This window comes from Schistocerca nitens, chromosome 4 (genome assembly GCF_023898315.1).
Source record: "Schistocerca nitens isolate TAMUIC-IGC-003100 chromosome 4, iqSchNite1.1, whole genome shotgun sequence".
In the NCBI taxonomy this organism is placed as follows: domain Eukaryota; kingdom Metazoa; phylum Arthropoda; class Insecta; order Orthoptera; family Acrididae; genus Schistocerca; species Schistocerca nitens.
In genome coordinates this window covers 958,438,853-958,727,210 of record NC_064617.1, presented here as the reverse complement: position 1 = coordinate 958,727,210, position 288,358 = coordinate 958,438,853, and the positions used below count along the sequence as shown (strand labels likewise).

Genomic DNA, 288,358 nt, shown 5'->3' with positions numbered 1-288,358 from the left:
AAAGATAGGGCGATATCTTCCACTTGTCTTCTTTGTTTTTAAAAGGTATTCGGGTAAAAAGAGACGCCTGCGCTATCACAATGCGGGTTATAAGGTGTTCAGCAAAAACCTATGCATCGGTAGAGATAATATGACGAAGGAGGAGACCCAGAACAGTTTTTGATCTTTGGTGGGTATGGTGCTTGGCCCACGCCCGCGATGTAGAGCCGTTTTGTTCCCAAGGAGGAGGTGTACCCCTCTCCTTACTTTGGTTAATTAGGTACCAACTCTTTGCACAGAGCCGCCTAAGAGTAATGAGGGTTATCTGTGAAGGATTTTGCTAGAGGCTGCTGAATAGCTGTTGCAGTGTCTTTGTCTCCATGGTACTGAGCACCAGTAGAGTGTGTCTAAGGCCGACGGCAGTTTCAGCGGTGTGAGTAATCGCGTCGTATACAATGACACAGTTCGGTACCAGAAAGCAGGTGATTAATAAGAAGGCCCTACCAGACAATGTAGCGCTCGCCCACAGGTTGTGGTGTGTATTACAATCCCAAGTAAGAGAAAAAGAGGGGGGGGGGGTTGTCAGATAAAGGTAGCCACCTCAAAATAAGTAAGTGTCATGCCTGGGGTACATACATGTTACAAACGGTGGTCGTGGGGTCGTACGCACTCAAATTGCTGTTGCTTGCAATGTGGTACGCAGTGGTATCCAGTCAGTAACGAGGTTTGTGTGAACCCCTGTACATCACCCTCCTGAGGCATTGTCGAAGCCAGTACAGTTCACAGCAACTTGGAGAGCAACACAGATCGCAGAACAAGATGATATCAGTTATTGTAGCTCTGGTGGGTGACAGTAATACCCATTATGGGTCCATTGAATAATCTCGCCTGATATGTTATCAACGGATTACATACGGAACGTTTGCTGTGCAACACATTGCAGGCAATGCTTCTATAAGCTGATTAAATTCGGTTTAAAAGCTGGGAGGTTCACAGATGACACAGGTAATACTTTTCCCAGGAGACTGGATAATTGCAACAGCAAGTATGCCATAAATATCACTGTGGACATTGCAGGTGCATTTGACTGTCTGTGGTGATCTGCAATATTTTCCTATCTACAGGTGCCGATGTTGATAATGCTATTTTTTAGAACAAATACAGTTTTATCAAATACAGAAATAGCTAACAATATTAAAAAGAAACAAAATGCTTATGATGCCTACTTACAAACATGAACAAATGAATCCTGGGAAATATATCAACTGCTAATGTTGACCATGACATTCACAGAAGACAGAATACCGCGTTTAACTGTATGAAGCATATGAATGAAACAGAGACAGATATTGTAAACAAAAATATCAAAACAAAAAAATCATTGGTTACACTATTACAGAAATTTAATGTGATCAAGATAGAAAAGAAAGTCATTGTATATAAACTGATAGTAACTCTGTAGATCAAATCGACATAAAAGAATTAAAAGCAGCCTTAAATGTAACGAAAATAGAAAAGCTGCTGACCTAGATGACATTAAGCCTGAATTAATCAAATATGAAGGAATCGTTTTAGAATTTTGCTTCCTCCCTTTTTTAAATATGTGTTGGAAGAACAGTCCTGTACCTGAAGAATGGAACACACCCTAAGTTATTTCTATATTTAAAAAAGCAATAGGAAAGACAGGAAATTATAGAGGAATATACTAAACTCAGTATATGACATGTACAGGAAAATGCTTGATCAAAAACTGCAAACTATCGCTGATGCAATAACCTCTGCAGAATGTCAGGCTTCAGAAAGAGATGTTCGTGTGATGACGATATATTTATAACAAGATAAAATGTCGGGAATTTGGCTTAAAAACGCATTTAGCATTTACTGATTATGAAAACGTCTTTGATAAGGTAAGAAGACCCTTTTTCTGGAAAACACTGGAATAAAAGGTTTTCCTAAAAGCCTTATTCATTTCATAAAGGATATACATGTAAAAATAAAAATAGTTATAAGTTCAGGTTCGAAAATGTCAAATGAAATTTTAATAAATCGAGGTGCTCGACGTGGGTGCAGTCTATCATGCAATTTACTTAATTTGAATATTGACGACCTAGTTATGAAATACAGTTAGGAATTAAAATAGGATCTAGCGTACTATTAAATACTCTGTTACATGCTGAGGACCAGATAATTATAGAAGAAACATATGATAATTTACAAAGAGCAGTTTATAAATTGAACCAAAATACTTTACTGTACCTACAAATCAAACAAAGATAGTAGCTTTCAAATGGGAGACTGAAATTAATAAAAATTGAGAAAATTTTAGATCAACTTTTCCCCTTCAGTTATTTAGAAAGTGATGTTACCTTTAACTATGACAAAGACATTGAGAAGAAGGTTGATAATTATCAAGAACTTTGGGAAGGAAAACAAGAAAGGAAACGCAAATGAAATTCTGTAAAGTTATGATTGTATCTACTCTTGTATATGGTCTCCAGTCATGGACAGTAACAAAAGAACAATTTCCTATACAGGCAACAGGCAGCAGAGTTGACGTTCATGAAATATATAAGGGACTGTAATAAAATGGGTAAAATAATGGATGAAAAGATCAGATTTAAAAATCTTTTCAGTTAATGCCAAGGTAGGAAAGAGAAAAAAGAAATGGATTATGTGGATGGAAAATAGATTGTGAAAAAAGATAACGAATTGTCGGGTGGCTGGAAAGAGAAAACTAGGCAGACCCTGTAAGAGATGAATGGACGGATGATAGATACTGGAACAGGTGACTACAACACCTAATCCTTGGAAGGAGATGTTGACAATGATGATGATCTTAGAAACCATCAGAGAGCCATTCACATTTAAAATTACATATAGTTTGTGCTGCACATGTGGTGTTCTCTGATTTTCGTTGGGGTGATATGTCCGTGGCGTTGTGGTACCCTACAGCAAACAACGATGTAAGAAGGACTGTTTTATTGTAATTAGACCCAACACTGAATTAAAGTAACGGAAACAACTTCGTATCATAAGCAACTAATTGGTTTTGTGTTACACCGAAAATCCTGGGTCTTTTTGTTTATCGATATCGAAGAAGTGTGTTTCGCTGAGTGGCAGACAAGATTTATCACTTTCCCCAATTTACATTGAATGAGCATTACTGGATTTACTGCAACGTTTATGCCCTACGAATCCCCTATCATAACATCGTGTAAGACGTTAGCTGAACTAGCAAGCCTTTTGCGTGCTATGATGATCTATACCGTCGAACCAACTAAGAGACTAGAAGACAGAATGCTCCCCAGGAACCTAAATACGAAAATGTATCTCTCGCCCAATACAGTATCCCGCATAAATGAGTTCCAGGAGTTGGTTCTTACAAATATCATTAGAGGTTTAATTAATTAGAAGTAGGCTTATCAAACTACTGTCTTAAAAGTGTTTAACCCGAATTTTTTACAATAGTTCCTCATACTCTATCACGGTATAAGTGTATATGTGGATGTGTGTGTGTGTCCCTTATTATGGGATAATTATATATTTTTATTTTTTAATTATTTTTTATGATTTTGGTTGGGTTGGCTTTAAATATTGTGGGATAGCATGAGACTTTTAATTAACTTTTGCCGCGATAACACTCGTACGATATACTATCCTGTAAACACAACGATCGACTCACCGCCTTCTAATAAATAGTTTGCATGAGCGCTGCTATTTAGAAAAGAAAATATGCGTTTTCTTACGCAAACTGTAATTATTAATATGGGTCTCAGGGGCTACTGGTTATTTATGTACCAAATGCCACAAAGATTAACTGCGATATTGCAGAGCTTATTGGGTGTAATGATTTTCAATATTTTTTGTTCATTATTTACAAGGCAAAACTGGAGAGAATCTGTGCTGTGGATTTCAGTAAATGAAATTTATTACTAAGCTTTTTAACTTTGAAATTAATGAAAGACCAAAATTGAGAAGTCACTCGAATTTACATCTAATATTATGACATGAAATTTTAATTACATAATACAGTCAGCGTAATGGACGACTAAATCCTGCTAGGGCAAATGAGCTCCCTGCACTACGAAGTTCTGTAAAAACTTTGTTAATTATAATTAATGGTTGCTATCATGAGAGGTGACAACTAGGTCAATAATACCCACTTTCTAATAACAATTGCTATTATATTTTTCAAAATACAAATAAACTTACATTAATTATCATCCAGCGCTACAATGGCGGCCTATCTCTAGACGAAACAAACAAAGGAGAACACGTTCAATCAAAGCATTGTCTCTGATCTTCATGCCCTATGGTACACAGAGATTATACACAAAACTGTGTTTTGTAAATTACATCGATATTTGTGTTTTTATAAACATAATTTACAATCTTTACTATTTGTTATACGTCGCGCAGACGTACTTAGTCTTTAGATAATTTATGGTTCACACATCTCCCTTTCTCCAAATGTCCATTTATGTGACGTACTCTCACATGGGCCCCCTAGTTAGGGTGTACTTAATGTGGTTTACTACTTTATGTACAGCGTCACTACCGTCTTACATCTTTATTTAAGTGTTCATGTTTGCATGATTGTGGTAGGTACATTTGTGTTCAAGTCACAGTTACATGTATGGTTATATTCGTAACATATCGTTCGTATGTTTTAGATATGTCTCGATCTCATTATTTCGGGTTTTTACATGTATTTGTTCTAAACCATACTTTGTATCAGAAATGTGAACAATCCGGAATCCTACAGACCCGGTACGAATTTGCTTACGCTCCCCGATTTGGGTTAAGGGCATAAGGAAAAACGGGTCAAAAACCTCGCCAGGGGCCTTCGTATTGTTGAATTTCAATAACTTTTCATCTTATTTATGCTGATAATACGTCCATTGAATTAATCAACAAAGAAATATATACAGGGTGGTCCACTGATCGTGACTGGGCCAAATATCTCTCGAAATAAGCGTCATACGAAAAAACTACAAAGAACGAAACTCGTCTAGCTTGAAGGGGGAAACTAGATGGCGCTATGGTTGGCCCGCTAGATGTCGCTGCCACAGGTCAAACGGATATCAACTGCGTTTTTTTAAAAATAGGAACCCCCATTTTTTATTACAGATTCGTGTAGTACGTAAAGAAATATGAATGTTTTAGTTGGACCACTTTTTTCGCTCTGTGATAGATGGCGCTGTAATAGTCACAAACGTATAAGTACGTGGTATCACGTAACATTCCGCCAGTGCGGACGGTATTTGCTTCGTGATACATTACCCGTGTTAAAATGGACCGTTTACCAATTGCGGAAAAGGTCAATATCGTGTTGATGTGTGGTTATTGTGATCAAAATGCCCAACTGGCGTGTGCTATGTATGCTGCTCGGTATCCTGAACGACATCATCCAATGTGTCCGGACCGTTCGCCGGATAGTTACGTTATTTAAGGAAACAGGAAGTGTTCAGCCACATATGAAACGTCAATCACGACCTGCAACAATTGATGATGCCCAAGTAGGTGTTTTAGCTGCTGTCGCGGCTAATCCGCACATCAGTGGCAGACAAATTGCGCGAGAATCGTGAATCTCAAAAACGTCGGTGTTGAGAATGCTACATCAACATCGATTGCACCCGTACCATATTTCTATGCACCAGGAACTGCATGGCGATGACCTTGAACGTCGTGTACAGTTCTGCCACTGGGCACAAGAGAAATTACAGGACGATGACACTTTTTGCACGCGTTCTATTTAGCGACGAAGCGTCATTCACCAACAGCGGTAACGTAAACCAGAATAATATGTACTATTGGGCAACGGAAAATCCACGATGGCTACGACAAGTGGAACATCAGCGACCTTGGCGGGTTAATGTATGGTACGGCATTATGGGAGGAAGGATAATTGGCCCCCAGTTTATCGATGGCAATCTAAATGGTGTAATGTATGCTGATTTCCTACGTAATGTTCTACCGATTTTACTACAAGATGGGTTACTGCATGACAGAATGGCGATGTACTTCCAACATGATGGATGTCCGGCACATAGCTCGCGTGCGGTTGAAGCGGTATTGAATAGCATATTTCATGACAGGTGGGTTGGTCGTCGAAGCACCATACCATGGCCCGCACGTTCACCGGATCTGTCGTCTCCGGATTTATTTCTGTGGGGAAAGTTGAAGGTTATTTGCCATCGTGATCCACCGACAACGCATGACAACATGCGTAAGCGCATTGTCAATGCATGTGCGAACATCACGGAAGGCGAACTACTCGCTGTTGAGAGGAACGTCGTTACACGTTTTGCCAAATGAATTGAGGTTGATGGACATCATTTTGAGCATTTATTGGATTAATGTGGTATTTACAGGTAATCACCCTGTAACAGCATGCGTTCTCAGAAATGTGTTGTTGTTGTTGTGGTCTTCAGTCCTGAGACTGGTTTGATGCAGCTCTCCATGCTACTCTATCCTGTGCAAGCTTCTTCATCTCCCAGTACCTACTGCAACCTACATCCTTCTGAATCTGCTTAGTGTATTCATCTCTTGGTCTCCCTCTACGATTTTTACCCTCCACGCTGCCTTCCAATACTAAATTGGTGATCGCTTGATGCCTCAGAACATGTCCTATCAACCGATCCCTTCATCTGGTCAAGTTGTGCCACAAACTTCTATTCTCCCCAATCCTATTCAATACTTTCTCATTAGTTATGTGATCTACCCATCTAATCCTCAGCATTCTTCTGTAGCACCACATTTCGAAAGCTTCTATTCTCTTCTTGTCCAAACTACACTCCTGGAAATTGAAATAAGAACACCGTGAATTCATTGTCCCAGGAAGGGGAAACTTTATTGACACATTCCTAGGGTCAGATACATCACATGATCACACTGACAGAACCACAGGCACATAGACACAGGCAACAGACCATGCACAATGTCGGCACTAGTACAGTGTATATCCACCTTTCGCAGCAATGCAGGCTGCTATTCTCCCATGGAGACGATCGTAGAGATGCTGGATGTAGTCCTGTGGAACGGCTTGCCATGCCATTTCCACCTGGCGCCTCAGTTGGACCAGCGTTCGTGCTGGACGTGCAGACCGCGTGAGACGACGCTTCATCCAGTCCCAAACATGCTCAATGGGGGACAGATCCGGAGATCTTGCTGGCCAGGGTAGTTGACTTACACCTTCTAGAGCACGTTGGGTGGCACGGGATACATGCGGACGTGCATTGTCCTGTTGGAACAGCAAGTTCCCTTGCCGGTCTAGGAATGGTAGAACGATGGGTTCGATGACGGTTTGGATGTACCGTGCACTATTCAGTGTCCCCTCGACGATCACCAGTGGTGTACGGCCAGTGTAGGAGATCGCTCCCCACACCATGATGCCGGGTGTTGGCCCTGTGTGCCTCGGTCGTATGCAGTCCTGATTGTGGCGCTCACCTGCACGGCGCCAAACACGCATACGACCATCATTGGCACCAAGGCAAAAGCGACTCTCATCGCTGAAGACGACACGTCTCCATTCGTCCCTCCATTCACGCCTGTCGCGACACCACTGGAGGCGGGCTGCACGATGTTGGGGCGTGAGCGGAAGACGGCCTAACGGTGTGCGGGACCGTAGCCCAGCTTCATGGAGACGGTTGCGAATGGTCCTCGCCGATACCCCAGGAGCAACAGTGTCCCTAATTTGCTGGGAAGTGGCGGTGCGGTCCCCTACGGCACTGCGTAGGATCCTACGGTCTTGGCGTGCATCCGTGCGTCGCTGCGGTCCGGTCCCAGGTCGACGGGCACGTGCACCTTCCGCCGACCACTGGCGACAACATCTATGTACTGTGGAGACCTCAAGCCCCACGTGTTGAGCAATTCGGCGGTACGTCCACCCGGCCTCCCGCATGCCCACTATACGCCCTCGCTCAAAGTCCGTCAACTGCACATACGGTTCACGTCCACGCTGTCGCGGCATGCTACCAGTGTTAAAGACTGCGATGGAGCTCCGTATGCCACGGCAAACTGGCTGACACTGACGGCGGCGGTGCACAAATGCTGCGCAGCTAGCGCCATTCGACGGCCAACACCGCGGTTCCTGGTGTGTCCGCTGTGCCGTGCGTGTGATCATTGCTTGTACAGCCCTATCGCAGTGTCCGGAGCAAGTATGGTGGGTCTGACACACCGGTGTCAATGTGTTCTTTTTTCCATTTCCAGGAGTGTATTTATCGTGCATGTTTCACTTCCATACATGGCTACACTCCATACAAATACTTTCAGAAATGACTTCCTGACACTTAAATCTATACTCGATGTTAACAAATTTCTCTTCTTCAGAAACGCTTTCCTTGCCATTGCCAGTCTACATTTTATATCCTCTCTACTTCGACCATCATCAGTTATTTTGCTCCCCAAATAGCAAAACTCCTTTACTACTTTAAGTGTCTCATTTCCTAATCTAATTCCCTCAGCATCACCCGAGTTAATTTGACTACATTCCATTATCCTCGTTTTGCTTTTGTTGATGTTCATCTTATATCCTCCTTTCAAGACACTGTCCATTCTCTTCAACTGCTCTTCCAAGTCCCTTGCTGTCTCTGACAGAATTACAATATCATCATCGGCAAACCTTAAAGTTTTTATTTCTTCTCCATGGATTTTAATACCTACTCCGAATTTTTCTTTTGTTATCTTTACTGCTTGCTCAATATACAGATTGAATAACATCGGGGAGAGGCTACAACCCTGTCTTACTCCCTTCCCAACAACCGCTTCCCTTTCATGTCCCTCGACTCTTATAACTGCCATCTGGTTTCTGTACAAATTGTAAATAGTCTTTCGCTCCCTGTATTTTACCCCTGCTACCTTTAGAATTTGGAAAAGAGTATTCCAGTCAACATTGTCAAAAGCTTTCTCTAAGTCTACAAATGTTAGAAACGTAGGTTTGCCTTTCCTTAATCTTTCTTCTAAGATAAGTCGTAAGGTCAGTATTGCCTCACGTGTTCCAGTATTTCTACGGAATCCAAACTGATCTTCCCCGAGGTCGGCTTCTATTAGTTTTTCCATTCGTCTGTAAAGAATTCGTGTTAGTATTTTGCAGCTGTGGGTTATTAAACTGATTGTTCGGTAATTCTCACATCTGTCAACGCCTGCTTTCTTTGGGACTGGATTTATTATATTCTTCTTGAAGTCTGAGGGTATTTCGCCTGCCTCATACAGAAATGGTAAGTTCACAAAGGTACATGTATCACATTGGAACAACCGAAATAAAATGATCAAACGTACCGACATCCTGTACTTTAATCTTAAAAATCTACCTCTTACCAACTGTTCGTCTAAATTTGTGAGCCACACGTCTGTGACTATTGGTTCAAATGGCTCTGAGCACTATGGGACTCAACTGCTGAGGTTATTAGTCCCCTAGAACTCAGAACTAGTTAAACCTAACTAACCTAAGGACATCACAAATATCCATGCCCGAGGCAGGATTCGAACCTGCGACCGTAGCGGTCCTGCGGTTCCAGACTGCAGCGCCTTTAACCGCACGGCCACTTCGGCCGGCCTGTGACTATTACAGAGCCATCTATCACAAAGCGAAAAAGTGGTCCAGCTAAAACATTCATATTCTTTACGTACTACACGAATATGTAATAAAAAATGGGGGTTCCTATTTAAAAAATCGCAGTTGATATCCGTTTGACCTACGGCAGAACCATCTAGCGGGCCAACCATAGCTCCATCTGGTTTCTCCCTTCAAGCTAGACAAGTTTCGTTCTTTATAGTTTTTTCGTTTGACGCTTATTTCGTGAGATATTTGTCCCGGTCACGATCAATGGACCACACTGTATATCTATATATACATACATTACATAAAGAAATAGACGTTAATTGAAATTACGTACACAGTACGTTTGTCTTGAACTATTAAGTCATCTTTGCGCATAATGTCTTACTGTGCTTGTAGGTACACATGTACATCATAATAAGAAATATATAGTCACCGTAATTAATTTCTGTGTCCTTTGTACATTATGTCTGTTACAGATTTACATTGTAGTCGGTGTTTATTAATTCGTCGTCAACCATAAATACATTTCGAAATTGCATCGAAGCAAGAGTATGTCGACACTGGTGTATTGTTGAGCTGTCGTCTAATCGTTGTTGGCGACGACAGAAGCTTGTGCGGCAGCCTGCCAGTTGGCGACAGTTCGTTGACCTGCGCTGTGACGTCCGTGCAGACAGCTGACGATCAGTCGACAATCGCGGCGCATCAGCTGTGCAGTCAGGAACATCTGCCGGTCGCTCGCCTCACGTAACATGCAAATATTCGACCGCGCATCAGTTCATGAGCAAAATAAGACAAATATACATATCGCAAGTGCTGAAAGAAATGTTATTCATTTTCGAGCACTCCACAGTCAAATGGTTCATATGGCTCTGAGCACTATGCGACTTAACTGCTGAGGTCATCAGTCGCCTAGAACTTAGAACTAATTAAACCTAACTAACCTAAGGACATCACACACATCCATGCCCGAGGCAGGATTCGAACCTGCGACCGTAGCGGTCGCTCGGCTCCAGACTGTAGCGCCCAGAACCGCACGGCCACTGCGGCCGGCCACTCCACAGTCATTCGTGTTTACTGTTTTTGTATGCACTGATAAAATGTGCGAACGTACGAGATCCGGTTCTTTAAATAAGTTTCTGGCTCGAACTCACACATTTCATTACTCGGATTTAGTCATTGTTGTTTGCTAAGTGATCACTAATCAGCTTACACACTGTCACTGTGGTGAATGTTCATGCGAGTACCTTGTTGTGACACTTTTCACTTCACTATGTCACTTCTAGCATGCGTTTGTCGGCCCCAGAATCCGCAGTTCGCTGTGACCTACCCGTAGCGTCCATTCACAGTCCACTGGGAATATTCCGTTCATAGGAAGGTTCTCTTGTCCACAGAAACATTTTTCCACAGTATGAATGTCAGTATTATAACGCATATTAAATTGTTTCTTGCGGAAGGTACCACCGTGTATGCTGTTAATTTTATTTATCTTAGTTCACTGTACTCAAACAACAGTTTTTCACTGCTGAATACAGTCAACACTCAATGTGTTATCACACAGTTTACTGTTCACTTTTTCCATCACATTCCAATTAGTGATTCAGTTTATCCATATTGCACTAACTAAGCGTCCGGATAGACTCACTTGTACATTGGAACATATTTTAACACCTATTACTTAAGTTACATAAGAAATATGGCTCTCACTTTACATAATCATATTTCATATATTACACTAATCAGAGTCCCTCCTAGATACGTCTTATCACTCTGTACTAAGTGATTGATCTAGTTGGCACCTCTTATTTTAAGTGTCGACCAATTGGTCTTTCTGGACTCGTGAGTTCAGTAGGTTTTTTTTTCATATGTTCTTTATATTCATTCAACACTGATTCTTTGCTGTTATTGTTGCTGCGTTTGTAGTTGCCTTGCTTGTACGGGTGCCACTGCATGCGCTTCCAAGCTGGAGTCTGTGCAGATGTTAACTATCTGTCATACGTTCAGGTATTATCCTGTTTAGAGCATAAATCATCCTATTTCTCGCGTTCGGTCAATGATTCGCTGCTAGTATGCGTTTCCGACAACCATGGACAATGACACTCTCTCATTTCCGCTTCTGTGCAAAGTGCCATTACGCGGATTCATTTACTAATATTTTGTTTGACTGCACAGATTTAAATGCATGGCCTTCATTCACAAGCAACTCACTCATACACATACTTAAAAACTACCATATATATAATAAGCATATACACAAACTCAAACATACATGAAATAAATCTTAATTAACTATATTCCTTTGGATCTCTTTTTCCCACGGTTGGTCTTTTCGACCACGGCATAGAGTAGGTAGCACGACAGAATGTTTGATGTGGCTTAACCTGCATATCACATTCATATCCCTTAATGGTTCCTGGTTTCTCTGAGAACACTTTTACAAATTGATTTAATACTTGACTAAGTCAGCTTGTTGTGACAGGCTTAAGTAAGACGATTCGGCTACTTTTTCTTCAATTTGTTGTTTGATAGTGACAGCTTCCCACTCCCAATCGGGTTCCTGTTCATTACTATTTTGATTAATGATGCAGTCATTGATATTCAATGTATCCGGATCATTTACAGTTACTCGGACATTCCGGCAGTAATTTATATACGCGTCCAGAGTCCTTATCAGTGCCAGGTCAATCTGCGGGTTGAGATAGGATAAAGTGCGGTTGGCACGCGAGAGGTCAATTCTAGCCTTCATTTCCCGCAGCGCATCAAGTCCCAGTATGCAAGGCACTGTAAGATTCTTAACCACAAGGAATGAGCATAATATGGCTTCTTTTTCCGTGGCAGTCTCAGCCGGCACCTGATTCCTTATCACTTGCACTCTGCCCCACAGAGCACCTACGACCTTACAATTTTCCACTGGTAAACTGTGTAACTTCTTTACACGATCTATACATTTAAATAACTGCTCATCTATGCAAGGGGCACTCGCCCCTGTATCAAGTATTACTGTCACTTCTATGCCATTTATTTTTGCTCTTGATGCAGCCTGTACATGTACTACCTCCTGTTGTTCTGCCGATCGCGGAACAACTGTTAATTCTTCCCACATATCGCATCCGTCATTATAACGGAGTACATGCAGACCCACATTCTGCCTGTCCCCCCTCTTTAACTTTGCCGACCGTGCGGGAAGTGCATAACAGAGGTCGGCCAGAGTTTGGATGTCTGTCACACCCTGCCGATACTTGGTCTGTCACGTCTGTGATTCTCACCCCGCCAGTCACAGTTTGCTATGTACCATGTGCGACATATTCATGTGGCTGACTATTCGGTGGCTGAGGTGGGGGCGGTGGCATCGGAATAACGTTAATATGATTGACAGGCACATGACCTGTTGGCATGGCCTGCTGTGCCTGCCAATTTGCCGGCCCTGTCCGTTGCCACTGCTCATTGTTTGTTCTCATATTTTTGTTTACGAAGTTGGAGTTTCCTCCCCCTTCGCTCTGTCTCTTTTGGTTATAATTGTCTCCACCCTTTTTGGTGAAGACTGGTTCATGCTGGTATACTGGTTCGCATTATAACCATTGCTACTCCAGTTGTTATTCGCAGGCGGCCCATTATTCATTGAGTTCGCCTTCTTATGGAGGTTCTCTCCATGCGAATATTCGTTATTTTTGCCATAACCATTTTTACGAGGGCTATCATTACCCTTATTTCTTGCTTTATTATTACCTTGACCGTTATTTGAGTTCCCTTGCTCATTCTGCCGGGCATCCTCATGTATTAAGTCCAAAGAATCTATTGTTGCCATGAACAGTTCCAGGTCGGTATCAGGTACGTGCACTAATTTTTCCCTAATCGCTATTGGTAATTTGCCTTTTAGTATTCGTAAAACATCTCTCGCGGACATGGGATCATCCCAATACCTACCACAGCGAAGGTTAAAGGGTTTAGGGTTGTACACCTGTTGACGTAGCCTCTCCTGTACAGATCTAGACCAGCACCTGGCTAGGAATTCGCTTTCAAATTCCGAGAACGTCGGACACTGTTCCGCGATCTCAATCGCCCACAGTGCCGCGTCTCTCGTAATAAATGAAATCACGAACTGAATTTTTTGATGTTCAGTCCATGACACATAACACGTTTCGAAAACTTTTTACGAAAATCACGGGATGTACACTTTTATTTTCATCGTTAAATGTTTGAAATTGCCGGTGTTTGATTAACGATTCTTCATGTTTTACTTGTGCTACGGTCGGTAGCTTTTTACGAAAATCACGGGATGTACACTTTTATTTTCATCGTTAAATGTTTGAAATTGCCGGTGTTTGATTAACGATTCTTCATGTTTTACTTGTGCTACGGTCGGTAGCATTCCGGCCTCGTTTGCATTCGTCGGCAAGGGCGGTTGCATTCTCTCGCAGTCTGATTTTTCTACCCCGTGTATATTAAGTGGTACATTTCTAGACTGTCGTACTCTAGCACGTGTCTCGCCAATCGGAGATTGCGCCTCGAACTTTAGCTGATTTATAGGTTGTGTGACACAATAGTCAATCTTTTGATCCATATCGACTGAACTTTCGCCCACTGCTTTAACATCATCCTTCCCTTGAATTTCTATAATTGATCCACGCGTTCGTCTATTTGTGATACCTTTTGCGGAATGTCTTTGCTTTGCTCAAAACAAATTCTGCCACTTGTTGTTTTACCGCATCGATCTCCTGTGACAAATATGAGAATAGCGCCTTATCATGTTGTTCAAACATTTCATTCATTTTTGCCAGGAACTGAGCGTCACGCTCCTGTTCCCTGCGTTCGCGTTCAAGTCGTTCCTGTCTTCCCTTTTCCTCACGTTCAATACGATTTTGCTTTTCTTCCTCTTCACGTTGCTTCTCTCTTAGATCTAATTGTGCCATGAGTACAGTCAAGAAATCAGCTGTTGGTGCGGGTACTTGCACAACATTAGCTGTTGATGCAGTAGCGTCATCTTTCCCTGTCCCAGCAGCTGAGTGAACTTCTCTGCTCATCTGAGCCTAATCCTCGGCATTGCCTGATACGTTATCTGTCACAGGCTGCTCATCTTCCTCTCCAGGAATTTGAGAGCATGACATGTCGGGTAGATTCTTTACTGGAAATTCCTGTACATTATCATCTGTATCATACCCAGACATATTCTCGCTCTCTACTAGTTTTTCCTGTCCTGTCTTAACCATGTTTGCATAAATTTACTCTCACCATCTGGACATAAACATACACAGAAATCTGTTTCCCCCAAAATGTCACACACACAAGAAATACACAAAATATACAAAACACACACAAAAATACTGAAATAATCTAATGAAATCTTACTAATTACTACAAATGAAGCTATCACTTATCCTTTTACACTCACTTTATGACGTAATCCTTTCAATACTTCTTGTGCACTGCAAAAAATCTGTCTCTACTGAATTATTATTTTGGTGTCAGTACACACACAAGTGAACCTATCGTTAATTGCACTTGAGTTTATCTGAAATCCACACAGCTGATTGTGTGACCTCTATTTCAAATACTATTCGCTGTCTAGCAAATTCTATCACTGATTCACGCACTTGTACTAAGTTATAATAAATGAATCTGATCAAATTCTCACTGTGGCAAAAGAACTTTATGTACACAATTATGACAAATTTGTGCCAAGAAAGTCAGCACAGTGCATGGCCACCGAATTCCTTCCTCTTCTTGTTTCCAGCTCAGAAGCGTATGCACTTACACCCTTACCTTTAGTAATTAGTATTAGCTGAGTATATCTCGGTTTAGACAACTGTGTGTATTGATTCAGCTTCAGGTCCACAAATCTTCACTGCCTCAGTCTCCTCCAGGTGCAAGTTTTATACTGGGCACATAGAACAATGTTACATATGTGGTATTAGTTCTTGCATCATACACATCATTACATATATATAAATATTTACTACTATTTTTGTAAAATTTTTGATAAATACAACTATACCTCAGTTAATTTTATGCACTCAATATTTCTGTATATAACACTGGTACTTAAAAATTCTAGTCCCGCGTTCTTGGGCGTCACTTATCATGGTATATATATATATATATATATATATATATATATATATATATATATATATATATATATATATATGTATATGTGTGTGTGTGTGTGTGTGTGTGTGTCCCTTATCACGTGATAATTATATATTTTTATTTTTATAATTATATTTTTTTATGATTTTGGTTTGGGTGGCTTTAAACATTGTGGCTAACATGAGACTTTTAACTAACGTATACCGCGATAACACTCGTACGGACATCGGCTGCCCCGAAGTACCTACGATATAATATTTTTTAAACACAACTTGCTACTCACCGCCTTCTAATAAATAGTTTGCGTGAGTGCTGTTATTTAGAAAAGAAAATATGCGTATTCTTACGCAAAATGTAATTATTTATATGGGTCTCAGGGGCTACTGGTTATTTATGTACCAAATGTCACGAAGATTAACTGAGATATTGCGGAGCTCATTGGATGTCAAGATTTTCAATATTTTTGTTCATTATTTGCAAGGCAAAACTGGAGAGAATCTCGTCTGCCGTTAGGCGACCAAACTGAAACATACTGAACTCATTCAGTGCTGTGGATTTTAGTAAATGAAATTTATTACTACGCTTTTTAACTTTGAAATTAATGAAAGATCAAAATTGAGAAGTCTCTCGCATTTACATTTAATATTATGACATGAAATTTTAATTAAATAATAGTCAGTGTAATGGCCGACTAAATCCTGCTAGGGGAGATGATCTCCCTGCACTACGAAGTTCTGTAAAAACTTTGTTAATTATAATTAATGGTTGCGAGCATGAGAGGTGACAACTAAGTCAATAATCCACACTTTCTAAAAACAATTTCTATTATATTTTTCAAAAATACAGGTAAACTTACATTAATTATTATCCAGCGCTACAATGGCGGCCTACCTCTAGACGAAACAAACAAAGGAGAGCTCGTTCAGTCAAAGCATTGTCCCTGATCTTCATGGCCTATGTTACACAGAGATTATACTAAAAAATTGTGTTTTGTTAATTACATCGATATTTGTGTTGTACAATAATAATTTACAATCTTTACTATTTGTTATACAACGCGCAGACGTACTTAGTCTTCAGATATTTTATGGTTCACACATCTCATAAACAAAACTTCTTTTCCCTTTCTCACAACGTCCACTTATGTGACGTACCATCACAACTCGTCTTTACGCACGTATATAATCAAGAAGCAGAAATGTACAACTCATAGGATCGTCGCTGTGTGAGTATGACGTGCCGGAGCAGTGGAAATGCTACATGGCTTCCACACTCACTTGCTCATCACACAAACGATATGCAAACTGGTGTAAGCCTTAATATTGCGCTAACCCATCAAATTGCTAGTCATAGAAACTGAAAATGCTCTGTGATTCCAAAACTGTTAAACATACATGAGAGCAATTCTAATCAACCATTTGTGATGCAAATTAATCAAACTTCCTAATAAAGATATTTTTTTCTGTATAGAGGCACGTGTTTTACGACAGAAAGACGTCACAGTAAGAGCACAATTACGTGTAGAATAAATGGTCTTATTTCTTTATTGTGGGTTGTCTGACCTAATTTTTTGTAGGGCTAAAGAAAAGGAGACAACAAATCAGTTCTTTTAAACACTAGAATTATTTTCCCTAAACCGGTTCACAAGTAAAGTGAGTATTTTCTCGAAAATGAATCTATGAACAGTGTCTTATTTAACGCTCCGAAAAAAGAAAAAAATTGCATCTGCAAAAATCTTACAAAATGAATTTCCACAATGGAATGCACGTTTCTGTGCCAAAAATTACAATAAATGATCTTTTGAGCAAAGCTCACTTGGGACAGTTCTGCTAACAAGTGGTGGATACTTCTCATTGAACAGAAGTTTGCTACAGACTCACGATTGGCTTTCCAAAAGCTGTGCAGTTTGCAACCACACGTTAAAACGAGGTCCAAGATCCAGACAAGAAAAGACACTGAAAAAGCAACACACGTTGCGGAATTTACCTCTCAAATCGTGAATTGCTCAGAAAAGAAGCCGCGCTAGCATTAAAAAGGAGACAATCGATCGATTCAGCGTAAACTGCCTGGCTAAAACCAGGCGCCTCCCTCTCTCGCTTGATCTCTCGTCCCCGGAGTAATTAACGTTCCTCTCCGCTCCCATAAAACTACCACCTGGAGGGGAGGATGTACAACTTTCGTCACAGTGACTACCAAGAATTCCTCTCAACTCGCTGAAACGTCGGGGAAGCCTGCCAAAACTTCTCCACTACCGCTTACAATATGCCCATTAACTGCCCAGAGGTTGGTGCCCTGTATATGCTGAGTCGCCACCCATTGGTTCGGACCTTTACGCTACGGCGGCTATGACGATGACCCTTCTGATTGGCTGCCACCATCCGGACAATGAGATTCTAGAATTTTCCAACACTGAACACGGCACAACGTCGGTGTCGCATATTTGCAACCGCGGGCAGGAAATGCAGGTTCGTCATACCAGAAATGCTCAGGGCACCTGTGGTCACCCAACCATCTTCCAAGAGGGTTGGTGTTGTTTGGGGGGGGGGGGGGGGGAGACCAGAGAGTGAGGTCATCGGTCTCATCGGATTAGGGAAGGACGGGGAAGGAAGGCGGCTGTGCCCTTTCAAAGGAACCATCCCAGCATAAGCCTGGAGCGATTTAGGGAAATCACGGAAAACCTAAATCAGGATGGCCGGATGCGGGATTGAACCGTCGTCCTCCCGAATGCGAGTCCAGTGTGCTCGCCACTGCGCCACCTCGCTCGGTCATCTTCCAAGGCGGTGTCCCCTTGCAGACAACGGAAATTGGCCATCATGTTGTCACACCATTTCTGCGAACCAGCAGCTCAGACGAGGGCTTAAGCCGTCCCGTATTCATAGTGCTGCGATCACCCACGTCTGGCACTGTACCCTCACAGCGCTGCCTCTGCGAAGAGAAATTCACGAATATTACACCAGAAGCCACTAACGATGAATTTTCTTCCAGCAGAGTCGAGAATCTTAATCTGCCAATTTTACTCATTATTGCAATGTGATGTATGGAATGATACTGTCACAAAGGCAATAATTACATATTAACGTGAACAATAAATTACAAAGTGAGAGGAGCTATGAATTACGAACATTAAAACGCACTTAAATCAGACGTAGATTGGTTTGGTAAGGTCCACAAGGAACAAGTGTGACTGGAGTTACCATTGCCACCATAGATCATTTTCGAAAATACGTAACTGTGGATGGATGTGCAGTGATTGGCCCAGTCATGCCAGGAAGTCGTAAGCAATCCGCATGCAAATGACAAAGACTGCTCAGTCATGGAATTGCCCTCGATATCCTGACCAGACGTGAAATCACGGACCTAATCAAGTTTGGAAGCAAGGGATTGAAAAGCAACTAACTACTTTCCTTTCAGATTAGCCTGCACTGCAAAATAATCGCATCTTGGTTGACGAGTCGGAGCATTGCGTCCTGCATACAGTGGAGTCCCCTGCCAGCTGCTGCTATCAGCAGTGGCCGTGCGGTTAAAGGCGCTGCAGTCTGGAACCGCAAGACCGCTACGGTCGCAGGTTCGAATCCTGCCTCGGGCATGGATGTTTGTGATGTCCTTAGGTTAGTTAGGTTTAACTAGTTCTAAGTTCTAGGGGACTAATAACCTCAGCAGTTGAGTCCCATAGTGCTCAGAGCCATTTGAACCATCAGCTGATCCTCAGGAACGCTGCAAGTCCAGTCGCTGCCGCACCTTCGAAGTCAAAACGTCTACTTTTCCGTCTCCAGGCCTCAAGCACCTGCTTCTGCATCTCCATCCAGTGTGTCTGTAAACCTTTTCTCTCTGATCTGCACACAATCCGTGAAAAGAATGCTCCACCAGTGAGAAGGCTTTGCTAAATATTGGCCAGTTTTTTCTGGAAACAAAGGCTAAGTGCCCCACCTAGGAAATGTTTTGTAACTTACCCAGCGGGTTACCTTCCAGCATCTACAGTTATGAGAAAACAGAGCTCCAATCTTTAACTTTTCAGATATCTTTTCATGTCGCCCAGTGGGCAGTTTTCCCACCTTGCGAGGAAATGGAGTGGCGCCCGGATCTCGCACTTCCTCCCCCACAGGGGAAGGAGAAAAATATTTTAGCAATAAACAGCTGCTGAGCTTCCTACGAGAACGGAGAGGTGAATACTCCCGATCAGTCTGGAACCATTCAGATTTCTAGAAAAAACAAGATTCCACAAACGTATTCTTTGAGCAGAAAGACCGACTTTTAAAAATAATTTATTCCGCACTGGTCGGACGTGCGACACAGTTCATTTACTGATCCTTTTTATACAGACTATGGGACTCCACAACACATGGCCGCAGTCTGTGGAGTGTTGACAGTTAGTACCAGCAGCCGCTGAGTCGAGCAGTACAGGACGCTGCCAACGCCTACCTTGTAAGCTTCGCATGTGTTTTCTGCTGTTGCAAATAATTCACGTTTCCTGTGCTGGAACAAAGATGAATGAGCGCACTGCATGTGTACTGAATGACATCCTTGACTGTGTGTTTAGTTTCATCTATGGTTGACTTGCTCGTCAGTCTGTGAGAGATCTGTTTTACACGAATCTGGGAGAAAATATCTGGAATATTTTATTATGGAGAGGAAAACTGATATATAACATTGTAACACGCCCGGGAGTACAAATGGGGGTGGGGGTGGGGAGAGGGGCCTTAAACTGTTCTCGCTTTGACCGTACGCCCTGTCTACACCACGTACCTACAGGGTGTTTCAAAAATGACCGGTATATTTGAAACGGCAATAAAAACTAAACGAGCAGCGATAGAAATACACCGTTTGTTGCAATATGCTTGGGACAACAGTACATTTTCAGGCAGACAAACTTTCGAAATTACAGTAGTTACAATTTTCAACAACAGATGGCGCTGCGGTCTGGGAAACTCTATAGTACGATATTTTCCACATATCCACCATGCGTAGCAATAATATGGCGTAGTCTCTGAATGAAATTACCCGAAACCTTTGACAACGTGTCTGGCGGAATGGCTTCACATGCAGATGAGATGTACTGCTTCAGCTGTTCAATTGTTTCTGGATTCTGGCGGTACACCTGGTCTTTCACGTGTCCCCACAGAAAGAAGTCACAGGGGTTCATGTCTGGCGAATAGGGAGGCCAATTCACGCCGCCTCCTGTATGTTTCGGGTAGCCCAAAGCAATCACACGATCATCGAAATATTCATTCAGGAAATTGAAGACGTCGGCCGTGCGATGTGGCCGGGCACCATCTTGCATAAACCACGAGGTGTTCGCAGTGTCGTCTAAGGCAGTTTGTACCGCCACAAATTCACGAAGAATGTCCAGATAGCGTGATGCAGTAATCGTTTCGGATCTCAAAAATGGGCCAATGATTCCTTTGGAAGAAATGGCGGCCCAGACCAGTACTTTTTGAGGATGCAGGGAAGATGGGACTACAACATGGGGCTTTTCGGTTCCCCATATGCGCCAGTTCTGTTTATTGACGAAGCCGTCCAGGTAAAAATAAGCTTCGTCAGTAAACCGAATGCTGCCCACATGCATATCGCCGTCATCAATCCTGTGCACTATATCGTTAGCGAATGTCTCTCGTGCAGCAATGGTAGCGGCGCTGAGGGGTTGCCGCGTTTGAATTTTGTATGGACAGAGGTGTAAACTCTGGCGCATGAGACGATACGTGGACGTTGGCGTCATTTGGACCGCAGCTGCAACGCGGCGAACGGAAACCCGAGGCCGCTCTTGGATCACCTGCTGCACTAGCTGCGCGTTGCCCTCTGTGGTTGCCGTACGCGGTCGCCCTACCTTTCCAGCACGTTCATCCGTCACGTACCCAGTCCGTTGAAATTTGTCAAACAGATCCTTTATTGTATCGCTTTTCGGTCCTTTGGTTACATTAAACCTCCGTTGAAAACTTCGTCTTGTTGCAACAACACTGTGTTCTAGGCGGTGGAATTACAACACCAGAAAAATCCTCTGTTCTAAGGAATAAACCATGTTGTCTACAGCACACTTGCACGTTGTGAACAGCACACGCTTACAGCAAAAAGACGACGTACAGAATGGCGCACCCACAGACTGCGTTGTCTTCTATATCTTTCACATCACTTGCAGCGCCATCTGTTGTTGAAAATTGTAACTACTGTAATTTCGAAAGTTTGTCCGCCTGAAAATGTACTGTTGTTCCAAGCATATTGCAACAAACGGTGTATTTCTATCGCTGCTCGTTTAGTTTTTATTGCCGTTTCAAATATACCCGTCATTTTTGAAACACCCTGTAGATACTCCAGCGGCGCTCTTATTATTTCTGCTCAACACTGCTGCTGGCTTGCTTGAGATGAAGTGTATAAATACGCAAGTGGATTTAGGAGAGCCACTCAACACTAAACACAACGCAATCCTACGTCTGGTATTAATAACTATATTCTGAGACGATAAGAAATCGCAGGTTGCACTGTTTACACTCTAAGTCGTAAGTGTTGATGCCAGTTAACATTCTTGCTGATTTGATCAGAGGTCATAACTATAATTCCCTTATTACTGCACAATATTCTTGACGAAGTTAATGTCTGTCACTATTGTACTTCACGCCGTCACACGTATTTCAGAGTCTTACTCTGGCCGAACCTTCGGCGATAGATATACGGGCAATGATGATGATTATGTGTCCACAATTATCACTTGGACGAGCGTACGCGTAACCGTCACGACGCGGGTGATTGTTGATGAAGCGCAAGACGAATGGTAGAACGAAAGTTTTTACTCTCGTCACGCACACACAGAATTCTGGTACTAGACCTTCTTGACACCTGTAATAATATAACATTGTTCGTAAAGTTAATTTTTCAGTTCTCAGTTCTCACTTGTACGAGCGTGCGCGTAACCGTCGCGACGCGGCTGATTGTTGATGCGGAAACTCGATGAGCGAACGCATGTTCTCTCGCTCCCTACAAGATACTGGCACTTGATTGCTCCGCTATGTGGTAAACTATTTCACTGATTCACATTAGTTCATTCTGGGAGGCCGAACACGAAGCGGATGATTGATCTTGTACAGTACGACGCGCAAACGGGCCGATACTCAAGTACGTTCTCGGCGGCACTGTTCATTTTTAAGTAATTCTTTACGCACTTTTCACTGAATCCACTTACATATCTCATTACTTCAGAATAACAGCACTTCCAGCCACACTTGCACTTCCATAATAATGCCTTTCCCTTGCAGAGCTAAAACAACAGAACACAGCAGCTCCGTGTCCCGTGCTCGACTCTGCAAAAAATGCAGCCGCTCGCAAAGAATCTTGGCAGTCAAGCCAACGATATGACGATGACCTTACAATAGTTTCTTGTTCTTTATATTGATGAAGATTTTGGAGGTATATTTGTAATTTTTGCTATGAGAGAATTTGGTAATTGTTAGAGTCTTCTTATGTTGTGCTGTCTTTTTCCCAATATAATCACAGTTTGTTTTCGCAAAAACTCTTTTTTTAAAATAAAAACCCACCTCTATGATCCATAGTAAAGTTATGAATTTTTTATCGTGAGTGCATTGCACGTTACGCCACACGAAGCAATAGACTGTTTCTGACAAGAAGAATTTAGAGAAGATTATTTATCTTTAGCTGCTGCCTCTGGCCGGCCGTGGTGGCCGAGCGGTTCTAGGCGCTACAGTCTGGAACCGCGCGACCGCAACGGTCGCAGGTTCGAATCCTGCCTCGGGCATGGATGTATGTGATGTCCTTAGGTTAGTTAGGTTTAAGTAGTTCTAAGTTCTAGGGGACTGATGACCTCAGACGTTAAGTCCCATAGTGCTTAGAACCATTTGAACCATTTTTTGCTGCCTCTGCTGGTTTGCATTTGCATTCGTGAACGCCAGTACTCCAGACACTAAAACAGCACGCTGAGCAAGAGGTAAGTCCTCACCTTGAATTGTTGTGCAAACAGTGCGTAGTCTGGATTGTTAGGCGTCATGCTAGCAAGTATTAGGTCTACAACTTTGCTTCCGGCGTTTTGCAACAGACGGCAGCAGCGGCAAGTGGGGTTCAGCTGGTTGGTCGTAGGTGTAATACAATAAGCTTAGGCATCTGTAAATATAGTGCCATAAAATATTAGTCAATTTGTGATTGCATCATAAGGTTATTCTCGATTAAGTACGTCAGCTTACGTACCCATTTCTCGCCATTTGCGGGAAGTTTTAATTTTCTACTTTAACATGAGGCAATCTGCAGCTGTGGCTCTTAAAATACTGGGTAAGAAGAATGGTGAGGGAAACTGGAAGAACGTGCAGAGATTGTTTTCAACGCCTTAAGAACAGTGATTTTGACGCCGAAGATCGGCATGGCGGTGGGAGCCTAAATGGTTCGAATCCTGCCACGGGCATGGATGTGTGTGATGTCCTTAGATTAGTTAGGTTTAAGTAGTTCTAATTCTAGGGGACTGATGACCTCTGATGTTAAGTCCTATAGTGCTCAGAACCATTTGAACCATTTTTGAACGGGCCGTTCATTCGAACGTTGAGCGTTGATCGTGCCGAGTTTCTGACGTCATAGCGTCGACTAAGCACTTTGAGGAGTCTTTCCGAACCTGCAGAGCAATATCTACCTTGTCAGATATTCTGAACGTGCGTTTGAACGTAGAACAGTGAGATGGAATAGCGCCACCCAGCTCACATGAACGAAATCGCTCTTCAGTACAGAGATGCGAGATACCATATCGACTTTCAGTTGGAGCCCATATATATCTATCCCGTTTCTAAGCACCCGCTGAAACTAGGATCACCCGAAAACCCGTCGTTAATTATATGATTTGTTGTAATACCCTACTGGCCACTAAAATTGCTACGCCAAGAAGAAATGCAGATGATAAACGGGTATTCATTAGACAAATATATTATACTAGAACTGACATGTGATTACATTTTCACGCAATTTGGGTGCATAGATCCTGAGAAATCAGTACCCATAACAACCACCTCTGGCCGTAATAACAGCCGTGATATGCCTGGGCATTGAGTCAAACAGAGCTTGGATGGCGTGTACCGGTACAGCTGCCCATGCAGCGTCAACACGATACCACAGTTCACCAAGAGTAGTGACTGGCGTATTGTGACGAGCCAGTTGCTCGGCCACCATTGACCAGACGTTTTCAGTTGGTGAGAGATGTTGGCCAGGGCAGCAGTCGAACATTTTCTGTATCCAGGAAGGCCCGTACAGGACCTGCAACATGCGGTCGCGCATTATCCTGCTGAAATGTAGGGTTTCGCAGGGATCGAATGAAGGGTAGAGCCACGGGTCGTAACTCATCTGAAATATAACGTCCACTGTTCAAAGTGGCGTCAATGCGAACAAGAGATGACCGAGACGAGTAAAGGCACCCCATACCATCACGCCGGGTGATACGCTAGAATGGCGATGGCGAATACACGCTTCCAATGTGCGTTCACCGCAATGTCGCCAAACACGGATGCGACCATCATAATGCTGTAAACAGAACCTGCATTCATCCAAAACAATGACGTTTTGCCATTAGTGCACCCAGGTTCGTCGTTTCGTACACCATCGCGGGCGCTCCTGTCTGTGATGCAGCATCAAGGGTAACAGCATCCATGGTCTCCGAGCTGATAGTCCATGCTGGCGCAAACGTCGTCCAACTGTCAGTGCAGATGATTGTTGCCTTGCAAACGTCTCCATCTGTTGACTCAGGGATCAAGACGTGGCTGTACTATTCGTTACAGCCATACGGATAAGATTCCTGTCATCTCGACTGCTAGTGATACGAGGCCGTTGGGATCCAGCACGGCGTTCCGTATTACCCTCCTGAACCCACCGATTCCATATTTTGCTGACAGTCATTGGATCTCGACCAACGCGAGCAGCAGTGTCGCGATACGATAAACCGCAATGGCGATGGGCTATAATCCGATCTTTGTCAAAGTCGGAAACGTTATGGTACGCGTTTCCTTAGACGAGGCATCACAACAACGTTTCACGAGGCAACGCCGGTCAACTGCTGTTTGTGTATGAGAAATCGGTTGGAAACTTTCCTCATGTCAGTACGTTGTAGGTGTCGCCACCGGCGCCAACCTTGTGTGAATGGTCTGAAAAGCTAATAATTTGCATATGACAGCATCTTCTTCCTGTCGGTTAAATTTCGCGTCTGTAGCACGTCATCTTCGTGGTGTAGTAATGTTAATGGCCAGTAGTGTACATTGACAGGGAACTTCGTATTGGTGTTGTAACCTCCCCACACAAAAAATGGCAATGAAAATGAGCCAAGTGTAACCTCGCCACAAAAAATAATAATTAAATGAATTTTAAATATTGTAACCTCTGAACAAAATTGGCTCCCATTTATAGTCTGTGTGCAGAAATGCATTTACACTTAATGTTACCACAAAATTCTTTTCTCATTTAATGTCAAGTTCGAAACAGAAAAACTCCTAAACACCAAAATAATAAAAAAGTTTTGTAAGCTGATGAATTTTATGAGGACAGCAGCGCTGACCTTCGGCCCTGTATTCTGAATAAAAAAGCAAAAATTCTTACCTCAATAAAAACTGCAATTATATCTGCTCTTAATTAGGTATTTTTCGACACAGCTTTGTGCAATGCTGGCGTATATATATATATTAATTCTTGGAAGGAATGATAATGCATTAGAAATATTCTTTAAATTGAAATGAATGTTTTCTTTAAAAGAGTTACTTTATATTATAAAAATTATTATTGGGGCATATATATATATATATATATATATATATATATTCTTGGAAGGAATGATAATGCATTGGAAATATTCTTTAAATTGAAATGAATGTTTTCTTTAAAAGAGTTACTTTATATTATAAAAATTATTATTGGGGCATTTTTTTGGAACAAATTAAAGTACAATTAACATACATTATTAAATATGCGCAAAGCTGCTTCTTTACCTTCTACAACAATACTCATCCTCCAGAATCCTGACCAGAGTCGCGAGCAGAGCACACAGCCGACACATGCTGACTCCACCAGACTAGTACTATACTACTACTGTCGACTCGCGCAGGCAAGCGCAGACTAGCGACAAGCAACAACTAACGATAAACTACTCTCTGGTCAGAGATTCTGTCATGCTTCGCCCATCGCTGGCAAAGCATGCGTCTTACATAACCCTCCACTGGGGGGGGGGGGGGGAAATTTGGCAGCGATGGTGAGTCAATTGTACTTGCCATGAGCAACAAATTTTTCTTAATTAACTAACTTTACAATCACAGAATATATATATATATATATATATATATATATATATATATATATATAGGTGCAGAACATGAAATAAAATATAGTGCACATGCACTGAGTACAGAACATATCAGGCAATGACAAAATGTATACACAATGAGTACAAAACATATTAACAAATGACAAAAGTGCACACGCACTGTAAAACTCTTTAGCATTTTTACATAACACATCATGGAGTGAAATAAAGTGCACACGCACTGTATAAGTCTTTAGCATTTTTACATAACATATCATTGAGTGAAATAAAGTGCACACGCACTGTAGAAGTCTTTAGCATTTTTACATAACATATCATGGAGTGAAATAAAGTGCACACGCACTGTATAAGTCTTTAGCATTTTTACATATCATGGAGTAAAATAAAGTGCACACGCACTGTATAAGTATTTAGCATATTTATGACAACTGATCTTGTTAACAAATGAAATGAAGTGCACACGCACTGTATATGTCTTTATAATTTTACAAGAATTAGGAAAGGAATGGGAAGGATTGCGTCATGGTTGTAGCACTTTAGGTTGCACGCAGCTGCACTGAAAGTCCATATCTTTCTATAGAAGCACAACACCAAGTGAGACAATCTGAAGTTCTCTTCCTAGAAGTATTAATCAGTGTAGCCAAGACACTGAAATGTCGTAATAATATTCCATGCTATCATTTTGGTAGTACACTAGGTACACCAAACAGTGGGACCATAATAACATCTCCATCGCTCAAGGTGGTGGACAGCATGTCGTGTCGACACCACGTTCTTGTAAAGTACACCAACGTAGAATTAGTGCAAAAACCAAATATAGTGCTCCAAGATCATGAGGATAGACAAAAATGGCTCTGAGCACTATGGGACTCAACTGCTGAGGTCATTAGTCCCCTAGAACTTAGAACTAGTTAAACCTAACTAACCTAAGGACATCACAAACATCCATGCCCGAGGCAGGATTCGAACCTGCGACCGTAGCGGTCTTGCGGTTCCAGACTGCAGCGCCTTTAACCGCACGGCCACTTCGGCCGGCTGAGGATAGACAGGACAAACGGATATTGCAGTAATTTCTAGTAGTTAGGTCAGAAGGTGAAGGTCATTAAGTCACATACTAGTCTTCATTGAGAATTACACTAGTCTAACAACTGATTTGAGTAATTGGTGGCATTCATCGCCCAGTTACTGAACATTTCTGTACCATGTATGTATTATTACAGAATAATGTTCATAAATTATCTATTTACAGAGAACATTGGCACTCATTGGCCAGTTACAAACCATCAGAAGTCATCATTCAAAATGATTTAATTATTGGCATAGCATTTATACATAATTCATCTAATTATAGTAATCATTGGCATCATAGGTCATCTCATTACAGTAATCAGTGGCATTCATTGGCCAGTTACAAAGCATTTTTTATGCATTATTCAGAAGTGATCATTCAAAGCAATAGTTAATTATTGGCATAGCATTTATACATAATTCATCTAATTATAGTAATCATTGGCATCATAGGTCATCTCATTACAGTAATCAGTGGCATTCATTGGCCAGTTACAAAGCATTTTTTATGCATTATTCAGAAGTGATCATTCAAAACAAGAGTTAATTATTGCATAGCATTTATAGAGTATAACAAAAATATTATTTACAGAAATTATGCGCATAGTATTTATCCATTATTACAAAGCATCACTCAGTATTACTCAGAATTCATTATTCAAGTGACATACTATTCAGAGCTGATCAGTATTACTCAGAACTCTTTTAAACTGGTAGCATTATTTGGAACTGGTAATACATTTTTTTTTGTTCTAGCAATGCATTGCGTTGGGATCGATAATAAATTACTGGGGCATGAAAATATTTACTTTTGACTTATTGCTGCAAATGAAGATGTGTAACGTCATTCGTCATGAGTCAGCTGTAGCATGGTTATGAAACAAGTAGAGTATATGTGATCAGATTCATAAATGACATAGGTTTAATGAACAACTGCTTATAGCACATTAATTTCATGAATAATTTCTCCTGCAAAATATACAAAAATGGATTATTAAACTGAAAGAAGAAACGCATTTTATGCTGAAAAGTAGTGAACTTCGAATTAACAGGTAGTGAAATGTGTATAAAAAATATATGTATGTTCTCTAGCTGTCCTTTCCAAAATCTTCAGTCATCATACCATGCGATATAAGACATACTGTCAAATACGAACTGCAACAAATACTTAAATAACTACATAGCATTTCTTAATTAACAGTAAATATATAAACTTCATCATTATCCTCATCTGTAAAGAAAAAACTTCATTATTCATATTACCATAACTCCATTATTATCATCACCTGTAAACAAAAACTTCATTAACCATAGTAGCATATTCTTCATCATTATTCATCACCATTAATTATCATCTGCAAAAAAGTCATTTCATTATTCATTATACAACTATTCCTTATTTCTAGCATATTTCATCACTAAAACTAAGATGTGTAGTTCTGTCTGACAGCCTGCATCAATCGCCTCGTATTCTGAAAGAAAAAATTAGTTAAGACTGGTATCATACGGTGTATATAGTATATTCTCGTTAATGCTTGTTAATTCTGATCCATTTACTCTTCGTCACGAGGTATTGCATCTTCTTTCGTTCATTCCGAAGGTGAAATTCCCATTTCTGTTTATTTTTTTACACGTTATTTCTTTCTGAAAATGATGAACAAAGTTTAATGTCTTGCATCAAATTCATATATCCATTAAATAAAAACTGGTTTATAGTAACATAATTGAGCATACAGCATAGCATGACAGAAAACGTAATACGTCAAAAACATCGACAGTGTTCAGAGGCAAAAATGTACACAGTGTATCACAATGTAGCAGTCACGATGTTGAGATATCATAAGGCAAAAATGTTAAAAACAACTGGTGTTTGTTATATCTTAAATATTTCATAGTGCATACAAACAAAACAGGAAAACAATCATACATACATGAAAAATGGAAAATATGCATGGTCTGATATATGATGACAAGAAATGTGACCTTCTTTGTGTTCAGCTTGTATGTTGTGTAGTTAATAGAGGCGAGAATTGAAGACTTTAATGGAGAGAGAATTTAATAAAATTAATATGTCACTAGATAAAACTGCATAATTATTCATAAGATACGTAAGTTTATCTGGAAAAATATGCACGCTCTGATGTGTAACGACAAGAAGAGCGACCTGCTAACCTTACCTTGCCGGGCACTTGCCAAGAAAAAATACGATAATCATCAGTAAGTACTCATGTGAATATAATTGCATAAGTGGTTATAAAAAAAATTAGGAAATGGCATTACAGTGTGATAAATCATAAAGTATGTTCATTCAATAAAAGGTTTGATGTTCGAGATGTGGTGGTTCCCTTTGTTTTTTCTGGTTCTCAAAGTTTCGACGTGTACTACATTGGGGTGAGGAATACTGCGAATCCGATATGGACCTGCGTATAGAAGCTCAAATTTACTGCATCTACTTTTTCCTTTGTTGGATAAATAGTGTGTACGTACTAATATCTTCTGTCCAATGCGAAAGTCACGGCGTGTACAAACCTGTTTTTGCTGTCTTCTCCGGCGCTCTGCGGCACGTTCGATGTTGTTCAGCGCAATGTCAATTATTTCATGGTGTCGTAGTCGACGAGATGTAGGAAAGGTTACTAATTCTTTAATTTTGTTAGGTGGTTCAACATTTTTCAGTATAACAGACGGAGATAGCATAGTAGATTCATTTGGTATGGAATTAATTACATCCTGGAATGAGAGTATGTGTGTGTCCCAATCAATGTTTTTTATGGCAGTATATTCTACACAGTTTACCAATTTCTTTCATTAATCGTTCACAAGGGTTCGAAGAAGCATGGTACCTGGATATATAGATTGGAGAAATGTTTCTAGCTCGTAACATACGTGTCCATATAGCAGATCGAAACTGTGATCCGTTGTCGGAAATTACTTTCAACACATGCCCTTCATGAGATAGAAAATGTTTTACAAATGCTTTCGAAACAGTTTTAGCAGTAGCTTTGCGTAACGGAGTGAAGGTAACAAATTTTGAAGTGAGTTCAACAGTGACGAAGATGTAGCAAAAACCTCTATTAGTTCTGGGAATCGGGCCAAAAATGTCTACAGCGGCCATATGTCTCAATTTAACAGGTACAATGGGATGTAATGGAGGAATATGTGAAGTCGTGTCTGATTTAGCTTTCTGGCAGATTTTACATGACGCTAAAACTCGTCGTATACGTTTCTCCATATTGGCAAAATAACAGTTATGTCTAAGTATAAGAAAACATTTTCTGGCTTCGTAATGTGCGTAACTTAAATGAGTGTACCAGATTAATTTGTTAACCAGTTCGTCAGGAATGCATAATAACCAATTGTTGCTGTCAGGATGAGAGCGGCGAAACAGAATGTCATTGCGTACTGTGTAATGGTTTCTAATGGTAACATTATTCCTATCTTGCCAAAGGTGTTTAATTTCTTTCCACACGTTGTCTTTACTCTGCTCTTGTGCTATGTGTTGTAATGACGACGAAATGAAATTTTCAAATGCAACTTGTTGAATGTACATGACGCTGAAATTTGCTTTGCAGAAGTTGGTTGCGATGTCTTGCTGATTGTTGTTAAGAGAACGGGATAGTGCGTCTGCTACAATATTTTGTGTGCCGGGAATGTGAACAATTGTAAAATTAAATTCCTGCAAATAAAGTTTCCATCTACTTAATCTGTCGTGTGTAAATTTAGCCGAAAGTAAAAATTGTATCGCTCTATGACCTGTGTAAACGGTAGTGTGTCTTCCATAAAGAAAATACCTAAATCTGGTAAAAGCCCATACAACACATAATGTTTCAAGTTCTGTAACAGAATAATTTCGTTCAGAAGGTGACAGAATGCGACTTGCAAAAGCGATGTTTTTAATTATTGTAGAACCATCTTCTTCAATTTCCTGAAAAATATGTACGCCTAAAGCGGTGTTAGAACTGTCGGTGGCAATGGAAAAATTTCTGGTAAGATCTGGGTGCGATAAAAGTGGTGCATTCAACAAGGCTTCTTTCAGGTTCACAAATTCAGAATGTGCTTGCCTATCCCAGGACCAAATAGTGTTTTTACCTGTCAATTGACATAATCTAGGGCTGTCTAAAGCAAGGTAATGAATAAATTTACGAAAAAGTTAATTAAACCCAAAAAACTGCGTAGTTGTTTCTTCGTCGTAGGAACAGTAATGTCACGTAAAGCTTGAAGTTTTTTCCCGGTCAGGCGTAATGCCCTCTGCTGAAACTACATGTCCAAGAAATTTTATAGAAGTTTTACCAAAGTGCGATTTACTGAGATTAACTGTGAGTCCTTGTGCACGAAAAGTTTGCAACAGTCGTTCAAGAATCTGATTGTGTTCAGACCAGTTAGCTTCTGCAATAAGAATGTCGTCTACGTACGTTGTGATTCTGTCTTTAAGTTCTGTCGGAAGTATTGTATTCAAACCGCGAATAAAAGCTGCTGAAGAAATTGTTAAACCGAATGGTAATTGACAAAATTGATAACAGTCACCAAAACAGAGAAATGCTGTGTAGTTTCCGCAGTTCGGATGGAGCTGAATTTGCCAAAATCCTGATTTCAAATCTAATGTGGAATAAATAGCAGTACCATGAAATTTCTGTAGTTCTTCTAGTGTCTGTGGGCGATCTGTTTCATTAATAATAATGTCACTGATGTGACGCGAATCCAGTACGAGGCGAAGTGAACCATCTTTTTTCTTAACAATATGTAGCGGGTTTATGTACGGACTAACTGCCGGTTCAATAATTCCTTGGTCGAGCATATCTTGTAACTCTTTCTTAACTTGTTCTCTATGAATATACGGAATGGGATAATGCTTGGCTTTAAATGTATCGTGCTGTTTAACTTGAAATTCATACATAAAACAGGATATAGTACCAGGAACGTTGTCAAAAACTGGAGCTTGCTGTAAAAGAATTTCGTGTAGTTGCGTGCGTTCGTCGTCTGTATTTGCACAGCTCTGTTTAACTTTATCAGAAATTATCTGTATGACGTCATAGTCGGCTTCGTCTGGAGTATTATACTTGTGTACGTACGTATCAGTGAACAATGTGGAATTACAGTCTATGTTACGTGATGCGGAAATGACCTCTGTACGACTAATTGTTTGTTCTTCTGCAGATAAAGAGTGCTGAAACTCTAAAGCCAGTTGTACATTTTCATCCTTTAACATTAAATAGGAATTTTGAAAGTCAATAATTGCGTCGTGTTGTACCAGAAAATTCCTACCTAAAATAACGTCTATTGTCAATAAGGGAACAATCCAAAAATTTGAGTGAAATGTATGACCTGCAATACAAAATGATAAATGTGTCTGTAATTTTACATCTACTCCTTTACTAGATACTGCTCCTTTTACTTTCGTTTTGCCTAATGGTAACGTAGGATAGGTATTCTCTTTGTTACACTCGTTGAAAGTTTCTTCATTTATAACTGACATAGGTGATCCAGAATCGATTACTGCTGAAAATTTCGATGATCCAATTTTAACTTCGATGACAGGGTGTGAAATGGTTTTTTGAACAACTGGTCTTTCCTGCAAAAGAGTGTCTCGGATGTCGTCAAAAGTAATAACATTTTCGTGAACAAGATTCTGTGTATCTGAAGTATTGGTTACGTTGCTGGAAGATGCAACCTGTACTGTATCTAGTCAAATTCTATCTGACGTGCTATTATTTTCGGGAGGATGCTGTGGAATTTCAACTATTGGAACTGTTCTGTTATTTCTTCCTGACGTATTACGTTCTGGATGATACCTACTGTCTGGTTCATTCATAATAATATGTTGTTGCTGATGTTCTTGCTGCTGATAAGATCGACTGTTATTAAATGTACGCTGAAAATTGTGTTCATTATTTTTACGTCTGTCATGACAGTCATTTCTATACGGTGCAGTGCGATAGGAATTGAAATAGTGTGTTTTCTGTACGTACTGATTCCCTTGTTGCTGTGCGTTACTATTTGTTGGGGCCGACGCTATACGCGTACGCGGCGAAACATTAAAACTTGTTTGACCTTGTACATTACAGTCTTGGTTAGGTATGCTAACCGGTTGGTTTTGTTGCTGTTGCGGAGAAAAACCTCTATTGTTGCCAAAATACGTTTGCTGTTGCTGATAATTTTACACATACTGATGATTAAAATTTTTTTTGTCTGTTATTAAAGTTCTCGTGGTTGTCATTTCTGGAGCGTCTAATGAAAAATTGTCACTTTCGGTATAACTTGTCACATCGGGTTTTCATTACTCATTCTTAATATTAGATAGAGCGATAGTTGAAGAGCTGTTTTGATAGATATAAAGGATAGTAGAAGAGAAGGCAGCAGTGCAGAAAACTAAAGATGAAACAGCACTACTACGGCTCGGGGCCCTGAGCACGCTACGGCACATATTCATTAACGCGTAATGAATCCCCTGAGGTCTATTACGTGCTGCAAATAAATTTTAGCTTTTGCGTTACATGCAATGGCGGTAAAAATTCAAAAGCATATTGCTGTATCCTAGCTAATTCTAGTTTCTGCATTACAGGTAATGGCGGTGAAAGTACAAAAATAAATCGACGTATCCAGTTCAAAGCATGTACCTGTGCTCTGTCATTTCCAAATACCTCAGATTTTCTTACGGATAAAAATTGCTTATAATCAACGTTATCGTCACTGAATTTGTGAACAGGTTCACGATTGCATGAGAATCTGTTTGTCTGTGTCTTTTTGGATTTTAAGTCGCGTAGTCTCTGTAAATTACTTAAGTTATACTGGCTGTGTAAGTGTGACAAATGTTCGGAATGTGCCCTATGTTGTGACGTGTTAGTGACTGAAACAATTTTCATTTCTGTCATTTTAATACGTTCATCAATTTGGCTGATCTGTTGTTGAAATTTCTTATCGACTTCCGTATCCAGAGTGTGTGAAAGTTCTGGTGACTTTAAATTAAACTCGTCGCGTATCTGTGTTGCGTTTTCTGAACATTGTTCAGTGACTGCATTACTTTCATCTCTAAGTGATTCTGTTGTCGCTGCATCTGTATTACTTAATTCTTGTGCAACAGATCTAATTTCTTCACTACTTTTCCTAACACAAGCCTCAATTTCGTCACGCAATTGTTCTTTAGTGTCATAACGTTGCACGGAAACGGCTATAATCTGTACACTAAGTTGTTCGTTCTGTTCATTAAAGTTGTCTTGTTTTTCGTTCGACTGTTTGAAACTTTCATTAAATTGTTTGATCGACCTGTCATATTTTTCATTGAGTTGTTCGCACGATTCATTAAGTTTGTCTTGTTTTTCATTAAGTTGTTTAAAATTTTCATTAAGGTTGTCTTGTTTTTCATTAAGTTGTTTGTTCTGTTCACTAAGTTGTTTGAAGTTTTCATTATTTTGTTTGTGATTGTTGTCTTGTTCTTTTTTCGACTGTTTAAGACTTTCATTAAGTTGTTTAAAATTTTCATCAAATTGTTGTAGCAATAGTGCCATAATTTGATCCAAGCCAATACTACCTACTCTATTCTCTGTGCTGTGTGATGGTGTATCTGCTTTTGTCGCGTTATGTGTAACCATTTGGTCATTCTGTGATTCACGAAAAGGTTTGCCAATCGGATGTGCACTGTTAGTCACTACCTCGGAATTAAATAAATCTGTCGTATTTTGAGTACTCTGTTCATTTTCGTTACAAAAATTTGTCTGTTCATTACGTAAATTTTGCAAACCGGGTGTGTCAAACTGGGCAGCGTTCATTGTAACAGAACGTCCCGCGTCATCAATTGTCGTTAAATTAACAGACGACACAATCGAATTTGTTTGCTCATCAATAGGATAAAAATCAATATTAGTGGTCGGTACGCACTGATTGTCTGTAAATGGAGTATTGTCATCATTACACTGCGTGTCGCAAGTACTATCGGTCAAATTATTCGAATCGGCTATTTCACTCATTGTACTGTTAACAGTTTTTCGCTGCATTTTACACAAATCAAAATTAAGCACAAATAAAACAAAGACAATGCAAAAATGCAACAAACACAAATACAACAAAGAGCAACAAATTGCCGATGATCTGTGAAAGAAAGAGTGACAAATTAGTAAATGCGTTGCGCCAGTTGCAAACTACGTTTAAGTAAATAAGAGCAGATATATGACTACTTCTCAGAAGATTCACAAAGAAATACGATCCTGGCCGGAAGTCGCCAAGTGTAACCTCCCCACACAAGAAATGGCAATGAAAATGAGCCAAGTGTAACCTCGCCACAAAAAATAATAATTAAATGAATTTTAACCTCTGAACAAAATTGGCTCCCATTTATAGTCTGTGTGCAGAAATGCATTTACACTTAATGTTACCACAAAATTCTTTTCTCATTTAATGTCAAGTTCGAAACAGAAAAATTCCTAAACACCAAAATAATAAAAAAGTTTTGTAAGCTGATGAATTTTATGAGGACAGCAGCGCTGACCTTCGGCCCTGTATTCTGAATAAAAAAGCAAAAATTCTTACCTCAATAAAAACTGCAATTATATCTGCTCTTAATTAGGTATTTTTCGACACAGCTTCGTGCAATGCTGGCGTATATATATATATATATATATATATATATATATATATATATATATATATATATATATATATATATATAAATTCTTGGAAGGAATGATAATGCATTGGAAATATTCTTTAAATTGAAATGAATGTTTTCTTTAAAAGAGTTACTTTATATTATAAAAATTATTATTGGGGCATTTTTTTGGAACAAATTAAAATACAATTAACATACATTATTAAATATGCGCAAAGCTGCTTCTTTACCTTCTACAACAATACTCATCCTCCAGAATCCTGACCAGAGTCGCGAGCAGAGCACACAGCCGACACATGCCGACTCCACCAGACTACTACTATACTACTACTGTCGACTCGCGCAGGCAAGCGCAGACTAGCGACAAGCAACAACTAACGATAAACTACTCTCTGGTCAGAGATTCTGTCATGCCTCGCCCATCGCCGGCAACGCATACGTCTTACAGTGTTTAAAGAATCATTATAACTTATGTACTATGAACCTTGTGGGTAACATCAGACGTTCACTGAGGCTTTTTGCGGATGATGCTGTAGTATATCGAGAGGTTGAAACAATGAAAAATTGTACTGAAATGTAGGAGGATCTGCAACGAATTGACGCATGGTGCAGGGAATGGCAATTGAATCTCAATGTAGACAAGTTTAATGTGCTGCGAATACATGGAAGGAAAGATCCCTTACCATTAGCTACATTATAGCAGGTCAGCAACTGGAAGCAGTTAATTCGATAAATTATCTGGGAGTAGGCATTAGGACTGATTTAAAATGGAATGACGATATAAAATTAATCGTCGGTAAAGCAGATTCATTGATTCATTGGAAGAATCCTAAGGAAATGTAGTCCAAAAAAAAAAAAAGGAAGTAGGTTACAGTACACTTGTTAGCCCACTCCTTGAATACTGCTCACCGGTGTGGGATCCGTACCAGGTAGGATTGATAGAAGAGATAGAGAAGATCCAACGGAGAACAGCGCGCTTCGTTACAGGATCATTTAGTAATCGCGAAAGCATTACGGAGATGATAGATAAACTCCAGTGGAAGACTCTGCAAGAGAGACGCTCAGTAGCTCGGTACGGGCTTTTGTTGAAGTTTTGAGAACATACCTTTACCGAGGACTCAAGCAGTATATTGCTCCCTCCTACGTCTATCTCGCGAGGAGACCATGAGGATAAAATCAGAGAGATTAGAGTCCACACAGAGGCATACCGACAATCCTTCTTTCCACGAACAATACGAGACTGGAATAGAAGGGAGAACCGATAGAGGTACTCAAGGTATCCTCCGCCACACACCGTCAGGTGGCTTGCGGAGTATGGATGTAGATGTAGAAATAGTGATGTTTCAAGGAAATGGCACACTGAGGATCCATCACAAACGCATTGTTCTTGGTATAATTTGTTACAGTTAAATGTTAGTTAATAACGTAGCCACAATTAAAGCTTTCAGGAAATGTTGGATTCAAAGTATGATCTCAAATCTTTCACTGTCGGCGTAGCACAGTGAGTACAATCGCAGAAGTATAAGGTAGGCTATGTGTTCCTTGTTTGTGTCTCAGTGGATCCAAAAACTGTTTTCACTAACCTTCGCTTTATCTACTCGGTTCTCATACTTTCCTGTTAGTTTAAAAGAGTTTATTCTATAACATTCGATGTCGTGTAAACATAAAAGGTGTACAGCTTTGCTTCCGCCGTTTGCCGATGGGTAGCAACAATGGTACGTAGCAGTCGAAAGAAAAAGATCGCAGCCGGCCGCGGTGGCCGTGCGGTTCTAGCGCTGCAGTCCGGAACCGCGGGGCTGCTACGGTCGCAGGTTCGAATCCTGCCTCGGGCATGGATGTGTGTGATGTCCTTAGGTTAGTTAGGTTTAAGTAGTTCTAAGTTCTAGGGGACTGATGACCTAAGATGTTAAGTCCCATAGTGCTCAGAGCCATTTGAGCCATTTGAAAAAGATCGCAGACGTCAGGTAGTTAGCTTGGACCTTGGTCAACATAACCTCATTCAAACATTAGTCGATTTGTGTCTGCATCATAAAGTCGTTCTTGATTGAAAATGTCAATTTAAGAGCCTAGCTCTCGTCATTTACGTGAGGTGTTACTGTTTCGTTTCAATATGAAGATAACAGCGGCTGAGTATCATAGAATGCTCTCAAGTACATATGGTGGGGACGCTTTTAGCGAAAAAATGTGTCGTGAGTGGTTTCAATGTTTCAAGAACGGATATTTTAACGTCGTAGACCTGCATGGTGGTGGAAGAGAGATTGTTTTCGAAGATGCAGAACTGGAGACATTGCTGAGTGAAGACTCGCGTCAAACTCAAGAAGAATTGGCACGATTAGTGGGAGTTACACAGCAAGCCATTTCAAAACGTCTCAAGGCTAAGGGCATGATTCAGAAAGGAGGAACTTGTGTCTCGTGTGAGCTGAAATCAAGAGACGTTGAACGGCGTTTGTGTGTATGTGAACAGTTGCTTCCGAGGCAAAAACGGAAGGGATTTTTGCATCGCATTGTGACCGGGGACGAAAAATGGGTTCATTACGATAGCTCAAAATGCAAAAAATCATGGGAATATCGCGGCCATGTTTCCACGTCGACGGCCAAACCGAATATTCGCGGTTCCAAGATCATGCTCTGCATTTGGTGGGATCAGCTTGGCGTCGTGTACTATGAGGTGTTAAAACCAAGTGAAACAATCACAGGTGCTCGTTATCGAACGCAATTAATGCGCTTGAACAGAGCATTAAAAGACAAACGGCCGCAGTATAGCGAGAGGCGCGATAAAGTGATTTTGCAGCACGACAACGCTCGACCCCACGTTGCAAAAGAGGTCAAAACGTACTTGAAAACGTTAAAATGGGAAGTCCTACCTCACGCGCCGTATTCTCCAGGCATTGCTCCCTCCAACTGTCACCTGTTTAGATCAATGGCGCATGGCCTGGCTGACCAACATTTTCGATCTCATGAAGAATTCACAAATTGGATAGATTCGTGGATCGCTTCAAAAGATGAACTATTTTTTCGACACGGGATTCGTAGACTGTCCGAAAGATGGAAGAAAGTGGTGGCAAGCGATGGAAAATACCTTGAATGATAAATATGTAACCAATTTGTTTCATTAAAGCCTCAAATGTTGGGGAAAAAAGGCGGAAGCAAAGTTGTACACTTTCTAAGTGTGCTCTTTCCGAGCAGTCAGTTTGTTCGACTGAATAATCTACAAGACAGCTTGAACGTCTTACAGCAAGATATTTTGCTCTTTCTTGCTTCAACTTCTATATTTCACGTGTCGTAAAGTGAACAGGAACAGTGACTAAGTAGGAATGACCTTAGGGTTTTACAATAAAACGAGAGTGATGAAGTTATGTGTGGTGTCACAGCCAGACACCACACTTGCTAGGTGGTAGCCTTTTAAATCGGCCGCGGTCCGTTAGTATACGTCGGACCCGCGTGTCGCCACTATCAGTGATTGCAGACCGAGCGCCGCCACACGGCAGGTCTAGAGAGACTTCCTAGCACTCGCCCCAGTTGTACAGCCGACTTTGCTAGCGATGGTTCACTGACAAAATACGCTCTCATTTGCCGAGACGATAGTTAGCGTAGCCTTCAGCTACGTCAATTGCTACGACCTAGCAAGGCGCCATTACCAGTTACTACTGATGCTGTAAAACATGTACCGTCAAGAGCGATGTTCACCAATTATGGATTAAAATTAAGTATTCCAGGAGCTACGTACGTTTTTTGCTAGTCTCATTTCCTTGACCTGTTGCAGACCTCACGCCAGCCTGCGTGAGCTAAAACGCGTGCCTTTCGGCTTCCTCTCATAGTGGGTTGGCTCTCTTGCCAATCCACAACATTATGTGTATCTAATAAGGAGAACTAATGTAAATTTGTATCGCACTATTTCTAACGGCACTTTTATAAGCTGATGTCCTTATTGGCTGGACATGGTACTTTTCTTTTTGCCTTACAACACGTTCGTGGGTATCGAAGTTTTTATTTACACTCCTGGAAATGGAAAAAAGAACACATTGACACCGGTGTGTCAGACCCACCATACTTGCTCCGGACACTGCGAGAGGGCTGTACAAGCAATGATCACACGCACGGCACAGCGGACACACCAGGAACCGCGGTGTTGGCCGTCGAATGGCGCTAGCTGCGCAGCATTTGTGCACCGCCGCCGTCAGTGTCAGCCAGTTTGCCGTGGCATACGGAGCTCCATCGCTTGAGCGAGGGCGTATAGTGGGCATGCGGGAGGCCGGGTGGACGTACCGCCGAATTGCTCAACACGTGGGGCGTGAGGTCTCCACAGTACATCGATGTTGTCGCCAGTGGTCGGCGGAAGGTGCACGTGCCCGTCGACCTGGGACCGGACCGCAGCGACGCACGGATGCACGCCAAGACCGTAGGATCCTACGCAGTGCCGTAGGGGACCGCACCGCCACTTCCCAGCAAATTAGGGACACTGTTGCTCCTGGGGTATCGGCGAGGACCATTCGCAACCGTCTCCATGAAGCTGGGCTACGGTCCCGCACACCGTTAGGCCGTCTTCCGCTCACGCCCCAACATCGTGCAGCCCGCCTCCAGTGGTGTCGCGACAGGCGTGAATGGAGGGACGAATGGAGACGTGTCGTCTTCAGCGATGAGAGTCGCTTCTGCCTTGGTGCCAATGATGGTCGTATGCGTGTTTGGCGCCGTGCAGGTGAGCGCCACAATCAGGACTGCATACGACCGAGGCACACAGGGCCAACACCCGGCATCATGGTGTGGGGAGCGATCTCCTACACTGGCCGTACACCACTGGTGATCGTCGAGGGGACACTGAATAGTGCACGGTACATCCAAACCGTCAGCGAACCCATCGTTCTACCATTCCTAGACCGGCAAGGGAACTTGCTGTTCCAACAGGACAATGCACGTCCGCATGTATCCCGTGCCACCCAACGTGCTCTAGAAGGTGTAAGTCAACTACCCTGGCCAGCAAGATCTCCGGATCTGTCCCCCATTGAGCATGTTTGGGACCGGATGAAGCGTCGTCTCACGCGGTCTGCACGTCCAGCACGAACGCTGGTCCAACTGAGGCGCCAGGTGGAAATGGCATGGCAAGCCGTTCCACAGGACTACATCCAGCATCTCTACGATCGTCTCCATGGGAGAATAGCAGCCTGCATTGCTGCGAAAGGTGGATATACACTGTACTAGTGCCGACATTGTGCATGCTCTGTTGCCTGTGTCTATGTGCCTGTGGTTCTGTCAGTGTGATCATGTGATGTATCTGACCCCAGGAATGTGTCAATAAAGTTTCCCCTTCCTGGGACAATGAATTCACGGTGTTCTTATTTCAATTTCCAGGAGTGTATGTGTGTTCCACGCAGAACAACATGAGTAGCATATGGGCAAGGGAGGAAGTTTGCATTTTTATTGCGCTAACGTTGGAATTTTACGTTCGTCCATTTCACTACAGTGTTATTTGCGAGCCAGATACAGCCGACAACTGCCACTGGAGCCCGGTGCGATCGCGTATACCGCTTTGAGACACGCGTACCGAGGCACAGTTACATCGTTTCTGAGCGTTCATCGGCAAGTTGAATTCAGCGCGCTCAACCTTGGCCTTCGAAAGCACGGTCCGCATGCCGACAGCTTTAGAAGCCGCCTGTCCTCCCTGGGGATTTCCACAGGATGGCCGCATGCGGTCCGTGCCCTCTCCTCCCGTGAGGCCCAACCCAAGATCGTCAGATTCATACAGTACAGCAGATGCAGGCCATGCGGTAAACTGTAGAGGTAGAGGGAAATTAAGACATGTGTTATCGGCTAGATTAATGCAACGATATCTGAGACGTATCAGTCCACCACGTGACCGATTCGTTTCAGTCCATGTACATATTGTAACTCTCTGTCAAAGTCTTTGGCACAGTCTTGTCGTTGTACATCGTAGTCTTAGTATACAGGGTGAGTCACCTAACATTACCGCTGGATATATTTCGTAAACCACATCAAATATTAACGAATCGATTCCACAGACCGAACGTGAGGAGAGGGGCTAGTGTAATTGTTTAATACAAACCATACAAAAATGCACGGAAGTATGTTTTTTAACACAAACCTACGTTTTTTTTAAATGGAACCCCGTTAGTTTTGTTAGCACATCTGAACATATAAACAAATACGTAATCAGTGCCGTTTGTTGCATTGTAAAATGTTAATTACATCCGGAGATATTGTAACCTAAACTTGACGCTTGAGTACCACTCCTCCGTTGTTCGATCGTGTGTATCGGAGAGCACCGAATTACGTAGGGATCCAAAGGGAACGGTGATGGACCTTAGGTACAGAAGAGACTGGAACAGCACATTACGTCCACATGCTAGCACCTTTTTATTGGTCTTTTTCACTGACGCACATGTACATTACCATGAGGGGTGAGGTACACGTACACACGTGGTTTCCGTTTTCGATTACGGAGTGTGTCCCGACATGTCAGGCCAATAGATGTTCAATGTGGTGGCCATCATTTGCTGCACACAATTGCAATCTCTGGCGTAATGAATGTCGTACACGCCGCAGTACATCTGGTGTAATGTCGCCGCAGGCTGCCACAATACGTTGTTTCATATCCTCTGGGGTTGTAGGCACATCACGGTACACATTCTCCTTTAACGTACCCCACAGAAAGAAGTCCAGAGGTGTAAGATCAGGAGAATTTATGCCAATTTATGCGTCCTCCACGTCCTATGAAACGCCCGTTGAACACCCTGTCAAGGGTCAGCCTAGTGTTAATTGCGGAATGTGCAGGTGCACCATCATGCTGATACCACATACGTCGACGCGTTTCCAGTGGGACATTTTCGAGCAACGTTGGCAGATCATTCTGTAGAAACGCGATGTATGTTGCAGCTGTTTGGGCCCCTGCAATGATTGAGGACCAATGAGCTGGTCGCCAATGATTCCGCGCCATACATTTACAGTCCACGGTCGCTGTCGCTCTAACCTGTCTGAGCCAGCGAGGATTGTCCACGGACCAGTAATGCATGTTCCGTAGATTCACTGCCCCGTGGTTTGCGAAACCCGCTTCATCGGTAAACAGGTAGAACTGCAACGCATTCTCTGTTAATGCCCATTGACAGAATCGCACTCGATGATTAAAGTCATCACCATGTAATTGTTGATGTAACGACGAAACGGGTGAAAGCGGAGACGATGCAGTATGCGCATGGCACTACTTTGACTCAGTCCACCGGCTCTCGCAATGTCCCGTGTACTCATGTGCGGGTTCATGGCAACAACAGCTAACACACCAACATAACCCGCTTCTCCTGTGACGGGACTGTTACGGACCCGTTTGCGTGCTACGACCATACCTGTTGCATACAGTTGGCGGTTGACGTTTTGCAATGTGCGGCACGTTGGATGCTCTCTGTCCGGGTACCGTTCTGCATACACCCTGCAGGCTTCAGCTGCATTTCGTCGACACTCGCCATAGATGAGTATCATCTCCGCCTTTTCAGAGTTCGAATACACCATGGTCACAGTTCCTACAACACTACACTATCACAGACGTCTGGTAACACGGTGTACTACAGTTGGTCTGCGTGCGGAGACGAATGCAGAAGAACAGTAGCAGCAAGCTCTACATGCGGGCACTGCGACAGCTAGACCAAACCACAACAGTGCACTACAGCCACACTCGTAAACACGGTCGTCATCGTAAACATGTCCCTGCAGATGCTGCTCGCCGACCGTGGCCCGTGTTTGTTACAACACGCAACTGAACGTCGGAGGTTTCAAGCGTCAACTTTAGGTTACAATATCTCCGGATGTAATTAACATTTTACAATGCAACAAGCGGCACTGATTACGTATTTGTTTATATGTTCAGATGTGCTAACAAAACAAACGTGGTTCCATTTAAAAAACGTAGGTTTGTGTTAAAAAACATACTTCCGTGCATTTTTGTATGGTTTGTATTAAACAATTACACTAGCCCCTCTCCTCACGTTCGGTCTGTGGAATCGGTTCGTCAGTATTTGATGTGGTTTACGAAATATATCCAGCGGTAACGTTAGGTGACTCACCCTGTATATCCACGTGGCCGAAATATTTAGGAGTGTATGTGGTGCTCTACATTGTATCTTCAAGACTCAGGAAAGTGTTAAATCTTGACTGCCATTCAGCGAAACAGCCGTCTGATGAATACCTGTAGCCACACTATTTGTTCTAAATACCTAGTATTACTAACAGTGGCCTGTTGCTGTTGTTACTTTATCGTGCGAGTAGCCTCTATTTTCACAGTGACGGAATCTAATAGTCTCAATTTTCGAGAAAATAGAGTTTTCAGATTATAATGAAGGGCGGAACTTTGCTGTGGGGCACAATATGCAATGAACATCTTTTGGTATGTCTGGCTATCTGATAGCACGTAAGGATAGAAAGCTGTTCTTCTTACCGGTGTACATTTGTTATTACACACATCAAAAAAAGTTTTGCATCACCCCGGTCCCCAGAACGCCTGAAGATAGACGTTGACTGTTGATATTGCATTACAGACACAGTCCCTTTGACTGTTCAGAGATGTTACTAAACCCGCTCAAAGATGTCAACAGCCATGCAAGAGCAGCGCCTATTAGACGGCAGGTGTCCGAGAGCCGATCGGTTCCAGTCATTCCACGAGGAAGGAAGTACACGACGCGTGTTGTCTGTATTTCAACGATGCCTAGACGGTCAATACCGCGGTTCGATCGCGTCCGCATTGTTACTTTGTGCCAGGAAGGGATCTCAACAAGGGAAGTGTCCAGGCGTCTCGGAATGAACCAAAGCGATGCAAAGTTCGGACATGGAGGAGATACAGAGAGACAGGAACTGTCGATCACATGCCTCGCTTAGGCGCCCAAGGGCTACTACTGCAGTGGATGACCGCTATCTACGGATTATGGCTCGGAGGAACCCTGACAGCAACGCCACCATTTTGAATAACGCTTTTGGTGCAGCCACAGGACGTCGTGTTACGACTCAAACTGTGTACAACAGGCTGCATGATGCGCAACTTCACTCCCGACGTCCATGGCGAGGTCCATCTTTGTAACCTCGACACTATGAAGCGCGGTACAGATGGGTCCAACGACATGCCGAATTGACCGCTCAGGATTGGCATCACGTTCTCTTCACCGATGAGAGTCGCATATGCCTTCAACCAGACATTCGTCGGAGACGTTGAAAGGTGGCTACACTGAGTCACAGCGCCAGAGGTTGCGCCAAAGAGTATTATTCAGCCGCCTCCACTGGGGAAGTAGTTGTTCAGAGAATGTCGAGGGCAGTGCTTGTTCAGAAGTTGCTGTGGGAAGTAGGACTTCTGAGGTTGCCGTAGTCAGTGCTTGTTGAGAAGATGTCGATAGCAGCACTAGTTGTGAGCATGTCGTTTGCAGTTGTTCTGATGGGCTAGACAGCCGATGCTGTTCGAATGGGGATGTTGTAATGATCAGAGTGTATTTTTCCACAATATATATGAAGGTAAAAAAAAAACTTTTTTTTTTATTTCAAATTTCCTAACTAACAATGTCTCTTGGTCACAGGTTCAGTCAACAAAGCATCTGGCTTGTGTTCATGTATTAGAGTGTAATTCTGGTTTCTATATGCAATTATAGTACTTCTGTTTTTTTTTTAATTACTCCATTGTAAATGGCGTTTAAAGCATCTTGTCATATTGAGGAAGAACCGTGCCAGATGTGTACGTTGAATCACACTTCCACACACAGAACAGTTACACTAGTGCTTTGTTGTTTTGTAGGGGACTTAATTAATCATTTGTGTTAACGGAAATTTGCTTTCATTCTTTATTGTTATTCTCTGCAGTCAGATTGCGTACTAATACTGCTCAGGGCCAACCGGTTACGAGACTTCGTAATCGGACAAACATCGACTAAAATTAAAATTATTTGCATTTTATTTAGTTAAGCCCCCATGCAACGTGTTTGGAGGCAACCCGGTCAGGCTGAACGCCTTAGATACACTGTCCAGCGAGTGCAGCAAGGTGGAGGTTCCCTTCTGTTTTGGGGAGGCATTATGTGGGGCCGACGTTCGCAGCTGGTGGTCATGGAAGGCGCCGTACCGGCTATACGATACGTGAATGCCATCCTTCGACCGATAGTGCAACCATTCGGCAGCATATTGACGAGGCATTCGTCTTCATCGACGACAATTCGCGCCCCCATCGTGCACGTCTTGAGAATGACTTACTTCAGGATAACGACATATTTCGACTAGAGTAGCCAGCATGTTCTCCAGACTCGTCCAGTGTGAGACATTCCCGGGAGATGGGGGCGGGGGGGGGGGGAGGCGAATCCACTGGGGGCCGAACCGCGCAATAACCCTGGGTTCGGTGTGGTGCGGCGGTGGGGTGGGTGGACTGCTGCAGCCTGTTGCGGGGTAGTGTACCACGGAGGGCTACGGCGGGGACGAAGCCTCTCCGTCGCTTTTATGTCCCCAGTTCAATAAAATACAAAATTACTGTCAAATTACTGCAACTTACAACTTCTTTTGTTTGTGGAGGACTACTTCCAACCACTGGATTATATGTGATGAGGTTGAAGAGTGCAAGCAATGCTAAATAAATAAATAAAAATTACCAAGCAGTTTAAATCGGATATCGAATACTTCTCGAACATATCAACGCCTGTGGTGAAATTAAACAGTATTCAGTCTTTTCGCCTATTTGTGGGCAGTGGATTATAACTGATTACGCTGAGGATCAAATGCCGATTTGTGATCAGAGCAACGATTTTCTTCATGCCTTCCTGCGTTTCGATACAGTTTTCTTGCGTTTCGAACTCACAAAATTCAACTTCATAGTAAGCGAACGGTCTCGTGGAACTTCCGTATGTTGTTGTTGTTGTTGTGGTCTTCAGTCCTGAGATTGGTTTGATGCAGTTCTCCATGCTACTCTATCCTGTGCAAGCTTCTTCATCTCCCAGTACCTACTGCAACCTACATCCCTCTGAATCTGCTTAGTGTATTCATCTCTTGGTCTCCTTCTACGATTTTTACCCTCCACGCTGCTCTCCAATACTAAACTGGTGATCCCTTGATGCCTCAGAACATGCCCTACCAACCGATCCCGTCTTCTGGTCAAGTTGTGCCACAAACTTCTCTTCTCCCCAATCCAATTCAATACTTCCTCATTAGTCATATGATCTACCCATCTAATCTTCAGCATTCTTCTGTAGCACCACATTTCGAAAGCTTCTATTCTCTTCTTGTCCAAACTATTTATCGTCCATGTTTCACTTCCATACATGGCTACACTCCATACAAACACTTTCAGAAATGACTTCCTGACACTTAAATCTATACTCGATGTTAACAAAGTTCTCTTCTTCAGAAACGATTTCCTTGCCATTGCCAGTCTACATTTTATATCCTCTCTACTTCGACCATCATCAGTTATTTTGCTCCCCAAATAGCAAAACTCCTTTACTACTTTAAGTGTCTCATTTCCTAATCTAATTCCCTCAGGATCACCCGACTTAATTCGACTACATTCCATTATCCTCGTTTTGCTGTTGTTGATGTTCATCTTATGTCCTCCTTTCAAGACACTGTCTATTCCATTCAACTGCTCTTCCAAGTCCTTTGCTGTCTCTGACAGAATTACAATGTCATCGGCGAACCTCAAAGTTTTTACTTCTTCTCCATGAATTTTAATACCTACTCCGAATTTTTCTTTTGTTTCCTTTACTGCTTGCTCAATATACAGATTGAACAACATCGGGGAGAGGCTACAACCCTGTCTTACTCCCTTCCCAACCACTGCTTCCCTTTCATGTCCCTCGACTCTTATAACTGCCATCTGGTTTCTGTACAAATTGTAAATAGCCTTTCGCTCCCTGTATTTTACCCCTGCCACCTTTGGAATTTGAAAGAGAGTATTCCAGTCAACATTGTCAAAAGCTTTCTCTAAGTCTACAAAAGCTAGAAACGTAGGTTTGCCTTTCCTTAATCTTTCTTCTAAGATAAGTCGTAAGGTCAGTATTGCCTCACGTGTTCCAGTGTTTCTACGGAATCCAAACTGATCTTCCCCGAGGTTGGCTTCTACTAGTTTTTCCATTCGTCTGTAAAGAATTCGTGTTAGTATTTTGCAGCTGTGACTTATTAAACTGATAGTTCGGTAATTTTCACATCTGTCAACACCTGCTTTCTTTGGGATTGGGATTATTATATTCTTCTTGAAGTCTGAGGGTATTTCGCCTGTTTCATACATCTTGCTCACCAGATGGTAGAGTTTTGTCAGGACTGGCTCTCCCAAGGCCGTCAGTAGTTCCAATGGAATGTTGTCTACTCCGGGGGCCTTGTTTCGACTCTCTGTCAAACTCTTGACGCAGTATCGTATCTCCCATTTCATCTTCATCTACATCCTCTTCCATTTCCATAATATTGTCCTCAAGTACATCGCCCTTGTGTCCGCCCCTCGTGGTCTCGCGGTAGCGTTCTCGCTTCCCGAGCACGGAGTCCCGTGTTCGATTCCCGGCGGGGTCAGGAATTTTTCCTCCCTCGAGATGACTGGGTGTTATTGTGTCGTCTTCATCATCAACATTTATCCCCATTACGGTCGGAGGAAGGCAATGGCAAACCACCTCCACTAGGACGTTGCCTAGTAAGGCGGCGCGGTTCTCCCGCGTCGCTCCCCTACGCTCTGTAAAGAAATATGGGACTCATCATCACATCGCCCTTGTATAGACCCTCTATATAATCCTTCCACCTTACTGCTTTCCCTTCTTTGCTTAGAACTGGGTTTCCATCTGAGCTTTTGATATTCATACAAGTCGTTCTCTTATTTCCAAAGGTCTCTTTAATTTTCCTGTAGGCAGTATCTATCTTACCCGTAGTGAGATAAGCCTCTACATCCTTACATTTGTCCTCTAGCCATCCCTGCTTAGCCATTTTGCACTTCCTGTCTATCTCATTTTTGAGACGTTTGTATTCCTTTTTGCCTGCTTCATTTACTGCAGTTATATATTTTCTCCTTTCATCAATTAAATTCAATATTTCTTCTGTTACCCAAGGATTTCTACTAGCCCTCGTCTTTTTACCTACTTGATCCTCTGGTGCCTTCACTACTTCATCCCTCAAAGCTACCCATTCTTCTTCTACCGTATTTCTTTCCCCCATTCCTGTCAATTGTTCCCTTATGCTCTCCCTGAAACTCTGTACAACCTCTGGTTCTTTCAGTTTATCCAGGTTCCATCTCCTTAAATTCCCACCTTTTTGCAGTTTCTTCAGTTTTAATCTACAGGTCATAACCAATAGATTGTGGTCAGAGTCCACATCTGCCCCTGGAAATGTCTTACAATTTAAAACCTGATTCCTAAACCTCTGTCTTACCATTATATAATCTATCTGATACCTTTTAGTATCTCCAGGGTTCTTCCATGTATACAACCTTCTTTCTTGATTCTTAAACCAAGTGTTAGCTATGATGATGTTGTGCTCTGTGCAAAATTCTACCAGGCGGCTTCCTCTTTCATTTCTTAGCCCCATCCATATTCACCTACTATGTTTCCTTCTCTCCCTTTTCCTACACTCGAATTCCAGTCACCCATGACTATTAAATTTTCGTCTCCCTTCACGATCTGAATAATTTCTTTTATTTCATCATACATTTCTTCAATTTCTTTGTCATCTGCAGAGCTAGTTCCGTATATAGGGAATATACCGCGAACACCATTAAGATCGATGTAGAGAGTTCTATGAAGACTGCAATGCAATCACATAACTGACTCAATGTTCTTTCAGCTGTGAAAACCCATTCCGAAGGTCGATGGACACTTTATCACCTTGAATTTCTCTGAGATTATAGGCACTGCACAATGAATGACACAGTAGGCGATTAAAGTGAAGAGGAATCTCAGTAGTTCGACAAACGAATATAGATGTGAATAGATGTGAAGAAGGTAACTACGAAGAAACTTTCGATGATAGAAAAAAGTACTTCAGTTGATTGATGAAAGAAGGAAAGGCAAAGGCATTCAGTAGACGAAAGGGATACAGCAACATAACTTAGGAAGGAAAGCAATGGGAAGTGTAGGAAAGGTAAAGCGAAATGGCTGCAAGAAAAATGTGAAGATATCAGAATGGAAATGGTCGTCGGAAGAACAGGATTCAGCACGCAGTATATTGAAATAAATTTCAGAGAATGCAAAAACAAAGGCGTTAACATTCAGAGTGCAAAAGGAATTCCACTCATAAACACAGAAGAGATGGCTGATAAGTGAAAAGAGTGGTTAGATGGCCTCTGCGGGAGGGGGAGGGGAGGGGAAGGGGGGAGGGGGGAAGGATCTGTGGGCTGATGTTATGGAAGGAGAAATGAGTGTCGACTTGGAGGAAATAGGAGATCCAGTATCAGAGTCATAGTTTGACAAACCGTTGGAAGACATACCACCAAACAATCTCTAAAATCAGTGGGAAAAGTGGTAACTAAACAGTTATTCTAGGCAGTGTGCAATATCTGTGAGGTGACACATACTATCAGACTTTTGGACGAATATTGCCGCGACATGGGCCACAGCCACGTCTCAGTGTCATATAGTAAGCGTGGTGTCATATCGCTGGCTGAGTTATGGAGTATCTTTGCGGGCAGCCGCGTCTGCAGAGTCGAGCGCGCCGGCACGGTAGCTCAGCGTGTTCGGTCGGAGGGTTAGCTGCCCTCTGTAATAAAAAAAACTGAGTTAATCGGTGAAGAACGAACTTAAACGAATGTCTTACGACGTCCGCCCCGAGCAGATGCAACGTACAATAGCGAACAAAATGAGATTTATTAAAAAAAAAAAAAAACACAGGCGCGCAACTCGGAACTGTTACGTTGTGTAGTGTGTAGCTTTGCATGAGAGAGGCATTGTTAGTATGGAAGTTGAAGTGTTGCTACAAGTGCGATTACAGTAAAGTGATAAAATAAGTAAATGATTCAGAGGAAAGTGCGTCAAGAAGTAATTTAAAAATGAGCAGTGCTGCTGAAAACGTATTTGTACGAGGGCAGTTCAATAAGTAATGCAACACATTTTTTTTCTCGGCCAATTTTGGTTGAAAAAACCGGAAATTTCTTGTGGAATATTTTCAAACATTCCCGCTTCGTCTCGTATAGTTTCATTGACTTCCGACTGGTGGCAGCGCTGTACGGAGCTGTTAAAATGGCGTCTCTAACGGATGTGCGTTGCAAACAACGGGCAGTGATCGAGTTTCTTTTGGCGGAAAACCAGGGCATCTCAGATATTCATAGGCGCTTGCAGAATGTCTACGGTGATCTGGCAGTGGACAAAAGCACGGTGAGTCATTGGGCAAAGCGTGTGTCATCATCGCCGCAAGGTCAAGCAAGACTGTTTGATCTCCCGCGTGCGGGCCGGCCGTGCACAGCTGTGACTCCTGCAATGGCCGAGCGTGCGAACACACTCGTTCGAGATGATCGACGGATCACCATCAAACAACTCAGTGCTCAACTTGACATCTCTGTTGGTAGTGCTGTCACAATTGTTCACCAGTTGGGATATTCAAAGGTTTGTTCCTGCTGGGTCCCTCGTTGTCTAACCGAACACCATAAAGAGCAAAGGAGAACCATCTGTGCGGAATTGCTTGCTCGTCATGTGGCTGAGGGTGACAATTTCTTGTCAAAGATTGTTACAGGCGATGAAACATGGGTTCATCACTTCGAACCTGAAACAAAACGGCAATCAATGGAGTGGCGCCACACCCACTCCCCTACCAAGAAAAAGTTTAAAGCCATACCCTCAGTCGGTAAAGTCATGGTTACAGTCTTCTGGGACGCTGAAGGGGTTATTCTGTTCGATGTCCTTCCCCATGGTCAAACGATCAACTCTGAAGTGTATTGTGCTACTCTTCAGAAATTGAAGAAACGACTTCAGCGTGTTCGTAGGCACAAAAATTGAACGAACTTCTCCTTCTTCATGACAACGCAAGACCTCACACAAGTCTTCGCACCCGAGAGGAGCTCACAAAACTTCAGTGGACTGTTTTTCCTCATGCACCCTACAGCCCCGATCTCGCACCGTCGGATTTCCATATGTTTGGCCCAATGAAGGACGCAATCCGTGGGAGGCACTACGCGGATGATGAAGAAGTTATTGATGCAGTACGACGTTGGCTCCGACATCGACCAGTGGAATGGTACCGTGCAGGCATACAGGCCCTCATTTCAAGGTGGCGTAAGGCCGTAGCATTGAATGGAGATTACGTTGAAAAATAGTGTTGTGTAGCTAAAAGATTGGGGAATAACCTGGTGTATTTCAATGCTGAATAAAACAACCCCTGTTTCAGAAAAAAAATGTGTTGCATTACTTATTGAACTGCCCTCGTATATCCTCTCGTTGCGTGTCGTACCGTACTGTATCAATCATCCGCGCCGTGTTCGGTCTCCCAGAATGAACTGATATGAATCAGTAGAAATTAGTAACCATAAAAGAGTGCAGTCAAGTGCCAGTGTCTTGTAGCGAGCGTGAGGACGTGCGTTCGATCATCGCGTTTCCACATTATCAACAATCAGCCGCGCCGCAACGGTTACGCTCGCGCTCGTACAAGTGAGAACCGAGAACTGAAAAATTAACTTTACGAACAGTGTTATAACATTACTAGTGTCAAGGAGGACTGGTACCAAAAGAAATCTGTGTATGCGTGGCGAGCGTAAGAACTTTCGTTCGATTATTCGGCATCCGTATCATCAACAATCATCCGTGCCGTGTTCGGTTACGCGTACGCTCGTCTGAGTGATATTGTGGGCAGATAATCATCAAGACTGTTAATTGGGATAAACAGTTACGACTTAGAGTGTAAATAGTGCAACCTGTGATTTCTTATCGCCCCAGAATACAGTTGTTCATACCAGACGTAGGACAGTGTCGTGTTTTAACATTGAGTGCCTCCCCTAAACCCGCTTGCATATTTCGATAGATAATTTCAGGCAAGCCGACAGCAGTGTGGAGCAGGACAATACGACCGCCGCGGGGTTAACAGGTACGTGGTGTGGACAGGACTCACGGTCTAGAAAAGCAGAAGCGACAACCAGTTTAAGGGTCCCCCACCCCCATTTGTACTCCCAGGCGTTACAATATGCAGGGCGCCAGCCGTCTCTGTCAGCCACATTCAGCGATCTGCTGTCATCCTCAGCAAGAGCAGGCCGCTTGCACAGTTGAACGTAATGCTGTGTAGCAACAGCCAGGCCTGGGACACTGACGAGACGCTTCTGTTCTCCATGAAAGAACTGAGGCTTCTTCCACGTGTTCAGCCCTGAACGGCTGTACGTAAACTCCCTGGGGTCAGCCCGGCATCGTGTAACAGCTGGACTATGCCATCCCATCCAGCCTGTGCCAGTCAACGTTGTGTCAATGGTGCAGCCACCACTAAGATTGCTGGAACTCGAACCTTCGACCGCTGCCTTCGACCCGGGCGCTTGGTTAGCTCTGCTCCTGACGGTACAGAGATCCGGCCAACTCCGAAAGTGCCGAGGTTCAAACTGGGGACTCCTTCACCCTGCAAGACGCAGCCTGCCGTGTTCTCGGTGAAGGCGGCCGACCCCGCGGGCAGCCTGCTGCGGCTGGGAAACTCGACATACCCTGCGACAGCAGCAGATGCACCAGATGGTCTGCGCTGCGACTGACCAGGCTGGCACGGCGCTGGGAGGTGAACACACAGGGAGGCGCCGTGTCGGTGTATTTGCCGCATTCGCCAAGGATCCACATTAGCGGCATCGAAGACTGAACGAATGTAAATAAACAACAATAAAGGGCTTCTTGTATCCATGAGCAGTTTTCTGTTGCACCCACCAGTGGAGAATCGCTGCTTACATCAAACTATCCTAACAGCTCATGCATCCAAGCTGCTTACGAAAATGGTAGGTAGACGCATGGAAAAGAAAATCGAACATCTCTGTTCCCGAAAGAACAGATACCATTGATGACCGTGCAGCTTCTCTAGAAAGAAATGATAATTAAATCAAAAACCCTTAGCTACAGATAGGTGTTGTTGATATACACTACTGGCCATTAAAATCGCTACACCAAGAAGAAATGCAAATGGTAAACGGGTATTCATTGGACAAATACATTATACTAGAACTGACATGTGATTACATTTTCACGTAATTTGGGTGCATAGATCCTGAGAAATCATTACCCAGAATAACCATCTCTGGCCGTAATAACGGCCTTGATACGCCTGGGCATTGAGTCAAACAGAGCTTGGATGGCGTGTACAGGTACAGCTGCCCTTGCAGTTTCAACATGATACCACAGTTCATCAAGAGTAGTGACTGGCGTATTGTGACGAGCCAGTTCCTCGGCCACCATTGACCAGACGTTTTCAATTGGTGAGAGATCTGGAGAATGTGCTGGCCAGGGCAGCAGTCGAACATTTCTGTATCCAGAAAGGCCCGTACACGACATGCAACATGCGGTCGTGCATTATCCTGCTGAAATGTAGGGTTTCACAGGGATCGAATGAAGGGTAGAGCCACGAGTCGTAACACACCTGAAATGTAACGTCCACTGTTCAAAGTGCCGTCAATGCCAACAAGAGGTGACCGAGACTTGTAACCAATGGCACCCCATACCATCACGCCGGGTGATACGCTAGTATGGTGATTACGAATACTCGCTTCCAATGTGCGTTCACCGCGATGTCGCCAAACACAGATGCGACTAGCATGATGCTGTAAACAGAATCTGGATTCATCCGAAAAAATGACGTTTTGCCATTCGTGCACCCAGGTTCGTCGCTGAGTACACCATCGCAGGCGCTCCTGTCTGTGGTACAGCGTCAAGGTTAACCGCAGCCATGGTCTCCGAGCTGATAGTCCATGCTGCTGCAAACGTCGTCGAACTGTTCGTGCAGATGGTTGTTGCCTTGCGAACGTCCCCATCTGTTGACTCAGGGATCGAGACATGGTTGCACGATCCGTTACAGCCATGCGAATAAGATGCCTGTCATCTCGACTGCAATCGCGATAGGCTACAATCCGACCTTTATGAAAGTCGGAAACGTGGTGGTATGCATTTCTCCTCGTTACACGAGGCATCACAACAACGTTTCACCAGGCAACGCCGGTCAGCTGCTGTTTGTGTATAAAAAATCGGTGTCAGCACGTTGTAGGTGTCGGCACCGCCGCCAACCTTGTGTTGAATGCTCTGAAAAGCTAATCATTTGCATATCACATCATCTTCTTCCTGTCGGTTAAATATCACGTCTGTAGCACATCATCTTCGTGGTGTAGCAATTTTAATGGATTTTAATGGCCAGTAGTGTACACTGTGTAAGACAATCAAGAGAGAACAATACCAGATGAGTAAGCGGGTTAAGAACGGCGAAAAGCACTCGAATCAGAGAAGAAAAATAAAATACTGTTTTAAAGAGGGCTTAAACGTCATAGTAAAAGGGCGCCAATAGAAAGATCGATGATGACACTGCTATCCTCAGTGAAACCGAAGAAGAATAACAGCTCCTGTTGATTGGGATGATTAGGCAACAACAGCGCCCAAAATATGGACAAACCAAAGGTAGAAGAAAGAACGGAGGAATAACGAAAATAAGATTAGCGACAAACTTAATAGCAAATTGGTAGCCGTGTAGTAGAAAAAGTGAAGAAACCCTGCTATCTTCGATGGAAAACAATGGACGACGGACGTAACAAAGAAGACGTAAGGAACACACAATCGAAGCGTTTGACATTTAGTTTTACGGCCGTACGCTAAAAGTTAAGTGGTCTGATAACATAAAAATTGAGGAGCTTCTCCGTGGATCAGAAAAGAAATGTGTGGGAACACTAAGGGCAAGAACGGATAGGATGGTACGATGTGCACTACGACATCAAGGAATAACTTCTATAATGTCTGTGAGAGTCATACAGGGAAAAAAGTTGTCTGCGTGAACTGAGTTTGGAACATGGAGAAAGAACGTATAGAAAATAAGATGTAGGACCCCTAAATGATGAAGAGTTTGGCACAAAATAAGAAATTTGACAAGCCACATCAATACTGCCAGATGACACACAAGTAGAAAAAAACCAGGTTGAGATGCAGCTCTTGTCTTTCCCAGACCACAGCATTGGTCTGTCTCTAAATAAATAATCCGAGAGCTACTGTTCAAAAAATGACGGAGGGTGCATCGTACGAAACGTTATGAGTTTTTTTTTCCTAATCAGTTAGCGTATTCAATGAAGTAAACATGCCTATGTTCATCCCCTAATATGTCTTGTAATTTTCCGTGATCCCTATGCGTTATGTACGTTGGTCGCACAGTCATTTTCGAATAAACGGCAACAGGGTTTCGCTGCAACTGCGTCGTCTTTGTTAAAATGATTCGCCTTAAGTTCCCTGAGAATTTCTGTTACTCTTTCGTGTAGGCTACACTGGCCTATACGATCCTAGTAAAGCATCTCTGAATTCATTCGCTGTGTGCTGTCACGCCAAACACTGCAACAGTACTCTAGGATAGGCTGGTACTGACGACAGTTTTTAGATGCTGATTCTTAGTCAGCGGTACCGTATTTGACTAATTTGGTGAATGGTAACTTGATGCAGCACCATAATTCAAATGCTTGGCGGACAGTCTAACCGACTACTTCAATTCACAACCGATTCGTAGGTAGTTGTTTGTACAAGGGCTATTCGTAAATTAATCTCTAACTGGCTATTAAAAAAAGGAATAGACGATTTTTTGTGTACAGCGTGTACATACATCTTGACATTTCTCCATATGACCGCTAACCAAGTTCAAGAACTTAACGTAGCGTGACACCGGTTCCTTTATCTCTTCATCAAACAATGATACCGCCTGGTGCTTCTGCCAGTTGTTGACAGCCTTCTAGAGCCTATCGTTGATCGTCAAGTGCTGCGAGCCAGCCTGGCCTTGATCTCGGGCAAGAGATTAAAGTCACGCGGTGCCAATTCAGGAATGTAGGGGGTACTTTTAGAACAATCTCCCAGCCATAAAGGCTGACTTTTTACTTCGTTTGATTCGCAGCATGGGATCACACATTGTCGTGAATGAGATTGATTCCTTGCGGTAATCATCCCGCGCCGTTTGTTTTGGTTTGACCTACGGAATTTTAAGAAAATTATCTCACAATATACTAGTGATGTCACAGTATTTTCACGCATTACTTTCATGAAATCTATTGTCAAAATTCCTCTGCAATCTTAAAAAAATTGTATCCATAATTTTTTCGGTTTGACACCATCTGTCTTAATTTTTTGAACTTATTGGGAGAATGAGTGTGCATGCAGTATGTGGACTGTTCCTGAGTTGCCGAGTTCACGAACTGCATCCATGCCTCGTCCTCCTCAGTCACAATTCTGTTCAGACGTGTCTCCTCTTCATGACGCTCAGGTTGATGCAGTGTTCCTTCAGCAAGATATTTGACAGCATCCCGCACTGCCGTTTAGTGAAAAAAATATGAGCCTATCGAGTATCGGATAACATTTGCGACTGGATTCAGCACTACTTTGCAAACAGAACTCCACCCGCCACTATTGACGGAACAAGATCGACAGATTTAAAGGTAATTTCCGGTATACTCCAAGGAAGTGTGATAGGATAGTTACTGTTTACAATGTATATAAATGATGTAGTAGAAAGTGTCGGATGCTCTCTAAAGCTGTTCCATGGTTCGAGCGTGTCCCCGCGACTGAGGTTCGAGTCCTCCCTCGGAATGGATGTGTGTGCTGTCCTAAGCATCAGTTAGTTTAAGTTAGATTAAGTAGTGTGTAAACCTAGGGAATATGACCGCAGCAGTTTGGTCCCATAGGAGCTTACCACAAATTTCCAAGTTTAAGGCTGTTCACAGATGATGTTGTTGACTATCACAAATTAGCAACGCCCGAAGATAGTAACGATTTGCAGAATGACCTCCAGAGAATTGATGAATGGTACCGGCTCTGGCAGTTGACTCTGAACGTAAATAAACATAACAAATTGGGCATAAATTGGAAAATAAATCCACTACTCTGGAGCTACACTACTGATGACAAGCTACTGGAAACAGTATTTGCTGCAAAATGTCTAGGCGTAACTATACAGAGCGACCTTAAGTGGAATGACCACGTAAAACAAATAGTGGGCAGAGCAGATGCCACACTCAGATTGGTAGGACAAAATCTTAAGGAAATGTAACTCATCCACAAGGAAAGTGGCACATAAGGCACTTGTTCCACCGATTCTTGAGTATTGTTCATCCATCTGGAATCAGTGCCACGTAGGACTGATAGAAGAGATTGAGAAGATCCAACGAAAAGCGGCGCTTTCGTCACGGGATCGTTTAGTCTGCTCGAGAGCGTTACGGACATTCTCAATAAACCTCACTGGCAGACGTTACAGGAGAGGTGTTACGCATCACGGTGAGATTTACTTTTGAAATTTCGAGAGAGCACTTTCCGGGAAAAGTCGGATAACGTATTACGTCCCACTACATATATCTCGCGTAAATACCATGAGGAGAAAATTCGGGAAATTAGAGCGTATACAGAGACTTACCGACAATCATTCTTTCCATGCGCTATTCGCGACTGGAACATGGTTGGAGGGTTCAGTTGGTGATACAATAAGTACCCTCCACCGCACACCATTAGTTGGTTTGCGGAGTATGCTGTAGATGTAGATGGTAGCGCTGAAACAATGTCAACCGTTCTTTCGTTTTTGTAAATGTCAGAGGGTTCCAAAAAATGTATCCACTGTTTAAAAATCCATAACTTGCAAACTAATTGACGGAGTTGTCTCATTTTTGGTGAAAGTGTAGCTTAAAGTCCAACTTAAAGATATGACTGCAGGTGTTCGAAATGTTCACCATTAACATCCACACACAAACGATGCCGCCGAACTGCAGCACGAACTACTGACTGCAACGTGTTCAGTTCGATGTTTGCACATGAACGTACGATGGATTCTCGAAGTTCATCCAATGTGCGTGGCTTTTGTCGATAAACGACGTTCTTTAGAGTTCCCCACAGGTGAAAGTCCAGAGGAGTTAGGTCTGTGGAACGTGGTGGATACTCCACAGCACCTCTACGGCCTATCCATCTTCCTGGTAGATTTTTCTCGAGATGCGCCCTAACACGGTTTTGGTAGTGGGCTGGGGCACCATCTTGTTGAAAGTAAACTCTTCCCTCTCCATACAAGTCTCGGATGGCAGGTAAAATGGATGTCTGAAGCTTCTGAAGGTACATCTCACCGGTAACTGTGCCGCCAAAGAAGAAATGCCCAATCAAGCCCCCGTAAGACAACCCCACACATTTACTCCCGGCAAATTCATGGCTTTGTCTACATGGACGTTCGGATTTTCAGCGGCCCAGTAGATGCAATTGTGGCGATTTACTGTACCACTGAGTTTGAACTGTGCCTCATCAGACCACACAGTCATCTCTGCAAACTCTTCATCGTTGCGCACCATGTTAGTAAACCCCTCGTAGTACTCCATTCTACGATCTGGGTCGTCCTCGTTCATTGCGTGTAGCAATCGTGGGATGTAGCACTTCCACTTTGTGGTCTTCAAAATTTGCCGAACACTTGAATGACTCACTCCAGTTTCACGGGCAAACTGTCTCACAGACTTTTGTGGTGAGCGAGTGAATTGTTTAAACACGCGACGGGAGTTAGCTGGACTTGTTACTGTTACAGGTCGTCCAGATCGTTGTTTGTGTACATCTTTAACACAGCCTTCGGCTTCAAATGCGACGAATCGTTAAACGCGTCGGTGGCTCTGTTTGATACTAAGTTCGCCATTGCCGTTGAACCTCATTAATGTTTTCGTACTAAAATACCACTTCAAAACTGACTTCCTTTCATCGAATGTAAGCCTTACGCCAGCCATGTTTACTCGAGTAAGTAGGTGCAACTAATAACAAAACATTGACTATTGGCGACTGTCATCTGACAAAACAAAACAACGCAATACAACGCTTGTGTGGCGATTGCCGGAACTAAAAACTATTACACTACCAAAGATGAGACAACTCCGTCTATTAGTTTGCCATTTATGGACTTTTAAACAGTGAATACGTTTTTTTGAACCCCTCTATATTTACACTGGCCGTGCATAAAACCTGTGGTTACCTAACCTCTGTGCAACAATGTTTAAGAGTTATTTGAGTTATTGTGATCGCTTCTCAGCTTTGGTTAATGATAACTAGATACCCGTGTCTATGAGTTTAATTTGTCCACCATAGCACTGAAGATGATCACTATGTGATTGAAAATCGATTTTGCCATCAATAAATCAATATTACGGCCAACGCTGACCTTCCTTTTAATTTAACATACGAGGTGTGGCTAGAAAAAAACCGGACTAGTACTGGTGAAACAATAAAACGAATGCAATAAGGCTGAAAGTCGCGTGGCCTGTCACGTGACTCTCGCTCCGCCTACTGCTCGAGTTTCATCTGCCTCCTGCACTCAGTCTGCCCGTGGCGTCTGTTTTAAGTAGTTGACGTTTTGTCTGTGCGTCGGAAAATGTTGAGTGTACAGAAAGAACAGCGTGTTAACATCAAATTTTGTTTCAAACTAGGAAAATCTGCAAGTGAAACGTTTGTAATGTTAGGGCTCTGAGCACTATGGGACTCAACTGCTGTGGTCATAAGTCCCCTAGAACTTAGAACTACTTAAACCTAACTAACCTAAGGACAGCACACAACACCCAGCCATCACGAGGCAGAGAAAATCCCTGACCCCGCCGGGAATCGAACCCGGGAACCCGGGCGTGGGAAGCGAGAACGCTACCGCACGACCACGAGATGCGGGCTGTAATGTTACAACAAGTGTACGGCGATGATTGTTTATCGCGAACACAAGTGTTTGAGTGGTTTAAACGATTTAAAGATGGCCGCGAAGACACCAGTGATGACAGTCGCACTGGCAGACCATTGTCAGCAAAAACTGATGCAAACATTGAAAAAATCGGTAAACTTGTTCGACACTTTCCTTGTCAACTCCTGTTAACTCAGACACTGCTCTGATTGTTAAACGGCGATCTTGTCGAACAAGTTTACCGATTTTTTCAATGTTTGCATCAGTTTTTGCTGACAATGGTCTGCCAGTGCGAGTGTCATCACTGGTGTCTTCGCGGCCATCTTTAAATCGTTTAAACCACTCAAACACTTGTGTTCGCGATAAACAATCATCGCCGTACACTTGTTGTAACATTACGAACGTTTCACTTGCAGATTTTCCTAGTTTGAAACAAAATTTGATGTTAACACGCTGTTCTTTCTGTACACTCAACATTTTCCGACGCACAGACAAAACGTCAACTACTTAAAACAGACGCCACGGGCAGACTGAGTGCAGGAGGCAGATGAAACTCGAGCAGTAGGCGGAGCGAGAGTCACGTGACAGGCCACGCGACTTTCAGCCTTATTGCATTCGTTTTATTGTTTCACCAGTACTAGTCCGGTTTTTTTCTAGCCACACCTCGTATGGTCGTTGTGCACACAGCACTCCATGGAGTCACCAATCAAATGTTCAAGAGGATTGCTCTAGAAATCTCAGGCACATCAATAGAAAGTTCGGAAATTGTGAACCGACGTCTTACACGCACAGTTTAGTCAACGTGCTGCACAAGTTCCTCAGTCGCATCTAAATATTTTTCTCGACCACTTACAAGCACATCTGTGTCACCAGTCCTGAAGTTTCCGCACCATTCCCTCACAGAACCATCACTCGTAATCCCGTCCCCGCACACACGTCGCAATCGACCATGAATCTCGGCAGCACAGACTCCTTCTGCTTGCAGGCAGCAAAACACAGAACGTAACCCGCAAGTGGAGCGAGACACAATAACGCCGTCCTTTCAGTCGCTTACTGCTTACACGCTGACGAACGAAAGAGAGAACCGAATGACGCAACGCGACCTTCGAGGTCTCCTTTTTTTTAACAGTGCAAGCGCCATGAAGTTACAAGCGCTCATTTAGTTTTAATAGCCTGTTGCAGGTACATTTATGAATGTCTCTCGTATCTGTGGTAAATTTCCACTCTGAAGGACGTATTTCAAGTACTCTTTGCCACAGTTCGAGCTTCTTTTGTGTAAGGGAACCGACACGGCCGTTATATGCAACCAGTGACGTGAAAGAGTCGTTTAGATTAACTCGATAGCCGAGAGCGTATAGCTTCCTTTGCCGTAAGCGATGTCGTTATCGCGTCTCTTGTCGAGCAACTTCGCCACTCATTTGCGTGGCTCTCGGCAGCCGGTAGTGACGCAGTGAAGGCGACGCGTCCGTAGGGTTCGCACGGCGGCCTCCAGTGGCGTGTAATTCAGACCGGCAGTTGCAGAACGCCCGCAGCAGAATGATCAAACTCTTCCGCTTCAGTGGTGTCCTGAGGCAGCTTCTTGCCGTTCTGGCCGGTAAGTAAATACTTACAGCAGTCTGTAAGTACTGACTTCTTTACATCAAGTATAGGTAATTTCGGCAGAATGATTACCCATCTCTGCATGACTTTCGACGACCAATAAGTTTCATAAACTTCGCCGTTCTCGAAAAGTGGTGTTTGAACATTTTCAGGCAGAAATATTTTTTACACTCGAGAGATACGTGACGTGTCAGTTGTTGTACAGATACGTGGAACACCCGTGTGCAGAACTATAGACCTATATCTCTAACGTCGATCAGTTGTACAATTTTGGAACACATATTATGTTCGAGTATAATGACTTTTCTGGAGACTAGAAATCTACTCTGTAGGAATCAGCATGGGTTTCGAAAAAGGCGATCGTGTGGAACCCTGCTCGCGCTATTCGTCCTCGGCCATAGACACGGGTTCCCAGGTAGATGCCGTGTTTGTTGACTTCCGCAAGGCGTTCGATACAGTTCCCCACAGTCGTTTAATGAACAAAGTAAGAGCATATGGACTATCAGACCAATTGTGTGATTGGATTGAACAGTTCCTAGATAACAGAACGCAGCATGTCATTCTCAATGGAAAGAAGTCCTCCGAAGTAGGAGTGATTTCAGGTGTGCCGCAGGGGAGTGTCGTAGGACCGTTGCTATTCACAATATACATAAATGACCTTGAGGATGACATCGGAAGTTCACTGAGGCTTTTTGCGGATGATGCTGTGGTATATCGAGAGGTAGTAACAATGGAAAATTGTACTGAAATGCAGGAGGATCTGCAGAGAATTGACGCATGGTGCAGGGAATGGCAATTGAATCTCAATGTAGACAAATGTAATGTGCTGCGAATACATAGAAAGAAAGATCCCTTGTCATTTAGCTACAATACAGCAGGTCAGCAACTGGAAGCAGTTAATTCGATAAATTATCTGGGAGTAGGCATTAGGAGTGATTTAAAATGGAATGATCATATAAAGTTGATCGTCGGTAAAGCAGATGCCAGACTGAGATTCGTTGGAAGAATCCTAAGGAAATGTAATCCGAAAACAAAGGAAGTAGGTTACAGTACGCTTGTTCGCCCACTGCTTGAATGCTGCTCAGCAGTGTGGGATCCGTACCAGATAGGGCTGATAGAAGAGATAGAGAAGATCCAACGGAGAGCAGCGCGCTTCGTTACAGGATCATTTAGTAATCGCGAAAGCGTTACGGAGATGATAGATAAACTCCAGTGGAAGACTCTACAGGAGAGACGCTCAGTAGCTCGGTAAGGGTTTTTGTTGAAGTTTCGAGAACATACCTTCACCGAGGAGTCAAGCAGTATATTGCTCCCTCCTACGTATATCTCGCGAAGAGACCATGAAGATAAAATCAGAGAGATTAGAGCCCACACAGAAGCATACCGACAATCCTTCTTTCCACGAACAATACGAGACTGGAATAGAAGGGAGAACCGATAGAGGTACTCAAGGTACCCTCCGCCACACACCGTCAGGTGTCTTGCGGAGTATGGATGTAGAACACACAAACCGAATCATACTGTATCAATATTCACTGTTTCGAGTCTTATCCCAAGTACTGAGACAGCGGGGAGCTTTCTGCTGACATTTGATAAGTAACATATTTTATGTGCGGATATTGTTTGATTTTCCTCTGTGGTTTCTACGTTGTGACGAGTCTGTGAGTCTTCTTCAAACATAGTCCACAAGGGTGCGAAATATACAATATGCTGTCCCGCATGGATCTATTTTTGGTTCACTTTTGGTTATGAACCGCATAACTGACGTATAATAGACAATAAGTGAGCGGTGGCACAGTCACGTCAGTTAAACGTGTTTGGCCAGCCATATCAGACACAGCAAGAACAATAGCTAATCAACCGTGCAGTTCGTCCCCACAAAATCACTCAAGTGTTAATCTTACATCTGTTCGTGTTACGGAATCTCAAACAAATAAAAACGACGTAGCTGTATGTGTATTTACATTTATATACTAAATGAAACAGAAGGAAAAGATGATCTAGAGGCGCATATCGCCGTGATTTCGTCTTTTAAGTACTGACATGCAGTATGGTAACTGATTTTGCAGATTTCCACTTACAGCATTAAGTGAAGGAAAAATGCAGCTAAAGCGAGTACGTAATGTAGTTTGGAAAACTGTACAAAGGGAATGTTATGTGGACAAGCTAACTGTGTACTGTATACCGTATTCTTAAGAGATACATTGACACACAATTATTAAACTGTTATTTACACAGCCACAACACAAAATATAAAAATAATTCTCATGTAAAAGTTGTTTCCTCGTTCAGAGTCAAGGCGAGGCATCATATTCTGATGTAAAGTTGCCTAAGATGTAAAGAAGAGAAACTGAGAATCCTTGCAATGTCTAAATATTTTTTTTAATGTCACTAACCACATACCGCATATAATAAATTGGAAATCTTGTTAAGTAATAATGCTCTTTGCGTATATAGCTCTTTAGTCTTACAACTTATAGAAAACTGTTTCCGTATGCCGGCTATCAATTTGCTCGTGTAAAAATGGAGCAATCAGAAGTAAATTAAGAACAGCTGCGTAGCATATTTGTAAGCAACGAACTTTCAGTGCTGCAGTTTTTCTGTTAACTGTAATATATGCATCTGTAGACTTCTTAAAGCCTAATAGACTGTTTTGGAGTACGCGTAAGTAAAAAAAAAAAAAAAAAAAATACACAGGTTGTTTCTGACAGCTACTCCTCTCTATTAATTTATACTTTAACTCGGTTCATATTCTCGAATGTTCTCCTTCAGATTATGGTTTGCAGAATACGAGTAGGACTTGCTGCTATTAATTAGTAGGTTAAATGGCAAGCTTCATAGTCTCATTCATGCTTTGGAGAATGAGCTGATCAGCTGAATGTCCACTGAATGTCCAGCTGAATGTCCACTAAATTTATAGGAACGTTACAGCGTTCCCTCCATTGTATGGTCAGGCGTTATCGTGTTATTAAAAGATAACAACCACGTCCATTGCGAAGTGGGTAGAAATTTCATTTGAAAGCGTCCACAATTGGTAGCAACTGAGATTTCCATGGTGCACCATCGTGTTTGGACCACCGTTCATATTGAAAGACGAAATAAACCGAATGTCAGAAAATGGGAGTGGCCCTTTCCCTACCCCAAGCCACACTGCAAAAATGAACACAGACTCTCTAAATTTAAAGCGAGTAGCATTTACGAACAAATGCGCTCACGAGTTACATTTTACACTCTAGGTATTCAGATATACATCTTTGACGAGTCTATCGTGAACCAGTTTTGGAGCACCATAGTAAATAAACGCCAATAATGAAAGCGAAGTACCAAGTCAGGTCGTCCAAAATGCGTATCTCCCTGCTTCACGCGAATCTCTCCCGTTCAGGCACTTTGATTCTTAGGTGTAAGGCCCGTTTTTGACGATTAGGTATAGTTGAATTGAAATCGGTTCGTTGTAGAATGCCAGACATACTAAAGTAGAATTCAGCTGACACTCAACATGGTCAGATGTTTAAGTCTAGACACGAATTCTTAGAAACATTAGCAAGTGATCCTGAATTACTAATCTTGGCGCCGCCCACGTCACGTTTTTATTATTTTATTTTTTGACAGCTGGCTTCATCAACGCCATCTTCAGGTCAGATTGTGATGTCAGCTTAGACACCAATGAAGGAGTAGTGCAGTACACTGGACGCTATCAGCTGTGTAAACGAAACGACATCACTAGTCGGGCACCACACTCTCCAGTCCACCCTTGGGCAGTCAGCACCAGCCTAACATCTACTGGCTCCGTTCCATTCTAACACCTGTACACCGATACTCATCCCGGATCTCTTCTCTCTTTTGACTAGTTGTCTCTCAAATATTCAAAGAAACGTGCTCACATTGGTCACTCGGCTCGTTACTAGTTCGCCGCGTAGCTTGCGGCTCCAAGATGAATTACTCGCTATAAGTGTCACCTGGAAACCACAACTATCACCTTCAACGGGAAAGAAACATGAAACTACCTGGTAGATTAAGACTGTGTGCAGGACGGAGACTCGAGCTTGGAACCTTTGCCTTTCGCGTGCAACTGGTGCACCGACTCAGCTACGCGCTGCAGAGTGAAAGTTTCAATCAGGAAAGTATCACTTTCCAGTGCCGACCCACATCCGTTCGGTGCTTGTAAATAGGCGCGGAGTTCCCGGAGCCGAAATCGTTCCACAGCGACTCTAGGTGTCACATAGGCTTCGTGGCAAACATCGCCGAGAATGGGTTAACTTTGCTGTGTCTAGTGTATCAAGGGCATTTGTACCTGAATGTTACGTAAGCCAACCTTCCGGCTTCCCAGGGACGCGTCAGCATACGCAACGTTCCCACGGACACCATCAACCAGGGAGGCATTGTCCTTGTGGCTGAGGTGCCAGGTTCCCACGTTTCCTCTACAACCAAAGGATGACTGTATGTAGCTCATCGATATATTCTTGTAAAAGCCTCTCTAAATCAGCCGTCGCATCGCCCCTTCTTTTTGGTGTCATTATCGCACAACGACGATACTTTCCTCTTCACAGGAGGGTCATCAGAATAATCTTACAATGCTGCGACCATATATGATCAATCGTTTATGTAAACTGAATACATTAGAGATCGTATTACGCTTCCTTGGAACATAACTGATGTTGCTTTCGTTTCTATAGACCATTCGTAGCACAGCATACGTACTGGTTTCTATTAGCCAAATATTCATCGAGAGAATCAAATACCTGAGAAGATACACCCTTGGTTAGTTGTCTGACGAAGTGATACAGAGTTGAAAAGCTTCAGAAGATGTAGGGAGACGTAATCTAGCTGTTCATTGTGGTCCAGAGAAGGCTTAGCTAAAGAAAATAAAACTGCAAAACAGCGACTTGGACTCGGTCAAGATTAGTGACGGTCAGATGTTTTCCTTAGGTGGATGGTTCCACTTTGGGAACAACTGGTTGGTTATTGCCGTAAATGCGTAACTGTGCTACGGGAAACAAGGTGTTTTAGAGAGCACAATTTCTCTGTAATATTCCAGCGGACAGAAACCCCTCTCAGGTTAACGAGAAATCAACGTCTCAGTAGGATAGGCTGCACAATACGAGAAGGAATAAGGAAGTAAGTTTAGAGTTTAAACTCATGGGGACAACAAGGTAGTTACACGTTGAAATTCATGGTGAAAATCTTATTTTGTACAGTGCTACTAGTTTCGGTCACAGACCATTTTCAAGCTTAGCAGGCATAAGTGGCAGGAATGTTATGCCGTGATGTAAACATTTACTAGTTGCTGTTGCTGGTCAGTCGTAGTCAACAAAACTGTCCACAATTTAATAATGGTACAGAGCAATTGCCACCAAAAGGATTATTCACATCGAGAGTCAATAACAAACTAAGATAAACTTGAAAATGGGCTATGATCGAAACTAGTAGCACTGTGCAAAATAAAACACAGCTGAAGGTTTTCACCATGAATTTCGAGATTGTTTAGCAGCTGACTTTCCCCTTCTATATGCATATATAAGGTGGTTACAGGTGGAACACAAGCTCGTCTTACGAGAAGATCACACGGCAATCGTGTTTCTGTACTCTTTTGTTTTTATAGTACGTGAAGTTAAGAACTCAAATAATTATCGAACAAAACCAGTCGATACAACTCTAAAAAATTCTCGAGAAAATCGAAACTGAAGTCTGCCAAGCTCTTTAATTCCCTAAACCTAGCCCGCTTTTTCTACCGGCAACATGGGGCTGTGGTAGAGGACTCGTCTGCAAGGTGGATGGCATGGGTTCGTGTCCTAACGATGGCAATTTTTTTTATAAGAAGTGAATGTTCCACGAGCATTTCCACGAAGCATAAAATACATAGATTCATTTGTAATGTTTTTAATTTAAACATTCGATATTAACCATCTTCTAGAAAAAACTGGCAATTAACAATTTATATTTGCAATTAAAACTGGATTTTGGATTTTTGTATGCAATTTTTATTTACAAATACTGTAAGAAGAAACGGAGTTTTCATAAAAATGACAAATGTGTGATGAAATGAAGTAGAAATTCTGACGTCGGCCGCACTCAGGCACTGAAATGAATTCAATGGCGACAAGTAACAATTTGTGTCGAATCGTGACCCGAACGCCGATTTCCTGCTTTACGCACCCGACTGCGGAGGATGTCAGAATTTCTATTTCATTTCATCATGTATATGTACGGTTGCGCGATCAAGAATAGTGCCTGTTCTCTCGGACACGTATAAATTAGGTATGTGTTAATTATCATATATTCGATGGATTTTATACTGAACAAGTAGGTGTTCGAAATGAAAGAGGAAAAGACGAAAAAAAATGACGAAACGAGAGTAGAAACAGCGATCTAGCGATTTCCAGTCTTGAGTGTTACTGATTTTTTTTTCATCTTAAATATTTTACACTTCACAAAAATGCTCGATGTTTAAACTTTTGCATCCGACGGGAATGGAACCCAGAACTCCAAACAGCAGCTGAGCCTTCTATGCCTGTCGAAGAAACGACCTTACTTTAAAACGTTTATGTGCAAGGGAAAAATCAGAGTCGATTTTCTCGAGAATTTTTTAGCGTTGTATGGAACTGCTTTGGAATACTGATGTATGAGCTCTGAACTTCACGTGCCATAAACGGATTGCTGTGTGGCCGCATTATCAGACAGAATCGGGATGAAATCAGCCGTGATTTATTCAAAGAGCCATGTCGGATTTCACCTGATGCGCTTTAGGAAAAGCGCAGAAAAACTAAACCTTGACGATTGTCAGCAGAATTAAATCCCGTGCTTTCCGTCCACGAACACAATGTTTAACACCCGCAGCACGAGCCATATATTGAACTTTGTTAAGGTCTACAGTTTCAGAAGCTGGTGGCTGATCAGACAGTACCACTTCCATGACGCGATTTTAAAAGCACCTCGAAGTGTAGTGTTAAAAAAAGTCCTCTTATAGCTGTGGACATTTTTCGATTTATTATTCCACGTCTTTTTTAGTATTAAATTTGATTCCAAAACTTTTACTGGGGACAAGACAATATTCATTTATATTGGGGTGTACATTTCTACGGCGATCATCATTGTCACTGTTCTACAAACAATGGAGGTGATATAAACACCACATTCTTCTGTATATCAAAGATATTCTAAATATAATGTCAGAGATAAGTAATTTCCTTGGATGAGTATGAAATGGTCTAACATCAACATGTTGTTGTACAAGTTAAAGCTTGATGTATGAATGTGGATTCTTTCAGATATTTTTTTGGAAAACATAATCTGGGGAAGCTAATTTATTGTAACTCTCCTCATCTACACTATTTTCACATGACGAGAGAATAACACTTTTAGATGTGCCCACACATATTTTCACGTTAAACCTCATACATTTGCTGAAGTGAAATAACTGATCTCTACAGCGCAACTTCAAAATGCTGCGTATCATCACGCAGCATACGAGCTCCTCCGCATTTTTTGATTATGATATTTATTCACGCATTTATTATAGCGACAAAACAATTACTTCTTCTTCTACCCTAAAATGGCGTTTTCTATACGTGGTAGATTCGGTGATTAAGCTTATCCGTTACAGATGTTTCAGTATAAGTACAGAAAGCTGCAACCATCTCTTTTTCGAAATAGTTATTTATTCCATGAACCGGTTTTCGAACTTTTTCAGGCTCATCTACAGGTGACGTTCAGTGGCTACATAATGTAAGGCTGGGTGTTGGCTCTGTGACAAGAAGATGGAACATGCTTTAATGCATCGGCCAGAGTACTGTTTAAATGCCGATTTAGATCCAGCTGTGGACTTCTTCTCACCTTAGTCCCGAAGCTTCGAAGATGGCAAGGCCACTTTTTATCAGTTACGTGCCTTTCACTAAAACGCGTACCTTTGCGAGGTCACGTACCTTTGCATACCAGTGACAACAAAGATGTGGCACTTTCTCAATCTCGCAGACTAACCTCGACAGGTCGTCATGCAACATAGAACTATCATTTCAAACTGATTGCTCCAATATCCCACTATATTATATGTTGTCGTCTCATTCTGAAAACTAAAATTAACATATAGCAACCAAGAGTATAGCGCTGCTGAGGAAGGTCGTATCACACTTGATGTAGTAATACACAGCATTTCAAAAATTACACTACTGGCCATTAAAATTGCTACACCACGAAGGAAATTTAACCGACAGGAAGAAGATGAGGTGATATGCAAATGATTAGCTTTTCAGAGCATTCACACAAGGTTGGCGCCGGTGGCGACACCTACAACATGCTGACATGAGGAATGTTTCCAACCCATTTCTCATACACAAACAGCAGTTGACTGGCGTTGCCTGGTGAAACGTTGTTGTGATGCCTCGTGTAAGGAGGAGAAATGCGTACCATCACGTTTCCGACTTTGATAAAGGTCGGATTGTTGTCTATCGCGATTGCGGTTTATCGTATCGCGACATTGCTGCTCGCGTTGGTCGAGATCCAATGACTGTTAGCAGAATATGGAATCGGTGGGTTCAGGGGGGTAATACGGAGCGCCGTGCTGGATCCCAACGGCCTCGTATCACTAGCAGTCGAGATGACAGGCATCTTACCCGCATGGTTGTAACGGATCGTGCAGCCACGTCTCGATCCCTGAGTCAACAGATGGGGACATTTGCAAGACAACAACGATCTGCACGAACAGTTCGACGACGTTTGCAGCAGCATGGACTATAAGCTCGGAGACCATAGCTACGGTTACCCTTGACGCTGCATCACAGACAGGAGCGCCTGCGATGGTGTATTCAACGACGAACCTGGGTGCACGAATGGCAAGAAGTCATTTTTCAGATGAATCCAGGTGCTGTTTACAGCATCATGATGGTCGCATCCGTGTTTGGCGCCTTCGCGGTGAACACACATTGGAAGCGTGTATTCGTCATCGCCATACTGGCGTATCACCCGGCGTGATGGTATGGGGTGCCATTGGTTACATGTCTCGGTCACCTCTTGTTCGCATTGACGGCACTTTGAACAGTGGACGTTACATTTCAGATGTGTTACGACCCGTGGCTCTACCCTCCACTCGATCCCTGCGAAACCCTACATTTCAGCAGGACAATGCACGACCGCATGTTGCAGGACCTGTTTGGGCCTTTGTGGATACAGAAATTGTTCGACTGCTGCCATGGCCAGCACATTCTCCATATCTCTCACCAACTGGAAACGTTTGGTCAATGGTGGCCCAGCAACTGACTCGTCACAATACGCGAGTCACTACTCTTGATGAACTGTGCTATCCTGTTGAAGCTGCATGGGCAGCTGTAACTGTACACGCCATCCAAGCTCTGTTTGACTCAATGCCCAGGTGTATCAATGCCGTTATTACAGCCTGAATCACATTTCAGTTCTAGTATAATATATTTGTCCAATGAATACCCGTTTATCGTCTGCATTTCTTCTTGGTGTAGCAATTTTAATGGGCAGTAGTGTATAAATTGGGATATAGAAATGATATCCTTGGCAAGTCACATCAAGTAGCGATACTTCTTGTGGGTAATTAGCCGACTTGTTGAAACCACCCCTAAATGTTTACTGCTAAACTTTATTTCAGTCAAAGACAGTAGCGGATTTAAAATTTTTTCACACCAAGGCACACTGTAGTATATCCGCCATTCCAAAAATAAGTTTTAAATAATAAAAATATTTTTCTTAAATTACAGTACTCCAAGTTGCAAATAAAAATCACATTATAATAAGGAATTTTTAAATTTAATATGGAAAAATAAAAAAAACTCACCAGTCAGCAAAGTTTGCATGTGACATTGATGGCAGCAAACTCGTTAATCATACCTTCATAGTTGAGGCGGTCATCAGTTAGGTTAGCTCCGATGTGAAGAATGGACAAGGCGTTCAATCCCTCCTCAGACAAGGTACAAGGTAGGTATGATTTTAACCTTTTAAGAGCCGAAAACGAGCGTTCTGATCACCATTTTGTAAGTGCCGTACATAGAAACTTTCTAAGAGCTATGTCAACATTCGGAAACATGGTCTGTAACCTCTCCTTTCGTATAAATTTACTAATTTCGACTGGTACACCAATAATATTACAGGATTTCAAAAGTGTCGCGAGAGGTACAGATTCACTTGGCAAGGAAAGTTCTAAATCATTTTCATATGATGCTTGGAGTTTCTGCTGCGCGTTCAGAAATAACGTCTGGTGAACTATTCTTAAGTTTTCAGTAAACTACGAAGGTGTCTAACATTGTTTTATAACTTCGCTTACTCCTCACTAATTCAGCGTACAAGTTGCCGAGTTCTGGGAAAAATATTTCGTTACTAAATTTCTCCCTAGCAATCAGAAACTTCTTCAGTGTTCGCCTCTTCATCAATATGATGTTTGCTTTTCCTTGATCTTTTATAGGCGCATTCATAGTCCAAATCAGTCATAATCTTCATGGATTTATTTTCATAATAGTCGAAAATCCCACGAACAGAGCTAATAAACCTTGCAAGCGATACGTATAACTCATGCACTATACCAGTATCACTTTCTACACTTTGAAAGTTCACATTTACACTATGAAATCTCTGGAGTTTATCCTTCCAAACTGTTATCTTTCACGACAGCTGCAGTGATAGACTTGTCATTAGTACAAGCTAACTCGAAATCGAATCAGCAAAATTTTTCGTAAAAAACTTACCTACTCTGCCAAACGCTTTCACAACATTAGCTTCTCATTCTCGCTTTTCCTAAGCTCATTTCCGAAATGTTGTCCCACTTAAGTTTGCACCTAAGTTTTTGTCACTCTTATTCACGTCAAAGATGCTTACGAAACTCGCCGCGCGGGGTAGCCGAGTGGTTGCTGGCACGGTAGATGGCTCTGAGCACTATGGGACTTAACTTCTGAGGTCATCAGTCCCCTAGAACTTAGAACTATTAAAACCTAACTAACCTAAGGACACCACACACATCCGTGCCCGAAGCAGGATTCGAACCTGCGACCGTAATGGTCGCGTGGTTCCAGACTGTAGCGCCTAGAACCGCTCGGCCATACCGGCCGGCGCTGGCACGGTAGCTCAGCGTGTTCGGTCAGAGAGTTAGCTGCCCGCTACAATAAAAAAAACTGTGTCAATGGATCCACGATGACAAAAAAAGGCGATCTGAGGCGGCTCCCCCCTTCGGAGGTTCGGGTCCGACCTCGGGCATGTGTGTTTGTCGTCCTTAGTATAAGTTAGTTTAAGTTAGATTAAGTAGTGTCTAAGCTTAGGGACCGATGACCTCAGCAGTTTGGCCTCATGACGCCTTACCACAAATTTCCAATTTTTTCCTTACGAAATTGTCAACTAACACAAAAGGAAGTAAGTTTGTAAATAATAGATATCCAGAATGAGATTTTCACTCTGCAGCGGAGTGTGCGCTGATATGAAACTTCCTGGCAGATTAAAACTGTGTGCCCGACCGAGACTCGAACTCGGGAGTTCGAGTCTCGGTCGGGCACACAGTTTTAATCTGCCAGGAAGTTTCATATCAGCGCACACTCCGCTGCAGAGTGAAAATCTCATTCTGGAAACATCCCCCAGGCTATGGCTAAGCCATGTCTCCGCAATATCCTTTCTTTCAGGAGTGCTAGTTCTGCAAGGTTCGCAGGAGAGCTTCTGTAAAGTTTGGAAGGTAGGAGACGAGGTACTGGCAGAAGTAAAGCTGTGAGTACCGGGCGTGAGTCGTGCTTTGGTAGCTCAGATGGTAGAGCACCTGCCCGCGAAAGGCAGAGGTCCCGAGTTCGAGTCTCGGTCGGGCACACAGTTTTAATCTGCCAGGAAGTTTCAATAGATATCCAGTTCAAAATCATGCCACACGGCGCACGAACACAAAGCTTTTTACTTTAAACACGGCAGTCAACCAACACCAGCACAAACGGAAATAAGTGACATAGAAGTAGATAGCCTCAGACTGAGGAAGCAGCTTCAAATACTTAGGAAAGGCAAGGTTTCCGATCCAGATTGTATACCACTCAGGTTCCTTTCAGAGTATGCTGATACAGTAGCTCCATTCTTAAGAATCATATACGATCGCTGGCTAATAGAAAGATCCGCACTCAAAGACTGGAAAGTTGCACAAGTCAAATCAATACCCAAAAAGGAAACAGGAGTAATCCGCTGAATTAAAGACCCATATTACTAACGTCGAATTGGAGAAGGATTTAGAAACGTATGTTGTGCTCGAAAATTATGAATCACTTCGGAGAAGACGATTTATTGACAAATAACCAAACACAGATTCGGAAAATATCGTTCTTGTGAAACAAAACTAGCTCTTTATGAGTACTAACGATAGGGGACATCAAACTGATTCCATATTTTTAGTTTTCTCGAAGATTTCTGACACCGTTTCCCACAAGCGACTTCTAATTAAATTGCATGCATATGAAATACCGTCACAGTAGTGTGACTGGATTCTTGATTTCCTCTCAGTGAAGTCACAGTGGGTATTAACTGACGGAAAGTCATCGGGTAAAACAGAAGTAGTATGTGGCGTTTCCTAAGGAAGTGTTGTAAGTCCTCTGTTGTTCCTAATCTACGAAAATGTTCAAATGTGTATGAAATCTTATGGGACTTAACTGCCAAGGTCATCAGTCCCTAAGATTAGTCAATACTTAACGTAAATTATCCTAAGGACAAACACACACACCCATGCCCGAGGGAGGACTCGAACCTCCGCTGGGACCAGCCGCACAGTCCATGACTGCAGCGCCTTTGACCGCTCGGCTAATCCCGCGCGGCTTCCTATTCTACATAAACGATTTCGGAGACAATCTGATTATCCCTCTTAGATTTTCTGCAGATGATGCTTCGATTTACCGTCATGTGAAGTCATCAGATGATCAAAACGAATTGCAAAAGATATCTGTACGGTGCAGAAGTGACAACTGACTCTAAATCATGAAAAGCGTGAATTCATCAACATGAGTACTAAAAAGAATCCGCCAAATTTCAGTTACATGATAAATCACAAAAATGTGAAGACTTCAGCTGAACTAAACACTTGGGAATTACAAACGAATAACTTAAACTGGAAAAATCACCTGGATATGTTGTGGGGAAAGCAAATCAAAGACAGGCAGAACACTTAGAAAATGTATAGCAACAGCTTTACTAAAAGAGACTGCTTACACCAGCCGGCCGGAGTGGCCTAGCGGTTCTAGGCGCTACAGTCTGGAACCGCGCGACCGCTACGGTCGCAGGTTCGAATCCTGCCTCGGGCATGGATGTGTGTGATGTCCATAGGTTAGTTACGTTTATGTAGTTCTAAGATCTAGGGGACTGATGACTTCAGCAGTTAAGTCCCATAGTGCTCAGAGCCATTTGAACCATTTTTTGCTTACACCAAGGGTCTCCGCCCTCGTCTTGAGTACTACTGTGCGGTGTGGAATCCGCACCAGATAACACTGATGGAAGGCATCGAAAAAGTTCAAAGAAGGGCAGCTCGTTTTGTACTATCGCGAAGTAAGGGAGAGAGTTCTACGGATTTGATACATGAATTGGGGCGTCATTCATCAAAATTTCTATCATCAAATTTCTCCATCTACATAGGGAGAAATGATGTTCACAATTAAATAAGAGAAATCAGAGCTCACACGGAAAGATTTAAGTGTTCGTTTTTCCCGTCCGCTGTCCGAGAGTGCAACTGTAGAGAAGTAGCTTAAAGGTGGTGCGATGAGTCCTCTACCAGGCAGTGCTGGGGCCACTGCTGTTTCTTATTTATATAAATGATATGCCTTCTAGTATTACAGGTGATTCAAAAATATTTCTGTTTGCTGATGACACCACCTTGGTAGTGAAGGATCTTGTGTGTAATATTGAAACATTATCAAATAATGTAGTTCATGATATAAGTTCGTGGCTTATGGAAAATAATTTGATGCTAAATCACAGTAAGACTCAGTTTTTACAGTTTCTAACTCACAATTCAACAAGAACTGACATTTTAATCAGACAGAATGGGCATGTTATAAGCGAGACGGAACAGTTCAAGTTCCTAGGCGTACGGATAGATAGTAAGCTGTTGTGGAAAGCCCATGTTCAGGATCTTGTTCAGAAACTAAATGCCGCTTTATTTACCATTAGAACAGTATCTGAAATAAGTGACATTTCAACACGAAAAGTAGTACGCATATTTTCATACGCTTATGTCATATGGTATTATTTTTTGGGGTAATTCTTCTGATTCAAAAAGGGTATTTTTGGCTAAAAAACGGGCTGTTCGAGCTATGTATGGTGTAAGTTCGAAAACCTCTTGTCGACCCCTATTCAATAGTCTGGGAATTTTGACATTGCCCTCACAGTATGTATTTTCTTTAATGTCGTTTGTTGTTAGCAATATTAGCTTATTCCCAAGAGTTAGCAGCTTTCACTCAGTTAATACTAGGCAGAAATCAAATCTGCATGTGGAATGCACTTCCTTGACTCTTGTGCAGAAAGGAGTGCAGTATTCTGCTGCATCCATTTTCAATAAGCTACCACAAGAACTCAAAAATCTTAGTAGTAGCCCAAACACTTTTAAGTCTAAACTGAAGAGTTTCCTCATGGCTCACTCCTTCTATTCTGTCGAGGAGCTCCTGGAAGAGCTAAAAAATTAAGCAAATTCCAGTGTTACATTCTAGATTTTCTTCATTTAAACTAACGACTTGTCGCCTGAATATGTTTCTTATATTTCATTTTATCTGTTTCTACAATCGTGTTATAATTTCAAGTACTGACTCGTTCCATGACCATGGAGACTTCTCCTAAATGTGGTCCCACGGAACAATAAATAAATAAATAAAATAAATAAATAAAAAATTGTGAATTGCAGAGAAGTCAACTAGACGTAGATGCAGATGAAGTTTGTAAATTAAAAGTATCCAGTTCAAAAGCGTACCACACGACAGACGAGCACAAAGCTTTTTACTTTAAACACGACAGTGATCAACTGTCTAGCCTGGTTTACGTGAGCGAAATGTGCTATGAAATAAAGTCGGTGAGACAGGAACGACGACGTAGAAGAAAGTAATTTAATTGTCGGCACCATCTCTATTCTCAATGAACAGGAGTTAGAAGCCGACAGCATTCTCCGAGTAATAACATTTCAAAGCTCATATTGTCGAATGTCGTCGTGATAGCTTGCTTTACAGTATTATTGAGCAATTTCATAAACACGATTCCAGACGGAAATTGTTCGGATTTCCATTGAGTCACCAAGTAAACTAATAATATTTCAAAGCTCGTATTATCGACTGTCGTTCTTACGGCTTGTTTAAACTTATGCCAAGTGGGCCTACATGTAAATCCCCCTGTGACCAGGGACTGCTTTGGGCATAATAACCGCTCTTGCAGGGGCAAGAAAGTTTTAGGCGCTGTACGGCACGTTTAGATGGTGATGGAGATGAAACTATGCTGTACTATTAGCCCTCTCTTCTGTAACACTTGTACACGGCATCATCAAAAAGGTCGACGCAGTTTAAACATAACGGTAGGTTACAGACGCACAAGTTTTAATTGAACAGTAGAACAAACGCCCTTTACGTGATAACAGTAATGGAAAACCTTGTTTTGAAGCCTCAGATCATTTTTGAGATATGCGTGTATAGATTACCTGTGATATCTTGAACAATGTGAACACAAATAAGAACACCATTATCAAGACAATGTATTGTATGTAGTGCACTCACTTATGATCGAATGCGCAGATAACATGGTTTGAGATACCAAAATGAATTTTTGGCAAAAGATAGTTTGCAAAACAAAGAGTATTTTGCCACATAGCTAACATGCACAACTTCCTTATCTACTGCAATATATGCGTGACTATACTTTTTTTCGGTGAAATAATCTAATTCTTTGAAGTGTGATCGATAGCGGGTCAAATGATAGTATGTATTTGTAACCGTATAAATGAAGGAATGACATTCCTACTTTTTATAGAAAGCAAGAGCTTTTGTTAAGCCACTGACCTTATTTGCCCTCAGTTGTTTGATTAATAGTAGACTGTTTCAGGATTCTGTCCCAATTGCAACTGTCTTAACGCGTTACTGAGGTGAAACTGTGTAAATCCCTCCATGTTTTGCCGGCTGGAGTGGCCGAGCGGTTCTAGGTGCTACAGTCTGGAACCGCGCGCCCGCTACGGTCGCAGGTTCGAATCCTACCTCGGGCATGGTTGTATGTGATGTTCTTAGGTTAGTTAGGTTAAAGTAATTCTAAGTTCTAGGGGACTGATGACCTCAGCAGTTAAGTCCCATGGTGCTCAGTGCCATTTGAGCCTCCATGTTTTGGGAACCGAAGCTAATTATAACATACCAAAAAGAGAAAGAAGAAATCTGTACAAGACAGGCGAAAAAAAATCGCTCCCTTTGTTGCAATTTCAGTGTAATCCCGTAGCCTTTGCATTTTTAATAACAATCGGATGAATTGTGGAGTTATGGGTTGTACTAGCATAATGTGTTAATACGATTGTTGCAGACTAGCTAGCTGTAGCTTACCAGCGGTACAAGATGGCCGCTCGTGTGAAGGCTCGTATTGCAGAACTACACCTCCCTTGCTGAGCTGTCCCGGCCTCAAGGGAGCCGCTACTACTATTGTTCTCCCCTACCCCACTGCGCCGTCCGCGCTGCTAGGGGGACATGTAACATAGCACGCACTCTAATTCTACGTATCAGATCTTATAGGGTTTTTGTAAACAGGAGTGATTAGCGCTCTTTTCCAGGCACGTGTGGCTGTTTGCTGTGCAAGAATTTCTCCATAAATACGAGCTAGGAATGGAGAAGATTTCACAGCGTATTCATTGCAAAATCCAAGTCCACTGGATCGTTGTCTGCAACTGATCTAAGGAATAGGCCTGTATGGATTTAAATACCCATTCAGTTACCCAGATCTTATTTTCCTATGATTTCCTTAAATACGAAGAACATTATACCACCTGTCTGTATTTTAAATTACTTTATTCTGATCTACTAGTGTTGGGCACAGCCCGTTCTCGAGTGCATTTGTAGCAAACGATATGGACACATCGTCCTCGTCTCGACAAATAAATAGCATACTATACATATTTGCACAAAGCACGGTTGTCAACGTTCATGTTGTAATGAATAGCTGTAAATCGCACATAAACGTACTTATTCATGGGACTGCTACATTTGTATGACTGTGAGCAGGAAAATTGCTATCGAGACAAGGAGATGTATCCACATCTGTTGCTATAAATGAGTTCAGAATAGGCCGCGCTCGAAACTAGTAGTTCCCATATATACAGGGTGAGTCACCTAACATTACCGCTGGATATATTTCGTAAACCACATCAAATACTGACGAATCGATTCCACAGACCGAACGTGAGGAGAGGGGCTAGTGTAACTGGTTAATACAAACCATAAAAGAATGCACGGAAGTATGTTTTTTAACACAAACCTACGTTTTTTTAAATGGAACCCCGTTAGTTTTGTTAGCACATCTGAACATATAAACAAATACGTAATCAGTGCCGTTTGTTGCATTGTAAAATGTTAATTACATCCGGAGATATTGTAACCTAAAGTTGACGCCTGAAACCTCCGACGGAGGAGCCTTTGGTCGCTTCTCGCACGATCGGCCAACCGGCGTCCCGACCGCTGCAGCTCAGAGTCCCGACTTCCTCCCATCGCTGTTCAAACGAGACTCGCACACCGCGAATATTCGGCCCACCGGCAACGGCGTGGCGGCAGCGCCACAGGACGACCAGAGGAGAAACTAAGCAGAAGAAGTCGCCTGGAAGAGAAACCGATACGAGCCGACAAGGCTCATTGGCGACATCCGGACTTAACACCGTGGCCTGTGGCTAGTGGAGATGGAGTCTGGTTGCGACAGCTTGCTGACCCATCCCGGATCTTGGATTGTTGTGGATTTCTTCCGGTGGGTAATGGTGACTGGCGATGACAACATAAAACCTGTGTAGTGTTTCTAAAATGGCAACACTCCTGGCCTCTACGCCATAACAGGCTGGAGGCACCAGACGTAACCATGACATCATTTTCCCCAGCTCTCCCGTCATGCCAGTGTCTCCAGAAGCCCTCTCGGTGCTGTAATGTGTAACGACCTTTCCATTCAGGGGCCCTGGGCGCCGTCTTCTGCAGTGTCAGCTTACTGAGTACAGTTTCTTGTGCCAGTACATTTAGATGCCGAGGAGTCTTGCGGTACCTTCCTTACGACATCATTCTACTGAGTTGGTCACAAGAGCATCCGTTTCGCCAGTGGAACCGTGGCGCAACACGAGGTTAACCATGAAACCCTAGACAGCAAAGGGGCGTCTCAGAGCAGCCCTCAAGATACCTCGTATCCACAAGGGACGCCAACAGCCTTTCGCCACTGATTTGCTACGTAAAAGGTCAACAGCAAACTGGAGGATCTTGAATTCAGAGAGAACTACTATTTTGAGCGGCTCTGGATGTGATGTTAACAGCGAGTCTCTATTTTATTTTTGAAGGAACTGCGGTTAATTTGTCTCCGTACATTCTTGTAGAACCTGGTTCGTGACGTTCCACATTCAAATCAGCGTCTATCTAACTAACAGTAGACCGTCGGTCGCCCCATAAAGTTCTGTGGAGGTGACGAGGCGTCCGTTGACCGTGCACTTAGTCCTCTTGTGTGCAGCTCACGGTTTGGTGCGCCAACCTCCTCATTTCACAGCAGCACTTGCAGCCTACGTCCTCAGTTACTTGAAGGATGTGTTCCCGTCTCTGTCTTCCTCTATAGTTTGTACCCTCTACAGCTCCCTCTAGTACCATGCAAGTTATTTCCTGATGCCTTAACACATGCCCTATCACCCTGCCCCTTCTTCTTCAGTCCCTCCTACTTCATTATCTTACACGTGTTCCTGCCCTCGCCGATAATTCTTTGTCTGATCAGCCCATCTAATTTTCAACATTCTCCTGTAGCACCACATCTAAAGCCTTCGATTCTCTTCTCATCCACTTTTCCCACTGTCCTTGATTCAGTACCACAAAATTCCGACCTCCAAACCTCTGTTCCCAGAAATTTCTTCCTTAAATTAAAGGCCATTTTTGATACCAGTAGACTTCTCTGGGCCAGGAATGCCCTCTTTGCTTGTGCTTTCTGCTTTTTATGTCCTCCTGTCTCCGTCCGTTATGGATTACGTTGTTTCCAAGGTAGCAGGATTCCTTCACTTTGTCTACTTCGAGACCACCAGTTTTGACGTTGAGTTTCTCGCTATACCAGTTTCTTCTACTTCTCATTATTTTTTTCGGTTTACTCTCAATCCATCTTCTGCACTCATTAGTTGTACATTCCATTCAACAGATCCTGTAATTCTTCTTCAGTTTCACCGGCCGGTGTGGCCGAGCGGTTCTAGGCGCTACAGTCTGGAACCGCGCGACCGCTACGGTCGCAGGTTCGAATCCTGCCTCGGGCATGGATGTGTGTGATGTCCTTAGGTTAGTTACGTTTAAGTAGTTCTAAGTTCTAGTGGACTGATGACCTCAGATGTTGAGTCCCATAGTGCTCAGAGCCATTTTTTTTCTCCTTCAATTTCGCCGAGGGTACCAATGTCATTAGACAATCTTTTCATTGATATTCTTCCACCCTGAAATTTAATCTCACTCTTGAATACTGCTTTTATTTCCGTCATTGCGTCATCGATGTACAGGGTGCTTTGGGAGGAAATGTCAATATTTTAACAGTTGTAGTATAAGTAATTGTGAACAAAAAATATTATATGAACATAGGTCCGCAAATGCTTCGTTTGGGAGGTATGGGTATTGAAAGGAACTTTAATTCTGCAAAAATGATGTGCACAACGTGAACGTATACGCAATACAACTGGACCGTAACGTGATTTTCTTGCAAACAATGCACGGGTACATGCCACGTTCACGCTATGCAACCTACCACGTGTTATCGTCATGCGACGTACGTAGTACAGTCAGCCGTTGTTTGTGCACTTGTGCCGAGTAAGCCGCATTGTGTAGTGTACCGGCAACGGATCGGTTAGCTGTGTGGTGTATGGTGTTCACTGTGTTCGTACAAGCGCTGCTAACAATGCCACGTGTCTAGAGTAATGAGGAATACGCAGATATGGTGTATGTTTATGGCTTCTGCGACGGTAGTGCTACCGCTGCAAGAGAAGAATACCGCAGGCGCTTTCCGACTCGACGATTACCTGATCGCAGGGTGTTTACCACAGTGTTTATCACTTTGCGTGAAACAGGCTCTCTTCCAAGTACACATTTTTCGTCCGAGCGTGCACGTAAACAAACTTTGCAAGAACAGGAAGAAATTATTGCGACTGTTGAGCGAAGTCCCAGTACGAGCATAATAAGAATGTCCCTGCGTATGAATGTCCCACAGACACGTGTATGGGGAACATTATATGCGGAAAACCTGTGCCCATTTCACATAACAGCGTATCCAAAATCTCCACGTTGGCGACAGTGCCCAACGACTTCTATTCTGCCACTGGGTAACTGAGAATAGTCATTTGCTTCCATACATACTATTCACTGACGAAGCCCAGTTTCCACAACATGGAATAAACAACACACGCAATAATCATCGATGGTAACGGAAAAATACACACGCTTCAGTGGATAGCAAATTCCAAGTTCGTTTTGCCATAAATGTTTGGTGCGGCATGATCGTAACCTTTTGATAAGCTCATTTGTTATCAATCAGTGATTGATGGGAGAGAGGTACCTGCATTTTTGGAAAATTCATTTGTGGAGCTACTGGAAGACGATCCTTTATCCAGGCGAACTGGAATGTACTTTCAACATGACGGTGCCCTTCCACATGTTACCTTACGTGGGAGTGACCATTTCAACCACACCTACCCTAATCGCTGGATTGGCCGTTGTGGTGCTATTAACTGGTCTCCAAGATCACCTGAGCTTACACCTTTAGATTTGTAAGTAGGCTGTTTAGGTTTTTTATATTGGTAACGGCACGTAGCGCTCTGTATGAAAATCATTGGCTGTGCTGTGTACAGTCTGTGGCTGGTTAGCATTGTAATATTCGCTGTTGTAGTGTTGGGCAGTTGGCTGTTAACAGCACGTAGCGTTGCGCAGTTGGAGGTGAGCCGCCAGCAGTGGTGGATGTGGGGAGAGAGATGGCGGAATTTTGAGAGCGGATGATCTGGACGTGTGTCCATCAGAGACAGTAAATTTGTAAGACTGGATGTCATGAACTCATATATATATGATGACTTTTGAACATTATTAAGGTAAATACATTGTTTGTTCTCAATCACAATCTTTCATTTGCTAACTATGCCTATCAGTAGTTAGTGCCTTCCGTAGTTAGAATCTTTTATTTAGCTGGCAGTATTGGCGCTCGCTGTATTGCAGTAGTTCGAGTAACGAAGATTTTTGTGAGGTAAGTGGTTTGTGAAAGGTATAGGTTAATGTTAGTCAGGGCCATTCTTTTGTATGGATTTTTGAAAGTCAGATTGCGTTGCGCTAAAAGTATTGTGTTTCAGTTTAGTGATGATCAGAATAAGAAAAGAGAGAAATGTCTGAGTACGTTCAGTTTTGCTCAGCTGTTTGAAAATCAAATAATGTAAGAGGTCTGTCAGCACAGTAATTCATAAATTTTTCTAAGGGGTCGTTACAGATTTCTGTTTATGTGTTGGATGAAATCAGAGGTGCACAAAGTGAAGGTAAATACACAAGATGAACTGTTTCGTCGCATCATAGACGCTGCTCAATTGATTAGGAACCAACCACAGGCAAATGAACAAGCAACACAACATGTTGTCGCTAGAGTGCAAAAGTGCATTGACGTTCATGGTGGGATATTCGAACCTGTTCTGTGAACTGTACAACATCTGTACGAAAAGTGTTAAAGCCGTGTGTAAAAGGCGTGGTACGTATTTTTCAACTGAATACATGTAACATGCACGTTGTAATGCATTATGTACTAAATGCAAAGTAAATAAACATTATTTAAAAATGTGTAACATAACAATACTTCTCTGTAACACTGTTTTCGAGAAAATCACATTACGGTCCAGTTGTATTGCGTATACGTGCACATCAATTTTGCAGAATTAAATTTCCTATCAATATCCATCCCTCCCTAACGAAGCATTTGTGGACCTATGTTCATATAACATATTTTGTTCAGAATTACTTCCCTGTATATGCTGAACAGTAGCGGCGAGAGCTGCGTGTCTTGATGTTTCTTCAGTCTTGCTTCCATTATAAAACGCAACTTCTGGTTTCTGTGATACCTTTACCTTTCGTAAAGTAAAACTTATTTGATTATTTGATTCATGTTTTAACATTCATTCAACTTCTGTTGGCAACAGTTCCTGCATTTCTCAAGTTTCCGCACCAGAATTGATAACGTTGCTTTAGACTAGAATTTTCTGTCCTAGTACATGTTCCTGCTTACCTGTTCAATTTATACCTGATAGTCGCTTTTAGTTGTGTTTGTATTTGTACTTAGCTCGTTTTTGACTATTGAACGAGGGTAATCCCAAAAGTAAGGTCTCCTATTTTTTATAAGTACATAGACCTGTTTATTTCTACAATGGTTTACAGCAGTTTACAGCTTGAACATTTAGCTATTTTTCGACATAATCACCATTTCTGTCGATGCATTTTTGTAGACGCTGTGGCGGCTTTTGTATGCCCATGTCATACCAGCTCGCTGCCATGCTGTTCACAAAGTTATTAACCTCTTCTTTCACCTCGTCGTCGGAGCTGAATCGCTAGGACCACAATTGACGCTGACAGGTGTTGTGAGACTCTGAAAAAACTCAGACGGGCAATTCAGAACCGGAGAAGAGGAATGTTGAGCAAGGACGTACACATTCTCCATGACAACACTCGCCCACACATCGCTCGGCAAATCGTTGCTCTCCTACACCAGTTTTCAGTGCAACGTAATCACCCACCCACACTGTAGTCCTGACTAGGCGCCCAGTGACTATCACCTGTTCCCTAGGTTAAAAGAACATTTGGCCGGAAGGTGAGCTCCGACGACGAGGTGAAAGAAGAGGTTCATATCTTTCCGAACAGGATGGGGGCGAGCTGGTATGACATGGGCATACAAAAACTGCCACAGTGTCTACAAAAATGCATCGACAAAAATGGTGATTATGTCGAAAAATAGCTAAATGTTCAAGCTGTAAACTGTAACAGTTCTGTCACTAAATGTAATTGGGTTTTCTCTTTTGATGCTAGTCAATTGTCAGGATGAGCATTACTGCAAAGGGCATTTGATTCTAAAGCATTATGTCAGGGTGAAAATACTAAATTAATTAATTTTTCTCTCTTAACAACATGTGGGGAGGGTGGGTTCTTCCTTGCCTCGGGTATGAGGTAGAATGAAACAGCATTTTTACATAAGATAACTTTTATTGCAAGTTTCGTACAACTGTTTCCTTACTCGATGATCTGGCTCGGAGAACGGCAGCTGTGTCGTTTGCGAAGCCTTCTGCTGCGGCAGCTGCGGCGTCTGATTACGCGTGGCAGTATGTATCTCGTGTCGCTGTCTCGCCAAGTTGACTGGAGACGCGCAGCGCGAGGTGGCCCGTTTAATTATTGCGAGCGAAGTCGTGCATCGGATGGTGATATTTTGGATGTGGCGTCCCAGTGTTTCTCTTCTCTAAGCGGCCGCGTGTGTTGTGCGTCGGCCAGCGGAGCGGCGCGGCGGGGGAAGGCCAGTGTCCCGGACTCGGACAACGGACTCCCGCTTGCCAGTCTTCGTCTGTCAGACCTTCATCCCAGCTCACAGGTGACTGCTGATGTGAGGCCGTCTCCTTCCCGTCCTCACGAGTCACCCGGGTACGTAAAAATCAGTCTTCAAATACCTTTTAACTTCTGTCTTCTGACGCCGAGGCTGCTGCTTGCTATTCCATTACAGCGGCGGACTTGGTGCGTCTGTGCATGATGTAGTCTCTTCTTGCATGACGGTCTTCAGCACCGAAACTGACTGAAAACTACTGATACTCTTCATCACTTCTTTTCTTCTCGGGCCCACTGCGTCTCGCGTATTTATTCACTTCAGTTCACTGGAGGTGAACGACTTCACGGTCATTGCCTCGTCTGTCACGTTGAAAAGCTTCTCGAAGAATCTTCTTAACGTCGGTCATTGGCTCTTGGAATGTAGGCGAGGGCCTTTGCTCACATGTGACAACTGAGAAACACGTGAGCCGGTCGGGCGATGCCCTGACGGCTGAATCGACAGCGTCCGCTTACGTGGGGAGGGCGATGGCTTCTTCTGTCACGTGAAAAGCTTCTCGAAGAATCTTCTTGACGTGAGCCGGTCGGGCGATGCCCTGACGGCTGAATCGACAGCTTCTCCTGAACGTGCTATGCTGACTTGCAAGCGCCGGCCGCTCCCACTCCTGCTTTGTCCGTTGTTTGCCAGTGTGTAATTCTTCTAAACTAAACTAAGTTTTTCATTTATTTTCTAATTTCTCTAATTTATTTACTTATCTTAAGTACGACTCAACAAAACTGATGTAAACCATTGTAGAAATAAACAGGTCTTTGTACTTATAAAAAATAGGTGACTTTACTTTTGGGATTACCCTCGTAAGTGTCAGAATTGGCAGACAGAGCATAAAAGAATACCGTATACAAAACTTTACGTTGTTTAGAGGAGATAAAACGGATCTTCCTTTTTTTTTATGTGGACAACATACCACAGGTGCATCGTTTCCCCGTTAGAAGTCCATTACGGTATTGACGCTAGCGATATTCAGAGACAATGTTCGAGCTTCCGTGTGGCGAACATTGATTTACAGGTGTTGCTGGAAGTATCTCTGTTCACAGTAATACACAAGGCATATATGTGTTTTCAGAAGCCACAGTAGCCGTGTCTTGGAATTGGAAAATTCTAAGGCGGGTCGTGTCTTCCATCGTCAATAGAGAATTACTTTAACGTGTGGCGTGATACTGTTCACGACCATTTGGTTGGGCCGTATCATCTGCCTAACATGTTCGGTGGAGGAAATTACCTTACCTTTCTCCGTGTAATATTATCGGAAATGCTGGAGAACGTCAGGGAAAGATAATGGTTCCAGTATGACAGGGCCCCACCACACTTTGCCGTTGATCTCGGAGAACATTTACGCTCTGGTTTTCCCAGATTCTTGGATAGGGAGGTGTGCGCCAGTACCATGGTCACCCGTTCGCCCGGCCCCTCTCCTATGAATTTCTTTCTGTGGAGGAAGATGAATCGTTTCGTGTACTAGACACCGTCCGACAATCCAGAATAGCTGGTTTCACGTTTGGCTGAAGCTGCAGCCATTGCTCACCTGGTTGTTCTGAGCGTGTAAGGGAAGTGCAGCGTCAACCACTTTAAGGACCCCTAGTGGGGAGATTGTAACTAACCTGTTACTACGGGTTATTACGTTATTATTGGGAATGGAAATACTTATTGCTTATGAAATTAACGTGAGAAGATTAGGGTCGCCACCGACTCTAACCATACAACTAATCAAAGGTTTGGTCGAGTCGGAAAATAAATAAATTAGATCGCAGACCAAAAACTCACAAAAATGCATACGTTGTGATGTCGCTCATAGGGGATACGATGTAATTAATAGTATTCCCCGTGCACTGTTCACGACAATCAAACATTTAAAATAAAATAGAAAATGCATGAACACTGTGCAGAAGATCAGCTCCCAGCAACACACCTGAAAATAAGACTTAATCTAAGGCATTTGTCTTAAAATAAAGGGAAGCTAATCACTGGACCTGTGCGTAAGGAAACGCGTTGGATGTGCTAACAGGAAAGCTACGCGGTAAGTGGCTTGGGTGCAAAAACGTAACCTCGGAATGCAAGAGGAAATTGTGGATAAAATCATTTATTTGTAAGACATGGATGTGAAGCATCTACACAATTCCTGATAACATTGAAGAAGGGCGTCGATACGTTCACCGCTATAATCTACACCTAAAATCATTGGTGTGAATCGTTCATACAACTGCTGTTGCCTGATAACTGATCGCATTAACTCGTGAAACGGTACACGTTTCGCAGTACACCCGCGTGCCCACGTGGTTTGTGGAGAGACAATTTCTAGGTATAGTGCCCAAATTGCAACAATATCACATCATACAATCATGTTAACATTATCTAAAACAAACATGCGATCGGACAGTTAGTGATGTCGGTAGCCAACAAACTATAATGTTCTACCACGTGGTTGGCTCCCCACGGACGAAAGACACATAAAGCAAGGAAAATTTACGAGAAGGCAAGGCTCTAAATATTTAGAAAGGTGAAAGCTTATGCAGGCACAGCTGAAGGCAAACAGACATTCGTACAGACGCGAGTGCTCACTTCCTATCGACACCTTTGTGTGGCGCTCTTCCGGCGGATCCAAGTCTGCTACAGAAATTTGCTAAAAGAAAAATCTGCCAAAGTTTTGCATTCCTTGCCGCGACAAGGCACAGCAATCTTCCAGATTTGAAAAGCGAGACCAAAAGCTAAGAGCTCTCCCCTCGCCAAGTAACAGCGCGCCACGCGGTCAGTCTAACTCACCCTTCTTCGACTGGAGCACAGCTGTGGACGCTTCCCGTACCGGCGGCAGACTGCCTCCCGCTTCTCCAGCCTCTTCCACGCTCCGCGTGGCCCGGAAAACCCAAAGATGCCACTTCCGCCACCAACCTAACGCAGGTGGATTTCTCACAAGTAGCGAAAACCTCTTTGCCGTGCTGTGTGCTGTCCTTAGGTTAGTTAGGTTTAAGTAGTTCTAAGTTCTAGGGGACTGCTGACCATAGATGTTGAGTCCCATAGTGCTCAGAGCCATTTGAACCATTTGAACCTCTTTGCCGACTTGACCACTACGAGAGTTGGCTATTCTGTACCACTGCTGCTGAATCTGTACGACTATCGCAGACTTTCTGCAGCAGACTACGCCACCGTCTAGCAACGTGACACACAACCACATTCATTCAATCACATCACTATGATAATTATGGGAAAAGAGAAACAAGGAAGGAAAGAGAAATACTAGTGAAAATGGGCTACCGGACTAAAAAAAGGTGGCTGTAGGACCCTTTCAAGATGATGCACCTGTGATATTTGTGCAACATAACAAAAGTGTTTCTTATTCTCTCCTCTAATAACTCTACAAATTTGTACACGTAACTTTTTTACATCCTGTATAATTTATGGCTTTTACTGAATATTTTTATTGTATTTTGTGTACCTTATTTTCTGAGTAAAGATTGAGGAACAGTCCAACATTTCCCTCAATTAGCTTGGAAAAATGCCTATAAATCACACTGAAGCTGGAAAATGTACTAGGCCAACACTTCACGTCTGGCTTATCTCCATGTCTGGTAAGCTAGCACGCAGTGCACTAACCTATACTTGCGGGTCTTGACATTTACTGTAACTGTTGGGATTATAATATCATCAACAGTGTAACTTCCCTGTATAATGGTCGCGAGTTAAATAACATCCTGCGATTTCGAATAATCTCGAAGGAAGTAACTGTGCACACTCGGAAAGGAAGCAAGTCGAGGCTGGATGATGTCCTCTTTTCTTCAAGCACGCGTCCGCTCCTGGTAGCTCAGTGGTCAGCGCGACGGAATGTCATGCGTACCGGCCCGGGTTCGATTCCCGGCTGGGTCGAAGATTTTCTCCGCTCAGGGACTGGGTGTTGTGTTGTCCTTATCACCATCATTTCATCCCCATCGACACGCAAGTCGCCGCAGTCGCGTCAACTCGAAAGACTTGCGCCAAGCGATCAGTTCTACCCAACGAGAGGCCCTAACCTCACGGTATTTCCATTTCAACCACGCGGTCTTCAAAAAAAGTGCTGCGTCACTTTCACGTTAGCCTTACGTTTGTGATATATTATCAAGTATCTTGCAGCATAGAACAAAATCTTGCCGGCCGGTGTGGCCGTGCGGTTCTAGGCGCTTCAGTCTGGAACCGCGTGACCGCTACGGTCGCAGGTTCGAATCCTGCCTCGGGCATGGATGTGTGAGATGTCCTGAGGTTAGTTCGGTTTAAGTAGTTCTAAGTTCTAGGGGACTGATGACCACAGATGTTAAGTCCCATAGTGCTCAGAGCCATTTCAACAAAATCTTGCAGGAAAAACAGCCTCACAGTGCAGAACGCTATTATAACTGCTGCCCTATACTGTTCAAGAAACTGAGGACTCAGTTTTACACTCTTCGCAAAAGTTCCTACGTGGTATCAGAGAGTGCCTAGCTGGATGTCAAGATAAGGCACGTTAGGTAGCTGTGGGTTCTAATTTCAGCTTATTGTTTTCACAATATAACTGATACGCGTTTCTCATCTGTGTGATAGCGTCGTTGTGGAACAAATTAAAGTTTTTCTAAATGTCAAGTGTTTGACCTTGTCAGCCTAACTGTGTTATTTCGTAATAAGCACTTAGAAGAGATCAAAGTCAGATACTTAATACGTCATAGTCTGGTGGGAGAATACGTTTTGTAGGTGAGCGCTAGTGCGTCTACAACAGTGTCTGCCTCGCATTCACTATATTTTCAGTGGTCGTACGCCGTTACTAAGACGGAGTGATTTCTAATTCGAAACAAATCCAGTTACACACATACCATCTTCTATGACAATGTTATCATACCGTTAGCATTACGGTCGTCACGGAATTATTGCTAAGTACCAACAAAACCTTCTTCAAAAACAAAAATAAGCTTCCGGTATGCAATTTCATTAGGTAAAACAGGTGTCAGACTTTGGTTTTTCTGTAGAATATTAGGGAAATGCAGCTAGTCTACAAAGGAGGATGCTTACACGTCAGTTGTGCTACCCATCCTAGAATATTGCTCACGTGTTTGGGACCCATACCAGATGGGACTAAAATGGGATATCGAACATTCACAGAGACGGGAGTCACGAATGGTCATAGAATTGTTTGTCCTATGGGAGAATGTCACGGAGATGCTGAAAGAACTGGCAGACTTTTGAAGATAGACGCAAACTGTAGCGAGTGAGCTTACTTTCAAAGTTTCAAGAATCGCATTTAAATTACGAGTCTAGGAATATACTACTGTCCCTTACGTACCGCTCGCGCACAGATCTTGAGGACGAGATTAGAACAATTACAGCACGCAGAGGAATTTAAACTGTCGTGCTTCCCGCGCTCCATACGTGAGTTGGGCGGGGAAAAGCCCTAATAACTGGTACACAGGGAAGTACCCTATTCCATTCACTTTACGGTGATTTCTGAATATAGATAGAGTCTGTAGTTTCTTCAGAGAGTTTCAAATTGATGTCATGAAGAAAACGCATTTTATATTCGTCGTATCAGTGGCCGCGCAATACACAACTATTGGTTAGATAGAACTGATAGAACTGAATATAATAACAGGATTTTGGGATTGATAGCGTAGAGAAAAACATGTCATTGTGATAAAGGACGAAAATTGTGTCGTAAAAGAGATTTCACAGTGCCAATACCCTCCTAGCGTTAGCAGCCTGTTTGCCCGTGAAAATATTTTTCAATGCAAACGCTGTTTAGAAGAGAAATTCCGTTTGGTACACTGCAGATTACGTCAAGCAAATAAATTATTTTATAAAATCATTTCAGAATTCGTCAGCTGAATTTCCTTTTCTACGAAAACTATTTATTGACTGACAGAATCACAGAAAAGTTCAGGAGAACTTGCGTGTTTTTGTCGTCATCGGCCATGTTCAGATAACACAGTAAAAGCAACAGACTCGTGCTCTGTCGGCGAGGTTCACTCAGTTTTTGTCATGAGGTATCTCGTGCTTTTTCTGTATTATCTGAAGATTGCTGATGGCGCCCGAAACCGGCAATTTCTGTTGAAATACTGTGTGACTATGCCAGTTAACAAACGCTTTGAAAAAGTAATTTCTTCAATCGCAGATTGATCCCACTCGTCCAGAAATGTCGCCCTCTCTAAAACTTTGATTGTAATTAGTATTCTTTTTGAACTTTCTCATCGTTGATCATTGTGGTACTTTAGCAAGTACTAACGCAATGCTGAACCATCTGAAAAGAAATGAAACGTCAGTAATAGTGAACCCAAGACGATTTTCTGACCTCCTACATTCACTGATTCCTCAGCATCCCGGAATACACTCTAAGACAAAAACGACGCACCAAGAAGGGATTATCTGACTGAGACGGAAATCAGTGAATATGATGCTCGTGTACAGAAAAAAATGATTATTTCGGAAAAAATGGATAATTTAGTCAAGAGAAAAAGCTTCAAAAATTGAGAAAGTCCTTAACGCGCTGGCCCACCTCTGGCCCTTATGCAAACAGCTATTTGGCTTCGCATTGATTGACAGAGTTGTTGGATGTCCTCCTGAGGAATATTGAGTCGGATTCTGTCCAGTTGACGAGTCAGATCGTCAAAATCCCGACCTGGTTAGAGGGCTTTTCCCATGAAGCTCCAAATGTTCTCAGTTGGGGAGAAATCTGGTTACCTTGCCAACAAATGAAATGACACCTGAGAGCATCACTCTTGGATGTCGGACCGTATGGCGGACGACAGTCACCGTCCAGGGCGTCTCCACTGCAGACACGTCTTCGGATTAGAGTCTCACTGACTGGAGTAGTTCTTCATTGAAGAGTCCCGATTAGAGCTGAGCCCTGATGACCAGCCAAGGCGCGTCTGGTGGCGTCCCAGACAGCGGTGGGATATAAACCTAAACGTCGCTCGCCGTACGGCCCGACAACCACGAGCAGTGGTCTGGGGTGCCTCTTCTTTTCATTGAGGATCCCTTTCATTGTCATCCGCGGCACCCTTGTAGGACAGCGGTACGTCGACGATGTTATATACCCCGTTTTATTGCCCTTAAGGGCAAAGCATCCTAGGGCTATACATCAGAGGATAATGGCCGCCCGCACTCGGCGAAACTTTCTACTGCTTGTCGCCGGCCGCTGTGGTCGAGCGGTTCTAGGCGCTCCAGTCCGCAACCACGCTGCTGTTACGGTCGCAGGTTCGAATCCTGCCTCGGGCATGGATGTGTGCGATGTTTAAGTAGTTCTAAGTTCTAGGGGACTGATGACCTCAGATGGTAAGCCCCATAGTGCTTAGAGCCATTTGAACCATCTACTGCTTGTCTTCGTGCTTGCCAAACCCTACCTTGGCCTGCAATGTCGCCGGATCTTTCCTCAGGTGAGTACGTTTGGAGCCTTATGGGCAGGGCCCTCCAACCAGATCGGGATTTTGACGATCTAAAGCGCAAATTGGAGAGAATTTGGCACTGTATCCGTCAGGAGATCACTCAACAAGTCTGTCAATCAATGCCAAGCCGATGGCGGTCGAAACGCATTGTTGTCTTGCTCAATTTGTGGAGCTCTTCCTCTTGAATAAATCATCAAATTTTTATGAATGTGTAATCATTTATTTGTTTCTGCAGGTACATCGTATTACCGGTCTCTGATCCATTCAGAAAATTTCTTTTGTGGTGCGTCGTGTCTTTTGTCTCAGGGTCTATACAGGGTGTTACAAAAAGGTACGGCCAAACTTTCAGGAAACATTCCTCACACACAAAGAAAGAAAATATGTTATGTGGACATCGGAAACGCTTACTTTCCATGTTAGAGCTCATTTTATTACATCTCTTCAAATCACATTAATCATGGTTCAAATGGTTCAAATGGCTCTGAGCACTATGGGACTCAACTTCTGAGGTCATTAGTCCCCTAGAACTTAGAACTACTTAAACCTAACTAACCTAAGGCCATCACACACATTCATGGCCGAGGCTGGATTCGAACCTGCGACGGTAGCGGTCTCGCGGTTCCAGACTGCAGCGCCTAGAACCGCACGGCCACTTCGGCCGGCCATTAATCATGGAATGGAAACACACAGGAACAGAACGTACAAGCGTGACTTCAAACACTTTGTTACAGGAAATGTTCAAAATGTCCTCCGTTAGCGAGGATACATGCATCCATCCTCCGTCGCATGGAATCCCTGATGCGCCGATGCAGTCCTGGAGAATGGCGGATTGTATCACAGCCGTACACAATACGAGCACGGAGAGTCTCTACATTTGGTACCGGGGTTGCGTAGACAAGAGCTTTCAAATGCCCCCATAAATGAAAGTCAAGAGGGTTGAGGTCAGGAGAGCGTGGAGGCCACGGAATTGGTCCGCCTCTACCAATCCATCGGTCACCGAATCTGTTGTTGAGAAGCGTACGAACACTTCGACTGAAATGTGCAGGAGCTCCATCGTGCATGAACCACATGTTGTATCGTACTTGTAAAGGCGCATTTTCTAGCAGCGCAGGTAGAGCATCCCGTATGAAATCATGATAACGTGCTCTATTGAGCGTAGGTGGAAGAACATGGGGGCCCAATCAAGACATCACCAAGAATGCCTGCCCAAACGTTCACAGAAAATCTGTGTTGATGAAGTGATTGCACAATTGCGTGCGGATTCTCGTCAGCCCACACATGTTGATAGTGAAAATTTACAATTTGATCACGTTGGAATGAAGCCTCATCCGTAAAGAGAACATTTGCACTGAAATGAGGATTGACACATTGTTGGATGAACCATTCGCAGAAGTGTACTCGTGGAGGCCAATCAGCTGCTGATAGTGCCTGCACACACTGTACATGGTACGGAAACATCTGGTTCTCCCGTAGCACTCTCCATACAGTGACGTGGTCAACGTTACCTTGTACAGCAGCAACTTCTCTGACGCTGACATTAGGGTTATCGTCAACTGCACGAAGAATTGCCTCGTCCATTGTAGGTGTCCTCGTCGTTCTAGGTCTTCCCCAGTCGCGAGTCATAGGCTGGAATGTTCCGTGCTCCCTAAGACGCCGATCAATTGCTTCGAACGTCTTCCTGTCGGGACACCTTCGTTCTGGAAATCTGTCTCGATACAAACGTACCGCGCCACGGCTATTGCCCCGTGCTAATCCATACATCAAATGGGCATCTGCCAACCCCGTATTTGTAACCATTGCACTGACTGCAAAACCACGTTCGTGATGAACACTAACCTGTTGATGCTACGTACTGATGTGCTTGATGCTAGTACTGTAGAGCAATGAGTCGCATGTCAACACAAGCACCGAAGTCAACATTACCTTCCTTCAATTGGGCCAACTGGCGGTGAATCGAGGAAGTACAGTACATACTGACGAAACTAAAATGAGCTCTAACATGGAAAGTAAGCGTTTCCGGACACATGTCCACATAACATATTTTCTTTCTTTGTGTGTGAGGAATGTTTCCTGAAAGTTTGGCCGTACCTTTTTGGAACACCCTGTATATGTATTTTTCTCGGGAGAAGTGTACCGCCTGTATTGACACAATGTTCAGCTCCGCTGTGTTTTCGTCGTTTCTGTCCATCACGAAGAGAAAAGCTGTGTTCTTCATAAGACCGAGAAGGCAGTAGTTACCGGCGCCTAGATAGATGCCGTGTTCCTTGACTTCCGTAAGGCACATAAAGAAGTTCTGCGGTGCCGCCTTATGAATATGGGACCCACAATCCGACGTCTAGAAATTTCAATCCAAACTCTCATTTTCACAGAATGAAGTGGTTCCTCAGGAATACACATCCTTTGAAGTACTCCACATACGAGAATTCTGCGAGTTCATGTACCCGTATAAATGAAACCACGCCTCATCAGTGAAAAACGTTTCATTAAGAATATCCCTTCCATTTTGTTGAACGAAATGTTTGAACCATTGACAATTATGCTGTTTCTTGTCATGATCAGTATTTTTCAGTTCTTGCACGCCTGTCACTCTGTATGGGAAAAGTTCTGATTTTTTCCTTACAGCTGTGTGGACCGATCCCTCATGGACATTTTATCGGAAATATCGAGTAGTTTATCCTCAGAAAAAACGCTAGGACGACCACTTCTCGGTGCATCTGTCACTGAACCCGTACTTCGAAATTTGTTAGTCAAATCGCGATGTGGGAGTGTTGTCTCCGGGAAATCTGAATTAAATGTTTGACGAACTGAAACTGTGTACTTACCGCCAGTTTTCAACACTTTTTCGACGAAAAACACACATTCTTCAATGGTTAGCATTTTAACAGTGACAAAAACGAAACAAACGAACAAAGGAAGATAACACACGTTCACGTCAACACGTAACGACACACACCAACGATACTACTCACTCTGGCTGAGATAACGAAACAGTGGAATGTTGGGGGAATCCACTTGAAGGGAAGTAACCCAGACAGGCGAACAATCATAAGGCACTGCGGAGAGACTTTCTGAACACCCCATGCAAGCGCGCGCAATATAGACCAATCGTATGATTGTAATGAAGAGTTTCTAGCGAGCAGAATTCAACATGCGTTCTCAGTCGAGAGAAGTCTTCAAGTTTAAAAGTGTCTTCCCTCGTACCCCAAGGGAGTGTTACAGTTCCATTAATTTTCAAAATATACACAAATGACACAGTAGAAAAGATCGGAAGTTCCACGAGGCATTTCAGTGATGATGCTGTTGTATACAGAGAGGTCGCAGCGCTAGTAAACTGTAGCGAAATGCAGGAAGACTGAAGAGGATCTACGAGTGGTGCAGAGTGGGCAACTCTGCAACGTATTGTTTATAGATGGACTAAAGATGCTTTATTGTACGATTGCACGACTGCAGAACAATCACTGGAATCACCGCAATGTATACAGGGTGAATAGTATTTAAACCGACAAACTCTGGGAGGTTGTAGGAGACATCAAAACAAATATTTTTCCCTAATGTCATTTTTTCGTACGGTGGAGGCCATATTACTCTCTTCAGTCGTTAGACGCCATATTACGATCTTCAGTTGTTAGAGGTCGTATTACACTCTTCAGTTGTAGGCAACTGCTGTCCACCAGTGTAGTAGTGCATTGTCTCTGTTTACTAATGGAGCGATACACCTGGAGTGAGTACACTGATATGGTTGGTGCGTAGTACGTAGCGCACCACAACGGACGAGCTGCACAGCGGGTTTATCAAAAACAATATCCTAATCGCCGTATCCCGCATCACACGACCTTTGCTGCTGTGTACCCACGTCTGCGTGAGACCGGGTCATTTAGCAGATTACCTGGACAGGGACGCCGTCGCACGGTAAGAACGTTGCAATTTGAGGAAGCTGTCTTGCAGCATGTGGAGCGGGATCCTTCAATCAGCACTCGTGCAATTGCACGTAACATGGGGGCGAATCAGACGAATGTAAGAACGGTCCTTCGAGAGCAATTGTTACGTCGATTTCACTTACAGCGTGCCCACAACCTGGAACCAGTTGATTATCCACCCAGAGCACAGTTTTTGCAGTGGTGCCTGGAACACTGTGAAATGCATCCTATATTTCCAGCCTCAGTGTTGTTTACCGATGAAGCAACGTTCGGGCGTGATGGAGTCTTCAACATGCACAATTCGCATGTTTGGAGTGAGGATAACCCACATGTCACAGTTACTGGCGCTTATCAAGTGCGGTTCTTCGTTAACGTGTGGGTCGGTGTTGTTGGGGACTGTTTAATTGGGCCGTATCTGCTACCTAGACCATTAAATGACAGGCACTATTACAATTTTCTCGCCAGAGCATTGTCAGAATTGCTGGAAGACGTCCTGCTCTCTACAAGACAACGCATGTGGTTCCAACATGACGGGGCGCCGGCACATTTCAGTCGTCGTGTGCGTCGATTCCTGGACCGACGGTTCCCAGAAACGTGGATTGGCAGAGGTGGTCCTGTACCATGGCCTGCTCGATCCCCAGATATGTCCCCTCTGGACTTTTTTGTGTGGGAAGAGATGCGCAACTTTCTTTACGCAACTCCTGTTGCATCAGAAGAGGATCTGGTTGCCCGGACAGTAGCAGCAGCAGGAACAATTCAGGATACTCCTGGGGTTTTTGCCCGTGTCAGACAGAACATGATGCGACGGTGTAACCTTTGTTTACGTGTCAATGGAGGCGTTTTTGAAAATCTACTGTAATTGAATATGGGTTGTGTTAATGTGTTGTCTCTTGCTCATAAAAAATGGAAAAGTGTTTGTTAGTTTAATTAATTTGTTGCCAGAGAATGCAAGTTTAAATACTCCTCATAGGAAAAAATGACATCAGGGAAAAATATTTGATGTCCTCTACAACCTCCCAGAGTCTGTCGGTTTAAATACTTTTCACCCTGTAGAAGCAGATGCCGATGTTGAATGTTGCAAAGTGCCCCAGCCTGAAAATCAGATACTCTGCACTGACCTTTCCACTGCCGTCCATGACATACCTTGGAGTATGCGTAAGGAGCGACTTAAAGTGGAACAACCACACAAAATAAATTACGGGTAAGGCAGATGCTAGACTGAGATTCATTGGGAGCATCCTCAGGAAATGTAGTCCATAAACAAAGGAGGTGGCTTACGAGATCCTCGTTCTCCTAACACTTGATTATTGCTCTTCAGTGTGGGATCCATGCCATATAGGATTGATAGAGAAAATAGAGAAGATCCAAACAAGAGCAGCAGGTTTCGTTTCGGGATCATATAGTAAGAACGAAAGCGTCACAGAGATGATCAGCCGTCTCCAGTGGCGGACGCCCGAAGACAGGCGTTCTGCATCACCGTCTGGGTTACTGTCAAAATTCCGAGAGCGTACGTTCCTAAGAGAGTCAACAAATTCTTTCAGCTTGCCGAAAAGATGAAAATCGTATGGTGGAAGACCTGGCTTTCAGGATAAGCATCACTCACGTGTGTGCGGCCTTGAGAAACTGTTGTCACCAGTTCAACTGCGGCTGCAGGCGACATTGCATTTGGTCCGTATACAGCCAGAATTTCACGGTGAATTTGTGTTGAACTTAGAAGCGTGCTGTCTTTCGTACTCCAGTTCTGGAGTCCGTCTCCAGCTGTCGCGCCCATTTACTCGCACACCTGACGCGGCTGTTATACGTATCGCAACAACACCGTGCATGCAGCAGAATCGCCACATGTACTCTCTCTTCTAAGAATGGGCCACTCTTTCGGCGCAATGATCTTAGCATGGGGCGGCATGTGTAACTAACTTTCTGAAGTGTCTACGAACATCTTACTGTTAGGTAGGGCAAGTTTTCATTAATGACGACGGTGTCCACGTTCCTCGACAAACAATTACAATGTTATTGTTTATGTTCTGCAGTGGTTGTATGAAAGTATCCAACGATGTTTACAAATTCTTGGAGGTTAATTACATTCTAACCGATTTATCTGAACTGCATCTTAATTACGGGGAGGCATGAGGCAACGGTGGAGAAGCAAGGATCCTGTGTGCGGAATGGTTTCCAGGGAAGAAGTTACAGACTCATGTCACATTTTAAAAATTTCATGGATATCTTCGTGAAACATGATACCTTAATGCAGACCGGCGGAAACTGGTAGACTTTGGAGTGTACGAACTATTCAGTTTGAGGAAGCTATGCAACAGCGAATAGAGGACCACGATCCATACGAGAGGAACTAAAGACAGTATTTCCAATGCCATTATGCGGAACTTCCTGCACGAGGCCGGCATGCATCCATTCAAGTGTCAGGTGGCACAAAACCTATAAACTAATTACTTTCCCGAGCGTGCGGAATTCTGTTAATGGTATCTACACCAAATTGTGAATACCCTTGACTTCTAAACGTGTGTGTTGTCTACTGACGAGGCTGCATTTACAAAGGAAGAACTACTGCACACAGCCACAGTAGCCACGCCGGCCGCGGTGGTCTAGCGGTTCTGGCGCTGCAGTCCGGAACCGCGGGACTGCTACGGTCGCAGGTTCGAATCCTGCCTCGGGCATGGGTGTGTGTGATGTCCTTAGGTTAGTTAGGTTTAAGTAGTTCTAAGTTCTAGGGGACTTATGACCTAAGATGTTGAGTCCCATAGTGCTCAGAGCCATTTGAACAATAGCCACGTCGTTTTTCTTCTTTTTTTAGTGGAGAGGCGGCGACGTCATTAGTCTTTTGACTGGTTTGGTGGGGCCCGCCATGAAATTCTCTCCTGTAGCACTTGCAACCTACGTCCTCAATTATTTCCTGGATGTGTTCCAATCTCTGTCTTCATCTACAGTTTTTACGATGTACAACTCCCTCTGGTACCATGGAGATTATTCGCTGATGTCTTAACACACGTCCTATCGTTTTATCCTTTCTTCTTGTCAGTGTTTTCCACATATTTTTTCCTCGACAATCCCGCGGAAAACCTCTTCATGCCTTACCTTATCAGTCCACCTAAGTTTCAACGTTCTCCAGTAGCACCACATTCAAAAAGGCTTCGATTCTCTTCTGTTCCGGTTTTCCCACAGCCCATATTTCACTACCATAAAATGCTGTACTCCAAACATACATTCTCAGAAATTTCTTCCTCAAATTGAGCCGTATGTTTGACATAATCGGACTTCTCTTCGCTTTTAGCCAGGAATGATCTTATTGCCAGTCCTTGTCTGCTTTTTATGTCCTCCTTGCTCCGTCCATCACGGGTTATTTTGCTGCTGAGGTAGCAGAATTCCTTAACTTCGTCTACTAAGTGATCCGCAAGTCGGATGTTAAGTTTCTCGCTGTTCTCATTTCTGCTACTTACCATTACTTTCGTGTTTCTGCGATTCGGTTTCCATCCACATTCTGTACTCCTTAAGCTGTTCATTCCATTCAGCAGTTCCTGCAATTCATTTTCACTTAAGATATCAACGTCACCAGCGGAACATATCATTGATATCCTTTCACACTGAATTTTAATTCCACTGTTGAAGCTTCCTTTCATTTCCGTCATTGCTTCTTCGATGTGTAAATTGAACGTAGCGGCAAAAGACCACATCCCTGTCTTACACTCTTTTCAATCTGAGCACTTCGTTCTTGCTCTTCCAACCTCATTATTCGCTCTTGGTTCTTGTACATATTGTATATTACTCGCTTTTCCCTGTAGCTTACCCCTGTTTTTCTCAGATTTTTAACGTCTTGCAGCATTTGACATTGTCGAACGGTTTTCCAGGTCGACAGATACTATGAACGTGTCTTGATTTTTCTTCCGTCTTTCTTCCATTATCAACCGCAACGTCAGAACATCTCTGGTGCCTTTACCTTTCCTAAAGCCAAACCGATCGTCATCTAAGTGATACTCAATTTTATTTTCCATTCTTCTGTCTGCTCGTCTTATCAGCAACTTGGATGCAGCAGCTTTAAGCTGATTGTGCGATAATTCTCGCACTTGTCGGCTATTGTTATCTCCGGAATTGTGTGGCTGATGTTTTTCCGAAAGTTTGTTATCTCTCTCTATCTGTATCTACATCTTCTTGATTACTCTACAATTCACACGTAAGTGCCTGTCTAAGTGTTCACAAAACCACCTTTAAGCTGCTTCTCTACTGTTCCACTCTCAAACAGCGTACAGGGAAAAGATCACTTAAATATTTCCGTGCCAGCTCTGATTTCTCTTATAATATTATGATGGTTATTTCTCCCTCTGTAGATGAGAGCCAACAAAATATTTTTACTCTCTGAGGAGAAAGTTGGTGACTAAAATTTCACGAGAAGGTACTGCCACAGCAAAAAACGCCTTTGTTTTAGTGATTGCCACACCAGTCCGTGTCTCATATCCGTGAAACTCTCTCCCCTGTTGCGAGCTGACTTTCTCTGAACTTTTTTGATGTCCTCCGTCAATCCTAGCTGGTGTGGATCCCACACTCCACAGTATTCCAGAAGAGGGTGGACGAGTGTACTGTAAGCAGTCTCGTCAGTGTACCTGTTAAATTTTTTAAGTGTTCTGCCAATACATCTCAGTGTTTGGTTTGCTTTCTTCACTCAATAAAGCAACGAGTATGGCCAACATTTGGTATAAAACGACTTTCAGAAACAGCCGACTGCCACCCACTCTTCCAACCACAACTTCTGGATGGAGGGGTTTTGTCGATACACTCTCTCCCCCAACGGTCCCATTCCAACATTATTACATCCAGCTGAAGACTGACTATCGTCGTATCTTGCTTCATCCATTCTCTAAAGAAGAACTAAACGATGCTATTAAAACATCATGTGACGGCTGTCATGGTATTGTTTCCATACAGTATTCTATGCTTGAGGATTTGTCCATGTAAGCGAAGGGTTTGCTATTGTTCATTTTTAGTCAATATTGAATGAAACAACACTTATTGGAAACTTGGAAGACGCAGGTCATAATTCAAGTTCTGAAAACATGGGAAAGATCCAAATATCTCTTCTAACTATCGATCGATCGCGTTGTTGTTTTGTGTAGCAAAAGCGTTAGAAGGAATGGTCAAAATGAGACTGAAATGGTGACTTGAAAAGTGTAATTTAACACCTCGGAGTCAATACGCATTTAGAAACGGCAAAGGGATTATTGAGAACCCGTGTTCGCTTGCTATGGACGTCATCTGAGCCTTTCACACGAAAAAGCCGGCGTCGTCGCTTTTCTTGACGTTATGGGAGCTTACGGTCTCGTGCAGATACCGACTCTCTGGAAAAAGCTGACGGATCTTGGTATTCCTTCGAGGATGATATGTTGACATCAATTGCCTGGTCACTCAAAGTACAATATACACCAGATTTAAAGGGAACCTGTTCAGTCCGTTTCTTGTCTCTCTGGGTCTGTCCCAGGGTGCAATTTTAATCCCTCTCTTGTACACTCAGTACACTTATAATTTTGAGCGAATAATCACTCTCCCGACAAAAATTTTACAATATGCTAACGATGTTAGTGTCTATGCAACTGCGGACTCATATATTCAGGCTAAAATGGAATTACTGACTGCTATAGAACACATCGGGCAACGGGCGGGAACTGGTTCCCGTGAGATCACCGAAGTTAAGCGCTGTCGAGCGTGACCGGCACTTGAATGGGTGACCAGCCAGCCGCCATGCGGTGCTGCCAAATTTCGGGGCGCACTCAGCCTCGTGATGCCAATTGACGAGCTGCTCGACCGAATAGTAGCGGATCCGGTCAAAGAAAACCATCATAACGATCGGGAGAGCGGTGTGCTGACCATACGCCCCTCATACCCGCATCCTCAACTGAGGATGACACGGCGGTCGGATGGTCCCGATAGGCCACTTGTGGCCTGAAGACGGAGTGTGAATGTGAATAGAACACATCGATGAATGGCTGTCTAACAATGGGTTGGAGATTTCGGTTGAGCAATCGGTGATCGTACCTTTTTATAAATTGAACACTGCTCGCATTGTTGATCACGCCACTTGCGGAAAGTGTACTTTCCAGATAAATTCTGAGACTCTGTTCGTCGGTATGATATTCGACCCCTGGTTCAGTTGGGTGCCTCTTATACAACCTGTTGACGACAAATGCGACGAAGATTAAATGTACTTCGCTCTCCCACTTGTGTATGGAGGGGAGCGCATCGAAGTACTCTACTCACGTTGTTATTCGGTCTAGACTGGAGTGTTGTTGTATGCTGTCTCACAATGCGCCTAAGAGTTACTGTCTTGGACCCAAGCGCTACACGCCCAGAAATGCCCTTTCTGTGGAGGCAGGAGAGACAGCCTTAAGCACTAGACGTCAAGTGCTATGTCAGATAAATTTTTCATTCAAGGAATGGCCTTCATGAAAGTACCGTCTGTAAGAGTAGAGACTCCATTTACCAATTACGGAATGCCTCCAACAGAAGAACTAAAATTCCGGCCGACTGCACGGTCATTGACTCTTGGTATCCTGTCATACATTGTATGCGATGTTCTTCACATTTAGCTTTATTGGAATATGATCTTGACATACTCAACTGCCATATTCCGGTCTATTATTATAACATGATAAGCTCGCTGAGTGTGAATGTCAGTTGGAGAGTTAATTGTCTCACTGAAGCTCAGTGGTCTGGTTATATCTGTAAATATACTGATGGATCCAAAATTCCACAAGGGGAATATACTGGATGTGCTTTTCTATGCCTTCAGCTCCAAATGAATAAGGCCTACAAACTGCCTAAAAGTGATTCAGTTTTTACTGCGGCGACTGTGGTAATTTTAGAAGAAATTAAATTTGCATCTTCAACTTCCTTCTTAAAGATATTAATCGTGTCCGATTCCCAGAGTGCTCTTAAAAGTATTCAGCTCCGAAGATGGAATAAAACTACCAACCGTTATATTTGGGATATGATACTGGAATATATTCGCTGTTAACAGAGAAGCAATCGTTCTGATCTGGGTGCAGTCCCTTGCTGGCATCCGCTGTAATGTCGATGTTTACATCTTTGAGAAGCAAGCTGCATCTGCAGAAAATGTTCTCGACGTGAATTCAAAAATGGTTCAAATGGCTCTGAGCACTATGGGACTTAACTTTTGAGGTCATCAGTCGCCTAGAACTTAGAACTACTTAAACCTGACTAACCCAAGGACATCACACACATCCATGCCCGAGGCAGGATTCGAGCCTGCGACCGTAGCGGTCGCGCGGCTCCAGACTGTAGCGCCTAGAACCGCTCGGCCACTCCGGCCGGCTCGACGTGAATTTACCGTATACAGAGTGCTTATGTGAAATCAAGAGCCATGGAAAACAGCAATGGTAAGAGATGCGAAGTGTGTCCTAACAAACGAAAGGTGAACATTAAGCGCCAGTGCAACCTAAAATTACTACAAAGCCGTGGTTTGCGAGAATGCAGTTGGACCGATCTACGATTTCCACCACAATTCGACTCCGCTTTAACCATGCTTCGTTCCCTTACATCAGTATAGAATGAACATTTATGATTCTCCAGCATGTGAGTGTGATTTAGAGTCAGAAGCTGACATAAGCCACGTCTTGATTTCGTGCTCAAAATTTGACACTGAACGACCGAAATTTGTGAGGACTTTCATGAGTATGGGTTACCTTTTCCCGCAACCAGCGTCTTCTCTTTAGGTTTCTAAAGACATTCGCCTGCATAAAGTGATTGTCAGTTTTCTCAGGAGTATCGGAAAAAAATCTGTAGGACTCTTATTCTCATTTATCTGTTATAAGTTACTAAATTTTAGAAGTAGTGTGAATTGCTTACATAAATATGTCTAGGTTACTAATCATTCTATTTGTTAAATATTTGTTGTGCTGAAAGTTGACTGTTTGAGTTTTCAGTTCTGTAAATATGCATTTTTGTATTTTCTTTCTACATTTATGTTTTCAATGTAAACACATGTTTTCGATGGTTGAGTAGAGTACAAACTCTGGAGGTCAAACGAAACAAAACAAACATAACATTATCTATGTGATCGTTTCAATTTAAGTTATTCGTAATTATAATCCCTAAGTATTTTGTGTAGTTTACAGCCTTTAGATTTGTGTGATCTATCCTGTAATTGAAATTTATCGGATTATTTTTAGTGCCCATGCGGTTGACTTCACACTTGTCATGATTTAGACTCAATTGTCACTTTTTGCACCATACAGATATCTTGTGCAAATTATTTTGCAATTCATTTTGATCAGCTGATCATTTTACATGACGGTAAATGGCAGCATCATCTGCAAACAATTTACGAAAACTGCTCACACTGTCGCCTAAATCCTTCATCTGGGCCAGGGACAACAGAGAGCTGGTAACACAGAGTTTAGTGAATCTGCCTTAGCGACACACTCATCAGTAACATCACCATTCTTATCGCGCAGTGAAGGTATTGATAGCGCCTTGTCACTGGTGTACTTTACATACAACCAGAATCTCTTTGCGTTTTCCTCCAGGTTTCGAGACAGAGTTTCGTTGTGGAAACTATTAAAATAATTTCGAATTGAAGTTCGCCAATCTTGGGGATTTTGCTTTCTTTCAAATTTGGTATGCTTTTTTCGTTGCTTCTGCAATAGTGTTCTGACCTGTTTTGTGTGCCATGGGGGATCAGTACCCTCTCTTATTTATTTAGCATACATATCTCCCTTCTGCCTTATTTGATCGTAACTCATCCAAAACTCTTTCAAATTCTGATTATAATACTTGATCCCATAGCTCATCCCTACTGACTACTTTTCTTGTTCTACCACGTCATCAGACAAGCCCTTTCCCTCGTACAGATCTTCAGTGTAGGTTTCCACATATCTGTTCTCTCCTCTAGATACGTCTAGCGGTTCGAAAATCATGCAGCTGTTCGTGTACTGTATCATCAATAGAGATTTCCCATAAATGTGTTTATCTTTCTCTGTGTAGTAGACCTGGAAATGTTGGAAAATGAACCACTAGCAGTCAGGTAATGATTATGGTTCCAGAATGACGGGGCCTCACCACGCTTTGCCGTTGACGTCAGAATACATTTAGACAATGCTTTCCCCAGTTGTTAGATTAGGAGAGGTCCCCATCTACTCCCGTAGCCTGCAAACTACAGTGCAGTGCATAATGTAACTTAAACCTACCTCAAACCATCATTACTCGTCCGTTTTCTCTTCCAATCATAAATGGAAAAATAACCATCGTCATCTTTTCGCTTCCAGATTTCTTTCATCTTTGAAGCTTCCTAACCAGTTAAAGCTACATGCTGGCTGTGTTTCGAGCCTAGGCGCTTACCTTTTGCAGATAAAAACTTTCAGTTGAGACAAAAGGAACAACATTTATTTAGGAGACATACAATAAAAAGTTAATTATAAAAGAATAGTATTGCCCAGTGCTCTCAGGGTGGTTTGAACTGATGAATTACGTAGCATGGCATGCCTGAAGATTGTTGCCACTACGACAGCTACAGAGTGTCTGCTCTGTCCGGTTCAGTGTGTGAATGGACCACCAATAAGAAAACAATGCACCTGCACTCGGCTAAGCCGGGCCATTGGCTTGTGGCTAAGCCATTATTAGCAGTAATGTGTACCTTATGAATGCTAGTGTAGCTAGATGAGTGGAAACGCTAGTGTAGCCAAGTATGCTGGAATGCTAGCATAGCCAGTTACACATGAGTGCTAGGGTAGCCAGGTATGCGGGAATGCTAATGTAGCCAGGTATGCAGGAATGCTAGTGTAGCCAGTTACACATGAGATCGAGTGTAGACAGCTATGCAGGGGTGACAGTGTAGCTAGATGTGCAGGAGTGCTAGTGTAACCAGGTACACATGCTTTCTAGGGTAGCCAGGTAAGCAGCAGTGCTTATGTAGGCAGTTACACAGGAGTGCCAATGCAGAAAGGTGTTCAGGAGTTTTAGTGGAAACACTTACACAAGAATGCTACTATAGCCAAGTCACTTGAGCGTTAGAGTTCCACATACACAGGAGAGTTTCTGTGTAGTTAAGAAAATGTGCGTGCTGGCATAGTGAAGCTTCGAGACACCATTTAGAAGTGAAAAATTAACTATTACATAAAATAATACTTTTATCAATGCCTTATGGTTGAGTTTGTGACAGGACGAAAAATATTACTCCTGTTTGCAGACAGCACTAGTATTGTTGTGAAGCCGAACAAAGAAGCATCAAGAGGGAAAACAACAAACGATGTTTTTGTGAAAGTTACTGAATGATTTTGCACAAATCGGCTAGCTTTAAACTTTGAAAAATACCGTTTCACTCAGTCTTGTACTGTCAAAAATATCTCAACTATTAACACAGTATACCAAGAAGAAACAGGGTATAAAACCATTAAGTTCTTAGATGTTGATATTGATGAAAGCCTAAAGTGGAGAAACTGTATAGTTGACCCACTAAAACGTTTACGCTCGGCTACTTTTATCATAAGGGTAATGCCAACTTTGAAGATATAGAAGTCAGTAAATTAACATATTTTGCATATTTTCATTCACTGATATCACGTAGGATAATATTCTGGGATAACTCCACACTTAGGTAAAACGTATTCATTGCACAAAAGGAAGAAATTAGAGTTAAGAGTGGAGTTCACACACGTACATCTAGCAGGTAACTCTTTAAGCAGTTGAGAATGTTAACCACAGTACATTTATTCACTTACGAAACTTGTTATAAACCATCCATATTAGTTCGTGAGTAACAGAAATATTCACAACTGCACACTGGAAGGAGAAAGTTATCTGCATTACCATTTGATTAATCTAACTTTTCCACAGAAAAGGACGAATATCCAGCTATACATCTCTGATCAAATACCAATGAAAGTAAAATAAAAAATTAAAATGAGCATGTGGCATTGTTGGTCGGAAGACCCCACCGGGGAAGTTCGGGCGTCGAGTGCAAGTCTTACGAGGTACATTCAAGTTCTAAGGCCTCTGATTTTTTTTCTCCGGACTGGAAAGAGATAGAAACATGCGCACTGTTTTAAAATGAGGCCGCGTTCATTGTCAATACGTCCTAGAGACGGCAGCACCGTACGGCAGATGGAATTTTACCGCCAGCGGCGAGAATGAGAACTGTTTTAAATACTTCAAATGGCGACGTTTTCCTTACTTGAACAGCGTGCAATCATTCGTTTTCTGAATTTGCGTGGTGTGAAACCAATTGAAATTCATCGACAGTTGAAGGAGACATGTCTTGATGGAGTTATGGATGTGTCGAAAGTGCGTTCGTGGGTGCGACAGTTTAATGAAGGCAGAACATCATGTGACAACAAATTGAAACAACCTTGGGCTCGCACAAGCCGGTCTGACGACATGATCGAGAAAGTGGAGACAATTGTTTTGGGGGATCGCCGAATGACTGTTGAACAGATCGCCTCCAGAGTTAGCATTTCTGTGGGTTCTGTGCACACAATCCTGCATGACGACCTGAAAATGCGAAAAGTGTCATCCAGGTGGGTGCCACAAATGCTGACGGACGACCACATGGCTGCCTATGTGGCATGTTGCCAAGCAATGTTGACGCGCAACGACAGCATGAATGGGACTTTCTTTTCGTCGGTTGTGACAATGGATGAGACGTGGATGCCATTTTTCAATCCAGAAACAAAGCGCCAGTCAGCTCAATGGAAGCACACAGATTCGGCGCTACCAAAAAAATTTCGGGTAACCGCCAGTGCTGAAAAAATGATGGTGTTCATGTTCTGGGACAGCGAGGGTGTAATCCTTACCCATTGCGTTCCAAAGGGCACTACTGTAACAGGTGCATCCTACGAAAATGTTTTGAAGAACAAATTCCTTCCTGCACTGCAACAAAAATGTCCGGGAATGGCTGCGCGTGTGCTGTTTCACCAAGACAACGCACCCGCACATCGAGCTAACGTTACGCAACAGTTTCTTCGTGATAACAACTTTGAAGTGATTCCTCATGCTCCCTACTCACCTGACCTGGCTCCTAGTGACTTTTGGCTTTTTCCAACAATGAAAGACACTCTCCGTGGCCGCACATTCACCAGCCGTGCTGCTATTGCCTCAGCGATTTTCCAGTGGTCAAAACAGACTCCTAAAGAAGCCTTCACCGCTGCCATGGAATCATGGCGTCAGCGTTGTGAAAAATGTGTACGTCTGCAGGGCGATTACGTCGAGAAGTAACGCCAGTTCCATCGATTTCGGGTGAGTAGTTAATTAGACAAAAAATCGGAGGCCTTAGAACTTGAATGCACCTCGTATTTCAGCCGACGCCACATTGGGCTGCTGGCATGCGAATAATAAGGATAACACAACACCCAGTCCACGAGCTGAGAAAATCTCCAACTCGGCCGGGCATCGAACGTGGGCCCGCTGTATGGTAGGCAAGCACGTTACCACTCAGCTAAGCAGGCGGACAATGGAAATAAACTGTCTGTCAGACAGTAGAAATGTTTTCAGATGCAGGCAAAAGAGGTTTCTCCTTCACAACTCCTTCTGTACCACAAGGGAATTCTTGAGCAGAGATAATTCGTCATTACAACAAGCATAAATTGCCAGCGTGCAGGCGTATAAATATTATTTTTCTTTTTATGTTGTGAAATGTTTGTTCAGTTGACACGTTCCACAACACAACGTTTATTGTTAATTTGATCTATGGAACCAGTAACTAACTATTTATTAATGTACCTTCCTTTTTAATTGTCTTGGCATCGTAATATACTATGTGATTAAAAGTATCCGGACACCTGGCTGAAAATGGCTTACAAGTTCGTGGCGCCCTCCATCGGTAATGCTGGAATTCAATATGGTGTTGGCCCACATTTAGCTTTGATGACAGCTTCCACTCTCTCAGACATACGTTCAATCAGGTGCCGGAAGATTTCTTGGGGAATGGCAACCCATTCTTCACGGAGTGCTGCACTGAGGAGAGGTATCGATGTCGGTCGGTGAGGCCTGGCACGAAGTCGGCGTTCCAAAACATCCCAAAGGTAGTCTGTAGGATTCAGCTCAGGATTCTTGTGCAGGCCAGTCCATTACAGGCATGTTATTGTCGTGTGACCGTTCCGCCACAGGCCGTGCGTTATGAACAGGTGTTTGATGGTGTTGAAAGATGCAATCGCCATCCCCGAATTGCTCATCAACAGTGGGAAGCAGGAAGGTGCATAAAACATCAATGTAGGCCTCTGCTGTGATAGTGCCAAGCAAACCACCAAGGGGTGCAAGCCCCCTCCATGAGAAACACGACCACACCGTAACACCATCGGCTCCGAATTTTACTGTTGGTACTACACACGTTGGCAGATGGCGTTCACCGGGCATTCGCCATACCCACACCCTGCCATCGGATTGCCACTATGTGTATCGTGATTCGTCACTCCACACAACGTTTTTCCACTGTTCAATGGTCCATTGTTTACGCCCCATACACCAAGCGAGGCGTCGTTTGGCATTTACCGACGCGATGTGTGGCTTATGAGCAGCCGCTCGACCACGAAATCCAAGTTTTCTCGCCTTCCGCCTAACTGTCATAGTACTTACAGTGGATCCTGATGCAGTTTGGAATTTCTGTGTGACGGTCTGGATATATATCTGCCTATTACACAATACGACCCTCTTCAACTGCGGGAAGTCTTTGTCAGTCAACAGACGAGGTCGGCCTGTACGCTTTTGTGCTGTACGTGTCCCTTCACGTTTCCACTTCACTATCACATCGGAAAAAAAGGACCTAGGGATCTATGGTTGTTTAGGAGTGCGGAAATCTCGCTTACAAACGTATGACACAAGTGACACTCAATCAACTGACCACGTTCGAAGTCCGTGAGTTCCGCGGAGAGCCCCATTATGCTCTCTCACGATGTCTAATGACTACTGAGGTCGCTGATATGGAGTATCTGGCAGTAGGTGGCAGCACAATGCACCTAATATGAAAAACGTCTGTTTTCGGTGGTGTGCGTATACTTTTGATCACATAGTGTATATGTCATGAAATGTAAGTAACTTGTTGTGGGTGACAGTTTCTATGTATCCTAAAAAAATGTAAATAAATTGTCAGGAAGAGAATTGCCTCCGATAAACAGAGGTCAGTATTTGACTCCACGTCTGATATCCACTGTACGAATCTATCAGAAAGTTGAAAGTTGCATTTTTGAAATTATGAGACCGCTTTGACTGTTTCTGGAAATCATGTATCCTGTCTGTGACTGCTCTGATTTCAAACTCTGCTGCTGTCAAAAAATTTCACATGAAAGTTTGATTTCCCTTTTATCCCTATATGGCAGCAGTATAATAGATCAAATGATCAAATGTGTGTGAAATCTTATGGGACTTAACTGCTAAGGTCATCAGTCCCTAAGCTTACACACTACTTAACCTAAATTATCCTAAGGACAAACACACACACCCATGCCCGAGGGAGGACTCGAACCTCCGCCGGGACCAGCCGCACAGTCCATGACTGCAGCGCCTCAGACCGCTAGGCTAATCTCACGCGGCAGTATAATAGTTCCCAATGGATATGTAAGCTTATCTAGCGGTGGTTTGCTAAAAAAAAAAAAGTGTGTTTGCTTTCTCCATTTTAAGTTCACTGAGATTTTCCACACTAATTTCGTGATTCGATTACATTTACAGCCTTTGATCTCCTTCAGCCTATTCCATCTGGTTGACGTAATTAATAAGGGAGGAAGATTAGGGTTTAACATCAGTCGATGGTGAGGCAATTAAAGAGGGAGCAAACTTCGGGAAAGATTCGAAAAGAAATCGACTGTCCCCTTTCAAAGAAGCCATCCCGACTTTTACCTTAAGTGAGTTCGGAAAATCACGGGAAACGAAAAACCGGATGGTTGGACGAGCATTTAAATCGTCGTCCCCCCGAGTACGGGTCCAATGTGTTGCCACCGCACCACAGCGCAGGGTGATGTATTTAGGATCTCGGTATTTTGCATCCACTGGTTGCCCACAAAAGCTGACGCATTTTGCTTGCAGTCTTTCAGCTGTTCTCGTGGATTATTATAGATAATACTCATGTCTCTGCTTCACGACGCCTGCTATCAAGGGATAACAATCGTATCTCACTGCCGTTCACACGAATGACCTCGTTGAGGTTTTCTCCGAACACTTCTGGTCATTTTAAAACTGATGTGAGTTCGTAATTCACACTTTGATAGTGCCCTATTGCATAAGCAATCTCCGTCTGTGATTGAACTGCTGATAGCTTCTCGATAGTCTGTCACTTGAACACGTCACCGTGTCACACTGCTGAGTAAACAAGACCTTCCCCGCTCACCCGGAAACAAACACTCGAACTGAACAGATACGAATGCTGTAAACCCGATAAGTGACTATGCTTCATTTTGAAAAGTAAGTGGAGTTCGAGCTTCGATAATGCCAACAGAACTGTAGCAGATGCACCGTCGAGCACTTCATTAGGAGAAAGAGGGCTCTTCACATATTTTGGCCTTTGACCTTAACTGGTCACGAACTGTGGTGTTAAGTGGAACAGATGCCATGTGGCCTCTCCATTGCCGACGTCACTTCCCTGCTCCTCACCCCTAGGCGACAACTCTTTACAGAAACCACCCCAAGGCCAAGGTTAAAGAATGAAATACGTTTCAAAAGCTATAACATGTTTCCGGAACTCTATAGCAGATTGTGTGCTAATTTAAAACTTCTTGGGAGATTAAAACTGTGCGTTGTACCGGGACTCGACCCTAAGTCCTTTGCTTGTCAAGGAAAACTGCTCTGCCGACTGAGCTACCCAAGCGCGACTTACAACACGTCGTCACAGCTTTACTTCTGACAGTGCCTCATCTCCTACTTTCCAAACTTTACCAGTGTTCCTCGAAGAAAGGAAAGACAGCTTGGCCACAGCCTGGACTATTGTTTCCAGAATAAACTTTCACTCTGCAGCGGAGGGTACGCTGAACTGAATCTTCCTGGCCGCTTAAAACTGTGTGCCAGACCGATTCTCGAACCTGGGACTTTTGCCCTTCGTGAAGCTGCGAGGGTGGGTCGTGAGGCGTGCCTGCGTAGCTCAGTCGGTGGAGCACTTGCTCGTGAGAGGGAAAGGTCCCTTCTGTAATAAGTGTTATTAAAGCATATAAAACATACAAACACATCTCCTAAGAACTGTGCAAGGTATTTCTACCATTAATCCTCCTGTTCTTAGGGCAGTACATAGATCGGAAAGACAAAACTACAAAAATTTGTAAGACCTGTGACTGCCGTGCTGAGGTACAGTCGATGATGTCTGAGGATGCTGTTGGGCCTGGCATTTCTTCTGCTCAGTGCTGATACACTATGCAGAGAATCAAAGAATGAACAAATCACGTATGTTGCTCGAGTCGTCGTATGTCACGTGATGGTGAAGCTGAACTGTGATCGCTGCTGCGTAAGTAGATCTGTGTATCCTCTTGTTCCTTAGCGTAAGAAAGATTTTATCCGCTGTTATCTGCTGAGCGTAACTCACACACACCTCAATAGACGCAGTGAGTCGACACAAAGCTATGAGGGTTTGAGCTGACCGACCTTGGAAAGGAATGTACAGCCACGCCTATATGCGCTCTTTACAGAAATGCCCAAAATACTTTCAAATTACCCTACTCATGAATCAAACCCGACCAACGAAACATGTGAACGTGAAATTATTGTAATTATGGGGTAAGACCTGCGCGACTGCGTAGAACTAAAAACAAAATTAAAAAGAAAGGAAATTGGCCAAATTAGGGGAAAAGAATCAAAACTACCACCCTGCCGCTTTATCTCTGTGGTTTCCTCACTGGGGAGTGAATTTGTCAATGTCGCTTAACGAATTTTAAAATCTGCAGTCAATTCCATGTATCTGGTCCTAGAGTTCATTTGTCCTAACAGGTGTTTCCAACTATGTCACGAAAATTTGAAGAAGTCAAAACGTTTCTTCATAGCCTAATTCTTACTTAACAAAAACATTTCAAAAGATCCTCACAGTAACAACTGACACTGGACACGCTTATTCATTGTTTCCAACATACAACTGGATGTGTTCACAGAAATTAAAAGTATTGGTGTTCTACACAATCTACCACAACATCGATTCTGTCTAAAGTACCACTTGGCATCTCTCTAAAAACTGTTTAAAGACACTTCCCGCCCCACCAGTTTAAGAGATGTGAGGTCACGATATACATATATATATATATATATATATATATATATATATATATATATATATATATAGAGAGAGAGAGAGAGAGAGAGAGAGAGAGAGAGCGAGAGAGCCATTTATAGAACTATATGAAATAAAATCGTCATAACTTATGAAGGGCTTGCATTAGGACGTTCAAACTGCACAGCTGGTCGCGGTGCACGACGAGAATTAATATTATTCGGTTTAGCGATGAAGCTCACTTTTATTTGGATAGGTTCGTCAATAAGAAAAATTGGCGCATTTGGGAGACTGAGAATCCGCGCATTTCGCGACCGAGAAGTCTCTTCAACTTTAATGGGTGACTGTGTCGTGTACAATGTCCATTCACGGAATAATCGGTGCGATATTCCTTGATGGTACGGTGGCTACCGAACGGTACGTGAAGGTTTTGGAAGATGATTTCTTCCCATTATCCAAAGTAACCCCGATTTCGACAAGACGTGGTTCACTCAAGACGGAGCTCCATCCCATCGAAGCAGGGGAGTGTTCGATGTCCTGGAGGAGCACTTTGGGGACCGCATTCTGGCTCTGGGGTACCCAGAGGCCACTGGCATGGGTCTCGATTGGTCGTCATATTCTCCGGATCTGAACACGTGGGACTGCATTTTGTGGGGTTCTATTAAAGACAAGATGTACAGCAATAAACCCAAAACCATTGCTGAGCTGAAAACAGCCATTCAGAAGGTCATCAACAGCATCGACATTCCGACACTTCAGCGGGCCGCATCATCGCTAATGATGGCGGCCGATCGAACATGTCATAACCTATATACGAATATCTATAGTGACGCTTACATCTTGAAATTTTGTGCACGCCGTAGTTTGTAACTATATATATACAGGGTGTTACAAAAAGGTACGGCCAAACTTTCAGGAAACATTCCTCACACATAAATAAAGAAAAGATGTTATGTGGACATGTGTCCGGAAACGCTTAATTTCCATGTTAGAGCTCATTTTAGTTTCGTCAGTATGTACTGTACTTCCTCGATTCACCGCCAGTTGGCCCAATTGATGGAAGGTAATGTTGACTTCAGTGCTTGTGTTGTCATGCGACTCATTGCAGGCATTGGGCAGGCATTGTTTGTGATGTCTTGATTGGGCCCCATGTTCTTCCGCCTACGCTCAATGGAGCACGTTATCTTGATTTCATACGGGATACTCTACCTGTGCTGCTAGAACATGTGCCTTCACAAGTACGAAACAACATTTGGTTCTTGCACGATGGAGCTCCTGCACATTTCAGTCGAAGTGTTCGTACGCTTCTCAACAACAGATTCGGTGACCGATGGATTGGTAGAGGCGGACCAATTCCATGGCCTCCACGCTCTCCTGACCTCAACCCTCTTGACTTTCATTTATGGGGGCATTTGAAAGCTCTAGTCTACGCAACCCCGGTACCAAATGTAGAGACTCTTCGTGCTCGTATTGTGGACGGCTGTGATACAATACGCCATTCTCCAGGGCTGCACCAGCACATCAGGGATTCCATGCGACGGAGGGTGGATGCATGTATCCTCGCTAACGGAGGACATTTTGAACATTTCCTGTAAGAAAGTGTTTGAAGTCACTCTGGTTTGTTCTGTTGCTGTGTGTTTCCACTCCATGATTAATGTGATTTGAAGAGAAGTAATAAAATGAGCTCTAACATGGAAAGTAAGCGGTTCCAGACACATGTCCACATAACATATTTTCTTTCTTTGTGTGTGAGGAATGTTTCCTGAAAGTTTGGCCGTACCTTTTTGTAACACACACACACACACACACACACACACACACACACATATATATATATATATATATATATATATATATATATATACAGGGCTATTACAAATGATTGAAGCGATTTCATAAATTCACTGTAGCTCCATTCATTGACATATGGTCACGACACACTACAGATATGTAGAAAAACTCATAAAGTTTTGTTCGGCTGAAGCCGCACTTCAGGTTTCTGCCGCCAGAGCGCTCGAGAGCGCAGTGAGACAAAATGGCGACAGGAGCCGAGAAAGCGTATGTCGTGCTTGAAATGCACTCACATCAGTCAGTCATAACAGAGCAACGACACTTCAGGACAAAGTTCAACAAAGATCCACCAACTGCTAACTCCATTCTGCGATGGTATGCGCAGTTTAAAGTTTCTGGATGCCTCTGTAAGGGGAAATCAACGGGTCGGCCTGCAGTGAGCGAAGAAACTGTTGAACGCGTGCGGGCAAGTTTCACGCGTAGCCCGCGGAAGTCGACGAATAAAGCAAGCAGGGAGCTAAACGTACCACAGCCGACGGTTTGGAAAATCTTACGGAAAAGGCTAAAGCAGAAGTCTTACCGTTTACAATTGCTACAAGCTCTGACACCCGATGACAAAGTCAAACGCTTTGAATTTTCGGCGCGGTTGCAACAGCTCATGGAAGAGGATGCGTTCAGTGCGAAACTTGTTTTCAGTGGTGAAGCAACATTTTTTCTTAATGGTGAAGTGAACAGACACAATGTGCGAATCTGGTCGGTAGAGAATCCTCACGCATTCGTGCAATAAAATCGCAGTTCACCAAAAGTTAACGTGTTTTGTGCAATCTTACGGTTTAAAGTTTACGGCCCCTTTTTCTTCTGCGAAAAAAACTTTACAGGACACGTTTATCTGGACATGCTGGAAAATTGGCTCATGCCACAACTGGAGAGCGACAGCGCCGACTTCATCTTTCAACAGGATGGTGCTCCACTGCACTTCCATCATGATGTTCAGCATTTCTTAAACAGGAGATTGGAAAACCGATGGATTGGTCGTGGTGGAGATCATGATCAGTAATTCATGTCATGGCCTCCACGCTCTCCCGACTTAACCCCATGCGATTTCTTTCTGTGGGGTTATGTGAAAGATTCAGTGTTTAAACCTCCTCTACCAAGAAACGTGCCAGAACTGCGAGCTCACATCAACGATGCTTTCGAACTCATTGACGGGGACATGCTGTGCCGAGTGTGGGAGGAACTTGATTATCGGCTTGATGTCTGCCGAATCACTAAAGGGGCACATATCGAACATTTGTGAATGCCTCAAAAAACTTTTTGAGTTTTTGAATGTGTGTGCAAAGCATTGTGAAAATATCTCAAATAATAAAGTTATTGTAGAGCTGTGAAATCGCTTCAATGATTTGTAATAACCCTGTATATATATATATATATATATATATATATATACACTCCTGGAAATTGAAATAAGAACACCGTGAATTCATTGTCCCAGGAAGGGGAAACTTTATTGACACATTCCTGGGGTCAGATACATCACATGATCACACTGACAGAACCACAGGCACATAGTCACAGGCAACAGAGCATGCACAATGTCGGCACTAGTACAGTGTATATCCACCTTTCGCAGCAATGCAGGCTGCTATTCTCCCATGGAGACGATCGTAGAGATGCTGGATGTAGTCCTGTGGAACGGCTTGCCATGCCATTTCCACCTGGCGCCTCAGTTGGACCAGCGTTCGTGCTGGACGTGCAGACCGCGTGAGACGACGCTTCATCCAGTCCCAAACATGCTCAATGGGGGACAGATTCGGAGATCTTGCTGGCCAGGGTAGTTGACTTACACCTTCTAGAGCACGTTGGGTGGCTCGGGATACATGCGGACGCGCATTGTCCTGTTGGAACAGCAAGTTCCCTTGCCGGTCTAGGAATGGTAGAACGATGGGTTCGATGACGGTTTGGATGTACCGTGCACTATTCAGTGCCCCCTCGACGATCACCAGTGGTGTACGGCCAGTGTAGGAGATCGCTTTGTAGTGCCGATAACATAGATGACAAATATAATGCTTTCCTTGACACATTTCTCATGCTCTTTGAGAGTTGCTTTTCATTATAACGTTCTTAACACGGTACTAGCAGTGAGAGGCAGCCTGGCTGGCTGACTACTGGGATAAGGATATCATGTAGAACAAAGCGGGAATTATATCAAAATGTTAGAAGTAGTCGCAATCAAGCTACAGTAGTCCTTTACAAACATTATTGTAAGGTGCTTAAAATGTTATTAGGAAGGCAAAGTGTATGTGGTACGCAAATAGAATAGCTAATTCACAGAATAAGATTAAAACCATGTGGTCAGTTGTGGAGGAAGTGTCCGGTCAGCAACACAAGGTCGACAGTAGAAATTCAGCCCGTAGTAAAAATATTTCTGTTGCTGCTAAGTCAGATATATGTACAGTATTCAACAATCATTTTCTGAGCATTCCTGGTGAATAAAATAAAAAAAGTTAGTTTCTACAGATAATCATAAAACTCTTTTGGAAAATGCGTTTCCGAGATTGATATCTGAACTCCTCAGTGATGCTGACAAGGGGAAGACTGAGTAAATAATTAAATCACTGGAGACTAAGGACTCTCAAGGATATAATGGAGTGACTAGCAGAATATTAAAGTACTGTGCCGCATACGTTACCCCTGTACTTAGCCATATTTATAATTCTTCCTTTAGGAATGGTCAGTTTCCTGAACGATTGAAGTAGTCAGTAGTAAAGCTTCTTTATAAAAAGAAAGGGGTAATGTCGACAATTTTAGATCTACTTTTATGCTATTAGTGTTTGCTCAAGTTGTTGAAAATGCCGTGTATGTATGGATAATTGATAATTTTATATCACATAATTTGCTATCAAATATACAGCTCGGCTTTAGAACAACTGAAAATGCGATATTCTCTTTTATCCGTGAGGTACTGGATGTATTAAACAAAAGGTTTCGAAAATAAACTAATGCTAAATCACAGTAAGACTCAGTTTTTGCAGTTTCTAACACACAATTCAACAAAACCTGACTTTTTAATCTCATAGAATGAGCATATGATTAGTGAAACTGAACAGTTAAAATTTCTAGGCGTTCAGATAGATAGTAAACTGTCGTGTAAAGTCCACATTCAGGATCTTGTTCAAAGACTTAATGTTGTCATTTTTACTACTCTAACGGTATCTAAAGTAAGTGATCGTTCGGCACGAAAATTAGCCGACATTGCTTATTTTCATTCGATTATGACATATGGTACTATAATTTGGGTGAGTCGCGTAAGACGTAACACCCCCATTATTCCGTTGGTGATTGCACGTATCGATAAGCGGTGTTAACTACAAGATCTACCTGTTTCTATGTTCACTTGTTTTCTTAAAAAAACCATTATCATTTATTAATTATTTACATTTGTATATTATCCACAGTCTACTAAGATTCAAATAGGACATTCGCACCCTTGGTCAAAAATTGTATGGTGCCATGTCTGTATGTTGTGCTGGCGTGGCCACTCTTTTTCCTCTTTGGGAACTTCCTCCACCCTTCGGAAAAGCAGACACTATTGTTGGATGAATTACATCTGGAGCGCCCTTAAAACGTTTTAAACGACTTGCATGGACAATAGTAGATCGGGTGGGCAGTTGCACTTTAACGCTGACTGGTGACGTGATCTCAATAATTTGATAAGGACCTCTGTAATTTGTTACTAATTTCTTCGTTTTTCCTTTCGCAATGTATGGGGTTGACAGACTCACCCACTGACTGATTTTGTAATTTGGATATTTAGCTTGGGCATTACCAAATCTTTCCTGTCGTTCCAAACCCTTTGTATTAGATTTTTGAATCTTTTTCCATACATCCTGCATCATTCGAGAGAAATCTTTTACTGTTTCTCCGACTTTTCCGTTTTTATGCCTGATTACATAAAAAGGGGAGGGCATTTTTCTCCCATAGACCACTTCATAAGGTGACATGCCAGTTGCTTCATGCGTTTTGGCGTTGTATACCGACACGGTTATTGGTAAATAGGTATCCCAATTAGAATGCTGTTCGTTAATATAATAACTAAGCATCTTGCCAATTGTCCGATGAACTCTTTCTGTGCGTCCGTTGCACTGAGGGTGTAATGGAGTTGTGCGTAATTTACGTATTTTTATAAGTCGCATAGCTGTTTCATTAATTCAGACATAAAATTAGATCCCTGGTCTGTGATAATAGCTTCAGGTACGCCAAATTTAAGTATCCAGTTGTTAACTAAAGCTTGGGCAACTGTATTTGCTTGCTGATCTGGGAGACTCACCATGGGTAGATAGCATGAAAAGTGATCTATAATCATAAGAACATACTTATTACCAGCAGGTGTTTCATGAAATTGTCCGTAGAGATCCATTCCACATATTTGAAATGGGCATGAAGCCTCGGGGAGCCTCTGTAAGGGTATTTTTAAACGAGAAAGTTCAGCTCCTTGTGCGCACTCAACGCAATTACGAACGTACTGCGCAATATCCTGCTTTCTGGTTTGCCACCAAAATCGCTCTGCTACGCTTCTTTCGGTTGTCCGCTGTCCACCGTGTCCTGCAAGGATATGATCGTGGGCCTCTGCCATTATTTCTTGTCTAAGGTGTTGGGGAACAACAATTCGCGGTACAAGTTTTGTTTTACGGTATACTATACCGTCTTCAAAGTAAAATTGTTTTTGAGTTGCATATTTTTTGCATTCTGTATCCTCATCTTGTGCCTTTCTCCAGTCCTCAGTATCTCGGCCTGTTGCTTCCAAAAGTGCTATTTTCCGACTTAGGCAATCTGCATTCGTGTGTTTTTTGTCTGGTTTATGGATAACTTCGAAATCCATTTCGGAAAGACATAGGGCCCAATGGGTGAGACGACTAGATGGATCCTTTAACCCAAGCAACCATTTTAAAGCTGCGTGGTCTGTAATAACATTGAATTCCCTACCATACAAGTAACATTTAAAGTATTTGATGCCATAAATAACACTTAACAATTTTTTCTCCGTTATGGAATAATTTCTTTCTGCCGTTGTTAGTTGTCTCGAAGCGTAAACTATGGGGTGTTCCGCGCAATTAATATTCTGAGTCAAAACAACTCCTACTGAATGACCACTTGCGTCACAGGATAAAATAAATTCTTTATTATAATCTGGGTAGGCTAAAACTGGACTGTGTGTTAACTTATCTTTAAGGGTTTGAAATGCTGATTCACAATCTTCAGACCAATGAAATTTTGCACTCTTTTTCAATAATTGGGTTAAGGGTCGGGCAATTTCAGCAAAATTTTGAACATATTTTCGGTAATACGATGCGAGACCAATGAAACTTTGTACTACCTTAACGCGTTGTGGTGTTGGGAAGTCCTTAACTGCCGAAATTAATCGAGGATCTGTTTTAATTCCTTTTTCACTAATGACATGCCGTAGGTATGTAACCTCCGTCAATGCAAAACTACATTTTTCCATATTTAACGTTAATTTAGCTTTTCTAAGTCTCTGAAAAACGTTACGCAGACACACAGTATGTTCATTAATGTCTTTGGAGAATACATTAATATCGTCTAGATATACACAACATTGCTGAGTTTTGAGTCCTCGCTATACTCCATCGAGTAGTCTTTGAAAAGTTGCTGGTGCGTTTTTCAAACCGAAAGGCATTCTTTTAAATTGCCAGTGGTCTCCAGGGGTAGAAAATGCTGTTTTATGCCTATCTTTAGTTGGAACTTCCAATTGATGATATCCGCTACGTAAATCGATTGTTGAACAGTATTTACTGTTACCCAAACTGTCAATGATATCTGTAATGTTTGGAAGAGGATAAACATCTGAGATAGTTTGTTCGTTAAGGTGTCTGTAGTCACAACAAAATCTCTATCGTTTCGCACTGTCGGGAGACTTCTTTGGAATAATTACGATATTTGAATTATAAAGCGAATCAGAATATTCTATAATTCCATCTATTAGATGCTGTTCTAAAAATTCATCCAGTACTGGCTGTAAGTGATGCGGAACTCTATAAGGCTTTCTATAAAGGGGGGGGGGGGGGGCGGGCTATTTCCTGTTGGGATCCTATGCTGTGTGATATCTGTTGCTGGCAGTGGACCTTCTGCATTAAATAAATCTTGGAACTCAACTAAAACTGCTTCTATCGTGTCTCTATCATTTTCTTTCAAATGCTCAATCTTCTGGCGTAATGCCGTTTTATAGGCGTCTGGTTTCTGACCATCATTAATATCTGACCAAATGAAATCTTCTACTCCAAAAGTACCGACTGTAGCTACTAATATTCCCTTATGCAACTCTTTGTCCTCCACTCCGAAATTGTCAATAAGTACCGGTACTTTTCTTTCTCACTCAACGTCTTGAACCTGTACAACACTTCTACGTACAAAACAATGTGATACATCTAATTCCTCATTTTCCTCTAATGGCTCTATTAGACACATTGTATCTGTAGGTACCTCGGGGTCAACGGTCATCCAGAAAAGTTTTCCTGAGCCACATGGTATCTTATTCCGCGAATCAACCTTCAAGGACGTTGCACGCAGTGTAGTTGATTTCGCCTTCCGGTTGGGGAAATCTTGCGGCAGCGGGCCCTTTGCAGCGGTGTCACCTAGCTGAAACACTATTCCGCTAAGTTCTACAGTTTGCTGTCTGAGGTCGATTTTAGCGTGATGTTTATTCAGGAAATCCATCCCTAGGATCGCGTCGTACCCGTCAGTTACCTTTGTTACCACTTCTACATCTTCTTGAAATTGTACACCGTGAATATAGAAAATCAGTGATATACATCCTAATGACTTCACTGTACCTCCTCCTACCCCACTCAGTCTATACCTTGAAGGGTCATATTTCTTTTCTCCAATGCATTCATTACTCACTATTGATACGTTTGCGCCTGTATCCACCAGTATCTTTGCCTCTTTATCCTTTATGGTAGCAGATAACCAGCATTCCGTCTTCACATTCGCCTTAATGACATGAAATTTTATTGGGACCACCTGGCGGCGGCTCCGACCTTCCCGTTTGAGTTTAACTGATTTCTATTTACAAAAACTTTCTTAGACTTGCGTTCCTTGAATGTGTGACCTGTTCTTTGACAGTTAGTGCATTTAGGTTGTCTGCAATTTTTTGCTATATGTCACTGTCGATCGCACCTAAAGCATTGTACGCCTGCTGAAAATACATTTCGATTCTCCTTGTATCTGGTGGCAATGTCTATTTCTTAGAAAGCCGTCGCCACAGATACAGTTTCCGCTAAATTTTTAGGAAACTCTGCCCTGACATGACGGGACGTTTCAGGAGGTAACCCACGTAAAAATGTATACAGAGCTCTATCTTCTGCTTTTTGTAAAATAACTTTATTTGCTTCATCACTAGTTGTCAACTGATAGGTGTTAATATTAACTTTTCTAATCCTATCTACAAAGCTTTCTAACGACTCGTTTTGCCGCTGAGTGATAGTGGTTAATTTTTCACTATAAAATCTACAGCGGTTCTGTTTTTGAAAACGTTTAAGTAATCCTTTCTTCAATTCCTTAAATGATGGAGAATTCCGTAATTCTTAAGACAAATGATTTCTAAGTCTGTAGTTATTAAAAAATGCGTTGCCTAATCATAGTGTTCATAGTGCAACTGGAGATTCTCCAAAAATGTAAATGAGCTTTTCCATTTCCAGTACACTTAAGACAGAGAAACAAAAATACTTGTCACATTTACTTATTTTTAATATTTTAGTTGATGACTGTGAGTATTATTAGCAACTATGCCCCAGTCCTTAAACTTAATTGTAGAAAAGGGAATAAATCTCACTGGCTGATACTTCTGATATTCTGGACCTCAAGGGCTGTGTCTTTAAGATACAGGCTACACCAGTACTCACTTATGAGCCCCTTTAAGAAACACATTGGCTTTGAAATGTATTCTTGCTGCTGGTAATATAATTGAAACTACGTAACAACACAAAATAGATTTGGAAGCTGTGTGACCATCAAGTTACGTCCTGCCTGGCACAGAATTATTCTGTGATATCAAGTTATCAGTTTATGGTTTTGAGTCAAGCTATGTCGTTCTACATGGAAGGTACAACTAGTCTTATTTTTATATTGTGATTTAGCTGTCCCTGCCACCACTGGGGCAATGAGGGAGAGACAAATGCTGCAGGTATTTGCTAGCTCTAAGGCAATGGGGAGGTTGCACTGATTCTCGGTTCCAATATCATTGGGTATTTCTTTTTTACCTATTCGGTACAAGCAGTCAGATCGAAATTGAATAAGGAGATCTTAAGATTTCTCCGTCATATTTTCTTGCTACTGTCAGTATCCCTTAGGTAAGGGCCAAATACGATACTTATGATACTGCATACGTAATAGTGCCTTTTTCTCTTCACGATGACATAATAGATGGTTTTTGTGATTATACAACTTTATTCATCAAATTTTAGCACTGAATAATTTATTAACAATGTCTCTTAATGCCTCTAATACAAATGCCACATTTCCACAATACTTTAATATGGTCATGGACAGCATCTAAATACAGACCATGCAAAATATCATACTAATTTGTGCTGATGTAGGGATGCTTGGGCTACAGATTCTACAAGTTTTATTAAAATAGACTTTCGTTGCAAGCTAACATGGTAAGTTGTAATTCATTAGTATTAATGTTTTAATGGCGTTTTTCTATTGTTTTATTGAATACTACAATGAACAAAAAAATAAATGATAAACAATATAGTCTCTCACTTTATCTTAAATAGTCTGACGATGCTCATGTAGTTTTTAATTTCCAGGACTATGGGCTAAATACGTCGTCAAGCCAGGTTTGAAGTGCATTCTCGCCCGGAAATAAAATTTTAGCGACAGTCCTTCTATAACAAGAGGGAAAGGTCAATATTTGGGGGTGTCTGATCAGAAGATTAAGTGTTTGAGGCGTGAATTCCCTAACAAACTCCTGACTCGTTTGGTCTATGAAATCAGCAAAGGTCTTTGTCCTGTAATAGCAAAACTTGATGCACTTTTGTTGGTCGTTTTTCTTACACTGCAGCCATAAAGTTCCGCAGTTGTTGACAACAAATACCATCTGCGGATGGACACACACCTAGGGAGAAGTTTACATTGACCAACACACTTTTTGGCCACCAAATTCAAAAAATTATCTGTTCACACTGTGCTTTGCTAGAGTATTTGCTTTTTGTTAGGGCTCAGCCATTTATTTCTTCTTAAGTAATTAACATAAAATCATCATCACTCATCACCAGTAACAATATTACACAGCAGTGCTTAATGAGTGCACTGATGCCATACAAGATAAATGCAGTAATAGTCACAAATTTGATTTTTGATGCTTTGAATTTCAGCGTGTAGTACTACAGTATCCGACTACTGAACCTTGCCTGTTGAATGCAAACTTCTAATGAAGGTAAATGGTCGCAGTTCTACACATATGTTAATTATAAAGATTTCTTGAATGAGAAAAATCATTAATGCAAGATCGATCTTTCTTGAAAAAGTTACACACACGATACAATTGTTTAGGGCTGCCTCTGCTGCTTTAATCCCTATGTTAAACCCAAAGCAAACAATAAATAGCAAATGTTAGACCTGTTTCATTATCGAATCCATTTTACAACGTTTAAATATCTATTATAAAATTGAAGTACACAAAATCCAATATGTAACTGCAAGATAAAAGTAGAGCTGCAAATAAGGAAATTATGATTGCTAAATATACTTGTAACAAACGAAATGTGTTATGTTACTGCATATTGTTCACTCAGTGTATCGAAGTTATTTCATGCAGAAAATCAAACCAAAACAACAAACAGGTTTATACCTACCAGGTACCAATGCATGAGTAGAAACGTGTGATAGATGCGCCACGCTGTGATGACCGGTCGACGACTGGCGTCAGGCAGCTGATGGCAATGTCAGTTGATGGGCGAGAAAAATCTGGAGTATAAACTGTTCTGATCTTGATACATCCACGAGATCTTTGGCAAAATTGTTTCTAGAAGTTTTCGTTATTATTGTTTGTTTAGAAAACGAAGGAAATTATCGTTGAGTTTCTATCAGACTAATACATTTAATAGAAAGCCGAAATGTGTTTTAAAAAATAAAGGAAGAAGTGGACTAGAACTCACGCTTTGTGTTTAAATTGTGCGGCATTCACCACTAGACCAATAGCAGGTTACAGAACTGCAACAGCTCGAGTGGAAGACAACACTTCCTTCAGAAACTTCTGCATCCTATAGTGTTTCCAGATCACGCAGATGGCTGAACTTCGAATTCTGAGGGGTGGCCCATTTTATTGGTACCTTAAGTGAAGGATTACGATTTAGTCTCATTGGCAGCTGGACAGTGGCCAAGTTTTATGTAAAACAGTATACATATGTTTTACATAAAACTTGGCCACTGTCCAGTAAACAGTATACATATCTTCCCCCCATGAACCATGGACCTTGCCGTTGGTGGGGAGGCTTGCGTGCCTCAGCGATACAGATAGCCGTACCGTAGGTGCAACCACAACGGAGGGGTATCTGTTGAGAGGCCAGACAAACGTGTGGTTCCTGAAGAGGGGCAGCCTTTTCAGTAGTTGCAAGGGCAACAGTCTGGATGATTGACTGATCTGGCCTTGTAACAATAACCAAAACGGCCTTGCTGTGCTGGTACTGCGAACGGCTGAAAGCAAGGGGAAACTACGGCCGTAATTTTTCCCGAGGGCATGCAGCTTTACTGTATGATTAAATGATGATGGCGTCCTCTTGGGTAAAATATTCCGGAGGTAAAATAGTCCCCCATTCGGATCTCCGGGCGGGGACTACTCATGAGGATGTCGTTATCAGGAGAAAGAAAACTGGCGTTCTACGGATCGGAGCGTGGAATGTCAGGTCCCTTAATCGGGCAGGTAGGTTAGAAAATTTGAAAAGGGAAATGGATAGGTTAAAGTTAGATATAGTGGGAATTAGTGAAGTTCGGTGGAAGGAGGAACAAGACTTCTGGTCAGGTGACTACAGGGTTATAAACACAAAGTCAAATAGGGGTAATGCAGGAGTAGGTTTAATAATGAATAGGAAAATAGGAACGCGGGTAAGCTACTACAAACAGCTTAGTGAACGCATTGTTGTGGCCAAGATAGATACGAAGCCCACGCCCACTACAGTAGTACAAGTTTATATGCCAACTAGCTCTGCAGATGACGAAGAAATTGAAGAAATGTATGATGAAATAAAAGAAATTATTCAGATAGTGAAGGGAGACGAAAATTTAATAGTGATGGGTGACTGGAATTCGAGTGTAGGGAAAGGGAGAGAAGGAAACGTAGTAGGTGAATATGGATTGGGGCTAAGAAATGAAAGAGGAAGCCGCCTGGTAGAATTTTGCACAGAGCACAACTTAATCATAGCTAATACTTGGTTTAAGAATCATGATAGAAGGTTGTATACATGGAAGAACCCTGGAGATACTAAAAGGTATCAGATAGATTATATAATGGTAAGACAGAGATTTAGGAACCAGGTTTTAAATTGTAAGACATTTCCAGGGGCAGATGTGGACTCTGACCACAATCTATTGGTTATGACCTGTAGATTAAAACTGAAGAAACTGCAAAAAGGTGGGAATTTAAGGAGATGGGACCTGGATAAACTGAAAGAACCAGAGGTTGTACAGAGTTTCAGGGAGAGCATAAGGGAACAATTGACGGGAATGGGGGAAAGAAATACAGTAGAAGAAGAATGGGTAGCTTTGAGGGATGAAGTAGTGAAGGCAGCACAGGATCAAGTAGGTAAAAAGACGAGGGCTAGTAGAAATCCTTGGGTAACAGAAGAAATATTGAATTTAATTGATGAAAGGAGAAAATATAAAAATGCAGTAAATGAAGCAGGCAAAAAGGAATACAAACGTCTCAAAAATGAGATCGACAGGAAGTGCAAAATGGCTAAGCAGGGATGGCTAGAGGACAAATGTAAGGATGTAGAGGCTTATCTCACTAGGGGAAAGATAGATACTGCCTACAGGAAAATTAAAGAGACCTTTGGAGATAAGAGAACCACTTGTATGAACATCAAGAGCTCAGATGGAAACCCAGTTCTAAGCAAAGAAGGGAAAGCAGAAAGGTGGAAGGAGTATATAGAGGGTTTATACAAGGGCGATGTACTTGAGGACAATATTATGGAAATGGAAGAGGATGTAGATGAAGATGAAATGGGAGATACGATACTGCGTGAAGAATTTGACAGAGCACTGAAAGACCTGAGTCGAAACAAGGCCCCCGGAGTAGACAACATTCCATTGGAACTACTGACGGCTTTGGGAGAGCCAGCCCTGACGAAACTCTACCATCTGGTAAGCAAGATGTATGAAACAGGCGAAATACCCTCAGACTTCAAGAAGAATATAATAATTCCAATTCCAAAGAAAGCAGGTGTTGACAGATGTGAGAATTACCGGACAATCAGTTTAATAAGCCACAGCTGCAAAATACTAACACGAATTCTTTACAGACGAATGGAAAAACTAGTAGAAGCCGACCTCGGGGAAGATCAGTTTGGATTCCGTAGAAATACTGGAACACGTGAGGCAATACTGACCTTACGACTTATCTTAGAAGAAAGATTAAGGAAAGGCAAACCTACGTTTCTAGCATTTGTAGACTTAGAGAAAGCTTTTGACAATGTTGACTGGAATACTCTCTTTCAAATTCTAAAGGTGACAGGGGTAAAATACAGGGAGCGAAAGGCTATTTACAATTTGTACAGAAACCAGATGGCAGTTATAAGAGTCGAGGGGCATGAAAGGGAAGCAGTGGTTGGGAAGGGAGTAAGACAGGGTTGTAGCCTCTCTCCGATGTTATTCAATCTGTATATTGAGCAAGCAGTAAAGGAAACAAAAGAAAAATTCGGAGTAGGTATTAAAATCCATGGAGAAGAAATAAAAACTTTGAGGTTCGCCGATGACATTGTAATTCTGTCAGAGACAGCAAAGGACTTGGAAGAGCAGTTGAACGGAATGGACAGTGTCTTGAAAGGAGGGTATAAGATGAACATCAACAAAAGCAAAACGAGGATAATGGAATGTAGTCGAATTAAGTCGGGTGATGTTGAAGGTATTAGATTAGGAAATGAGACACTTAAAGTAGTAAAGGAGTTTTGCTATTTGGGGAGCAAAATAACTGATGATGGTCGAAGTAGAGAGGATATAAAATGTAGACTGGCAATGGCAAGGAAAGCGTTTCTGAAGAAGAGAAATTTGTTAACATCGAGTATAGATTTAAGTGTCAGGAAGTCTTTTCTGAAAGTATTTGTATGGAGTGTAGCCATGTATGGAAGTGAAACATGGACGATAAATAGTTTGGACAAGAAGAGAATAGAAGCTTTCGAAATGTGGTGCTACAGAAGAATGCTGAAGATTAGATGGGTAGATCACATAACTAATGAGGAGGTACTGAATAGGATTGGGGAGAAGAGGAGTTTGTGGCACAACTTGACCAGAAGAAGGGATCGGTTGGTAGGACATGTTCTGAGGCATCAAGGGATCACCAATTTAGTATTGGAGGGCAGCGTGGATGGTAAAAATCGTAGGGGGAGACCAAGAGATGCATACACTAAGCAGATTCAGAAGGATGTAGGTTGCAGTAGGTACTGGGAGATGAAGAAGTTTGCACAGGATAGAGTAGCATGGAGAGCTGCATCAAACCAGTCTCAGGACTGAAGACCACAACAACAACAGTATACATATATTAAAACAATGCAATTAACAATATAAAATTTTAAATTAACTTGACAAGCACAATCAAATAAAACTAATAAAATACAAGAGTATTGATGACTAGCTTGAGGGGGTGATACATGTGGAAGATGAGGCAGGAAGAGAGTAAAAGATAGAAGTGACAGCTGTAAAAGACAGTATATCAGGTAAATTATATGTCAGTGGTATACAAACGACCTTACTGTAAGGAAGCTGTACAACAAACAGATACATGTAAAATGGAGAAATAGGATGGAACACAGTATGAGAAGCATTGGAAAAATGGGAGTATTAATTAGAGTTTTTTTAGAGGTTTAGTCTTCAATGTTTTTCTGGTTTGTTCCCTTTATATTTTTTATTGTTTAACTTTAGCATTTAAAATTTATTTACTACTGCAGTATCGAAGAGGCATTTACTCTGTTTGTAGCCCTCCACCAGGCGAGACGCGTGAGTTTTGTCCTGCCGTACAGATAAGTGATTTAGACTGCAATAAAACTCAGTTTAGTTCAGGAAACTAGTTTAATACGTGTATTAGTGTGTTTTTTAAGCTTACTATTAAAGGTTTCACTTCTCTTTACGTATTATTCCAGAAAACGTGAAAGGAACATAAAGTAGGGTTACGATCGTATTCTTGCATACATTTTAGCGCAGAAAACTTATAGAATCTCATCTAATTGTTCTGTTCCGTTCCAGCAAGTTAAGAAAAGCGTACCCCTTTGTTGTTTGACTCTTATTTTGCGAAACACAGCGTAAATTTTAAGTTCCGGTATGTGGAAAATTTGCACATACGGTAATAGCTTTGTTTACATACAGTTGTGACTAGGCCTTATTTTTGTAAACGTGTTTTTCTTCTTTTTTCGGTAATCTAACTTATTGTCACTAAAGTAAGTTTGTTTACATACGATTGAGACCAGACCTAAACTTTCGTAAACGTGTTTTCTTGTTTTTCAGTAATTTAATTTGACATATTCTCGCTGAAGTAAGATTCTTACCATGAGTGAAAAGTACCTGACGAGCCTTAGAATTGTTAGCTCCGGGGTTTGGTGTGACTGTAGTGGCGTGGGAAATGGGGAAGTGGATCAGACTCATCAGTGGTTCTGTAGGATATGTAGTAGAGATAGGAAAATAGTGGAACAGGAGGGCAAAATTGCTGTCCTTTTGCCAGATTTTTCAAAAGTCTTTGAAAAGGATATGTTCAAGCGTTTACTTAAGCACCTTAGTGAAAATAACATACTGTCAGAGTCACAGTCTGGGTTTCTTAAGGGTACTGATATTGAGAACGCTATTTACACTTACAGTGAAAATGTCCTTAATTCATTATACAACAAATTAGAGGCAACTGGCATATTCTGTGACCTGTCAAAGGCTTCTGACTGTGTGAACCACAGCATTCTTTTAAGTAAATTAAAATATTATGGCATCACTGGTAGTGCTGCAAAGTGCTTTCAGTCATATCTTACTAATAGAAAACAAAGGGTGTCATTATGTAACACTTCAGCAGTAGGCAATCAGACATCATCTGACTGGGAAGAAATTACATGTGGTGTTCCCAAAGGTTCCATACTAGGTCCACTACTTTTTTCTTGTGTATATTAATGACCTGTCATCTGTTACATTACCAGATGCCAAGTGTGTCTTATTTGCAGATGATACAAACATTACAATAAATAGTAAATCAAATATAAATTTAGAAAGGGCAGCTAATCAAATTTTTACTGACATTAATAAGTGGTTCATAACCAATTGACTACCATTAAACTTTGAAAAGACACATTATATGGAGATCAGAACTTCCAAGAGGTTTCCTTCTAGTGTGTGTATAAAATATGAAGGCATGGAAATAGGAGGAGTTGAGAGAGTAAAATTCTTGGGATTACAACTGGATAATAAATTCAGTTGGGAGCGACATACTAACGAAATGCTAAAGCGCCTAAACAAGTCTGTGTTTGCAATGCAAATGATGTCAGCCATAGGGGATATAAATATAAAAAAAATGGCATATTTTGCTTATTTTCACTCCATTATGTCACATGGTATCATAGTTTGGGGTAACTCCACAAACCAAGAAAAAATTTTTAGAGTACAGAAGCATATAATAAGAGTAATGTGTAGTGTAAATCCAAGTACATCATGTCGAAACCTATTCAAAGAATTGGGCATACTAACCACAGCTTGTCAGTATATTTATTCCTTAATGAAGTTTATTGTAAATAATACATCTCTTTTTCCAACTAACTGCTTAGTACACAGTGTCAATACTAGGAATAAGAACAGTATACATAAAAATTTAAAATCACTTACTCTTGCCCAGAAAGGAGTCCAGTATTCAACAAAACATATTTTCAATAAGTTACCAGCAACCATTAAGAGTTTAGTTTCAGACAAGGCACAATTTAAACATAATTTAAAATAATTTTTGGTGGCCAACTGCTTCTATTCCATCCAGGAATATCAACAAGTGCAGTAGACCATTTTAATGAAAATTTATTATACTTTCATTTTTGACAATACTTGGTTGTAGCAGCCAAGGAACTACCTACTGCGTGAATGACGGATGTATGGAAAGCAGATGGAAGTCTCAAGTCCGTAAATTGTGGAAGGTTAGGTTTAAATATTGTATATGATTTAACTGTTCTTAACTGAGGATCATTGGAATGAACAATTTACTTTAATGTTTGACAATACTTGATTGTAATAGCCAAGTAACTAGCTACTGTGTGAATGATGGATTTAATGAAAGCAGGTGTAAGTATTAAACCTGTAAATATTAGTTTAATTTTAATTAATGTACATAATGTTACTGTTTATTGACTGAGGACCATTAAAATTAATGAAACTCAAGTTTTTCTAATTACGTTTTTGTAATGTGTTTATCTCACATGTTCCACACCCAGGAGGATCCCTTCTTTTCTGGGTCTATGGAATGAATAATTAATCTAATCTAATCTGCATCTCAGGCTCAATCTGTAAAATATTTTTCAGTGTTGTTCATAGCACTGGATCCTCTTTGATGACGATAGTCAGTTGAGACCCGGCGACAGCCCTGTAAGCTAAAACTGCTTAACGAAATAAGTTTAATACCTGATGATTTATGTTGTGTGGGCATTAGGCCATGGCCCAAGGCATATTTCTTTGCTTCATGTTCCGTTTTTCAATGCTAAAGACATCATCAGCTTTGGGATGTATAATATTAGGCAGAGAAATATACTTTGGACCATGGCCTCATGTCCATAAAACAAAAAATCATTCAGGACGCAAATACCAGCAGCGAAAGCCTGCAGTGTATGATTATATTAAAACTGTAGAACATCCAAAATACTGTCGTTTTTATTTGTAATTGTAAAGTTATTTTGCCGAGAGGTGACGGAAGAAATCAGTTAACACAGAAAAAAATTCTTCCTACTTAAGTACAGTGACAAGCAGTACATGTCCACCGGCCGGAGTGGCTGAGCGGTTCTAGGCGCTACAGTCTGGAACCGCGCGACCGCTACGGTCGCAGGTTCGAATCCTGCCTCGGGCATGGATGTGTGTGGTGTCCTTAGGTTAGTTAGGTTTAAGTAGTTCTGAGTTGTAAGGGACTGATGACCTCAGAAGTTAAGTCCCATAGTGCTCAGAGCCATATGAACCATTTAGTACACGTCCATGCTTAAGGTCTGTTGGTTGGTTGGTTGATTTGGGGGATGGAAGCAAACAGCGAGGTCATCTGTCCCATCGGATTATGGAATGATGGGGAAGGAAATCGGCAGCGCCCTTTCAAAGGAACCATCCCAGCATTTGCGATTTAGGGAAATCACGGAAAACCTAAATCAGCATGGCCGGCCGCAGGTTTGAACCGTCGTCTTTCGGAATGCGAGTCCAGTGTGCTAACCACTGCTCCATCTCTCCCGTTTTAAGGTCTGTAGTATTTAGTTGTCGACAGGGAGGCTTGGAGGAGAGATGCGACAGACGGCTGTGTAAGCTGTCTTAGGGATGACGGTGTTTCGCAGAGTTTTGATGGCTGCCGACAGGCGACCTGGCGATGCTGGCGGGCGGCATCGTAATGGCGTGGTCGTCGCCGGCGCTGCCCAAGATGAGCCTGAGCCCCTCGGAGGCGTCGTGGGCGGGGTCTCTGCCGTCGCTGGGCGCCGCCGTGGGCCCCTGGCTGGGCGGCTGGCTGTCCGACAAGCTGGGCCGCAAGGCCACCGTCATGCTGGGCGCCGCGCCCATCGTGCTCAGCTGGGTGGCGCTCATCTTCTGCGAGTACGAGCCCGTCTGGCTGTGCGTCGTGCGCTTCGTGTCCGGCCTCGGCGTCGGACTCATCTTCGCCGCCATGCCGACCTACGTGGGGGAGATCGCTCAGGTACATGTCGCCCCTCTCCCGTTTTCGTGCTTGCACTTGGCTGTACCCGAGGGCTTCTAGACATTGCAGTATCACTATACTCGCCACTGTGCTCCTCAAACCAATCCATCAAACTCCTGGCCTTGTGACATGTCGCATTCTCGTGTTGAAAAATGCCACTGGGAAACATGACCGTCACGAAGGGGTGTACATGGCCTGCACCCAGTGTACAGTACGATACTCTTTGGCCATCGTGATGCATTGCATGAGCTTCACTGGACCCACAGATGCCCACGTGAATGTTTCTCAGAGCATAACGGAGCTGCCACCAGCTGGTCTCTGTCCCACACTACGGGTGCCAAGGAGTTCTTCCCCTGGAAGACGACGTATTCAAGGAGCAGTTCCCCTGGAAGACGACGAATTCGCGCCCTCCCATCAGTATGACGAAGAAGGTATCGTTATTCATAGTTTTCAATGTCATGCCGTTAACACTGCCACATACGAGGTGTGGCTAGAAAAAAACCGGACTAGTACTGGTGAAACAATAAAACGAATGCAATAAGGCTGAAAGTCGCGTGGCCTGTCACGTGACTCTCGCTCCGCCTACTGCTCGAGTTTCATCTACCTCCTGCACTCAGTCTGCCCGTGGCGTCTGTTTTAAGTAGTTGACGTTTTGTCTGTGCGTCGGAAAATGTTGAGTGTACAGAAAGAACAGCGTGTTAACATCAAATTTTGTTTCAAACTAGGAAAATCTGCAAGTGAAACGTTTGTAATGTTACAACAAGTGTACGGCGATGATTGTTTATCGCGAACACAAGTGTTTGAGTGGTTTAAACGATTTAAAGATGGCCGCGAAGACACCAGTGATGACACTCGCACTGACAGACCATTGTCAGCAAAAACCGATGCAAACATTGAAAAAATCGGTAAACTTGTTCGACAAGATCGCCGTTTAACAATCAGAGCAGTGTCTGAGTTAACAGGAGTTGACAAGGAAAGTGTTAGGCAGATTCTTCATGAAAGTTTCAACATGAACAAAGTGTGTTCAAAAATGGTTCCAAAGTGTCTCACAATTGAACAGAAGGAACGCCGAAGAATGACTTGTTCTGACATCCTGGAAAACATTGAAAGTGATCCCACCTTCTTACAAAATGTTATTACTTGCGATGAATCGTGGTTTTTTACTTACGATCCCGAAACTAAACGCCAATCGATGCATTGGAAAACTCCTGGTTCTCCACGACAAAAAAAAAAGCACGAATGTCAAAATCGAAATTCAAGGCAATGATGATTGTTTTTTGACATCAAAGGGATTGTGCACATTGATTGGGTACCAGAGGAACAAACAGTGAATCAGCATTACTACATTAGCGTCCTGGCTACCCTACGTGAGCGAGTACGGAGAAAAACGGAACGACTTGTGGAGAAAAAAGTCATGGATCCTTCACCAAGACAATGCCCCAGCTCACAGTGCGTTGTCAGTGAAGACGTTTTTGGCAAAACACAACATTCCCATCTTAGATCATCCACCCTACTCACCTGATTTGGCCACCTGTGACTTTTTTTTCCCCTAAAGTCAAGTCAGCTTTGAAAGGAACTAGATTTGAGACTGTTGAAGTAGTAAAAGAAAAAGCGACGGAAGTAATGTATGGACTTACCGAAAATGATCTGCAGCATTGCTATGAACAGTGGAAAATTCGTATGGAGCGGTGTAGAGACCGAGGAGGAGAGTACATTGAAGGAGATAACATGAAATTGTAAATAATTGTAAATAAATGTTTTTTCCAGCATCAGTCCGGTTTTTTTCTAGCCGCACCTCATACATGGGTAATCAGCTCCGGAGGATTATTATTAGGAGTGTTGGGTGCACTGTGTGTTCAGACACACTTATACGCCATCCAGCATTAAAGTCTGATGTTAGTTCCACCACAGTTCGCTGCCTGTCCTGTTTTACCACTGTGCCCAGCTTACAACGTCCGACATCTGAAATGAGGGGTGGCCGCCCAACCCTAACACATCTGTATGTCCTTTCACCTTCGTTTCGCCATGCACTGAAGACACACTCCACAGCGCTCCTCGACCACCCGACAATTCGTGCAGTTTCCAAACTGCTTATGCTGAGCCTGCATGTCATCAGAATCTGTCCTCAGTCAAACTCTGATGGATAGTACCCCCTCGCCATTCTTCACACGGACAGCACACTCACTGATACTATACTCCTGGAAATGGAAAAAAGAACACATTGACACCGGTGTGTCAGACCCACCATACTTGCTCCGGACACTGCGAGAGGGCTGTACAAGCAATGATCACACGCACGGCACAGCGGACACACCAGGAACCGCGGTGTTGGCCGTCGAATGGCGCTAGCTGCGCAGCATTTGTGCACCGCCGCCGTCAGTGTCAGCCAGTTTGCCGTGGCATACGGAGCTCCATCGCAGTCTTTAACACTGGTAGCATGCCGCGACAGCGTGGACGTGAACCGTATGTGCAGTTGACGGACTTTGAGCGAGGGCGTATAGTGGGCATGCGGGAGGCCGGGTGGACGTACCGCCGAATTGCTCAACACGTGGGGCGTGAGGTCTCCACAGTACATCGATGTTGTCGCCAGTGGTCGGCGGAAGGTACACGTGCCCGTCGACCTGGGACCGGACCGCAGTGACGCACGGATGCACGCCAAGACCGTAGGATCCTACGCAGTGCCGTAGGGGACCGCACCGCCACTTCCCAGCAAATTAGGGACACTGTTGCTCCTGGGGTATCGGCGAGGACCATTCGCAACCGTCTCCATGAAGCTGGGCTACGGTCCCGCACACCGTTAGGCCGTCTTCCGCTCACGCCCCAACATCGTGCAGCCCGCCTCCAGTGGTGTCGCGACAGGCGTGAATGGAGGGACGAATGGAGACGTGTCGTCTTCAGCGATGAGAGTCGCTTCTGCCTTGGTGCCAATGATGGTCGTATGCGTGTTTGGCGCCGTGCAGGTGAGCGCCACAATCAGGACTGCATACGACCGAGGCACACAGGGCCAACACCCGGCATCATGGTGTGGGGAGCGATCTCCTACACTGGCCGTACACCACTGGTGATCGTCGAGGGGACACTGAATAGTGCACGGTACATCCAAACCGTCATCGAACCCATCGTTCTACCATTCCTAGACCGGCAAGGGAACTTGCTGTTCCAACAGGACAATGCACGTCCGCATGTATCCCGTGCCACCCAACGTGCTCTAGAAGGTGTACGTCAACTACCCTGGCCAGCAAGATCTCCGGATCTGTCCCCCATTGAGCATGTTTGGGACTAGATGAAGCGTCGTCTCACGCGGTCTGCACGTCCAGCACGAACGCTGGTCCAACTGAGGCGCCAGGTGGAAATAGCATGGCAAGCCGTTCCACAGGACTACATCCAGCATCTCTACGATCGTCTCCATGGGAGAATAGCAGCCTGCATTGCTGCGAAAGGTGGATATACACTGTACTAGTGCCGACATTGTGCATGCTCTGTTGCCTGTGTCTATGTGCCTGTGGTTCTGTCAGTGTGATCATGTGATGTATCTGACCCCAGGAATGTGTCAATAAAGTTTCCCCTTCCTGGGACAATGAATTCACGGTGTTCTTATTTCAATTTCCAGGAGTGTATATGCACCATGTGTTTGTCTGAATAGCAGCCATTCCTCGCCAGGTGACGCTGCTATCGCCTGGACAGGTGAAATTAAATGAGCGTATGGCATCGTTGGTCAGAAGGCCTCTATTCGGGGAAGTTCGGCCGCCAAGCGCAAGTCTTATTTCAGTCGACGCCCCATTGGGCGACTTGCGCGCTGGTGATGAGGATGAAATGACGATGAGGACAACACAACACCCAGTCCCCTAGCGGAGAAAATCTCCAACCCGGCCGGGAATCGAACCCAGGCCAGCTTGAATTGGAGGCAAGCACGTTACCATCCGGCCGTGCAGGCTTACGCCTGGATAGGTTTGTATCGATAATAGGTCGGTGGCCATAATGTTCTGCCTGATCAGCGTATTTCAACATGGTACAACTTTCTTTAGTTAAGGCAGCATATGCGGCTCCCGAAACATAGAATCACATACTGTGTCAGTGGAGAGATTCCACTGCTGCAGTCGTGAAGGTAAGAAAGAGTACGGGAGCTAAATCCCTTATCAGATCGCTAAGTTCACACCATGTGAGTTTGCGTGGTTCTCCAAATGACGTCATTGGGCTAAATTTAGGGTCAGTATGATTGGCAGTCGACTGCACTTTTTCGGCTGTATGTGTTGGTTCAGCATTATCGCTATCACTGCTTGATGGGGGTACACGTGGGGAAACTGGAAGTGGCAATCCTTCTCCATGAACACAGGACGAATGACAGATGGGATGTCAGTGTATTGAATATTCCTCTTTCTCTAAGTGTTGACTCCTTTCCTTAAGGGAGGTAGGCACAAAAATAGCAATCCGATGCAAGATTTGTTGGTTCACGCCAAGAAGCATACGTCGACATAGTAAACACAGTTCTTCAGTTTGAACACGTCACCTCACTTACAGTCACTTCTAACCGCCATGACAAGTGTTCCAATGACAAGTAAACTAACACAGCACAGGAGCAACATGGATGAATCTGTTTGTCCATGGAGATTACTTTGGTAACAGAAAAGGGTTACAGCAAAAATGTTGACCAGCTTTAAATCAAAATTTCACTTTCTGGCAAAGTTTACAAAGTTATTCAGTTTTTGATATCTGCATACTAAGTAAAACTAACACTGTTCAAGAGCAGTAAAATGTAACACGTAAGGGAAGGGAGGAGGTAACGTGTGGGGAGGAGGAAAGCGGACAATCGGGAGAATAAGGGGAAGGATAGAGGGGAAAGGAAGGAGAGGAGAGATAAGAAGGGACACAGTTGAGAGGAGTGGAAGGGAACGGTGGAGAAGGGAGAGGACAAACGAGGTGGGCAGGAAAGGGAAGGGGAGGGAAGACAGAAGGAGATGAAAGGAGAGGAGAGGAGAGGAGGGGTGGAAGTGGGGGGAGGGGGGAGAGAAAGGAGTGAGTGGAGTGTTGGCTGGGGCAGGGGAGGTTGTAAGACTACTGCATATTATCAGATTAGTAATATACCGATAATGTTACTCCTGTGAAAGTATTTTTATTTTTGTGATTGTGACTGTGCGCATTGGAAAGGTATTGGACTGTTTTTCGATTCTGTAAAGCTTGCTGTTGAGAGGAAACAACACCAAAAACAAACGGGAATCGAACCAACTTTCTATTAGTAATAAAATAAACTGTAATTAAGCAAAAGGTAAAGGTCGCCATCCTAATTAGGCAAAGTTGTACCAAGTACTAACATGGTCCATAAAGAAAGTTACCTATTGTGATTGACTTTACTTGATACTGAACTTGTGTTTTCTGGTAATATGGAAGATAGTAGCACAATTTAGCAAGTTATACACCGGTGATTTGACTTTAACTACACAGGATGAGTAGTAATACGTTTAGGCATCAACTGGCTCTTAGTAACACTATATGTGCATTACAATAGGAAGATAGTGATATTTATAGGTAAATACTTACTAATGGTGGAGCAGTACTGACTAGGAGAAGAGGTTCTTTTGTCAGTTTAACTACAGGAAATTACTACTACTGAAATAGTTATGAAGTAATTGTATCTTTTGTACTGATCATTATTTGCATTCTCAAGGAATATTCACTTCCTTATATTATTTAGCTCAAGGGGAACATGTGAAACCTGGATTTAGTATAGTCTGAATGTTTCTAGCCAATTGCTTATACTTGATTACTGTTGTTGTAATTTGAAATATAAAACTTATCTATCAGTGGAATCAGATCGAGGCTGAGCACTTCAGTCACAACACAATACAAGAAACACTGTTAACAACGTAACACATGAAGTTGTACATGTTATTACTGCAATAAAAATATCTTTGAACTAAATACTTTAAATCTGCTCTTAGTAATTGTACTTTGATGAAATATTAACTGTCCCTTTATGAAAACTACATGCAGTATTTCAAAACTTAGGCTCACTAAATAATTATGTACTTTACAACTTCACCAATTTTATTTACTTTCATAAAGGAAGATAATAGCTTTTCAGTTCAATAAAATAGGATACTTAGATTTATCGTTGCACTTGGGATAGGACCCTCTCCAGGTAAATATCTAGTGATAAAACATGATGGCTCGACACAAAGTTTACAGCACCCAGAATTATTAATGAAAATGAAACCATATAACTGATCCATGCAAGTATGCGTTACTCAGCTGATAACTTCAGATGAAGCTGGTGGCAGTGTCGGTCTCCTGTTCTACTCAAAAAAAGACGGGAAAAGTATCCATGGTTCTTCCTGTGTAACAAGCTCTGAAAATTCTCTTTTTAGCGTCGCATTTTCATAGTGCAGAGCTAACCAAAGTACACCATGAAAAATAAGCCAAATTACTTCCGCATCTGAATCTATATTATTTAATCTTCCAGTTCTTCTCGCCTCTTTCAGTGCACAAGATGCCCACCCTTTGGCTGCAAGCCTGTCTGTCTCATGCCACAAAGGAGTTTCGCAGTTTGACCGCCAGATCCACTTTTTCTATTCCTGCCTAACCACTTCCGTTGCAGAAGGACTTCCCACCAAGTTTTTCATGAATACAAACCTACTTTCCCTATGCGTAAACCAAAATTACAATTAAAGTTTTAACTTTTACATTTTTTTACAACACATTACTTTTGACATTACATCCATAGAGTAATTACAATTACATAAATTATCATAAATAGTGAATAAACATTTACCTGGATGTTGCATCAAAGAGCATAGTTACACAGAAGTCACTTTATGTAAAAATGGACAAGGAAGTTTGACCAGAGCAATAAAGATCATATCGATAATAGCTTTACAAGCTGAGGAGCAAGACTAGGTTAAGCGAGGGGAGGGATGCAAATTTATAATCTCTAAATGTTCATGCAATTTAATAAATCAAACGAAAATACGAAGTTAAAAATTAAAGTTATCGAAGACACATAAGGAAATCTAGATACTTCTAATCTAATACATAGGGGCTGACAATTTGTGATGCAGGTTGATCCATCAGGATGAAGTTGTTAATCATCCTGTATTAACAAACTATACTAATTCTGTTGTAGAGTACGGTGGAGTTGTTGAGTATAGTATTATAAAGGGTTACTGATTTTATTATTATTAAGGTTGAGGTTGGACTGTTTGTGTATACAGGTTTTCCCACGAGGAATGGTAAAAATTCAGGGTTGTGACAGGAAAGACCATTCGAAGCAAAAATTCCTAATAAACATAGGTTCTTACTAAGGTTAGAGCAAAGTCTACAAAGAAGCTATGGATAACTCAAGGAATAGGGGTATCTTGTAAAACAAAAAGAAAACTGTATCTGTCAATCCGAAACAGTTCCGATGTTGATGTTATAGCACATACTGCAAAATATTAAAGACCGTAATATGGACATCAAAGCAAATATATTACAAGGAAAAGATACTCATGTCACATAACAAAATAAAGACAATATGGGATATAGTGAAGGAGGAGACCGGTAGAACCAGACATGAAAGGGACAAATAGCATTAAGAGTAAATGATACATTAGTGACAGATGTGTATAGTGTTGCAGAACTTTTTAACAAACATTTCATAACTGTTACTGAAAAGATGGAGTTGTCAGGTTCTGTAGATGCTGCTATGGAATACCTCAGACCAGACATTTCAAGAAACTTCCATAATATGAATTTGACCCTCACTACCCCAGCAGAAATAATGTCCATCATAAAATCTTTAAAATCAAAAACATCTAGTGGGTATGATGAAATATCAACAAAGGTAATTAAAGAATGTGATTCTGAGTTAAGTAACATATTAAGCTATCTGTGTAACCAGTCATTTATCAGTGGAATATCTCCTGAATGGTTAAAATGTGCTGAAGTTAAGCCACTGTTTAAGAAGGGAGATAAAGAAATAGCATCAAATTTCCATCCAATTTCACTTTTTCCAGCATTCTCAAAAATTTTAGAAAAAGTAATGTACAATCGGCTTTATAACCATCTTATCTCAAATAACATACTGTCAACGTCACAGTTCGGATTTCTAAAGTGATCTGATATTCAGAAGGCTATCTACACTTGCAGTGAAAATGTGCTTAATTCATTAGATAAAATATTGCAGGTAACTGGTGTATTTTGTGATGTGTCAAAGGCATTTGACTGTGTAAATCAAATATCCTTTTAAGTAAATTAGAATATTATAGTGTAACAGGAAATGCTGCAAAATGGTTCAAATCTTGTATCTCTGGCAGGAAACAAAGGGTGTTATTAGGAAAGAGACATGTATCAAGCTATCAGGCATCATCTATGGTCATGGCTCTGAGCACTATGGGACTTAACATCTATGGTCATCAGTCCCCTAGAACTTAGAACTACTTAAACCTAACTAACCTAAGGACAGCACACAACACCCAGTCATCAGGAGGCAGAGAAAATCCCTGACCCCGCCGGGAATCGAACCCGGGAACCCGGGCGTGGGAAGCGAGAACGCTACCGCACGGCCACGAGCTGCGGACTATCAGGCATCATCGAACTGGGTACTAATTACATGTGGGGTCCCACAAGGTTCCATTTTAGGGCCCTTACTTTTTCTTGTGTATATCAATGACCTTTCATGAGTAACATTACCAGATGCCAAGTTCGTTTTGTTTGCCAATGATACAAACATTGCAATAAATAGCAAATCAAGTGTTGTCTTAGAAAGATTAGCTAATAAAATATTTGTGGACATTAATCACTGGTTCCTATCCAATTCCTTGTCACTAAACATTGAAAAAAAAACCACACTACACACAGTTCAGAACTTGTAAGGGGTGTCCCACGAGTATATGTCTGACATATGATGACAAGCAGATAGAAGAAGTGGACAGTGTTAAATTCTTGGGATTACAGCTTGATAATAAATTCAACTGGGAAAAGCACACCACAGAACTGCTGAAGCATCTTAACAAATCTCTATTTGCAATGCGAATTGTGTCAGACACAGGGGATATAAAAATGAAAAAGCTGGCATACTATGCTTACTTTCATTCCATAATGTCATATGGGATTATTTTTTGGGGTAATTCATCAAGCCAGGCTACAGTTTTCCGGGCACAAAAACGTGCAGTACGAGTTATATGTGGTGTGAACTCAAGAACATCCTGCAGAAACCTGTTTAGGGAACTAGGGATACTAACTACTGCTTCCCAGTATATTTATTCCTTAATGAAATTTGTCATTAAAAATATATCACTTTTTCAAACCAACAGCTCAATTCCTGGAATCAATACTATAAATAAGAATAATCTTCACAAGGATTTAAAGTCACTTAGTCTTGTACAAAAAGGTGTGCATTATTCAGGAACACACATTTTCAATAACTTTCCAGCAGCCATAAAAAGCTTAACAACCAATGAAATTAAGTTTAAGAGAAGCCTAAAGGATTTATTGGTGGCCAACTCCCACTCCATTGACGAATTTCTCTGTAGAACCAACTGATTTGTGCGTGTGTATATTTAGGTACAATATAACTTCTGCACAATTTCAGTGCAGCAATGTGTTCATTGTAAATAAGTGTGTGTGTGTGTGTGTGTGTGTGTGTGTGCGTGTGTGCGTGTGTGTGTGTGTGTGTGTGTGTGTGTATGTGTGTGAGTGTGTAAGTACAATCTAACTTCTGCACCAATTCAGTGCAGTAAGGTGTTCATTGTAAATAAGTATTATACTAGTTGCATTACACGTTTATTACCTTATAAATAAATAAAAAACTTTTTTAATTTAAATTCATTGCATTAGTATTTGTAAAATGATTCTTTCATATAGTGGTCATTAATAAATGACGATCATTCCACTTAGGACCTGTGGAATGGTACATTAACTTATTTGTTTGAGTTAGAAATATTTGTCATATATTGTTGTTCTTCTGACATGTTCTACAACCTGGAGGATCTCGTCACTACGAATCAATTGGAATGAAAGTAAATGTAATCTAATCTATTCTACAATGCATAACTTAAAAACTACGAGCACTTCTTCATTATTAATACTGTGAAACCAATCTCTTCTACTGCTAACTCTGTGCTTTCGGTAGTTTGGTAGGAGGTAGCACGGATCAAAACAAAAAAAAAAAGGTCTAGTAGACTTGGGTCCTAAAACGCATATCTTAAGAGCTCAGCAGAAGATATTTATTTCACAGAAGCAAGAATAAAGTGCTCATAGCTCTGAAAATAGGTAGTTTAGAAGCTGTGTTTACTGGTCATTTTATTTGTTTTGGTCTACTCTACCATCTCCAAAATGTGGGAACCAAAGAGCTTGCAACAGTAAAGATGTGCTTAATAGTACCAAAGATGAAGAAATGCTCTTAGCTCTTAAGGCCTGCTATTCAGAACCGTGCTTACTAGACTTTTTGCTTCCTGTCATACCCCTGATTATTAAATATGTCTGCAGCGAGGAGTATCTCTAGTGTTTCATCGATGTCGTTTACTGTGTAACAGTTTTCAATTGCATGGCTTGCAAAGTTCGATTTACCAAAAACTGTAAGAACCATACATTCTTCTGCTTTTGTAGAAGGGGTGAAGCACACCTACCACATACAAGTTTGTAAATGCGCAGTTCAACATCAACACGCTTCTACATCATGTAGATGTTGAAGACTGCATTTGGAAACATTCTGTGTGGGGTTCAGTATTGTCATTAACCATGATTTTTACTTTTTTATTAGCTTCATTTCAAATGTGGATTCGAATGCTGTAGTGCTGTATTGTGTAATTTCCGTTGGCAGGCAGACGTCAGAGGCGCGCTCTCCTCGCTGATCCAGGTCTCGATGACGACCGGCTTCATGATCGACTACTGCGTGGGCCCGTTCGTCTCGTACACGACACTGGCGATCATTGGGATGGTGACGCCGCTGGTGGCCGTGGCGTGCTTTGCATGGATGCCCGAGTCGCCCTACTACCTGCTGGCCGTGGGGAAGGACGCCGCTGCGGAGAAGTCGTTGCGCTGGCTGCGGGACCCGGACCGCGACATCATGTCGGAACTGCGTCAGATGAAGGTCAGTCTATATTTGAGGGGGCAGCTTTTCAGAAAATTTCCAGTGAAGAGAACCGTAGACTGAGTGACCAAAAGTTATGGGAAGGGGCTGAAAGTGATGTCAGTCGTCAGTTACTAAAGCCTTCGCATTTGTCTCCACAGAGTCCTGGTAGCAATGGGTTTATGATGTCCCATAATCAAATGGACGACAACTTGACTCACAGGGGACCGTCGACCATACCATACAGCTAATGGCCATTCATCAGACATTTGTGATCTTCCTGTGCAGTGGTTCATCTACACTCCTGGAAATTGAAATAAGAACACCGTGAATTCATTGTCCCAGGAAGGGGAAACTTTATTGACACATTCCTGGGGTCAGATACATCACATGATCACACTGACAGAACCACAGGCACATAGACACAGGCAACAGAGCATGCACAATGTCGGCACTAGTACAGTGTATATCCACCTTTCGCAGCAATGCAGGCTGCTATTCTCCCATGGAGACGATCGTAGAGATGCTGGATGTAGTCCTGTGGAACGGCTTGCCATGCCATTTCCACCTGGCGCCTCAGTTGGACCAGCGTTTGTGCTGGACGTGCAGACCGCGTGAGACGACGCTTCATCCAGTCCCAAACATGCTCAATGGGGGACAGATCCGGAGATCTTGCTCGCCAGGGTAGTTGACTTACACCTTCTAGAGCACGTTGGGTGGCACGGGATACATGCGGACGTGCATTGTCCTGTTTGAACAGCAAGTTCCCTTGCCGGTCTAGGAATGGTAGAACGATGGGTTCGATGACGGTTTGGATGTACCGTGCACTATTCAGTGTCCCCTCGACGATCATCAGTGGTGTACGGCCAGTGTAGGAGATCGCTCCCCACACCATGATGCCGGGTGTTGGCCCTGTGTGCCTCGGTCGTATGCAGTCCTGATTGTGGCGCTCACCTGCACGGCGCCAAACACGCATACGACCATCATTGGCACCAAGGCAGAAGCGACTCTCATCGCTGAAGACGACACGTCTCCATTCGTCCCTCCATTCACGCCTGTCGCGACACCACTGGAGGCGGGCTGCACGATGTTGGGGCGTGAGCGGAAGACGGCCTAACAGTGTGCGGGACCGTAGCCCAGCTTCATGGAGACGGTTGCGAATGGTCCTCGCCGATACCCCAGGAGCAACAGTGTCCCTAATTTGCTGGGAAGTGGCGGTGCGGTCCCCTACGGCACTGCGTAGGATCCTACGGTCTTGGCGTGCATCCGTGCGTCGCTGCGGTCCGGTCCCAGGTCGACGGGCACGTGCACCTTCCGCCGACCACTGGCGACAACATCGATGTACTGTGAAGACCTCACGCCCCACGTGTTGAGCAATTCGGCGGTACGTCCACCCGGCCTCCCGCATGCCCACTATACGCCCTCGCTCAAAGTCCGTCAACTGCACATACGGTTCACGTCCACGCTGTCGCGGCATGCTACCAGTGTTAAAGACTGCGATGGAGCTCCGTATGCCACGGCAAACTGGCTGACACTGACGGCGGCGGTGCACAAATGCTGCGCAGCTAGCGCCATTCGACGGCCAACACCGCGGTTCCTGGTGTGTCCGCTGTGCCGTGCGTGTGATCATTGCTTCTACAGCCCTCTAGCAGTGTCCGGAGCAAGTATGGTGGGTCTGACACACCGGTGTCAATGTGTTCTTTTTTCCATTTCCAGGAGTGTATGTGCAAGCATGGTCTCTAAGTTAATGTCGGTCCCCTCTAGATACAATTGTCCTCAGAAATTCGAATAATAGTGTGATCTCCAATATACTATAACCCAAATGAGTAGGTATGTCTGAATGAGAAGTGACCTCCAACAACAAATAGTAATTCTGAATTAGTGGAAGACTGTAAATAATTAGGCCTACTTTTGGTATTGGGTATAATGCACCCTCAATTTAAATATATTTCAATTTGATGTTTTGTCATAGAACGTAGTGTCATCACTAATGGTTTTCAGTAATGTTTCGCCACCATTTTAAGGGGCCAAAAATTGCGCATCACTAGAAAACATAACAGATGCCTTATATTACAACTGAACTACACATAACAGAGGTTAAGTACAAAACAAACTGGTGCAATATTTACCAATTGGAACTATGGCTCTCTAACATTCTATTTCTTATACTCAACCACAAAATAACACTATACTCAAACAAACGCCATTTTACGAAGGAATGAAGAAGGTGGTTGTATTATGATATATCACTTAAACAGCAATGTAAATGGAGAATCTTTACTTTGTTTACACACAACATGACCAAAGATGAATGAAAAGCAAAGATAATGACAAAGTTGATATTTCGAAAATAAAATTATTTATCTAAACACATGCAGGTGCAATTACAAAACTCGAAAAATTCTAACATTGCAGCAAAATACAAGACATACTTTGTAAGCACAATGGGCTTTAGAATTGAATACTTCTGCATCAGAACCATCTCAATCATTTATTAAAATGCACACAATCTTAATTAGCACTACCTAATTAAATTATAGGTTAGTCGATGACCATATCTCGGTCTTGGTACATCTAAATACATAAAAATTGTCTGCTAAACGCTGCTGATCTAGCTTACACCCTGAAGTACACCGTGAATTATCAAAACAAACAATGTTATTCGTACATCAAAAACTCATCTGATAACCAAGTCAGTCAAACATTATAATGACTCTACGCAAGGGTTTTGACATTATCTTGCAGTTCAAACCGCTGTCATCTTCTGCTTTTACATAGAGGAGGACACTTCATCCCTATACAGGGTGAGTTACGTAAGACGTAACACCCCTTTTATTTCGCGAGCGGTTACACATATCGAAATGCGGTTTTCGGCAAATGTTAGAGAGTGGAGGGTCACCTGTTTCTTTTTTGTTTATTTAATGTTTTTAGCGCTGGTACCAACGGAGATATTGAAGCAAATACATTTTTAAATGAAACCGCATAATTTTTATAGCTGCGTTCGATAGATTTTGAGAAGACAAGTAAGTGGTATAGCGTTTGTTAATGTTCACGTTGAAAAATGCCGTAAAAAATTCGAGAAATGTCCTAGAATCTGAGAGAATGGTGGCCATAATCGGCATTAACGGTGCCCGTGTTACGCTGTGTCAACACATGTCAACACATTTGCCTGTTTACTTGTGTGCACTGTAGGCCGTTCATTACTGCTTCGATATTCGTTGCTTGCAGACAAATATACCAATGAGGAGACGATGGATATGCTACTTTTATGTGGTGAATGTAAAAGAAATACCGTAAAAATAGTACAGCAGTGTGGGGCTACCTACGTGGATCGCCAGTATCCGATGATCCAGGCAATTGCACGGGTTATTAAGACGCTAGTGCGGATAGACTGCTTGAACTTCAAAAAGAGGACAAGAAAGAAGACTGCAACTGACAGAGGACGCGAAGAAGCTGTTCTGACTACGACGCTAATGGATCCGCACAGTGATACGAGACAGAATGTCCATCCCCATCATCTGTCACTACACTGAGCACTGGACGACGGTGGTTTAGAACATCGTACAGAATTTTGTCGGTTCACTCTTCAGCAGCTGAGATGAGAGACGACGCTACGTTTTTCCAACGTTTGCTCTTTACCGATGAAGAAAGGTTTACAAACAACTCTAATGTAAATTTCCATAACATGCACTATTGGGCAGCCGAAAATCCACACTGGTTTCGTCAGGTGCAACATCAACGGCCGTGGAGCGTAAACGGATGGTGCAGCGTCATAGGGGCCTTACACTATCCCAGGCTTTCTAAATGGGCATTCGTACTCACAATTTCTGAAAATGTTCAAATGGCTCTGAGCACTATGGGACTTAATATCTGAGGTCATCAGTCCCCTAGAACTTAGAACTACTTAAACCTAACTGACCTAAGGACATCACACAGAGCCATGCCCGAGGCAGGTTTCGAACCTGCGACAGTAGCAGTCACGCGGTTCCGGACTGAAGCGCCTAGAACCGCTCTCTGTCAGTCAGCAGACGAGGTCGGCCTGTACGCTTTTGTGCTGCACGTGTCCCTTCACGTTTCCATTTCACTATCACATCGGAAACACTGCACCTAGGGATGTTTAGGAGAGTGGAAACCTTGCGTACAGACGTGTGACGCACAGTCACCTGACCACGTTCGAAGTCCGAGAGTTCCGCGGAGCGCCCCATTCTGCTCTCTCACGATGTCGCTGATACGGTGTACCTGGCAGTAGGTGGCAGCACAATGCAACTTATATGAAAAACGTATATTTTTGTGGTTGTCCGGATACTTTTGATCACATAGTGTATATAGGACGGTCTTCGTTGCCATCGAGAGCTTTGTTTATGCCCCACTTCTTGAAAGATTTAACAATAATGTCCTCTCTCACTCCAGATCACGACTGTTTTATCCACTGACCCACTTGTTTGATTGTAGGTCGTTTTAAATCTCTCTTCAGCCTGAATTCATGTTGAGTTTCATCCATCATCCATGTGTTCCATTCCTCTCTCATGGCTACTAGCAAAAATATTGTACCAGTATCGGCAACACAACTCGCTTTCACTTCAAGTTCACTGGCACCGTAGACTGCAATGACGCGTCGTAGGCCTAGACAGTGTTCTGGGTTCGTGATGGCGGGGCCGGAGGGAGGCAATGTTAGCAAGCTGGGGACTCGCCGCAACTCACGTTTGTCACATCGGTGCACTGCAGCTGCCTGCTGAATCCAATGTTGCCAGACAGAGGCAGATTTCCCGCGGCATCGAATACATGGTCATTTTTAAGACTGGTGGGAATTTTAAATCAAAAGGGTCTCAGGGAACGACAGAAGGACAGTCCGCCTAAAAGTGGGCAGCTAAAACACAGTAAGGTAGTTGTAGAAACGATTGGTATTGTAGCTGTAAATTGTCTTAGCTGCGTTGGGAAAGAACCAGAGCTCCAAGCCCTTACAGAAAGCACTGAAGCTCAAATAGTTGTAGGTACAGAGAGCTGGCTAAAGCCGGAAATAAGTTCAGCCGAAATCTTTTCAAACGATCTAACAATGTTCAGAAAAGATAGATTAAATACAGTTGGTGGTGGAGTATTTATTGCTGTCAGAGGTAGTTTGCCTTATTGTGAAATTGAAGTAGATAGTTCGTGTGAAATAGTGTGGGCAGAGGTTATACCTGATAATCGGACTAAACTATTAATTGGATCGTTTTACTGACCCTCCGACTCAGAAGGTATAGTTGTTGAACAAAGAAAACTTGAGTCTTATTTCAAATAAGTACCCAGCTCATACAATTGTAGTCGATGGTGACTTGAATTTACCCTCGATATGCTGGAAAAATTATACGTTTAAAGCACAAAACGTCATTCAAAATTGTACTGAATGCTTTCTCAGAAAATTATTTTGAACAATTAGTTCATGAGCCCACTCGAAGCGTAAATGGTTTCGAAAGCATACTTGACCTTTTAGCAACAAATAATCATGGACAAATAGTGAGTATTGTGACGAATACAGGGATTAGCGACCACAAGGCAGTTGCTAATAGGCTGAATACCGTAACACCTACAACCATAAAAAAGAAACGCAAAGTATATCTATTTAAAAAAAAGCTGATAAAAATGCTCTTAACGCATTCTTAAGAGACAGTCTTCACTCCTTCCGGTCTGATCATGTAAGTGTAGAAAAGTTGTGGGATGTTTTCAAAAAGATAGCATCAACAGTAATACAGAGATATATACCACATAAACTAATAAGAGATGATACTGATCCCACATGATACACAAAACGGGTCAGATCGTTGTTGCAGAAGCAACGAAAAATGCATGCCAAATTTAAAAGAACGCAAAATCCCCAAGATTGGCAAAGTTTTACAGAATCTCGAAATATAGCGCGTACTTCAATGCGAGATGCTTTAATAATTTCCACAATGAAATTATGTCTCGAAATCTGGCAGAAAACACAAAGAGATTCTGGTCATACATAAAGCACACCAGTGGCATGACGCAATCAATACCTTCACTGCGCGATAACAACGGTAAAGTGACTGATGACAGTGCCACTAAAGCAGAGTTATTAAACACAGTTTTCCGAAACTCCTTCACCAAAGAAGACGAAGTAAATATTCCTGAACTTCAATGAAGAACAACTGCCAAGATGAGAAACAAAGAAATAGATATCCACGGTGTAACACAGCAGCTTAAAACACTTAATAAAGGCAAGGCCTCCGGTCCAGATTGTATACCAGTCAGATTCCTCTCAGAGTATGCTGATAAAATAGCTCTATATTTAGCAATTATATACAACCACTCGCTCACAGAAAGATCCCTACCTAAAGACTGGAAAATTGCTCAAGTCACACCAATACCCAAAAAGGAAAATAGGAGTAATCCGCTGAATTACAGGCCTATATCACTAACGTCGGTTTGCAGTAGTGTTTTGGAACATATACTGTATTCGAACATTATGAAGTACCTCGAAGAAAACGATTTATTGACACATAGTCAGCACGGATTCAGAAAATATCGTTTTTGTGAAACAAAACTAGCTCTTTGTACCCATGAAGTAATGAGTGCTATCGACAGGGGATGTCAAACTGATTCCATATTTTTAGATTTCCAGAAGGCTTTCGACACTGTTCCTCACAAGCGTCTTCTAACCAAACTGCGTGCCTACGGAGTATCGCCTCAGTTGTGCGACTGGATTCGTGATTTGCTGTCAGAAAGGACACAGTTCGTAGTAATAGACGGAAAGTCATCGAGTAAAACAGACGTAATATCCGGCGTTCCCGAAGGAACTGTTATAGGCCCTCTATTGTTCCTGATCTACACTCCTGGAAATGGAAAAAAGAACACATTGACACCGGTGTGTCAGACCCACCATACTTGCTCCGGACACTGCGAGAGGGCTGTACAAGCAATGATCACACGCACGGCACAGCGGACACACCAGGAACCGCGGTGTCGGCCGTCGAATGGCGCTAGCTGCGCAGCATTTGTGCACCGCCGCCGTCAGTGTCAGCCAGTTTGCCGTGGCATACGGAGCTCCATCGCAGTCTTTAACACTGGTAGCATGCCGCGACAGCGTGGACGTGAACCGTATGTGCAGTTGACGGACTTTGAGCGAGGGCGTATAGTGGGCATGCGGGAGGCCGGGTGGACGTACCGCCGAATTGCTCAACACGTGGGGCGTGAGGTCTCCACAGTACATCGATGTTGTCGCCAGTGGTCGGCGGAAGGTGCACGTGCCCGTCGACCTGGGACCGGACCGCAGCGACGCACGGATGCACGCCAAGACCGTAGGATCCTACGCAGTGCCGTAGGGGACCGCACCGCCACTTCCCAGCAAATTAGGGACACTGTTGTTCCTGGGGTATCGGCGAGGACCATTCGCAACCGTCTCCATGAAGCTGGGCTACGGTCCCGCACACCGTTAGGCCGTCTTCCGCTCACGCCCCAACATCGTGCAGCCCGCCTCCAGTGGTGTCGCGACAGGCGTGAATGGAGGGACGAATGGAGACGTGTCGTCTTCAGCGATGAGAGTCGCTTCTGCCTTGGTGCCAATGATGGTCGTATGCGTGTTTGGCGCCGTGCAGGTGAGCGCCACAATCAGGACTGCATACGACCGAGGCACACAGGGCCAACACCCGGCATCATGGTGTGGGGAGCGATCTCCTACACTGGCCGTACACCACTGGTGATCGTCGAGGGGACACTGAATAGTGCACGGTACATCCGAACCGTCATCGAACCCATCGTTCTATCATTCCTAGACCGGCAAGGGAACTTGCTGTTCCAACAGGACAATGCACGTCCGCATGTATCCCGTGCCACCCAACGTGCTCTAGAAGGTGTAAGTCAACTACCCTGGCGAGCAAGATCTCCGGATCTGTCCCCCATTGAGCATGTTTGGGACTGGATGAAGCGTCGTCTCACGCGGTCTGCACGTCCAGCACGAACGCTGGTCCAACTGAGGCGCCAGGTGGAAATGGCATGGCAAGCCGTTCCACAGGACTACATCCAGCATCTCTACGATCGTCTCCATGGGAGAATAGCAGCCTGCATTGCTGCGAAAGGTTGATATACACTGTACTAGTGCCGACATTGTGCATGCTCTGTTGCCTGTGTCTATGTGCCTGTGGTTCTGTCAGTGTGATCATGTGATGTATCTGACCCCAGGAATGTGTCAATAAAGTTTCCCCTTCCTGGGACAATGAATTCACGGTGTTCTTATTTCAATTTCCAGGAGTGTATATTAACGACATAGGAGTCAATCTGAGTAGCCGTCTTAGATTGTCTGCAGATGATGCTGTCATTTACCGTATTGTAAAGTCATCAAAACCAAAACGAATAGCAAAATGATTCAGATAAGATATCTGTATGGTGCGAAAAGTGGCAATTGACCCTGAATAAAGAAAAGTGTGAAATTATTCACATGAGTACCAAAAGAAATCAGTTAAATTTCGATTACGAGATAAACCACACAAATCTGAAGGCTGTAAATTCAGCTAAATACTTAGGGATTACAATTACAAATAACATAAATTGGAAGATCACATAGATAATATTGTGGGTAGAGCAAACCAAAGACTGCGATTCATTGGAAGAACACTTAGAAGATGCAACAGGTCTACTAAAGAGACTGCTTACACGACGCTTGTCCGCCCTATTCTGGGGTATTGCTGTGCGGTGTGGGATCCGCATCAGGTGGGACTGACGGATGACATCGAAAAAGTACAAAGAAGAGCAGCTCGTTTTGTATTATCGTGAAATAGGGGAGACAGTGTCACAGACATGATACGTGAATTGGAGTGGGAATCATTAAAATAAAGGCGTTTTTCGTTGCGACGCTATCTTCTCACGAAATTTCAATCACCAGTTTTCTCCTCCGATTGCGAAAACATTCTGTTGCCACCCACCTACATAGGAAGAAATGATCATCACGATAAAATAAGAGAAACCAGGGCTCACACAGAAAAATTCAAGTGCTCGTTTTTCCCGCGTGCCGTTCGAGAGTGGAACGGTAGAGAGACATCTTGAAGGTGGTTCATTGAACCCTCTGCCAGGCACTTTATTGTGAATAGCAGAATTATCACGTAGATGTATATCATAGGAAATTTCATTGTGGGGCCTTACACTATCTCAGGCTTTCTAAATGTGCATTCGTACGCACAATTTCTGACAAACCTTCTGTCTGTTCCTTCGGAAGAGATACCGCTGGACATTCGACAGTATATATGGCTGCACGAGACGGTAGTCCAGCTCACTCGTCCCGTGCTGCAAAGAAAATACTGAATGAGAACTTTCCTGGATGTTCAACAGGACGAAATTCTGTTGTCAAATGGCCTGCGGGGTCTCTCGATATGACTCCTCTTCATTTCTTTCTTTGGGGAGCACTCAAAGACACATTTTATGACGAAGTCCAATCTGCATCAGACGATATGAGTCGTCGAATCGATAGTGGATCCACTTTAATTACATCTGTTCATCGTTCTTTCGACTGCAAACGTGCCTTGATTGATTTGCGTGGTTACCAAATCATTGTTACTAAATTGCTAATTTCAATTACGTGTGCACGAAGTTGCATCAGTGTCAAGAAGTCGACGGCATATATTGCACATAGCTGGTAACACTGCCATTACGTGTTTACGTTCAACATGAAACAATATTTCGTTAAGAAGAATATTTATTTTGCGGTTTACAGGTGATCACCAAAAGTATTTTTAATAAAATCTGTAGTTCAGTGAATGTATCCCATATGATATACTTTAAAGCAGTGCAGGTAGAGACAGTTGTCTGGCAGATTGTATTTTACCTCTAAGAAGCACGCAGCCACGTAAAGGAAAAGATAGGTCAGATCTTCCTTCTAACGTTTAGATATTTAGTAAAGTAGTTGCTATTTTCTGCGTGTAAGACCTCTTTATTTTCGAAGAATAAACAGTTGATTTCTCCGTTTCAGCTCGTGTAAATCTGGGAGGATAAACAAATGTGAAATAGTTTTCCTAAGGCCTTCTCAATACTCTAGATGCTAGCCTGTGTCATATTTCCATATACAACATTCGTAGGTGAACCTCCATCTAGGTCGTAAGCTGGTTCAAGGGTTCAGGAGGAAATAAAGCTTTATCCTCGTAGTGCAGGCCTACCTTACGGTATACGACTACGCAGCCTGGTTCGAGACGCCTGCTTGGTAGTGTTTGCACCCCAAATAATGTTTCTGGCCACTGCACACTCACATTCTAAGACATTTCTCGAATTTCTTTAAGACAGGTTTCAACGTCAACATTAACAAACACTATGTCACTATAGTTGTCTTGTCAAAGGATATCGAATGCAGTTATAAAATATAAACTGTTCCATTAAAAAAAAAAAACGTTCGTACTTCAGTATCTCAGTTGATTCCAGCGCTAAAAACATTAAAATATAAGTACCTCTGGACGCTCTAACTTTTGCCGACAAACGCGTTTCAATGCGTGTAACGGTTCACGAAATGAAAGGGGTGTGACTCACCGTATATTACGCTGCCTTAAAATTTTTAGCAATTTGTCCACGTTGCAACAAAGCTGTAACAAACTGCCCACAAACTGCTCTTCATGTAACAGTGTTATTTTAACAGTTGTCCTCCATATAACAAATTGACCTATATTATAACAAAACTATAACAAATTGTCTTCAGTGAAACTGTAACAAATTGTCTTCAGTGAAACCGTAACAAATTGCCCCAGTGTAAAAAACTGATCCATGTTACTGCAAGACTGTAACAAAACCGCCACGATGTTATAGTAAGAATGCAACAAATTACACTCCATGTAGCAAACTGATGCCCGTTACAGCAAAATTATAATAAACTGCCTCCCACATTGCAGTTATTATGCACAAATTACCCTTCACGTTACAGTGAAATTGCAACCAGTTGTACTCCATTTTGCAGTGACACTGGCAAATTGTCCCTATACAACATAATGTTACAGCAAAATCTTACAAATTTCGCTCCATGTTACATGAAATTGTAAAAAATTCGTGATTCAGTATCAACTGACATATCAAATAAGGAATTCCACACTGCCACTTGCTGGTTCAGTTGGTAAATAGTTCCGAATACTATTATATAAAATAGTTCCACATCCACCTCATCATCATCATAATCAGTAAAAGTCGTCTCTCTGATTAATACATCTCTGTAAATTTCCTCCATCTCTCTGTAATTCTTTTACTTTTGATTGTGTGAAACAGAACACATCATATGGGACATACAATATTCTAGAACGGTAGATGCAGCAGTTTCAGAGCTGATAGCAATAAAACAGTAACTCAGACAATGAAATACAAGAAAGGGTGGTAATTTTTGCACATTAAAGATGCATCAAAACCTTCACTGAAAAACACACGCACTAGATTTAATTAGGCTTTCAGTTCAGCAGTATTTGTAGTAAGACTGATTATAGACACAGATTACTTAAAAAAGAAGTAACTAATTTATTCCTCACATTTCAATTCAATAGTGAAATATGGAACTACTTTTCGGGAAACTAAACTTAAAGGATAATATTTATAGATTACAGAAGCATTCTACAAGAACCATGTTATTTTGAAGTTAGTTCTGAATCATCCTGCATAGACATCTTCAAGAAAATACAGTGGTTTGACAACTGTTTCCGAATACTTATGTTAATGTGTAACGCTACCGCCAATATTTTTTCTCAAAAATTAGTACAAAGCATGAATATGATACTGTGATGAAAAACAATATGTTAAACACTACAAGAGGTTAGCAAGAGTACAGGAAGGACTCACATGCATGGATACACCTTGGGAGGCAATATCAAATGATTCAAATGGCTCTGAGCACTATGGGACTTAACATCTGAGGTCATCAGTCCCCTAGAACTTAGAACTACTTAAACCTAACTAACCTAAGGACATCACACACATCCATGCCCGAGGCAGGATTCGAACCTGCGACCGTAGCGGTCCCGCGGTTCCAGACTGTAGCGCCTAGAACCTCCGGCCGGCGGAGGCAATATCCTGCTGAAAGATACTAAATGTCATTTTGTGAGTCCACGTTCTGTAGGTGTGGCGAAATTAATTGCATAGAGAATAATTTGAGTAATTAAAGCATAGAAATGTTTTCAAGCTGGAAATAAAAGACAAAACTGAACTGACCATGGAGTGCTTGATTTTTTTATTTTCATTTTATGTGTGGTACAAGGGCAGGCAAGGAATATTAAATATGAACTATCTAGTAATGTAACGTAAGCATAAAGGTCGGCTATTTCGTTCAGAATTTTATAATTATCGCCAAGATGCCCTTTTGCTTCAAAAGAAAGCCATTGTCGGAATTCGAACAAAGCCCCACATGTTGATACAGCGGAGAGGTCGTTTCAGCCCTTAGGGAATGTCAGTGTTCGGCAATCTAACAGGGCTCAGCAGCTTTCTTAAAGATGCGAAAATCAGCTCAGTTAGGTTGTCTATAAAAAGTAGTGCTTCTACATATAGCGATCACATAGGGATGATAGTCTCATCTATACTATTGCCGTAGTAGTCTTTGACCTTATGCTGCTGTGTACCATCAGTAGACAGAAAGTCTCTCGTCCCTATTTTCATATTTGATTTCTATTCTAACATATGAAACATCATTTCTTGTGTGTAGCTATCCTTATAAAGAGTATTCTGTTTGTGGATCTCTTAAGCAATGAGTCTTTACAGTAACAACACTGTTGCCCATAATTACAATGATTTCTAATTTATTAAATGTGCAATCCATGCTGTACATGTAGTACAGTTCTATGAAATAAGTCTGTATTCAACTCTTATCTGAGCAGAGTTATGATGTCCCCTCCCGCCCTTAATTTTACAGTGCTTGGCCACCATCACTGCGATCAAGCATAAGGCCAAGGTGAATTCACTCTGCAGTAGAAAAAGAAGAATCAAAAAGAAATTATAGGATCTGTTGGATGACGTTCAGTTTAGCTTTAGGAAAGGTAGAGACACCAGAGAGACAATTCTGTCGTTGTACTTTATAATGGAGAGAAGACATAAGCAAACGAAACACGTGTTCACCGGATATGCAAACCTGGAAGAAGCTTTCGACACTATAAATACCTGAAAGATGTTCGAATTCATCATGAAAAGGGGTGTAAAATGTAGGAAAAGACGGGTAACGGGCAATATGTGCAAGAACCGAGGAGATCAACAAAAATGGAAGACCAAGAACGAAATACTTAGAATAAAAAAGCCTGTAAGAGGTATGCAGCCTTGAATAATTTCTGTTCAGTCTGTTTATCGAAGAAGGAATGGCAAATAAAAAAGAAACGTTCAGAGGTGGAATTAAGATTAAGGTGAAAATATATCAATCATAAGATTCGTTGATGACATTTGCATCAGCGGTAAAAGTGAAAAACAAGGCCTTGTTGATTGGAATGAACAATCTAATGGGTGTGTGTGTGTGGTTTGAGGTTTTCGGGCGCTAAACAGCGTGGACAATCTAATGGGTATAGAATGTGGATTGAGGGTAAATTGAAGAAGGGGAAGAGAGGCAGAAATGAGATTAGCGATAAACTTAACGTCAAAATCGATGACGACGAAGTAGACAAAGTTAGTGAATTCTGCTACCAGCAGGTTCGAATCGTGCCTCGGGCATGGATGTGTGTGATGTCCTTAGCTTGGTTAGGTTTAAGTAGTTCTAAGTCTAGGGGACTGATGACCTCAGATGTTAAGTCCCATAGTGCTTAGAGCCATTTGAACCGTAACAATGCAGAGTGCACCAGGATGCAGTTTGTTACCCTACTCTATATAGTGGCTAAAAATCATTTAGTGCTATTTAGGCTTCCTCTTGGAGTGTCACGGTATTTGATTGAAGGCTGTGCACGTTTTATTTTGAGTCTGAGCGCTAATACTAACAGAGTTATGTGGCTCACATTGCACACTTTTGTTACAGCTTGTGTGTTTGAGAAAATTTTGTGGCAAACTTGAGGTTAGCTTTTTACGTTTTTCTTTTATGAGCCTCTTGGGTGACATCACACCATATGCTACTTGATATTTGCATGTATAACGAAAAGGCTGTAAATAAAGGTACGAATATATTCTGTCCAGTAAATTGACAGTATGTACCTGGTTTACGCATTTCCTTCTTGGAAATAATTTGTTCTGTGAAATTTCAGTTTTATGGGTGAAGGCAGTGTTTAGGATTTTAAGTTATTGTTTTAGTACATACATTTTTTTTCTTTTGAGGATTTCGAGAAATTTGACCCACAATTCAGTTACGGATTATGAACTTTTGTAATATAAGTTGGTACAATGATTTAATTCTAGTGTTATTTGAATTATGGGACTGGGTATTTCACTCACGAAAGATTTTGTACTACTGTTTTTGGAAATTACTAAATGACAACCAGTGAAGGTTTTTATGATTACTGTGTTAATTTTAGTAACTTCTTTGGTGTTTCAATTAATATTGGGAAACTTTTACAAAAGCTCGAAATTTAGCGCGAATTTCCATGCGAGATGCTGATACAGTTTCCACAACGAAACTTTTGTCTCGAAACCGCGCAGAAAATACAAACAGATTCTAGTCATATGTAAAGTATGCTAGCGGCAAGACACAGTCAGTGCCTTCTCTGCGCGATAGCAATGGAAATAGATGACAGTGCCGCTAAAGCAGAGTTACTAAACACAGCCTTCCGAAATTCCTTCACCAAAGAAGACGAAATAAATATTCCAGAATTCGAATCAAGAACAGCTGCCAGCATGAATAGTTTAGAATTAGATATCATCGGAGTAATGAAACAACTTAAATCACTTAATAAAAGCAAGTATTACCATCTAGATCCCTCTCAGAGTATGTTGATGCAATAGCTTCATACTTAACAATCATATACCACCGATCGCTCGACGAAAAATGCGTACCCAAAGACTGGAAAGTTGCACAGGTCATACCAATATGGAAGACAGACAGTAGGAGCAATCCGCTAAATTACAGGCCCATATCATTAAAGTCGACATGCAGGAGGATATTGGAACATATATTCTGCTCGAACATTATGAACTTCTTCGAAGAGAACTGACTGTTGACACATTACTTGACGCGGCTTTAGAAAACATCGCTCTTGTGCAACACAAGTAGCTGTTTGCTCACATGAAGTGTTGAGTGCTATTGACGTGGGATTTCAAATCGATTCCATCTTTCTAGATTTCCGGAAGGCTTTTGACACAATAATTGTCATCACAATACATGTAATCAAACTGCGTGCTTACGGAGTATCGTTTCAGTTATGCAACAGTCCTCGTGATTTTCGTAGCAATTGACGGAAAGCCATCGAGTAAAACAGAAGTGATTTCTGGCATTCCCCAAGGTAGTGTTATAAGCCCTCTGCTTTTCCTTATCTTTATAAACGAGTTAGGAGACAACCTGAGCAGAAATCCGTTCGCCGTGCAACTCGACAGCTCAACATGCACCCGATGTACGGCTGGCGTGTGTTGCGTCCACATTATAACATGAAACTATACAAAATTCAGCTACTGCAAGATCTTCGTGAAATTGACAAACAGCAACGTGTGGAGTTCTGTAATTTCGTTCTTGACAAGATGGAGGATCACAGTTTTCTTCCTCACTTAGTGTTTAGTGACGAACCAACATTCCATTTAAATGGAAAGGTGAACCGTCATAATATGAGAATATGCCAGGCACTTAAATGTGATTTGCAGAGTATCCATGTAGAACAACCACATGAAGTTCTACAAGATGATAGGAACTCTCCAGAATTTAATGAGTTTCCTGCAGTTTCACAGTAAAAGGTGTATGGTTTATTTTTCTTAGCTGAGAACACTGTTGTACGAAGCACATACCTCGATGTTCTTGAGAACTTTATTTTCCCACAACTGGAGGCTGATTCGAATGACTTCATTTGACAACAGGATGGGGCACCACTACACTGGCATCTGGAAGTGCGGGAATTTTTAAATCAAAGGATTATTGAACGATGGGTCGGTCACACTGGACCAAATCATTCAGTCTTACATTACTGGTCTCCAAGGTCACCGTACTTGACTGTATGTGATTATTTCTTGTGGGGGTTTATAAAAGACTCTGTTTATGTGTCTCCATTATCAAGAAGCATTAATTAACTGACACATTGCATGATAGTAGCTGTGGAAGCTGTAACTCAAGACATGCTTACAGCAGTGTGGGAACAATTTGAATACCGCGTTGACATATGCTGTACATCACAAGGGGGGCATATTGAACACCTAGAAAAGGTATAAAAAGCTTTCTGAGTTACCCAGTCATAAAAAAAAAATTAATTGTATATGTTTATTACACTACTGGCCATTAAAATTTCTACAGCACAAAGATGACGTGCTACAGACGCGAAATTTAACCGACAGGAAGAAGATGCCCCGATATGCAAATGAGTAGCTTTTCAGAGCATTCACACAAGGTGGCCCCGGTGGCGACATCTACAACGTGCTGACATGAGGAAAGTTTCCAACCGATTTCTCATACATAAACAGCAGTTGACCGGCGTTGCCTAGTGAAACGTTGTTGTGATGCCTCCTGTAAGAAGAAGAAATGCGTACCATCACGTTTCCGACTTTGATAAAGGTCGGATTGTAGCCTATCGCGATTACTGTTTATCGCATCGCGACACTGCTGCTCGCAATGGTCCAGATCTAATGACTGTTAGCAGAATATGGAATCGGTGGGTCAGGAAGGTAATACGGAACCCTGTGCTGGATCCCAACGGCCTCGTATCACTAGCAGTCGAGATGACGGACATCTTATCCGCATGGGTGTAACGGATCGTGGAGCCACATCTCGATCCCTGAGTCAACTGATGGGGACGTTTGCAAGACAGCAACCATCTGCACCAACAGTTCGACGACGTTTGCAGCAGCATGGACTATCAGCTGGGAGACCATGGCTGCGGTTACCCTTGACGCTGCATCACAGACAGGAGCGCCTGCGATGGTGTACTCAACGACGAATCTGGGTGCACGAATGGCAAAACGTCATTTTTTCGGATGAATCCAGGCTTACAGCATCAGGATGGTCACATCCGTGTTCGGCGACATCGCGGTGAACGCACATTGGAAGCGTGTATTGGTCATCGCCATACTGGCGTATCACCCGGCGTGATGGTATGGGGTGCCATTGGTTACACGTCTTGGTCACCTCTTGTTCGCATTGACGGCACTTTGAACAGTGGACGTCATATTTCAGATGTGTTACGACCCGTGGCTCTACGCTTCATTCGATCCCTGCTTGACCCTACATTTCAGCAAGATAATGCACGACCGCATGTTGCATGTCCTATACAGGCCTTTCTGGACACAGAAAATGTTCGCCTGCTGCCCTGGCCAGCACATTCTCCAGATCTCTCACGAATTGAAAACGTGCGGTCAATGGTGGCCGAGCAACTGGCTCGTCACAATATGCCAGTCACTACTCTTGATGAACTGTGGTATCATGTTGAAGCTGCATGGGCAGCCGTACCTGTACACGCCATCCAAGCTCTGTTTGACTAAATGCCCAGGCGTATCAAGGCCGTTCTTACTGCCAGAGGTGGTTGTTATGGGTACTGATTTCTCAGGATCTATGCACCCAAATTGCGTGAAAATGTAATCACATGTCAGTTCTAGTATAATATATTTGTCCAATGAATACCCGTTTATCATCTGCATTTCTTCTTGATGTACCAATTTTAATGGCCAGTAGTGTAGTTTCAGAACTAAAGACGTGCCAAATTGGATGAGTCTTTTTCATATACCCTGTATTTTGTTGACGTGGCCTACATAGGGAGAAATGATCATCTTAATAAAATAAGATAAACCAGAGCTCACACGGAAGGATATAGGTGTTCATTTTTTCCTCACCCTGTTCGTGAAGGTGGTTCGATGAACCCTCGGCCAGCGCTTAAGTTTGATTTTCAGAGAAGCCATGTAGATGTAGACGTAATCAGTGGAAGAGACGTTAAAAATTGTCTATGAATGCTAAAATATATTAGCATCCCGACAGTCATTGGCCACCACCACTCCACTGCCTATGTTGTTGCAAATCCAATGTAACACCTCCATAAACTTACAGAAGGACTTACAGAATCGATGCTGTATTACATTCCAAAGGTGACGACAGACTGTGAAGCACATAGTCATTATGTTTTCTACATCTACATCTACATCCATAATCCGCAAGCCACCTGACGGTGTGTGGCTGAGGGTACCTTGAGTACCTCTATCGGTTCTCCCGTCTATCCCAGTCTCGTATTGTTCGTGGAAAGAAGGATTGTCGTTATGCCTCTGTGTGGGCTCTAATCTCTCTGATTTTATCCTCATGGTCTCTTCGCGAGATATACGTAGGAGGGAGCAATATACTGCTTGACTCCTCGGTGAAGGTATGTTCTCGAAACTTCAACAAAAGCCCGTACCGAGCTACTGAGCGTCTCTTGCATGGGGGCTTAATTAAAATAAATGCAAATAATTTTAATTTTTAGTATTTGAATGTCCGTTTACAAAGTCTCGTAAACGGTTGGCCCTGACTAGTATTATTACGCAATCTGACTGCATAGAACAACAACAAAGAATGAAATGGAAATTTTCATTAACACAATTAATTAATTAAGTCCCCAGCAACTATAAAACCTACGAAACCAAAGCACAAGTGTAACTGTTCTGTGTGTGGAAGTATGACTCAACGTACGCATCTGGCACGGTTCTTCTTCAACAACACAAGAAATTTTAAATATCATTTATACTGAATTAATTAAAGAAAATAGAAATACCATAATTACTCAAGAAAACCAGAATTACACTCTAATACAAGAACACAAGCCAGATGCTTTGTTGACTGAACCTGTAATGACGCATTATTCAGGACATTGAAATAATGAGAAAGAAAAGAAAAGTAGTTTGTTACCTTAATTTATATTGATGAAAAGCACTCTAGACATTACAATCTCTCCACACCGACTCGCTACTATCACATCTCAACAAGAACTTTTCAGTGTCACATCTCAGCAAGCACTGCCTACTAGCTCATCTCAACAAACACTCCTCACTACGACATCTCAGCACTGACTACCACGAGTTCTCCCAAAGCACAGCCCACCACGAGTTCTCAATAATCACTGCCAGTGGAGGCGGCGGAACAATACTCTCTAGCGCGATCTCTGGCGCTGTGGCTCAGTGTAGCCACCTTTCATATGCATTTCCTCCACAGGCTAGAATTTGATGGTATTTTTGCCAGCATTGGTGGTGAAAATACCACCAAATTCGTCAAAAAAAAATACAGACAAAAATAAAAGATAATATTAATGCGTAAATATCATATAACTAGATAAAATTTTGGCTTTGCACTGACCTTTCAATAACCTAATATATAAAATACAGTAAGCAATACAAATTCCTTCATACATGTGACTTTACATAACAGTTTACACAAGTATTATGTGGTTAAACAGTTCAATCAATAGCGTCAGCAATGACGAATATGTACAAGTAAGAGTCTCATAACTTTTCACAAACAGTAATACACAAAAAAATCAGTTTATACAAATATTCACTTAAACGCTTTCCATAGCTCAAGAATAAGCAGTTGACAGTTCCAGCAGTAGCACCCAGCAATGGTCAACAGGTGCAAAAACCAACAAGTGACATCTTTTCAGTAGAAGCAGTCCACCAGTGGCACCCAGCAATGTTAAATAGGTGCAGACACCAACAAGTAACACCATTTCGGTAGAAGCAGTCCATCAGTGGCACCCAGCAACGTTGAGCAGGTGCAGACATCAACAAGTAACACCGTTTCAGTATAAGCAGTTCCATCAGTGGCACCAGCAATGTTGAACAGGTGCAGATATCAACAGGTGACATCTTTTCAGTAGAAGCAGTCCATCAGTGGCACCCAGTAATGTTGAATAGGTGCAGACACCAACAAGTAACACCATTTCAGTATAAGCAGTTCCATTAGTGGCACCAGCAATGTTGAACAGGTGCAGACCGCAGTCCATAATATTCACTTTCACTAATCACACTGTTCATCAGCAGAAATTAAACATGACTAAATGTCACACATCATATTGAAAAGTGCAGCACCATCACTAATCAGACAGTTCAGGCATGAACAATAGTTTGCATACACATACAATGCTTTTACACTAAACATACAAATATAACAAACACACAAATGATATCAGATAATTGTCCTATTGACTATTACAATACACAAATACCAGTAAACCTATAATATTTATGGGTGTCAGTGCAAGCCACAACAAACAAGTAAAATAATATTTAGGAGATAGGTTGGGATCACTTCTCTGGGATTATAAAAGGAAAACACACAAAACACACTCACTCATCATTCATCCACATTAGTGCTACTGTGTAATTGAATAGTGTTAACTGTGTAAATGCAATTCTGTCAAAATTTTATGTTCATCATGTGTATCAAGTAGTAGTGGCAGCAATGTATAACAGTCAATAATAGTTAGTCAACGTCATAGTCATCATGTCAAGACCAATGTTTGCCAAGCCAGATCAAAATGTACAGTTGCTGAACAACTGTCAGTGAGCCAAGATATGCAAATACTTCCTCTCTTCAAAAAAAGTATATACTGCTTAGTGATTTAACAAAGTGTGTGTGTAGACAATCTTCCTTCTACTTGAGTGTTCTAGTCTGCCATCTTTATCCTCCTTGTTCCATAGGGATCAACAAAAAAAAAATATGCTCCTCACTTACTTCACCTCTTATCCACCAAAACTCCAATAATCATCAGCATCACATAATCTCAATACTTCAATAATACCTCTTCAATACGTCGATCATCAATATCATTTACCTTACCTCTTGTCCACGAAAACTCCAATAATCATCAACTTCACATAATCTCAATACCTCAATCATACCTCTTCAATACGTCGATATATATAACCTCATTGCCAATATCATTTCACTTCCATAACAACTCTTTCCTCTGGTCAGTCTCCTCGAACAAGTGCAGACAAAATTCTAATGCAAACCTCAATTCATCATCTCATACAATCCGAAGACACAATGTCAACACACAACCTCTCGTGTAATCCATCTGATCCAAATCTGCTACTCATTATAAATTATAAGATACATTTTGTTTACCTTGTCCATCATTAAATAAAAGAAATGCGTACATGACCTCTAGCAGACTTAGTTCGAATAACTCTCAGTAATTAATTACGATTACGGAGTGTGAATGATCATAATATTTCACAGTGTGTACACCACTTCAAGAATCATGGCAGAAGCAAACATGTGGAGTATTTCTTGTGTCAAGTGTCACTTCCTATTTCAATTACTCACGAAAAATGCAGTGTAATAACTGTCGATGGTCTAAACCTAGTGTTGGTATGTCACGTCGTTAGCTTCCTTCCTATTAGCATAAATTTATACAGCGTCCTAAAAACCTCCAGCTCATGTGACTTCTATGCCGTTTCTTGTACCAATGTCGTTCGTAGAATTATAGCAGTTCATTTTCTTATCTTAAAAATATAAGGCACTGAGCGTAAGCAAAACATGCAATAGCGCGTAAATATACCAGTAGAGAACAGAATGTCAACAAGTGGATGCAGCACAATCCCTACAACGAGGCTCTGCCAAGCGAACAATCTATAATTAATACCATAGTGTGACCTAAACTCTATGTTTGTACACAGTATATCAGCATTTCTATATACCAACTTATAGTTATGACAACAAAACAGAAGTGTGTAAATATGCAATCCATACGCACAGCAGCAAACATATATCTTACGTAATAAACAAGTCATTAGCATCATTCAGCATAAGCAAATAAATGTTCATATGTAATCTTAATAAGTAAACATGAAGGCGCAAGCAGATAAATCACAAAGTGTAACCTACATACCTAACTACAGTCAGCACAATTAATCAGGTGACGATTATAATTTAAATAAAGAAGCACAGCAGGCACATAATAGAAAAATATGACAGTGAAAAAGCAGTGCAGCCAAGCGATGCATAATATATACAAATAACAAGCCTGTTCATTAATCAATCATCGTCAAAATCAGTAAATGTACACAAGCACGTCGCTTCACAAGTAAATTCATAGAACATGAAATTTAGCACAAAGTATGAGTCACGTCAGCTTTACTGTATGATTAAATGATGATGGCGTCCTCTTGGGTAAAATATTCCGGAGGTAAAATAGTCCCCCATTCGGATCTCCGGGCGGGGACTACTCAAGAGGACGTCGTTATCAGGTGGAAGAAAACTGGCATTCTACGGATCGGAGCGTGGAATGTCAGATCCCTTAATCGGGCAGGTAGGTTAGAAAATTTAAAAAGGGAAATGGATAGGTTAAAGTTAGATATAGTGGGAATTAGCGAAGTTCGGTGGCAGGAGGAACAAGACTTTTGGTCAGGTGGTTACAGGGTTATAAATACAAAATCAAATAGGGGTAATGCAGGAGTAGGTTTAATAATGAATAAAAAAATAGGAGTCCGGGTTAGCTACTACAAACAGCATAGTGAACGCATTATTGTGGCCAAGATAGACACGAAGCCCACGCCCACTACAGTAGTACAAGTTTATATGCCAACTAGCTCTGCAGATGATGAAGAAATTGATGAAATGTATGACGAGATAAAAGAAATTATTCAGGTAGTGAAGGGAGACGAAAATTTAATAGTCATGGGTGACTGGAATTCGTCAGTAGGAAAAGGGAGAGAAGGAAACATAGTAGGTGAATATGGATTGGGGGGAAGAAATGAAAGAGGAAGCCGCCTTGTAGAATTTTGCACAGAGCATAACTTAATCATAGCTAACACTTGGTTCAAGAATCATAAAAGAAGGTTGTATACCTGGAAGAATCCTGGAGATACTAATAGGTATCAGATAGATTATATAATGGTAAGACAGAGATTTAGGAACCAGGTTTTAAATTGTAAGACATTTCCAGGGGCAGATGTGGATTCTGACCACAATCTATTGGTTATGAACTGCAGATTGAAACTGAAGAAACTGCAAAAAGGTGGGAATTTAAGGAGATGGGACCTGGATAAACTGAAAGAACCAGAGGTTGTACAGAGTTTCGTGGAGAGCATAAGGGAACAATTGACAGGAATGGGGGAAAGAAATACAGTAGAAGAAGAATGGGTAGCTCTGAGGGATGAAGTAGTGAAGGCAGCAGAGGATCAAGTAGGTAAAAAGACGAGGGCTAATAGAAATCCTTGGGTAACAGAAGAAATATTGAATTTAATTGATGAAAGGAGAAAATATAAAAATGCAGTAAATGAAGCAGGCAAAAGGGAATACAAACGTCTCAAAAATGAGATCGACAGAAGGTGCAAAATGGCTAAGCAGGGATGGCTAGAGGACAAATGTAAGGATGTAGAGGCTTGTCTCACTAGGGGTAAGATAGATACTGCCTACAGGAAAATTAAAGAGACCTTTGGAGAGAAGAGAACCACTTGTATGAATATCAAGAGCTCAGATGGCAACCCAGTTCTAAGCAAAGAAGGGAAGGCAGAAAGGTGGAAGGAGTATATAGAGGTTTTATACAAGGGCGATGTACTTGAGGACAATATTATGGAAATGGAAGAGGATGTAGATGAAGATGAAATGGGAGATAAGATACTGCGTGAAGAGTTTGACAGAGCACTGAAAGACCTGGGTCGAAACAAGGCCCCGGGAGTAGACAACATTCCATTAGAACTACTGATGGCCTTCGGAGAGCCAGTCATGACAAAACTCTACCATCTGGTGAGCAAGATGTATGAGAAAGGCGAAATACCCACAGACTTCAAGAAGAATATAATAATTCCAATACCAAAGAAAGCAGGTGTTGACAGGTGTGAAAATTACCGAACTATCAGTTTAATAAGTCACAGCTGCAAAATACTAACGCGAATTCTTTACAGACGAATGGAAAAACTAGTAGAAGCCGACCTCGGGGAAGATCAGTTTGGATTCCGTAGAAATGTTGGAACACGTAAGGCAATACTAACCTTACGACTTATCTTAGAAGAAAGATTAAGGAAGGGCAAACCTACGTTTCTAGCATTTGTAGACTTAGAGAAAGCTTTTGACAACGTTAACTGGAATACTCTCTTTCAAATTCTGAAGGTGGCAGGGGTAAAATACAGGGAGCGAAAGGCTATTTACAATTTGTACAGAAACCAGATGGCAGTTATAAGAGTCGAGGGGCAGGAAAGGGAAGCAGTGGTTGGGAAAGGAGTGAGACAGGGTTGTAGCCTCTCCCCGATGTTATTCAATCTGTATATTGAGCAGGCAGTAAAGGAAACAAAAGAAAAATTCGGAGTAGGTATTAAAATTCATGGAGAAGAAGTAAAAACTTTGAGGTTCGCCGATGACATTGTAATTCTGTCAGAGACAGCAAAGGACTTGGAAGAGCAGTTGAACGGAATGGACAGTGTCTTGAAAGGAGGATATAAGATGAACATCAACAAAAGTAAAACGAGGATAATGGAATGTAGTCAAATTAAATCGGGTGATGCTGAGGGGATTAGATTAGGAAATGAGACACTTAAAGTAGTAAAGGAGTTTTGCTATTTAGGGAGTAAAATAACTGATGACGGTCGAAGTAGAGAGGATATAAAATGTAGACTGGCAATGGCAAGGAAAGCGTTTCTGAAGAAGAGAAATTTGTTAACATCGAGTATAGATTTAAGTGTCAGGAAGTCGTTTCTGAAAGTATTTGTATGGAGTGTAGCCATGTATGGAAGTGAAACATGGACGATAACCAGTTTGGACAAGAAGAGAATAGAAGCTTTCGAAATGTGGTGCTACAGAAGAATGCTGAAGATAAGGTGGGTAGATCACGTAACTAATGAGGAGGTATTGAATAGGATTGGGGAGAAGAGAAGTTTGTGGCACAACTTGACTAGAAGAAGGGATCGGTTGGTAGGACATGTTTTGAGGCATCAAGGGATCACAAATTTAGCATTGGAGGGCAGCGTGGAGGGTAAAAATCGTAGAGGGAGACCAAGAGATCAATACACTAAGCAGATTCAGAAGGATGTAGGTTGCAGTAGGTACTGGGAGATGAAGAAGCTTGCACAGGATAGAGTAGCATGGAGAGCTGCATCAAACCAGTCTCAGGACTGAAGACCGGAACAACAACAACATGAGTCACGTAATCGCAAGCAGCAAATTACGTCTAAAGTACGTACCTAAGTGGAAATATGTTACCTGAAAAATAAACTCAATTAATAGTTACCTTTTTTAGTTTATTCCTTTTTTCTTCGAAATTACATTCTTCCTGAAATTTTCTCCATAGTAAGTCCTCTTAACGTCGGACACACACAGAATTTACCTGAAGGTCTTAAATACTTTATACAACCGTATCCTGAAAAATACTGAACGTTAATAACATAATTCATCAAGTCACTATAGCTTTATACTGAATTTAATCCGAGAAATTAGACTGGGTATTTGTTTACGTCTGTCAGTGCATTCGCACTGAGCGCTCGATCAGCTGTAGACGCGTGACGTAGGAAGTAATTGTTTGCGGTCAACGACTGCCTTGTGCGGCGCGCAGACTGACTGTTGCTTTGAGTATGTGCCGCCGCCAAAACACAGCGCGGTATCCTTGTATTCTCTGTGTGTTTACGTATAACTGTTGATGTCTCAAAAGTATGTCATTCTACAAAAACTTTAACGTTAGATATATGATGTATTCCTTTAGAACGCCGAGATTTAAGAGTTTCTACTTCAACAGTGTTATCATGTATAATTTTGCGAATTCTATATGGACCGTTATAAAGCAGAAAAAATTTGCGACATAAGCCTTTTCCTTTATGAGACAAACGGTGAGACTTAATTAATACCTTCTGACCAACTGACAAAGTTTTTAAACGACCAGGACGTTTAGCTGATTTCTCTCTTCTTGCAGCCGCAGACGCAATATTTCGTAGAGCCAGGTTGACAACTTCAGAATGCCGCAGTTTCCGTGAAGGCGGAAAAGGAACGATTTCAGAAATGCGATTTGTTGGTACTTTATTTTTTAATATCAATAGAGGCGGTAAAGAAGTTGAGTCATTAGGAAGTTCATTCAGAATGTTTTGAAAAATATGAAGATACTGATCCCAAGTTCTGTGATCCTGATGACAATAAAGACGGCACAATTTATTCATTTCCTTCATCCATCTCTCTGAAGCATTAGATTGAGGGTGAAAAAGTGAAATAAAAATTGGTTTAATCTTACGACGCCGTAGAGTATGAAGCCAAATTTTAGATCGAAACTGTGATCCATTATCTGATATAACCTTATCAACATGACCAACTTCTTTAAGAAAATGTTTGATGAAAGCGTTAGATACTGAACGAGCTGTTGCCTTGCGTAAAGGTGTAAAACACACATATTTTGATGTCAATTCCACTGCTACAAAAATGTACGCAAAACCATTAGTAGAACGAACCACTGGACCGAACAAATCGACTGCAGCCATCTCCTTTAATTTCACTGGAATGATAGGAAACAACGGTGCTCTGTGCGAAACAGTTGGCGGCTTAGCCTTTTGACATAATCTGCATTTGGCAAGAACAGATCGAATACGTTTTTCCATATTACTGAAGTAGCAATTTTCTCGTAATTTATGAAAGCATTTTCTGGGACCAAAGTGCGCATAACTGAAATGTGTAAACGAGGTATGGCCAAATCATCCAATCTAACAAAGCGTCTAAGAAAATTACAGACGCCAAGGAAACTACGAACATCACGTTTTGTGGAAGGAACAGCATAATTACGAATAGCGTCTAGTTTCTCTGGATCAGGAAGAATACCTTCTGTAGAAATAATGTGACTGAGAAATTTCACCTGAGAACGACCAAATTCAGATTTTTCCAAGTTCACTGTCATACCAACTCGTGCAAAAATCCGTAACAATGAATCCAAAATTTTGTTATGCTCACTCCAAGAATGTTTAGCAATAAGAATATCGTCAACATATGAAGTAATATTGTCACGAAGATAAACAGGTAAAATTTCATTTAAGCTACGAATGAATGCTGCAGAAAATATAGTAAGTCCAAATGGTAATTTCCAAAGTCACTTTTGGGTAAAACAGCCAAATCCGGTTAATCTTTACCTACTGTCTAGATAGATGGATAGTAGAAGAGTTGTTTTTTATAGATGCAAAGAATAGTGAAAGAGTAGGCAGCGGTGCAGAAAACTAAAAGGGAAATAGCACCACTACAGCTCGGGGCCCTGTGAACGCTACGGCACATATTCACTTAGTATAGTGAATCCCCTGAGGACATTAATAGCTGCACATAAATTTCAGTTTGTGACTTAGTGGCAAATTTGGCGGAAGTGCGCACGTAAATCGATCCAACCATGAACATGGATGTATGTCATTCTTAGAATTGCGAAATATCTTAATCTTCCGAACAGTCAAGAAGTGTTTACAGTCAAAGCTTCCGCCTCGCGGCGACAAAGACCTACCGCGTCTGTTCCAGTCCCAATGTTGATTATTGTCAAGTTCGCGCACCTGGCGCTCTCTTGTTGCATCCCGTAAATGAAACAAATTATTTTCTTCAAACCCCTCTGCTATCTGTGATTCCAAATTTCTTTTGCTGTCTTTTCCTACAATTTCCCCTTCAATTTGTTTGACTTGCTTTCGTAATGCCTCAACTTCCCTTTTAACACGTTCATTAAATTTTCCCTGATTTTCAACATGCTTATTTATGTTCTGGTACTCTTCGGTTTCTGCAAATGGTAATGGAGCTGTATCATCCGAATCTCTGTCCCCATGTAAACTAAGACTTGTCAATTTATCTCAAATCTCCTCAACTCTTTCCGATAAGTCACCTATTTTTTCTTTCTGTTTATTTACGTCTTCCGTAAGTGTCGCGACTCGGGTTTCAGTATTAACACATTTGGTAGTTAACTGTTCATATTGTTGTGTTAGGTTATTTATTCTGTCATTTGGTACGGATTCCTCGATTCTCTCAAATATTTCTTCCTTATCATGTGCACGTTGTAAATTTAACTCTGAAAATTTCTGTACTATCACGCGATCTCTTTCTTCCTGTTCTCTATCCTGTTCCCTTTGTCTAATCTCTACTGCAATTAATCTATTATTGTGAGAATTCAAAATCGGTTGTACTTCTTCTCTAATTTCTTTCTTTAATTCATCCTTCATATTTTTGAAACATGTCCCTATTCGTGAGTGTAACCGTGTTTCCATTGTTTCCATCTCTGTTTCTAGCCGTGTTGCCACTGTTTTCAATTCAGATCCTAACTGTGATCCCAATGAGTCTAACCGTGTTTCCATTGTTTCCCTATTTGTTTTTAATTCAGATCTAAACTGTGTTTCCATTGTCCCCATCTGTGTTTTAAATTCAGATCGCAAAGTCCCCATCTGTGATCCCAGTGATTCCATTGTTCCCATCTGTGTTTTAAATTCAGATCCTAACCGTGTTTCCATTGTTCCCATCCGTGTTTCCATTGCTCCCATTTGTGATCCCAGATTTAATATTACACCCATCAACTGCTCCATAATAGCCGGTTCGAAATTCTTTTCGCCCCTAACATTTCCCGCGAAACCAACTTCTTTCGTCATAGCTGTAAAGCTATCTGTGTTCGATACTATTCCAGAATCTTCTGTCGTTAATCTCGAATTCTGAAAATTTTCTGATTGAGAAAAAATTTGAAATGGTTCCGGACTGTCTTCCCGACTTATTAAATTGTTTTCAACTCCATTATTCATCATACTGTTGTCCTGTGTTGGCGAGTTCGCCATGTCGACAATTTCGTCATTCTCACTATTCATCATTTTCGCCTTTTTCATTGATCGCGTAATCATTTACAAAACATACAAAACTCGTCACTATATGAAAATTACAGAGAATATAACACGTTATCACCAACAATACCATTCACACGAAATGTTTCTTTCAAACACGATTAATCGAACAATTGAAATAATTGCACCAAATTGTCAAACGCGTATACAAGACAACAAAATTAAATTCTGAAAAAAAAAACATTAGAAGAATGCCAATTACCAAATCTACACATACAATATAGACTACAATTACTAGACTACAAATTACTACAACAATACTACTGTCTACTATTTTTACAATCAGAAGAATTCCAAGGGACGATCCTGGCAGGGTCGCCACGTGCATGGGGGCCTAATTAAAATAAATGCAAATAATTTTAATTTTTAGTATTTGAATGTCCGTTTACAAAGTCTCGTAAACGGTTGGCCCTGACTAGTATTATTACGCAATCTGACTGCATAGACAACAACAAAGAATGAAATGGAAATTTTCATTAACACAATTAATTAATTAAGTCCCCAGCAACTATAAAACCTACAAAACCAAAGCACAAGTGTAACTGTTCTGTGTGTGGAAGTATGACTCAACGTACGCATCTGGCACGGTTCTTCTTCAACAACACAAGAAATTTTAAATATCATTTATACTGAATTAATTAAAGAAAATAGAAATACCATAATTACTCAAGAAAACCAGAATTACACTCTAATACAAGAACACAAGCCAGATGCTTTGTTGACTGAACCTGTAATGACGCATTATTCAGGACATTGAAATAATGAGAAAGAAAAGAAAAGTAGTTTGTTACTTTAATTTATATTGATGAAAAGTACTCTAGACATTACAATCTCTCCACACCGACTCGCTACTATCTCATCTCAACAAGAACTTTTCAGTATCACATCTCAGCAAGCACTGCCTACTAGCTCATCTCAACAAACACTCCTCACTACGACATCTCAGCACTGACTACCACGAGTTCTCCCAAAGCACAGCCCACTACGAGTTCTCAATAATCACTGCCAGTGGAGGCGGCGGAACAATACTCTCTAGCGCGATCTCTGGCGCTGTGGCTCAGTGTAGCCACCTTTCACTCTCCTGCAGAGTCTTCCACTGGAGTTTATCTATCATCTCCGTAACGCTTTCGCGATTACTAAATGATTCTGTAACGAAGCGCGCTGCTCTCTGTTGGATCTTCTCTATCTCTTCTATCAACCCTATCTGGTACGGACCCCACACTGGTGAGCAGTATTCAAGCAGTGGGCGAACAAGCTTACTGTAACCTACTTCCTTTGTTTTCGGATTGCATTTCCTTAGGATTCTTCCAATGAATCTCAGTCTGCGGTCTGCTTTACCGACGATCAACTTTATATGATCATTCCATTTTAAACCACTCCTAATGCGTACTCCCAGATAATTTATGGAATTAACTGCTTCCAGTTGCCGACCTGCTATATTGTAGCAAAACGATATGGGATCTTTCTTTCTATGTATTCGCAGCACATTACACTTGTCTACATTGAGATTCAACTGCCATTCCCTGCACCATGCGTCAATTCGCTGCAGATCCTCCTGCATTTCAGTACAATTTTCCATCGTTACAACCTCTCGATATACCACAGCATCATCCACAAAAAGCCTCAGTGAACTTCCGATGTCATCCACAAGGTCATTTATGTATATTCTGAATAGCAACGGTCCTACGACACTCCCCTGTGGCACACCTGACATCACTCTTCCTTCGGAAGACTTCTCTCCATTGAGAATGACATGCTGCGGTCTGTTATCTAGGAACTCTTCAATCCAATCACACAATTGGTCTGATAGTCCATATGCTCTTACTTTGTTCATTAAACGACTGTTGGGATCTGCATCGAACGCCTTGCGGAAGTCAAGAAACACGGCATCTACCTGTGAACCCGTGTCTATGGCCCTCTGAGTCTCGTGGACGAATAGCGCGAGCTAGGTTTCACACGGCCGTCTTTTTCGAAACCCATGCTGATTCCTACAGAGTAGATTTCTAGTCTCCAGAAAAGTCATTATACTCGAACATAATACGTGTTCCAAAATTCTACAACTGATCGACGTTAGAGATATAGGTCTATAGTTCTGCACATCTATTCGACGTCCCTTCTTGAAAACGGGGATGACGTGTGCCCTTTTCCAACCCTTTGGAACGCTACGCTCCTCTAGAGACCTACGGTACACCGCTGCAAGAAGGGGGGCAAGTTCCTTCGCGTACTCTGTGTAAAATCGAACTGGTATCCCATCAGGTCCAGCGGCCTTTCCTCTTTTGAGCGATTTTAATTGTTTCTCTATCCCTCTGTCGTCTATTTCTATATCTACCATTTTGTCATCTGTGCGACAATCTAGAGAAGGAACTACAGTGCAGTCTTCCTCTGTGAAACAGCTTTGTAAAAAGACATTTAGTATTTCGGCCTTTAGTCTGTCATCCTCTGTTTCAGTACCATTTTTGTCACAGAGTGTCTGGACATTTTGTTTTGATCCACCTACCGCTTTGACATAAGACCAAAATTTCTTAGGATTTTCTACCAAGTCAGTACATAGAACTTTACTTTCGAATTCATTGAACGCCTCTCGCATAGCCCTCCTCACACTACATTTCGCGTTGCGTAATTTTTGTTTGTCTGCAAGGCTTTGGCTATGTTTATGTTTGCTGTAAAGTTCCCTTTGCTTCCGCAGCAGTTTTCTAACTCGATTGTCGTACCACGGTGGCTCTTTTCCATGTCTTACGACCTTGTTTGCCAATACTCAAGTAATGCATATTGTACGATGGTTTTGAACTGATCCTCAACCCTGTCTGTACTTGAGACAAAACTTTTGTGTTGAGCGGTCAACTGCTCTGAAATCTGCTTTTTGTCACTTTTGCTAAACAGAAAAATCTTCCTACCTTTTTTAACGTTTCTATTTACGGCTGAAATCATCGATGCAGTAACCGCTTTATGATCGCTGATTCCCTGTTCTGCGTTAACTGTTTCAAATAGTTCGGGTCTGTTTGTCATCAGAGGGTCTAATATGTTATCGCCACGAGTCGGTTCTCTGTTTAACTGCTGAAGGTAGTTTTCAGATAAAGCACTTAAAAAAATTTCATTGGATTCTTTGTCCCTGCCACCCGTTATGAACGTTTGAGTCTCCGAGTCTATATCCGGCAAATTATAAAATCTCCACCAAGAACTATAACATGGTGGGGAAATCTACTCGAAATATTTTCCGAATTATCCTTCAGGTGCTGAGCCACAACAGCTGCTGAGCCAGCGGGCCTATAGAGACATCCAATTACCATGTGTGAGCCTGCTTTAACCGTGACCTTCACCCAAATTATTTCACATTTCGGGTCTCCGTCAATTTCCTTCGATACTATTGCACTTCTTATCGCTATAAACACGCCTCCTCCTTCACTGTCCAGCCTGTCTCTGCGGTGTACATTCAAATCTGAGTTTAGATTTCATTGCTGTTTACACATGGTTTCAGCCAACTTTCTGTCCCTAATACTATGTGGGCATTGTGACCGTTTATTAATGAGAGGAGTTCTGGGACCTTTCTATAGGTCTTAGGTGTATGTTTCTTTGTGTATTATTAACAGTGATGGCTTATCGTTGTCGTTCTGTTTGCCCTCAGGGCTATTGCTTTTAAAGAGACGAAATGCGGCTCCTTTGCAGAAAGCCGTGGAGGAGTCCAGGCTGAACGAGCCCTCGGTGCTGGACCTGTTCCGGTCGCGCCGCTGCCGCCGCGCGCTGGCCATCTCTCTGGGCGTGGTGTGCGCCGAGCAGATCCAGGGCATCAACGCGGTGCTCTTCTACAGCCAGAGCATCTTCATCGCGGCAGGTGGCTCCGTCAGCGACATCGTCGCGCCGATGATCATCAACGGCACCATGCTCGTGGAGTCGTGCTTCGCTCCCTTCCTGGTGGACCGGGTGGGTCGCAGGCGGCTGCTGCTCTTCTCTTCTACCGGCATGTGTCTGGCACTGGTGAGTGGCCGTTATGCCTCTATCAGCCCATTGTCTCGTTTTAGCCAGACTTACCAATAGTCGTTCGGCCGATTCCCCATTGATGCTCTGGAAGCCATATGAGGCAGGATTAACCCAATGCGTAAGTACACTACTGGCCATTAAAATTGCTACACCAAGAAGAAATGGAGATGATAAACGGGTATTCATTGGACAAATATATTATACTAGAAATGACATGTGATTACATTTTCACGCAATTTGGATGCAGAGATCGTGAGACATCAGTGCCCAGAACAACCACCTCTGAGCGTAAAAACGGCGTTGATACGCCTGGGCATTGAGTCAAACAGAGCCTGGATGGCGTGTACAGGTACAGCTGAACATTCTAACAATACCACCACTTGCAAAGTAGGTTAGAAATCAGGTTAATAATGTTGCTCACGCAGCATATGTTCGCTTTATCGGGCAAACAACAAAGTTATTGACTGTGGATGGTATCGTCAGAATGGAAATAATGAAGTCACTGTAAAACAGTCATTAATTTTGGCACTTACCTTGAATGGATTCCCACGTAGATTTCGTCGAAGTTGTTATGGCTCATCTTGTTGATTCTAGGGTGATTCCACTTTGACTGCTAGAAGGTCCAGATCCATATTTTAGCAATATTTGAAGACCTAACAAATGCATTTTTCAGGAAATTCTTAATGATCAAACAATCCCAGATCAGAACAATGGTATGGTAGAAATAATTTTTGACTTGGCGTTCACGATCCACATTTTTATTAAACTTCTTGTCAGTTCACATATACTTCTTCTTAATTGTCACATCATTCAAGAAAACAGTTTTCTATCAATCTTCATATATTTAATTTCCACTTTAACCAAACACAAGACTTGACTTCTTTTACAAAGCGAAATAACAACTTAACTTCTCCAAAGTGAAACAAAGACTGCTCTGTGCGCATTCGCGCCAAAACGGTTACAAGTAGGTCAAAGATTATGATAGTCTCACAGAAATGAATACACACAAGAACCATATCACTGTAATATATCGATACATCGGAGTACCTATACATTAATAAAACCAAATGTGAATATTGTCACAAAAATAGCTCTGTTACTTCGCAGAAAAGTAATACTATATTACTGGTATCGAGACCTGGGGTTGGAGTGCCGTAATGGTCACGTAAATAAAGAACCATTGCACCATGCAGCTTCAACAACATACCACAGTTCAACAAGAGTAGTGACTGGCGCATTGTGACGAGTCAGTTGCTCGGCCACCATTGACCAGACGTTTTCAATTGGTGTGAGATCTGGAGAATGTGCTAGCCAGAGCAGCAGTTGAACATTTTCTGTATCCAGAAATGCCCGTACAGGACCTGCAACATGTGGTCGTGCATTATCCTGCTGATATGTAGGATTTCGCAGGGATCGAATGAAGGGTAGAGCCACGGGCCGTAACACATCTGAAACGTAACGTCCACCGTTCAAAGTGCCGTCAATTCGAACAAGAGGTGACCGAGACGTGTAACCAGTGGCACCCCATACCATCACGACGGGTGATACGCCAGTATGGCGATGACGAATACACGCTTCCAATGTGCGTTCACCGCGATGTCGCCAAACACGGATGCGACCATCACGATGCTGTAAACAGAACCTGGATTCATCCGAAAAAATGACGTTTTGTCATTCGTGCACCCAGGTTCGTCGTTGCGTACATCAACGACGACGCTCCAGTCTGTGATGCAGCGTCAAGGGTAACCGCAGCCATGGTCTCCGAGCTGATAGTCCATGCTGCTGCAAACGTCGTCGAACTGTTCGTGCAGATGGTTTTTGTCTTGCAAACGTCCCCATCTGTTGACTCAGGGATCGAGACGTGGCTGCACGATCCGTTACAGCCATGCGGATAAGGTGCCTGTCATCTCCACTGCTAGTGATACGAGGCCGTTGCGGTCCAGCATTGCGTTCCGTATTACCCTCCTGAACCCACCGATTCCATATTCTGCTAACAGTCATTGGATCTCGACCAACGCTAGCAGCAATGTCGCCATACGATAAACCGCGATCGTGATAGGCTACAATCCGACCTTTATCAAAGTCGGAAACGTGATGGTACGCATTTCTCCTCCTTACACGAGGCATCACTCCAACGTTTCACCAGGCAACGCCGGTCAGCTGCTGTTTGTGTATGAGAAATCGGTGCCGGCAGATGTGGCCGTGCGGTTCTAGGCGCGTCAGTCTGGAACCGCTACGGTCGCAGGTTCGAATCCTGCCTCGGGCATGGATGTGTGTGATGCCCTTAGCTTAGTTAGGTTTAAGTAGTTCTGAGTTCTAGGGGACTGATGACCTCAGAAGTTAAGTCCCATAATGCTCAGAGCCATTTGAACTTTTTTTTTTTTTTTTTTTTTTTTTTTTTTTTTTTTGGAGAGAAATCGGTTGGAAACGTTCCTCATGTCAGCACGGTGTAGGTTTCGCCACCGGCGCCAACCTTGTGTGAATGCTCTGAAAAGCTAATAATTTGCATATCACAGCATCGTCTAGCTGTCGGTTAAATTTCGCGTATGTAGCACGTCATCTTCGTGGTGTAGCAATTTTAATGGCCAGTGGTGTAGTTTTCGAGCACATTCCTCTTCCTCAGCGGATACTTATCCCAGCGCTGACGGGCGCAACCGTCTCACCTGCCTACGCACTCATTAAAGTTTTTGTTGTTGATTTTAGCTTACGGACGAAAGCTAAAGTGGGTTAACAGCGAATAGGATAGATTAAACTAGACAATGAAATTTTATTTTCACGGAATTACAGGTCGTTTTCTGTGTGAAATACTCTGTATGCCCTTGTTGGTCTTCTCGTCGTAGTCCTTGGCAAAAATTCTGGAAAACACCTGGCTATAAGTCTAGTCGCTTTTGGCGTTCGATGTTTGTGTCCAACTGAGGACACCATTTGCAGAGAGGATACGGCCAATTGTTGCCCGAGACTTATTATGAATTCCAAACTGCTTTTTATGCCGCCATGTTTTCTGTATAGAATGTTATTCACTGAAGCATGCAATGTCGAATAAATACGGAAAATCTTTTGAAAATATTTTTAAGTCTATTTCCGGCAATTTGGTGGCTTTTCAAATGGAAATCACTCTTATCCACGACTCCTATAGTTTCGTAATGCAGGACAGTACTTGCACGTTTGCACGAATCCATTCTTTCGGTTTACTTCTTGAAAAGTTTCGTCAAGGAATGTACTGGCAGCCACGACGTCTCTCTTGTGCTCCAGTTTCATCACTATCTGCTTGGTCCCGTAGCCCGTTACGTATATACCCTTCTTTACGTGTTCATTTGCATGAGATCAGTAACAGAAATAGTTTTACAGCGAACTGACTTTATATCGCCGGCGGGGGTGGCCGGCCGGTTCTAGGCGCTACAGTCTGGAACCGCGTGACCGCTACGGTCGCAGGTTCGAATCCTGCCTCGTGCATGGATGTGTGTGATGTCCTTGGGTTAGTTAGGTTTAAGTAGTTCTAAGTTATAGGGGACTGATGACCCCAGAAGTTAAGTCCCATAGCGCTCAGAGCCATTTGAACCATTTTGTGATGTGGGATCTGAGTGCGGTACTGTCACGTGGGGGGTGCCCCAGGGATCAGTGTTGGGGCCGTTCCTGTTCCTTATTTATGTAAATGATATGCCCTCTAGTATTACGGGTAACTCTAAAATATTTGTGTTTGCTGATGACACTAGTTTGGTAGTAAAGGATGTTGTGTGCAATATTGGCTCGGTTTCAAATAGTGGACCTCAGTTCATGGCATGTAGAAAATAAACTAACGTTAAATCACAGTAAGATCCAGTTTTTACAGTTTCTCACACGCAATTCAACAAAACCTAAAGTTTTAATTTCACAGAACTGGCATACAGTTAGTGAAACTGAACATTTCAAATTTCTAGGTGTTCAGATAGATAGTAAGCTGTCGTGGAAAGCCCACTTTCAGCATCTTGTTCAAAGACTTAATACTGCCATTTTTACTATTCGAACGGTATCAGAAGTGAGTGATACTTCGACATGAAAATTAGTCTACTTTGCTTATTTCCATTGGCTTATGTCGTATGGTATTATAATTTGGGGTAACTCTTGCAATTATAAAGGGATATTTTTGGCTCAGAAACGGGTGGTTCGGGCAATAAGTGGTGTGAGTTCACGAACCTCTTGTCTACCCCTGTTCACGAGTCTGGGTATTTTGACATTAGCGTCTCGATATGTATATTCCTTATTGTCGTTTCTTGTCACCAATATTAATTTATTCCCAAGAGTAAGCAGTTTTCACTCGGTTAATACTAGGGAGAAATGAAACCTGCATCCATTTTCAATAAGCTGACACTCGAATTCAAAAATCTTAGCAGTAATCCACGCGCTTTCAAATCGAAACTGAAGCGTTTCCTCATTGGGCCACTCCCTCTATTCTGTCGAGGAGTTGCTTGAAAAATTAAGCTGATTCCTATTGTATTGCTGATAGCGTTTATTTAAACTTATGGACTGAATTTTTTCAGGTTCATGAACATTTATTTTTGACTTATTATTTTTATGTTGTAATTGCATGTACTGACACTTTCCATGACCTTGGAGATTTGCTCCTCAATTTGGTCCCACGGAACTTGATGTGTAAATAAATAAATAAATAAATAATCTCCTGCTTACATGACAGACGCTCTATCCATCTGAGCCACCGAAGGCACAGAAGAAAATGCGACTGCAGGGGCGTATCCCCGGCACGCTCCCCGTGAGGCCCACATTCTCAACTTATTGTCGACACAATACATTCTTAGTGCCCCTGCCATTATACCCATTACTCGAGGAGAGAATTCACTGAGTCCCGTAAGAGTTCAGGTAATTCGCGTGCATTCGCACTGAAGAAGGTCATCAGCCGGTTAGCCTTAACGATATGAAGATGGCATCTGTTCTTTCGGACATTTCCGAAAGAACAGATGTCATCTTCATATCTTCATATTCAGTTAAGATGTCCTTCCCATTACAGGAATTACTGTATGTGTGTACGAGTACAGTTTGTGACGCATGGACGACGACATACTGATTTTTGGGTTTGCCCGGGAGTCGTGCACGAGGTTAATGCAACTGCTCGCGTAAAGCGGGAAATACGGCTTTGAGTCCCATTCCGGGACAGATTTTCATTATTGTCATTCCTTTAGACAGCTGCAGGTTGTTCGTATTCGCAACTGCGAATTCATTTCATGACGTGACAGAACTGCAGTATTTTCGCTGCTAACGAAAACGAGTTGCCGGACGATACTACACGTTATCAATGGCCTTCGTAATTTTGTTTGGCTCGTCTAGAGGCATGGTAAAGTACTGTGGCTAGGAGATTTCAGTGTATACCAGAGCTGCATACATGTACCTGCTAACAAACTAAAAGTTAATTGCGGAACTTCATGTTTTCGAGGGGAAGTTAAAATCTAAAGACTAACCCTCGACGTTGTGTCGACGTCAAAGAACTGCTAAAACAAGATGAAAGGATCGGAGAATACAGAAAAATTATTAGCTAAAAATTGCATTTTTTGGCCCACTCACCTACCGTCTTCCTTCATTAAACATCTCTTCAGTTCTTACTTCCACTGCCGCTTTGAACGTTCTACATTATTAGCGGCAGTGCATCGTTAATGGGACATAGCCTCTCATGAAATAAAATATCAGTATAAATTAAAAGTTAAGTTTGTTTTGCGCGTTGCCTACTTTACCAAAATTGTCTCTCATTGTCACTAAATGTCTATGAAACATTAGCGATGTTTGCTATTGGAGACACCCCGTATCCTGTGAACAGGAAACGCCACTAAACTGGTCATAAGTTGGTTTGTACTGTGGAGCTTCTATGTGTGCGATTCCACTGTCGACTTACTTGGACAACTGTAAGGACTTACGAGTTGAGTATAGTCTCGAAATCGGTAGCTTCATTAAAGACAGCCAAATAATTATTGTATAAATTGTACTGGGCAGAAAGTAGATCACATTCAATAATAAATACCATTTTACAACCACTTATCGTTAAAAGTCCAATGTGTTTCCAATTATCTCTTGTGCAGAAAAATCCTTAATTTGCGTGATTTGCAATTTGCTTAATTGGTCGCAGATGAAGGAATCGTAATGCAGAGAAAAGTAGAATCCAGTATTCCTTCATTTATTGACCCATTGCTACGCATTTCTGTGTTAGCTATCTTCAGAATCCTGGTTCAGATAAAAACAAGAGGATTACGTAGGTACTTGGTTGACTTGCAACGAATATGATCATTAATAAATAATAATGAAGGAATACTGGAGTCTAGTTTTCTCTGCATTACAGTTCCTTCATCTGTGACCACTCAAATCATTCACCATGGTCGCCTTTATGGCACAGATTTGTCAAATCTTTATGTTGCAGATTCCTTTGGGCGTATTCTTCGTTTTGAGCGACGCAAAGCAGGATGTGGAGAGCATCGGATGGATTCCCGTCACAGCCCTAATCTTCTATATTATCGTCTATACGCCAGGTGAGCTTCTTACTTGCTCATCAGCAATACCAGTCTCATTCACTGGTATCAGCATTAACTTATACAGAGCGTACTATTTATCTTGACCACCAAAATAACATTTGTCTAGAAGCAAAGTAAAAAATGGATCTATAGTGCAAATATTACTTAGTCATCATGAGGCGTTACTTTCGTTTTGCTCAGCTTACAGTACGAAGTAATTATGTTTTCTATATCGAGATATAAGTTTTTCTTTTGATTGCTAGCAGCTTCAATACTTCGGTGGGTGAAAGGAATATTTGACGCATTCGTTTATTTCTTTTCATCATTTCACAAAGAGGTCACACGCCGTTTATATGTATCCTCCTTGTTCCATCCTGTATGAGTGTGCATGGGGATGAATGTAGCGGGAGCATGGACCAAAGGGAACAGATTAAGGGAATAGCAGTCATTGCCAACATTACAAGAATAACGGCAGGTAGGCCAGAGCAGCAAGCAAAGATGAAAACAGGCAGGAGGGTAGGTTACATAGTTGGTGCGGGGATGGGGTGAGTCTTCCCACCACCGCGTTTGAAGAGGAACGTTGGTCGGATTTTGGCGCGTGGAGAGCACTGTGGGGTCAGCCATGAGACGGAGCGGACGCGGGAGCACAGCAGCCGCAGATTTGGTGAGATAAAAATGAGGTAATATGGCTAAAATTTCACGAAAGGGTATACCCATAGTACGCATTCAACATATCTTCATCGGTAGAGGTTACGGCTTTAATTTATTTGGAATAGTTTTCTCGGAAACGTGTTTGTAAAATTTTGCTTTGTGGCAGTGAGCCATGCAACAAGAACCATGAGTTCATGTAGCTATTTCCCGAGTTGAAAGATTCACTTTTAACTCAATGAGTGCAGATTGCGTATCAGATGTTAGATCGAGAAATTTCTGTTGCGAAATTCAATTATTTTTGGTACTTTCTTTGTGATTTTAGTTCGCACTTCATTTTGGCGCCAATAGTACAAAGTCCTATAATGTGGTCAATTCTCGAGTTTCAGTATGCTTACAGTTGTTTTCAGTGACATATTTAACCGTTATTAGTGTGCTACTGTGCTTTTACCTAAATATTTTATGTATTTGAGGTAGTTCCTTTGATCTCATATGATCGACCACGTGTTTGCGCCCTCAGCGTAGCACACGCTTTAGAGCTCAACAGTCGTTGCTACAGCGAAATTTTCAGCACTGAAAGCAAATTAATCAGTTCACCTAACAGCATTCGGTGCTTAAACCAGAATAAATTCTAATTCCTTCTTACTTTCGCGGCGTTGGAAAGTGAATCCAGTGCATAAACAGTACCGTACATCTGCCTGATAATTGTGTTTCTGCTTGCACGATTTCTTGCTGATACATTTTAAAACTGAATTTGCATGCCTTATTATGAATTTTGATTGAAAAGTGTGTGTGTTTTTAGCATTTTACTGTAGTTGATGTTCGACCACATGGCCCGTAGCAGGCATAGAACAATAGATACCACCCCTTGCCATGCTAAAACTGAATTTAACTGTGTTCATTGCATAGTGCTTTCAATTGAAACAGACAGCGGCGTATAAATTATTGTAAAATGTACACAATTTTTAGTAACATTTTGCCCAAATCTTTTCTTTGGTTGAGGTTTTCTACCTTCAGCAGTGGCTTACCTTAAATTTCTATTGTGTAATTCATGCATGATGAAACGTGAGTTTCAAGGAATGAATGACGATTATACCGCTAAAAACGGTGTGGCCCACTTATGTATTTTTTTGTGTTATGAGACCATGATGAAATTATTCGTGTAGTGTTTTCCTTTTGTCATTGTTCTACCCATGAGAGATTTAACGCTCATTCAAACATAAGTTTTGTAACTGAGGAGAAATTCTAATGTGTGTTGTTCTAAAATATTTTCATCAGAGTAGAAAATAAAAGTATTAAATGAGAGTCTGCACTTCAATTAAGAAATATTCCCCCAGTCACCTGATAAATGAAATGGATAGGATGTATCTTATTCAGTTCAATTAAACCTGGCAAGCCTTTTCAGTTCGATCTTCTAAATGTAATGAAACATAGAAATAATCTGCAATTTGAATTTAGATAGGCTACCAGCTGCTATAGTGGCGGCTTTGAGTTCAACCACCAGATCACGTGTTGTCTTAGAGAAACTCGCACCAGTTTCCGTTGCGCACATTTCTAAAATAATTAATTTGTTTACCTAGTTAATCAAATAAAGGTCATAATATAGACACCATTTCTTATGTGCCTGGTATATTAGCAGCCAGGACGCAAAGTCGAGTGTAATTCTCTAAGGTAATGCGAGTAGATTGTCACACAGGTTCAATAGTAACAATGTAAACTAAAAACCAGCATACAGCCAACGAGCAGTCTTATAGCAATCAGATGGAAATAAACCAACAATATCACCCTTGTAACTTGATTACTAAATAATGACTAGCAGTACGTCTTTTTTAAATAGCACCCCACATTTTTATTTGGTAATCCACTTCCGCTCCTCAACACCTGTTCAAAAATGTATCATAATGTGCACATACTGTAGTTGAAAGCAAATAAATGGAAACAAAAGGAAATTGCACACTACTCATTCAGTCAACCGCGTCGTCAGTCAAAGGATTTTTGAATCCATCGTACATCAACGAAGAGGGGGTAGAAATTCTAATCGTGCATGGAGAATGTAAGTTAGTAGAATAATAATTATTGCGATTACTTCTCTTATTTACAATACAGGTGCATGTAGCACAGTACTGTAGTAATTTTAAAAAATACGTCGTTTACGTAAAGACAGTCCTTGATTAAAAACTGTATCATCATTATTTTTCGGTTATTGTTTTTGAAGGTGGGTACAATGCTACTTTGGTTGGTTAGTTGATTTGCGGGTGGGGACCAAACAGAGAGGTCATCGGTCCCATCGGATTAGGGAAGGACGGGGAAAGAAGTCAGCCGTGCCGTTTCAAAAGAACCATTCCGGCATTTGCCTGGAGCGGTTTAGGGAAATCACGGAAAACCGAAATCAGGATGGCCGGACTCGGGATTGGAGCGTCGTCCTCCCGAAGGCGACTCAGTGTGTTAACAACTGTGCCACCTCGCTCGGTGCTGTGTACTGAAAAGGAGAGTCAGAATCAGTTTTGTGTTAGGTTTTTAATAATGACATGTTTACGTGAATGATCAAAGAAAAAGGGCTAGTGGTTTATTATATTTTCACTGTTGATACAATAAAATTGCTATATCAGGCATGAGGTTTTAATTTATTCCTTCTTTATTACGAGGTGTATTCGTAACACATTTTGCAAACACGTATACCACTGAATGTACCTTTAAAATTATGTACAACACATAGTTCAGGAGATGTGACGTCATAAACAGTGAGCTGTGTGGATACGAAACTGCAGGGCGCAATCCGCTAAATATGAAGGTCAAATGTGTACACAAATATGTGTTGAATGTGTTGAATATTTGTGAAATATTTGCGACATTTGTGGGTAGAAACTCCTGTTAAACCCGTGGACCGATTTCAACTAAACAAGCCGATATTACTTTACTATCTGGAAAGAAACACTGGGGGAGCACGAACCAGCACCTCCTATTGGGGTAGGGGTGATAATGTGGAGAGAGAAGGGACTGGAAGGAAAGAGAGAGGGGAGAGAAGGAGATGGATAGAGGGGAAAAGAGGGTATGATCATAGTGAGGAGGAGCAGATGGACAGAGAGAGGAAAGAAGAGGAGATGGACAGAGACTGGAGCAGGAGGAAATGGAAAGTGCAGAGGAAGATATGGACAGATAGATGGGAGAGAAGGAGATGGCAGAGAAAGGAAAGAGGAGGAATATGGACAGCGAGTGAGGAGGAGAAGATGGATAGAGAAAGAGGGGAGAAGACAGATAGAGGGTACAGGAGGATATAGACAGAGGGGAAAAGACCATATCGATAGAGGAGGGAGGATCAGATGGACAGAGAAAAGAAAGAGGAGGAGATGGTCAGAGAGAAGGGAGAGAAGGAAGTGGATGGAAAAAGAAAAGAGGAAGAGATGGACAGAGACATGACTAGGAGGAGCTGGACAGAGAGAGGAGTAGGGGGAGAGGAACAGAAAGAGGGGGAGAAGATGATGGACAGAGATTGTGGGAGAAGGAGGTAAATTAAGATAGAGGGGATTTGGAGAAGGACTTAGAGGGGGTGAGGAGGAGGTAGAGGGAGAGAAAATTAACTTAGAAGGGGGAGTAGGAGATGGACAAAAGGGGAACGAACAGATGGACAGAAGTTAGAGAAGCAGACAGACAGAGAGGAGGGGGAGAGGAACAGATAGAGGGAGGAGGAGATGGACAACGAAAGGGAAAGGAGGAAATGGACTTATAGAAGACAGGAATAAATACATTCCCAGGCAATGCCAGCCACTCATCTAGTGTCCCTATAAAAGTATGTATGGAAACCAATACCTGTTCAGATATGGGTCAGTTTGTCCTTTCATTCCCATTGGTTCATTACATGGAAATAGACACTATAGGCCTTGCTGCATTTAATTACCACGCACTGTGACACATCCTTCAGCCTTTCATGGGAGTAACTCATGCACTCTTTCGGAAACAACAGGTTCCGTTCGAATTTCGTCACATGCATTGGTCATCTTCCCCCCATGAACCATGGACCTTGCCGTTGGTGGGGAGGCTTGCGTGCCTCAGCGATACAGATAGCCGTACCGTAGGTGCAACCACAATGGAGGGGTATCTCTTGAGAGGCCAGACAAACGTGTGGTTCCTGAAGAGGGGCAGCAGCCTTTTCAGTAGTTGCAGGGGCAACAGTCTGGATGATTGACTGATCTGGCCTTGTAACACTAACCGAAACAGCCTTGCTGCGCAGGTACTGTGAACGGCTGAAAGCAAGGGGAAACTACAGCCGTAATTTTTCCCGAGGGCATACAGCTTTACTGTATGGTTTAATGATGATGGCATCCTCTTGGGTAAAATATTCCGGAGGTAAAATAGTCCTCCATTCGAATCTCTGGGTGGGGACTACTCAGGAGGATGTTGTTATCAGGAGAAAGAAAACTGGCGTACTACAGATCGGAGCGTGGAATGTCAGATCCATTAATCGGGCAGGTAGGTTAGAAAATTTAAAAAAGGAAACGGATAGGTTAAAGTTAGATATAGTGGGAATTAGTGAAGTTCGGTGAAAGGCGGAACAAGACTTCTGGTCAGGTGAATACAGGGTTATAAATACAAAATCAAATAGGAGTAATGCAGGAGTAGGTTTAATAATGAACAAAAAAATAGGAGTGCAGGTAAGCTACTACAAACAGCATAGTGAATGCATTATTGTGGCCAAGATAGATACGAAGCCCACGCATACCACAGTAGTACAAGTTTATATGCCAACTAGATCCGCAGATGACGAAAAGATTGTGAAATGTATGATGAGATAAAAGAAATTATTCAGATGGTGAAGGGAGACGAAAATTTAATAGTCATGGGTGACTGGAACTCGATGGTAGGAAAAGGAAGAGAAGGAAACGTAGTAGGTGAATATGGAATTGGGTTAAGGAATGAAAGAGGAAGCCGCCTGGTAGAATTTTTCACAGAGCATAACTTAATCATAGCTAACACTTGGTTCAAGAATCATAAACAAAGGTCGTATACATGGAAGGAGCCTGGAGATACTGGAAAGTCTCAGATACGTTATATAATGGTAAGACAGAGATTTAGGAACCAGGTTTTAAATTGTAAGACATTTCCAGGGGCAGATGTGGATTCTGACCACAATCTATTGGTTATGAACTATAGATTAAAACTGAAGAAACTGCAAAAAGGTGGGAATTTGAGGAGATGGGACCTGTACAATTTGAAAGAACCAGAGGTTGTACACAGCTTCAGGGAGAGCATTAGGGAACGATTGACAAGAATGGGGGAAAGAAATACAGTAGAAGAAGAATGGGTAGCTTTGAGAGATGAAATAGTGAAGGTAGCAAGGGATCAAGTAGGTAAAAAGGCGAGGGCTAGTAGAAATCCTTGGGTAACAGATAAGATATTGAATTTAATTGATGAAAGGAGAAAATATAAAAATTCAGTAAATGAAGCAGGCAAAAAGGAATACAAACGTCTCAAAAATGAGATCGACAGGAAGTGCAAAATGGCTAAGCAGGGATGGCTAGAGGACAAATGTAAGGATATAGAGGCGCATATCACTAGGGGTAAGATAGATACTGCCTACAGGATAATTAAAGAGACCTATGGAGAAAAGAGAACCAGTTGCATGAATATCAATAGCTCAGATGGAAACCCAGTTCTAAGCAAAGAAGGGAAAGCAGAAAGGTGGAAGGAGTATATAGAGGGTCTATACAAGAGCGATATTTGTGAGGACAGTTTTTAGAAATGGAAGAGAATGTAAATGAAGATGAAATAAGAGATGTGATACTGCGTGAATAGTTTTACAGAGCACTGAAAGGCTTAAGTCGAAACAAGGCTCCGTAAGTAGACAACATTCCATTAGAACTACCGGCAGCCTTGGGAGAGCCAGGCCTAACAAAACTCTACCATCTAGTGAGCAAGATGTATGAGACAGGCGAAATACCCTCAGACGTCAAGAAGAATATAATAATTCCAATCCCAAAGAAAGCAGATGTCTTTACAGACGAATGGAAAAACTGGTAGAAGCCGACATCAGGGAAGATCAGTTTGGATTCCGCAGAAATGTTGGAACACGTGAAGCAATACTGACCCTAAGACTTATCTTAGAAAATAGATTAAGGAAAGACAAACCTATGTTTCTAGCATTTGTAGACATAGAGAAGGCTTTTGACAATGTTGACTGGAATACTCTCTTTCAAATTCTGAAGGTGGTAGGGGTCAAATACAGGGAGCCAAAGGCTATTTACAATTTGTACAGAAACCAGATGGCAGTTATAAGAGTCGAGGGGCATGAAAGGGAAGCAGTGGTTGGGAAGGGAGTGAGACAGGGTTGTAGCCTATCCCCGATGTTATTCAATCTGTATATTGAGCAAGCAGTAATGGAAACAAAAGAAAAATTCGGAGTAGGAATTAAAATCCATGGGGAAGAAAAAAAAAAAAAACTTTAAGGTCACAAATGACATTGTAATTCTGTCAGAGACAGCAAAGGACCTGGAAGAGGAGCTGAATGGAATGGACAGTGTCTTGAAGGACGATATAAGATGAACATCAACAAAAGCAAAACGAGGATAATGGAATGTGATCGAATTAAGTCAGGTGATGCTGCGGGTATTAGATTAGGAAATGAGGCGCTTAAAGTAGTAAATGAGTTTTGCTATTTGGGGAGCAAAATAACTGATGATGGTCGAAGTAGAGAGGATACAAAATGTAGACGGTAATGGCAAGGAAAGCATTTCTGAAGAAGAGAAATTTGTTAACTTCGAGTATAGATTTAAGTAATAGGAAGTCGTTTCTGAAAGTATTTGTATGGAGTGTAGCCAAGTATGGAAGTGAAACGTGGACGATAAATAGTTTAGACAAGAAGAGAATCGAAGCTTTTGAAATGTGGTGCTACAGGAGAATGCTGAAGATTAGATGGGTAGATCACATAACTAATGAGGAGGTATTGAATAGAATCGAGGAGGAGTTTATGGCACAACTTGACTAGAAGAAAGGATCGGTTGGTAGAACATGTTCTGAGGCATGAAGGGGTCATCAATTTAGTATTGGAGGGCAGCGTGGAGGGTAAAAATCGTGGAGGGAGACCAGAGATGACTACAATAAACAGATTCAGAAGGATGTAGGTTGCAGTAGGTACTGGGAGATGAAGAAGCTTTGCACAGAATAGAGAGTAGCATGGAGAGCTGCATCAAACGAGTCTCTGGACTGAAGATCACACACACGCATTGGTCACACGCTCCTATAACGTCTGCATATTGTCGATTGGTTGGGCATACGCCAGTGCCTTTATATGTCCGCACAGCCAGAAATGCCACGGGTTCAATTCCGGTGAATGGTGAGGGTATGGTACAGGACCTCACCGACCTACCCTGTAGTGCGAGAACCACAGCCGTCTTTCTATAACGGTATCATTCTCCATTGGAAGTGGTAATTTATTGAGCAGAAATCGGTGATACTCGACATCTGTTATCTTGTTTGGTAAAGTGTAGGGCCCCGTAGGTCTGTCACTGACAGTTCCTGCACATACACTGATACTGAAGCGACCGTGATGGCGTACCGCCATGATTGCTCGAGGATTTGCATCTGCCTACGCAGACGTATTATGGTAATTCACTAGGTCATGTTTTTTGGGTCATGCCTCATCTATAAATAAAATGGAGGCTGGGAACTGTACGTCTTCAACGGTTCATGTCTCATCAGGTATTGGTTTCCGTACCAGTAATTGTAGGAACTTCCCTTCACTGTCTGATCAATACTAGCTTCTGTAGGAATATGTGACACGTCTTTTAAGGACCGTTTGTTTAAAAGGTGAACCGGGATTCCACCAAAAACTTTCGAAGCAGGTAGTATGGACAAAAAAAATTCCAGTAAACATGGGTTCTATAATATTTACATTAAGGGCTATGAAAGCTTTTTCGTCTTCGCCACTGGAAAACACATCTTTTCTACTAAATACGTGGTTATAGTTCTTAAGAGAAGCATTATAGAGCCCATATTGACTGGACATTTTTTCCTTGTTTTGGTCCACACCCTTGTTTGCACCGGTATTTTGACTGATTTGACGCGGACCGACACAAATCGCTATCCTGCGCTAGCCTTTTCATGCAGTTTTTACCCCCTACAGCTCCCTCTAGTACCATGCAGGATGTTCGCTGAGATTTTAACACATGTCCTATCATCCCGTTTTGGTTCTCATATGTTCTCTTCCTCGCGAATTCTGGGGAGAACCTCTTCATTTTTTATCTTATCAGGCCACCTGATTTTCAAAATTATTCTGTAACATCACAACCGAAACCATTACAGTTTAATTATCCTCTAATTTCCCACTGTTCATGATTTACTACCATTCAGTGGTGCGCTCGAAACGTTCATGCTCAGAAATTTCTTCCCAAGATTAAGGCCTATGTTTGATACCAGTAAATTTCTTTTGGTCAGGAATTCTATCTTTGGCGGTGCTAGACTGTTTTTATGGCCTTCTTGTTTCGTCCGTTATGGGATATTTTGCTTCCAAGTTCGTACAATTCCTTAATTTCGCCTACTCTGTGATCGCGTTTTGATATTAAGCTTCTTGCTATTCTCATTTCTGCTGCTTCTTATTGTTTTTGTCTTTTTGTGGTTGGTCCTCACTACATCCTCCCAAAGTAAGGAAAGCAAAGAGCTTGCAACAGAAGAGACGTGTTACACAGTTTTGAAGATTGAAAAGTGCTCAAAGCTCTTAGCGTAAGCATGTTAGATCCCATGTTTACTACGAGGCGTGTTTTTTAAGTAAGTACCGTTCTGAAATAAAAAAAGACGTGCTAAGATATCTCAATAATTTGATTTTTACATGAAAGCCTGTACCTTAATCTACACACTGACGCCATTACAGTCTGATTCTTCCTTGTTTACGTTGTGTACTGAGTGTTTAAGATGCCTCCGATAATCATGAGTCCCGCCGACGGTGAAGTACGGGCTGTTATAAGATTTATTAGTGCTAAAGGCCTAAAAGCGATCGATATTAATCGTGAGATCTGTGCAGTTTATTGAGAAAACATTATGAGTGGTGGAATGGTAAGAAAGTGGGTGAGAGCATTTAAAGGTGGCCGCACAAATGTGCATGATGAAAAACGGAGTGGGCGTCCTTCGGTCGTTAATGAAAGTTTGGTGCAGAACGTGGACAATAAGGTGACAGGAAACAGACGCTTTACGATTTCCTCCTTGCGGGATGACTTTCCTAATGTTTCTCGTAGTGTTTTGTATGGCATTGTGACCGAGCACTTGAATTACCGAAAACTGTGCGCACGTTGGGTACCGAAAATGTTGACGGATGTGCACAAAAACAAACTTTTAGACAGTGCATTGATTTTCCTTCTGCGTTACCACAACGACGCTGATGATTTCTTAAGCCAAATTGTTACGGGCGATGAAGCATGGGTGGCCTACATCACACCAGAATCAAAGCAACAGTCCATGGAAGTTGAGCAAGGGCATCGTTTTGCTGCAAGACAATGCCCGTGCGCATGTGGCGAATCAGACCAAAGATCTCATCACATCTTTTCGATGGGAAACTCTAGATCATCCTCCGTACAGCCCCGATCTTGCGCCCAGTGACTACCATCTGTTCCTGCACTTGAAGAAACACCTGGGCAGTCAGCGTCTTCAAGACGATGACGAAGCCAAAACAGTGGTGATGAAGTGGTTAACAAGTCAGGCGGCAGACTTCTATGAGGAGGGTATTCAAAAACTGGTACAACGTTATGACAAGTGCCTCAATATTGACGGAAATTATGTAGAAAAGTAGATTAAGGTACAGGTTTTCATGTAAAAATAAAATTATTGAGATATCTTAGCACATCTTTTTTTAATTTCAAAACGGTACTCACTAAAAAAACACGCCTCGTAGATATTTTTTCGTGTTTTGGTGCATACTATCATCTATGTAAGTTTGTCGGTAGAGTTCTGGCTCGCCCTATATACGGGGTGAGTTACCTAACATTACCGCTGGATATATTTCGTAAACCACATCAAATACTGACGAACCGATTCCACAGACCGAACGTGAGGAGAGGGGCTAGTGTAACAGGTTAATACAAACCATAAAAAAATGCACGGAAGTATGTTTTTTAACACAAACCTACGTTTTTTTAAATGGAACCCCGTTAGTTTTGTTAGCACATCTGAACATATAAACAAACACGTAATCAGTGCCGTTTGTTGCATTGTAAAATGTTAATTACATCCGGAGATATTGTAACCTAAAGTTGAAGCTTGAGTACCACTCCTCCGCTGTTCGATCGTGTGTATCGGAGAGCACCGAATTACGTAGGGATCCAAAGGAAACGGTGATGGACCTTAGGTACAGAAGAGACTAGAACAGCACATTACGTCCACATGCTAACACCTTTTTATTGGTCTTTTTCACTGACGCACATGTACATTACCATGAGGGGTGAGGTACACGTACACACGTGGTTTCCGTTTTCAATTACGGAGTGGAATAGAGTGTGTCCCGACATGTCAGGCCAATAGATGTTCAATGTGGTGGCCATCATTTGCTGCACACAATTGCAGTCTCTGGCGTAATGAATGTCGTACACGCCGCAGTACATCTGGTGTAATGTCGCCGCAGGCTGCCACAATACGTTGTTTCATATCCTCTGGGGTTGTAGGCACATCACGGTACACACGGTACATGATGGCCACCACATTGAACATCTATTGGCCTGACATGTCGGGACACACTCCGTAATTGAAAACGGAAACCACGTGTGTACGTGTACCTCACCCCTCATGGTAATGTACATGTGCGTCAGTGAAAAAGACAAATAAAAAGGTGTTAGCATGTGGACGTAATGTGCTGTTCCAGTCTCTTCTGGACCTAAGGTCCATCACCGCTCCCTTTGGATCCCTACGTAATTCGGTGTTCTCCGATACACACGATCGAACAGCGGAGGAGTGGTACTCAAGCGCCAACTTTAGGTTACAATGTCTCCGGATGTAATTAACATTTTACAATGCAACAAACGGCACTGATTACGTATTTGTTTATATGTTCAGGTGTGCTAACAAAACTAACGTGGTTCCATTCAAAAAACGTATAGGTTTGTGTTAAAAAACATACTTCCGTGCATTTTTGTATGGTTTGTATTAAACAATTACACTAGCCCCTCTCCTCACGTTCGGTCTGTGGAATCGGTTCGTCAGTATTTGATGCGGTTTACGGAATATATCCAGCGGTAACGTTAGGTGACTCACACTGTATACAGCTCGGATCCATTTATCTTAAGTTTGCTGTAGATGAAAATCTGTATTGTCACAATGTATGTATAGTTTGGTGTCTTCGTTTCAGGTTACGGCTGCCTACCATTCACGGTATCTGGCGAAGTCTTCCCACCCAACGTGAAGATCGTGGCGATGCCGATGGCCGCGTGCGTGTCTTGGTTCATGTCCTTCATAGTCACCAGGTTCTACGAAGACATCGCCCTCGCAGTGGGAAACGGCGGTCCCTTCTTCGTGTTCGCGGGATGCGCACTACTCGTAACGATTTACGTCTACTTTGTGGTGCCGGAGACGAAGGGGAAGACTCTTGAGGAAATACAAGAGATGCTCGGCGAGTAGAAGGGCGCGCCCGTCGGATCTGTGCCGCCAGCGATCGGTAGTTAGAGAACTCTGCTGTGGAATATTCTGTGCCGGGAGCTGTTTCGTCATGTGGAAGTGTTAGTAGACAGTGGCTTCTTCTCGTGTTAGTATGTCCGGAGTTGCCAATACTTCGATGGAGCACCTCAAGAAGAAGAAGCATGCAACGCTGTTACTAGGGAATTATTTCATAAGTAAGAACACAGAAAATGCACCGTCTGTTTCATTATTAGACGTGATCTATACGTGTAGTGGCTCAGAGGGAGATAGTTCAAAGTGTGAACAGTTGAAGTCGACATTTACGACAGAACGTGACGCTACGTAGCTGTCTAATTACATTCGCTTGGAACCGAGATGACTTCAGTTGACTTTGAGAAAGATCCCCTCATCAGCGCCACGACCAGTTCCTTTCTCCCACACTCAGAACTCCTTCTCCAAAGGTGTCATCGGGATGCTAAGTTGTAGCCGCTCAACTCTGCAAAGATATTTTATGGCTGTGGAATGTCTTCCGTGTATCGGTAGCAGTTAACTTCCAGTGTAAAAATGACACATTCTATAGTTCAGTATGGTTAATTTAGAACAATTTTTTTTTGTCTTGTGCTACCGATGCAAGAGATATTTGTTCTGGCCGAAGTTAGCATGTAAAGAACATGAAACTTAGATAGCAATGACGAAAGACTACTACATTTTATACGTCACCAAGGATACTCTACAACATCCTTTCTACATTTGTCATTAACGGTCCTGCACCAGCAGAGCAAAAGCTTTCAGTATCGACCATTATTTTGATGCAAATAACGGGAAATTTAAATGGAAACGTTGACGTCTGGAATTCTGTGCTCTGGTTTCCGCCGAATAACAACTCCCTTATCGTTATTTCCTTTTTAAGATCACTGTTCACCCCTGGTTCTCTTCATTTACCTCCTATGACTGTCTTCTGATAATAGAGATCTACGTCATATGTACAGTAAAAAAAAACAAGTTATTAGATTAAACAATAAATTTTTTTTCGCGTAGAGATATTATGATAATTCGGTCACAACTTTTTTCCAGGTACTAAAAGCGTTGGTGCAAATATACGATTGTATGACATCATCAACAGCACATTCCGTGCCGGATATTATGGGAAGAAACGGACCTTTTTCAATGAATAAAAATAAAATTTCGAGAAAATATACGCTCAATTCGCAGTGGACAGCCAGATACAGCAATTTTATTACAGCGTGTATAGTAAACGGTTCCTTTTGTATTGTACTGTACTGCCTGTTCTCTTTGAGTACTATTGTTCAAAATGCTATAGATCTAAAGCAATACGTTTTGCACTTCGTGAAGACAAATTGTGCTCCTACTCGATGAGAGTGTCTACATTATTATTTAACGTATGCAAAATCATCATGTAATGCATGCTCGTTCTTTCCTGCCATAATCAGTTTCTGATGTGTCAAACGGATAGAATTTTGTAAGTACGTTAAAACGTAAACAATGGTTAATTGTGTTCTTTTGTAATTCTATTTTATACATGACCAGTATTAACACATACTATAAGATCTAAATATGTACAATGCGCCCCAGTGTACTACAATTACCTTGTAAATGTAACTGTGTAAATACATGAGCTTATATGTTTGTATATATCACTCTAATTGAATAGCTGAAAATTACAGATGGCCATACGGCTTATCAATAGTGTGTTGCAGAAATTATTTCCACTCGAAAAATCGATAACGTATAACAGTAAATAAAAGCTGTCATATGAAGGGTGAATTTTCTTCTGGGTGGTTCTGGTGAAATATGAAGCACCCATCAAATATGACAGAAATGCAAAAAAAGAATGAGTTACTTTGATAGCTTGATTAATTGCGATATCAGTATTCTGTTGATGAAGCGATACGAGTTAGTGTCGAAAAATGCTTTGTTAGTGACAGTGACAGGTCGCTCCTTGACTAGGTAGCAATGTTAATACTATAGGTGGTGTGTTTCACATGTGAGCCTCACCCTTTAGACAATGCCAATTTTGTGATTTTTGTGAATGAGAGTGTCCAAAAATATGCCTGAAAAAGATTTTCTTTGTAGATAAACATTTAACTCGGTAAATTTCTGATAAAGTACAAAATATACTGAAATTTCCAACAAAAGGGCATAAATTAATATAAAGTCCACCAAAATTTGCTCTAAAACTGGTTTAATGAACTCAAACAGACACTGAAAACATATTGTAAAAATGTAAAAAGCTTCAACCAACAATATTCATCAAGTCTTGCATCGATTCATTCCTAGACATCATTCTTCTTGTTGCTTCCTATCCTCTAATGTATCCTTCTCGTTTCTCATGACCGTACACTTTGTCAGAAAACCCTGTCACTTCTTTCAAACACCTCTCTATCGACTCTCCATGGCATGGCGACTTCGGAATTTGCATTGGCCCTTGAACAAATTTTCTTATTTGTGCCAGTTTGAGTTTACAAGTACGTGGATCTTCATAAAAATGTTTTCAGAGCAGTTTATCAGTTACAAAAGTGAAATTGCACTTGCATTTACTGCAGGTATTTTCCAAGGCTGAGCAGATAGGTCTCCTGGTATATTATCGTTTTCATTCTTCATCTCAATTATGTTGTGGACCACTACTTTCCTTTCTTCTTACTCTTCCGAGCATAAAAGTGTCTGAAGCTCCATTTCACTAAATTCGGGCCACGAGTAATCTAGGATTGTTGGCAAAAAAATATCTTTGGGGATTTTAGCAGCTTCTCATCCAGCAGGGATAGTAACCGCCAACAACGTATTTTGCAAGCAGTTGTAATGTCTTCAAGTTGTTGCCTTTAAGGTCATGAACTGAAACCTATATGCGACAAATCTTATTGGCAGTTGTTTGCTACTAAGAGTCGATTACATGACCAATTTCTAATAATGTCAGATCAGTTGTAAGTGCACTTGCCCTTACAGTCTGAGTTATCCCGTAACCATAAGCCTGATCTGTAGAGAGATCTTTGACAAGTGTCACTCGATGGAACCAAAGACACTGGAAATGATATTTTGACAAATGAGGGTTTGATCTCAAGTTCTGTTGCACTGTCAAGCATGTTGCCAACCTTACAACGCTGGTTTTCTTTTAAAAATCCAAAAGATGGTTATCAATAATTTCAGCAGGTTTCCTTTTCGTCAATTCTTTCTCCGGAGTAAAGTGTCAATCATACCTTCCATACGGTTGACTGCAAATAATGTAATACTCTTCTTTCACAACTGATGACTTGAGTTGTCTGTTTGTAACAGAACGTTAATGGAATCTTGGCATACATGAAAGAAGATACATTCAATCTTGTCTGTCCCACATTGAGCATGAAATTATTCGTCAAGTGATCTCATGACTGTTTCTTCGGCCCTTTTCACTTTATTCCGATCAACGACAAGTCTTCTGTCTCCTTCAGTAATTAATCCAGCATACAAATGTGCAGCTGTTGTAATGGCAGCTGTAGCACGTAGACCAAAACCATAGTTAATATCACTGTTCGACATGGGTTCTATTTCTGATATTAAAGTTTGTGCTTCTAGACCATTTTACCGTGGGAAATTCAAATATGTAAACAAAATATCGTTGTCAGGGATACTTTTTATATATATATATATATATATATATATATATATATATATATATATATATATATATATATGTATATTCACAATTCATGCCAAACACAGAGACGTTATAGAGAAATACGGGTATGTTGCCGTATCCAATAGTGATAGAACGTGATAATTTCTTGTGCAACAGCAGGTGGGAAGAATCAGACATCATTAGGTTATCCCCCGCCACACCTATGTCATTAAGACCACCTGAAACATCTCGTTAACTCGAACGGCGACAGCCGGTCGCTGCCTCGGCAGTAAAGCTTCACGCCTCCTAGGGGCAGGTGCATCGAGTTTACAACAGTGGTGTTAGCCGCAATTTGTGTCAGTCTTAACGAGTGGATGTTTTGGCTGACAAGTAACTGTGTGTCATATTTCCGAGCACTGTTGAATCTTTTAGTTCCTGTGTGTAAACTGATTGAGCCTGGTGCTGAAGGTAAAGCGACTGCTTGTTTTTACACATCAGCGTTCCTATAGTTCCCTACTATTAATTTAATACAGGTGTATTACCACAGTGGTATTTTTAAATTTGCACAAATGCCACGTCGTCGTGGATGTTGATATAAGCCGGACTACTTCTGCTACATCTGTGGGAAGTTCACTTTTGCCAGAAATAGGAAGAAAATTTCTTCAATCATAAAGAAAGCATACAAACATTACTTTGGAGTAGAGGTAGGAGACCAAGATAAAGAATGGGCACCACATTTCTGTTGTGCTACATGTTACTGCAAACTAATTCAGTGGTGGAAAGGTAAAGAGAATGTGGCGTTGTTTGCTGTTCCCAAGGTGTGGAGGGAACCTAAGGACCATGTTACTGATTGTTATTTCTGTCTAACAAAAATTCAGCGTTTTACAAACAAAAAGTCGAAGAGGCACATTGTTTATCCAGATCAGCCTTCAGCGAGAATGCCAGTGCAGCATTCCGACAACCTTCCAGTACCTTCAAGAGCCCGAGGTCAAATTCCGAGTGACAGTGAAATAAGTAGTACTGAAGAAATCACAGATGATGATTCTTTATATCACTGCACAAGTGAGTCATCGCCACATTTGTTAACACAGGCAGATTTAAATGATTTAGTACGTGATCTAGGACTAAGTAAACAAAAGACGCAGCTGCTTGGTTCAAGATTACAAGAGTATAATCTACTGCATCAAAGTACCAAAATCAGTGTGTTCAGGCGCAGAGAACATGCCTTTATTTAATATTTTTCAACTGACGAAGCACTGACATTTTGCAAAGACGTTGCTGGCCTGATGAAAGTGCTGAACTTCACTTATATTTCACAGGAGTGGAGACTTTTCATAGATGCACCGAAAACAAGTCTGAAGGGTGTTTTGCTCCACAACGGAAATAAAATACCCTCTGTTCCAGTAGCTTACGCTAGTTTGACAAAAGAGAATTACGAATTCGCACAAAGGAGCTAAATTCATTAAAATACAATGAACACAAATGGAAAATATGTGCAGATTTCAAGGTAATTGCTATGGTACTGGGAATGCAACAAGGCTACACAAAGTATGCCTGTTTTCTTTGCGCGTGAGATAGTCGAGACCGAAATTCTGACTACGTGAAAACGAAATGGCCTAGGCGAAGATGGAAAGTTGGCGAAAACAATGTACAACGTGAAAGTCTGGTAGCTCCTGAATATATACTACTTCCACCACTTCACATCAAACTTCGCCTGATGAACCAATTCGTGAAGGCCATGGATCCAACAGGCTGTGGGTTTGCATATCTAGCTACCAAATTCCCCCATCTTTCAGCTGCAAAAATAAATGAAGATGTATGTGTGGGCCCACAAATCAGGGAGCTGCAGAAAGATGCAAATTTTGAAGCATGTTTAACTGATAAAGAAAACACCGTATGAGACTGTTTCAAGATGGTGTCGGAAAACTTCCTTGGAAGAAGAAGAGCTACTAACTACAAAGCAATGGTGAAGGATATGATCAAAGCATATCAGGATTTGGGGTGCAATATGTCTTTGAAGGTACATATGATGGACTCTCATCTGGACTACTTCACAGAGAGTTGTAGTGACGTATCGAATGAACATGGGGAAAGATTCCATAAAGACATTTCTACCATAAAAAGGCGCTATGAAGGGAAGTGGGTACCTTCTATGTTAGCAGATTATTGCTGGAATATCATTCGAGAGAAGAAAGATTCACAATACAAGACAAGAAAGTGATGTGCATTACAATGCAGTGGCTCATTGTTTGCCAATTTTCTGTAATTTCTCATGTCAAATAAATGCTTTAATGTGTATACACAAAGATTACTGTGTTATATGTTAGATCCCACCCTCCATTAATGTGATGAACTTATAACATCATAAAGATGTGCATTTGTTTGTCGAATTTCACCTCACGTTTGCTGCACTATATCAGGAAATGAAAAGAGAAATAAAATTGCGATTACTCATAAACTATCCCTGACAGAAAAAAACCAAAAACAGTTTTCAATTCAGCACTCAAAATACAACTAGGATCACAATATTTTTTATCAGAAATAGAAAAAAAGGTTTTTTTGTAGAACAGTGTATTTTGCGCTGCAACACTGCGCATTTAGAATGTCTTATACTAACTTGTACTTGAACTAGAAGGTACGTCAGACTCATCATACGATATCTGCAAAGGATCTTCAGATTATTCATCTTTAACAGCAGTTGTTTCTTCATCTTCTTCGGAGAAAAGAATTTCATTTGATTCTAATATTAATTCTCCCTTCCTTCTCCGTTTGTATTCAGAAATTCTTCTTAACTCATCTGCCTACCTCCTCTGCTTTTTAAACTGTATTCTTTGCTCAGACAGATCTGGTAATTCTAATGTTAATTCTCCCTTCCTTCTCCGTTTGTATTCAGAAAGTATTTTTAACTCATCTGCCTACCTCCTCTGCTATTCAAACTGTATTCTTTGCTCAGACAGATCTGGTAATACAAACGGATTCTGTCCAACAAGTCCACCCTTCTCTCTTTAACCTTTATTAAACTCTAGTTCTTTGACAGGAATCTTCAGATTTTTAAAACAAGGGCAGGAGATGTACACTTCATGTTTACAGTCAGCATGGCCTGGACATGGGCTCGCAAATTCTGAACGTAGTTTAATCTCACACTTGCTATTGTGGATTTAAAAGAGCTTGTCTAACGTTGCTATGAAAGCCTCTTTCATTTGCAGTTTACCTAGAATCATAGTTTCTTGCTTTCTCCCAAATTTCTGTTATGTTCTACAGAACCGTGACTCTCAAATTGAAAACTAGCCCAACAATACAGCTGTTTGCTAGATTACACTGTTTAAGCACTTTTGGATAAATGTCCTTTGCAGGACTGGTTTCTGGGTAATCTCTGGGATTCTTTTCACTCTGTTCCCTTAGTAGAAGCCCAAGTCTTAGAACATCACGCAGAGTTTGGCGTTCAGAAGGCACCGTTTCTCAACAAGTTCCAACGAAGTAACTCGTGCGAGTCGTAGTTGCCAGTCTTGTCTTGCAGCTAGTGGCCACGGTTCCGTATTTTCAGATTTTACAAGTGGAAGAAACTAATAGTCTATGGAAATATAAAGAGAAGAAAATGTCTCCACGTGTATGATATTAATAAAAAGTCACTCTGCTGCGAATGAGTACTGCTGGTTTAAAACTTTTACGAGTGACATAAAAAAGTATATAGGTTTTATAGTATATTCTCATTCTTGGAGCAGAAGAACAGGCGGAAATAATGATAAGAAGGGACTTCTCGATAGAAGAGAGTTTTCTGGGAATTTTACATGACACGTCAAAATATCGCGAAACTGAAGCAGCTGTTTACCGAGTAAAACAATTTTATTGCCATTTCTTGTAAACATAGTTGGTAATTGCTAATAAACGCACAAATTTTTTTGAAAAACGAAATCAAAATGTTTGACACACCCTAATACAAAACAGTCTTAACGTGTCAGATCTGAAAACCATGGTATCTGGGGAAGGAATTGCAATGACAGAGCCGTTGGAAGCGTATAGGAATAAAGATGCTGCATATTAATTACTCTAAACGAGCATTTTCTCGCACGACAGTTCCCTCCCAACGACCCATCTTCTAGTTGTTGCTGTGTTTGCGTTACAACAAACGAAGATGTCTTCCCCCTGACGGAGTGTCTCGGAACGACGCAGTAAAACAATAGCATTATCTGAAACTGCAGACTTGTGTCTCACATACGACGGCCATGTCTGTATAAGATTTTGTTGAAAGTAGTACCAACCTTCACAACCTTCCTTCAGTGAACACACACACAAAAAAACGAGGTAGAGAAAACTCCTAATTAAGATAAAATTCACGGGGGAGAGTAAGACGGTCCTGAATACACAACTGGCCATTAAAATTGCTACACCAAGAATAAATGCAGAATATAAACGGGTATTCATTGGACAAATACACTCCTGGAAATTGAAATAAGAACACCGTGAATTCATTGTCCCAGGAAGGGGAAACTTTATTGACAGATTCCTGTGGTCAGATACATCACATGATCACACTGACAGAACCACAGGCACATAGACACAGGCAACAGAGCATGCACAATGTCGGCACTAGTACAGTGTATATCCACCTTTCGCAGCAATGCAGGCTGCTATTCTCCCATGGAGTCGATCGTAGAGATGCTGGATGTAGTCCTGTGGAACGGCTTGCCATGCCATTTCCACCTGGCGCCTCAGTTGGACCAGCGTTCGTGCTGGACGTGCAGACCGCGTGAGACGACGCTTCATCCAGTCCCAAACATGCTCAATGGGGGACAGATCCGGAGATCTTGCTGGCCAGGGTAGTTGACTTACACCTTCTAGAGCACGTTGGGTGGCACGGGATACATGCGGACGTGCATTGTCCTGTTGGAACAGCAAGTTCCCTTGCCGGTCTAGGAATGGTAGAACGATGGGTTCGATGACGGTTTGGATGTACCGTGCACTATTCAGTGTCCCCTCGACGATCACCAGTGATGTACGGCCAGTGTAGGAGATCGCTCCCCACACCATGATGCCGGGTGTTGGCCCTGTGTGCCTCGGTCGTATGCAGTCCTGATTGTGGCGCTCACCTGCACGGCGCCAAACACGCATACGACCATCATTGGCACCAAGGCAGAAGCGACTCATCGCTGAAGACGACACGTCTCCATTCGTCCCTCCATTCACGCCTGTCGCGACACCACTGGAGGCGGGCTGCATGATGTTGGGGCGTGAGCGGAAGACGGCCTAACGGTGTGCGGGACCGTAGCCCAGCTTCATGGAGACGGTTGCGAATGGTCCTCGCCGATACCCCAGGAGCAACAGTGTCCCTAATTTGCTGGGAAGTGGCGGTGCGGTCCCCTACGGCACTGCGTAGGATCCTACGGTCTTGGCGTGCATCCGTGCGTCGCTGCGGTCCGGTCCCAGGTCGACGGGCACGTGCACCTTCCGCCGACCACTGGCGACAACATCGATGTACTGTGGAGACCTCACGCCCCACGTGTTGAGCAATTCGGCGGTACGTCCACCCGGCCTCCCGCATGCCCACTATACGCCCTCGCTCAAAGTCCGTCAACTGCACATACGGTTCACGTCCACGCTGTCGCGGCATGCTACCAGTGTTAAAGACTGCGATGGAGCTCCGTATGCCACGGCAAACTGGCTGACACTGACGGCGGCGGTGCACAAATGCTGCGCAGCTAGCGCCATTCGACGGCCAACACCGCGGTTCCTGGTGTGTCCGCTGTGCCGTGCGTGTGATCATTGCTTGTACAGCCCTCTCGCAGTGTCCGGAGCAAGTATGGTGGGTCTGACACACCGGTGTCAATGTGTTCTTTTTTCCATTTCCAGGAGTGTATATTATACTAGGACAGACATGTGATTACATTTTCACGCAATTTGGGTGCATAGGTCCTGAGAAATCAGTACCCAGAACAACCACCTCTGGCTGTAATAACGGGCTTGATACGCCTGGGCATTGAGTCAAACAGAGCTTGGATGGCGTGTACAGGTACAGCTGCCCATGCAGCTTCAACCCGATACCACAATTCATCAAGAGTAGTGACTGGCGTATTGTGACGAGCCATTTGCTCGGTCACCATTGACCTGACGTTTGTAATTGGTGAGAGATCTGGAGAATGTGCTGGCCAGGGCAGCAGTCGAACATTTGCTGTATCCAGAAAGGCCCGTACGGGACCTGCAACATGCGGTCGTGCATTATCCTGCTAAAATATAGGGTTTCGCAGAGATCGAATGAAGGGTAGAGCCACGGGTCGTAACACATCTGAAATGTAACGTCCACTGTTCAAAGTGCCGACAGTGCTAACAAGAGGTGACCGAGACGTGTAACCAATGGCACCCCATACTATCACGCCGGCTGATACGCCAGTATGGCGATGATGAATACACGTTTCCAATGTGCGTTCCCCACGATGTCGCCAAACACTGATGCGACCAACATGATGCTGTAAACAGAACCTGGGTTCATCCGAAAAAATGATGTTTTGCCATTCGTGCACCCAGGTTCGTCGTTGAGTACACCATCGCAGACGCTCTTGTCTGTGATGCAGCGCGAAGTGTAACCGCAGCCACGGTCTCCGAGCTGATAGTCCATGCTGCTGCAAACGTCGTCGAGCTGTTCGTGCAGATGGTTGTCTTGCAAACTTCCCCATCTGTTGACTCAGAGATCGAGACGTGGCTGCGCGATCCGTTACAGCCATGCAGATAAGATGCCTGTCATCTCGACTGCTAGTTGGGATCCAGCACGGCGTTCCGTATTACACTCCTGAAACCACCGATTCCATATTCTGCTAACAGGCATTGGATCTCGACCAACGCGAGCAGTAATGTCGCGATAAGATAAACCGCAATCGCGATGGGCTACAATCCGACCTTTATCAAAGTCGGAAACGTGATGGTACGCATTTCTCCTCCTGACACAATGCATTACAACAACGTTTCACCAGGCAACGCCAGTCAACTGCTGTTTGTGTATGAGAAATCGGTTGGAAACTTTCCCCATGTCAGCACATTGTAGGTGTCGCCACCGGCGCCAACGTTGTGTGAATGCTCTGAAAAGCTAATCATTTGCATATCACAGCATCGTCTTCCTGTCGGTTAAATTTCGCGCCTGTAGCACGTCATCTTCGTGGTGTAGCAATTTTAATGGCCAGCAGTGTATTTCCTCATCAACAGCATTTGACGTGGCCGTCATCATTATCAGCAGTAGTGCAGTGGCAGCCGCTTTAAATCCGCCCTGCTAGATAAAACTCTCCATTTGACTTTTTTTCCATGCATTGTGGCCTTCAACGATACGTGTGCATGGTGCTGCATGTTTCTAATGTTACCGCCCCACATTCCATAGGTCATCGTTCCCCTTTGTTCTTAGCTCTTGACACCCACTAAAGAACTTCCTTGGTTCATCTGCACATCACACTACCTTCATTTTATTTTCGTTAGAGTCACAATTACGTCTCCCACATCAGTTTGTTTTCTGATCTGTTTGTTTGTTATCCTGTACTACTTGTCATTCTCAACACTCATATCTCTGTTGTTCGCCGAGTAACTGTAAGTTTTTGTGTGGGTTGTTGCTTTCTAAGTTGACATCTAATTGCAGTACTTCAAGATCAGTACGGTACTCGGATTATTTGAAAATCCTATTTAGTTTACTAAATGAACTTCAGGCTATCTTTACTGTTTTTATTCCTTTTTTTTTACTGACCATCCAGTCATTGTCTCCACATGCTCTTTTTTTCCCCGGGCCCAAATGATTTATAGCCCTGAAAAAAATCTGTTTGCTGTTTGGAAAAAATGGACATTTCTATCAGAAAATATCGAACAGAATTACAGAATATATTTTCATTAACCTTTTATAAAAAGTTCATTGTAATGGACAGACAGTATCAACGGTTGTTGGTTCCCGCATTATGAAACACTTTAAAATAGTTTTGCCTTTGACAAAACATTGGTGCACATGACTTTTTCTCAAAATTTACGTATTTTATTCTTACAGTTAGGCAGCGATACATGACAAAAACGGAAGTAAAACAGCCAATCAGGCCAAACGTCCTTTACAATGGGCACTAGTTTTTTAATGTGGGTAACACAATTATTTTCCAGAGTCGGTAGCACGTTTTACTACATAAAGCATCCACACACTTTCTAAAAAAAAATAAAACATGAAAAAAGTATGTACCTCTAAACTTTAAGCACGTAACGTTTTCGGAAATACGCTTACGCTGAGTGCCATCTTGTCTCGTACAACGTCCAAATCCTTCGTCCTGTTCATTGTTCATTTGTATATTGAAGGATGGTTGTATGGTGATGGCAAAATGACAATAACGAAAAGAATCCACTTCTTTCTCTTTCGTTAGGTTTGTTATGAATAAAATTTGGATAATGAAAATTATAACGTTTTCGCAAATAAAAAAAAGTATTCTTTCAGAAACTAACTTTATACCAGCAGCATGCTCGTCCTAGAGAGTAGGTACTTACATGGTCTTTGTTTTACACTGGGTTCACCTGAACAAGAGACTTCTGCAGTTCTCAAGCTGGTCTAATAGAAGAATAAGTGGTTTTTTCTTGTAATATATATGAAGTAAACAGTCGGAGGTTCGGCGTCTATACAGGATAAGATTAATATCAAAACAACAGAAAATAACGAGATGGAAATTATAATTGTATTCAGCAGATTTATTCAAATATTTATGTATTATAAGAGATACATTATAAATGCGGATCATACGAAAATAATGTCGTTCCAGAACTGATGCCAGATGTGTTGAATAAAACCATTCATGCTAAGAAAGGAAAAGCGCCTGCAGGTCATTGCGCTTTAGTAGAGGCCAGTAAACACCGATTCTTTAAAGAATCGACCTCCGCCATATAAAAAAGCTTCAAACGTCCGATTATATTCCATGTGAGTCAGTGTGTTAAACACTAACGTTAAGCATTTAAGTGAGAAAAAATTTGAAAGTCGCCAGTCGCTAAGTGTTCTCATTATGAAACGCTGAATGATTATAGTCGGGGTAATTTGCACTCCACTTTAAACAAAAAATTTTCACGCGTTTCAATCTCCTGAACTATGTGTCGTAAGAATATATAATTTGCAGGTATATTCAGTGATAACAATAGAAATGTCGTGTGACCAGGGCCTCCCATCGGGTAGACCGTTCGCCGGGTGCAAGTCTTTCGATTTGACGCCACTTCGGCGACTTGCGCATCGACGGGGATGAAACGATGATGATTAGGGCAACACAACACCCAGTTCCTGAGTGGAGAAAATCTCCGTCCGATCCAACCGGGAATCGAACCCGGGCCCTTAGGATTGACAGTCTGTCACGCTGACCACTTTTTTTTTTTTAATTCTCCTGTTGTTCGCTTTGGTTCGTTGCATCTGCTCTGGGCGGACGTGGTAAGACACCCGTTTTAAGTTCGTTGTTGATCGTTAACTCGTTTTTTTTTTTTTTTTTTATTGCAGAGTGCAGCTAACCCTCTGACCGAACACGCTGAGCTACCGTGCCGGCAACCACTCAACTACGGGAGGCGGGGGTCCGCCCCCGGTAGCTGAGTGGTCAGCGCGACGGACTGTCCTAATCATCAACATTTCATCCCCATCGACGCGCAAGTCGCCGAAGTGGCGTCAAATCGAAAGACTTGCACCCGGCGAACGGTCTACCCGACGGGCGGCCCTCGTCACACGCCATTATTATTATTATTATACCGGGGGCGGACACATTCAGTGATATATGTAGATTTCGGTGGCGCGCCCTGCTTAAAGCGCCGACAGCCGACCTTCACTGAGCTGCATCATTTCAACTCGGGCAACTCCGTACTACCACCTGGCGACTTTCGGACCGCAGCAAGAAATCGGCCGGCGGCCGTTAGATGGCAACACTAGCGGTCACATCACGCCTGCAATCGACTCTCGCGCCAGCCAGCGACGCTCGCCGATCGCACCACGTTCTGCATCCACCAACCAGAGAAACAACCAATAAGAAGTCATCCACGTAGCACTGCGGTTCATCCACCCGCTGAAGACATGTTCATCGCCAAAGTCGCCACCACTGCTGCCGCCCGGTCCACCACTGGCCGCTTCCGCTGGCCGCTTTCGACGGTGCGCTCCTGAAAACGGATGCATGTGGAGACAATGACTGGATGATCAGTAAAAAAAAAAAAAAAAAGAAAAAAAATGTCAACTTAGAAAGCAACAACCCACACAAAAACTTACCGTTACTCGGCGAACAACAGAGATATGAGTGTTGAGAATTACAAGTAGAACAGGATAACAAACAAACAGATCAAAAAACAAACTGATGTGGGAGACGTAATTGTGACTCTAACGAAAATAAAATGAAGGTAGTGTGATGTGCAGATGAACCAAGGAAGTTCTTTAGTGGGTGTCAAGAGCTAAGAACAAAGGGGAACGATGACCTATGGAATGTGGGGCGGTAACATTAGAATCATGCAGCACCATGCACACGTATCGTTGAAGGCCACAATGCATGGAAAAAAAGTCAAATGGAGAGTTTTATCTAGCAGGGCGGATTTAAAGCGGCTGCCACTGCACTACTGCTGATAATGATGACGGCCACGTCAAATGCTGTTGATGAGGAAATACACTGCTGGGCATTAAAATTGCTACACCACGAAGATGACGTGCTACAGGCGCGAAATTTAACCGACAGGAAGACGATGCTGTGATATGCAAATGATTAGCTTTTCAGAGCATTCACACAAGGTTGGCGCCGGTGGCGACACTTACAACGTGCTGACGTGAGGAAAGTTTCCAACCGATTTCTCATACACAAACAGCAGTTTGAAACGCGTACGTCAGTACCAGCGATGGCGAGGCTTGACAGAATCTCTGACCAGAGAGTTATTTATCGTTGCTAGTCTGCGCTTGACCGCGCGAGAGTGCAGTTGTGTGTGAGGAGTCGGAAGAGCGAGTAGTCAGTTGCGAGTTGCACTCAGTCGGCAGCACTGGTAACGAGTGGACGGTTGTACTGAGCGGGCGTCGACATGGGTTGGCGGCGCGCTCTCCTTACATCTCTGGTCACGGTTCTGGACGAGGTATATTGATATCGAAGGTAATGAAGCAGCATTGCGCTCAGCTAATAACATATGTTAATTGTAATTAATTTGTTCAAGAATTGCCCCAATAATAATTTTCTTTTAAAGTAACTGTTTTAAACAAAAAGATTCATTTTAAGTTAAATAATATTTCCCATGCATTCCCTCCAAGAATCAAAATTAAATGTGGGCCAGCATTGCACTGAGCTGTGCCGAAAAATAAGAGCAGATATAGATGCAGTTTACTGAGGTAAGACTTTTGGTTTCTCTATTCAGGTTTAATTATTTCACAGGGGCGAAGGTCAGCGCAGCTGCCCTTATAAAATTTATCAGGTTCATCTTAACGTTAATTTAGTGGGGACTTAACATTTTTGCACATTTTTATTATCATTGAGTTTTATTACTGTGGGAAGCTAACATTTGGCTCTATTTGCATTTTCATTCAATTCTTTTCATTTAAAAATTTTTGCGGGGAGGTTACACTTGGCGACATCCGGTCCAGGATCGTATTTCTTTGAGAATCTTATGAGAAGTAGTGAGATATCTGCTCTTATTTACTAAAATATAATTAGCATTTGGCGAAACGCTTTTACTAATTTTGTGACTTTCTTCCACAGATCATCGGCAATTTGTTGCTCTTTGTTGTAATAGTGTTTGTTGGATATTGCATTGTCTTTGTTTCATTATTGAATAATTGTGATTTGTGTAAAAATGCCGCGAAAAACTGTCAATAGTACATCGCGAGGTATAATGAGTGAAATAACCGACTTAAACAACTTGACCGATAGTACTTGCGACACGCAATGTATTGGTGACAATCCTGCATTTGCAGACAATCAGTGTGTACCGACCACTAATGTTGATTTTGATCCTAGTGATGAACAGACGAATTCAATTGTGTCCTTTGTTAATTTAACGAAAATTGATGATGCAGGACGTTCTGTTGCAATGAGCGCTGCCCCGCTTAACACAACCGGTTTGCAAAATTCACGTGACGAACAGACGAATTTTTATAATGAAAATGAACAGGATACTCAAAGTAGGACAGATTTACTTGATTCCAAGGTAGTGACTAACAGTGCACGTCCGATTAGCAAACATTTTCAAGAATCACAGAATATCCAAATGGATACACAAAACGTGACAATTGCAGTTACGCCATCAAACAGTACAGAGAATAGAGTAGGTAATATTGGCTGGGATCAAATTATGGCAGTATTGCTACAGTTTAAGAATGAAGATCTCAAACAACTTAGGGAAGATTTCAAACAACAGAGTGAAAAACAAGACAACCTTAGTAAAAAACTAGATAACAATTCCAAACAACTTAAAGAAGATCTCAAACAACAACTTAATGAAAATAACGAAAATCTCAAACAACAGCTTAATGAAAAATTAGACAACAATTCCAGACAGCTTAGTGAACAGATTAGAGCCGTTGCCACGCAGTGTCATGATACTAAGGAAAAATTACGCGAGGAAATTGAGGCTTGTGCTAGGAAAAGTAGCGAAGAAATTAGATCTGTTGCGCAAGAGCCGGCCGAAGTGGCCGTGCGGTTAAAGGCGCTGCAGTCTGGAACCGCAAGACCGCTACGGTCGCAGGTTCGAATCCTGCCTCGGGCATGGATGTTTGTGATGTCCTTAGGTTAGTTAGGTTTAACTAGTTCTAAGTTCTAGGGGACTAATGACCTCAGCAGTTGAGTCCCATAGTGCTCAGAGCCATTTTTTTGTTGCGCAAGAATTAAGAGTATGCAAACAACTGCAACAGAATCACTTAGAGAAGAAATTAATGCAGTCGGTACACAATGCTCTGAAAAAGCAACACAATTACGCGACGAGTTTAAAGTAATGACAGCAGAACTTTCGCGCACAATGGATACCAAAATAGACGCGAAGTTCGACCAACAGAACAGCGAAATTGACGAATGCTTTAATCACCACCTACAAAACAGTGAAACGCGTTTCCGTAAATTCATACGGGAACAAAATAAAGTAAAACGACAAGTCATGGAAACAATTACTGCACAGAGACAAGAAGACAAACGTAAGTTGTTTGCTAAAGCAAAAACATACGTAGACAACAATATTGCTGCAGTAGCAGTCAAAATTAATACCATCGAAAAGTTGAACACAGAATTACGTGACGAAATTTCCGATCTTAAATCGAAAACAGACGCATACACAACAGACTTTCAGACACTTACAGACAGACTCGAACAATTAGAACTAACACCGGATTCCGATGTCGTCAAAGCTGACGTTAAAAAATTGAACGAAACCACACGTAAATTACAAAAACAGATTAATGCTTCTGACAGTAAAAACGATGATCAGGCAAAAATACTGACTGAAAAATATGATGAATTGGCCAGTCGTATTGATGTTATCGAAAGTAATAATGACAACAAATCAGACGATACTGCACCGATTTTGTTTAACCGAACACCTGAATTCCAAAATTTACTGCAATCAATGAGATCGATTCGTCTAATAATACATTACGTAGAAAATTGTCAAGTTTACAGCAAGAAGTAACAGAGATAAAAAATATTTCAACGTTTAACACGTCACAAGATACGGCACATTCCGAACATTTCTCACAATCACACAGCCAGTATAATTTGGGTAATTTGCAGAGAGTACGTGACTTAGATTCCGAACTTTCACATTCAAACAGATTCCCATACAATCCTGAACCTGTTCCGTCATACAGAGACGATAATTTCGATTATAAACATTTTCTATCAGTGAGAAAATTTAAAGTATTTAAAAATGACAGAACACAGATTCACCCTCTGGATTGGATACAACAATTCAGCTTTGCTTTTCCACCGACTTGGCCCGTAACACATAAACTTGAATTTATTTGCAGTTTTTTGGAAGGCGAACCGGCAACTCGTATGAGACCAATCGCGAGACAATGTTATTCAGTAGAAGAATTTCAGAATGCTTTTCTGTTAGCGTATTGGTCGAAGACGACACAGCGTGGAATTAAGGATCAATTAATTAGTTTACCAAATTATGAGAACTCAAATTTTTCCACTGTCACGCAATTTTTTGAGCACATGGTCCAACAAAATCAGTACTTAAGTGAATCATACAGTGAATCTGCACTTATACAATCAGCATTTCTAAATTACCACAGTCATTAAGAGTGTCACTTTTAACGGGTCAACAGAAGGAAAATATTTCGGCATTCAGAGATCTGTTACAGCTTTTGGAAGTACAGCAATCGGACTATTCCTTTGTAAACAAAAATTTTCCAAATAATAACCAAGGCCAACAAACTTACAGTAATTACGATCAGGCACGTAATTTCAATAGCAAAAGTAACAGACGCTTTAGGAACGACAACCACCAGAACTTTAATAACAGACACAATTTTAATTATCAATATCGTCAAAATTATCAGCAACAGCAAACATATTTTGGTAACAATAGAGGTTTTTCTCAGCAACAGCATGAAAGCGAGCCGGTTAGCATACCTAACCAACAATGCAGTCTACAAGGTCAACCAAACTTTAATGTTTCGCCGCGTGCACGTATACAAGGTGCGGCTAGAAAAAAACAAGACTGATGCTGGAAAAACATTTATTTACAATTATTTACAATTTCATGTTATCTCCTTCAATGTACTCTCCTCTTCGGTCTCTACACCGCTCCATACGAATTTTCCACTGTTCATAGCAATGCTGCAGATCATTTTCGGTAAGTTCATACATTACTTCCGTCGCTTTTTCTTTTACTGCTTCAACAGTCTCAAATCTAGTTCCTTTCAAAGCTGACTTGACTTTAGGGAAAAGAAAAAAGTCACAGGGGGCCAAATCAGGTGAGTAGGGTGGATGATCTAAGATGGGAATGTTGTGTTTTGCCAAAAACGTCTTCACTGACAACGCACTGTGAGCTGGGGCATTGTCTTGGTGAAGGATCCGTGACTTTTTTCTCCACAAATCGTTCCGTTTTCTCCGTACTCGCTCACGTAGGGTAGCCAGGACGCTAATGTAGTAATGCTGATTCACTGTTTGTCCCTCTGGTACCCAATCAATGTGCACAATCCCTTTGATGTCAAAAAAAAAACAATCATCATTGCCTTGAATTTCGATTTTGACATTCGTGCTTTTTTTGTCGTGGAGAACCAGGAGTTTTCCAATACATCGATTGGCGTTTAGTTTCGGGATCGTAAGTAAAAAACCACGATTCATCGCAAGTAATAACATTTTGTAAGAAGGTGGGATCACTTTCAATGTTTTCCAGGATGTCAGAACAAATCATTCTTCGGCGTTCCTTCTGTTCAATTATGAGACACTTTGGAACCATTTTTGAACACACTTTGTTCATGTTGAAACTTTCATGAAGAATCTGCCTAACACTTTCCTTGTCAACTCCTGTTAACTCAGACACTGATCTGATTGTTAAACGGCGATCTTGTCGAACAAGTTTACCGATTTTTTCAATGTTTGCATCAGTTTTTGCTGACAATGGTCTGCCAGTGCGAGTGTCATCACTGGTGTCTTCGCGGCCATCTTTAAATCGTTTAAACCACTCAAACACTTGTGTTCGCGATAAAAAATCATCGCCGTACACTTGTTGTAACATTACAAACGTTTCACTTGCAGATTTTCCTAGTTTGAAACAAAATTTGATGTTAACACGCTGTTCTTTCTGTACACTCAACATTTTCCGACGCACAGACAAAACGTCAACTACTTAAAACAGACGCCACGGGCAGACTGAGTGCAGGAGGCAGATGAAACTCGAGCAGTAGGCGGAGCGAGAGTCACGTGACAGGCCACGCGACTTTCAGCCTTACTGCATTCGTTTTATTGTTTCACCAGTACTAGTCCGGTTTTTTTCTAGCCACACCTCGTAGTCTCAGCTCCAACAAATAGTAACGCACGGCAGCAAGGAAACAACTACGTGCAGAAAACACAGTACTTCAATTCCTATCGCAATGCACCGTATAGGAATGACTATCACGACAGACGTAAAAACAATGAGCACAATTATCAACATACGTTTAATAACAGTCGGTCTTACCAGCAACAAAATGATCAGCAACAACATATTCTCGTGAATGAACCAGACAGTAGGTATCATCCAGAACATAATACGTCTGGAAGAAATAACAGAACAGTTCAAATAGTCGAAATGCCACAACGTCCTCCAGAAAATAATAACACGTCAGATAGAATCTGACTAGATACTGTACAGGTCGCATCTTCCAATAACACAAGCACTACTTTAGACACGCAGAATGTTGTTCACGAAAATGTAATTACTTTTGACGATATCAGAGACACTCTTTTGCAGGAAAGACCAGATGTTCAAAAAACCATTTCACACCCTATCATCGAAATTAAAATTGGTTCATCGAAATTCTCAGCAGTAATCGATTCCGGATCATCTATGTCAGTAATAAATGAAGAAACTTTTAACGAGTGTAACAAAGAGAATACCTATCCTACGTTACCTTTAGGCAAAACAAAAGTGAAAGGAGCAGTATCGAGTAAAGGAGTAGACGTTAAATTACAGACACATTTATCATTTTGCATTGCAGGTCACACATTTCACTCAAATTTTTGGATTGTTCCTTTATTGACAACAGACGTTATTTTAGGTACTAATTTTCTGGTACAACACGACGCAGTTATTGATTTTCAAAATTCCTATTTAATGCTAAAGGATGAGAATGTACAATTGGCTTTGGAATTTCAGCACTCTTTATCTGCGGACGAACAAACAATTAATCGTACAGAGGTCATTTCTGCATCACGTAACATAGACTGTAATCCCACATTGTTCACAGATACGTACGTACTCAACTATAATACTCCAGACGAAGCCGACTATGACATTATGCAGATGATTTCTGATAAAATTAAGCAGAGCAGTGCAAATACAGACGACGAACGGACGCAACTACACAAAATTCTTTTACAGCAAGCTCCAGTTTTTGACAACATTCCTGGTACTATGTCCGGTTTTATGTATGAATTTCAAGTCAAACAGCATGATACATTTAAAGCCAAGCATTATCCCATTCCGTATATTCATAGAGAACAAGTTAAGAAAGAATTGCAAGATACGCTCGACCAAGGAATTATTGAACCGGCAGTTAGTTCGTACATAAACCCGTTGCATAATGTTAAGAAAAAAGATGGTTCACTTCGCCTCGTGCTTGATTCACGTCACATCAATGACATAATTATTAATGAAACAGATCGACCACAGACACTAGAGGAACTACTACAGAAATTTCACGGTACTGCTATTTATTCTACATTAGATATGAAATCAGGATTTTGGCAAATTCAGCTCCATCCGAATTGTAGAAAGTACACAGCATTTCTCTGTTTTGGTGACTGTTATCAATTTTGTAAATTACCGTTCGGCTTAACAATTTCCTCTGCAGCATTTATTCGCGGTTTGAATACAATACTACCGACAGAACTTAAAGACAGAATCACAACGTACGTAGACGACATTCTTATTGCAGAAGCTAACTGGACTGAACACAATCTGATTCTAGAACAACTGTTGCAAACTTTTCATGCTCAAGGTCTCACAGTTAATCTCAGTAAATCGCATTTTGGCAAAACTTCTATAAAATTTCTTGGACATGTAATTTCAGCAGAAGGCATTGCGCCTGATCCGGAAAAACTTCAAGCTTTACGTGACATTACTCTTCCTACGACGAAAAAACAACTACGCAGTTTTTTGGGCGTAATTAACTTTTTTCGTAAATTTATTCATTACTCTGCTTTAGATACCCCCAGATTATGTCAATTGACAGGTAAAAACACTATTTGGTCCTGGGATAAGCAAGCTCATTCTGAATTTGTGAACCTGAAAGAAGCCTTGTTGAATGCTCCACTTTTATCGCTCCCAGATCTTACTAAAAATTTTTCCATTGTCACCGACAGTTCTAACACCGCTTTAGGCGTACATATTTTCCAGGAAATTGAAAAAGATGGCTCTACAATAATTAAAAACATCGCATTTGCAAGTCGCATTCTGTCACCTGCAGAACGAAATTATTCTGTTACAGAACTGGAAACGTTATGTGTTGTTTGGGCTTTTACGAGATTTCGGCACTTTCTTTATGGCAGACATACCACCGTTTACACAGACCACAGAGCGATACAATTTTTACTTTCAGCTAAATTTACACACGACAGATTAAGTAGATGGAAACTTTATTTACAAGAATTTAATTTTACAATTGTTCACATTCCCGGCACACAAAATATTGTAGCAGATGCACTATCCCGTTCTCTCAGCAATAATCAGCAAGACATCGCAACCAACTTCTGCAAAGCAAATTTCAGCGTCATGTACACTCAACAAGTTGCATTTGAAAACTTTATTTCGTCGTCATTACAGGACATAGCACAAGAGCAAAGTAAAGACAACGTGTGGAAAGAAATTAAACAGCTCTGGCAAGATAAGAATAACGTTACCATCAGAAACCATTACACTGTACGCAATGACATTCTATTCCGCCGCTCTCATCCTGACAGCAACAATTGGTTATTATGCATTCCTGACGAGCTGGTTAACAAATTAAATTGGTATACTCATTTAAGTTACGCACATTACGGAGCTAGAAAATGTTTTCTTATACTGAGACAGAACTGTTATTTTGCCAACATGGAGAAACGGATACGACGAGTTTTAGCGTCATGTAAAATCTGCCAGAAAGCTAAGTCAGACACAACTTCACATATTCCTCCATTATATCCCATTGTACCTGTTAAATTGAGACATTTGGCCGCTGTAGACATTTTTGGTCCGATTCCCAGAACTAACAGAGGTTTTTGCTACATCTTTGTCTCTGTTGAACTCACTTCAAAATTTGTTACCTTCACTCCGTTACGCAAAGCTACTGCTAAAACTGTTTTGAAAGCATTTGTAAAAGATTTTCTATTTCATGTAGGGCATGTGATGAAAGTAATTGCCGACAATGGACCACAATTTCGATCTGCTATATAGACACGTATGTTACGAGCTAGAAACATTTCTCCGATCTATATATCCAGGTACCATGCTTCTTCGAACCCTTGTGAACGATTAATGAAAGAAATCGGTAAACTATGTAGAATATACTGCCATAAAAGACATATTGATTGGGACACACACATACTCTCATTCCAAGATGTAATTAATTCCATACCAAATGAATCTACTATGCTATCTCCGTCTGTTATACTGAAAAATGCTGAACCACCTAACAAAATTAAAGAATTAGTAACATTTCCTACATCTCGTCGACTACGACACCATGAAATAATTGACATTGCGCTGAACAACATCAAACGTGCCGCAGAGCGCCGGAGAAGACAACAAAAACAGGTTTGTATACGCCGTGACTTTCACATTGGACAGAAGATATTAGTACGTACACACCATTTGTCTAATAAAGGAAAAGGTAGGTGCAGTAAATTTGAACTTCTATACGCAGGTCCATATCGGATTCAGAGCATTCCTCACCCCAATGTTGTACACGTCGAAACTCTGAGGACCAGAAAATCGAAAGGAAACCACCATTGGTCAAACATCAAACCTTTTATTGAATGAAGATACTTTATGATTTAACATGCTATAATGCAATTTGCTAATTTTATGATCACTTATGCAATTATATTCACATGACTACTTACTGATGATTATCGTATTTTTTCTTGGCAAGTGCCCGGCAAGGTAAGGTTAGCAGGTCGCTCTTCTTGTCGTTACACATCAGACCGTGCATATTTTTCCAGATGAATTTACACATTTTATGACCATTTATGCAATTATATTTATGTGATTACTTACTGATGATTATTGTATTTTTTCTTGGCAAGTGCCCGGCAAGGTAAGGTTAGCAGGTCGCTTTTCTTGTCGTTACATATCAGACTGTGCACATTTTTCCAGATAAACTTACGTATCTTATGAATAATTATGCACTTTTATCTAGTGACATTAATTTTATTAAATTCTCTCTCCATTAAAGTCTTTAATTACCGCCTCTACTAACTACACAACATACAAGCTGAACACAAAGGAGGTCACATTTCTTGTCATCATTTTTTTATGTTTGTACGATTGTTTTCATATTTTGTTTGTATGCACTATGAAATAGTTAAGATATAACACACACCAGTTGACTTTGACATTTTTGCCCTATGATATCTCAACATCGTGACTGTTTTACATTTTTTGCTGCTGTACATTGTTGCATTTGAACATTGTCTACTTTTTTTCACATATTACGTTTTCTGTCATGTTATGCTCTATGCTTAACTATGTTACCATAAACCAGTCATTATTTAGTGAGTATATGACGTAAATGCAAGACATTAATCTTTGTTCATCAATTTCAGAAAGAAATGATGCGTGAAAGAAATAAATTAAACAAAAATGGGAATTTCACCTTTGGAATGGTCGAAAGAAGATGCAAACCTTATGAGGAAGAGTAAATGGATCAGAATTAACAAGCATTAACAAGAATATACTATACACATCGTAGAATAGCAGTCTTAACTAATTTTTTTTTCAGAATACGAAGCGATTGATGCAAACTGTCAGACAGAACTACACATGTTAGTTTTAGTGATAAAATATGATAGAAATAAGGAATAGTTGTATAATGAGTAATGAAGTGATTTTTTTTTGCATATGATAATGAATGCTGATGAATAATGATGAAGAATATTCTACTATGGATAATGAAGTTTTCCTTTACAGGTGATGATGATAATGGAGTTATGATAATATAGATAATGATGTGATGGATAATGAAGTTTTTTCTTTACAGATTAGGATAATGTTGGAGTTATGTATTTATGCTATGTAGTTATTTAAGTATTTGTTGCAGTTCGTTTTGACAGTATGTGTTATATTGCATAGTAGGATGAATGAAGGTTTTGGAAGGGACAGCTATGGAACACATTTTTATACACATTTCACTGCCTGTTAATTCGAGGTCACTACTTTTCAGCATAAAATGCGTTTCTTCCTTCAGATTAATAATCCATTTTTTTGTATATTTTTTGCAGGAGAAATTATTTATGAAATTAATGTGCTATAAGCAGTTGTTCATTAAGTCTATGTCATTTATGAATGTGATCACATATACTCTGTTTCATAACTTTGCTACAGCTGACTCATGACGAATGACGTTACACGTTTTCATTTACAGCAACAACCCAAAAGCAATTTTTTTTCTTTCCCCTCTAATTACCCAACGCAATGCATTGCTAACAAAAAAAATGTATTACCAGTCCCATATAATGATACCAGTTTAAGAAAGTTCTGAGTAATACTGATCAGCTCTGAATAGTATGTCACCTGAATAATGAATTTTGAGTAATACTGAATGATGTTTTACAATCACAGACTTTGAGTAATAGTTACAGTATAATAATAATGCTTTGTAACTGGGAAATGAATGCTAGTGATTACTGTATTGAGATGACCAATGATTAATTATGAACAATATTCTGTAATACTATGTTGTTGACTACCTCCTATTTTATGCTTTGTAACTGGACAATGAATGCCACTGATTACTGTATTGAGATGACCAATTATGAACATTATTCTGTAACACTATGTTATTGACTACCTCCTGTTTTATGCTTTGAAATGAATGCTAATGATTACTGTATTGAGATGACCAATGATTAATTATGAACATTATTCTGTAATACTATGTTATTGACTACCTCCTGTTTTAAGTAATAACTTCTGATGATTTGTAATTAGGAAATGAGTGCCAATGTTCTCTGTAAAACACCACATGAATATAATTATGTAATGACTTCTGATGATTTGTAATCAGGGAATGAGTGCCAATGTTCTCTGTAAAACACCATATGAATATTATTATGTAATGACTTCTGATGATATGTAATTTGGGAATGAGTCCCAATGTTCTCTGTAAAACACCACATGAATATAATTATGTAATGACTTCTGATGACTTATAATTGGGAAATGAATGCCAATGTTCTCTGTAAATGATTTCTGATGGTAACTAGACAATGAGTGCCTATGTTCTGTGTAAATGACTTCTGATGATTGTAATTGGGCAATGAATGCCAATGTTCTCTGTAAATGACTTTTGATGATTTGTAATTAGTCTATGAATGCTAATGTTCTTTGTAAATGGTTTGTAATTAGGCAATGAATGCCAATGTCCTCTGTAAATGATTTCTGATGGTAACTAGGCAAAGAGTGCCTATGTTCTGTGTAAATGACTTCTGATGATTGTAATTGGGCAATGAATGCCAATGTTCTCTGTAAATGACTTTTGATGATTTGTAATTAGTCTATGAATGCTAATGTTCTTTGTAAATGGTTTGTAATTAGGCAATAAATGCCAATGTTCTCTGTAAATGATTTCTGATGGTAATTAGGCAGAGAGTGCCAATGTTCTGTGTAAATGACTTCTGATGATTGTAATTAGGCAATGAATGCCCATGTTCTCTGTAAAGCAACTTTTGAACATTATTCTGTAATACTACATACATGATACAGAAATGTTCAATAACTGGGCAATGAATGCTGCAAACTACTAATGTAATTCTCAGTGAAGACTAGTATGCGACTTCATGTCCTTCACCTTCTGGCCCAACTACCCTGAATTACTGCAATATCCGTTTATCCTGTATATTCTCTTGATCATGGAGCACTATATTTGGTTTTTGCACTAATTCTACGTTGGTGTACCTTACAAGGACGTGGTGTTGACACGACATGCTGTCCACCACCTTGAGCGATGGAGATGTTATTATGGTCCCACTGTTTGGTGTACCTAATGTACTGCTAAAATGATAACATGGAATATTACTACGACATTTCAGTGTCTTGGCTACACTGACGAAGACTTCAAGGAAAAGAGCTTCAGATTGTCTCACTTGGTGTTGTGCTTCTGTAGAAAGATATGGACTTTCAATGCAGCGGCGTGCAACCTAAAGTGCTACAACCATGATGCAATCCTTCCCTTTCCTATCCCAATTCTTGTGACATGGTACAAAAAAAATTATTTTCGTTATCATGATTTGTATTTATGGCCTATACATTTTTGTGATTTGCAAATATGTTCTGAACCACAGTGCATGTGCACTTTTGCCATTTGTGAATATGTTCTGTACTCATTGTATATACATTTTGTCTTTACTTAATATGTTCTGAACTACAGTGTGTGTGCACTTATGCCATTTGTTAATATGTTTTGTACTGAACTTCAGTGCCTGTGCACTTTTATCATTTTTCAATATGATTTGTACTCGTTGCCTATACATTTGTGATTTCCTGATATGTTCACTACTTCAGTGCCTGTGCACCTTTGTCATTTTTCTAACATGATTTCTACTCATTGTATGTACATTTTTTTTTTGATTTCCTGATATGTTCTGAACTACAGTACATGTGCACTTATGTCATTTGTCAAGGGATTTGTACTCATTATGTCTATTTGTTGTGAAAACTTTGAAGAATTTTTCAGTGCATGTGCACTTATGTCATTTGTTAATATGTTTTGTACTCACATTTTATTATTGCCTAATATGTTTTGTACTCGGTGCATGTACACCATATTTACTTCATGTTCTACATCTGTATATTCTCTGTTTATAAAGTTAATTAGTTAAGAAAAAATTTGTTGCTCATGGCAAGTCCAAATGACTCACCATCGCTGCCAAATTTTTGCCCCCCCAGTGGAGGGTTATGAAACGCGTACGTCGCGTATGTATTCAGTACCAGCGATGGCGAGGCTTGACAGAATCTCTGACGAGAGAGTTATTTATCGTTGCTAGTCTGCGCTTGACCGCGCGAGAGTGCAGTTGTGTGTGAGGAGTCGGAAGAGCGAGTAGTCAGTTGCGAGTTGCACTCAGTCGGCAGCACTGGTAACGAGTGGACGGTTGTACTGAGCGGGCGTCGACATGGGTTGGCGGCGCGCTCTCCTTACATCTCTGGTCACGGTTCTGGACGAGGTATATTGATATCGAAGGTAATGAAGCAGCATTGCGCTCAGCTAATAACATATGTTAATTGTAATTAATTTGTTCAAGAATTGCCCCAATAATAATTTTCTTTTAAAGTAACTGTTTTAAACAAAAAGATTCATTTTAAGTTAAATAATATTTCCCATGCATTCCCTCCAAGAATCAAAATTAAATGTGGGCCAGTATTGCACTGAGCTGTGCCGAAAAATAAGAGCAGATATAGATGCAGTTTACTGAGGTAAGAATTTTGGTTTCTCTATTCAGGTTTAATTATTTCACAGGGGCGAAGGTCAGCGCAGCTGCCCTTATAAAATTTATCAGGTTCATCTTAACGTTAATTTAGTGGGGACAACATTTTTGCACATTTTTATTATCATTGAGTTTTATTACTGTGGGAAGCTAACATTTGGCTCTATTTGCATTTTCATTTAAAAATTTTTGCGGGGAGGTTACAAGTTGACCGGCGTTGCCTGGTGAAACGTTGTTGAAATGCCTTGTGTAAGAAGGAGAAATGCGTACCATCACGTTTCCGACTTTGATAAAGGTCGGATTGTAGCCTATCGCGATTGCGGTTTATCGTATCGCGACATTGATGCTCGCTTTCGTCGAGATCCAATGACTGTTAGCAGAATATGGAATCAATGAGTTCAGGAGGGTAATACGGAACGCCGTGCTGGATCCCAACGGCCTCGTATCACTAGCAGTCGACATCACAGGCATCTTATCCGCATGGCTGTAATGGATCGTGCAGCCACGTCTCGATCCCTGAGTCAACAGATGGGGACGTTTGCAAGACAACAACCATCTGCACGAACAGTTCGACGATGTTTGCAGCATCATGGACTATCAGCTCGGAGACCACGGCTGCGATTACCCTTGACGCTGCATCACAGACAGGAGCGACTGCGACGTACCTGGGTGCACGAATGGGAAAACGTCTTTTTTCGGATGAATCCAGGTTCTGTTTACAGCATCGTGATGGTCGCATCTGTATTTGGTGACATCGCGGTGAGCGCACATTGGAAGCGTGTATTCGTCATCGCCATAGTGGCGTATCACCTGGCGTGACTGTATGGGGTGCCATTGGTTACACGTCTCGGTCACCTCTTGTTCGCATTGACAGCACTTTGAACAGTGGACATTACATTTCAGATGTGTTACGACCCGTGGCTCTACCCTTCATTCGATCCCTGCGAAACCCTACATTTCAGCTGGATAATGCACAACCGCATGTTGCAGGTCCTGTACGGGCCTTTCTGGATACAGAAAATGTTGGACTGCTGCCCTGGCCAGCACATTCTCCATATCTCTCATCAGCTGAAAACGTCTGGTCAATGGTGGCAGAGCAACTGATTCGTCACAATACGCCAGTCACTACTCTCGATGAACTGTGGTGTCGTATTGAAGCTGCATGGGCAGCTGTACCTGTACACGGCATCCAAGCTCTGTTTGACTCAATGCCCAGTCGTATCAAGGCCGTTATTAGGGCCAGAAGTGGTTGTTCTGGGTTCTGATTTCTCAGGATCTATGCACCCAAATTGCGTGAAAATGTAATCACATGTCAGTCCTAGTATAATGTATTTGTCCAATGAATACCCGTTTATCATCTGCATTTCTTCTGGTGTAGCAATTTTAATGGCCAGTAGTGTAAAAGACATTAGAGGCCTCACACAGACACTCCCAACCGCGCAGATCCGCAGACGAGAATGCCCTTGTGAACGTAGTCGAATTAAGCAGGCAGTTATGCGATTAAGCTGCCAGTAAGATACGCCCGGTACCTGCCCACCAGCGAGTTTTAACAGGAGACGTCCCCTTAGAAAAATTTATGAATGATTGCGCTGGTAAACCCCTTACGTTATTCGATTTTCAAACAGCTGAGCAAAACTGAACGTATTCAGACATTTCTCTCTTTACTTATTCTGATCATCACTAAACTGACGCCGGCAGAAGTGGCCGTGCGGTTAAAGGCGCTGCAGTCTGGAACCGCAAGACCGCTACGGTCGCAGGTTCAAATCCTGCCTCGGGCATGGATGTTTGTGATGTCCTTAGGTTAGTTAGGTTTAACTAGTTCTAAGTTCTAGGGGACTAATGACCTCAGCAGTTGAGTCCCATAGTTCTCAGAGCCATTTGAACCATTTGAACTAAACTGACACACAATATTGTTAGAGCAACGCAATCTGACTTTTAATAATCCCTACAAAATAAAGGGCCTGACTAACAATAACCTATACCTTTCATGAATCACTTACCTCACAAAAATCTTCATTACTCGAACTACTGCTATGCAGCGAGCGCCAATACTGCCAGCTAAATAAAAGATTCTAACTACTGAAGGCACTAACTACTGATAGGCATAGTTAGCAACTGAAAGATTTTTATAGAGAACAAACAATGTCAGTTCATGATATCCAGTATTACAAATTTACTCTTTCTGATGGACACACTTCCAGGTCGTCCGCTCTCAAATTTCTGCCATCTCTCTCCCCACATCCACCACTGCAGGTGGCCCACCTCCAAGTGCGCAACGCCACGCGCTGTTCACATCCAGCTCCCCAATACTACAATAGCAAATGCCAACAGACTGCCACAGACTGCACACAGCACTGCCCGTGATTTTCATATAGAGTGCTACATGGCGTTACCAACATAAAAACCTAAACAGCTTACTCAATAGACCCCATGCTCCCCACAAAAATTTTACAAATTGTTTTGGGCAGTGGGCAATACAGATTTGAAAAAAAAAGTTCATAATTACAATAACAAAGAAATCAACTGCACACAATTATTGATACAATACAAATTACAATTTTCTCACAGTCCATAAAGACAGCCCTGATCATTTATCACAGTAAAATTGCAGTTTTTTTTCTCAAAGTCTGAGCAGTAAAAGAAAATGCACACGGAGGTAGTGGATTTCCATGCAGTCTTGAAGAAGTAGTGTTGTCGTTCTAACGGAAAGACAGTGCTGACTCTTGACATGCAGACAGGTAATGGGCCACAACAGAGCAAACCCACAGCAGAGTCAGTCGAAGTTTTGAAGAATATTGGTAGGTAGGTCATCACAGAGCAGACCCACTGCAGTCCTTGTAGAAATAATGGTATTGGTGGGTCATCAAAGGTGCAGGCCCACAGTAGTCCTTGTAGTGATGGCCAGCAGCCATCTGTTGCGACTGTGTGGGTACGCAATCAACCTCAAAGAGTCTTACAGACAATATCGCAAATGCATAAACCACCACTTGTACACTCACAAAGTTTTTGGAATTTTCCTTAGAACCAGCAATGCTGTTAACCAGTCCCTTGCTGAATTATTAACACATGTGCGAAGAATAACAGTCCCAACTTCTCACATATTGTGCATATACTATGACCCACAGAAACGTGTGCACTGAAATGAATCTTAATTTGAAGAACTGGTGTCTATACAATTATAAATTTACAACATACGAATACAATTACAAAGGTACAAAATACATCATTACAGAACATAACAGTACAGATAACATTTGTAGTAACACAGGCTTTACAAAAGAATAGAAATAAACATATACATCAGTCTTACAGGAATTATGATGTAAGTAAATACATAAAAGATCATAACAGCTTTCGAAAATAATGTCTAAACATCTTTACAAAGTAAATAACATATTATTAATGCAAATTATATTTGAGGATAACAGTATTCCTCATCAAAGTGAATGTAGCTTAGTACTAGAAAAATTCTACAACATAAATCTTATTAGCTAAACACACAAAGACAAGAAAAACACAAATGCACAAGGGTACACGAACACATAGCGGAATAACACAAAAGGGAAGGACAGGGTTCGTTTCCAGTGTAACATTTGGTACTGCAGTGCAACCCAAAACTTCATTCCATAGATCTTTCTTCTAATTTCAACATTTGCTCCTGCCAAAAAAAAAAAAAAAAAAAATAATCCTATCTAACCCTGTTGTCTCTAAACCCTACTGTTTTGTTCGTGTTCTGTTTCAAAACAAATATTTCTCATTGTACAATACTCATTTTTGCCCAAATCTTTTTCATATAACTTCTCAATGCATTCTTTCCCTATTCTTCATAGTTAGTTTCTTATATAGTCTACCCCTTCTTAAGCTAACATATATCTACTGAGCTCAGATATATATACTAAGGGATGAGGCAATGCAGCGACACACAACAATTTACCACAAACAGCAATGACAAAAAATGCTAATTGCAAAGCAAGCAGCAGTATATTTAAATTAGAAAAGCAAATGCAACATTACAACTAGCATGAGCCAATGTGCAGCAACAAGAAAAACAAATCAGTAGTAAAACTGACTTAACAGAGTAATAGAAAGTGAAATTTAGTAGCACTATGCCTGGCAAACAGCAGCAGCAAGTGCAATAACTTATACCTAAACATGACAAAGCTCAAGCAGAAAAAATATTACAGTAAAGATGGCCATGTCTAATACCTATGTCACATCATAACACTAGAGTGATGCATTACCTTGACTTACTCTACGAAACAAGTTACCCAGTCATTGAAAAAAATTATGTATGCAATTCCTGTGAAGGGAAATGTCTTTGCGCTCCTTCGAATTTTTGGAAGTTGATCATAAAAGTATTATTTACTGGATCTGTAGGAATAAAATATCTATATTAGTAAATCTATTAAATTATATTTTAATCAATGCTGCAGTGCAGCTAGAAACTAGATATTAAACGAAATAGGCAAATATATACACAAAGCAATGCGTGAAACGTCATTCACTAGCCATATGGCATTTCATAAGTCAGTAGAAATTCTCTCAACTAGAAAGACAGTAGACATAATCAGGTGTATAGACATAAAATATTTCTCATCATTTCATTAGGCATTTGAGTAAATATGATAAATTAAGAGCTCCACAGTGTAATCATATGTTTTCAAGTTTGAGCGTGTCGTATTTGCGATACTTTCTACAAAGAAATATCAATAGCGAAGATAATGGCCTCTTTTTTTCTCCACCTAATGGCTTTCTTTTTTCAGGCGACTGTCTGAATGTAAAGAATACTGAAATTTTTCTCGAGGTTGCCTTCTGTGTTACTTTTCTCAAACCCAACCGGTGTGTGTGACAGTGCGTCCGCAACAATGTTCTGCTTGCCGGGAATATAGACTATTGTGAAGTGGAATTCTTGTAGGAACAATGCCCAACGTTTTGACCTGTCATGATTTAATTTTGAAGACATAAAAAATTGTAATGCACGATGATCACTGCATGCTTTTACGTGCTTACCAGAAAGAAAGAAACGGAATTTGTTAAATGCCCAAACGATAGCTAAAGCTTCTAATTCAGTAACGGAATAATTTTTTTCAGATTTTGTTAGCACTCGGCTAGCACAAGCAATGGTTTTCTGAACAGTAGTGTCATTTTCTATGGCTTCTTGAAATAAATGGGCACCAAGTCCGACTTTAGAAGAATCCGTGCTAAGGCAGAAATCTTGTGACAGATCTGGATGAGCTAGTACTGGTGCGTTAAGTAGCGCTTCTTTCAAAGAACTGAATTCCAACTGTGCTTGTTCGTCCCAGTTCCAAATAGTATTTTTTCCTGTGAGAGAACAAAGTTTTGGTGTAACTAGAATCTGCATATTCAGAAAACGACGGTAAAAAATTACGATACCTAGAAAACTGCCGACTTGTTTTTTTGTGGATGGAACTGGAATGGCTCTGATTGCTTCTAACGTTTCAGGATCCGGCTCAATGCCTTCAGAAGAAATAATATGTCCCAAAAACCTCACCTTTGACCTACTGAATTCAGTCTTTTCCAAGTTAACTGTAATTCCAGATTCTGCAAAAATACGTAACAAACTGTTGAGGATGCGATTATGTTGTTCCCATGAGGCTTCTGCTATTAGAATATCATCCACATATAAGGTGATGTGACGTTTTAATAAATCAGGCAATATGGAATTTAGCCCGCAAATGAATGCTGCTGAAGAAATGTTCAAACCAAAAGGAAGTTTCCGAAATTGATGACAAACGCCGAAACAAAGAAAAGCTGTGTATTTTCTACATTCTGGATGAAGTTCGATCTGATAAAAGCTGGATCTGAGGTCAATAGAAGACAACACTTTTACACCATTAAAATTTTGAAGAAGTTCTTCCAACGTTTGCGACCTGTCTGTTTCAGGAATGATGATAGTATTGATTTGTCTCGAATCTAAGACAAGCCTGATCGATCCATTTTTCATCTCAACAACATGTAATGGATTGTTGTATGAGCTAACTGCAGGCTCAATAATGCCCTCGTCAAGCATAGATTGTATTTCTGTTCTAACACGGTCTCTATAATGTGCCGGAATTACGTATGGTCTAACACAAAATTTTGTGTTCTTACGAACACGAAATTGGTATTGAAATCCCTTGATTGTTCCTGTTATGTGAGTAAAAACTGTGGAATGTGCTTGTAAAATCTCAAAAAGGTCCTGCCTATCAGTATCATTACAATTCTCAATTGCTTAAATTTTATTCTGAATTAACTCATTAGTGTCAAATACGCCGTCGATATCATCCCTGTCAGTACTTGCTGAGTGATTGTTAATGTCTAGTTCCGTCGAGAATTCCGAACTGTTGTCTAACAGAAAGTAAATCCGATTAATTTCCTCGTCATGGTTTGAGAGCCAATCTTCATATTTCAAAGCTATTGACTTACCTTCTTTCTCTAAACTTATTTCAGCATCGTGAAAGTTTAAGATTGCTTTGTATTCATTCAAAAAGTCTACTCCCAATATAATTTCCGTCAACAATAATGGAACAATAAGAGAGTTCAATTACTGAAATGGGACTGCCAGAGTCAAGTACTGCCGTAACTTTTACGTCATTTACTGTAATGTGAATTACAGGATATGCAATGTTGTTATGTTTTACGTCGTGTTCCTGGAGTAAGATGTCCCTAATGTCTTCCATTTTTGCGTAATTACTAGCCACGGCGCCTACGTCGTCAGCTTCGTAAGTACGTTTTGTGGCTGCCAGCGGTGTGAGTCTTTGCCTACTGTCTCTTTGTTGGCGCGCGTCGTTATTAGGATTTGGAGACTTAACTTCTACAAATTCACCTTGTCGAGAGGGCCCTGCCCTATTTGAATCCCGCCAGTTCTGATGAAATTCAGGTCTGGGGTTCAGGTCGGTAGTTTCCATAGTTTCTTATTTGTTGGTCATGTGGTGGAGAATTTCTCCCGGAATCGTAACTGCACGGTGGACCGTTGCGTCTGAAATTGTTCTGTCGCCCTCGATAATAATTATTTTGGTTCCCATATTGTCTGTTTCTCTGATTGTCTCTGTGATGATCATTACCGTGGGGAGGTGATCTTTCTCTGTAATTATTACTACTCTCCCAACGGTTGTCATACGGATGGTTTCTGTTTTGGTCACGATTTACGTTGTAAGAATAGCCTTGTCGTGTCCAGTTATTATTTCTTTCATCGCGGAATTGTGACGGATGTGACCTGTAATTGTTGTATTCCTGTTTTCGTGTCCCGCGATTGTCAGTGTCAATTTCCAGTTCTTGTAAGAGTCCCTGAAGAGCTTCAATGTTGTCTTTGCAACGTCCTGCCAAAATAGTATGTCGTAAATGTTCAGGCAATTTGATTAAGCAAATGCGGATGAGTTCTGAGGGCTGTATGGGTCTGACAGGTACTGATTCTTGTGCAACAGTCTTCAAAATATTTCACAAGACTGGAAAATTCAGATTGTTCGAAATGTTTCATCATTATGATGCTATGTTTTACTCGGTCTTGTGTAGCATGAGACCAATACGCTGAGAGGAAGGCATGATAAAATTCTCCTTCACTGTGACAATCGTGAATGACCGATCGCATTCTTACAGCTGGTTCATTCTCTAAGTAGCCACACATAAATTCTAATCTGTGCTCTAATGACCAGTTGGGAGGAAAACAATGAGAGAATTGATGAAGCCACGCTTGTGGAGGAATGTCGTTGCCAGAATTCTTAAATGTTTTGAATTTACGTGTAGTAATGAACAGCTTATAATCAAAATCATCGTGTTGGCGAGTCGCATATCAATCATTGTTACGTCGTGTCGGCGGTTCCATCTCAAAATTCGGTGCACCTTGCCAATTTCTTTCATAACTTCCGAAATGCCCTGTGTTATTATTTTGTGGCTTTTCCGTATTTCTAAGTCCCACTTCCCGTGTTGGAGCGCGAGTGTCCTCTGACATATGTTATTCTTGTATTACTTGTGCCAACTGGTCTTGTACTTCCCGGATTTCTCTTTCGTGTTGCGTATTAATTTGATTCTGATTTTGTTTGAATTTCTTAATTTGTTCATACTCTTCTTTGTCAGTGAAGGTTCCAGGTCTTGTGTCATTCAGATCATCATCTACCTTTGTGGATAAGTTAGTGAACTGATCCGAAAGTTCGGCTACTTTCTCCGATTGTGAACTTATTTCCTCAGTGTGTTTTTCAGAACCAAGTTTCAGAGTGTCCATTTGTGTTGAAATCATATCTAGTGTGTCCTTTAAGTTTTCCTGAGTTTTTGCAAGTTGCGTAACTGAATCGGTAGATGCAACTGAGTCAATTTTAGCTTGCAAGGTGTCGTGATTTTCATAAACAATAGTTTGCAGTTCCTTTATGGCTGCTTCGTGACTCTGTAATGTATTTTCATGACACGAAAAAATAGGTTGGAAATGCTCACAAATTTGTGTTTTTGCGTCATTACAGAGTTTCTGACATTTCGATTCGGTTTTAAGTAGCTCAGCAGTTAAACCTTCACGTGTTTGTTCAAGCGTGATGTCTAAATTTTGAAGCTGTTGCTGTGACTGTTTTTGATTTTGTTCCATTGCGTCTAACTGTTGCTGTGTTTGTCTCTGGTGTTGTTCCATTGTGTCTAACTTTCGAAGATTTTGTCCCATTTGTTTCTGATTTTGTTCAAGCGTTGTGTCTAACTTTTGTAGCCTTTGTCCCATTTGTTGCATTAACTGTAATAACAATGCACTGGTGTCTGAAACATGTTCCTTAGTGATATTCGGCAGTGCATTTGAACCGGCAATATTCGTATTTTGAAAAGCAGAAAATGCGTCTTGACTTATTTGAGAAAACGTTGAGGATGCAAAACATGAATCTACAGTATTTGCAAGATTGTGCCCTGTCATTTCGGGTTCCTGAGGCGAGCTGTTGCCGACCAATCGATCGATAATGCTTCCCTGTTCACTAATTGTATCACTGTCTACACCATTATTTGCAGCCCGCTCCATTTCACTATGCACAATTGCCAAATTACTACTTTGAACATTACTTAATTCATTACTCGGTGGCGCTAAAACACTGCTTTCGTCTTCACTGTCATTTCTCAGTTACTTTGGAGCATAGTATTACGTTTTTCACACACCATTATTGTCGCAATATTTCACACGATACACAGAAAAGCACAATTTGAAGAGCAAAATAAAAAAAACACATTAACATAGCACTGAAAATAATATCTCGTTAATTGCTAGTGCAGCTGCGAGATACTTGGTACAAATCTACAAGCATGCCACAACTGCTTTACTGTACAACAATGAAAAACTACAACTACAAAGGAAATTCTCTCAATAATTACGCGCTAGCAATAAACAATAGCTACACTAATTTACAAACTAAAAGAAAAAAATCAGAAGATTCCAGTGAGGCATCCTCGGCTAAGGGTCGACATATGAAACATCTCCTCAGAAAAATTTATGAATGATTGTGCTGGAAAACCCCTTACGTTATCTGATTTTCAAACAGCTGCGCAAAACTGAACGTACTCAGATATTTGTCTCTTTACTTATTCTGATCATCACTAAAATGACACACAATATTTTTAGTGTAACGCAATCTGACTTTTAATAATCCCTACAAAAGAATGGCCCAGACTAACAATAACCCATAACGCATGCTGTTGCGCGCTATACAACAGATTCTTCGTCAGTCACCCACAGTACGCGTTATCCTGCATAATCTTCTCAGTTAACAAAGTGTGCGACGCGATCTTGGGAGATTCTGGTTGCTGGAACATAGAATTTATAAATATGTACAAAGAACGAAAATCCTTGTGGAAATTGAATGCAAGGACCATACAAATAAGAACAGAAAATGAAGACTGAAGCTTACAATAAACTGGTGCGTTTTGTATACCAGTTTTCCCTAAAGCGAACCGTGATTTTGATGCACAAAAACAAGAAAAATAAATAAATAAATAAATAAATCACGAAGCTTACAGGACTCATATAGAAAGGGATTGAAGAAAATTCGTGATAGTAAGCGTAATAACAGGCCACTTGATGGCATTTATGTACCAGATCTGTGGCACTATGGTTTGCTTTTATTTTCCAGCCGACAACTGCGAGTTGTTCAAACATAGTTGCTTCCGTGGGTGTTGGTAAAGTTATCTTTGACTCTGAGGATGAGGACGATGTAATTGAACATGAAGACAATACTAAAGTCAACCAGAGTACGGTTGATTTTAGTGGTCAACAATACACAATGTGAAAAAAATCACTAAACCTACCAACAAAATATCAGAGAAAAATTACGAGTATATTTTCTACTATACCGTGTTTCGTATTATGAAGCACATTTTTAAATACATAACATAGTGATAGGAACAACTGAAACAAAAAGTCGATTCATTCAGTTGTTGGAAAACTATCAACTGATTGTGTTGTAGTTACATATACCAGTTGAATAATAGAATTCATTCTTTTCAGTGAAAAAAGTCTGTGGGAGCAACTGAATCAAAACAATCGATTCAGTCAGTTGGACTACTCGTTCACTTTTTTCACTGAAACCAGATTCTGGGAGCAACCGAATGAAAACAGTCATTCTGTTGGTCGGACTACTTATTCATTCCTTGAATGAAACCAATCCTGAATGAAAACAATCGTGTCAGTCGGTTGTACGAGTAGTTTTACCTGTCGATTGGATTATTATTCATTTACTTTTTTCGAGTGAAAGCAGTCAGTGGTAGCAATCGTATGGAAAGATTCAGTACTGTTCTGACTTTACATATTGAGTGAATTATTCATTCTTTCTTTGCAATTGAAAACAATCAGTAGTGTTTTGGGTGTCGAGTGAACCATGTGTTCATTCTTCTAACTGATACCACTCTTTAGTGTTTTAGATGATCGCGCTATCGATTCATTTTTCTGATGAAAACCAGCTTGCAGTAATTTAATTAGTGGAACTAAGTCAGTGCTACATTGTACTGACAGAGGCTGGTCCTAAGTGGACACACATCTTAGGAGTTTGTCAAATTTAAAATAAGCAATATACATAGTCATTTAATTATCTACTGAAGAAGTAATTTATCTTTTCATTATTTCATACTGATTCATGTATTGTTGTGGACTAATTTTTTTCAGGTGCCTTTAAGACATAACTAATTAACCTGATGTATGACTGGGTAGGCCTGCAATCACTTAAATTGCCGATCCCAGACAAAAAATTCGAAAACCCAGGACATCTGGGTCAAATAAGATCATTTTCCCCGATACAAACAGACTGTAGAAGATAAGTTGGTCGATAAATATGATGTTGCGGAGAGAGTGGGGGCATGACTGGGGGGGAGGGGGGGGGGGAAGTTCTCTCGCTTGCGTTTCAGTGCCGACAACGCCAGCAGGTGCACGCATCCATCTGACCAGCAGATATAAATTACACATGAGAGTGACAAGGATTTGTGCAAGCGCATTTTAGAGACTTCTATGTTCACACATAGTACTAATCTGCAGTAAATTTTACGCATCTCAGTGAGTAGAAGGCAAATGATGTTTAAGATACACATTTGTCTGGCAGGCAGGGTGACGTCACGGTGTATGCGATCACCCATTGCCGGTGTCTTCTCTCTCAATAAATAAGTATGGAAAATACAGTGTTTCAAGATTGTCATTACAACTTTGATCACATATATTGCAGAAATGAGGAAAGGTGGAGAAGCTCGGTTTGTGGCTTAATAGTCATAAATACCTAATGTTCTAGTAGCTACTTAAAACAGTTCATTGTGTTAAGGTGATCATATTTTTTAGAGTCAAAGTTTGGACACATTAAAAATTTTGATATTGCAAAAAAAATTTAATTGAATGTAATAAACGCAAACTATCACTTAAATTTATTACAAAAAGTACATTACTAAAATTTTATTACTACTTTCTAAGATAAAGATATGCAGGTAGACATACAGTATTCATCAGCGCTGTAAATTTTCTTCGGCATGTCTGTATTCTTCAACAGAATCATGAAAACACTGAACACATGTTTTATAATAACTCAATCTTGTCACTATCATTGCTTTTACAGTTCCTATAATAAAGTGTGTTTCGTCACTGCTCCACACAGTACTCATTATGGGAAAATACTCTTTCAGTAACAGCATGCCGATACATGTGAAGTGAACTTATAATTCGGGATAAATCGTTTCATAATTGTTAAATCCTGGAAAAATAGATGTCCCGAATTACTTCCCGAAAAATTCGGGACCGAGCTAGGAAAATCGTGACTGTCACGAAAAAAGATTGGACAAAGATGGGACGGAGGGATGGATGATAGCCTCAAATGTGTGTGCCGTCAGCACGGAGGCTATACAAGCGATATTACAGTTCCATGGCAACATAGGATGTCCTCGTTGAAGTGTGTTATTATTGCTCTGATGTGAGCTCACAGTTCGTGCAAGTCCCGCCGGAAGAAAAAAAAAAAATGTAGCAGGGCTCTGCAGGACCTGTGTGTCAGATATTGTCTGTACCAACTATTCGGCACATTGCGCCAACTGCTGGAGGGTAGCCAGTCAATAACTAACATGGTAAAATAAGAAAAAATCAGATTTAGGTATGTGTGAATATTACGCCGTAAGCCGGAAATTTTTACCTATTCTCATTTCTAAACTATACGTGATAAAAGTTGTAAAGATCATTTTGGAATATACTATAGGCGTATAGGAGAGCGTCTAGGTAAGCTCGCCCCCTGCGTTTTAATAGTCTAAAACGAGAACACTGTGTATTTTAACGAAGGTTCCAGTCGCGAATGTTTTGCATTTAAGAACCATTGCTACTAAGGTTCCCTGTGAGCTCGAGTCTCTCTCATTTTTACATTCGCGGTCTTTTCGTGACATAGGCCTATGAGGAAACAATATATTGGTTCACTCATTTGAAGAGAAAGTGAAAGAAACCTGAAGTTTACCATATCCCTCTGTTATAATCTCATCACTTGAAAAACTTCATACACACAAGACTAAAAATCATAAAATAACAGTTTAAATAAAGAAAATTTTTAATGTGAAATGCTTTTAAAACGAATTAATAAATATTAAATAATCTCTCCTAGCCGCATACAGATTCCTAACGTCATTCAGATAGTCCTGAAAATTACTGCTTTTGAATTAATAATAGCTACGACACTACCTGTAGATCTGAAAACGACTGGGGCAAGTATGTACTTAGTGACGCAACTTTCTGTACAAAATATTTTCCTTCCACTCAAATAAATGGCTGAATAGTCAAATGATTTTGCATTTATGGACAAAATCACACATTACCCATAAAACAGAATGAAAAATGTTTCTAAAACGAAGCAAGATTCACTTTTTCTTCAAATATCATTAACGGCACCATTGTGCTCATCTTTGCATCTCCAATTATGGCTGCAGTACGTCCGGATTTCCCCGGAATTGTCCTAATTTTGAGGACGTCCAGATTCGTGCTGGAAGGATATTTGCACAACTGTCCAGGATAAGCCTGGACCTTTCTTCGTGTCTGTGGAAATTAGTTAAAAACTCAACAAAAGAGGCCCGAACCATAGATAGCGTCCTCGTTTTATTCTATTAAAAACGCAGTGGCGAGCATGCTTAGACGCTCTCCCATACGCATACAGTATGTTTCAAAATGATCTTTACAACTTTTATCACGTTTATCCCGTATATTTTAGAAATGAGAATAAGTAGAAAGGCGCGGCTTACGGCGTAATGTTCATACATACGTAAAGCTGATTTTTTTTCTTATTTTCCCATGTTAGTTATTGACTGGCCACCCTCCAGCAGTTGGGACAACGTATGGGATAGTTGGTACAGACCACATCTGACACCCATGTCCTGCGGTTCCGCCGGGACATGCACGAACTGTGAGCTCACATCAAAGCAGCAATAGCACACTTTAATGAGATCATCCTAGGCCGGAAATGGAAAATCACTTAGGTAACCTGTGTGCTATAGACGGCACACACATTTGAGGTGAACATCCGTCAGCCCGTCCCATCTTTTTTCGTGACAGTCACGATTTTCCTAGCTGTGCCCCGAATTCGGGACACCTATTTGTCCTAGATCTGACAATTATGAAACGATTTACCCCGGTTTATATGTTACTTCACCTGTAACGGTATGCTGTTACTTTTTTTTTTAATCTTATGGGACTTAACTGCAAAGGTCATCAGTCCCTAACCTTACACACTACTTAACCTAAATTTTCCTGAGGACAAACACACACACTCATGCCCAAGGGAGGACTCGAACCTCCGCCGGGACCAGCCGCACAGTCCATGACTGCAACGCCTAAGACCGCTCGGCTAATCCCGCGCGGCTATGCTGTTACTGAAAGGGTATTTTCCAAAATGAGTAATTTATCGAGCAGAAGCAAAACACAATTTGTTGAAGAGATTATGAAAGCAATGGTTGTGACTATAGCGAATTATGATGTTTTCATACTGCTGTTGAAGAGTACAGGCATACTGAAGAAAATTTAGAACGCTGATGAATACCGCATGTCTGCCTGCAACGTGCTTTGAAGGCACTAGTAAAATATAAATTAATGTACTTTTTGTAACAAATTTAAGTGATAGTTTGCGGTTATTACATTCAAATAAGACTTTTTTGCAATATAAAAAGTGGCTACTAGAACATTAAGGTATGTATGCACATTAAGACACAAACCTCGCTTCTCCACCTTTCCTCATTTCTGCAATATATGTGATCGAAGTTGTAAAGACAATTTTGGAACACTCTGTGTTTTCCATACTCCTTTATTGTGACATGAAAAGCTGCCAACATTGTGAAGCCGCCGAGAATAGGCGATCGCGTACGCCGCGGCGTCGCCCTGGCTGCCAGACATATGAATATCTTAAACGTTATTTGCCTTCTACTCATTGAGCTGTATAAAACTGGTTTATTTACGTACATTTCATTTACGTACATATTCCTTACTGCATCTTAGTACTTTGTATGAACATAAACGTTTCTATAATGTATTTTCACAAATCCTTGTCACTCTCATGTGTAATTTATATCTGCTGGTCAGATGGTTGCGTGCGCCTGCTGTCGTTATCGGCACCGAAAAGCAAGGGAGATGTTCCCACTCTCCCCGAAACAGCATAGCCATCGACCAACTTATCATCTGTAGACTGTTTGTGTCCACGAAAATAATCCGATTTGATGCAGATGTCCGGGGTTTTCGAAGTTTTTGTGTGGGCTTGGCAATTTAAGTGACAGCAGGTCTACCCCAGTGATAGGTCGGGTTAATTATAGTGCGCGTCATTTACGACGGCGGTCGAGTTTAGGTTCGTTCTGCGCATGTGACGTCACAAAACACAGTCAGCCGATGAACAGGGAACGACGTTGCCAGAGCTCGACTGCAGTGCAGAGCAAGGACGAGTGTCTTCAGCTTTAGAAACGTTCAGTCACAAAGAAAGTAATTGAACAAAAGCAATGTCTTGATACCAGACTTTCTTTATAGAAAGTTTGAACAAAGCCTTCTTTATACCAATTGCTTCATATTCTATCAATTAATTAAACCAAACAAGCAATAAGTCTCTTAATTCAGGCGATAGCAAGGAAAGGTGTTTGTATCATTCTCACGAACCGCTTTTTCGCAACAAAGAACAGCAGTAATTGTTTATTTCCTATTGTACTTCGACGAAACGTGAGTAATTCATAGTCATACCAACAGTGTTCGTCGGTATTTTGAGTGATAAACACCACCACGTCTTTTATTGAATAATGAGTTGCGTTAGCTCAAGGTCCTGGGTTCGGTGATTAACATTTTCTTTATTTAAAAACAATATCAAAGTGTCTTACAATATGAATTTTCTGAATGTAATTTTCTGAAAATTCTAGTGCTTTGTCTCTTCATTAGAAAAATTATAAGTTTTCAGTTTTTCTAATTTTGTCCTCCAATATTTCTTTTCACAGCAATTAAAAACAATGAAAAGGCATACATAGATTATTCATGTTATCTGTTTTGTTTGTATATTTTCTCTTCCGCAGTCGCTGTTTTACTATTCATATTGAGATATATTCTTTTGCAACAGTGCCGGCCGGTGTGGCCGTGCGGTTAAAGGCGCTTCAGTCTGGAACCGCGTGACCGCTACGGTCGCAGGTTCGAATCCTGCCTCGGGCATGGATGTGTGTGATGTCCTTAGGTTAGTTAGGCTTAAGTAGTTCTAAGTTCTAGGGGACTGATGACCACAGATGTTAAGTCCCATAGTCTCAGAGCCATTTGAACCATTTTTTTTGCAACAGTATTGGTTCAAATGGCTCTGAGCACTATGGGACTTAACATCTATGGTCATCAGTTCCCTAGAACTTAGAACTACTTAAACCTAACTAACCTAAGGACATCACACACATCCATGCCCGAGGCAGGATTCGAACCTGCGACTGTAGCAGTCGCGCGGCTCCGGACTGAGCGCCTAGAACCGCTACACCACCGCGGCCGGCTTTGCAACAGTATTAAAAGTATTATTTAGAGCAGAATTTCGGCTCGTACGTTGCCTAGCTACTTGATTGTCTGACGCAGTTCTTTGCTTCGCTGCTTTGGCAACATCATATTCAATGTTTTCGTCGACTGATCTATGTTTTGGCATGCATTTGCTGTCCGTTGTGACAAACACAAATTGTTTGCGCACTGCACCTCACTGACAATATATTTTAGTTTCTATGTTTTATTACGTCCACAATTCAATTTTGTTTAGTTCGCCAACTTCGTTTTTTAGTCAGACCGTTTTGGAAAAAAGCGAAATGACTCTGGTATAAATAAAAGTTTCCCAATTTATAAACACTGTTTATGTTATAAAGTGGTTCATTTTAACTGGGGACATGCTTTTGGAAGTCCACAGTTTTGTTTAATGTATTTTGTCTACTTCCTTTTGATTGACTGAAGTGCTTTAAAATAAAGCCAAACGCGGCCGTTGTAAATAAAACTTTTATTACAGTTGCGAAAGACGGAATATTTCTCAATATTACATACGACACCTATCTGGTACTTAAATTAAATGAGATATTGTTATACAGTAAATTTTATATGAAATTTAGGTATCTTGTCCACATTTCATTCTCAACATTGTGGCAACTAAAATCGACCATATGGAAAGTATACGCTATGGACCTCTGCAAACTCTTCAAAATTTCGTGCAATGGTTTACTACATTTAATGCTGCACAATAACTGCATTGAACATCGAAACAAAATTAAGTCATTTATGGGGGGAAGATATCAGTCAAGAAGATGCGTAAAAATCAAATTTTTGGCTCACATAGTTTTTGTGAAATCGAATGATAAGAGTGTCAAAGCAGTCGGAACACCATGTGTCTGCACAGGCGAGCAGTGCAGTGATGACAAAATCGCGCACAGCGCGGAATGCGGAGTACGTCTCTGTAGCAGCGAAAGGGTTAATGCGGCCGTGGTGGCTTTACTTACTACGCGCTCCCCACTTAGTGTAAGTTTGGGAACTATACTACATTACGGCGCTGCTTCTCTTGGCGCGTGCGTCGTTTGCAACTGGCAACGCAGCAATCTCCCGCGTCTGGGCGGGCATGCGCGAGCCGCCAAGATAAAAGAATTGAACTATAGTTATGCATTAAAGGTACCTGGAATCATTTAATCCACAGCAATAGATGAATCAGTTTGAAATGATGAAAAGAAAAATTACTCCGTTCTTTACATAGTTAAATGAACCTGTATACTGCTTATTTTAAGTTTGGCATACCCCTGAGATACGTCTTAACTTAGGACCACCCTCTGTCAGTATAATGTAGCACTGCTGTAGTTCAACTAATCAAATTATTGCGGGTTGGTTTCCCTCAGACGAGTGAATGGATAGCTCAGTCTGCTAAAACACTGAAGAGCGGTTTCAGTTAAAAGAATGAACACGTTTCAGCCAACAGCAAAACTACTGATGGTTTTTACATCAAAAGAAAGGATGAATAATTCAGTGAATATGCAAAGCTACAACAGTGTCGGAATCCATCGACTCGGTGCCACTGTGGACGCAGTGTTAGCTGCACGTGCACTCCGCCCTGAAGTGAGTGGTCGAGCTCCAAACCGAAAACGTCCTAGGCTGACCATCATTATTTATTTATTTAACCTGAGCAGATGAGGGCCATCAGGCCCTCTCTTACATCGGACCAGTGTTCCACACTTGCAGCATTTCACACATCAGAGTTACCTCATGACAACAGTTCAAATAAGAAAATTAGATTACTCTAGTGACAATATGAATAAAGAGTAATGACTAAGACCTAGTAAAGTAAATGCTGGCAGTATTTTTACAACAGGTGCTGTACATACAAATTATGATAAAAGCAATAATAATAACAGTAATAAAAAACAAAAGCAAATAATAATGATAAACATGAGAAAAATTGGCAAGAGTTATGAAGATTTGTGCAGATGTACATTAATATCTTGGGGTGTAAAGTAGATGTTTACTAGTATAGCGAGTTTTGAGAAAGGGAGATTTAAGGAGGGGGGAAAGAGGGAAGTAATGAGGTGAAGTGCATTCATGTACAGAGGAATGCATTACTGTCGTTTAAGTAGATACGTCATTAACTGTTTTTTGAAGCCGGACATGTTTTTAAGTTCTCTAACATAACGAGGGAGGTTATTCCAGAGTCGAGTTCCTGCTACTGTAAAGGACTTGGAGAAGGTGACTGAGCGATGCAGTAGAACAGAGAGCATTTTATTATGATGGGAACGTGTGTTTCTGTCATGTTGTTCCGACATACGCGTTAAGGACGAGGAGAGATATGAGGGACAGTGTACATTTATGAGGTAGTAGATGAGACAGAGTGTATGGAAATCTCAGTGTTTGTCTGCACGCAGCCAGGACAATTTTGCATATGCTGGTGAAATGTGACCAAAAAGTCGAACGTCACAGATATATCGGACGCAGGCATTCATGACCAGTTCCAGACGTCGCGAATTTTCCTGAGAGAGGCCTTGTAGGATAATATCGCTGTAGTCAATGATTGGGAGTATAATCGTTTGTACTAATTTCTTTTTCAGATCGAAAGGGAAGAGTTTTTTATATTTTTGTAGGACATGAAGGGATGCTGATGCTTTTTTGCACACTGCAGTTACGTGCTCTGTCCAATTTAGATTTTCGTCTATTATTACTCCAAAACTCTTTGCTGAGGGAGACAAATTAATATTTGTCCCATTTAGGATAAGAGTGGTACGGATTCCCGATGTTTTGGGCTAATGAGCTTAGAGTGACCAACAAGTACCGCTTGGGTTTTAGATGGGTTTAGTTTTAGTCCTACGTCCTGTGCCCATTTTGATAGTGCATCGAGGTCTGTATTGAAATTTTCAATAGCTTTCTTAAGATTGCTTGGTTTTGCACTTAGAAACAAATGAAGGTCATCAGCATACATATGATACTTGCAATAGGTCAGAACCAGTGACACATCATTGACATACAGAGAGAAGAGTATAGGACCTAATACTGAGCCTTGGGGAACGCCTGACACTACCTGCCGCCATTGTGATTTTATATTCCCGGGCAGGTCGCGTTGCTGACGAGACGTCATGTATGAGCGAAACCATTGCACTGCACTTGGTGAGAAATTTAGACCGCTAAGTTTGGCTAGTAAGATGGCGAAGTCGACAGTATCAAATGCTTTGCTGAAATCTAAGAAGCAAATGATAGTCGCTTCTTACCTGTCCGTGGCAAGTTTCAGGTCATCTGTCACCTTTATCAGTGCGGATGTTGTGCTTCGATGTTTACGGAAACCTGATTGGTATTCGTCTAGTAGGTTGCTAGTGGTTAGGTAGTTGGTGAGCTGGTCATGGACTATATGTTCTTAAGGCCTTTGATAGTGCAGGAAGAAGGCAGATGGGGAGGTAGTCAGAGGGTGCTGTGACGATGTCCTTTTTAGGCAGTGGCTTAATTTGTCCCAGTTTCCAGGCCTCAGGTAAAACACTTGTGATTAATGAATCGTTGAAAATGACTGTTACAGAGGGCAGTAGTTGATCAATAATAAGTTTTACCATCTGGACAGTGATGCCATCATGTCCAGTAGATGCTGATCTAATCCACATTATGGCTTTCTTGACAGTATTGCAAGTGACGTGTTGTAGATAGAATTTTTCTTTGCTACAGTCGTTCATCCGCATGAAGTAATCAATGATCCTCTGGTGTTTTTTTTTTCTGTTCAATTGTGGTTGTAGGTAATGTGAAGAATCTGTTTAGTTCTTCAGCTGGGACCATGGGATTTTCTGCAACTTTTATTTTGCCTAAACCGAGACTACGGAGATTTTTCCACAGGATAGCTGGTCTACATCTATTGTCAGCTAATGTACGGGCTTGCCTGAGCTTAGCGTTTCTCATCGCTTGACTGACTATGTTTCGTTTCTGCTTGTATACAGTATGATTTTCAGGTGTAGGGTGTATCTTGTATGCTCGATGTGCAGCGTCTCTGACATTCATGACGCTTTATTTATTGAAGGCAGTACATGGCATTCCTGGTAAACTGTGACCACCTTCATGCCGTTATCTGCCCTGTAATGCATGTTACCAGACTATCGACCAGCAGTTACACTATACACGATACCGAACATTATAATGGCCTGGTTAATGCTTATCACGTCAATCTCAAAGGGTAAATTGTACACTTTCATGATTATCGGCCCTAGCCCTGGGAAGTAATTTTAACACGATTCACCTCGCCAGAGCTCGTCTTGTAATGGGCATCTCGATTCGTTGTTTCCATAACCGGCTGGCAAAACTTATCGTTCTTCAGTTTCATGTTGACAGCGTAAGACACGATTTTGTTCCCCTGATTTCTGTGGGTGTTTGGTGTTACAACTTTCCACCACTCAGAATGTCGAGCCGCTAGTTAAATTTTTGCAAGATTAGGAAAAGAATAAATTTTATGTCTTACGTTAATTGCAGTTGTAATTATTGTGCTGCATGTATCGTACACTGCATGAGAGAGCTGAACAGACAGCAGAGCCACCTACCAGCGATAACATGGATCACAGAAGCGCCCAGGCATCGACATCATCAGTCAGAGAACACCTGGCCACTAACAATGACCGCCGCGATGATTATGATGATTGGAATAAATGCAAAGACGCTCCTTGGCCTGTAGAAGATGGTCTATCCGAGTTTTTATTCTGAGAATGAAGCCGGAGTTACGCCTGGATTGTGGTGATGTATTTGTTTATGCATATGTAAATACGCAGGAAAATAATAAAGGGAACGTATTTTAATGTTTAGTTCAGACGTGGTGCCTGAGTATGATAGGTAGAATATTGGATAATACATATTAGGAATTTTTTTTTGATGATTGCTAGGTACGAACGCCTGAAGAGGAAGCACTTGTCAGGATCGAGAATTGTTATCTACAGGGTGGCACACGAAATGTGTTACCATTTTGTTTATGAATGTAAACTTTATTGTCAATACGATCTGATGGTTCAAATGGCTCTGAGCACTATGGGACTCAACTGCTGAGGTCATTAGTCCCCTAGAACTTAGAACTAGTTAAACCTAACTAACCTAAGGACATCACAAACATCCACGCCCGAGGCAGGATTCGAACCTGCGACCGTAGCGGTCTCGCGGTTCCAGACTGCAGCGCCTTTAACCGCACGGCCACTTCGGCCGGCAATACGATCTGAAAGGGACGTATACTACAGTCAAGAGCCGTCCATGGAGATTTGTTCTAACTCAGCACATGCTCAATATGTCCACCATTTCTTCAAAGAAAAAGGGTCCAATGAGCCCATACTGGGAATTGGTGCCCACGCTGTAATCCTCGGAGCATAATGTTGTCGTTCATGAAGCACTTGTGGGTTTTCAGTGGCCCAAAAGCGTACATTTGGTTTGTTAACCACACCGTCTAAATGAAAATGCGCGTCGTCTGAAAACCAAACGTTGTTGAGAGTTTCTTCCCTATCCTCCGCCCACTGAGCAAACAGTAGTCTCTGCTGCTTGTGTTCTTCAGTGAGCTTCTGTGCACAGCTCATCTTGTATGGGTACATATGGAGGTCACTTTTAAGAATGCGTTGAACGGAGCGTCTGGATATTCCCAGTTGCACTGCTGCCTTTCTACACGATTTCCCGGGACTTCTCTGTTCAGCAACTCGTACCGCTTCAATATTCTCCGGCAAACAAACAGGCTTAGGCCGAGGTCGCTTCGCTTCCAATACTGTTGCTTCCTGTACAAATTTATCGTACAACCTGTGGAAGGTCTTTTTGCAAGGGACCCGTCGTGTGTTAAACTGTTGTTGAAAACGCCTCTGAGTCACAATAAGGCTTTTCGTTTCTTGAAAAACTAACACAACTGCCGATCGTTGCTGTGTCGTTAGTCTTCCATTGTCAGCCATTGCTGCTTACTAGTCTCCTAGCGGCAGTATCCTGAATTACACGTCATTTCGTAACTCATTTGTTTTTCCAAGCTCTGCTGGTACTGCTGTAGAGATCCCAGCGGGATATCTAACGTGCGTCGTAAATTGTGAAAGAAACAATTGGTAACACATTTCGTGCGCCAGCCTGTATATAATTAGTAATTTTCTGGTAGTATAAAGTAGGGTTCGGGATTAGCCGAGCGGTCATGGACTGTGCGGCTGGTCCCGGCGGAGGCTCGAGTCCTTCCTCGGGCATGAGTGTGTGTTTGTCCTTAGGATAATTTAGGTTAAGTAGTGTGTAAGCTTAGGAACTGATGACCTTAGCAGTTAAGTGCCATAAGATTTCACACACATTTGAACATTTTTTACTTAAATAATAAATAAATAAAATGAAATAAAAATAAAATCTGTGAGCGAAGTGGCGAGATATTTCATCAGTACTGCGTCCTAGATACTGTTAAAGTTCATGCAGCAAATCAGGGAATGTCTTCCAGAAAGGACTGGCTAGAGGAGAGGACGCACACGTCTAACCGTGCCTACAGTGCTGCGGGAGTCTACTTTTATCCGATGTTTGTAGTTTGGTAGTACTACGCTCAGACGTCGAATGCTGTTCTACACACGCACCGTTGTAGAGAACGACAGATTGGTCTGTGATAATCAGTTTTTTTTAAACTGCGTTCTCAGTAGCACTGAGGCTTTTATAGAATAAGTGTGTTTTTGTTTGTAGTATACATACGACCAGAATCTTTTCAGATTTTCTGGCAGATTTTGAGACAGAGTTTCGTTGCGCAAACTATTAACATCTTGCATTGAGGTAGATAGTAAATATCGACCTTCTATAATATTCGCCTATTTTGCGCATTTTGTGTTCTTTTAAATTTGACATGCTTTTTACGTTGCTTCTGCAACGGTATTCTGACCTGTTTTGTGTACCGTGGGGGATCAGTTCTGTCTCTTATTTGGCATAACTTCCACAACTGCTGTCAATATTATTTTTTGGAATGTAAGCCACATCTAGTCTAGGCTTACATAGTTAGTTCGGAGGAGACAGTCTCTTAGGAAGGCGTCAACTGACTCTTTTTACCTGCTTTTTTAAATAGATACATTCTGCGTTCAATTTTAATGAGTTTGGAAATTTGTGGTAACGTCTTATGGGACCAAACTATTTAGGTCATCGGTCGTTAAGTCTACACACTACTTAATCTAACTTAAACTAACTTACGCTATAGACAACACACACACACACACACACACACACACACACACACATGCGCGAGGGAGGACTCGAACCTCCGACTGGGGGAGCCGCACGTACCGTGACAAAGCGCCTTTACCGTGACAAGGCGCCTGAGACCGCACGGCTACCCCCAGCGGTAGTGAGTGTGATGATACGGTGTTCAGTGTCGCTACATGACCTCGTGGTCAGTCCCTGTATCCGTGGTGATGCTCAGGATTACTTGTTAAGAGACCAAGTCGAGATGAGAGAGAATATTCTGCATGGCATGGATTTCAACAGATCTGACACGGCTAAAACAGTGCAATTTCAAATGTCTAGACCAGCGTTCGTTACGAATTTGTTTTACCTTCACATACTTGGTTAAACTCTTTTTTAAATGATATTTTTCAACCTCAGGAGGTTGATTAAACACACATACATTTCTACAGTGCAACTCAGTTTTAGAAATTATGACACCACTAACCAAGGCGTCGCGGGGACGGAATTTAGCCTTCCCTCTATAGCTGAGTAGAATCCTTTCCAGCACCACAAGGCTTAACAGTTCCACGTTCCAATAGTCCACCTCTAATAAACGTGGTTGAACATGTCTTGCTGCCTTGTCGAATTCGAAACAGAGGGTGAATTTGCTAGCGAACATTCTTCACGTCATCACGACTAGTTAGCGGCTGAAAGCACTGACAAAGAACAACAAAAAATCCAGAACAGAACGACAATGAGAACACACTCAATGTTCACGCAGAAGACAGCCTGAACATCTAGTACTGGAAAGTACGCCGCAACGACTGAGCAGCGTCATAACACGTCCCAGCTACACGACGTCTCAAGCGGAACCACATATTTTGTGAGATTGGGATATACAAAACAGAAGGGGGCACCCGGATTTGAACCGGGGACCTCTCGATCTGCAGTCGAATGCTCTGCCACTGAGCTATACCCCCAACCTGTAAATCAATGCTGCTAGGACTGTATTTGTGAGTTGGGACTTTCAGGAACCTAGGCTTATTTGATGTGTGTAAGCTGTGTGCTTTTTCTATTTCCATGTACTGTATTTCGTAGTTTCTGACCGTTATTGAATCTTAATCTGGCATCTGCCTTTCCTATTAATAGGTGGTAACTGCACTCTACATCACTCCATACATTGCTCCTAATATTTAATAAATGTCACTATTTCCAGTGACTGTTCGGCAATTGTACAAGAAAACCGTAACTGGTCAATCTGTGTATTTTTGCGCTGTAAGTTATTTTTGTTGAAGCTGAGAGTCATTTGCCAGACCCTGTACAAGTCATCGATCCTCTGCTTACGCTCCTCCTTTTCACTAGAATTTCCTCCTGTTGCAACTTATCTATATGGAACAGCATCATCCAAGAACAGCGTCATGGAGCTTCCGACGTTATCCACTAGGTCACTTGCATTTATGCTGAGGTGACAAGTCATGGGATAACGATATGCATTATACTGATGGCGGTAGTATCTTATACACAAGGTAGAAAAGGGCACTGAATTGACGGATCTGTCATTTGTATTTACGAGGGTGAATCAAATCAAAACCTTAAATTTATAATAACAAATCGAAATTTCGCGCCGTTATCCTGCAAGTTCGTAAGCGTGCTACAAACAGCGTGCAGAATGGAATGTAAGTGGCAGCATAGTGCAGGTGCACACATACGCCGCAGTATCAGTATAAAAATGGCCGCCCCACTTGCGGCTTGCACCAGGGAAGAACAACGTTCTCTTATTCGGTTTTTGCATAGTGAAGATGTGAAACCTTATTGAAATTCATCGACGAATGAAGGTTCCGTACGGTGACGCATGTTTGTCACAGCAGCAAGTCTACGAATGGAGTAGGAAGCTTGGAAATGGTGTGACTTCAGTGGAAGATGTTCCTCGTCCAGGTCAGGCACAACGAGTTGTGACTCCACAGAACATTGCAGCAGTTGAACCCTTAGTGAAGGAAAACCGCCGAGTGACACTGAATGACATTGCAGCATGTTTACAAATTAGTCATGGGTCAGCACACCACATTGTGCACTATGTGCTCCAGTTTCAGAAAGTGTCTGCAAGATGGGTGCCACGGCAGCTGACTCCTGAAATGAGAGAACGACGTGTTGATGCTTGTGAAGAACTTCTTCGGCGCTTTGATGGTTCAAATGGCTCTAAGCACTATGGGACTTAACATCTGAGGTCATCAGTCCCCTTGACTTAGAACTACGTAAACCTAGCTAACCTAAGGACATCACACACATCCATGCCCGAGGCAGGATTCGAACCTGCGACCGTAGCAGCCGCGTGGTTCCGGACTGAAGCGCCTAGAACCGCTCGGCCACAGAGGCCGGCTTCGGCGCTTTGAACAAGAAGGTGATGGCTTCCTTGTAAGAAGCGTTACTGGGGACGAAACCTGGGTTCACTTCCACCAACCGGAAACGAAGAGAGCGAGCAAGGAATGGCGCCATTCCTCATCACCAAAACCAAAGATGTTTCGAACAGAACCATCAGCAGGGAAGGTTTTGATGACTCTCTTTTGGGACGAAAAAGGCGTCATTTTGAGCATTACATGCCTAGAGGGACCACTGTCACCAGTGCATCATACACAGATCTCCTAAAAAATCATCTGCGGCCTGCAATCGAACCAAAGCGACGTGGATTGCTGTCAGTAGGTGACCTTTTTCAACATGACAATGCAAGGCTCCACACTGCCCGTACAACAGTTGCAACAATCACAGATCCGCATTTTGAGTGTCTTCCCCATCCACCATACTCACCAGATCTTGCCCCCAAGTGATTTACATGTGTTTGAACCACTCAAAGACGCAAAGGAAGGAAAGAAGTTCCGTTCTGATGAAGAGGTACGCCACGCGGTGCACGAGTGGTTGCACGGACTAGCAAAAGAATTTTTTTCTAAAGGAATTTATGCACTTTTTAAGCGCTGGAGGACTTGCATTGAGCGTAGGAGAGATTATGTTGAAAAGTGATACAGGTTTGTACCAATTCTGCACAATAAATAATATTTTAAAAAATTTAAGGTTTTCATTTCACTCAACCTCGTAGGTGGTTTATGTAGAAAGGTTTCCTAAGTGATTATGGACGCACGATGCGAATTAACAGACTTCGATCGCCGAATGGTAGTTGGAGGTAGTCGCATGGGACATACCATTTCGGAAATTGTTAGAGAATTCGATATTCCGCGATCCACAGTGTCAAGAGTGTGCCGAAAGTATGACATTTCAGGCATTACCTACCACCACGGACAATACAGTGGCCGACATCAATCAATGTGAGACGTAAGACGAATGTATCCGTTGGGATAGTACGGCGAAATTTGGCGTTAATGGGCTATGGCAGCAGACGACCGACGCGAATGCCTTTGCTAATAGCAGGACATGGCCTGCAGCGCCTCTCTTGGCCCGGGACCATATCGGTTGGACCCTAGACGACTGGAAAACCGTGGCCTGGTCAGATGAGTCCCGATTTCAGTTGCTAAGAGCTGAGGGTAGGGTTCGAGTGTGGCGCAGAATCCACGAGGCCATGGAACCAAGTTGACAACGAGGCACTGTGCAAGATGGTGGTGCCTCCATAATGGTGTGGACTTTTACATGGATTCGACTGGGCCCTCTGCATGTTCAGCTTTTTGCAGACCACTTGTAGCCATTCATGGAATAACGCCAGCGATATAAACTTACAATTATGTGCATCCGTTCATCAGTTTTTCTTAAAAATTAGTATGACCTGCGCACTTAAACAGTTACGTATGTCAACCGAAGTCGTAGGACGAGCACATTCAACTATCATTAGCAAGCGTTGCTTAAAAAAGCTGTAAGTAACCCGATGTAGAAAGCTCCGAAATATGTAACACAGCAAGGAACGTATGTCGAAAATACAGGTGAGGTATCATAAGAGAGAGAGTGATAATTGTAACCGACATAAATATTAGATCTATCAAGGCCGAAATCGAGTCTGATTACAAAGTTATCTGGACGCGTGTATCCGGTCTAGGCGAACACAAATTGATCACCGGATATTTTCACCGCTAACCCGATACTGCTGTGACAGTTTCAGAATCATTCAAGGAAAGTCTGTGCTTAGTAATTTGGAAATACCACGCAGTTTTAGTTGGACGTGACTTATAAGTTACCTGATAGAGCCTAGGTCGACTATGGATTCGTATCAGGTAGTACGGAGGGTGTTGCGAATAAATTCTGAACACTTTTTCCGAAAACTGTCTTGAGCAACTAGTGCGAGAACCCGCGTGGAATGGGTGCATTTTAAAGCGTGTAGGTACCAACAGACCTGACTCTTCAACACTTTCAATACAGAGAAAGAGAGTAACGATCACGGTATCATAACCAAGATGATTACTGAAGTTAACCAACCATGAAGAAAACTAGGAGAGCTTTTACGCAGGAAAGAGCAGATAAATCGTTGTTGGCGTCCTGCTTAGACAATGAATTGATGCCATTTAGTTTCAGTATGGTGGAAGCAGAGGAAGTATGTGCAAAATTTAAACTCACTGTAAATCGCGCTTTGGAGAATTATGTGCAGCGTAAGTGGATGAAGGACGGAAATACTGTTTAATAACAAAATTCGTAAAATGGTGAGAAAACAGAATGTTGCACTCCCAGTTCAAATAAGAACGTACAAATGTCTATATGCAAAAATTAATCCATCAAAAGATTGATGTGCGAAACATGTAATTTAGACCACCATATTTTAGCTGAGGGTTTTGACAAGAACTCTAGAAAATTTTGGTCCTAGTAAAATCACTAGGCGGCACATAGGCCTTCGTAGACCACTCTGGTGTGTCCATAGAAGACAACACAAGGAACACTTAAGTTCGCTTCGCGTAAAAAAACAAACATTCACTCAAGTGGATGGCACAGACATATCATCGTTCGACCGCCCCACAAACAAGTATTCAGGATATACAAAGACATCCTTGTCGTTGAAAAGCAACTGAAAGAATCGAAAATAAGTAATTCGCCAGGTCTAGTTGGAATCCCAAGTCGGTTTTAGAGAGAGTAATCGGCAATTCTGGTGTTGCGGTTGATAATGGATGCAAGAGCAAAGAAAAATCAAGACACGTTCATAGGATATCTCGACCTGGAAAGAGCGTTAGACAATGCAAAATAGTACAAGATGTTCGAAATTATGATAAAAATAGGTGCAAGCTATCGGGAGAGGGGGTAATATACAATATGTACAAGAGCCAAGAAGGAATAATAAGAGTGGACAACAAAGAACGATGTGCTCGGATTAAAAAGGGTGTAAGACAGGGATAGAATCTTTAATTAAAATTCAGGGTGGAAGGTTGTCAGTGGTACGATTCGCTGATGTCATTGCTATTCCGAGTGAAAATGAAGAATTATATGATTTGCTGCGTGGAATGAAAGTCTAGTAAGTATAGTATATGGATTGAGAGAAAAAAGAAGAAAGATGAAAGTAATAAGAGATAGCAGAAATGAGAATAGCGAGAAACTTAATATCAGGATTGATGGTCACATGGTAAATGAAGTTAAGGAATTCTGCTACCTAGGCAGCGGAATAAGCAACGACGGACGGAGCAAGGAGGACATCAAAATGCAGAGTAGCACTGGCAAAAAGGGCATTCCGGCCCAAGAGAAGTCTTTTAGTATCAAACAACCTGAGGAAGAAAATTCTGAGAATGTACGTTTGGAGCACAGCATTGTACGTTAGTGAAACATGGTCTGTGGGAAAACCAGAAAAGAAGAGAATAGAAGCAGTTGAGAAGTGGTGCTACATACAAATGTTGAGAATTAGGTGGACTGATAAGGTAAGGAATGAGGAGGTTCTGCGTAGACTGAGAGGAAAGGAATATGTGGAAGACACTGACAAGGAGAAGGGACAGGATAACAGGACACGAGGGACTGACTTCCATGGTACTAGAGGGAGCTGTAGAGGGCAAAAACTGTAGAGGAAGACATGGATTGGAGTACTCAAGTATGGCAAATAATTGAAGGCGTAGCTTTCAAGTGCTACTCTGAGATGAATAGGTTAGCACAGGAGAGGCTCTCGCGGTGGGCCGCATCAAACCAGTCAGAAGACTGATGAGCCCCCACAAAAATCGCGAATGCCGCCCAGCGCAAATTCACAAGCGACTGGAAAAAAGCTCAGGTGACTACAGTATATAAGAAGGTGAAAGGTATGTGCTAAGGTCTGATCAGGGTAGCTCTAGAAAATAGTCGGTAGTTGCCAACCTCAAGGTGGAACGGGTATAATATCTTTGAGGAGGAGGATCTTTGATGGTTAAGAGAGCTGGTCGCGTGCAGTAAAAACCGAAGAGTCGCAGGTAGGTGCCCGGAGGAAGCAGACGTGTGGTGACAGCGTTAAGGTAGGTCGCTGTCCCTAACCAAACTTTAGCATGTAAATGAAAGATATATAATCATTTCAAATTGGTTTTTGTTAAATAATCATCAGAGTTAGGATTTGTATGTCCAAGGTTTGACGCAGTAAGCGTTTTGTAAAATTTTTTGTAAGAGTGATTCGTGCTACGAAAATGATTGAAATAGTAGGTTTTGTGTATGACTTAAAATTTTAACAATATATATATTGAGATCAACATTGTGTTTAAATCTAACAGCCTGAAACATAATCCACACCCTTTGCTAAAGTTACCCACCAATGAAAGAACCAAGTAAACATCAGGGCCAAAAGTTAATTTTCCAGTACCATCTTAATGACAGTGCACAAACGGCATTATTCTCTTAAATTTGATTGCTGAGTTAAATACATGTTGCATTTCTGGCAAAATGGAGGAGTGCAAGAAACAAGTTCACAGATGCAGTCAGATGCAGGTTTTCTGAATAATTAATTTAGAACAATCATATCACTGATACTTTCACAGAGTAAAAGGATACAATTTTGGTTAGATACTTTCAAAGGGCCAAAAAAACGGAATCGTAAAATTACAGATCAGTGTAGTCTTCAATAGGTTTCCTGCAGGTTTCTTGAACATATTCTATATTCGAACATACTAAAGTTCTTTAAGAAAGAAAGGCTTCTATCCACAAACCAAAACAGATTTAGAAAGCATTGCTCGTCTTAAAGTCAACTTGACCTGTTCTCGCACGATGTGCTTCGAGCATTGGATAAAGGCCAACATGCAGACTGCATATTCCTAGATTTTCGGAATGCGTTTGACAGTGCCACTCTGCGACAATTATGTCCGAGCATACGGAATAGATTTACAGGGGTAAGTGAGTTCCTAGAGCAGTAAATAACAGAAAGCAGCGCGTTGTCCTGGAAACCGAAAGTCATTGGATGTAAAGGAAAGTATGATAGGGCTGCTCTTGTTCACTGTATACAGAAACGACCTAATAGATAGGACGAGCAATATGTGCGACTGTTTTCTGATCACTCGGTGTAGCGAAGAGACCTCGCTGAGTGACTGTAAGAGGATACAGGATGACTTGCAAAGGACGTCTCTTGGATGTGATGAATAGCAGCTCGCTCTAAATTAAAGTGTAAGTAGATGAGTGTCAAAAGAATGTTGTAGTGTTAAAATGCAGTATTAGGGTGTGCTGCTTGACAGTCACGTCGGTAAGTATCTGGGCGTAACGCTGGCAACCGACTTGAAAGGGGAAGAGCACTTAAGGTCGGTTGTAAGGAACGCTAACTAGTCGACTTCAGTTTATTATGAGAATTCCAGATGTGTGTGGTGCATCTACAAAAGAGACAGCTTGTAGAACACTTGCGCTACCCATTCTTGAGAACTGCTCGAGTGTATGGGAGCCCCATCAGATCTACAGATAAGTGGTAATAATTGCCGGCAGCGGTGGCCGAGCGGTTCTAGGCGCTTCAGTCCGGAACCGTGCTGCTGCTGCTGCTGCTGCTGCTGCTAAGGTCGCAGGTTCGAATCCTGCCTCGGGCATGGATGTGTGTGATGTCCTTAGGTTGGTTAGGTTTAAGTAGTTCCAAGTCTAGGGGACTGATGACCTCAGATGTTAAGTCCCATAGTGCTCAGAGCCGTTTGAACCATTTTTTTGGTAATAATTACTTGAAAAAGTAAATTACTGGATTTCACGCTTAATAGGGATATCCAACTCACGAGAGAAATGCTCCTATTCTAGCAGCAAGAGGCGTATCGCAGGTCGCTGAAGAAGAAAAGCGTTCGTAGTGATTGGCTAGACACAGGTAATTCCAATTTTCAAGAATGATCGTCAAACAAACGCACAGAATTGTAGGCTGTCATCACTGACACTAGTCTTTGTATAATTTTGAAATATGTTTTATGCTAGGTATTCTGAGACTTCTGGAAACAAAAAATCTCATCCGTATGAATCAAAGTGGTTTCCGAAAACAAATATTGTGTGGTAACCAGTTCGCTCTCTGTCCACGATATTACGAAAGCAGTGCATGCTATCTTCCTCGACTTCCATAAGGAGTTCGATGTAGTTCCACACTGCCACCCAAAGAATAAAATAAGAGCGTATGGAATATAAGATTATGTGATTAGATTGAAGAGTTTCTAAGAAACAGAACTTTTTTTGTGATAATTAATTGAAACCCTCAGCTGCCGACAGGTGTTGCTGACATACCTTCATGGGGTTCGAGTCCCGGTCGGGGCACACATTTTCAGCTGTCCCCATGAAGGTATGTCAACAACACCTGTCGGCAGCTGAGGGTTTCAATTAATTATCATTTATTCTAGAGAAGCTGCACGGTCATGAATGGTATCTGTTCTTTCTAGAACAGTTACTATCTTCAGATATGTCGTTTTTAACGCAGAGGACGCTTCATACATAAAAGTAATTACTAGCAGCATACGTACTGAGCGATTTTAAGTAACTGACCACATAAAACTAAACGCAGATATCAGAGATTCATTGGAAGAAACCTTAAGAAGAGTAGTTCACCACAAAGGAGACAGCTTTCTTTTTTTCTCAAAAAATCCTCTTTCGACCAATACTTAGATACTGCTCGTCAGCCTGAGATCCAAACCAGATAGGATTAATAGAAGAAATAGAAAAGACCCCAAAAAAGCAGCGTTTTTCGCCCCAAGTTTGTGTTGTAAACGTGTAAGCGTCACGCTATGCTGATCCAACACCTTTTGCAAGAGAAGGGTTGGTCATCACGGCGTGATTTATTATTAAATTCCCAAAAGCGTACGTTGCTAGAAGGACCAACCTATACACTGCTTCCTGCTATACCTATCTCGAGAAAAGAGCATGAACGTAAAATTAGACTCGATCTCATCAAGAAAAGGCTTATCGAAAAATATCCTTCCCGCGGACCATTCGCGACTGGAACAGCAAAAGGTGGGGGACGGAGGGGGAAATGACAGTGGCACACACAATACCCACCGCTGCATGCCACAAGGTAACTTTCGGAGTATAAACGTAGATGTAGATTACGCATTCCATTGCACTTAATTGTCAATAACGGAAACTCTCATTGGCCCAAATAAATAATTTTTATACTGCAGAAGCAACCGGCTTTAAATAGTAACTTACGTTCGGTAACCAAAAATGAAGCAAAACATTCTCACCAGTTGTGAAGACTTCCAGCTTTGGAAGTGCAAATCTTACGCCCATAGCTAACAAGAGGACCCTCCATACTGTAAATCACGGATCTTGATGCGCTTCAAATATGCTGCAGAGGCACTTAACCTGAGTACCTGGCTACCCGATTTTTTAGCGGCGGGCCTCGGTTTTTGAAAAAATCTATTTTGTAGTTCATTGCGTGCTTCGTATACCGTAACGTTACGCGCTTTCCGAGCAAGTCAGTGTAGCGTAACGGTAAAGGTTCGCGGCTACCGCGATGGAGGTGCCGTGTTCGAATCCTGCTCGTGTACCTTTTTTTTCGAAATCGACCGAATTTTTTTCAATTTCATTTCAAAGAATATCAACAAACACTGTGGGGTGTGCGAAACTATGAAGATATATTCAGTTATTAATTTTTTCTGTCATACAATATTACAAAATCTAATTTTTCATCGTCCACATTGCTTGATGTGCCAGAACAATATTGTGGGTGATATCATAGAAAAAATCGAAGCACAAATTTTCGCAGCACCACGCGCATTTTATGAAAGCAACCGTCTTGCAGGAGCACGATTTTTTCATGAGAGATGCCGGTAAACAATTATTCTGCACTAAAAAAGATTACTCTTTCATCCGCTAATTTCGATGCGAGCCATGCGTATCTAATCACGCTTTCAAAATTAGGTGCGCTGAACTGATGTAGGATCAGCGAATGTAATTTTATCGAATCTTCCCTAGAAGCGATCTCTCTATTGTCTTTCATCAAGTCGGGAGCATTCTGAATAACTTTCGTGAAGATTTTCACCTGTCGGTAAAAATAAACATCGCAAGGCTGGCAGTAAGGAGTCCATTTTGGTGGGGCCACTTTTAGGGTGCAGGTGCTCGCTTTCCTTTCATCAGTGAATAGATGATCGTATAAAGTTGATTCAGTTTGCCCTCCACACGAATCAATAATGTACAAAAAAATTTTCTGTCCCACATACGGAAGAATTACTGAAAGCGAAAATTCTTCGTACACCAGTTTCCTGAACTTACCGGATTTCGTGCAGGGCACGACTAAATTTCTGTATTTTCCAGTTAATTTGTCTACTCGTTTTTGAAGGTTACGACCAAATTTTTCGGACGGGTCTTTGATACATATAAAAAAAACATGGCAGCAGGATTAGTTTTTTTTTCGCTGCGCTACGCTGAATTGCTTGGAATACATGTAATGTTACGGGTATACAATACAAAGCACGCAATGAACTTCAAAATCAAATTTCTTAAAAACCAAGGCCCGTCGCTAAAAAACCGGATAGCCAGGTGCTCAGGGAAAGTGCCTCTACAACATATTTGAAGCGCATCAAAATCCGTGATTTACAGTATGGAGGGTCCCCTTGTAAGATTACGAAGCGACTAAATTAATAGTGAAATCTAGAAACGAAAATAAAACCGTTACCTTTATGAATGTGAGACGCTCGACGCATTTCCTGGTAATGTACGCGTAATACTCTGGAATGTAAGGACCCTAGTGAGGGCCAGTCGGCTGACACGGGAAACGCCCCATCGCACACTCCTCAGATTTAATGGTAAAATTGCCCAGTGGACAGCACGTCAAAAGTGAAAATGGGTAAAGCATGAATACAAGGATAAGGTTTACCGAACTGTGAGAAAAAGAAGCAAGATAGAAACAGTGAAAGGTCCACTCTCGAGATATGAAACATCGACAAACTCTTAAGAATCACGGCGTCGTAGTTGTGTGGTCATGGTGTTAGGCAACAAAGCGGGAGATCCATGTTCAAACCTCTCCTCTCTCGTGCTCCCAATCCTTTCTTTTTGACTTGTCTGTTCTCCATCTGTAGTCTTGGCAGCTGTCATACTATACATTGATTGTTGAGTAAGAGTCACGTGGTAAGAATATAATATCGTCTGAAGTACATTTGGTGAATATTGAGAGCAGGCGAGATGCCTCATAAACGTCCCACAGAAATGAAAACAGGTGTGAATTCAAGAGTCAAAACTTCCAAAACAACGAGTGTGATAGGAGGTACGTACGTTTTGAGGCTCCTTCGTTACACATCGCTGTTGCGAACGGACTTTACACCACGATACAGACACAAATTTGAATACACCGAACAGACACGTAAATAAGCGGACGGGAAGTTCATAGTATAGTGAGAAAAAAAAGTGGAGCATGAGGGAGGTTTGATCCCAGCTCTCCCCGTTCGCAGTCCAACACCGTGACCACCTGATCATGACGCCACGGTGATTCGAAGTTGCAGATGTTAATCTTGAGCCGTTCGCTGTTTCTATTTTGCTTCTGTTTTCGACAGTCCAGCACAGCTTCTTCCTGTTTTCAAGAGTGGTTTGTGTTCAGTTTTTGTCGAGCTACCCGGTGAGCCATCTCGGCACTAAATCTGAGGGGGATGTGATGGGAAGTTTCCCTGGTTGATATATACTGTGGAGATATTCTCTTCACAGAGAACACCATACATGCAGTCTGGTAGGCCAACAACGCTAAACAACACACGAAGAAAGACCGCTGATTTCACTTGAGCTTGGGAGTATCACGAGTTAGTCGTGAATATGATAGAGGGTAATGAACGCGATATTTGTGAAGCATTGACAATGGAGAGGAAGTCATGGACTTTGCGATATTTAACGGATTTTGTAGATAAATGAAGTGGAAAGTCAGATTTGTTCTCAGTACATTAGTTTCCAAAACCGGAGTACAACTGGCATGGCTCACCACCTGAAAAACCGTGCAATATTTAAAGGCCCTCAGGCATCAGCCAGTAGCTCTTCTTTGGGGGTTAAACGCGCAGGTATGGCTGTAACAGCTATACGCTTATTATTTTCTGGGATTGAAATATATTTTTGTGTTTTACCAGCTATCATCTCGCAGACTATGCACGGGAACCCCAGAAGACACGACAGCATAGTTTAAAACCAATCCGACGACGCATCAATAAACTTTGTAACTGCTGTTACGAAGACACGTACTTCCCCAGGCACAGATGAACCATCTGAGCACATCTTGCTGATTGAATCCATGAAGCCTAAACTTTCAGAGAAACTAAACGTAATGACACCTCTTAAAACTGCTTATGGTAAACTGAATTAAGAAAATAGTGTCTACTGTTAGAGAGGAAACCAACAAAAATAAATAAAAATAAAAAACTGTAGTTGGCGTATGCATTAGAAGAAAATTTAACTCTTGTATGGGAACACCTGCGGACCCGCAGGGGAAGGGGGGGAGGGGGGGGTTGATTCATTCTCACTCCTCAGTGATTTCTTAGATGGAATCAGAGTTAACGAGGAAACAACAGCTGCCATAAAGAAATATCTTGATGCACTGGCCTCTAGTTGCAGGTACTTATTCTCAAATAATTTTACTAGTAATCACTTGGATTTGAAGTATTCCTTATTAAACATGTTTATGATTTTCATGTTATTGTTTTTCATCCAATACAGTAAAGTAACATTGAAGTTCAACCACCTACATTTTCAACATAATAGTTAGGCTGTCCTCACATAGCGAACTCAGAAGAATCTCAAAGTTCCAGGCTAATCTCACTGATAATTGTGTGCTTATTCCAAGAGTGTTGCTTAATATTGATTTCTTGTTGTAGGTATTACTTTTCAAGAATTTCTGATCAACTGCTATGGCTAAGAAATCCGATTGAAGAAGACAACCTTAAAAAGTTAAAACTGTCGGCACCTGCGGAAGACTCTAATAGAACTATCGTGTGATTCTTCTTTGAAAACTTTATTTCAAGAATTAAGCCTAACCCATTTTGGATCAAATTAGAGGGAGAGTATCGAGTGCTTGCAAACAGCTTTGGATGAATTAATCTGATTCACAACTACTTACGTCAACGAGCTGTTTCTAACTAGGTTAAAAAAACAAAAAATAAATAAATACAGAAACTATCTTTGCGTGGAAATCTATTTATGACTAAAGCCAACAAGCTTCAATACAGATACAGAAAATGTCATTAACACCAAGACTAAACAATACTGAAAATTTCATTAAGTTCACCATTTAATTTCCATGAAATAAAATTCTCATGGGCCAAAATATCGTTTCTTTTCTTTAATTATGTTCGCTTCACCATTTTCAACATTACTCAGCAAAGTATTTTTCCATACAATACTAAGTTCAGTTTCATATTATGTATAATTTTTATATTGCTATTAACTACTGCATAGTGCCTGTAGTGATAGAGTATATGTATATACTGTCACGAAAATATTTATAGAAAAATAGCCGGTCGCGTTACAAAAAACCACTACTTTATACCATCTCTCTCTCTCTCTCACACACACACACACACACACACACACACACACACACACACACACACACACACACACACACACACACAAAGTAATAATTCGCTGAATACATTAGTACTTCATGGACTACGGCGAAAACAAAGCCTGACTGCTATCAACACGTCTTGTACTGCACATCTCCTGCATATGTTACTGCCTGGAGAACTCTTAAGTAACCAACGACTACTTGCTTAGGTCGTGTGTAAAACTACTGTTGCTATTGATCCTATTTACTCCTTCCGAACACACGTGCGATTATGTACGTACATGCAACCTTACGCCATTTCACACCTGACTTAGGCACACTTAGTACAAAGATAAAGAAATCTTTACGATGTTGAGTGTACGCGTTTGAATTTCTAATATTAAATAGCGAGTTTCTTTCAATCCAGATTCCAATACCACTTCATCACTATTACTTTTTCTTTATACTTAATGGTTCACCTATATATAGTATGTATATCCATTCCATTGAAGTAAAGTTCTGCTAGTACCTCCAGTTTACCAACCAAATTATTTGTAGGAATTGAAATACCTAAATCTCGTCTTTTTACACATAAAAGCGTCTTAGTATAGACTTTTATAGCTTGAAATCAACAAACCGTTAAATACGTTTTACTAGAGCTTAGCCTGGGTACACAGTAAGTGTATATCCTTTTTGCTTCTTATGAGTCTGTAATAATATACGATATGCCACAGCTGTAATAGACGTATAGTTATTTGTAGTCAAGTTATGTACCATGTAACGACGCACAATTGGACCGTAATTCTACCTCTGACTTGCGCTAATAATATAACCTATTATTGTCCCTCGAGATATAATCTATTTTTCGAGTTTCCTCCTCAATAACGTTAAATATTTTAGCAACCTTAAAGATTTCAAACTATTTTACTTACAGTTACTCGAAACAGGCGTAGTCACTGCGGATCTATCTTTTGTCAGATTTTATTCAGACATCAAAGATCAAATTAACCGCCGAGTCAGCTATATAATTTTAGTCTTTGTTATTAATCAACTGCAAACCTAGATTTTTCTAGTTATTTGCATATTATGGATTTACTATGAAGTATTTCTGTCTGTCACCTACAATAATTATTTTTCAGTTTTCTCTCTTTTCCTCAGGTAAAGTTTAACAGGTTATACGCATGAGACAGACGAACAAAAATACAAGTAAATTGCATCTCTTAACTGTTATTCTCGAAAATAATAATCATTAATATAGCTTTTCTTTGCATAATTTTAAAATATCTTTCCTTTTATTCTTTCATTTAGGCTCGAGATTAATTGATAGCAAATTCCATTTTACATCAAATAAAGAGTGGATTTCAGTTTTAAATTTCCGCTAGTCAAAGTTTTATTTGATCTTTGTGTTTTTACAGACGGTTATCGTCAGCTGTGTATGAGTGCCAGCAAAACTAATTTCCAAAAAACGACAGTGAATCATAAAAAATCAAAAGACCTATTCGCCACCACCACTTATGGCCCGAAGTTATAGCAAATTCTTCAGATGTTGGCAAACGCTTCCCACAAAAGGTTCCTAAATGAATGGTCATACGCCACAATAATTCTTCAGCTGAGAGTAATTCCGTACAAAGCTCGCCTCTGATAGGTTTGCAACTATTAAATAATTTCGGGAAAATCTGAATTTTCGGCAATACAAGCTGTACGACCACAGAAGTACCTCTCTGAAATATCCAGTGATTTAAGCAAAGTCTCTCGCAGCTGAATTAACACCTTTATCAATCTAATTCCGTGGATAAATTTACTGCCTCACCTACAGTTAGACCGCAACAGACCGGTGATGCTGTATTGTTAAATATTAGAAATGTGAATAGGCTATAAAAAGTGTAAAAACAAGATAAATCCCACTAATTCAACAATTTTATTATTCTCTTATGTTTTCTACATTAAAATATCTGTGAACACGAGTAAATAAGTCAGCAGCATAATTAACAAATGCTTTGCAATATTTTTACTTCGGAATTCGTAGACATCAAGGATAAGATATAAATTTAAATATCTTACAATGGATATTAGATTTTATTTTATTCCACTTCTCATTAGAAATTTGGAATATGCTAAATTATATTCTAATATATATTCTAAAATATATTGTACCCGAATTAGCTTACAAGATACTTTTAAAACAATCTGAACATATAATGCTATGGATCTTTTAAAGCGATAAAAATTCAGCCGTATGAAAGTTCAGTTTCTTGAAGTAAACTAAATTTCTCATTCTACACTATGTGAGCAAATGCTAAGTTCTCGCGGATAAAATCATATGATGTAAAATGTGGTTGAGAATACTGAAACTATTTACGTTATATTAGCCACTACCTCTTTATGCGAACGATGAGAGGCTGAATTTAACCAGTTCTACCTACAAATATGAAAACAGATTGCCTTAAAACTTATAACTGAAATTCACCAATGATATTTATGAAGTAGGCACTGGAGCAAAGTTTACAGTTTAACATGTGCAGACCTCTGAATAGCATTTCGGAGAAATGCAGAAACTTGACAGAATGACATCCAGAATTAGTCTCTCTCTGCATTATTGATATTGAATGGATGCAATTTTATTAAGCTGGAATATTTTCCGTATTTTCGTTTACGCTATTCGTTTCTTCCCATCTACCTCCTAAAGTAAAACAATTTGAACTAGGGAAAATGATCCTTTAAAATCTTTAAAATTTCACGGCCAACCTAGCTTCATTGGTTTAAAATTTACTGACGGTCGTTCCAAGACATCTGACTAGCAATTACGTGAAGTCCAGGTCGTTAATATTGGCGTAGGAACTGTTTGGATGTAAGATGTTTGATCGGAGGTAAAGTTAATTACCGATGCTTTCTGACACTGAGGGTACATAGCCATTACGGAAATATTCTTATAGCTGTTCAAGAAAGATCGGAAACCTGAAAATACAGATTTACATTCCTTGTGGTTGCATACAGGAGTTGCTAATATATTAACATCTCTTGCCCTCAGTTCAACACGCGCCGCTGCGAATCTGAACCTAAGTGTAATTATAAAAGATTGCTCTAATGCAATGGATAAAGTGATTACCATGCTGTGCTATCCATTCTCGAGCATTATCTGTATTTCCTCTAACGTTTTCCCATTTGTTTCTGGAACAAAGAAGTAAACGTAGAGTGATGCGAGCAGAGCACATAACGAGAACACGAAGAACGCTCCGTAGTTTCCAAGGGCATCTGTGATGTCTCCGAAAAATCTGGTGACCAGGAAGGACATGAACCACGACACGAAGGCAGCCATCGGCATTGCGACGGCCTTCAAATTCGGAGCGAACACTTCACCCGCTACGGTGAAAGGCAGTCCTCCGTAGCCTGGAACAGACGACGGGCGTCGATAAGACATAATGCGTTAAACACCCAGCTTCTCAATAGGAAACGAGCCAATAAATATATCTACAGTAGCTGGGAGTAATCTGTCTTACTGAAGTAAAAATTAAGCTACACAATGAGAATCACACAACCGAAACAGAGTATGCTCAAACCAACACACTAACTGCAACACACAAGAACTGAAGCTGACAGGGGGTGTAAACGGAATGGCGTTCAGTAAGTAAGTACCAATCCTTACACATTCCGACTAATTCATTTCATTACCCTATTTATTCTTATATTGTTCCTATTGGTTGGTCACACTGCTCCTAGTCGTCTCCCTGAAAATTTTTGTCCTATTAATCTAAACATCTCACTGGGTACGGTTTCCTCACTCAAATTTCCCAGCATATTTAATACTTTCTTACTTGTGGCCATCTGTTGACCAACACATGTAGAATCGAATTTCAAATATTTCTGTTTAAAAATAAGGCGTTTCAGATCACCCAAAAGCTACCGATGGACTTCTATTGACTGTCGTCTCCGATCAAATGATATTTGAGTATCTACAGTTAACTGTAAGCATTCTACCGATTTTTGCTGCAGTAAATAGCTTTAAATGCACTTAATAGAGACAATAAAAAGAAGCAGGAAAAGAGAAGAAAGAAGCAGGAAAAGAGAAGAAAGAAGCAGGAAAAGAGAAGAAAGAAGCAGGAAAAGAGAAGAAAGAAGCAGGAAAAGAGAAGAAAGAAGCAGGAAAAGAGAAGAAAGAAGCAGGAAAAGAGAAGAAAGAAGCAGGAAAAGAGAAGAAAGAAGCAGGAAAAGAGAAGAAAGAAGCAGGAAAAGAGAAGAAAGAAGCAGGAAAAGAGAAGAAAGAAGCAGGAAAAGAGAAGAAAGAAGCAGGAAAAGAGAAGAAAGAAGCAGGAAAAGAGAAGAAAGAAGCAGGAAAAGAGAAGAAAGAAGCAGGAAAAGAAGAAAGGAAAAGAAAAAAGTAATGGACTCATGAACTGGTGCAGTTTTTATGAGGTAACATGCTAGTGATAAGGAGTAACAGAAGGTTGGAATTTAACGCCAAGTTGACATCAAGGACACTGAAAAGTCTCCACTTGAGTTGGATGGAAAGCTTATTAGAAACAATCTATTGAAGAAACACTGGCATTTCTTTAGAGAAATTTGAGGTAATCACGGAAAACAAATCTGGATGACCGGACGAACCGCAGAACTCCACTCCGTGCAGAGAGCTGTGTGTTCCATTACGTAAGATGGAATAGTTGTGTTTACGTAAACTATCTACAGGTGTAGGTTGGCTGTCATTTTAAATATCCAATAATTTCATCTTGCGCACTACCGAACACATTCTCCTACAAACTTTAATAACCCTTCTTATGTAAGCTGCGAATATGCTGAATTATTTTTCAACGGATATGCCGGTACTGACCTGGAGTATAGACGAAGATGTAAAAAACAAGGGCAGTCAGCGGAAGCCAGCCGATGTCCTCCGTGTTGTGGCCCGCTTCGCTGAGGTAGAAGAAAGCCCCAAAAACTGCCTGGAACAACATTTCCTTCGACAATGTTATTAATCTCTAGAACAAAACTTGGGGAGGGAACAATTAAAGTTTACTTTCTTATTACGATGCAGTTGGATTTAATACCTCGGAAAATAAACATTACGACGTTATGATAACTGGACGAATTTGGTAGCGACGGCAGTTAACCTGTGAATTTAATGAATGACTAAGAAATTTATTAGAACTGAATAACGTAGAAAGACTGAGGAACAAAACTGGCGATAGGTTACTAGGGCCATACGTGTTACAACAGGGATCAACTGGAGCTCATTGTCACTTCTTTCTGAAGCACGTACTGCCTACTGCCTATCTTGCTGGAGGATGTGCCAAGTCAGGACTAGATTGTGACTAGACAATGTGTAAGCACAGGTGACAAAGTGACTACCTGTCGAAAGCCTGAATAACCACCTTTTGCGAGACGTGCAGGAAGAGAGTAATGAGCTTCTGCGTGGTACCGACAGGTGTGTAGAGCCAAGCCGAATCCCGTGTCCCGTGTCCTGGCCAGCCGTGCTTGGCTCCTCGGTTTAGAATGCATGACGCGAACAACCCGATCGGTCGGTCCCACAGATTGACTGTGTGAGTCTGAGGGATTCCGTTATCAGGGAAGTAATGTAAACTGATCCTGGTGCTCTTTACGCACACATGTACGCTGCGAGCTGAGATACGTTGCGTTGTATTGCTGGTATGTCACTGTGCCGAGGAATAAACTGCATGTAGGAATGGAGACGGTCCGCAAGTATAGATGCATGCTTGCGTTTATCCACTGTGCCATCCAGAATAAATTCACAAGAGCAATGTCTTCCAGCCTAGATGCTTTCGACTATTGTTGCAAGGTGTTTGCTTTCAGTCTTTTCACGTCATATACGTCAATGGCCATGTGTCCGATGGAGCATAAAACGATTCGTCTGGAAAGACCACCCGTCACCAAGCAGTGGGCGTCGAGTTGCAGTACTGGCGTGCAAATTCCAGCTTTCGTCGCCGATTGACAGCAGTCAGCATGGGAGCACGACCCACGCGCCTGGTGTGGAGACCCATACGCAACAGCGTTTGCCAAACGGTCGTTGAGGAGACACTGTTGGTAGAGTCTTGGTTCATCTGGGCGGTATCTTGCTCAACAGTTGCACGTCTATTCGCCCGTACGCATCTGATACCATACCATTGTTGTTGATAATTCTTCCGGGCTATATGGCCGTGGTCCATGGAATACCTCTATTCCTAACGTTTCGTCCAATACTACGTTGGACATCCTCAGAGGTATGGCTGGTCCTGTTGAGTCCTGCCGGCAGGACGAAACGTTAGGAATAGAAGTATTCCATGGACCACGGCCATATAGCCCGGAAGAATTAACAACAGTACCATCCGGTCGTGAAAGCCTTCATTGTCTGATACCATTGTTCACCCTGTCATCTGTGGCCCGTGTTGCTACATATTTGCCTGGGCAACTGGTTTTGGTTAGTGTCATTTTGCATTGCATTGCATTGCATTGCATGATTCAACTACGGCGGCATGTGAATAGTCTTAGCCGTTTCGGAAACGCTTCCACCTTTGGGGCCAAAGTCTATAGTCATGTTTTGAACGTCAGATCACTGTTTCCGCTTAATGACAGCGACTGCACTGTTTTCCGCGTCCCCTCCACACGCTTTATATACCCTCCACTGCTAGTGCTGCCGTCTGTGAGTGGTTATTGCATATTAACGTGTAACATAGGCGGTGGTCACGTTAATGTTACTGGGCGGTATGATTACTTTGTTGTATGTGTAAGAAGCTTTTGTATTAACCGGCGCGTTGGAATCGTCAGTTTCTGGCTTGAAGAGTAGTGTTGTTTTATACCCTTCTCGCTTTACCAAATTGTTTAGAAGGGTTTCGTTATCAGGAGAGTCATTACTGTGGAGTGAAAGTTTGGCAAAGGTACCATCATCTCTTCGAATGCTAACTACAATAATTTTTGTTCCATGTTGGTGTTCTTTAGGTGGCTTGTGCAGAGATTTAGCACACCCAGTTCTCTTACTCTCTGGAAAGTTCAGCTTTAGGGAACAGTACAGATATTTGGTTGGTTTGCTTCCTAATCCATGCGCTGGCAATGTTTAGGTCTGAGAGCGGCTGGCGGTAGTGTGGCAAAATATTTTTACTTCCACTCAAGAAGAGGAACCAGTAACGGCGAAGCCACCAACCACAGCCACCAGCCTGAATAACTAATGAAACTTTTCTATAATTCACTAACAAAATTGTTATTTAAGGGAGTCAAAGCTGTCTGACGTGCGAATCAATAGTGCAGCGAGTAATTTTCTCATTCAGGCACTCCGATTGTGAAACCAGTAATTTCTATCCGTGGCGGTGGGAGGGGCGGATACAGAAAAACCTCAAGGAAGGGGGCGCTAAAGATATCTTGAGTTACCTTTACTTTCACTGTAATAAAAGATAAGCAAGTCACATGCAAAGTTTAACAAAGTTTTATTTAAACTGATTTTATGTACACATATGTAGATGTCTTATGATGTAAGTAAGTTACAATTGTGGTTCTCTTCCTTAAATGATTAATTCTGTGCGCCTATTCTTCCTGGCAAATTGGTTAATTACATCGTCAATAGGACGATCAATGTTTGGGTGAGCATTCACCAGAGCTAAGTCATGAAGTCTCTTCTCTTCCGTTGTAGACCTCAGCCATGTCTTTGTACGTCACAATGTTTAAAAAATTCTTTCTACTGTAGCAATAGATTCAGGTAGACAAGCAAATATTTTGTACAGCGTGTGTAGGATAGATCTGGGACACACAGACAACGCTTACAAAACAGAACCACGATCATTAAGGGCGTATATGCTCGTTTGCTTGTATTTAAGAATCTCTCACATTAGTCACTTTTAAATCAAAATGAGTGATTCTTCTTCAAATTACGGTCGTTTAGTTAAGCACTGATTCAATTTATGTGACACATCATTACCATCATGTTTCAGTAGGTGAGAGGTCGTCGTCGTCGTCGTCGTCGTCGTCGTCGTCGTCCCTGTCTTTGTCTGCCCGTAAGACGAAGAACACTAGTCTCAACATCTAAAATGGTTCAAATGGCACTGAGCACTGTGGGACTTACCATCTGAGGTCATCAGTCTGCTAGAACTTAGAACTACTTAAACCTAACTAACCTAAGGACATCACACACATCCATACCCGAGGCAGGATTCGAACCTGCGACCGTAGCAGTCGCACGGTTCCGAACTGAAGCGCCTAGAACCACTCTGCCACCGCGGCCGGCATCTCTCCGTCTAACTCTTTCGTAACTACCTTCGCTTCTTCAACAATATGAGCAAAGTGGATATCAGCATTAGCTTTCATGCCGTCGTACACCTTGAGCGTCGAATCTAATTTTGCTTTTGCCATCGCGACGTCCAAGCTAGGGTCTTTTAAGATTTTGCTGACTGGATATGTTATCCTCATTATGTCACTCAGTGTAAACAGAGTGATAATACACTCGCTGTTAGAGAGAGCTCGTTGCTCTATCCCTACAACACCTTTTCTTTAAGAACTTTGCAAACTGTTCCGAGATCAGCTGCAAATTCAATAACAGCATCATGTCACTCAACAATGTGATTGCAGCGAGTGTTTTAGGTGACTCTTCAATGTTACGAACCGCTTGTTAGACGCTGTAAGGAACGATACCACTTCAATACCAACTGAGTTTCTGACACTTTTAGCTTGCAACTGCGAGAGACAGCTGGTTGAGCTTGTGATTTCGACACGGTGCTACTTGCGCGTTGATAGCTGAAATCAATTACTTACAAAAAAGCTACCAGTCTTTTTTAAGTTTTATTGACAGATCTAAATTTCAGCTAGAAACTAGCCATTCTCAATGCACTATCATTTTTGATCAACAGGCATTACATGCATTGATCAAAAATGATAGTGCACTGAGAATGGATAGTTTCTAGCTGAAATTTAGATCTGCCAATAAAATTTAGGAAGGACGATTGATAGCTGAAATATATTATTTACAAGTCAATATAACAGCCGCTGCGTGCAACAGCCTTCTGCATTGAAGGTAACCTGATTCTTTATTGGAGCCACATGTCTCTCCTTAGAATCGTAGAACGTAATACTTCACCAGTAACGCCACGCTCTTCATCGTCAATGTTTCTACTGTCTTTATGGACATCAACGAAACCCAAAAACCTTTCGAGTAATTTGCCGTCGCCACAACATACCTTGCAGCTAAACTCAGTTGGGCGATATGAGCTGTGTCCGTAGTCTCATCGAAGATTATACTGTGATAACGAGAATCTTTGATTTCCTCCAGTATTCTCGATAACACCACTCTTTCACAGCATGAAATAAAATCGTTACACATTGTTTTACTTATGTAAGTGGCGTTCGCTTTAGTGGTCTCAAGGTGATGTTTTAGTTGCAAGTCCCCAGCGTCAATTCTAAATCCTAGAAGAGCTCTAAAGTTTCTCTCGTTGTTCACTATACTTTCATGATCATTTTCGTTTTCCAATAGACTCCCTTCATCTCTATGCTCACGCAGAGGATTATTTCCGTTTCCATGAAATATTTTTATTATAGGTACAAGACGGTCTCTTTTTTTCTAATCGTTTCCATTCTCTGGCTTGACAATTGATTTATGACCTCAAGTTCACGGTTGTCTCGTGTCGCCAAAAATAATGTTGCATCTGTTGACGCTTCGACGTGGTTCTTGAGTTGAGAGTGGGTCTCAAGGTCACCACCTTTACCAGTGGGTTTGGCAAACTTTGTTAGTGATAGTCAAGTTCCTTGGCAATAATGGATTTCTTTCCTACAACCATTTTATTATTGACAAAAATTAAACAGTTAATGCAAGGAAGTCCCTTTTTAACGTGTGAGAACACCAGCCATGGATACTGTTCGAAGTGATTATAGGGCACTTGTCTGAGTTCCACTATCCGAGGGATTAAAGGAATCAGTCGGTGAACTTTGTTGTGGAAGTTTCGACCAAGTGCTGGGCTCTTCCTGTACATCTGGTGGTGTTTTTGCACATGAATGGAAACCGAAATCTTCTGATGTTTCTTTTCTTCTTCTTATTACGTAACAATCCATTTGTTACGACGTAGGTAAATTAGATGCCAGTTATCATGCCAATTATGCTTGAATAAACACTTTATTCGCACTGAAAAATGCAACACTAGTATACTTAGCAATAAACACACATGGTCACACTCCGCATATTTCTAATATCACTAAGCAAAGCACTGACAGAAATCCGTGGTAATAGCCTATAATCGCAGTTCACTTTTTATTGCTTCGAAGTTATCGCGACGATTGTAGCTTTCAAACTGACTACCTGGCAGCGACTCTGCTTCCCTTATACATGTCGCTCGTTGTTTCGAGAACATTCGCTGCCAGAATGTTCGGTTCCAGGCTTTTATGGAGTGTGAAAACATCCATGAAAGCAACAAGCCAATATATACCTTACGAAGTATAATATAAGGGCGAGTTTCCAAAGATGACGTCATCCGGCAATTTTGTGTGTGTGCGTGCGTGTGTGTGTGTGTGTGTGTGTGTGTGTGTGTGTGTGTGTGTGTGTGTGTGTGTGTGTTTGTGTTTTATTGTCTATTCCGTTTCTTCCTAGTGCATTCGATAGAGGTCCTATATAGTAACAATGAGTTTTAGGAATCTTCTCGAAAGTCACTATTACCGGAGATATACAAAACAGTTTTCCGTACCAACTCTTATTACGTGTTAGGTATGGGAAACTACTATACCGATATTAGTAAAAATATTGTTGTGAGTCTCAACACTTTATTGAGAAATTACTATGAATTACTATTATTAATACTTAATCAATTGATCACTCTCGACTAATCTTCACACTTGCACTTACTACAACTAGGCCTTTTTACCTACTCATTCTTCAGTCTTAATATTTCTGCTTCTGAATGCAAACTAGCTTCCTATATGACGGATAGTCCGTATTTATAACTACGTATCGAATGTTCTCTGTGTAAGAAAACATAATATTCTCGACTTTCTCGAACAAATGCCAGACAGAATAACGTATCGAGATCACTAGAATGGCCACGACTTTTCTCGTATGTATATGTTAGCTATCTATGTGCCAGACAGAAACGTGTAAAATATGATAACGCGGACGCGCGTACTACACAGGAAAGTACAACTACTCGATAACTCGATTCAGTCGAGTCGACTGACGAAACAAACGAATAGCGAGCGGGCTGACTAGCGGGGGCGGCGCGTTTGGCAACGCGCTCGGCCATGCAAAGGGAGGGGCGGGAAGGGGGGGGGGGAGGAGCGACGGCAGAGGGCGAGCGCGGCCCCTTATTTGTCCGCCACTGGGTGGCGGATGAAACGTACCAATGATGGCCCCTTGAAGCGTTGCGGCTCTTCTTATAGTGTAATCGCATTTTTTGAAGTAATGGGACTTAAGTTCCGGTAATTTATTTCCAGGGAAACAATCTGGTATAAATGTTGGCTTTTAAGCTTCATGGATTAACGTCTGACACATTATAACGTGTTGTAAGCTCTGTGGTTGATAGGTTGAGAAATTATTCTATTCTCTGATGGTCTGGAAGGTAATAACGTTGGTACAAGCAGATGAGTTGCCAACGTGAAAATGTAGTTTGTCGAAAGGGAATATTTGTTTGTTTTGACTAAGAAGTCTGGAAACGTGTCTATACAAGTAAGAACTGACAATTTATCAATAGGCGAAAATTCTACCAACCGACTGCAATCGCAATGGCAGAATTTAGTAATTACTTCATTTTTAAACTTGCCACCGTCGAAGCGCTAATTTTTATAGCAACATCATTGGACTCTAGAGTCGCTGTTGCCTTACCGCAAGGTGTGTAGTGTGTTCTGACTATTTTCTCAAATGATGCACGCTGTCGAGTGCACGGATGGTTCATAAGGTTTTGAATAGGCTGTGTGTGGGGGATCTAGTATGAGCTGGGAGTGGCCTGGTATGTTTTGGATATGTTCTCCGTACCATGACTGGGGCCAACTCATTTACGTTATCGACAACATGAAATGACATTTATGTCAGCATTCTTGGTGACTAAGTGTTGCCCATTCTTATACTTTATGGTGAGTATGTTGACAACATTTCAATCTTCCAAAATAACAGATGCGTTCACAGGGCTGCACACACACACGTTCCAGGTTCAACGAATCGTACCGTAACTCAAGGAGTCCGCTAATTCAACATATGTTCATCCCACATAAAATATCTGGGGCACTTTGGGACAGTAGATGAAAATAAAGATAAATATCCGTGCAGTTTGGGAGCTATAAACGATGTAATCTCAATGAGTGGCTAAAGCTGGAAATGGCATATCTAAAGAAACATGTGGGCTCTCAACATTCCGGGGGTGGTAGGTGTCAAGTGTCGTGTACTTACTTAGAAGTGTATCTTTCTCGGATCACTGAAATGTGCAAGACGAAACATCAGGCATGTTATGCGACAAAACTAGTAAGGAAACTTTGGGGGTAATTTTTTTTTCTAAATTAGAGCAGCCAGCGTTAATCATGCTGAAGTATCGCCAGCTACCATCCAGGAAGCTCAAGTATGTCAACACCGTTCTTGGGACAGGAAGACAGCGACCTAGACACTCTTACGAGAGACTGCGAGCCTGGTTTGAACAGTGCAGACCGAATCACCTTTGTTACTCCAGTAACTTTACACAAGAGACATTGGGTAGGTCGCAACATCTGGCAGGAGTTTGATAAAAGCAGTGAAGGCCCTCTGAGTAATGTTTTAAGCAAACGAAGCGGAACTGAAGACCGCTGATGACTCGGGAAGAGCAGAATCAGTTCGGTCATTACTAATGTCACAGACCAGAGCCTCTCCTTGGCGACAAGTACTCCTCCACCACTAGCTTTCTCCACTACCAGGAGGATCGATGGAGTTCATGTCGTTCACACACTAGTCTCTGGTTACGGTGTGGTAACCCTTTGTGTGTGAGATTGTTCTAGTGTTGGTCTTGCACTTGCTGCAATACGAGACGATTAGCGATCCGATACCACGGTTGATGGAGTCCAGCCTCCAGTACTGATGCACAGCAGCCAACACCGATGGACATTCCGGGGGTCTACTAACACGACTGCGGTCCAGAGCAGAAGCTGCCCTACACTGCTGCGACGCACATGTCTGAAGGCCTACCGTAGGGATGGGCCAGGTTCAGCATTTAGCACGACTACACAGCATCCGACACTGGTCCACCTGCGAGCACAACGCAGGCAGTGACCTGGGAGGAACTGAGTACTCCTCGGTGTGTGAATAAAAAGCACACACGTCTTTGTCACCGCTGTGTCCAAGCCCCGTTACCGACGGGGCGTCCATACCTCGCCAGTGGGGAGCTAAACAGCCAAAGCAGAGTGTCATCGACTTCCACTCTGCGCTGATGCAGCTTTCTCGGCAGCCGGGAGTCCGCAAATGGATTCAGCGGATTCTCCTCTGGATCGCGTAACCGCCAGTCGAAGCGGAAGAATCAGCAACGCCTTTCATTTTTAGTAATAAATGTACTGTTTTATTGCGTGTAACGACGCCGCAAAGGTCCTCAAGTTACCAGTTCGGTAGAGGGCGGCCCCTACAGGCAAAAACTAAAACTACGCTTTATCGATTGCTCATAACGTAAGGAACGTTGTACTTTTGTCATGGGACGATTAGGTGTTATAGTGCGACAATCACTGCGAATTCTGGCAGTGAATTTATCGAAAAATTGTCGAGTAAGTTTTCTAAATGATAGGTCGAAGTAGAGCTCTGGGCATACCAGTAGTTGCGGCCACGTTGCAAATGTAACCCTGCAGTTTGAGATGTTGCTGCTAAGTGCCGACAATCGTGGCGTTCCTCTTCAGGCCAACACCCAGCTATTTTTACAGTTTATTTCAAGAACTGACGGGTGCAAAAGCATTATAACCTTTGAAAGGCCCTCCAAACGTTTTCAAAGAAGCCCATCACCCCTTTAAAACACAACAGTTTTCATTCATTTTTGTCAGGTGAATGAAGAACCAAATGGCAATAGCTTCGCCCCTTCATGCTTGTGGAAAATATTGTGTCGATGTAACTGTTTACGGAGCGTATGGCGTGCTTGGAGCACAGAGGGGAGGAGAAGAAGCAAATAGACTACCAGGTTAAAACATTATGACCACTAGCTTAACACTCCCGACCGCACGTCTCGTACTTTATTCGCTTGGCGCCGGCAGCGCTAATTCGGATTACTTGGCTTTTCGCCGGCCGCTCGCCACCTTTCCGTTGATGACAAGCTTCAGACACATTGACTTTTGCGCGCTTTAATTTTTCCGGAAATCCTTTATTTTGCCGAGTCGTTCCACAAACTCGAATTTTCTTTCCAAGTAACTTCTCTGCAAGTTCAACACTTTTCTAACAATTATCCATGTGGAGGTGATGCCACTTACCATAAGAAGGTTTCAATAGTTCCATCACTGTTTTTGCTGAAGGCTGTCCGGCGCCGGAATATATCTTGAATGAGTACATGTATCACGTACTCTAATCACACAGCATCCGAATGAGTGTGCCATATTTCGTAATTTTCGACGGATTGTAAACTTTAAATTTTAACTGTCCACACCACGATATCATTCCTTCATCAACTGAGATGTTTTGACTTACATTAAACGTTTCTTGAAACTTTTTGGAAAATAATTACGAATTGCTCTTTGAAAAGCCGGTCGGCATCATCCGGTTTATTGTTGTCGGAAAAACGTAAAAATTATAATATTTGTCTGAGTCGGTTGCGGGAGTCGGTTCATGGTGTGGGTTCCTGTAGTCATGTCCTAGTTCATGAACCACGGGCAACGTATGAGTGGCCAAGTAAGTGGTCCCGACAGTCGGGGTACCAGTTACTTTGGAATAAGGTTGGGCATCTCTGACATATTCTGAGTCGTGGTCACCTTTGTGCTCATACGGCAAAGACTACCAAATCCACCGGTTAGTCCCTCAACCGTTAGGGGTAAAACCCAATGGGACTCGGGGCAAGTAAGGCTAGCAACCTGCTTCCCTGGTACTATAAATATGATGCTGGCAACAATCAGAGCAAAATGCCTCTGACCTTTGGAGGTGACGGAGTCCCACCTCTAACTGACAAACCAGGGACTCCTAGGATACGACTTGGCAAACAAATGGTAATGAGATGGGGAGCTATTAATATCAATGGGGGCTACTCTGGGAAGAAGGTAGAGCTGGCAGAGGCTGCAAGTAAGATGGGGCTGGACGTTTTAGCTGTTAGTGACATTCGGGTAAGGGGTGAGAAAGAAGAGGAAGTGGGAGAATACAAGGTCTACCTGTCAGGAGTCAAAGCAGGAATAGCACAATGGGGTGTAGGGCTTTACATGAGGAAAGAAATGGAACCCAGCGTAGTTTCAGTAAGGTATGTAAACGAACGACTGATATGGATAGATTTGACAGTGTCTAGCAAGAAAATTAGGATTGTGTCACTATACTCGCATTGTGAAGGGACAGATCAAGATAAGATGGATAGTTTTTATGAGGCACTCAGTGATGTAGTTGTTAGAGTAAAGGACAAGGACAGTGTTCTGCTCATGGGTGATTTTAACGCCAGGATTGGAAATCGAACAGAAGGGTATGAAAAGGTTATGGGTAAATTTGGAGAGGATATGGAGGCCAACAGGAACGGGAAACAACTCTTGGATTTCTGTGCCAGTATGGGCTTAGTAATCACAAACTCCTTTTTTAAACATAAGAACATTCACCGGTATACTTGGGAAGGCAGGGGAACCAGATCTGTCATTGACTATATAATAACAGATCAGGAATTCAGGAAGGCTGTGAGGGAGACACGTGTATTCAGGGGATTCTTTGATGACACTGATCATTATTTAATCTGCAGTGAAATTGGGATTGTGAGGCCGAAAGTGCAGGAGGTCAGGTCCATATGTAGGAGGATAAGAGTGGAGAAACTTCAGGATAAGGAAATCAGGCACAAGTACATAACAGCGATCTCAGAAAGGTACCAGTTAGTTGAATGTAGTCAATTACAGTCATTGGAAAAGGAATGGACAAGGTACAGGGACACAGTACTAGAAGTGGCTAAAGAATGTCTTGGAACAGTAGTGTGTAAAAGTAGGATGAAGCAAACAGCTTGGTGGAATGACAGTTAAGGCAGCCTGTAAAAGGAAAAAGAAGGCGTATCAAAAATGGCTGCACACTAGAACTCAGGTAGACAGAGAGAGTTATGTTGAAGAAAGAAACAAAGCCAAACATAATTGCAGCATCCAAGAAGAAATCTTGGGAAGGCTTTGGAAACAGGTTGGAGACTATGGGTCAAGCTGCTGGAAAACCATTCTGGAGTGTAATTAGCAGTCTTCGAAAGGGAGGTAAGAAGGAAATGACAAGTATTTTGGACAGGTCAGGAAAACTGCTGGTGAATCCTGTTGATGCCTTGGGCAGATGGAGGGAATATTTTGAAGAGTTGCTCAATGTAGGTGAAAATACGATCAGTAATGTTTCAGATTTCGAGGTAGAACTGGATAGGAATGATGATGGAAATAGCATCACATTTGAGGAAGTGGAAAAAATGGTCAATAGATTGCAGTGCAATAAAGCGGCTGGGGTGGATGAAATTAAGTCGGAACTCATCAAATACAGTGGAATGTCAGGTCTTAAATGGCTACACAGGATAATTGAAATGGCCTGGGAGTCGGGACAGGTTCCATCAGACTGGACAAAAGCAGTAATCACACCTATCTTTAAACATGGAAACAGAAAAGATTGTAACAACTACAGAGGTATCTCTTTAATCAGCGTTGTGGGTAAAATCTTCTCAGGTATTGTTGAAAGGAAAGTGCGAGTATTAGTTGAGGACCAATTGGATGAAAATCAGTGTGGGTTTAGGCCTCTTAGAGGTTGTCAGGACCAGATCTTTAGCTTACGGCAAATAATGGCGAAGTGTTATGAGTGGAACAGGGAATTGTATCTATGCTTTATAGATCTAGAAAAGGCATATGACCGGGTTCCTAGGAGGAAGTTATTGTCTGTTCTACGAGATTATGGAATAGGAGGCAAACTTTTGCAAGCAATTAAAGGTCTTTACATGGATAGTCAGGCAGCAGTTAGAGTTGACGGTAAATTGAGTTCATGGTTCAGAGTAGTTTCAGGGGTAAGACAAGGCTGCAACCTGTCTCCACTGTTGTTCATATTATTTATGGATCATATGTTGAAAACAATAGACTGGCTGGGTGAGATTAAGATATGTGAACACAAAATAAGCAGTCTTGCATATGCGGATGACTTAGTTGTGATGGCAGATTCGATTGAAAGTTTGCAAAGTAATATTTCAGAGCTGGATCAGAAATGTAAGGACTATGGTATGAAGATTAGCATCTCCAAAACGAAAGTAATTTCAGTGGGAAAGAAATATAAACGGATTGAGTGCCAAATAGGAGGAACAAAGTTAGAACAGGTGGACGGTTTCAAGTACTTAGGATGCATATTCTCACAGGATGGCAACATAGTGAAGGAACTGGAAGCGAGGTGTAGCAAAGCTAATGCAGTGAGCGCTCAGCTACGATCTACTCTCTTCTGCAAGTAGGAAGTCAGTACCAAGACTAAGTTATCTGTGTACCGTTCAATCTTTCGACCAACCTTGCTGTATGGGAGCGAAAGCTGGGTGGATTCAGGTTATCTTATCAACAAGGTTGAGGTTACGGATATGAAAGTAGCTAGGATGATTGCAGGTACTAGTAGATGGGAACAATGGCAGGAGGGTGTCCACAATGAGGAAATCAAAGAAAAACTGGGAATGAACTCTATAGATGTAGCAGTCAGGGCGAACAGGCTTAGATGGTGGGGTCATGTTACACGCATGGGAGAAGCAAGGTTACCCAAGAGACTCATGGTTTCAGCAGTAGAGGGTAGGAGGAGTAGAGGTAGACCAAGGAGAAGGTACCTGGATTCGGTTAAGAATTATTTTGAAGTAATAGGTTTAACATCAGAAGAGGCACCAATGTTAGCACTGAATAGGGGATCATGGAGGAATTTTATAAAGGGGCTATGCTCCAGACTGAACGCTGACAGGCATAATCAGTCGTAAATGATGATGATGAAGATGATGATGGTTGCGGGACATCGTTTTGCGAAATATCCGTGTGTGTATCAACAGATTCGTTGACCAATAATCATCGATCCTTACTTTTTTTTACAGTTCGCATAAGGATAGTAGGCCCAAACCATTTTCTATGTTCGGGTCCCGTAACGGCGACAAATTTTGCATTTTTTTATCCAGTTTCCTTCTATTGCCATTTTGACTATTAAACTTGTTGGTTTCGTTGCTAATATATTAAAATAGATGGTTCCCAATATATAATTCTACGATATCCACGACGCTCTGTGTATCTTCGGGAAATGTGTGTTTACCCGGAGATCCTTGAAATTTATTATTGGTCCTCAGTAAATCATTGTCTTCTTCGTCTGATTCATCCTTCACCAGGGAAGACGAATGGAATATTCCAGAATTTGAAACACGAACAGCTGCTAGCATGAGTTTCTAAGAAGTAGATACCTTAGGGGTTGCGAAGCAACTCCAATCGCTTGATACGGGCAAGTCTTCAGGTCCAGATTGTATACAGATTACGTTCCTTTCAGATTACGCTGACACAATAGCTCCCTACTTAGCAATCATATACAACCGCTCGCTCACCTATAGATCTGTACTTACAGATTGGAAAATTGCGCAGGTCGCACCAGTGTTTAAGAAAACATCGTTCTTGTGCAACGCAGCTAGCTCTTTATTCGCACGAAGTAATGGCCGCTATCGACAGGGGATCTCAAGTTGATTCCGTATTTCTAGATTTCCGGAAAGCTTTTGACACCGTTCCTCACAAGCGACTTCTAATCAAGCTGCGGGCCTATGGGGTATCGTCTCAGTTGTGCGACTGGATTCGTGATTTCCTGTTAGGAAGGTCGCAGTTCGTAGTAATAGACGGCAAATCATCGAGTGAAACTGAAGTGATATCAGGTGTTCCACAGGGAAGCGTCCTGGGACCTCTGCTGTTCCTGATCTATATAAATGACCTGAGTGACAATATGAGCAGTTCTCTTAGGTTGTTCGCAGATGATGCTGTAATTTACCGTCTAGTACGGTCATCCGGAGACCAGTATCAGTTGCAAAGCGATTTAGAAAAGATTGCTGTATGGTGTGGCAGGTGGCAGTTGACGCTAAATAACGAAAAGTGTGAGGTGATCCACATGAGTTCCAAGAGAAATCCATTGGAATTCGATTACTCGATAAATAGTACAATTCTCAAGTCTGTCAATTCAACTAAGTACCTGGGTGTTAAAATTACGAACAACTTCAGTTGGAAAGACCACATAGATAATATTATGGGGAAGGCGAGCCAAAGGTTGCCTTTCATTGGCAGGACACTTAGAAGATGCAACAAGTCCACTAAAGAGACAGCTTACACTACACTCATTCGTCCTCTGTTAGAATATTGCTGCGCGGTGTGGGATCCTTACCAGATGGGATTGACGGAGGACATCGAAAGGGTGCAAAAAAAAAAAAAAAAAAAAAAAAAAAAAAAAAAAAAAAAAAAAAAAAAAAAAAAAAGGGCAGCTCGTTTTGTATTATCACGTAATAGAGGAGAGAGTGTGGCAGATATGATCTGCATCTACATCTACATTTATACTCCGCAAACCACCCAACGGTGTGTGGCGGAGGACACTTTACGCGCCACCGTCACTACCTCCCTTTCCTGTTCCAGTCGCGTATGGTTCGCGGGAAGAACGACTGTCTGAAAGCCTCCGTGCGCGCTCGAATGTAATTTTACATTCGTGATCTCCTCGGGAGGTATAAGTAGGAGGAAGCAATATATTCGATACCTCATCCAGAAACGCACCCTCTCGAAACCTGGCGAGCAAGCTACACCGCAATGCAGAGCGCCTCTCTTGCAGAGTCTGTCACTTGAGTTTGCTAATCATCTCCGTAACGCGATCACGGTTACCAAATAACCGTGTGACGAAACGCGCCGCTCTTCTTTGTATCTTCTCTATCTCCTCCGTCAACCCGATCTGGTACTGATCCCACACTGATGAGCAATACTCAAGAACAGGTCGAACGAGTGTTTTGTAAGTCACCTCCTTTGTTGATGGACTACATTTTCTAAGTACTCTCCCAATGGATCTCAACCTGGTACCCGTCTTACTAACAATTAATTTTATATGATCGTTCCACTTCGAATCGTTCCGCACGCATACTCCCAGATATTTTACAGAAGTAGCTGCTACCAGTGTTTGTTCCGCTGTCATATAATCATACAATAAAGGATCCCTCTTTCTATGTATTCTCAATACGTTACATTTGTCTATGTTAAGGGTCAGTTGCCACTCCCTGCATCAAGTGCATATCCGCTGCAGATCTTCCTACATTTCGCTACAATTTTCTAATACTGCAACTTCTCTGTACACTACAGCATCATCCGCGAAAAGCCGCATGGAACTTCCGACACTATCGACTAGGTCATTTATATATATTGTGAAAAGCAATGGTCCCATAACACTCCCCTGTGGCACGCCAGAGGTTACTTTAACGTCTGTAGGCGTCTCTCCATTGATAACAACATGCTGTGTTCTGTTTGCTAAAAACTCTTCAATCCAGCCACACAGCTGGTCTGATATTCCGTAGGCTCTTACTTTGTTTATCAGGCGACAGTGCGGAACTGTATCGAACGCCTTCCGGAAGTCAAGAAAAATAGCATCCACCTGGGAGCCTGTATCTAATATGATACGCGAGTTGGGATGGAATTCATTAAAGCAAAGACGTTTTTCGTCGCGGCGAGATCTATTTACGAAATTTCAATCACCAACTTTCTCTTCCGAATGCGAAAATATTTTGTTGAGCCCAACCTACATACGTAGGAATGATCATCAAAATAAAATAATAGAAATCAGAGCTCTAACAGAAAGGTTTAAGTGTTCGTTTTTCCCGCGCGCTGTTCGGGAGTGGAATGGTAGAGAGATAGTATGATTGTGGTTCGACGAACCATCTGCCAAGCACTTAAATGTGAATTGCAGAGTAATCATGTGGATGTAGATGAATCAGTTGGCAATCGTAGCGTTCGCGGAATTATTCTTGGACGTATTTCACTATCTTCCGACAATTCTGCTTCACTTTCATTTTTTTATATGCAATGTCTTCTTCCCAATCGGCCAAGTCGTCAAGAACGTCAGACATGATTTCCGCTCATTAATCGTAAATAATCGTATCGCCTCTTTCGTCTGCCATGATGATTGTGCACAATTACTTATAAAAACAAAAAAACTTTTAGGCGTGTGTAAGTTATTGTTACCTAAACAAAGCACCAACATAATGAAAAAGATACTGAAGTGTTGTCACCGGCCACTGCGTGGTACTATGCAGACGACACCACTGTGGTGTCGCTGGCCGTTAACCGTTATTTCGCGCAGGACACCACTGTGGTGTCGCCGGACGGCAAAGTGTTAATTGTGTTGGTACAACTTGAGAAAGCAAAACTCAACAGTTCTGCGTGGCCCTATGTCAACAATTCCTCGCTAGGTTTCTGGAGGTGTGTGGCACCAGATGTCTACGAACTTTAAGGCCTGTGTTTTGCAGGCGATTAGCTGCCTCGCGACAGCATCTGTGTTTCATAGGGTCCGCCAGTTTGTTGGCTAGGCTATCAACGTGAGCTCATTATCAAGCTCCTCAAATCACTGTAGCATGATTCCAGCCATCTACTCGGACAGTTGTACTGCTGGAAGATGCCATCGCCGTTGGGAAAGACATCAGGAATGAAGAAATGCTGGTGGTTCACAATAATGAACACAGAGAACATTTGTGGTGGTACCTTCTATTATTACAGACACTGTGGAAGCGCAGGTAAGTATCCCCACAGAATAGTACTGTCCTAGTGGTCTGCGTCCGTTATACGACGCATATTTCGTACCCTGTTCAGTCCTTTTTATATCTGTGTAACTACATAGTAAAGGAGGCATTTTAGTACTCACGATTCTGAGAAGAGAAGGGTACCGGCCGAGCCTCCTCCGATCGTTTCCAATGGAGGAAGGCAGGGTGATTTACATCTACATCCATACTCCGCAAGCCACCTGACGGTGTGTGGCGGAGGGTACTTTGAATACCTCTATCGCTTCTCCCTTCTAACCCAGTCTTTTTGTTCGTAGAAAGATTGTCGGTATGCCTCTGTGGGCTCTAATCTCTCTGCTTTTATCCTCATCATCTATTCGCGAGATATACGTAGGAGGGAGCAATATACTGCTTGACTCCTCGGTGAAGGTATGTTCTCGAAACTTCAACAAAAGCCCGTACCGAGCTACTGAACGTCTCTCCTGCAAAGTCTTCCACTGGAGTTTATCATCTCCGTAACGCTTTCGCGATTACTAAATGATCCTGTGACGAAGCGCGCTGCTCTCCGTTGGATCTTCTGTATATCTTATATCAGCCCTATCTGGTACGGATCCCACACAGGTGAGCAGTATTCAAGCAGTGGGCGAACAAGTGTACTGTAACATACTGCCTTTGTTTTCGGATTGCACTTCCTTAGGATTCTTCCAATGAATTTGTCGGGCATCTGCTTTACCGACGATCAGCTTTATATGATCATTCCATTTTAAATCACTCCTAATGCGCACTCCCAGATAATTTATGGAATTAACTGCTTCCAGTTGCTGACCTATCTTGTAGCTAAATGATACATGATCTTTCTTTCTATGTACTCGCAGCACATTACACTTGTTTACATTGAGATTCAATTGTTATTCCTGTACCATGCGTCAATTCGTTGCAGATCCTCCTGCATTTCAGTACAATTTTCCATTGTTACAACCTCTCGATATACTACAGCATCATCCGCAAATAGCCTCAGTGAACTTCCGATGTTATCCGCAAGGTCATTTATGTAAATTATGAATAGCAACGGTCCCACGACACCCCTGCGGCACACCTGAAATCACTCTTACTTCACAAGACTTTTCTCCATTGAGAATGACATGCTGCGTTCTGTTATCTAGGAACTCTTCAATCCAATCTCACAATTGGTCTGACAGTCCATACGCTCTTACTTTGTTCATTAAACGACTGTGGGGAACTGTATCGAACGCCTTGCGGAAGTCAAGAAACACGGCATCTACCTGGGAACGTATGATAGTGTGAAGATCTCGAAATGTCCGAAAAATGGCGGCCCATGGCGATGGAGATAGGGCCCACGATGGCATCCTCTGCAACTATCGAATGGATCTTGGTCTCAGAGATCCGTCGAAGGTTGGCCCACACGACGGAGGAAGGGGTAGAGATGTTCAAAGAACTAGTCAAATGAAATCCAGCTAGCTTTTTTGCTATCCCGAAGAACGCGACACTTTGCACGCATCTGTTTATAATAATTACAGTTAGCCCTTGTAGGATGGCGGTTAAAAACCGGTGGTGGGCACGTCTCCACGCGCGAATTGCGTCGCGGCATGCCTCAGTTCACCAAGGGACTAGGACACGGCGTGGTAAAGCGGAAATGCGAAGAATGGAACGTTCTGCAGCAGTAAGGATAACATTTGAGATATATTCCACCTGGTCATCACAACTGGGAAAACTTTTTCTTCGAAGGTTGCGAGGGAGGAGTGAAGCCACCAGTCAGCCTTACTAAGCTGCCATTTTAGTCTGCACACAGGTGGAGTAGGTGTCAGCAGACGGATAGCACACGGTAAATGGTCGCTCGAGTAGGTGTCAGAAAGAATGAGCACTCAATACGATGGGCAAGCTGGGTCGTGCAGAAGAATAGGTCCAGATGAGAATAGGTGTGCGAGGAGTCAAAGGAATGTGGGATCCAGTGTTACGGCAGAAGGAGTTGAGTTGACTAAAAAGATCAGCCAAGAGGGCATCTCGCTGACAGGTTCTGCGAGAATCCCAAAGGGAATTATGGGCATTAAAGTCACCAAGTAGCAGAAATGGTGGGGGGGGATAGCTGCCAATAAGCTGGATGAAGTCAGTACTGGTGACATCGAATGACAGACACATGAATGGTAAAGAGGGAGAAACATCACGAAGGAAAAGGCGAACTGCAACAGTTTGAAAATGGTTTGTCTATGAACGTTATCCCGTATGAGCAGCATGACACCATGAGATGGAATGCTGACCTCACGGGGAAGATCAAAACGAACTGGGAAGAAATGCAATTGGTCTAAGTGGTCGTGACGACAATTTTGTTTCCTGAAGGAAGAGTGTAAGGGGACGCTGTGATTCTAAAAGCAGCTGAAAATCCTCTTTGTGGGCCCGAAATCCGCAAACATTCCATTGGAGGAGAGTCATTATGAAGAAATGAAGGGTGTGTCACCTCAGCGGCTGCTACTGACAGCCTGCGTAGACACTGTTAAAGGCCACAGAAACAGGAGGATCCTGCTCCAAGAGGTCCACACAAGCATCGGCTTTCCTTTGCTATCCGTCTGTGGGGTCCAACGAAGAAAAACGGTTGGTGGTGCTCACCGGCGACACGGAGACGGCTGGGCTTGGGTATCATGTGGCAACACCGTCAAAGAGTATCTTTGAGTCGCCGAAGCAAAAGTAGAAGACCTCTTGCATTTGTTGGATTTCTTCGGGCTTTCCGATTAGTAGAGGAAGACTCACGTGTGGCGGGAGGGACATAGGAAGTCTACACGGGAATACTACTACTGTCCTTCCAGGGCTACCAGTTGTGTAGCTGGTGGCTGCGCCCCTTCAAGCGAGAGTTTGATGGCTTGTTGCACAGCTGGACAGGGGGATGGTGGTGCTACCTTGACACCGGACGATTTCACAACCTCAGAGCGGAATTTTAGGTCGTATGTCTCTGTGGCCATGTCCTTCATGGATCGAGAGGTAACAAGAGCAGAACTGAAAGTGCCAGACAGGAGAACACAGGGTTAGGGATTAGCCAATAACTTGCGAACGACTGGGTAAGGGAGTTTTTCCTTTACCCAGATCACTTGGACAGGCTGGTCATCAAGATACATGGTCCCGAGAGGCGCCATGGCCGCCATTACAAATGGCACTGAGCACTATGGGACTTAACATCTGTGGTCATCAGTCCCCTAGAACTTAGAACTACTTAAACCTAACTAACCTAAGGACATCCATGCCCGAGGCAGGATTCGAACCTGCAATCTCAGTGGTCGTGCGGTTCCAGACAGAAGCGCCTAGAATCGCTCGGCCACATCGGCCGGCCGCCGCCATTACAGTTGATACAGCGAGGAGGAGGCGGAGGCGGACAATCGTCCTCATGTGCATCCCTGACACAGGTTACGCGTTTGGCTGAGTGTCGACAAGACGTTCTAGTGTGGTTGAAACGATGACACTGGTAGCAGCGCTTTAGTTCGGTACATACAGTGTGACAGAATTTCAGAGCCTGCTTTTATGTTGGACAGAAGCACCACTCTATCCAAGATGAGAAAAAGAGTGGGTGGGCACTAAGGAGGAATCTACGTTTTTCATCACCTGATGGACGGTAATCACACCCTGATCAAAGAGGTAAGGTTG

General features: G+C 41.9%; 2 protein-coding genes and 1 non-coding gene across 3 annotated transcripts in view; 1 reads left to right on the top strand and 2 right to left on the bottom strand.

The window, feature by feature from the left end:
• Positions 1–62,776: 62,776 nt before the first annotated feature.
• LOC126252866 (facilitated trehalose transporter Tret1-like) lies at positions 62,777–199,307 on the top strand. Its single transcript, XM_049953821.1, has 6 exons — positions 62,777–62,938; positions 134,756–135,087; positions 145,883–146,152; positions 178,607–178,915; positions 185,316–185,424; positions 197,375–199,307. Exons 1-6 carry the CDS (start codon positions 62,881–62,883, stop codon positions 197,641–197,643), a joined length of 1,347 nt encoding a protein of 448 aa, XP_049809778.1. The 5' UTR covers positions 62,777–62,880; the 3' UTR covers positions 197,644–199,307.
• Positions 199,308–250,014: 50,707 nt separating this feature from the next.
• Trnac-gca (transfer RNA cysteine (anticodon GCA)) lies at positions 250,015–250,086 on the bottom strand. The gene has a single exon. It is a non-coding gene; the product is annotated as a tRNA-Cys (tRNA).
• Positions 250,087–266,040: 15,954 nt separating this feature from the next.
• The window catches only part of LOC126252722 (facilitated trehalose transporter Tret1-2 homolog), a 57,961-nt gene continuing 35,643 nt past the window's right edge, over positions 266,041–288,358 (bottom strand). Inside the window, exons 5-6 of the mRNA XM_049953625.1 lie at positions 267,748–267,856; positions 266,041–266,312 (exon numbers count right to left, since the gene is read on the bottom strand). Of these exons, the coding sequence (XP_049809582.1) occupies positions 266,041–266,312; positions 267,748–267,856 (381 nt within the window). The remainder of the gene's footprint in view (positions 266,313–267,747; positions 267,857–288,358) is intronic.

Coding starts and splice junctions, on each gene's coding strand:
- LOC126252866 (XM_049953821.1), top strand. CDS start 62,881: ATGATCAAACTCTTCCGCTTCAGTGGTGTCCTGAGGCAGCTTCTTGCC. Junction 146,153..178,606: donor CGGAACTGCGTCAGATGAAG/GTCAGTCTATAT, acceptor GCTCCTTTGCAG/AAAGCCGTGGAGGAGTCCAG. Junction 178,916..185,315: donor CCGGCATGTGTCTGGCACTG/GTGAGTGGCCGT, acceptor TTTATGTTGCAG/ATTCCTTTGGGCGTATTCTT.